This window comes from Chiloscyllium plagiosum, unplaced genomic scaffold (assembly GCF_037043375.1).
Source record: "Chiloscyllium plagiosum isolate Xiang-an unplaced genomic scaffold, Cpla_swu_hap1 HiC_scaffold_27, whole genome shotgun sequence".
NCBI classification, from domain to species: domain Eukaryota; kingdom Metazoa; phylum Chordata; class Chondrichthyes; order Orectolobiformes; family Hemiscylliidae; genus Chiloscyllium; species Chiloscyllium plagiosum.
In genome coordinates, this window is record NW_028270165.1 from 82,389,541 (window position 1) to 82,677,898 (window position 288,358).

At 46.0% G+C, this 288,358-nt stretch overlaps 7 protein-coding genes, 1 non-coding gene and 1 pseudogene across 12 annotated transcripts; 3 read left to right on the forward strand and 6 right to left on the reverse strand.

Annotated features, from left to right (window-relative positions):
* Window positions 1–21,672: 21,672 nt before the first annotated feature.
* Window positions 21,673–217,512, reverse strand: LOC122544886 (uncharacterized). 2 transcript variants are annotated; one of them, XR_015751588.1, is made up of 2 exons: window positions 217,331–217,512; window positions 21,673–21,901 (listed from the first exon to the last, which is right to left on the reverse strand). XR_015751588.1 is itself a non-coding variant. In XM_087975058.1 (2 exons), exon 2 carries the CDS (start codon window positions 215,164–215,166, stop codon window positions 214,294–214,296), a length of 873 nt encoding a protein of 290 aa, XP_087831184.1. In that variant the 5' UTR covers window positions 215,167–215,563; window positions 217,331–217,494; the 3' UTR covers window positions 213,974–214,293. The 2 variants fall into 2 exon arrangements, 1 of the variants encoding a protein (XP_087831184.1); XM_087975058.1 differs by lacking the exon at window positions 21,673–21,901 and adding an exon at window positions 213,974–215,563 and having other exon boundaries at window positions 217,331–217,494.
* On the forward strand, window positions 21,710–44,412 carry LOC148144720 (uncharacterized). 2 transcript variants are annotated; one of them, XM_087975050.1, is made up of 3 exons: window positions 21,710–21,770; window positions 35,629–35,810; window positions 42,005–44,412. In XM_087975050.1, the coding sequence occupies exon 3, from the start codon at window positions 42,394–42,396 to the stop codon at window positions 43,567–43,569; it is 1,176 nt and encodes a 391-aa protein (XP_087831176.1). In that variant the 5' UTR covers window positions 21,710–21,770; window positions 35,629–35,810; window positions 42,005–42,393; the 3' UTR covers window positions 43,570–44,412. The 2 variants fall into 2 exon arrangements, with proteins under 2 accessions (XP_087831176.1, XP_087831177.1); XM_087975051.1 differs by lacking the exons at window positions 21,710–21,770; window positions 35,629–35,810 and adding an exon at window positions 39,710–39,941.
* Window positions 83,185–94,842, forward strand: LOC148144721 (uncharacterized). The gene is made up of 2 exons (XM_087975054.1): window positions 83,185–83,270; window positions 93,462–94,842. The coding sequence occupies exon 2, from the start codon at window positions 93,784–93,786 to the stop codon at window positions 94,723–94,725; it is 942 nt and encodes a 313-aa protein (XP_087831180.1). The 5' UTR covers window positions 83,185–83,270; window positions 93,462–93,783; the 3' UTR covers window positions 94,726–94,842.
* LOC148144722 (uncharacterized) lies at window positions 99,494–142,649 on the reverse strand. The gene is made up of 5 exons (XM_087975736.1): window positions 141,147–142,649; window positions 120,081–120,265; window positions 111,602–111,849; window positions 105,636–105,698; window positions 99,494–102,121 (listed from the first exon to the last, which is right to left on the reverse strand). The coding sequence occupies exons 1-5, from the start codon at window positions 142,275–142,277 to the stop codon at window positions 100,776–100,778; spliced, it is 2,973 nt and encodes a 990-aa protein (XP_087831862.1). The 5' UTR covers window positions 142,278–142,649; the 3' UTR covers window positions 99,494–100,775.
* Window positions 127,458–127,529, reverse strand: trnaw-cca (transfer RNA tryptophan (anticodon CCA)). Its single transcript has one exon. It is a non-coding gene; the product is annotated as a tRNA-Trp (tRNA).
* On the reverse strand, window positions 189,684–197,444 carry LOC148144724 (uncharacterized). Of its 2 annotated transcripts, none has more exons than XM_087975052.1 (2): window positions 197,345–197,444; window positions 189,684–191,291 (listed from the first exon to the last, which is right to left on the reverse strand). In XM_087975052.1, the coding sequence occupies exon 2, from the start codon at window positions 190,895–190,897 to the stop codon at window positions 189,761–189,763; it is 1,137 nt and encodes a 378-aa protein (XP_087831178.1). In that variant the 5' UTR covers window positions 190,898–191,291; window positions 197,345–197,444; the 3' UTR covers window positions 189,684–189,760. The 2 variants fall into 2 exon arrangements, with proteins under 2 accessions (XP_087831178.1, XP_087831179.1); XM_087975053.1 differs by lacking the exon at window positions 197,345–197,444 and adding an exon at window positions 191,943–192,077.
* Window positions 199,549–204,231, reverse strand: LOC148144725 (uncharacterized). Its single transcript, XM_087975737.1, has 2 exons — window positions 204,198–204,231; window positions 199,549–201,492 (listed from the first exon to the last, which is right to left on the reverse strand). The coding sequence occupies exons 1-2, from the start codon at window positions 204,229–204,231 to the stop codon at window positions 200,600–200,602; spliced, it is 927 nt and encodes a 308-aa protein (XP_087831863.1). The 3' UTR covers window positions 199,549–200,599.
* Window positions 217,513–238,604: 21,092 nt separating the features above from the next.
* On the reverse strand, window positions 238,605–245,197 carry LOC148144726 (uncharacterized; annotated as a pseudogene). Its single transcript, XR_015751589.1, has 2 exons — window positions 244,966–245,197; window positions 238,605–240,288 (listed from the first exon to the last, which is right to left on the reverse strand). The product of XR_015751589.1 is annotated as an uncharacterized LOC148144726 (transcript).
* A 12,386-nt stretch (window positions 245,198–257,583) lies between these two features.
* Window positions 257,584–261,615, forward strand: LOC148144727 (uncharacterized). The gene is made up of 2 exons (XM_087975056.1): window positions 257,584–257,691; window positions 258,651–261,615. The coding sequence occupies exon 2, from the start codon at window positions 259,009–259,011 to the stop codon at window positions 259,921–259,923; it is 915 nt and encodes a 304-aa protein (XP_087831182.1). The 5' UTR covers window positions 257,584–257,691; window positions 258,651–259,008; the 3' UTR covers window positions 259,924–261,615.
* The last annotated feature ends 26,743 nt before the right edge of the window (window positions 261,616–288,358 follow it).

The following is a 288,358-nucleotide window of genomic DNA, read 5'->3' on the forward strand; positions in this document are numbered from 1 at the left end:
AAACTTGCATTGATATATGCAAAGTTAGGCCACAACCAAGGACAGGCTGTAAGAGTGAATGAGTGAATAAAAGACAAGCCGCACCTCACCCATGAGGAGAAAGTGAGAACTGCAGATGCTGGAGGTCAGAGTCGAGAATGTGATTCTTAAAAATTACAGCAGGTCAGGCAGCATCCAAGGAGCAGGAGAATCAACGTTTCAGACATCAGCCCTTCACCTTGCCCTCTCCAGTGTGTGTTGTGAAACTGCTTAACTGCTTAATAATTTCTAGTGGCCGAGCAGAGGCTGATAACAAGTTTGGAACACACGAGAATGACTTTAGCTGAGACCTTGGGTCCATGAGTCACTACAGGAGACCCAGCTACACAATACACACGCAAATTCTCTCTTTCTCTCTCTCTCTCTCTCTCTCTCTCTCTCTCTCTCTCTCTCTCTCTCTCTCTCTCTCTCTCTCTCTCTCTCTCTCTCTCTCTCTCTCTCTCTCTCTCTCTCTCACACACACACACACACACACACACACACACACACACTCAAGTACTCACACGGTCGTGCAGACCCACTCTGATACACAGGCTCTCTCTCAGACACACAATGAGACACCCCTCACACTCACATCCATGCACACACCTTCTCACACAATTATACTCCATCACACGCACACTTTACCCAGCATGCACACGCACACACACAGACGCTCTGTCTCCTGCATGCACTCACACATAGAAGTCTTTGGGGTGAATTGCATTTGCAGGATTATATATTTGGAAATAGAACCCGTCTGACTCGAGACTGGGATACATACAGACTCTAACCTCAGAGCTCTCATGCGTTGTCTGACCTGACGTGTCACCTCCCTTTATAAAACATTAAGTTACCTGGAGAATGTTACTAAAAAGGAGTTCTGGGATTTACAGATTAATGAACCGAAATCTGCAACCCATTTTAGAAGATGAAAGACTTAACAGGTTTCTTCAATATATCATTAATGTTGCATGACACGATAATCTTTTGCTATATATTCTGTGTCTTACCATCCTACTCAACAGCTACCTGATGAAGGAACAGCGCTCCAAAACCCAGTGCTTCCAAATAAGCCTGTTGGATTTTATCCTGGTGTTTGTGTCATTTTAAAACTTTGTTTCCAGTGAATACAGCCCACACCTCCCACTGTTGCCAGGAAACTTTGCAATGCCAATGAAACAATAAACCTGCAGTCCTGAAAAATGTACAATTTTGAACAATACTAGCTACTCATTCACTGCTCCTTCTGAGACCGGCACTGGAAACTCGGTGCTGGTGGCTGAAAGAAATGAGAAGCTGTTGGATCTCACAGCTTTCAGCGAGAGTTTAAGCCTGACAGTAAGTTCAGGTAACCTTTACTGTGACCCAACTTTGTTACAGCTTCAGATCTCCACATCACAAGGCGTACAAAAAGTAGCTTTTCTTAAAAAAAAAGCACCTCAAGCTCAAAGTGCACACACTCACCCCCACTACCCCCACCACACTTTCTTTATTATTGGTCAGTTGAGTTGTCCCTTTGTAATTGGATCCTTCGTACAGCCGGGTAAAGCATGCAGCTGGGACGACTGAGTGAATCCTTTCCCGCAACGGCAGTTTCCATCACTGAAAAGGACATGAGTGAATCAGATGGGTTTTTGCCCTCTGAAAATGGTTTCATCCTTAGATTCTGAAGTTCAGATTACTGACCGAATCCCAATTCTGCCATCTGCCGCGACGGGATTCGAACCTGAGAGTCCCCAGAGCGGGGTTGTTAGCGGCGCTCGGCCATCGCTCCTTCCCTCCCCCCGCGATGGCACGTGAACGCGCTGGTGCCTCCCCAGGTGGGAGGAGCAGGTGAAGCCCTTCCGGCACTGACAGCAGGTGAACGGCCTCTCTCCGGTGTGGACCCACTGGTGGGTCAGCAGTGCAGCTGACTGAGTGAACCCCCTCCCGTATGTGGGACACGTGAATGGCTTCTCACTTGTGCGTCTCCAGATGGCTGATCCGACTGAAGCCCTTCCAGCACACTGAGCAGGTCAATGGCCTCTCCCCGCTGTGAATACGTCTGTGGGTTTCCAGCAGGGATGGGGAAGGGAATCCTTTCCCTCAGTCCCCACATTTCCACAGTTTCCCCATTGGGGGAGCTTTCCTTGTGTTGATCTGGGTTTGAAATTACAATCAGAACGGGGACATAGTCTATCCCCACTGTGAGGGATGAGACTTTGATTCCCCCAAGCTGAGTAAATGGTATGAAGCACTTTTCACAGTCAGCGCACTGAATCTCCCTCACTCGGTGTCTCAGTATTCTTCCTGCCACACCAGTGTCCAAAATCTCTCAAGCAAACAAAAGCAACCATGTCTTCTTGATTGGAATGGCTGCTGATATTCAAGTCCCAATGAATCAAGTGGCTCTGACAGAAGTTGATGTATCATTTGTTTTCAGATTTCTTTCGGCACGTTTTCCTGCAAAAAAAAATCACAAAATAAGTGATCATTGGCGGGACACTTAAACGAACATAACATTGGTGGCAGTTCCCGTAGTTTGCCAGATGCCTGCTGATCACATAATACCCAGCACACAGAAACCTGAAATCCCTCATGCAGCCAGATAGGCTGAGGTGAACGGCCTCTCTCCGGTGTGGAGCCACTGGTGGGTCAGCAGTGCAGCTGACTGAGTGACCCCTCTCCCGTACATGGAGTTTTCCCGTAGAGGAAAACTTCATTCAAATCTAATCTAATCTAATCTTCAACTAAATGAATGTACATATATATATATATATATATATATATATATCAATATGCCAATCCTTTCAATGCGACTCAGTTCCATGAAAAACTACACTTTTAATTGTGAACATGAGGAAAAAAGCAATCATTTTCCAGCGTGCAAACTGCACACGTGCCAAACTGAGGGAATACACAAGGAAAATACCTAAAAGAGAGATAGAAATTATTTGAGCACCTTTGCAGAATCTGCTCCCTCTCTGGATTCACTCCAGTTGCTACAAGTAAACCTCCCTGGGGGTCAGGCAGCCCCGCATCGGGAAGCACTGGGATGGTCAACTACGACCAGTTTACATGGAGAACACATCTCCACATTAAGCAGCCTCGAGGCAAACTTCACTTCCTTCCACTTAAAGTTCAAGACCCCTCAAAGCGAAATTCCCCAGGTAAGTTTGGAAGAATTTCTTCCAGGTGTTCACTAATCATTTCTATGAGCACTTTGTTAAAGTTTGAATATTGCGAGTTTTGATAATTAGTGATTCTGAGCGAAATCACAGTTCGAAAAACTGAATGTGGGAATTTAGACAGAGTTTATTTTTGCACAACAGGATATGACATGACAGCAGTGAAGATCTTTTGACGTCATTCTCAAACGTGCCTGCCACACGCCAGATGAAAAGCTGAATACTTCTCTGGAAAAACTGCCGAGCAATGCAGGAGAATGGCACAACGCGTGCGTGTTGGGACCATAACCCAAAAGAAAAACCATTCTCCCCTATTCATTCAACGTCGTCTTTAGCAGCTTTCCCGTATAACGGCGCTCTGTTCTGCACCTTGCCTTCTCATCCGCTTCCCAAAAGATCAAGTCTCTAAACTTGATTTGTGCAAAAATGCCCCATTTATTTTCGCAGAAAGCACCGTCGTGAAACGAGGTTGGGCTGCCTGGAGAACGAATGGGGAAGAAACCAGGCAAGTGAAATGGTGTCGACCCAGCAGAGCGAAGCTGGGCCGCATGGCATCTATTCAGAGTAAAATCACAGTTCGACCAACAGAATGTGGGAACCTAGAAAAAGTTTATATTTACTCAGCCTCCATACGTCTGCGCAACACCATATAAGACGACAGCAGTGGAGATCTTTGGCAACAGTCTCGTCAGACGAAAGGCTAAAGGGACCTGTGGAAAACGGTACTGTGCGTAACCGCAGAGTGGCGTAGCGGGAGCGTGCTGGGTCCACGACCCAAAGGTCGATGGATCGAAACCATCCTCTATTGTTCAGTGTCTCCTTGAGCGACTTTCCTTTGCGATGGGACTCCGTTTGGCATCTTGCCTTTCAAAAGACTTCCTGACTGTCTGAATGCCCCGTATCATCCCACATCGTGTGGCGAAACTCACACCGTTCAAGTGACTGGCTTTTGGAGGTCTGAGTAGTCTTCTCCTGTTCTTCGTTGGTTTCCTATGAACTGAACCGCAAAACCACTTCTCTGAGATGCCAATGAGCTGATAAAGTTGAAACGCATGCCTTGTGGTTTCGTGCCTTCCCTGCAGTAATTCGCCACGCCGGTTCCGACGTGAATGACAAGCAGATGTTCTGGAAACTCTTTGCTGCTTGCAATTCTTGGAGCAAAGTGGAATGTCTTTCACACTGAGCAAGTTTCAGCTGGCTCACAGTCTCCAGTGTACATTGCTCTATTTCCCGCCAGCTCAGAGAGAGAACATTAGGAGGGACAAAGGAGTGAATAACGATCCGTGTGGGAGGGTGAATAACTGTTAATGGAGAGCGTTCGTGGCTAACAATAAGTAGTGTGTCGTAGCAGACTATGTGATAACAAGGGGCTCGTATGTGTGTGGTAGGGGTCAAGGATATGGGGGATTTCAGGCCCTAAAATCGTGCAACTCGATCTTGAAGACCGGAGGGCTGTAGGGTTTTGAAGTGGAATATGAGGCGTTGTTCTTCCATCTGGAGCTGAGCTTTGCTGGAGCACTGCTGCAAGCCTGAGACAGAGATTTTGGCCAGGGAACAGGGTGGCGTGTTAAAGTGGCAGGAAAGCAGAAGCTCAGGTCCGTTTTTTGCGGACAGAACCGAGGTGTTCTGCGAAGCAGTCATCCAGATTATACTTCATGTTCGGTTGGGGACACGACACTATGAGCAGCGAATGCAGGAGACTAGGTTGCGGCAAATGTGCAGGTGAAGTGCTGCTTCACCTGGAAGGTATGTTCGAGCCTGGAAGGATATTCAGGAGGGAGCGGGTAAATTGTGCTTCTGAGTGAAATCACGGTTCGTAAAAACAGAATGCGGCAATTTAGACAGAGTTAATATTTGCTTGTCGGCGATATGTCTGCCGGTGCGTGATTGGAGCATAACCCAGAAGGGAAACCATCTTTCCTATTCACTCAATGTTGTCTTTAGCAGCTTGTTGTGCACCTCGCCTTCTCATCTGCTTTCCAAAAATCTTCGACGTAAATATTTCACACTGCCCAAAATGCACAGTTGAGATGACACACTCGTGGAGGTCTGCGGGGTCTTCTCCTGTTCTCTGTACCCTATGTTGAGGAGGGTAATGCTTGTCACTGGTCACTCCGGTGTCAGAGAAAAGTTTAGAAAGAAAACGGTTTAATTTTCTGCCAATAGAGAGGGCCCGGTTCCAGGGGACGGGCAAACGGCAGCTGAGAGACAGAATGAGAAGCAGCTGTTCATAGAGTCATAGAGATGTACAGCATGGAAACAGACCCTTCGGTCCAACCCGTCCATGCCGACCAGATATCCCACCCCAATCTAGTCCCACTTGGCAGCACCCGGCCCATATACCTCCAAATCCTTCCTATTCATATATCCATCCAAACGCCACTTAAATGTTGCAATTGTACCAGCCTCCGCCACTTTCTCTGGCAGCTCATTCCATGCACGCACTACCCTCTGCGTGAAAATGTTGCCGCTTAGGTCTCTTTTATATCTTTCCACTCTCACCCTAAATCTATGCCCTCTAGTTCTTGACTCCCCGACCCCAGGGAAAAGACTTTGCCTATTTATCCTATCCATGCCCCTCATAATTTTGTAAACCTCCATAAAGTCACCCTTCAGCCTCCGACGTTGCAGAGAAAACAGCCCCAGCCTGTTCAATGTCAACTATACTTCACTCTGAGCAAGACTCAGCTGGTTCAAGAGGTAGAGCGGGGGGTGGGGCGGGAGCTTGCTTGCTTTCTGGCTCGTTGGTCTAGGGGTATGATTCTTGCTTTGGGTCTTGGTCGACGCAGATTTGCGAGAGATCCCCGATTCAAATCGCGGACGAGCCCGCGTTTTATGACTTGTGCAAAAGTGCCTCTTCCATTTTCTCAAAAAGCACCTTCGTTAAACGAGGTTGGGCTCCCTGGAGAACCAATGGGACAGAAAGCAGCGAAGTGAAATGATTGGAGATAGCGTTGAATAGGTTGACGTGAGTGTTGCGGTGTTTGAGGGATGTCAGCGATGAGGGTGGGTTGGAAATTTGGGACAGCTCTCTTCGGAGAACAGAAGTTTGAAATCTGGCCCGATTGAAGCTTTCCAAGTTACGCGAAGTCGAGACAGAGAAAGTAATGTAGTCAAAATGCTCCCACGCCTGAAAGGATCGGCAACGATTCGGCGGAGATTTAAAGTCATGAGGAAAAGAACCTAAAGTGACATTAGGGAGAACGCTTTCGTACAGAGAGTGGTTGGGGTCAGTAAATTCCTAACTGACACTGACAAAGAGGCAGATTCATGAGACGCAAAAAGGAATCCGGTGGTCATGTTTAAAGTAACAATGTGCAGAATTACATGGAGAAGGCAAGAGAATGATACGAATAGAGACCCACGTTTACTTACTGTGTCGACCCAGCAGAGCGAAGGTGGGCCGCATGGCGTCTATTCAGAGTGAAATCACAGTTCGACCAACAGAATGTGGGAAGTTTGAAAAAGTTTATATTTACACAGCCTCCATACGTCTGCGCAACACCATATAAGACGACAGCAGTGGAGATCTTTGACAACAGTCTCGTCAGACGAAAGACTAAAGGGACCTGTGGAAAACGGCGCTGTGCGTAAGAGCAAAGTGGCGCAGCGGGAGCGTGCTGGGCCCATAACCCAGAGGTCGATGGATCGAAACCATTCTCTGCTATTGTTCAGTGTCTCCTTGAGCGACTTTCCTTTGCGATGGGACTCCGTTCGGCATCTTGCCTTTCAAAAGACTTCCTGACTGTCTGAATGCCCCTTATCATACATATCGTTTGGCGAACCTCACACCGTTCAAGTGACTGGCTTTTGGAGGTCTGAGTAGTCTTCTCCTGTTCTTCGTTGGTTTCCTCTGAACTGAACCGCAAACCCACTTCTCTGAGATGCCAATGAGCTGATAAAGTTGAAACGCATGCCTTGTGGTTTCATGCCTTCCCTGCAGTAATTCGCCACGCCGGTTCCGACGTGAATGACAAGCAGAAGTTCTGGAAACTCTTTGCTGCTTGCAATTCTTGGAGCAAAGTGGAATGTATTTCACACTGAGCAAGTTTCAGCTGGCTCAGAGTCTCCAGTGTGCATTGCTCTCTTTCCCGCCAGCTCAGAGAGAGAACAATAGGAGGGACAAAGGAGTGAACAACGATCCGTGTGGGAGGGTGAATAACTGTTAATGGAGAGCGTTCGTGGCTAACAATAAGTAGTGTGTCGTAGCAGACTATGTGATAACAAGGGCTCGTATGTGTGTGGTAGGGGTCAAGGATATGGGGGATTTCAGGCCCTAAAGTCGTGCAACTCGATCTTGAAGACCGGAGGGCTGTAGGGTTTTGAAGTGGAATATGAGGCGTTGTTCTTCCATCTGGAGCTGAGCTTTGCTGGAACACTGCTGCAAGCCTGAGACAGAGATTTTGGCCAGGGAACAGGGTGGCGTGTTAAAGTGGCAGGAAAGCAGAAGCTCAGGTCCGTTTTTTGCGGGCAGAACCGAGGTGTTCTGCGAAGCAGTCATCCAGATTATACTTCATGTTCGGTTGGGGACACGACACTATGAGCGGCGAATGCAGGAGACTAGGTTGCGGCAAATGTGCAGGTGAAGTGCTGCTTCACCTGGAAGATATGTTCGAGCCTGGAAGGATATTCAGGAGGGAGCGGGTAAATTGTGCTTCTGAGTGAAATCACGGTTCGTAAAAACAGAATGTGACAATTTAGACAGAGTTAATATTTGCTTGTCGGCGATATGTCTGCCGGTGCGTGATGGGAGCATAACCCAGAAGGGAAACCATCTTTCCTATTCACTCAATGTTGTCTTTAGCAGCTTGTTGTGCACCTCGCCTTCTCATCTGCTTCCCAAAAATCTTCGACGTAAATATTTCACATTGATACACAGGCCCAATGTGCACAGTTGAGATGACACACTCGTGGAGGTCTGCGGGGTCTTCTCCTGTTCTCTGTCCCCTGTGTTGAGGAGGGCAATGCTTGTCACTGGTCACTCTGGTGTCAGCTGATAAAGCTGAAACGCATGCCTTGTGGTTTCCTGCCTTCCCTGCAGTAATTCGCCACGCCGGTTCGTACGTGAATGACAACATGATCAGCATGTCAGTAACTGTGTCACCATTCAGACACAGTCCCTTAGTATTCGGACAGATATCACTGATTGTGAATCACCTCAGATAGAGACAAGTGGCAGAGAGTCGCCGTGGACACGATGGGCTGGACCTCCTCTGTCGGCGGGAGAACGATGGTACGTGTTTATGCCGTCCCACTGCCTGTCTATGGGACAGAGAGGCTGTGGGAGCGACAATGGTTCATTTAACCGTCCCTTCCGTGTTGGACTGCCTGCAGTCCCGCAGCTCAGGGCCGTGGGGATGACTCTCAGTGTGTGAAGGTTTCACTCGGATTCTCTTCATCTGGGACACTTGGGGCTCAGATGTTAACTGCTGCGCGGTCGCAGCGATGAAAGCGATGCCCACTTTGCGAAAGATTTTCTGTAAGATTGCTGCGTGAAGACGAATTTTGAACACCAAGCAGACTGCACAACAATGTACTCATATGAATCTATTTGCGGGAAGAGTCCTCGGTGTCCATTTCTCTCTGCCCCGCCAGCACAGCATCTTTCTATCTCTCCGATAACAGACGTTTGGAGGAAATTCACAATCAAAGTTACTCACTTCCCACTCATTAGATTACTTACAGTGTGGAAACAGGCCCTTCGGCCCAACAAGTCCACACTGACCCGCCGAAGCCCAACTCACCCATACCCCTATATTTACCCCTTACCTAACACTACGGGGAATTTAGCATGGCCAATTCACCTGACCTGCACATCTTTGGACTGTGGGAAGAAACCGGAGCACCCGGAGGAAACCCACGCAGACACGGCGAGAACCTGCAAACTCCACACAGTCAGTCGCCTGAGGCGGGAATTTAACCCGGGTCTCTAGCGCTGTGAGGCCGCAGTGCTAACCACTGTGCGACCGTGCCGCCCACAAAGTGTAAGTGATACCTCTCACCCCAAGGGATTGGAAGTTAAAAAGCAGAAGAGCGAATGGACTCTTCCCTCCCTCCAGAAAAGCGGACAAGTAGAAACAAATTGGTTTAATTATCCGCCAGTGGAGATAGACCAGTTCCTGGGGATGAGACAAACATCAGCGCCCTGGGGACAGCATGACAAGCAGATGTTCTGGAAACACTTTGCTGCTTGCAATTTTTGGAGCAATGTGGAGTGTATTTCACACTGAGCAAGTTTCAGCTGGCTCAGAGTCTCTCGTGTACATTGCTCTCTGAGTTTATATTTGCACATCAGCGACATGTCTGCACAACAGCACATGGCACTACAGCAGTGAAGATCTTTTGATGACATTCTCGAACATGCAAGTCACACGCCAGATGAAAAGCTGAATACTTCTCTGGAAAAGCTACCGTGCAATGCAGGAGAATGGCACAACGGGTGCATGCTGGGATCATAACCCAGAAGCGAAACCATTTTCTCCGACTCACTTAATGTCTTTAGTAGCTTTCCCGTATAACGGCGCTCTGTTCTTTTCCTTGCCATGTCATTTGTTTCCCAAAACTTCGGGTATCTGAGCTCAATATATCACATCGATCCACAAGTCAAATTTACACAGTTGCGCTGGCACCCTTGTGGAGCTCTGAGTTGTCTTTTCCTGTTCTCTGTCGGTGTGTCCTGATCTCGTGTGAAACCTCTGCTCTCAGATGGCAATGAACCGGTGAAGTTGAAACACATGACTTGCTGTTTTAGTCCATTTCCCGCAGTAAAGAAACCAACGGTGTAATAAAAGACTTCCTGCAGGATTGTTGTGTTAAGACAAATTCTGAACACCAAGCAGGCTGCACAAAAATGTACCCATATCAATTTACCTGAGGGAAGAGTCTCCGGTGTCCATTTCTCTCTGTCCCGACAGCACAGCATCTTTCTCTCTCTCCGTTAACAGGACCTTTGGAACAAGTTCAAAGTTGCCCATTTCCTACGCATGACTGTAACTGACTTCTCCTGCCTCACGTAATATGTGAGACAGCAGAAGAGTGAATGGGCTCTGCCTTCCACCAGCACAGCTTGCAAGTAGAAACGAAATGGTTCAATTATCCACCAGTGAAGAGAGCCCGGTCCCTGGGGACGGGACAAACAGCAGCGTCCTGGGAGCAGGGAGACAGATTGAGAAGCAGATGTTCTTGAAACGCTTCCCTACTTGCAATTCTGGGAGCAATGCACAATGTATTTCGTGCTGCTCTCAGCTGCTTCTGGAGGTGGCTGCACCCATGGCTGGTGGCTCGTTAGTCTGGGATATGATTCTAGCTTTGGGTCTTCGAGCATATGCAGCCGTGTGAGAATTCCCGGGTTCCAATCCCAGGCGAACCATCATTCCTTAAATTGACCTGAGCAAAAATACCTGATGAATTTTCTCAAAAAGCCGCTTAATTAAATAAGATCGGACTGCCTGAATTAGGGACGGCACAGAGCTGCCATTGCAGTGAACACGGCGAAGGGAAACACTTGTTCAAAGTGAAAACAAATATTGCAGATTTTTCGCCCGCGCAATCCGAGTCTGAATGAATCCTCCACCTGTATTACGCTCAATTCTGAGGGTGATACTTCAGGAAGCGAGGAAGTGAAGTGCTTGCAGACAGCGCTGAACAGGTACCGTTCTGAGGAATGTCAGCAATGAAGGGAGATTGGAAAGTTTGGGGCAGCTCTCTTTGGAGATCAGAGGGCTGAAAGCTGGTCTGATTGAAGTTTCCACGTCATGAGGGTTTTAGACAGAGGAAATAATGCCGTGAAAATGCTCCCAGGCCTGAAAGGATCGAGAACGATTTGGCAGAGATTTAAAATCATCAGGAAAATAAGTAAAAGTGACATTAGGAAAACAGTTTTCGCACAGGGAGTGGGGTCAGTAAGTCGCTGTCTGACAGTGACAAAGAGGTAGATTCAATGGACACAAAAGGGAATTCGGTGGGCATGTTCAATGTAACAATGTGCAGATTTACAGGGAGAAGTCGACAGAATGAGACACTTATTTACATATTGTGTTGAGCCAGCAGAGCTAAGATGGGCTGCGTAGCCTCAGTCTGCGCTGTTCCACATTTCGTGATTCTGAGTGAAATCGGAGTTGGACCAACAGAACGTAGGAAATTTGACAACGGATATATTCTGCCCACCAGGATACTCCATCACAGCAATGAAGGTGTTTTGACATCATTCTCGAAGGTGCATGCCACAATGCAGATTCAAAACCGAGTATTCCTTTGAATCACGGAGTAATTTGTTTACAGTTATTCAGTTGAGGTGAGTGGAGTTGCGCATTGGGAGCCTCTTCAGTTGATAGGTCGAAGCCGTTTTCTCCTGTGTGATAGTCCCACCAGCACTCCAATTTGCTGTGCTTCCAGTCAGTAGATGCAGCTCACTATCCCATACTGATACACGGGCCACGATGACCCAGCTGTGGTGACAAGCTTGTGAAGGTCTGAGTGCTCTTCTCCTGTTCTCTGTCGGCCTGTTATGATCCGAATCATCAAACGTCTCTTCTCCGAGATAGGAATAAACTGGTGAAGGCGAAACACATCAGTTGCGGTGTGTCCCATGTGCAGGAGGCCCTGCAGTAATTCCCCACGCGGTTTCACACAGCAGCATCCTCTCGGTGAATTACACTTGGGAAAAAAAAAGGTTGAACCAAATCAGTGTCCGCCACTGGATTTTACTGACACCGTTTATAAAATTCAGGCTCACCGTTAATTTGGAGAGGGGATGCCCGACTGTAGTTTCCGCTCCTCCTGTTGAATAAAGATAATTTTAACTGTGTCCAGTGAGAGGCCGTTGGTGGGAAACATTTCTATCTGAACTCGCTGTCACTCTGCTATAGCAGGATGAGCTGGGACCTCCTGATAGATTGAAACACAAAGCTGGGAATCTCTAGATTATGTTGTAGAAGTATCAGTATAACTGAACAAAGCGGCTGTGTGTTTAAATCCCGTGATCAACAGTTTGTGTTTTACTTCTCACATTGCGGGGAGCTGAGCATTTACCCAAACAATGGGCACACCACCTCCCTGACACACTGTTCACAAATCAAACTGACAGCAAAGCTTCACGTGTGTGATCGAAAGCTTGCGGAAAGAAGGAAATGCACTCCTTCCTTGGTTTGAAACCCTGAGCCTGACGTGACTTGAACACGTGAGTCAGACGCGCTACCATTGCGCCACAAGCTCGCAGAGAGTTACGGGTCTCTATTCATGATTAAAGGAAGTGATCGCACTGCAATTATTTTACGTTATGTGTAACAACGGACATCAACAGTTCATGTCTGGTCTATCTCTCCCCCCTCTCCCTCTGTCTCTCGAAACAATTTCCAACTCTCTCTCAATAAAAAGCTGAAAGAACTGTGGATGCTGTATATCAGAAACAATAAAAAGAACTGATGGTGATTGGGAAATTGTCGGTTTATATGCAGGAGATATTGTGGGAGGAAGGCGGACGCAGGAAATGATAGACCAGGACAGAGCCCAAAGCGAGGGAAGAACTGTGGACAGGAAAGGGAGTTGATAACGATCTGCATGGGAGGGTGAATGAAGACTGTTCGTGGCTAAGAATAGGTAGTGTGTAATGACAGACTATGTGATAACAAGGCTTGGTGTGTGTGGAAGGGACGAGGACACTATGGATTTCAGGCCCTAGAATTATTGAATTCGATATTGGGACCAGAGGGATGTATGCTCCCCAAGTGTAATATTCGGTGCTCTTCGTTCTGCTGGTGCTGAGCTTCGCTGGAACACTACAGCAAGCCTGAGACAGAGATGTTGGCCACGGAACAGGGTGAGGTGTGGAATTGGCAGGCAACTGGAAGCTCAGGGTCTTTTTGCAGGTAGAACGTAAATGTTCTGTGCAGCAGTCACCCAATGTAGACGAGACCACATTGTGAGCAGCAAATGCAGTAGACTGGGTTGTGGGTAGTGCGGGTAAAGTGCCGCTTCACCTGGAAGGTAAGTTTGGGCCCTTGGATAGTGAGGAGGGAATAGGTAAATGGGCTGGTGTCACACATTCGGTAGTTGCAGGGGAAAGTGCCGTTGGACTATTGGGGTGGGAATGGGGGTAGGGTTGATGGGAATGAAGGAAGAGTGGAACCAAGGTATAACTCCTGCCCATTTACCTATCTGCCAAATAGAAGAATTTGTTAAGTGTGTACAAGGAAATTTTCTAATTCACAATGTGGATGTACCTACTGGAGAGGGTGTAAAACATAAGGGCCAACAACCCCAATCCTATTAACATTAAAATAGTGATTGAAAATAATATATCAGATCTAAAGGTTGTAGTTCCAAATTGGAGGAAGATTCAGGTATTCGGCAAGATCTTTCAAAAGCTGATTGGGAGCAGATGTTCGCAGGTTGCTGGAAAATGGGAAGCCTTCAGATATGAGATTACAAGAGTCCAGACACAGAATATTCCAGTTAGGGTGAAAAGAAAGGCTAGTAGGTGTAGGGAATGCTGGATGACTGGAGAAAATGAGATTTTGGTAAAGAAAAACAAGGAACCATATGTCAGGTATAGACAGAGAGATCAAGTGAATCCTAAGAGTGTAAAGGCAGTACGAGCATACTTAAGAGAGAAATCATGAGGGCAAAAAGGGGGCATGAGATAGGTTTGGCAAATAGAGTTAAGGAGAATCCAAACTGTTTTTAAAAAGACATTAAGGACAAAAGGTAAAAAGGGAGAGAATAGGGCCCCTCAAAGATCAGCAAGGCGGCTTATGTGTGGAGCTGCAGTAGATGGAGGAGATGCTGAACGAATATTTTGCATCAGTGTTTACCGTGGAGAAGGGCATGGAAGATATAGACTGTGGGGAAATAGATGGTGACGTGTTGGAAAATGTCCACATTACAGAGGAGGAGGTCTTGAAATGCATAAAAGTGGATACATCCCAGGACCTGATCAAGTGTACCCTAGAACTCTGTCGGAAGCTAGGGAAACCACTGCTGGACCTCCTGCTGAGATATTTGTATCATCGATAGTCACAGGTGAGGTGCCAGGGGACTGGAGGGTGGCTAACGTGGTGCCACTATTTAAGAAAGTGGTAAGGAAAAGCCAGGGAATGCAAGACCAGTAAGCCTAACATCCGTGGGTGACAAGTTGTTGGAGAGAATCCTCGGAGATAGGATTTACATGCATTTGTAAAAGCAAGAATTGATTCGCGATAGTCAGCATGGCTTTGTCCGTGGGAAATCATGTCTCACAAACTTGATTGAGTTGATTGAAGAAGGAGTTTGATTCAGATAAATGCGAGTGCTGCATTTTGGGAAAGCAAATCTTAGCAGAACTTATACACTTAATGGTTCGGTCATAGAGAGTGTTACTGAACAAAGAGACCTCAGAGTGCAGGTTCCGAGCTCCTTGAAAGTGGAGTCAAAGGTACATCGGATAGTGAAGAAGGTGTTTGGTATGCTTTCCTTTATTGGTCAGAGTATTGAGTACAGGATTTGGGAGGTCATGCTGCGGCTGTACAGGACATTGGTTAGGCCACTGTTGGAATATTGCGTGCAATTCTGGTCTCCTTCCTATCGGAAAGATGGTGTGAAACGTGAAAGGATTCAGAAAAGATTTACAAGGATCTTGCTGGGGTTGGAGGATTTGAGCTATGGGGAGAGGCTGAACAGGCTAGGGTTGTTTTCCCTGGAGCGTCGGAGGCTGAGGGGTGACCTTATAAAGGTTTACATAATTATGAGGGGCATGGATAGGATAAATAGACAAAGTCTTTTCCCTGGGGTGGTGGAGTCCATAACTAGAGGGCATAGGTTTAGGATGAGAGAGGAAAGATATAAAAGGGATCTAAGGGGCAACTTTTTCACGCAGAGGGTGGTACGTGTATGGAATGAGCTGCCATAGGAAGTGGTGGAGGTTGGTACAATTGCAACATTTAAGAAGCATTTGGATGGGCATATGAATAGGAAGGATTTGGAGGAATATGTGCTGTGTGCTGGCAGGTGGGGCTAGATTGGGTTGGGATATCAGGTCGGCATGGACGGGTTGGACCGAAGGGTCTGTTTCCCTGCTCTACATCTCTATGACTAAGTAAGAAAGTGGATTGATGAAGGCAGAGCGGTGGACGTGATCTATATTAACTTCAGGAAGGCATTCAACAAGGTTCCTCATGGGAGACGTATGATCTCATGGAATACAGGGAGAACTAGCCACGTGGATACAGAACTGGCTCGAAGGCAGAAGACAGAGGGTGGTGATGGAGGGTTGCTTTTCAAACTGGAGGTCTGTGACCAGTTGTGTGTAATAAGGATCGGTGCTGGGTCCACTACCTTTTGTCATTTACACAAATGATTTGGATCTAAACATTGGAGGTATAGTTACCGAGTTTGTAGATGACAAAATTGGAGGTGTAGTGAATGCAAAGAAGATTACCTCAGATTACAACGGGGATTTTGATCAGATGGGCCAATGAGCTGAGTGGCAGATTGAGGTTAATTTAGATAAATGTGGGGTGCTGCATTTTGGAAAAGCAAATTAGAACAGGTCTTTTACACTTAATGGTAAGGTCCTCGGGAGTGTTGCTGAACAAAGAGACCTTGGAGTGCAGGTTGATAGCTCCTTAAAAGTAGAATCGCATACAGATAGGATGGTGAAGTAGGCATTTGTTATGCTTTGCTTTATTGTTCAGAGTATCGAGTAAAGTCATTGAGAGCTCATGTTGCCACTGTACAGAACATTGGTCTGGCCACTTTTGGGATATTGCATGTAATTTTGGTCTGCTTCCTATCGGAAAGATGGTGTGAAACTGGAAAGGGTTCAGAAAAGACTTACAACGATGTTGCCAGGGTTGGAGGATTTGATCTAAATGGCCTACTCCTCCTGTTATTATGAATCTGTAACCCTGAATTTCCCATGGTAGAAGCGTTCCCATGGCACAGAGGAGGTTTTCTAACATAAACTTAAAGCCATTGCTTTGCTTGAACTCAAACTGCTTGACTTGGAGGAGAGTGGGAGTTTGCAAAGTGTCCTCCCCTCCACACGTGCCTCAACTGCAGGGCAGCTGTCCGGCACGCCCTCCATTGTTGACGTCATCCCTGTTAGTTTCAGAGTGAAATTCTCTCCCTCTGGGCAACATCTGGGAGCAAAGCAATGTCACCCGCTTTCCATTCCCCATCCTCCAGGAATGAGACAGGGAGTGGGAGGCGGAGATGGGGGTGGATGAAACACTGTTCACTTGTAGCAACTGGAGTGAATCCAGGGAGGGAGCAGAGTGTCCAAAGGTGCTCAGCTACTTTTTTTTCTCTTAAGGGTACTTTCCTTGTGTATTCCCTCAGTTTGGCACGTTTACAGTTTGCTCCCTAGAAAAGGATTGCTTCTTTCTTCATGTTCACAATTAAAAGGTTAGTTTCTCAGGGAACTGAGCAGCATTTAAGGGATTGGCACATTGATATAAAATGTAGGCGTATGTTGCTGCATTTGGTGTACATATGATATTGTTGGCTGTTGTGAAAGTTTCTTTGCAATTATTATTCACCTTCTCGTGTAGTAATGGGGTCACGTCCTTTTTTTGTCATTTTTTTTATTTAATCCGACAGCAGGAAGTAATTCAGTAACTTTATTGGCTTTCTTTTCTCAAGCAGCCTTGACATTTCATTTTCATATCCTTGATTCAGCTCCATTTCCAGCACCTTTTCAGGAAGTTTATCCCATGTTATTGTCGCCTAAATGAAGTTTTCCTCCAAACACACTTAAGGCTATCTGGTTGCATAAGTGTTTTCAGGTTTCTGTGTGCTGGGTAATATGTGATCAGCAGGCATCTGGCAATCTACAGAAATCGCCACCTTTTTTATGTTCATTTAACGTACTGACCGTGATCATTTATTTTGTGATTTTTTTTTGCAGGAAGATGTGCAGAAAGAAATCTGAAAGCAAATGATCAATCAACTTCTGACAGAGCCACTTGATTCATTGGGACTTGAATATCAGCAGCCATTCCAATCAAGAAGAAATGTTTCCTTTTGGTTGCTTCAAAGAATTTGGACACTGGTGCCGCAGGAAGAATACTGAGACACCGAGTGAGGGAGATTCAGTGCGCTGACTGTGAAAAGTGCTCCAAACCAGTTACTCAGCTTGGGGGAATCAAAATCACATCCCTCACGGTGGGACAGACTATGTCCCCGTTCTGTTTGTAATTTCAAACCCAGAGCAACACAAGGAAAGTTCCCCAAATGGGGAAACCGTGGAAATGTGGGGACTGTGGGAATGGATTCCCCTCCCCATCCCTGCTGGAAACCCACAGATGCATTCACACCGGGGAGAGGCCATTCACCTGCTCAGTGTGCAGGAAGGGCTTCAGTCGGATCAGCCAACTGCAGACGCACGAGTAGGTCCACAAGGGAGAGAAGCCATTCACAGTCCCCATGTGCGGGAGGGGTTTTACTCAGTCAGTTGCACTGCTGACCCACCAGCGGCTCCACACCGGAGAGAGGCCATTCACCTGCTGTATGTGCCGGAAGGGCTTCACCTGCTCCTCCCACCTGCGGAGGCACCAGTGAGGTCACGTGCCATCCCAGGGGGAATGAAGGAGCGATGGCCGAGTGAGCCTATTAAGCCAGCTCTTGGGAATCCCAGGATTGAATCCTGCCGCGGCAGATGGCAGAATTGGAATTCGGTCAGTAATCTGGACTTCATAATCTAAGGATGAAACCATTTCCTGGGGAAAACCCCCCCCATCTGATTCACTCATGTCCTTTTTCGGGAAGGAGACTGCTGGTGTGGGAAAGGGTTCACTCAGTCGTCCCAGCTGCACGCTTTACCCGGCTGTACCAGGGATCCAGTTACAAAGGGACAACTGAGCTGACCAATAGTAAAGAAAATGGGGCGGGAGGAGTGGGGCGAGTGTATGCACTTTGAGCTTGAGCTTTATTTTTAAAGCTACTTTTTCTACATCGTTTTGCTGGGGAGATCTGAAGCTGTAACAATATTGGGTCGCAGTAGAGGTTACCTGAACTTACCACCAGGCTTAGACACTCATTGAAAGCTGCGAGATCCAACAGGTGTTTGATTTAAAGCTACTCATTTCTTTCAGTCTCCAGCACTAAGTTTTCAGTGTCGTATCTCAGAAGGAGCAGTGAATGAGTAGCTAGTATTGGAAGAAATTGTATGTTTTTCAGGACTGCAGGTTCATTGTTTCATTGGCATTGCAAAGTTTACTGGCAACAGTGGAGGGTGTGGGCTGTATTCACTGGAAACAAAGTTTAAAAATCTCACTAACACCAGGATATAGTCCAACAAGTCTATTTGGAAGAATTAGGTTTTGGAGCGCTGCTCCTTCATCAGGTAGCTGTGGAGTAGGATCATAAGACACAGAATATATAGCAAAAACCTTTAGTGTCATGTAACATAAATGATATATTGAAGAAACCGAGATTGCTGTTAAATCTTTCATCTTTTAAAATGGGTTGCAGATTTCAGTTCATTAATTTGAACATTCCAGAACCTCTTTTAAGTCAGATTCTCCAGGTAACTTAATGTTTTCTATAAGGAACCTCACGTCAAACAACACATAAAAGCTGAGGTTCGAGACTGTCTGTATCCCAATCTTGAGTCAGACTGGCTCTATTTCCAAATATATAATTGTGCAAATGCAAATTCACCCCAAATGTGTGAGTGCATGCATGAGAGAGAGCGTGTGTGTATGCGTGTGCATGCTGGGTAAAGTGTGTGTGTTTGTGTGTGTGTGTGAGAGAGAGAGAGAGAGAGAGGGAGAGAGAGAGAGAGAAAGAGAGCGTGTGACATGGACCCAAGGTCGCGGTTGAAGCCATCCTCCTGGTTTCCGAACTTGGCTATCAGCCTTTGCTGGCCCACTAAAAATGATTAAGCAGTTACACAACACACATTGGAGAGGGCAGGGTTGGACTTGTCTTTCGATTTGCAGAAGGTGGGAGGTTCTGGGTGCTGGAAGCTCGGGAAACACAGGCTGGAGGACCTTCGGCTCAGAGAGATGGAGCTGGAAGCCAGGCTGCAGACACTTTGGGGGAATCATAGAACCCCAACACTGTGGAAACAGGCCATTTGGCCCAACATGTTCACACTGACCCTCTGAAGAGCATCCCACCCAGACCTACCCAATAACCCCCACAGTTAATCCCTAAATTTATAATGCCCAATCCACTCTAACCTTCACATCTTTGAACCATGGGAGGAAACCGGAGCACCTTGAAGAAACCCAAGCAGACACGGGAGGGGTGGGGGGGGGGGGGGGGGGAGATAGGGAAATGCAAACTCCATACAGTCACCCTGAGGGTGGGATCGAACCCAGGTCCCTGGCGCTCCGAGGAATCCCCTCTCCAGCTCTCAGCAATCAATTGGCTTCTTCCCAATCCTGGTGACACTCCAGTCAGTTTGAGGAATTGAATTTGCTTCCACAGAGTTTCTATGATGCAGTGGGCATTGTGTCTCAGCAGCTTCAACGATCCACTGACGGGCTCGTCTACAGAAAAAACACTAGTTCACATTTCGCTAAAGAGTTCAAGTTCTCTCCACAATCAGAACCCTGAAACAGTCTGTGTGTAATCACGGGCTTCTCAATGCACGTTGATGTTTGAAATCATTTCCTGTCGACAAACATTTCCCCGTCTGGATTCAAACGCTGCTGATATTCAGGCCCTGAGTAAATTCCTTGTGCATGCCTGAAGAGCAAATCCTCCTCTGCTAATACCTTGAGAAAACACATCACTGCTGTCAGTGCAGGACAGAAAACAGATGAGAGAATTCTGGTTTATATGAAACAGCCTTCGCTATCTTCTACTCGAAATCTCTGTGTCCCAATTCCTCCACCTTTCAATGGACTCCAACCCATCCTCCTGTTTTGCCCAGCTCCCGTCTCCTGAAAGGGCTGACTTTTGGTTCAGTTTCGAGCCACTTCTTGCCATCCCCAGTGTGCAGACAAGGGGATGCTGGAAGTGGGTGGCATCCTTTCACCACATCCCCATTCAATCAGGACCCGATCATGCCCTCAGCTTTTCCTGTCCATTCTCTCTCGCTATCCCTAGCTTCCCGTCTCTTTCTCACACACACACATACACACATGCCACGCTCTGAATCTCCGTCCATTCTATCTCCACACCCTCTGCCCCCTGTCCAGTCTCTCATCCACCTGCTTTTCCATCCAATCCTCTTCTCTCCCTCCACACCCTCTGCCTTCCGCCATCCAGTCCCTCTCCACACACACTCTCTCCCCTCTCCATTCTCTCTCTTTCCCCACCCTCTGCTCTCTATCCATTCCCTCTCTCCCCAACCCTCTCCTGTCATTCATTGTTGCTCTCTTTCTCCCCCACCGTGACCCAGTTCATTCTCTCTCCCGACACTCTGCAACACCCAATTTCTCTCGTTTCACACTCTGTATCCACCCCCCCATTCTGTCTCTCTGACAAACCCTCTGCCCCCCACCCTATGTACCGCCAGGCTTTCTTTACCCCCAATGCTCTGTCCCCATGTCAATTTTCTCTCTCTTTCTTCCTCCCAGCCTCTGCCTCCCGTCCAAGTTCTCTACCTGCACCCCCACTCCCATCCTTTCTCGTGCCTCGAGCCCTCGTTGATCACTGTATCAAGCCATTCTAAGGATAGAGAGTGAATGGATGGCCATGACTCTACCTGGAAGATGGGGGAAGGGTGGTTGGAGGGGAAGTGGGTGAGAAATCGCTGATCTTTAACATTGAAAATGGCTAAAATGATTTATTAAGAAACATTGGTAAAGTCTGAAAGCATGTTCAATTGTTTAAAAAGGTGCAGACACCTTTCTGAAACTTGCATTGAAGTCTGTACAGTTAGGCCACAGTTGAGGACAGGCTGTAAAGGTGGAATGGCCTATTCCTAGTCTTGGTTCAGATTATGTACAAATAGAGTCATAGAGGCGCACAGCACGCAAACCGCATATTCTAAATTAATCTCGTGATCCATTTGCCACCATTTGGCCTATCTCTCTCTCTCAACCCTCCCTATTCATATACCCATCCAGATGCCTTTTAAATGTCGTAATTGTTCCAGATTAGACCACTGTCTCTGGCTCTGCGTGAAAATGTTACCAGTTCGGTCCCTTTTAAACCTTTTCCCTCCCAGCCTAAGCCTATGCCCCCGTAGTTTTGGACTTCCTCTATCCTGGGGAAAAGACATACAAAAGTGGAGCAGCCAGACAAAATGAAAAAGGAATAAACTGTTGAGTCCCAGGGAAACAAAAAAATTGTTTTTTTCTTATTGGCATTTGGACATTGTAAATCTGTCAGTTGCACCAGCATCTCCATTGAGCATTCTGCGCATGCTTCTCTGTGTCAGCAAGCACTGCGCATGTACGCCGGTGTCAGCAAAATACTGCGCATGCTCTTCGCTGCCGGCGGAAATAGCGCACGACATTCTTCTGCTGGACCAATAGGAAGCACTGGAAGACCGGAAAGAATGTGGTCCTCCGGCTTTTGATTACTCCCCCCCCCCACCCCCCACCATATCTGAATGCGGAAGTTGGACCATGAGCTTGTGAAGCTGGTGTTGCTCCTCTCTCTCTGAATGAAGATTGAACTTCAACTTCTTCCGTCTGTCCAAAATCTGTGAGTACAACACGCTCTTTTCCATTTTATTTTTTCATTCTGGCGTTCAGTTCTTGACTTGCAGCAAAGTTGATTTAGGTATGTGTCTTATTTGGCAAATGCAGTAACACATTGTGAAGTTATAGCCTTTCCTGTAAAAAATAACAGAAAGGAGATACGTTGTTTAAATGGTGATATATTGGGTTGTGGAGCAAGTGAAGACTGCAGATGCTGGAGATCTGAGTCAAAAATTTAGTGCTGGAAAAACACAGCAGGTCAGTCAACGTTTTGGGCAAAAGCCCTTCATCAGGAATGATGAGTAGATGTACACAGGTGCCTCGGCTACCTTCTACTCAGGCTTTCTACTCCAGTCAATGCCAGTTGTCAGATAGGTGCAGCAAGCAATGCAAGTGATATGTTAGCAAGAGGAATGGCGTTCAGAAGTGGGGATGTCTTCCTGCAGTTAGGGAGACATTGAATATATTCAAAGCGGAGTTCATCTGACTTTTGAATCTCAAAATTAGTTATCGGGGAAGGCAAGAAAATGTGTTTTTTTTCAAAAATATTTTTAGAAACTTTTTCAGATCTTTCACAAAACATCTATAGACAAAAAAGAACAATACCAAAATATAAAGATATATGCAGCGCAACAATGTCATATCACAATACTATTAATGATGAACTACCTACTATTCTACCAGAACAAACTTAGCTTAAACTAAACTGCAATCAAATTAAATAAAAACTAAATTAAACTGAATTCAAATTAACTCAAATTATATCACATTACTTTATTCTATTTCACTCACTACACCTCCACTGAGGTTCCCATCCCTGGGAGCACCAGTTATTGTACCCGTATTCTTTTTCCCCAGCCTCCCCCTCCCAGGGTCCCACGGGTGCCCAGACTGATTCCCATGGCTATACCACGGCCCTAATTAATATTGCCGATAAGTCTGCATCAATATAATTTAGAAAGGCTGCCATGTCTTGTAAAACTGCACCATATTTGGGGGAGATGTTCCATCACCAACCTATGCCACCCCATAAGCCCTGGGGGATTTTCCAACGTCCAAAAATGTTCTTCCTTGCACAGTGGGTAAGAATGTTACACAGTCTGTTCCCTGTTCCCCCAGAAAGACAAATTTGGCAACTCCAGAAGTAGGATCCACTTTAACTTCAATCCCCAGGATGTCCTTCAGCTCCCTTACGATAGCACTCCAATATCGCTGGATCTTACAACATAACCAATAGCAGTGTGTGAGAGTGCCTATATTAATTTTACATTTGGGACACCCTGGTGATGCCACTCTCTTGAACTTAGCTAGCCTCTCTAACGTCAAATGAGCGTTGTGTAAATTCTTCAATTGAACGGCCTGTGCTTTGTTACATATTGAAATTTTCCTTACATTTTCCCATATATCTTCCCATACTTCCAATGAAATATCCTCTCCGAGCTCCTGATTCAACGTCCTACAGAGTCCCTCCATGTCCCTTAAGGCACGTCTCTTCTGTAAATGATACAAAGTACTAACTGAAAGAGCGCCTGTATACCGGAGCAGTCTTTTCTCCACGTCTGACCTGTAAAGCTGAGCCAGGAGTGTGGTCTTCCTCTGTATATAATCCTTTATCTGAAAGTACGGATAAGGTTCCTATTAGACAATCCATATTTCTGACTTAGTTGGCTAAATGTCATCAAGACCTCCCCCTTGCATGAATCTCCCAGACAGGAGATTCCCTTATTCTCCCATGACCTAAAGCCGGAGTCCATTGCCCCAGGTTTAAATCCTTGGACTCCCACCAATGGGGTAAACAGCGAGGTCTTAAGCCAATTGCCCTTGTCTTGTCTCATTATCCTCCAGGCTTTCACTGTATTTAAAATGATTGAATTCTTACACTGCTCGGTTATGGATTTCATCGTATCCATGAATAATAGATGAACTGAGGGGACATCTCAACTGAGGCTTCAACGTCAAATCAAATCCCTCTGTGCACATACTGTTTTAAAAAATTCTCAAGGTCAAGGACCAGGCTCGCAGGAAAGTAGTCTGACACAGAACAAACAGCCAAGAGGCGAGTCTGCTCGAATATAAGTGTTTTATTCCCCGCAGTGTCCCCACAACCAGTCTCGTACTTACAACGGGTCTGGCTTATACTCACTCTACATGTTACCAAAACTGGGAGCCGTCAGTTCTCGTAGAGCGGTTGCCAACAACCCACGCTCGGCGGTTAAACGTAACCCCGGAGCAGACTCTACCGAACTGGAGACTTCTCCAGCTGATATACCCTTTTCCAGATATAAACATTCATGTGAACAGCAGAGCAAGGCTAAAAAACACATTCCATTCTGGTTACATACAGATAAGAAGATTCACACGGGAAGGTGTATAACAAGATTCACACGGGACCAAGCGACACCTTCCATTTTCGGTTAGATTCACACATGTATTGGGACACAATTTTAACCCTTTCACCACATTCCACTGCTTGGCCCAATACATGTGTTGCATAATGATTCACACATGTATTGGGACATAATTTTACACCACATTCCACTGCTTGACCCAATACATGTGTTACATTATGCCCATATGTATTCTTTCTAACAAGCGCCTATGTACACGCCAAATATACAAGCAAGTCAGGACATTACAGCATGTTAAAATCACCAGGACCGCTACCAGGATCGACAAGGGTGGGAACAGGAATGTCCCCGCAGTGGAGGACATACCACTCAATATGTCCCACCAATGATGAGCTGACTCCACGTCCACTACACGGGCAGCATGTACTACCTCCTGTCCATGTATAAAGGTAGACACCGTAACCTTGGTGACATTGGTTTGATGCTTTCGTAATATCTGCTTAAGCTCCTCGGATCGGTCCAATGCCCGCTTAAACCGATCCAGGGAAATGTTCCAGGGATTCCTCAGCACTTTCCACTGCACCTTGGTAAAGTGGCGAGCACTGCTATAAGTGGTCAACAAATAGGTGTGATTCTGCCAGTGCCACTGATAGACATTTGAGAGGCATCCCGAGAACGGTGCTGAGGGAAGCATAGGATGTGGATTATTGGTAGCCACACAGAGCGTGTGTGGCCCAATCTGCCACATCATGTCCCTTGGAGTCTCAACAGTCCATTCGCACAGGGCCGTTCCCTTAGTCAAGCAAGGGTCCCGATACCTGTCCATCAGTAGGCAAGTTTTCCCCTGATCAGTCTGTTCACAAGCGGACAGATCATAGGTAATATTGGTATCTGGGCTAAACCACTGTCCCCTTGTCTTCAGAAAATAATATCCAGAAGATGTAATCACTGGTAATACATAATATCGACAGACCGTAACAGTGTGGGTTACATTCATGGTAACAAAGTATCCGTTACACATAGTTGCGTTACACCATGTTCGCTCTGGATGGGTTATCATCCACAATTTCTCAGATACATTCCATAGTCCCCTCCACGCCTGTACATTGGGGGATGTTACCACACGCAAAAAGCGTTCTTTCTGTATTTGAGCATGCAACATTTGAATATGACAGGCAGTCCAATTTAACTGAGCCGTAATGTTCTCAAACAGTTCCTGAGTGGCGCCCCAGACATCCAGTTCCCATTGCAGAGATCGTATCATTATTTCAGCTGTCTCTCCTTGAGTCATCATTACGGATGGCATCCACCTTCCAATAGTATGTAGTCCTTGTGAGGTGGCCTGTCCCGTGTTAGATAATTTAGTACGGGTTACCTCAGAGTCAATGGCATTCGAGATACCCATAACAGTTCCTGCGCCTCCCAGCAGGGTGTCGTACCACGCTCGTCGCCGCCTCTTGGTATGACACTCGGGTATGAGGGGCAACTGTACCCGCCAATGAACATCAGTGTGCAGTACCGCCCGGGCCATCTGTTGACAAGTTGACATAATAGGGGCCAACTGTGTTCGATGCGACCGCACGCCCCCCCGTGGCACCCCTCTTCGGTGCTGGCCCGCCCCGCGTGGGGTTTAATAACGCCTCAGACGGGGCGTTCGTCGAGGGCAGTACCATTATTAACCACATGAATCGATGACGATTCCGAATATCGGTGGCATTGCGCAGCCACAGATCTTCCCCCCGAGCTGTGACGCTCCAATGAGTCCCCGTTGTCCCGCATGTCTGGGTGCGTCGGTCCCACAAACACGTCTTGACTTGGGCATTTACCACCAGGGTGCAATTAGGCGGTATGAACGATATGTCATATTTTTCCCCATCCCGGCGCATGTAGCACTGTGCACACGTGTACAATTGACAGTCGCTGGTGAGAGTCAGAACAACGCACTGCTGACCGGGTTCACATGTAAAGTCGTCCTGCGTCCGTCGCTGGCTACTGGCCTCCCACCGCACCTCATGGCGGGCGACCGGTACCAGCGTCCAGGCCGTGATACCGATGCCCTGGAGTGGCCATCCGACCGCGAACATCGCCAATAGGAGTCGCAATTCCCATGACCACCCCATGTTCAAGGCGGAGGGTCAGCCTGCGGGTGCATAGCAATTACAACATTATTTAGGTCTCACGTAAGTAGCACTGGTTCGCCGGGACGTTTGCCCAGGTCGGGTCTCCGGGGTACATAATGGTGACCAGACTGTCCTTCCCCTGTGCTATGATTTCGGCCGGCCTGGGGGGGCCGGTCGTCTGGCGCACCCATACCTTGGCCCCCTTAGTGTCAGTAGACCCAAATCCCCCCGTCCCACGCTCAGTAACCGTAACGGGAGCTCCCATCTCTTCCACCGTTGTAAGGTTACATGGCTTAATGACCAATTGCGCTATTCTGTCCCCCTTCTGTATCACGTAAGGTTCAGCGGTGATGTTGACCAGGATCACCCCCAACTCCCCTTGGTAGTCTGCGTCAATTACGCCTGCCATCACATCAATCCCCTTTAGTGACAGTCCCGACCGCGGGAGGATATGCCCATAGGTTCCAGGGGGACAAATCAACCCTAACCCGGTCTTAATCACCGTAGGTTTCTGTTGGATCAAAGTCTGGGCAGTTAGTGCTCGTAGGTCCAGTCCAGCCGAAGCCGGCGTGGCCCTTACGGGAATATCAGCTTCCTCAGCGAACTTCCACATTTTAATAGGCTGAGTCTTTGGGGTATCACATACTCGTATCATCCTATTCAAGGGTGTTACCCCATTTCCTAATGGGCGGTTATTAATTTGTTTCACCACCCGAATTAGTTGCTTCCTCCAACCCGTTAAGTCATTGCAACCTCCTGCTTTTCGTAGTGAGGACTTCAGAAGCCCATTCATTCGTTCTATAAGTCCCGCAGCTTGTGGGTGATAGGGTACATGATAAACCCATTCCACGTGGTTATCGTGACCCCACTGCTTTACCGCCCTTCCTGTGAAATGGGAGCCATTGTCACTCTGGACCTGTATGGGCAATCCATAAAATTGTTCAATCAAATCTAAACATCGCAAGGTAGCCTGTTGATTGTTGTGACGACAGGGATGGGCTACCAAAACCCCAGACATAGTGTCCACAGCTGTACATATGTGGTTACATCCTTGTGAGGAGGGTAAGGGACCCACAAAGTCCATTTGCCAGCTCTGTCCCGGACCATCCCCCCGATGGATATGTCCCATCATGTGTTGGGGCACTCCCTGCCGCTGATGTTGACACTGCTCACACTGGTTTACTGCAGTCTTAACATCATCTACCATAAGATCTATTCCTCGGTCTCGAGCCCAGTGCAAGGTTCCTTGCACTCCCCAGTGCCCAGCCTTAAGGTGTGCCCATCTAGCTAGGTCCACTGAGGTGCCCCTTTGCACCATCATGGTTCGGACGATACCATCCACATATCGGTTATGTAGAGCTTCCACATCATTTCGAGAGGTATGGGCATCTACGTGGGTGATGTATATGACCAGGTATTGAGCTTTCTCCCATATATCCTCCCATAACTGTTTACCCCACACTTCCCTATTCTGGATCATCCACTGATTGGCCTGCCAAGTTGGCATCCATTGTGTCATGCCGTTAACCACTGACCACGAGTCAGAGAACAAACAAACTCCCATGACCCCTACTTGCATGACTACCATATGCACTGCCTTTAATTCTGCCCACTGACTACTTTTTCCCTCCCCTAATTCTTCTAGGGTAGTGCCTTGTTTTGGGTTAAAGGCGGCAGCTTTCCATCTACGCTGTCCCGCTTTCCATTGGGCTGACCCATCTACGAACCAAGCCGTGGCTTGTTCATCCGGGGTCAGTTCATCATACCGTTTTCCCATCTTAACGGGTGATTCCTTGTATTCAATCACCTCAAACCGCTTTTCCCCTTCCTCAGGGGCCTCCGCCACTTGCTCATGTAGGACTGACACTCCTTTCTGTCCAGTCCGCACTCTCTCCGACACATACCATTTCCATTTAATGATGCTGCTCTCTTGGGCAGTTCCTATTCGGTGGGTAGTGGGGTCACTAAGTACCCACGGAAGAATAGGGATAGCTGTTCTCATGATCACTTCATGTCCAATGGTCAGGGCTTCGGTTTCCACCAAGCCCCAGTAGCATGCTAATAACTGTTTCTCAAAGGGGGTATACCGTTCCCCTGCCGGGGGTAATTTTCGGGACCAAAATCCCAGTGGCTTACGGGTCCTTTCCTGTTTTTGCCATAAGCTCCAATTGGCATAATCCCCCTGTGCTGAGACTTGCAGTTCTACAGGTCCTGACTGTATCTTTCCCAAGGATACAGCTTGCTGTATCGCTTGCTTGGCCATTTCAAATGCAGTTTGATGGACCTCCGTCCATTCGAACGCTGCCTTTTTCCTCGTAACTCGATACAAAGGTTTTAAAATTTGTCCTAAATGGGGAATATGCTGTCTCCAGAATCCGAATAACCCAATAAATTGCTGCACGTCCTTCTGGGTGTGAGGGACGGCAAAGACCTGAATCTTATTTTTAGCTTTCGCAGTGATTTCCCTTTCCCCCTTGTTCCACACGATTCCTAAGAATTTTACCGTTTGTGAGGGACCCTGGATTTTGGCTGGGTTGATCTCCCACCCATATCCTCGCATATGTTGAACCAGTTGGTCCAGCAATTCCTGAACCTGCTTCTGACTTGTCCCCTGTATCATCATATCGTCAATATAGTGCGAGATCATCACTTCGTCAGGCACTTTAAAGGCAGCCAAGTGTTCTGCAACTATCCGGTGGCAGATAGTAGGGCTATGCAGATATCCTTGGGGCAGTCGTGTGAACGTGAATTGTCTACCCTCCCAAGTGAATGCGAACTGTTCCTGCCTATCTTCGGGAATAGGAATTGTGAAGAAGGCATTAGCCAAATCAATTACTCCGTACCACACCCCTGGATGATGTTGGATTCGTCCTATAATAGTGACGGCATCCGGGACCGCTGCCGTCAAGGCCGGAGTGTGACGGTTTAGTTGCCGATAATCTACCGTCATCCGCCATGACCCATCGGCTTTATGTACGGGCCATAAGGGGTTATTCCACGCCGTGGTGCATGTCCTAAGCACTCCCGCTTCCAAATAATCCTTAATTGTGGCGGATATTTCTTTATGTCCGCCGGGAATCCTATACTGTCTAAGACTTATTACGCGATCGGCGATCGGGATGGGGAAGGGGTCCATCTTAACCTTTCCCACTAACACCGTCCTACAGCGCAAAGCCATTTTCGTGATTCCAAATTCAAACTTCCCTTGTTGGAGGTGAAGTGTTAAACCGGCCAGAATGTCCATTCCCAGGATCCATTCTCTAACCGGTGTAATGATAATTGAATAAGTTTTAATGGGCATTGTACCTATCTTTAGGGGCAATTGTACTGTTCTTCCTTCAATCAGATTACCTCCCAGCCCAACCAGCGTGACTGGGGTTCCTTTAAACTTATGGGGCGTCCCATAGATTAAGGTGGCCTCCGCCCCTGTGTCCACTAGAGCCATAACGGTTTGGACGGATTTGCGCCAATAGATAGTCAATGATACATGAGGTCGAATGTCATCTGCTGACCATTGGCTCGTTCGTGGGCAAACCCTTGGGGCTTGGCCCGATTCCTATTGTTCCTCCCATTCATCTTCCCCAGACAGCACTGGGTAAAGACGTTTGCCTCGCCCTTCTTTGTTCTTGCCTTTCTTACTAGGTTTCCGGCCACGCCTATCCACTTTATAACACTCTCGGAGGGGAGGCCGTACCTCCTCCTCCTCCTCGTCCTCCGAGGATTCCCACCGCTGGGAAGTGGAAGTTCTACCCCTTCGAGGCTCATTAACAACCGGACCCCGTGTCTGACATTTTTGTGTTAGTAATTCCACTAGGTCTTCCATAGTGGGTCGGGACTCCGTCTCTACCCGGGACACCTTCAGTCCCTTTCGTCTGCATAAGTCTTTTAATTCCGGTGTAGGTAGGCCATCAATCTCCGATGCTGGGACCTGCGCCCGTATCAAAGCTTGCCACAAAGCACGCCGTGAGGGGCCTTGGTTACTTCCTTGATTAGGGTTTACTTTTCCCCCTGCCCGAGCCTCAGGGCGACGCCCCTCCGTGCCCCCCTGAGAAGCACGGGTTGTGGGTCCCCAATCCCCCAAACCACCCATCTCCCTCATCATACTACGGGCATCTCCTAGGGTTTCTCCCCGTCCACTCAACATTATGGTTAATAACAGTGGTTTATAATGGGGGGGGGGGGGGGGGCAGTCTTCACTAGATGGTCTCTAGTCTGTCTACTAACATTTGTGTTATCTACCTCGTCCAGCACTCCCAGCAACAGGGCATCCCGCACACACAAACGGGTTAGCCTCTGAACCCCTTCCTTAATCGTTGTCCAAGTTCCTTCCAAGGGGGGCCAATCGGACGGGAAGGGATACTGTTCGGCCACTGCCCTGGCATACATCCCAAATAGGGTCCCCATACTGCGATCTATTACCATATCCTTGGCTTGGTTGCGGTACCCCAGGTCTATGGCAGCATCCTTTGCTAATCCACCAAACTTGGGAGCATCCTGATAGTCTACCTGCACTTGTTGCCCCCCTTCCTCGAGGAGCCGAATTAGCCATAGCTCTAACGGCTCCCCAGGATTACGTCGGGTTTTCTGGGTGATAAACAGCACCTCATCGGTAGTGAAGTCTTCCGTTAATTCAGAGAATTCTGCGGGAGGCTGAGCCCGCGGTAATTCATGCATAATTGCCTCCCCTTGTTCATTCCGTATAGGGTTTCCTTTCTCATCTAACATTACCTCCCGTTGCACTGGGAGACGTCTCTGAACCTGCTTTCTCCTAACCACTGGTTTAGCTTGGAGTACGGGTGGGTCCTCTTCGTACTGATCATCTAAATCTCCCCAAATGTTCCCATCCCAATGATCGATATCCCACCGATCCCCGTTATTTAACTGGGCTACAAACGCCCGTACTTGTACCGGGTCCGGGGTTCAAGGGACCTTCCTTTTCTCTTTCCGTTTCTTAGCAGACAAATACATAATAGTTCGTCCTGCTAGTTCAGTTAATGCTGTCAATTCAGCTTTTAACTTCATAATTTCCTGCCTCAACATAGAGGCATCTCCCGAACTGAGTCCCTGCTCATGTTTCAGGAGGGCTAATTCTGCTTCAGCTTTTTGGCGCTTGTCTGACTGTTGTCTACAAGCCGCCGCACAGGCCCACATCCTCCGCTGTACCCCAGGCAAGGGGTTCTTCGGCAGGACTGGGATCCTCTCAAGGGTGGACAGCAGCGACCCTGGGGTTCCTACGCCCTCGGCCTCCCAGTCCTCCGGTCGCCCCCCACCATTTCTCAAACAAACTGCCACGCCATGCCACGGCCCATGCCATCCCGGGACGGTCAGGACCTCCACAGTTTGTTCCTCTGGTTTCTTAGCCTTTTTCCAAAACATTGTTCTGTATCAAAATCTTTCCTCAATTGCGATTGATCCTGCCGGCTACGCCAAAATGTTTTAAAAAATTCTCAAGGTCAAGGACCAGGCTCGCAGGAAAGTAGTCTGACACAGAACAAACAGCCAAGAGGCGAGTCTGCTAGAATATAAGTGTTTTATTCCCCGCAGTGTCCCCACAACCAGTCTCGTACTTACAACGGGTCTGGCTTATACTCACTCTACATGTTACCAAAACTGGGAGCCGTCAGTTCTCGTAGAGCGGTTGCCAACAACCCACGCTCGGCGGTTAAACGTAACCCCGGAGCAGACTCTACCGAACTGGAGACTTCTCCAGCTGATATACCCTTTTCCAGATATAAACATTCATGTGAACAGCAGAGCAAGGCTAAAAAACACATTCCATTCTGGTTACATACAGATAAGAAGATTCACACGGGAAGGTGTATAACAAGATTCACACGGGACCAAGCGACACCTTCCATTTTCGGTTAGATTCACACATGTATTGGGACACAATTTTAACCCTTTCACCACATTCCACTGCTTGCCCCAATACATGTGTTGCATAATGATTCACACATGTATTGGGACATAATTTTACACCACACATACCGAACCATGATAACGGTAATCCCTCCCAATCTGCAAATCCTGCTTTATCCTCTCCAGTAACTGTACATGTTAGCTTTATACAGCTGGTGGAAAGCAGGAGTAATAAACATTCCCAAATACAAAAAATCCTTTTGATGAGCATCTAAACAGGGACTGCATTCTATCCTTCAGATCAGGCACCTCCACTCATCCCCCCACCGGCTTGGCTTCCAATTTTCTAAAGTTGATCCTGTAGCCCGAAAACTGCCAAACACATTAATTGTTTGAATCAATCGAGGAACTGACTCCTCCAGATTGACCAAGAACAAAAGGACATCATCAGCATATAGGGTGATCTTATGCTTGCCCATTCCCACCTCTGGCGCCACTATTTCAGGATCCCACCTGATAGCCTGATAGCCTCAGCTAATGGCTCAATTGCCAAGGTAAATAGCAGTGGTGAAAGAGGACACCCCTGTCGACTACCCCTCCCAATATGAAAGTTATCTGACTTTGTGCCGTTTGTGATGACTGCTGCTTTAGGATCATTGTACAACACCACTACCCGTCTAGCAAAGGAACCCCCCCCCCCCCCCCCCAGACCAAAACGCTTGAGGACCCCAAACAGGTACAGCCATCCTATCCGGTCAAACACCTTTTCTGCGTCTCGGGAAACCACTGAACCCGGGATCGATCTTTGCTGGCATACCTGCACTATGGTCAGTACGCTCCTGATATTATTGGAGGAGCTACGGTCCTTAAAACCCATCTGATCTTCTTTCATAATATAGGGCAACACCTTTTCAAACCTCAAGGCCAGTATCTTGGGTAGAATTTTAAAATCTACATTCAACAGTGAGATGGGTCTGTATGAAGCACATTCTTCAGGCTCTTTCCCCTTCTTTAAAATGAAGGAAATATTAGCCTCCCTAAGAGAGGGTGGAAGACAAATCTGTGTATATGAATTGATATACATCCTCAGAGGTGGCATTTATGAATTCCTTATAGAATTCACTTGGGAATCCATCTGACCCTGGTGCGTTGCCACTCTGGAGATGCTTTATTGTTTCCTGCACCTCCTGTATTGTCATAGATGCATTCAACAGGAAACCTGTTCCGCCTTTATACTGGGGAGGGGCAGGTTCTCCAAATTCAAACAATCTTTATTTGGCGAAGGAGACCCTTTTTTGCCACCTGTGTGTGTAATGAGTCGAGAGCAGCCCGGAGAGCTGCAGCTTGACCAGTGAAGGCCTAATATAATATACTTTCTCAGCATCTGTTGTTGCTCCTCCCTCTGCTTCCTTCGAGTTGTTGAATACGAAATAACTAGGCCTCATAAATATGCCTTAGTGGCCTCCCACAGTATTGCCGGATTACTGGCCTGACTGGAGTTGATATTCCAGAAGGCCCTGAACTTTCTTATGATGTACTCAACGAATTTGCTGTCCCTTAACAGGAATGGGTCCATGTGCCAGTGCCATCCATTCCACCACCCTTGATTTTACCATCTAAATACACTCGCGCATGGTCCAAGACAGCTATCTGCCCAATTTTACAAGCCAATGTTCTGTCCAAATAATCCAATGGCATAAAAAAACATGTCAATTCGCGTGTGGCACTTGTGTGGGTTGGAACAGAAAGTAAAGTCTCTTCCATTTGGGTGGAGGTGCTTCCACACATCCACTAGACCCCAACTCCTCACACTGGGGCAGCACGGTGGTTTAGTGGTCAGCACTGCTGCCTCACAGCACCAGGGACCAAGGTTCAATTGCGGCCTCGGGCAACTGTCTGTGTGGAGTTTGCACATTCTCTCTGTGTCTGCGTGGGTTTCCTCTGGGTGCTCCGGTTTCCTCCCACAATCCAAAGATGTGCAGGTAAAGTGAATTGGCCATGTTAAATTGCCCATGGTGTTAGGTGCATTAGTCAGAGGGAAATGGATCAGGGTGGTTTACTCTTCGGAGGGTCAGTGTGGACTTGTTGGACCGAAGGGCCTGTTTCTATACTGTAGAGAAACTAATCATGTCCACCAACTGCTTAGATTGAGCAGTCATACATGCCAGGCCCTTTGTCACCCTGTCTACCTCAGGATCTATTAGGTGATTAAAATCCCCTCCTATGATCGTGCTGTGCACCCCAAGACTCATTAATATAGCAACTGCATCAATCAGAAATGTAAGAGGGTGCACGTGGAGGGTGGGGGGGGGGGGGGGGGGCGGTACACATTCAGGACACCATACTCTTCTCCATGTAATTGAGCTTCAAGAAATTGGGCAGTCCATGTTTGTCCTTAATTTGCTCAATTGCCTGGAAAGGAAGGTTCCTTCTTACCAGTATAGCCACTCTTCTACTCTTGGAGCTAAAGGAGGCGAAGAATACCCTATCATAACCCCCCTTGCTGCAGTTTCAGAATTTCCTTATCGGTTAAATGTGTTTCTTGCAGCAGGGCGATGTCCATCCTTTCCTTCCTGAGGTTTGACAGAACCTTCTTTCTTTTTAATGGGGGAATGGCTGCCTTTTACATTCCAGGTGCACCACCTGAACGAATCACTAGCCATGGTCATCCAGAACAGCCCGTGGTTTCCCGAGAGGAGGAAGCTTATCTGAAGTGAGGCGAGTGACAAAGACAATAAATGTATAAAGTGTAAAAGCTACTACAACTAAAAAACTAACTAACCACTACATATAACTTAAGCAAACACCCAAATAACCCCCAATACCATTCGAGATCTCCCTCATCCCTGCCAATAGGGTGCCCTCCTCCCAATCCTTGCTACCATCCCGGCTCCTTCCAGCTGAGGCCGTGCCCTAGCCCCAGGGAATACACAGATGAAAAACATGTTATTTACATTCTGAGAGTTAACAATGGATGTCCATTTCCCACCCACCCCCCCCCCCCTTCCCCACACACCCTTTCTCCATACATCTGAACCACCCCTAGTCCAAAACCAAAAGGACAGCAGTAAAAAACAAAGGCCCCAGATAATATCCAACTGACCGATATACTAAATCATTCTGGTTTTACTTCAAGGCAGTTGGTATAAAACTGATAACCACAAAATAAGTGGAGAGAGGAGACAGGAAGGGGCAAAAAAACTGTACCATTGTCTGTAACAATGCCCCCTCCCTCCACTCCGACTGGAGTCCTTTAATTCAGAGAATTCACATAGTCCTTTGCTTTTTCTGCTGAATCAAAATTATATACCGCCCCTCCATGAGAGAAATGCAACACGGCCAGGTACCTGAAGTAATATTGACTGTTCAGATCCCTTAATTTTCTCAACCTCATCAAATCCCTTCTCTTCTTAATTCTGGGACCTGAGAAGTCCTGAAAAGACATTATTCTTGAGCCTTTGTGCATTAAAGCCTCTGGATCACTTCCCAGTCTTCTTGCTGTTTCAGTCACTAACTGTTTTTCTTTGTAATGCAGGAGTTGCACTAGGACCGTGCGGGGGCGTGGGTCCGGCCTGGACCTGCGCATTGTGATCCCGTTGGTCCACTCCACATTCAACAGGCCCGACTCCAACTCCCGCCCCAGGAATGTCGGGAGTCACTTCTCCAGGAATCCAATGAGGTCTTCACCGCCCTCGCGTTCCGGAAGACCCAAGAGCTGTAAGCTTTTTCTTCTACTTTTGTTTTCCAGGTCGCCCACTTGCTCCTGAAGGACCCGTACCTGGTCTTCCAGCATTCGGATCCTTCCTCCCGAGACCTCCGCCACGGTCTCCGGTGCCACGGTCCTCTCCTCCTCTGCCTATTCTCTTTGGTCCAACATTTGAATTTCCTGACCATGCTTTTCCAGCGTGGCAGATAGTGGTTCCACCGCTGCTTCAATCTTTTCTCAGAGTTTGCCAAACTCCGAGAGTAACTGCTGCCCCATTAAACCCAAAGGGTCTGCCCTGGGAGTTTGAGCAATGGCTCCATGCACCCCTGATGCAGTAGGGGAGTGCCCTACCTGCTGCACCAGTTTCAGCGCCTTTCCTTCATTTGCTTTCATTCTGGTCTTAAAGCTGTCAAACCACAATTATAGCAAGTCCAGATGTTCAGTACGTTTATATTAGCAATTTTGTTTTGGGGGGGGGGGGGGGTCAAGGTCCACCTTGCCAGGGGGTATGGCAGAGCCCAGCACAGCAGACCACTCAGACCACTGCTATCATGGATCTCCAAGAAAATGGTTTTAAGACCAGTACAGATACAGGGTCATACAGCACAGAAACAGACCCTTCAGTCCAACGAGTCCATGCTATGTTCTCAAATTAAACTGGTCCATCTGCCAGTGATTGGCCTATATCCCTCTGAACCTTTCCTATTCATGTACTTCTCCAAATATCTTTTAAATATTGTAACTGTACCTGCATTCACTACTTCCTTGGGACACTCATTCCACACACAAGCCACATTCTTAAAAAATAAGTGCTCCTCGTGTCTTTTTAAAATCTTTCTCCTCTCACCTTCAAAATTTGCTCCCTCATCTTGAAACCCCCTCCCTCGGGAAAGGATACCCGCTGGTCACCCCATCTATTCCCCCTCATGATTTTATAATCCCCTATAAGGTCACCTCTCAAACTCCTATGCTCCAGTGAAAAATGTCCCAGCCTGTCCACCCAGATGTAGGGATATTCATTTCCAGTTATGATCTGTTCAGTGCTGGTGCAGGCTCGAAAGACCAAATGACCTACTCCTGCTCCCAGTTCTCACACGCAAAGACTATAAGACATAGGAGCAGAAATTAGGCCATTTAGCCCATCGCGTCTGCTCTGCCATCCAATCATGACTGGTAAATTTCTCAACCCCATTTTCCTGCTTTCTCCCCATAACCCTTGATCCCCTTGATATTCAAGAACCTATCTATCCCCGTCTTAAATATACTCAATGATCTGGCCTCCACAGCCTTCTGTGGCAATGAATTGCATAGATTCACCACTCTCTGGCTGAAGAAGCTTCTCCTTATCTCCGTTCTGAAAGGTCTCCCCTTTCCTCGAAGACTGTACTCTCGGGTCCTAGACTCTCTGATCAATGGAAACATCTTCCCAATGACCACTCTGTCCAGGCAATTCTGTATTCAGTATGTTTCAGTTAGATTCCCCCTGAGTGTGGGCCTGTTAACCAGCATGAACCAGACCCTTCAGGATGAGGTACAGCAGAGATTAGGTTCAGCAAAGTGAGAATGGAGGGAGTGTGTGTGGAATGGAGAGTTTCTGCTTTTAGGGAATGAGAGAGGAAAGGAAGTTCATTATAAATTAGAATTGATCAGATGTGCTGATGAGCCAAGGAGTAGCAGATGGTGTTTAATTTAGACAAATATGAAGTGTTGCATTTTGGTAAGACAAATGAGGGCAGACTTATACACCTAAGGTCCTGGGGAGTGTGGCAGAATAAAGAGACCTTGGAGTGCAGGTTCATAGTTCCCTGAAAGTGGAGTCGCAAGTAGATCAGACAGTGAAGGTGGTGTTTGGTATGCTTTCCTCTATTGGGCAGTTCATTGAGTACAGGAGTGGGGAGGTAATGTTATGGCTGTACAGGACATTGGTTAGGCCACTTTTGGAATACCACACTCAGTTCTGATCTCCTTGCTGTAGGAAAGATGTTGTGAAACTTGAAAGAGTTCGGAAAGGATTTACAAGGCTGTTGCCAGAGTTGGAAGGTTTGAGCTCCATGGAGAGGCTGAATAGACTGGGGCTGTTTTCTGTGGAGTGTTGGAGGCTGACGGGTGACCCTATAGAAGTTCAGAAGGGTCATGGATAGGGAGCATCACCAAGCTCTTTTCCCCAGGATATGGGAATCCAAAAGTATGGGGCATAGGTTTGAGGTGAGAGGGGAAATAGGAACCTGAGAGACAACGTTCTCACGCAGAGAGTGATGTCTGTAAGGAATGAACTGCCAGAGGAAGTGGTGGAGGCTGGTACATAACATTTTAAAAGGTATCTGGATGGATACATGAAGAGGAAGTGTTTAGAGGGGTATGGGCTAAGTGCTAGCAAATGGAACTAGATTAATTAAGGATATCTGGTCAGCACAAACGAGTTGGGCCGAAGGGTCTGTTTCCTTGTTGTATGACTCTAATCGTCTTCTGTGAAAGTAGAAGTGTAGTTGTGAAGACTAGAATTTCAGGAGCAGCTTTCAAAGATACTTTGCCCTTCCTGGGAGCAGAAGAAGTTACAATGAAAGCTTTCATTTGTGAGACAGCAACTGAGTGAGGGAGCACAACTGGGATTTGGTTGGAAAGTGGGAATTAATTGCACTGTGGGGATGAAGTGCTAGGTTTACTAGCAGTAAGTACAATGTGCTGAGCAGGGAGCCTAGTGAAGGGTTAGGTTGGTTTTGTTTTAAACTGCTTATTTCATTCAGCCTCCAACATTGTATTTCCAACGCTGTTCATCAGAAGGAGCAGTGAATCAGTAACTGGTATCATTAGAAGCCTTACAATTTTCAGTACTGCAGGTATTGCATTGTTTCATCAGCATTGTAAAGGTTACTGCCAGCAGCGGGAGGTGTGGGCTGTATTCACTAGAAACGATTAAGCATTTAGATAACACACATATGAGAGGGCAGGGTGGGACTTGTCTATCAATTTGCTGAAGGTGGGAAGTTCTGGGTGCTGTGATATGGGGCACACACAACTGCGGTAAATCAAAGAATCCCTACAGTGCAGAATCAGGCCCCATTCAGCCCATCAAGTCCACACTGACCCCTCCGAAGAGCATACCACCCAGACCCACCCCCACCCCACCCCACCTATCCTGTCCAGTCGTTTCTGCTGGAGAGTTAGACTAGAACTAGGGATTTGGTCTCAAGATTAGGGGGAGTAGATTTAGGACTGAGATGAGGAGGAACTGCTTTTCCTGGAGAGTAGTGAATCTATGGAATTCTCTGCCTGAGGAAGAGGTAGAGACAGCTTTATTAAGTATATTCAAGACACAGTTGGATTGGTTTTTGCAGGGTAGGGAAATTAAAGGTAGTCAGGATAACGCAGGGAGGAGGAGCTGAGACGATGGATAGATCAGCCATGATCTTAATGAATGGAGGAGCAGGCTCGATGGGCCAAATAGCCTACTCCTGCATTTATTACTCTGAAACTATAACCCTGCATTTCCCATGGGTAACCCACCGAACCTGTACATCCTTGGACACAATTTAGCCTGGCCAATCCAAATTATGGCAGGTGAGCAATGTAGTGATATGGAAAATGAACTTTCAAGAACGATAGAAAGGGACAAGGAGGAGAAATGTACCAGCAAGCAAAGCTGGATTCTAAAGATCACAAAAAAACTAAAAGCTCAGTATCTGAATGTGTGCTGCATTATAATAAAGTGAATGAATTGACTGCACACAGAAAAGAATACTTATGATCAGAGACACCTTACAGAGACATGGCTTCAGGATGACAAGGATTGGATCCTGAATATCAAGGGGGTACATGGAATTCAAGTTGAATGAGAAGCTAGGTTAAGGTAGAGGGTTGGCACTACTAATCAAAGCACTGATAACATGGTAGTCTGGTGTCAGATTGGATTTCAGGTCCTGATTTCTCTGTCCTCTGTTGATCTCCCTGTTCCTACAGAGTTCTATGTCAACTGTTGTCAGCTCTGCTGGATTTCTGCTGAAGTTTTGACCCCACCCCCATCTTTGATACATTCCAGATCAATAAAATATTCAGCCAATCAAGGCCTAACCCACAATTTCCCAGCCTGTCAACCATCCAGACAGAGAGACTCGTCGTAGCAGGGAAATTAAACAAAAAAAAAGGTGACAATGCTTAATGTTTGTTCATTAGGAAGTAGACCAGAAATAAAGGGTCTCCCAGGATTCTTATATCTCCCAATTTGAGGAACTCTCTCTCACTTACATCTAACTATTATTACGCAGCTCTGATTTGTAACAATATTTATATCCTCAGAAATAAAGCATTTGTTATCAACTAGACAGAGATAAACAGCACAGAAATAGACATTTGCTTTCTCTCATGCATGCGCACACGTATATAAAAGTCTATGGGGTGAACTTATATTTTCAGAATATTTGCAGATACATAGAACATTACAGCGCAGTACAGGCCCTTCGACCCTCGATGTTGTGTTGACCTGTGGAACCAATCTGAAGACCGTCTAACCTATACTATTCCATTCTCGTCCATATGCCTATCCAATGACCATTTAGATGCCCTTAAATTTAGCGAATCTACTACTGTTGCAGGCAGTGCGTTCCGCACCCCTACTATTGACTAAAGAAACTACCTCTGACATCTGTCCAATATCTATCACTCCTCAGTTTGAAGCTATATCCCCTCGTGCTAGCCATCGCCATCCAAGGAAAAAGGCATTCACTGTCTAAACTATCTAACCCTCTGATTACTAAGTCACCTTTCCATGTTTTTCTTTCTAACGAAAACAGTCTCAAGTTCTTCACCGTTTGCTCATAAGACCTTCTATCCATACCAGGCAACATCCTAGTAAATCTCCTCTGAACTTTTCCCAAAGCTTCCACGACCTTCCTATAATGCAGTGACCGGAACTGTACACAATACTCCAAATGTGGCCGCACCAGAGTTTTGTACATCTGCAGCATGATCTCATGGTTCCGAAACTCAATCCCTCAACCAATAAAAGCTAACACACCATATGCCTTCTTAACAACCCTGTCAACCTGGGTGGCAACCTTCAAGGATCTATGTATCTGGACACCAAGATCTCTCTGCTCATCTACACTACCAAGAATCTTACCATTAGCCCAGTACTCTGCATACTTGTTAATCCTTCCCAAGTGAATCACCTCACACTGTTCCACATTAAGCTCCATTTTCCACCTCTCAGCCCATCTCTGCAGCTTATCTATGTATCTTTGTAACCTACAACATCCTTTGTCACTATCCACAACTCTACCGACCGGAGTGTCATCCGCAAATTTACTAACCCATCCTTCTATGCCCTCATCCAGATCATTTTCACAAATGACAAACAGCAGTGGACCCAAAACAGACCCTTGCGGTACCCCACAAGTAACTGAACTCCAGGATGAATATTTCCCATCAACCACCACCCTCTGTCTTCTTTCTGATTTCTGATCCAAAAATTCGATTTTGCTCAAAAACTGCAAATCTGCAGGCAGTCAATATAGGCGGTGAATATATATAATATTTTGTAAATTCCACTTTGTCAAAGAAAACCAGCCTGATTCAATATTGGGATGCAGACAGACACTTAACCTCGCACCTTTAATGCATTGTCTGAGCTGAGATGTCACCTTTTGTTACAAAACCTTGTTATCTTGAGAAGGTGACCTGTAAGAAGGTCTGGGATTTATATATTCATTTTACCTGCAACCCATTCTAAAAGATGAAAGACTGATGTTTGTCACATCTGTATGTTCACTTTCTCACTGGTGTTGGTGTCAGTGCCTTGATGCCCCCCCCAGGACGTTAACCATTTTGTGTCTTGTTGTTTGTAATGAAGCTGTATTGCAGGTTCATCGTGAATTTATACAGTTGTTTTGGCTTCCCAAAATCAGATCTGCTCACTCTGAGCAGTATCCCAATGTCGTGGAAAATATAAACTTTCAGGTGGAGTTATCCAAAATTCAAAAGGGATGTAAGTCTTGATGTTTTTGCTTTTCTGCCCCTGTAAGATCCTGAAGCAGCACCTTCAGGAGAATTAGTTAGAGCGGAGTGAGAATAGAGAGGGAGTGTATGAGTGGGATGGTGCTTTCAATTTTGTGGAATAATAAAGGAAAAAAATGTTCTGCACAAAATAGAAGCTTGTTCTGAATTTTTACCCTGGACTGACAGTGATCACTTTTGTAATTTATTTTTACAGAGTATTTGATCTGAAGACTGAAGTTTAAAAATCAACAGACGAAGGGCTTATGTCCGAAACGTCGACTCTCCTGCTGCTCAGATGCTGCCTGACCTGCTGTGCCATTCCAGCACCGCACTTTGACACTGACTCTCCAGCATCTGCAGTCCTCACTTTCACGTCAATGTCTGACAGTCGCTTAATCCATTGCGACTGTGACTATTTTTGACTAAGATTCTGTGGAAAGGAGCAAAGCTTTGTGGTTCAGTACGTTTTCAGCATCATTGGGTCTGGACGAGAGTCCCTACTGTTGCACTGAGTGTGGAACCTAAAACAGTTATACGGCTTAGAAAGGAATTCACAGCAGGTAGAGGCTGTACACACATTTGTGTGCAGCTGAAGCTTTGGCCATGGAGAAACCTGATGAATCCTGCCCTATGGAGAAACCGTGGAAGTGTGGTGACTGCGGGATAGGCTTCTGTGTTCCGTCTGCCCTGGAGGCTCATCGGCACAGTCACACTGGGGTCAGGCCATTCTCCTGCCCTGAGTGCAGGAAGGGATTCAGCAGGTCCTCCACCCTGCTGTGGCACCGACGGGTCCACACGGGGGAGAGGCCCTTCAGCTGCCCCGAGTGTGGGAAGGCCTTCAGCAATTCCTCTGACCTACTGAAGCACCAGCGGGTCCACACCGGGGAGAGGCCATTCTCCTGCCCAGAGTGTGGGAAGTTGTTCAGCAGTTCTTCCGCCCTGCTGACCCACCAGAGGGTCCACACGGGGGAGAGGCCCTTCAGCTGCCCTGAGTGCAGAAAGACCTTCACCCAGGCCTCCACCCTGCTGAGGCACCAGAGTGTCCACACCGGAGAGAGGCCATTCTCCTGCCCAGAGTGCGGGAAGGGGTTCAGCGATTCCTCTGCCCTGCTGACCCACCAGCGGGTCCACACAGGGGAGAGGCCCTTCAGCTGCCGTGAGTGTGGGAAGGCCTTCACACATGCCTCCAACCTGCTTACCCACCGGTGGGTCCATACTAGGGACAGGCCCTTCAGGTGCCCCGAGTGTGGGAAGGCCTTCAGCAATTTCTCCCACGTGCTGATCCACCGGCGGGTCCACACCGGGGAGAGGCCATTCGCTTGTCCTGAGTGCGGGAAGGCCTTCAGCAATTCCTCTGACTTACTGAAGCACCAGCGAGTCCACACTGGGGAGAGGCCCTTCAGCTGCCCTGAGTGCGGGAAGGCCTTCACCCAGGCCTCCACTTTGCTGAAGCACCAGCGAGTCCACACTGGGGAGAGGCCCTTCAGCTGCCCTGAGTGCGGAAAGGCCTTCAGCAATTCCTCTGACTTACTGAAGCACCAGCGAGTCCACACTGGGGAGAGGCCCTTCAGCTGCCCTGAGTGCGGGAAGGCCTTCACCCAGGCCTCCACTTTGCTGAAGCACCAGCGGGTCCACACTGGGGAGAGGCCCTTCAGCTGCCTTGAGTGCGGGAAGGCCTTCACTCAGTTCTGCAACTTGCAAAGGCACCAGCGGGGACACCAGCGCTCCCAACAATCTGATTCTGCCGGTGAGGTTGCTGTGGATCACCCCCAGGACTGAACTTCCGGCCCTTTCTGGCAGTGGGTGTGGTGGAAGAGTCGATGCGCTTTTTTTTTTGTTTTCTGCTGGACTGCACCCCCACACCCACAGTGGCTCAGCGCTTAGCAGCACTGCCTCAGTGCCAGCGACCTGGCTTCGATTCCACCATTGGGGTGACTGTCTGTGTGGAGTTTGCACATTCTCCCCCTGTGCCTGCGTGGGTTTTCTCTGGGTGCTCCGGTTTCCTCCCACAGTCCAAAGATGTGAAAGTTGGGGTGGATTGGCCAAGCTAAATTGTCCCAGTGTTCAGGGATGTGTAGGTGTGGTGCATTAGTCAGGGTAAATGTAGAGTAATAGGGTTGGGAAATGGGTCTGGGTGGGTTACTCTTTGGAGGGTCAGTATGAACCTGTTGGGCTGAAGGGCCAGTGTCCACACTGTATGGATTCTGTGATTCTATGAACTTTGATCCATTGGGTGTTGCTGCTCGTTGAGCCTGGGATTGCACGTTCCCACTGAAACAATCCGCACAAACCTAAGCCTGTGAGACCATTGGAGTAGAAGTTAGGCCATTCAGCCCATCGAGTCTGCTCTGCCATTGGTTAGAGACAAAAAAAACTGCAGATGCTGGAATCCAAAGTAGGCAAGCAGGAGGGTGGGAGAACACAGCAAGCCAGGCAGCACCAGCAGTGATGTCAGTGTTTCAGGTATTAACCCAAATCATTGACTTCTCCACCAGAAATGATTTACCAGGATGTTGCTGAGGGTTGGAAGGTTTGGGCTACAGTAGACTGGGGCTGTTTTCTCTGGATTATGGGAGGTTGAGGAGTGACCTCATGTGGGTTTATAAAATCATGAGGGGTATGGATAGGGCAAATAGACAAGGTCATTTCCCTGGAGGTTCGGCATTCCAGAAACAGAGGGAATAGGTTTATGGCAAAAGGGAAAAGATTTAAATGGGACCTATGGGGTACCTTTTTCACACAAAGGGTTGTACATGTATGGAATGAGTTGCCAGAAGAAGTGAAGGCTGTTACAATGACATTATTTAAATGGCATCTGGATGGGGACATGAATAGGAACGGTTTGGAGGGATGTGGGCCAAGTGCTGGAAACAGACCCTTTGGTCTGATTAATTTAGGATACCTGGTCAGCATGGAGACGTTGGACCAAAGGGTCTGTTCCCAGCACTTGCCCTGTATTCCTCTAACCCTTCCTGTTCATACACCCATCCAGGTGCCTTTTTCATGTTGACATTGTGCCAGCATCCACTGTTTCCTGTGGCAGCTCACTCCATCCACATACCACCCTCTGCGTGAAAAAGTTGTCCCTCAGGTCCCATTAAAATTTTTCTCCTCTCACTTTTAAACCGATTCCCTCTAGTTCTGGACTACCTCAACCCAGGGAAAAGACCTTGACTATTTACCCTATCCATGCCCCTCAAACCCATAAAAGGCAGCACCTCAGCCTCCGATGCTCCAGGGAAAACAGCCCCAACCTATTCAACCTCTCCCTTTCCCTCCAAACCTTTCCCCATAATCACGTACTTATCCAAATGTCTTTTATATGTTGTGATTGTACCCGTGCCCACAACTTCCTCTGGAGGTTCATTCCACATGTGAACCACACTCTGCAAAAACATTTGTCCCCACCTGTCTTTTTGTCAATCTTCCTCCCCTCACTGTAAATATGTGACCCTGGTCTTGAACTTCCCCACCCTAGGGAAGAGACAACTACCTTTATCTATACCTCTCATGATTTTATCAACTTCGCCTCTCAACCTCCTCTGCTCCAGCAGAAAAACACCAGCCTTAATTCCAATTTGCTAATAATAGCACAGCAATGATTTCAGCTGTGTGTCAAGGATCTCTCATTTCTAAGGTAATGCAGTGCCTCTTAGGTTCACCTGATCTTAAAATGAATGGCACCCCATTCATTTCAAATGTCTATGGTTTCTTGCAAAGTCAGTCCTGTTTGGGAAATAGCCAGTGGCATCTTAGACTCCGTAGGCTGCTTCTGACCAGGTTTGTATGCTCTGATTTGAGATGTATGAGTAGAACTTCACAATAAAAATTAATGCAGCCTTTATTCATGACTCATTATTAAATACATTTGCTGCATTTACAGATGTGATTGAGAAGCTTCTACAAATGAATCTTGGACTGATAACAGTTTGTCAGGATTTTGAAAGTCATTGTGCCTCTGTCGCAGCAGAGGGGAGGGCTCTTTCAGACAGAAGACATCATACAGAAAATTCTCCCACGTCAGATGAACAAAGCCGACATGTTTGCAGCAAGTTGTGAAACTTGAAAGGGTTCTGAAAAGATTGACAACTATGTTTGCAGGGTTGGAGGGCTTGACCTACAGTAAAAGACTGAATAGGTTGGGGCTATTTTCCCTGCAGCATCGGAGGCTGAGGGGTGGCCTTATAGAGATTTATAAAAATGCATGAGGAGCTTTTAGCAGAGACATCCCAGGAGTGATACAGCTGGCCAAACCACTAGGTCCTTTTCCCCAGAGTGGGGGAGTCCAGAACTAGAGGGCAGAGGTTTGGGGTGAGAGGGGAAAAGTTTAGAAGGGACCTCAAAGTGGCAAGTTTTCACACAGAGGGTGGTGTATGTACAGAATGAGCTGCCAGAGGGAGTGGTGGAAGGTGGTACAATTACAACATTTAAAAGGCATCTGGATGGGTACATGAGCTAAATACTGACAAATGGGACTAGATTAATTTTGGATATCTGGTTGGCATAGACCAGTTGGACTGAAGGGTCTGTTTCAGTGCTGTACATCTCTCTGACTCTGTAACAGGACAGATAGTTTATGTGTGAACCAGAGGGGCCTGTCAGTAACATTGCCTCAACCGAACTCTGAAACCCAATGTGGTATTTTGTTTAAGGGACTAAGAGCCAAAAAAGATGCACAGTAGGTAAATAGACCCTTCAGTCCAACTCATCCATGCTGACCGGATATCCTAAATTAATCCAGTTCCATTTGCCAGCACTTGCCCATATCCCTCTAAACTCTTCCTATTCATGTTCCAATCCAAATACCTTTTGAATGTTGTAATTGTACCAGCCTCCATCACTTCCTCTGGCAGCTCATTCCCTACACGTACCACCCTCTCCTTGAAAAGGTTTCCCCTCAGGTTCCTTTTACATCTTTCCCCCTCATCCTAAACCTCTAGTTTAGGATTTCCCCACCCTGGAAAAAAGATTTTGACTACTTACCCTATCCATGCCTTTAATGTTTTTATAAATCTCTACACTCTTCAGCCTCAGATGTTCCAGGGAAAATATCTGCAACTTATTCAGCCTCTCCCTATAACTCAAACCCTCCAAGCTCAGAATCCTTTCAAGTTTCACAACATCCTTGCTGGAAACACAATTTGCAGGTATAGTGTTATGGACAAGGCCAGACCCTAACTTTACTGGTTGTTTTAGGCAGAGGTATCCTAGGAGTGATGCAGCTGGTTTCCAGGAAAACAGAATTTATTTACACACCACGGAATGAAACACAAATAAAGAAAACAATGTAGAATAACAGCCGTTTGAAAACCCAACCGACACAATCTCCCCGCAACTTCAAAAAGCTGCTGTTCCGATTTCCTGCAACATTCCCATAAATACGCCCCTCTGGCAAAAAAAGTTCAGTTCATGCACAGATTCTTACAGGAGAGATGTTGGAGAGAGAGTTAGCCAGAAATATCTGTTGAATCAGGGTACCTTTCTTCCCCCTGTAGCTTTGGACAGACTGCTTGCTAAAACTCAAAACCAAACCAGAGTAAACAAAATGCAGAACTGTCCTTTCATTGTACAAGCATTTTAGAAAAAATCTCAAATCCTTTTCCCTGATTGTTGCCTTAGCCAGTATCTGTTGGCCATAAGTGAAATCCCTAACCCCAGATGATTTGGAACCTCTGCCTTTTACAACCCCTCTTCAAAAAAATACCAAGAACAACATAATCTGCTTAAAGAAGAATCACTGTCGCAACAGAGAGCTGAAACATTTGTATCAAAAGGTCGTATTGTTAGCAGGCCAAGAAAACAGTTTTTCAATTTAGCCAATCAATTTACACCAGGCCCTTTGGCTACAAAAACCTATTAAATTTCAATCTGATGGTTTTGAAAACAGAGGAACAATCCTATCATTAAAAACAATTAGATATATGTCATCAAGGGTATAAAAGAAGGGGGCAGTTAGACAGAGGCAGAAAGCAAACGTCCGATAAGTGGGGGACATCAGTTTGCTGATGAGGGGTGGGAAGGGACGATGAAGAGGGGTAGGTAGAGGTTCAGGCAGAGCGAAAACACTGACAGAGGCCAACTGAGCCAACCGACCTGGCCCTGTGCTGGAGACTCAATGGGACAGAGACAAAATGTATCTTTTTCAGATCTATCTGCAGTGCTTGGACAAACATTACGCTCCATCCAGGATAAAAATGTCCTCCATCTGCTCCTGCAGATCAATTCCGTAGGGAAGGTGCTGTCAGAGAGCATCAGCCCCCATCGGAAGTAAAGTGGATGTGAGAGTAGCCAGTCCAGCAGAAAGGATCCTCTTGCCCCTCCCACTTCACCCACTAAACAGGGTTCAAGGTGTGACTCAGCGGCAGTAACAGCAGAATATACTGGCACTGGAGTGTGTCCAGCAGAGATTCACATGGATGATCGCTGGAACGATACACCTAACATACGATGAATGGCTGAGGATCCTGGGATTATATTCACTAGCTTTCAGAAGGCTGAGAGGAGATCTAACAGAAATTTACAAGATTATGCAGGGCTTAGAAAGGGTGGATGCTGGGAAGGTGTTTCCATTAGGCAGGGGAGACTAGGACGCATGGGCACAGCCTGATAATTAGAGGGGGTCAATTTAGAACAGAAATGAGGAGACATTTCCTCAGCCAAAGAGTGTGGGCCTGTGGAATTCATTGCCATGGAGCACAGTGGAGGCCAGGACGTAAATGTCTTCAAGGCAGAGATGGATAATTCCCTGAGAGATCAAGAATTTAAGGGCTACAGGGAGATTGCGGGTAAGTGGAGCTGAAATGCCCATCAGCCATGATTAAATGGCAGAATGGACTCAATGGGCTGAATGGCCTTACTTTCACTCCTATGTCTTATGGTCTTAACTCATCCATGTTGACCAGATATTCTAAATTAATCTAGTCCCATATGCCAGCACTTGGCGCATACCCCTCTGAACCCTTTCTATTCATATAACCATCCAGATGCCATTCACATATTGTAATTGTACCAGCCTCCACCATTTCCTCTGGCAGCTCATTCTTTACGCTCACTACCCTCTGACTTAAAAAAGTTGCCCTTAGGTTTTTTTTTTAATCTTTGATCATCCACCTCAGCCTAATGCTATTACCCTTTTGTTCTGGACACCCCCAAACCCAGGGGACAATACCTTGTCTATTTACCCAAACCATGCCTTTCATGATTGTATAGGTGTATACAAACACCTCTGCCACACTCAGGAAAACAGCCCTAAACAATTCAGCTCAAACCCTCCAACGCTGGCAGCATCCTTGTAAATCTTTTCTGAACCCTTTCAAGTTTCACAACGTCCTTTCGATAGGAGGGAGACCAGAATTGCACACAATATTCCAAAAGTGGCTTAACCAATGTACCGTACAGCCACAACATAACCTCCCAATTCCGATACGCAGAGGATTGGGAAAGTTGTCTTTTTTGGGTTTTGAAAACTGGGAAAGAATGGAGGGACAACCCAAACTTGTGAGGGTCAGCTTGGAAGCATCAACGCCTCCGGGGGCGGGGTGGGGGGGGGGGGGGTGGTGAGGAATGAGGGAAGGAAGCCAAATGTGCTGGAGCCAAGACGGAGGAAGAATAGAGGATGCAAAATTGTTGCAGCCAGCTTGAAGCTGCAATGTGGATTATTGCATGTGCTGTACTTGAACCTGATGCATTTATTTGTGGGAATCAGGTGCATTTTAAAAATTAAAAAAAGGTATCTCCCCCTCCCCAATTACTATCATCCGTCCCTCCTCACCCGGGTAATTAAGACACATACCTGAGTTACCAGAGTAGACTCCCTCGCTAGATTCACCCCAGTTGCTACAAGTGAACAGATTCCGCCCCCCCCCTCTCCCTCCCAGGATGAGGAGTTGCCCAGAGGAGGGTGTTTTACATTGAAACCGATCTGGCCACTTTCGCGTTGTGATGTCGAAAACGGGGCAGGCCGACAGTGGAACTCTGCAGCAGACGGAAGGAGAGCAGTTTGCAAAAATCCCTTCCCTTCAAAGAATCCTCACAGCATGGAAGCAGGCCACTCGGCCCAACAAGTCCAAACCAATGTTCTGAAGAGTAACCCACTCATACCCCTCCGCTTATTGCCCTACATTTATCCCAGAGTAATACACCAAACTTACACATCCCTGGACACTATGAGGGAATTTAGACTGGCCAATCCACCCTTGAAGATTTGGATCCCAAGCGGGACCCCTCGGTCTCGAGATCAGTCAAAGAATCAACAGAATGCGGACTGTACAAAGCAAGGTTATCAGTTTAATAAAGTAAGGCAGCCTGATGCAATTCTGTCCAGCAACACGGAGGTTAAAGCTTCTGTGCTCCGTGGCGCAATTGCGTAATTGTGTTTTTTTAAGAGACAACACAGCCTTAATTATAAAAGATCAATCAAATGTAATAAGGTGACATGATTGACAGCAGGTTAGTGCAATGATATTTCCTGGGAAACTGATTGTGCGTAAAACAAAATCATCCCATGCTTGCCAGTTCAATGTTAGTTTGAATAGCAAATTACTGTCTTATGATTCATATTATGAAAACTCCATGTTCTCTTATCTCTAATTCCAACCATCTCAGCAAAGCGGCAATTCAAGTTCACAGTGTCAAATCATAACCTGAAGCCATTTTGATGTTATTTTAAACTGAAAAGCCATTTTGTGGTTAATAAAAACCTACATACACCTGTTGCTCCTAACAACAGCCTAAATTCAAAATTTAAATCCTCATCTCCCCCGGGTTTATCTCCATCATTGCAAGCTCATCAGACGAGCCCCTAGCAAGGGGGGAGATGGTAAAGATCGAATTTGCCCTGCTGTGTGAACTTGCCATTGCCAGCATTGGTGCACAAGAAGGGACAGTTTACCTGTGCGATCCTGAGCAACCAGAGACTGTGTACCAACTATGCCAGGAAGATGTCCTTGTCTGCTGAGAGACTGAATGTTACCAAGAATGACTATTGCAGTGAACAGTTAATTTACAGAAAAAGTCTAAATGGTCTTTACCAAAGGTGTTGTGTGCCAGTTTGATACCAGTTGTGCGATGGGCAGCTCTGGTAAGCCTTGCCCCATCCAATTAGGTCACGCCACAAAAGAGAAGATAGGGAAATGTTATCTTTCAGTAACAATATGTTTCTTCAAAGTCACAATAGAATATTTGGCAGGGATGAAGTGGTCTGTTACGTCCTGACTTCAGCAAAAGACTCTTTGACCCCTAATGGCACCCATGTCTTCCCATTTATGGGATGAGTCAAACCATTCTTGGACAATAATCGCATCTCTTACCAAAAGACCCATGTATTGAACAGCCTCAAGGAAGTCACAAAGATAGGCCTCTTATTGGGAAGGTCTACACTAACCCTGGTTAATATTTTGAATAAAGAAAGTCCTCCTCGTGCTGTAGCTATAGGAACACAGTCTTCCTTGAGTTTTGCAGAGAATGAAAAAATCCAAAATCTCTACAAAACAGTAATATCACTCTTTGGGATATGTAGCTCTTAGTTTTTTTTTCTGTAGGAGGATTTTCAGGAATTATTAGTCATCAAAACTGTAATTATATCGTTTGTGGTCTCACCCTTTTGGGTAATGAGACAACTGCTGCTTTATTGAGATGAGGATTTAAAATTTGAATTTAGGCTGTTATTAGGAGCAACAGGTGTATGTAGGTTTTTATTAACCACAAAATGGCTTTTCAATCCAAAATAGCATAACAAAATGGCTTCAGGTTATGATTTGACACTGAAATGGAATTGTTGCTTTGCTGAGTTGGTTGGATTTAGAAATAAAAGAGAACAATGGAGTTTTCATAATATAAATCATAAGTAACTTGGTATTCGAACTAACCTTGAACTAGCAAGCATGGGATGATTTTGTAAGTAAAATAATCTGTTTCCCAGGAAATATCATTGGATTAACCTGCTGTCAATCATGTCACCTTATTACATTTGATTGGTCTTTTCTTGTAATTAAGGCTGTGCTGTCTCTTAAAAAAACATAAACGTGTAATTTTCGAATGTAATTGTGTAATTTCGTCACGGAACATAGAAGCTTTTAACCTCTGTATTGCTGGATAAATCTATGCTAGGCTGCCTTATTTCATTAAGCTGGTAACCTTGCTTTAAATAGATCGTACTCCTAGTGATTCTTTTAACCGATCTTGGACCGAGAGCCAGATTGAGGGGGTCTAGATGTTCACCCTAACCTGTAGAATCCCGAACACTATGGATAAATTTACCTCGGCCAATCCACCCTAACCTGCCATCCCTGGACACTGTAGGTAAGTTAGCGTGGTTAACATACACCATCCAGAATATCCTTGGGCATTATCAATAATTTAGTATGGGGGAACCACCCTAACCTGCACATCACTGGACAGTATGGGTAATTAAGCTCAGCCAAGGCCGAGGTTACCACGAGGTTGGAATTCTCTCCCAGAAGATACCGCAGTGAACCTGCACAGTTACTGCCTTTGCTGTTTGAATTCATGTATCGCTGGAATTCGGAGTGCGTCTGGGAAAATTAATAAACAGTGAAATTCACAGCTGATTTTGGAGGAACTGTTTGGGCAAGGATCACAGTCAGCAGCAAAAAAGTGTATTGTTTTTAAGTGGGACCTACAGAAAGTCTGCAGTAGCGAGTAGAATGGGTTCTTTCTTGATTATATGTTTTTTGAGATATGTCTCTTGATTAAATTTAAAATATAACCCATAGCTATTAATTTAACTTGGGGCAGTGTTTTGTAGAGGAATAAGACGGTGTTAGCTTCTGGATCTGTAGATTGTGAAGGAGCAAAAATGGCCTTTAGTAGAGTTATATGCGCTTCTTGTCAGATGTGGGAGTTTAAAGAGAGTTTAAGGGTTACTGCAGATTATATCTGCAATAAATGCTGTTGGTTGCGAATCTTATGAGATTGAATGCATCGGTTGGACAGACAGTTAGAAGTGATGAAGAATTTGCAACAGCAACAGTATGTGATGGATGGTAGTTATAGGAAGAGGGGAAGTCTCAGATACAGTCACATAGATGGGTTAACTCCAGGAAAAGTAAGACAGGCAGGCAGTGAGTGTAGGAGCCTTCTGTGGCTATACCCATTTCAAACAAGTATGCCATTTTGGAAAATATAGGGGGTGATGGATTCTCAGGGGAATGTAGCACGAACAGCCAAGTTTCTGGTATTGAGACTGGCTCTAATACAATGAGGGGCATGTCGGGTTTCAAAAGATCAATTGTGTTCGGGGACTCTCTAGTCCATTGTACAGACAGACGTTTCTGTGGACAGCAGCGAAAAATCAGAATGGTGTGTTGTTTCCTTGGTGCCAGGATCAAGGATGTCTCAGAGAGAATGCAGAATGTTCTCAAGGGGGAGAGGGGCCAGCCAAGAGGTCATTGTCCACATTGGAACCAATGATATAGGAAGGGAAAAGGTTGAGATTCTGAAGGGAGATTACAGAGAGTTGGCAGGAATTTAAAAAGGAGGTTCTTGAAAGTAGTAATATCTGGATTACTCCCAGTGCTACGAGCTAGGGAGGGCAGGAATAGAAGGTTAGAGCAGAGTAATGCATGGCTGAGGAGCTGGTGTATGGGAGAAGGATTCACATTTTTGGAGCATTAGAATCTCTTTTGGGGTAGAAGTGACCTGTACAAGGACAGTATGCACTTAAATTGGAAAGGGACTAATATACTGGCAGGGAAATTTGCTAGAGCTGCTCGGGAGGATTTAAACTAGTAAGGTGGTGGTGGTGGTGGGGGGGGGGGGGGGGGGGGGGGGGAGACCATGGAGATAGTGAGGAGAGAGATCAATCTGAGACTGGTACAGTTGAGAACAGAAGCAAATCAAACATTCAGGGCAGGCAGGGTCAAGGTAGGACTAATAAATTAAACTGCATTTATTTCAATGCAAGGAGCAATTACAGAAACATGGCTCAAGGATGGGCAGGACTGGCAGCTTCATGTTCCAGCATACAAATGCTACAGGAAGGATAGAAAGGGAGGCGAGAGGAGGGGGAGTGGTGTTTTTGATAAGGGATATCATTACAGCTGTACTGAGGGAGAATATTCCTGGAAATACATCCAGGGAGGTTATTTGGGTGGAACTGAGAAATAAGAAAGGGATGATCACCTTACTGGGATTGTATTATAGACCCCCTAATAGTCAGAGGGAAATTGAGAAACAAACTTGAGAGGAGATCTCAGCTATCTGTAAGAATAATAGGGTGGTTTATGGCAGGGGATTTAAACTTTCCAAACATAGACTGGGACTGCCATAGTGTTAAAGGTTTATATGGAGAAGAATTTGTTAACTGTGTACTAGAAAATTTTCTGATCCAGGATATGGATGTATCTACTAGACAAGGTGGAAAACTAAATCTACTCTTGGGAAATAAGGCAGGGCAGGTGACTGAGGTGTCAGTGAGGGAGCACTTTGGGGCCAGCGACCATAATTCTATTAGATTTAAAATAGTGATCGAAAAGGATAGACCAGATCTAAAAGCTAAAGTTCTTAACTGGAGAAAGGCCAATTTTGATGATATTAGGCAAGAACTTTCGAAAGCTGACAGGGAGCAGATGTTTGCAGGTAAAGGGACGGCTGGAAAATGGGAAGCCTTCAGAAATAAGATAACAAGAATCCAGAGAAAATATATTCCTGTTAGGGTGAAAAGAAAGGCTGGTAGGTATAGGGAATGCTGGATGACTAAAGAAAGAAATTGAGGGTTTGGTTAAGAAAAAGAAGGAAGCATATGTAAGGTATAGACAGGATAGATCGAGTAAATCCTTAGAAGAGTATAAAGGCAGTAGGAGTATACTTAAGAGGGAAATCAGGAGGGCAAAAAAGGGGACATGAAATAGCTTTGGCAAACAGAGTGAAGGAGAATCCAAAGAGTTTGTTTTACAAATACATTAAGGACAAAAGGATAGGGCCCCTCAAAGATCAGCAAGGCAGCCTTTGTGTGGAGCCGCAGAAAGTGGGGGAGATACTAAACGAGAATTTTGCATCAGTATTTACTGTGAAAAACGATATGGAAGATATCGAATGCAGGGAAATAGATGGTGACACCTTGAAAAATGTCCAAATTACAGAGGAGGAAGTGCTTGATGTCTTGAAACATAAAAGTGGATAAATCTCCAGGACCTGATCCGCTGTACCCTAGAACTCTGTGGGAAGCGAGAGAAGGGATTATTGCGTCTCTTGCTGAGATATTTGTATCATCGATAGTCACAGGTGAGGTGCCGGAAGACTGGAGGTTGGCTAACTTGGTGCCACTGTTTAAGAAGGGTGGTAAGGACAAACCAGGGAACGAAAGACCAGTGAGCCTGATGTCGATAGTGGGCAAGTTGTTTGAGGGAATCCTGAGGGACACGATATACATGTAATTGGAAAGGCAAGGACTGATTAGGGATAGTCAACACGCCTTTGTGCGTGGGAAATCATGCCTCACAAACTTGATTGAGTTTTTTGAAGAAGTAACAAAGAGGATTGATGAGGGCAGAGACTGGTTGGACTGGTTCGAATAAAGGGAGAATGAGCCATTTGGATACAGAACTGCCTCAAAGGCAGAAGACAGAGGGTGGTGGTGGAGGAGGGTTGTTTTTGAGACTGGAAGCCTGTGACCAGTGGAGTGTCACAAGGATCGGTGCTGGGTCCTCTACTATTTGTCATTTACATAAATTATTTGATTGCAAAGAAGTTTGCAGATGACACCAAAATTGGAGATGTAGTGGACATCAAAGAAGGTTACCTCAGATTATAAAAGGATCTTGATCAGATGAGCCAATGGGCCGAGAAATGGCAGATGGAGTTTAATTCAGATAAATGCGAGGTGATGCATTTTGGGAAAGCAAATCTTAGCAGGATTTATACACTTAATTGTAAAGTCCTAGGGAGTGTTGCTGAACAAAGAGACCTTGGAGTGCCGGTTCATAGCTCCTTGAAAGTGGAGTCGCAGGTAGATAGGATAGTGAAGAAGGTGGTTGGTATGCTTTCCTTTATTGGTCAGAGTATTGAGTACAGGAGTTGGGAGGTCATGTTGCGGCTGTGCAGGACATTAGTGTGAGAAACAAAGCTCACTCACTTCAATAATTTCAGTCTGAGACAAGATCTGAAGCAGTAGTATCGTTTATACGCTCTTGCAAGAGGAATGTGGTGTCTGTTTACAAAATAGTCAAACACAGTGTTTAACGAGTACACAATATATATGTAATTCATTCGTCTTCCCTCCTCCCATTGCTCCTCCCCTGTTTACATCTCCCACTTCTCTAAGACCGGCACCCATTACTCTTGCTTATCTTTTGCCTTATCTGTGACAAAATGCTTATTTCTGGCCTCAAGGCCGTTTGACCACATCCTGCTATGGTCCATTTTTAGGTATAGCCTCCTTTACTGCCAGCTGCTTCCTTGCTTGCTAGGACCTTATGACCTCTTGATTGTGGTTTGTTCTTGTTTTTGCAGAAGCAGGAAACAGATGCTTATAACTACTGTTTGTACAGGCATATCTAGCTTAACCCCCTCCCCTCACAGCACCTTATCTATTTGTCTGTAACATCTACCATTGTTTGCAGGCACATTTCATTCTTGTATGCACATTTTAGCTCATACAAAAACAATTATATATTTGCTTCACATAGTTTTCATTCTTGTTAACTCAGCACTTGGCTGAAACAATTATACACTGGTGTGAGTTCATTTACCTTGCATAAGCAATTTATGATTGCAGAAGTAACACTGCTTTACCTATATCCCACATTGGTTAGGCCACTGTTGGAATATTGCGTGCAATTCTGATCTTGTTCCTATTGGAAAGATGTGAAACTTGAAAGAGTTCAGAAAAGATTTACATGGATGTTGCCAGGGTTGGAGGATTTGAGCTACAGGAAGAGGCTGAACAGGCTGGGGCTGTTTTCCCTGGAGCGTCGGAGGCTGAGGGGTGACCTTATAGAGGTTTACAAAATTATGAGGGGCATGGATAGGATAAATAGACAAAGTCTTTTATCTGGGGTCAGTAAGTCCAGAACTAGAGGGCATAGGTTTAGGGTGAGAGGGGAAAGATATAAAAGGGACTAAGGGGCACCTTTTTCACACAAAGGGTGGTGTGTGTATGGAATGAGATGCCAGAGGAAGTGGTGGAGGCTGGTACAATTGCAACATTCAAAAGGCATCTGGATGGGTATATGAATAGGAAGGGTTTGGAGGGATATGGGCCGGGTGCTGACAGGTGGGACTAGACTGGGTTGGGATATCTGTTCGGCATGGACGGGTTGGACCGAAGGGTCTGTTTCCTTGCTGCACATCTCTATGACTCTCTCAATAACAGTGGATGGTGCCCTCACCAAGATGGCCGCCCGCGCTCCCCGCCCCAAAACAACAGGCGCCTGACCCTCACAAAGATGGCCGCCCGCGCTCCCCGCCCCAAAACAACATGCGCCTGACCCTCACAAAGATGGCGGCGGGTTGCCTAGGCAACTCGCGAGGTCCTTCCCCAGTGAAGTTAAAACTGGGCCGGTGGGTTTTTTCCCGAGGCCTGAGGCCTCCCCCTCGGAGTTTATAAACTCCCCAGTCTCCCTCCTCCCGCGGGTCCCAATCCTACCCTGTCTCACTGTCTCCTCTCCCTGGGGGCAGGAGCCAGGTCTTGGCGCTCGGGCCTGGCGACCTCCCCGGGATGTTCCTGAAACCTGGTCCTGTTCTGAAGGAGGATCCCCGGACCCGAAACACCTCCTCACATTCCTCCCGACACGAGCTGCCGGACCTGCTCAGCTTTTCCAGCGGCTCCTGTTCTTGTTCCTTCAGCCACCGAAACCGCACTCAGTAACACTGCCTCAGTCCCGCAGCGGGACCTACACTGCACATGCGCCAACACAAGAGGCGGGGTCCTGCTGTATGGCGTCATCGCAGGGGAGGGGCGTGGCTGGGGACTACCTCCAAACAATCGGAGACAATGGGGGCGGGGCGATGGTTTTGCCGGCCCCCAGCCTCCTGAAAGGTATTTTTAAAAAAGTTCCAACTTTTTAAAAAACTTTTCAGGCTGTTGAGAAATGTTGTGGGATATAGGTAAAGCAGTGTTACTTCTGCAACCATAATTGCTTATGCCAGGTAAATGAACTAACACCAGTGTATATATGTTTCAGCCAAGAATGGAAACTGTGAAGGAAATACATAATTGCTTTTCATTACCTGAAATGTGCATACAAGAATGAAATGTGCCTGCAGACAATGGAAGATGTTACAAACAGATTAGATGCAATGAACATTGAGTTATGCCAAACTTGGCACGTTGCCCTCATGTAGGCACTGAAACGAGCCAAGTTAGTTACAGGGTAAATAAGAGTGAGGGTCGCCCGGCTTCGAGAGAGGGAGAAGTAAACAAGGGCAGAGCGCAGCTAGGCAGGGGCAGAACATAATAAGAATTATTGACAGGTTTGAAGGCCAATGAGGTAAACAGGGAAGTACTGAGAGAGACTCAATTAAACTGTATAAATTGTGGAGTAATTTTTGGATCGGTGTGCCTCCTTGGTAGACACACGTCTTACAAGAACGTTTCAATAAAATTCGCTGCTTCAGAATTTGACTCGGACTGAAATTTATTATATTGTGAGCTCTGTTTCTCACAATTTGGGAACTCGTCTGGGGTGTCCATCATCACCAGCCGGGTAGGCACTATCGACGGCTGGGAAGATGCGTCCCGTTCCTTTTAGAATGGTCCCATGTACCTCGGCGGTGGCTTCCCCCATCTAGTCGACTGACTGAGATCCACTGAGAGTCTATCTGAACCAGGCAAAAAGGTTGTGAAATAGGAAATTTAAGTAGGCACAGGGAGACGTTGAGCCAGGCAACTCCGTGCACGGACCAACGTAGGAAAATTGAATTTTAAGTACTGCCTTGGTGGCTGGGATTGAGTTTTAGTAGTTAATAAGGGACGAACGAAGGAACTCAATATAGGCTGTGCCAAGGGTAAAAACAAAAGCCTCCGGAAAAAAAAGGAAATGGAAATGAAGGCGGGTCCCTGACAACATACCGCCAGAAAGTCCGTTGGGCAGGATGTTGTGGAATTGGAAAAATAATACGTGTAGAAGGGGAAAAGATAGGAAAAAGATGAATAAATATTATTGCTTTGTATGGACTAAGGAATTCATTCTTTGTCCCGCCGTCTTCTGGCCAAAGTACGGGTCGGACGAAGACTGTGTTTGTAAATATTTGAATTTATATGTCAACGGAAAACAGCCATACAGTGAGGACGAATCAGATTATACTTCGTGTCGGAAGGGCTAGTAGCTGAAGAGCTACTGAGGGTACACTTCGTCACTAAATCATGGCCAGACATCCAGAAAAAGATTCAAAAGATAGAGGGGTGGAGCGAGAAGCCTCTAGAGGAGTCACTGTGGGAAGCTCAAAGTGTCTGTGACATACGGTATGCGTGTGAAAGAGAGAGAGAGAGAAAAGCTGTACAGCTAATAGAAAGTTTAACCCTTTGTGATTTGGTTTGAATGCACATTTGTTTGTTGGCGATTGAATGTTTGTGCTTTGTTCCCTGGAGCTTGAGAGCCAGGACTATTTTGAATCTGTTTTCTAGTATGGGAATTTAACATGATTTCTTTTAAGATTAAGGATTTTACAGTGATTATGAAATAAAATGTTAACTCCTGTTCTTTTTACAGGTCATGACTGCCTTACTATCAGTTACTTAGTAATCTCTTTTATCCTTACATAAAAGCGATTTATGGAGGACAGTTGAAGATTCCGTTCAACATTAGATTGTAAAAAATCAAAAAAATTCTATGGTTAATATCTGTGACCTTGGATTCGGCCATTATTCATGCATTAGATGTTTTTTTTTAAAACTTGAATAGACAAATCCTTCTAAGGCAGCTCCGGTTATTTCACAACCTATAGCATTGTAATTGAGCAATGACTGGTCAGGACTACTTAAGAAAACTAATTTTGGATTTAAATTAAGGAACTAAAACTGGGTAATTATAGTGGATTTCAAAGTTGGGAACTGTATGCATTTTACATTTTAAATATTAAATACTGAATAAATGAATTTATAATATATAAATATATATTTACAAGTAAGGTTCCAAAATGTATAGTTAGGAACAGGCTTTAAAGTTAGACAAGCATAAATTGATGAATTGATATTTGAGGTTACAGGGAGCAAGAAACATTGCAATATTTATTTTTTAAAAATCAAGGTCGAAACAAAACATTGGGTGATGAAGAATGGCCGTGAGGTGGCCCTAAAGCTGTTCAATTGGTTAAATCGGCTCAGCAATTGATCTGGCAACGTAACATAAAAAGCAGAAACAGAAGGCAAAAATAATGACAGCCACGGTTGATGAGGTAATAAAGAAAAGGATAAAACTAAAAGGAGAAGGAAACTGGAATGGTGGCGGGCAGCATGTTGAAAATAAAGGGAGGAGAAGGGATCGGGGAGGAGATGTTAAGGGGTCTGGTGGACAGAAACAAGGAACAAAGTGGAAATCCCCACAGGCGGGATGTTATTACTGTGGAAAGACAGGTCACTTTGAGAGAGAGTGTCCAGATCTGAAAAAGGAAGCAAAGGCAGTACCGTTTATGAACCTCGATGAAGAATAGGGATATCATGGGTTCCTGCCCCCGGGGACCCACCAGGAACCCTTGATAAATTTAAAGGAGGGACCTTACAAAGAGGACGTAGTTTTCCTAGTTGATATGGGGGCACAAGGTCATCCTTAAATTTTAAGCGCAAGAGAGCGGAAATCTCAAAACAAATGTTAGCTGTTTCTGGAGTAAAAGGGGAGGGATTTACAGTTCCAGTTTTTGAACCTATGATAATCGAAAATGGGGAAGAGATAGTCAAAAGTGAACTGTTATATACTCCTGATAGTGAAAGTAACTTATTGGGGCGGGATTTAATCATACTCCTGGGACTGGAGATTGGAGTATGGGACCAGAGATTAGTAATACAAATGGCCATCCTGACTGAAGAAGAGGAGAAGGAAATAGAACCCATAGCGTGGGAACGGGAAGGGAATCGCGGGAATTACGAATACCTCCTTTGGAGATCAGTTCAAAAAGAGAGGGAGATGTGGTTTGCAAAATACAATATCTGATTTCAATAAAGGGACGCAGGGGACTGCAGCCAGTAATTGAGGGATTGATTAAGGATGGATTAATAAAGCCCTGCTTGTCCCCTTACAATATCCCTATCCTGCCAATAAAGAAATCGGACGATAGTTATCGCCTGCTATAAGACCCCAAGGGCATTGAACCAAATAGTACAAGCCCGCCACCCTGTGGTTCCTAATCCCTATACACTACTGAGTAAGATTCCCCATGACCATAAATGGTTCAGTGTAGTGGATCTGAAGGATGCCTTCTGGGCATGTCCACTGGCGGAGGGAAATAGGAATATGTTTGCCTTCGAGTGGGAAGATCCAAAAAGAGGGCGAAAACAGCAGTACAGATGGACGGTACTCCCACAGGGATTTACTGAATCCCTGAATTTCTTTGGCCAGGTGTTGGAACAAGTCTTGGAGAAGTTTAATAGCTCCCAAGGAGCTACTCTGATACAATATGTAAATGATCTTTTGTTAACAGGTGAGAAAGAGACAAAACAATAAAAGCCACAAACAAATTACTAAACTTTCTAGGACAACAAGGATTGAGGGTCTCCAAGAATAAATTGCAGTATGTAGAGATGGAAGTCAGATATTTGGGACACCTAATCAGTGAAGGAAAATGTAAAATAAGCCCAGAAAGAATTGAGAGAATTGTGGGAATGCCGCAGTCTAAAACCAAAAGGGAATTACTAAAATTCCTGAGTACTGTAGATTATGGATAGACTCATATGCATAGAAAATAAAGAAATTATGTTTGAAACAATTAGAGGAAGAACCTAAATTATTGAATTGGTCAGAAGAATAGACAATAGACGATAGGTGCAGGAGTAGGCCATTCAGCCCTTCGAGCCTGCACCGCCATTCAATATAATCATGGCTGATCATTCCTAATCAGTATCCTGTTCCTGCCTTATCTCCATAACCCTTGATTCCACTATCTTTGAGAGCTCTATCCAACTCCTCCTTAAATGAATCCAGAGAGTGGGTCTCCACTACCCTCTGGGGCAGAGCATTCCACACAGCCACCACTCTCTGGGTGAAGAGGTTTCTCCTGAGCCTGTCCTAAATGGTCTACCCCGTATTTTTAAGCTGTGTCCTCTGGTTCGGCACTCACCCATCAGTGGAAATATGTTTCCTACTGCTAGAGTGTCCAAACCTTTCATAATCTTATCCGTCTCAATCAGATCCCCTCTCAATCTTTGAAACTCAAGGGTATACAAGCCCAGTCGCTTCAGTCATTCAGTGTAAGGTAATCCTGCCATTCCAGGAATTGACCTCGTGAACCTACACTGCACTCTCTCAATAGTCAGAATGTCTTTTCTCAAATTTGGAGACCAGAACTGCACACAGTACTCCAGGTGTGGTCTCACCAGGGCCGTGTACAGCTGCAGAAGCACCTCTTTGCTTCTATACTCAATTCCTCTTGTTATGAAGGCAGCATGCTATTAGCCTTCTTCTCTACCTGCTGTACCTGCATGCTTGCCTTCATTGACTGGTGTACAAGAACACCCAGATCTCTCTGTACTGCCCCTTTACATAAATTGATTCCATTGAAGTAGTAGTCTGCCTTCCTGTTCTTGCTCCCGAAGTGGATAACCATACATTTATCCACATTAAACTGCATCTGCCACTCACCTAACTTGTCCAGGTCACCCTGTAATCTCCTAACATCCTCATCACTTTTCACCCTGCCACCCAGCTTTGTATCATCAGCAAATTTGCTAATGTTATTGCTGATACCATCTTCTATATCATTAATATATATTGTAAAAAGCTGTGGTCCCAGCACGGATCCCTGCGGTACCCCACTGGTCACTGCCTGCCATTCCGAAATGGAGCCGTTTATCACTACCCTTTGTTTCCTATTAGCCAACCAATTTTCAATCCAATCTAGTACTTTACCCCCAATACAATGCACCCTAATTTTACTCACTAACCTCCTGTGTGGGACTTTATCAAAAGCTTTCTGAAAGTCCAGGTACACTTCATCGACTGGATTTCCCTCATACAACTTCATAGTTACATCCTCAAAAAATTCAAGAAGATTAGTCAAGCATGATTTCCCCTTCATAAATCCATGCTGACTGTCCTATCCTGTTACTCCTATCCAGATGTGCTGTAATTTCATCCTTTATAATAGACTCCAGCATCTTTCCCACCACGGAGGTCTGACTAACTGGTCTATAATTTCCTGCTTTCTCTCGCCCACCTTTCTTAAAAAGTGGTATAACATTAGCCACCCTCCAAACCTCAGGAACCGACCCAGAATCTATTGAACTCTGGAAAATAATCACCAATGCATCCATGATTTCCCGAGCCACCTCCTTCAGTACCCTGGGATGCAGACCATCAGGCCCCGGAGACTTATCAACATTCAGACCTAACAGTCTCTCCAACACCAAATCCTGGCAAATATAAATTCCCTTAAGTTCAGGTCCTTCAGCCACTGTTACCTCAGGGAGATTGCTTGTGTCTTCTTCCCAAGTCAACACAGATCTGAAGTACCCATTTAATTCCTCTGCCATTTCTTTGTTCCTAGTAATATATTCCCCTGTTTCTGTCTTCAAGGGCCCAATTTTTGTCCTAACCATTTTTTTGCCTTGCACATACCTAAAAAAGCTTTTACTATCCTCCTTAATATTCTTGGTCAGTTTACCTTCGTACCTCATATTTCCTCTGCATATTTCCTTCTTAGTAATCCTCTGTTGCTCTTTAAAAGCTTCCCAGTCCTCAGTTTTCCCTCTTATCTTAGCTATGTTATACTTTTTCTCTTTTAACTTTATATGTTTCTTTACTTCCCTCGTCAGCCACGGCCGCCCATGCCTCCTCCTGGGATCTTTCTTCCTTTTAGGAATGAACTGATCCTGCAACTTCTGCATTAGACACAGAAATATCCGCCATTGTTCCTCCACGGTCATCCCTGCTAAGGTATTGCACCATTGAACTTTGGCCAGCTCCTCCCTCATAGCTCCATAGTTCCCGTTATTTAACAGAAATACTGTCACTTCCGACTGTACCCTCTCCCTCTGAAATTGCAGATTGAAGCTTCTTGTATTATGGTCACTACTTCCCAATGGCTCCTTCACTTCGAGGTCTCTGACCAATTCTGGTTCGTTACACAATACCCGATCCAGAATTGCCTTCTCCCTGGTCGGCTCCAGCACCAGCTGCTCTAAGAATCCATCTCTGAGGCACTCCACAAAGTCTCTTTCTTGAGGCCCAATACCATCCTGATTTTCCCAGTCTACCTGCATGTTAAAATCCCCCATAACAACTGTAGTGACATCTTTGCGACAGGCCAATTTCAGCTCCTGATTTAACTTACATCCGACATCCAGACTACTGTTTGGGGGCCTGTAGATGACTCCCAAGAGGGTCTTTTTAACCTTAGTATTTCGAAGCTCTATCCACACTGACTCTACATCCCCTGATTCTAGGTCCCCCCGCGCAAGGGACTGAATATCCTCCCTTACCAACAAGGCCACCCCACCCCCTCTGCCCGTCAGTCTGTCCTTACGATAGCACGTGTATCCTTGAATATTCATTTCCCAGGCCCTGTCCACTTGAAGCCACGTCTCAGTTATCCCCACAATATCTTATCTGCCAATTTCCAAAAGAGCCTCAAGCTCATCCATCTTATGTCTAATGCTTCGTGCATTCATGTATAGTATTTTTAATTTGTTACTGCTCTCACCCTTCCCATCAACCCGTATTTCACTCAACCTTCCAGCATGATCCCTTTCCGAGTTTTCTGCCTCATTGGTACAGTTGTCTTTCTTGACTTCTCTTGTTCTAACTTTCCCTTCAATTTCCTTTTTAAACATCCAGCTTGTCCCCTCCCCCCCGCTACTTAGTTTAAATGTAGTGTTGCTGTAGAAAACCTGCCTGCCAGAATGCTGGTCCCTAACCTATTAAGGTGCAAGCCATCTCTCTTGTAGAATTTATGTTTACCAAAAAATATACCCCAGTGATCCAAGAACTTAAATCCTTGCTTCCTGCACCAGTTCCCCAACCACACATTCAAGTCCATTATCTCCCTGTTTCTGGCCACACTAGCCCGAGGAACTGGAAGCAAACCGGAGATAACCACCTTGGACGTCCTGCTTTTCAGCCTTCTTCCTAGTTCTCCGAAGTCTCGCTGTAGTATGTTCCTCCTCTTCTTCCCGACATGTACCACCACCTCTGGCTCTTCACCCTCATCCTTGAGGATTTCCTGCACTCTGTCCGCGATGTCTTTCACTCTAGCACGAGGAAGGCAACACGCCATCCTTAAATCCTGTCTGCTGCCACAAAAACCCCAGTCAGTTCCTCTCACGATGGAGTCCCCTATTACCTCTGTGCGATGTCCGACTCTTCTGCTCTGCCTCTGCGGCAACTTTTGATTAACAAACTTGGCCGCCTTGCGAACTGGCAGTGTCATCAGTCTCTGCTTCCAAAAGCTTCAACTTGTTCCTGACAGGTACTTCTCCCGGGGTCTCTTGCACCTGTCTCCTCTCTGCCTTTCTCATCGTCTGCTCTCTTCTGGCATGATTGGTGTAATAACATCGCTGAAGGTCTTATCCAGAAAGATCTCGTTCTCTCGGATGAGCCGAAGGTCCTCGAGTTCTTTCATCAACACTGCAATATGCTCGGTCAATTGCTGAAAGTGCACACATTTTCCACACATATACGAGCCAGACACACCAGAGTCGTTGACCTCCCACATCAAGCACGTAGCACACTGAACCAGCTGGGCAGTCATGTCTTCACCCTCTTCAACTGTAGCGTAATCACTTCACTCAACCTCCTTGTCAAAGAATCCTGTGCTGACGCCTCACTCTTCGATCTAAACTTCCTTAGACCCTCTTTTTGTGGCACGTCTGTGGACTCTTAATTAAGGTTCGAGGAGGAGGGAGGGAGGGAGACCCTACTTTGTAGGACCTGGGGTTTAGAACACACCCACTCTAATAGTAATCACTTACCTTCCCGACCGGCCTTGCGCTCCGTCTGAACTTCCGCCCAGCTCCCGCCGCTCACTGCTGCGAAAAGGAGTGAGGGAAGAAGAGAGGGAATTAGTTGAAGAACTAAAGAGGAACCTAATCCATGTCCCTGTTCTTGCATTACCTTCCCTAGACAAGCCCTTCCATTTGTTCTAGGGGTCCTAACCCAGCGATGGGGGGGAATAAAGCAGCCAGTTGCTTTATTCAGGCATGCAGGCAGTGGCAGCAACAGCCTTATTGGTAGAGCAGAGTTGGAAACTTACTTTTGGGGGAGCCTAAATAGTCAGCACCCCACATCAGGTACGGACCATATTAAAATCAGAAAGCAGGGCGGTGGCTCACAGACTCTAGGAGATGAAATATGAGACAATCTTAATAGAGCAGAATGACCTTGCGTTAGTCACAGACAGTTGCTTGAATCCAGCTGCATTTCTGTGGCAGGGAGAGGAGGTGGCCCTTGGCAATCCAGAACATGACTGCCTTGATATTATTGAATATCAGACTAAAGTGCAGGTGGACTTAAGAGACGTACCGTTGCATCCGGGAGCTCGGTTGTTTACCGACGGGTCCTCCAGGGTGATTGAGGGTAAAGGCACAATGGATATGCTGTAGTATACGGGATAGAGGGAAGTGTTATCAAGGCTGAAAGACTGCCTAATGGCTGGTCAGCCCAAACTTGTGAACTCTATGCCCTCGAAAGATTTTTAGATTAGATTAGATTACATTACAGTGTGGAAACAGGCCCTTCGGGCCAACAAGTCCACACCGCCCCGCCGAAGCGAAACCCACCCATACCCCTACATTTACCCCTTACCTAACACTACGGGCAATTTAGCATGCCCAATTCACCTGACCCTGCAAATCTTTGGACTGTGGGAGGAAACCGGAGCACCCAGAGGAAACCAACGCAGACACGGGGAGAATGTGCAAACTCCACACAGTCACTCGCCTGAGGCGGGAATTGAACCCGGGTCTCTGGCGCTGTGAGGCAGCAGTGCTAGCCACCGTGCCGCCCTTAAGCGAAAGAGCTCTCAGAACCTTAGAAGGCAAGGAAGGAACGGTGTACACAGACTCCAAATATGCGTTTGGAGTAGTACACACCTTCGGAAAAATTTGGCAAGAAAGAGGATTGATAAATAGCAGAGGAAAATAACTAGCACGTGAGAAATTGATAAAACAATTGCTGGAATCCCTGTTACTCCTGAGAGAAATAGCGGTAGTTCATATAAACGGACATCAGAAGGGGAATGAACCGGAAGTGAGAGGAAATAGACTGGCCGATGAGGTAGCTAAAGAAGCAGCCCTGAATCCACAGGGAGCAGTGCTATACTCCCTAACACCTTCAATTCCAGATCTTCAGGTGCCCCGTTGTTTACTGCAAAGGAGAAAAAGGAACTAAAACATTTAGTAACTGCAAAGACAGCGGATGGGCGCTGGCTGTTACCTGGTGGGAGGGAAATGTTGAATAAAATGACAATGCCAGAAATTTATGGCTGTCTTACATCAGGGGAATCACTGGGGAGTGCAAGTAATGTGTGATTTAGTTTTAAGGAAATATGGATGCAAAGGGATATATACAATAGCCAAACAGATATGTGAGGGATGCATAACATGTAAAAAAGTAGACAAGAAGGTGTTAAGGAAACAAGTCCCAGGAGGAAGAGAACCTGGGCTAAGACCATTTCAGAGCATTCAGGTAGATTATACCGAATTATCCCGAGTGGGAAGACTGAGGTGTATGCTGGTAATGGTTGATCACCTATCTGGATGGGTGGAGGCCTACCCTTTAGCCACTGCCACCGCAAGTGGGGTGTCCAAGATAATACTCGAACACATAATCCCCAGATATGGGAGAGCGGAATGCATAGATTCAGATCAGGGAACTCACTTTACTTCCAGAGTACTGCAGGGAGTGATGAAGTGGTTAGGAATCTCCTGGGAGTTCCAGTCCCCTTGGCACCCACCTTCATCAGGAAAGGTTGAGAGAATGAACCAGACACTCAAGAATCAGTTATCTAAATTAGTAGCAGAAACCAGACTCCCTTGGACTAAGTGTTTACCTATAGCCCTTTTGCGAGTGCGAGCGGCCCCAAGGAAAGATATGGGGCTGTCCCCTTATGAGATATTGTTTGGCCTGCCCTATCTGGGAATGAAAGGGGAACTGCCAACCCTGCAGACTAAAGATCTGTTCTTAAAGAAGTATATACTGGGCTTAAAAATGTGTTGCTGGAAAAGCGCAGCAGGTCAGGCAGCATCCAAGGAGCAGGAGAATCGATGTTTCAGGCATAAGCCCTTCTTCAGGAATCACTGGGCTTGTCCTCCTCTTTGTCTTTCGTCAGGAAACAGGGTTTATTGGCACAGACTCCACCCCTTGAATTCACCGTCCATTCGATCCAACCGGGGGATCATGGACTGAGACCAAATTGCAACCAGACTAGGAGGGGCCGTACCAGGCACTCTGATGATAAGAACGGCGATAAGAACAACAGAGAAAGGCTGGACTCACTACACTCAGATCAAAGGGCCAGCTGAATCTCCAGTTGAGAGAGAAGTCTGGACAACCAAACCGACAAAAAAACCACTTAAACCTAAGCTAAAAAAGACTTTAAATAACTGATTATATAGTGGCGCGAGCACGGGAGAGTTTCTGTAGTGTTGTATGCTAAGTCTCTCGGTGCTTCAATACCACTGTAGAATGGGAAGAATGTTTAGGTATCCTATATTAGCTTTTCTAGTCTTAGGATTCTGTCAGGCTATGGTGTGGTCGTCTTACTTAGTGATAACGGTTCCAGAAAGTACAAATCTACAAGTTATAGAAACAGATGCCTGCAGCCTACTGGATTGCGGAGATGTAAGAAGTCAGAGGCAATATAATAACTCAGAGATACATCTTAAGTTCTATGAAAAAGGCCCCAAAGCGGGGGCATGGGGTAGAGTTGACGGGAAGGAAGTGTTTTGGAGAGAGACGTGTAAGGGATATCTTTGGGATGGAGGATGTAAAGAATGGCGGAGGCATGAAGACCGTGAAGGTGATCTCTTGATTAATCCACTCGTCACAGTACACCGGGGTCCCTTCCGGCTAGCTCTTGACTGTCCCGATAAAAAGTGTAACCCTATATATTTAACAATAAAGAAAATGTCATGGCGTGAAGCAGTTTTGGGGGGAGGAACCTGTCAGGTCCAATTAAACAAAACATTTTTGATAGAAATGAAAGCAGACAGGAAGGATTTCTTGGGATGTTGTTTCAATATACACGTGCAAGACGGAACCCGAATAGGGGAAAGGAATAGTAAAGCCCCTTACTCTGACCCTAAGGTGATAAAAATTGTAAAGGTAAACACTTAAAACAGACCATTGAAGTAGAAACAGGATATGGGGATACAAATGCCTGGGTTGATTGGGTAAAGTACACTGTGAAAAGTCTGAATAAAAGCAATTGTTATGCATGTGCCTCTGGGAGACCAATGGCCCAAGTAGTCCCCTTTCCGCTTGGGTGAAAGCGAGACAGGAGGGGCATGACATGCATGATAGCCCTTTATCAGGATGAGACCACACGGAGTAATAAAAATTGTATGCCCCTTCTATTAATGTTCCCTCCCTTAAAGAAGAAAGATTTAAAAACGCCCCCCCCCCCCCCCCCCCCCGTGTTTTCTGCCGTGGTCGGAAATCACACATTTTTTGTAAACAGACAAGGAACAAATCGGTCCAGGTACTTGGGGGAGCTGAAATCATGTACCAAAATTGAGGACGTGACGGAAAAGGACAAGGGAGGGAACTACTCAGCATTAAGGATTCCCCGAGCGGATCTGTGGTGGTACTGTGGAGGGAAAATATTGAGACCCACCCTACCTCCAAATCGGAGGGGCATGTGTGCAATTGTGCAATTGGCAATCCCATTCACCCTGGCATTTGAAACAAAAGAGATAGTAAAGAAAGGGGAATGGAGTAAGAGATCACTATCGGATAATTCGTTTGATGAGCGGATATATCTAGACTCTATAGGAGTTCCAAGAGGGATACCGATGAGTTCAAGGCTCGTAACCAGATCACAGCAGGCTTTGAATCGGCTCTCTTCTGGTGGGTAGTAGTCAACAAAAATGTAGACTGGATAAATTATATTTTCTATAATCAGCAAAGGTTCAATAATTACACTAGAGACACAATTAAAGGCATAGCCGAACTACTTGATGCAACCAGCAGACTGGCCTGTGAGAATAGAATGTCCCTAGATATGATCCTAACAGAAAAAGGGGGAAATTGTGGGATATAGGTCGAGCAGGTTGCTTCTGCAGCTGTAATTGCTTCTGCAAGGTGATGAACTAACTTACACAATTGTATAATTGTTTCAGCAAAGAACTGAGTTAGCTAAACTTGCATGCAAAGATGAAACTATATGAAGGGAGTCAAAGTTTGTGAGCAGATTTGTAGCTCGGGTGCTCGTTGTTGTGGTTCTGTTCGCCGAGCTGGGAATTTGTGTTGCAGACGTTTCGCCCCTGTCTAGGTGACATCCTCAGTGCTTGGGAGCCTCCCGTGAAGCGCTTCTGTGTTGTTTCCTCCGGCATTTATAGTGGCTTGTCTCTGCCACTTCTGGTTGTCAGTTCCAGCTTTCCGCTGTAATGGCCGGTATATTGGGTCCAGGTTGATGTGTTTGTTGATAGAATCTGTGGATGAGTGCCATGCCCTGGCACTCCCTGTGAATTCCCTGGCTATTCTCTGCTTGGCTTGTCCTATAGTAGTAGTGTTGACCCAGTCGAACTCATGTTGCTTGTCATCCGCTGGGTGGCTACTAAGGATAGCGGGTCGTGTCGTTTCGTGGCTAGTTGGTGTTCATGGATACGGATCGTTAGCTGTCTTCCTGTTTGTCCTATGTAGTGTTTTGTGCAGTCCTTGCATGGGATTTTGTATACTACATTGGTTCGTAACATGAACACCAACTAGCCACGAAACGACATGACCAGCTATCCTTAGTAACCAGGGAATTCCCAGAGGCATGGCACTCATCCACAGATTCTATCAACAAACACATCGACCTGGACCAAATATATCGGCTACTGGAGCGGACAGCTGGAACTGACAACCGGAAGCGGCAGAGACAAACCACTATAAATGCTGGAGGAAACATCACAGAAGCGCTTCACAGGAGGCTCCCAAGTACAGATGATGTCACCTAGACAGGGGACGAAATGTCTGCAACACAAATTCCCAGCTCGGCGAACAGAATCACAACAATGAAGGGCATCAGTTAAGATTAGGACGAGCAACAATGGAATATGTTACGGACAAGTATATAAGGAGGAAAAGAACACTGAGCCATGCCAGCTCAGCAGATTGCCTTCACATAGGCACCAGAATGAGCCAACTTAGTTGCAAATAAGGGATAAAACAAACAAGAGAAAGGGGCACCAGGCTTAGAGTAGTGGGAGAAGTAAACAAGGGCGGACCGCAGCGAGGCAGGGGCAGAATACAATAAGGAATAGTGATAGCGTAATATGCTAGGCCAATGAAGTAAATGGGGAAGTACCGAGAGAGACTCAATTAAACTGTATAAATTGTGAAGTAATTTTTGGATTGGGGTGCCAACTTGTTAGCCACCCATCTTGCAAGTATGTTTCAATAAAATTCGCTGCTTCAGAATTTGACTCGGATTGAAATTTATTGATACGGGAACTTCGTTTCTCACAGGCAGGTGTCTATTTCCTAATGCGTGTTGGGTGTACAGTAGTTATTGTAATAAACAGCACGTTTCCGGAGTCCCCACTTAAATACAGCTGCTGTTTGTCTACTTATCTGGATGTTGGCAATTTCCTCAATTAGATATTGATTCAGGGGCTTGGTGGTGATGGGGAATCTATCCTTGACTGAGGACAGTATCACAGGCACAAAGCATTAGACTTTTAAAAATATTTTTATTGAAAACTTTTCTTTATAAAACTTATAACACTACAAAAATATTAAAATAACATTATAACAACTAACAACAGTAAACCAACTACTAAACTACTCTACAAAACAAATCAAAACTTTACTCATTACAGATCAATAAATTAATAAATAATTCTGCTTGGCCCCAAATAAAAGAACCAAACCAACCATTCAACTTCTGAAATGTCTGCCTAGGAAAAATCAAAAGGAGCAACAGCCCAGGATATAAGAAGCCAGGAAGAACATTCATTTTAATAAGAGCCACTCGACCTCACCATGATATCGGAAGGGCCCCCCATCTTCAAAGATCTTGTTTAATCTTGTCAAAAAGGTCGACAAAATGAGCCTTAAATAACTGATCAAAGATGGGGGTAACAGAAAGGACTAAGTAAAGAAAACCTCTCTGTGCCCACTGAAAAGCAAACCCACCCTCAACGTCAGATATTCCCCGTAGACACCCCACAGGCAAAGCCTCCGACTTTGAAAAATTAATCTTGTAACCTGAGAAAGAGCCAAATGAATTGATCCACTGTATCAATTGGGGCACTGAAACTACCGGGTTCAAGAGAAAAATAAGAACTTTATCCACATATACTGTGCTCTTATGCGTCTTTGATCCCACCTCTGGGCCAACTATATTGGAGTCCCTACAAATAGTCTCTGCCAGCGGCTCAATCACCAATGTGAAAAGTAAAGGTAAAAGGCCACAGCCTTGCCGCCTGCCCCTGCCATGTTAACATTACTAGGCCTTACACTATTGGTGAGAACTGCTGCTGGAGGATCACTGTAAAGGACCCTCACCCATCTAGTAAACACTTCACCTAGGGTATAAAAATGATCTAGACACTCCACCCAGTCAAATGCCTTTGAATCAAGGACATGATAATGAAATATCAAGGCTGCTTGAGAAAAGAAAGCCAGTAAAGTTGCTGAATGACTTCTTGCTGTCCTATTATTTCCAACACTTTTGAAGGCAGCTTGTTCCAGGTCATTGTCACCTAAATGAAGTTTTCCTGCGTACACACTTCAGGTTATCTGGCTATGTGAGGGTTCTCAGGTTTCTGTGTGCTGATCAGCAGGTATCTGGCAATCTACAAGAATTGCCACCGATGTTATGTCCATTTAACTGTACTAAGTGTTCACTTATTTTGTGATTTCTTTTGCAGGAAGACATGCAGAAAGAAATCTGAAAGCAAATGATACATCAACTTCTGACGGAGCCACTTGATTCAATGGGTCTTGAATATCAACAGCCATTCACATTGAGAAGAAATGTTTGCTTTTGTCTGCATGAGAGATTTTGGACACTGGTGTGGCAGGAAGAATACTGAGACACCCGAGTGAGGGAGATTCAGTGCGCTGACTGTGAAAAGTGCTTCACACCATTTACTCGGCTTGGGGGATCAAAATCTCACCTCTCACAGTGGGGAGAGACTGTGTCGCCATTCTGTTTGTAATTTCAACCCCAAAGTGACACAAGGAAAGCTTCCGCCCCCACCCCCACCTCCATGGTGAAATGTGGGGACTGTGAGAAAAGGTTCCCTTCCCTATCGATGCTGGAAACCCACAGACACGTTCACACGGGGGAAGAGGGAAGAGACCTTTCACCCGCTCCGTGTGCAGACAGGGATTCAGTAAGATGGGCCATCTGCAGACACACCAGCGGGTCATGTGGAAGAGAAACCGTTCAAGTGCTCCATGTGCAGGAATGGATTCACTCAGTCATCTACACTGTTGATCCACCAGTGGGTCCACACCGGAGAGAGGCTATTCACTTGCTCTCCGAGAAGTAAGGGCTTCATCCACTACTCCCACCTGTGAATGCACCAGCAAGTTCACATGCCATCACAGGGGATTGAAGGAGTGATGGCTGAGTGCTATTATCGACTGGACTATCAACCCAGTTCTGCAGACCCCTGGGTTCAAATTTCACTGCAGCAGATGGCAGGATTGGAATTCAGTCTGAAATCTGGAGTTCAGAATCTCATGATCAAACCATTTTCGGGGAAGGAAACTGCCGTTTTGGGAAAGGATTCACTCAGTCGTTCCAGTTGCATCGTTTACCCTACAAGTGACTCCTGACCCACAGCAGTGTGGTTGACTCTTGACTGCCCCCCAGCCTGGCAAATAAGCGGGAGAATCTTACTTGGAGACAGGGTATAGGTTGAAATTGCTGAGTGAGATAATACTTCCTACGGGTTAAGGCTGTACCAAGGATCCAATTACAAAGGGAAACTCAGCTGACCAATAGTAAAGGAAGTGGGGTACAGGGGAGTCTGAGCTCTTTAAAAAAAGCTACTTTTTGTCCACCTTTGTGCTGGGGAGATCTCAAGTTGTAACAAAGTTGAATCGTAATAAAAGTTACCTGAACCTACCTTTTGGACTCACAAATTGAAGGCTATGAGACCCAACAGGTTTTTATTTTAAAGCTGCTCATTTCTTTCAGCCTCCAGCGTGAGGTTTCCAATGTCATATATTAGAAGGAGCAGTCAATGTGTAGCTCATATTATTAGAAATTTTAAATTTTTCAGGACTGCAAGTTCATTGTTTCATCGGCATTGTAAAGTTTACTGACAGCAGCTGGAGGTGTGGGCTGTGTTCATTGGAAACAAAGTTAAAAATTACACAGCACCAGGTTATAACAATAGGGGTCATCTCAGCTCAGATAATGCATCGACGGCGTGAAGTCAAAGTCTGTCTGTGTTCCAAAGTTAGGTCAGACTGATTGTATTTCTAAAGTGGGAACTACAGAATCTTACATGGATTTATGCAGTTTTTGAGCAATTCAGAATAGATTGGACTACTGCAAGGAAGTGTACAGACAACTGACCAGGAACACGACAGGCAACAGCCAGCCAATCCGACCAAAGAGCACACCCATGAATTAACAACATTGATCAAGACTTTCAATTCAATCCTTCAGAGTTCTCAAGCACCCTCTTCCCATGTATTCTCACGAAGGCAACTTCTACTGCCTTCGTCCCATTGTATCAGGCCACGGGACTGTGTGAGAGAATCTCTCTGGCTATGTTGAAGGCATCTCGAAACCCATTGTACAAGGGACTCCACGCTTCTGTCGCGACACTACAGATTTCTTCCAGAAACTCAGCACCAACAGACCATTCGAATCAGGAACATTGTTTGTCACAATGAACGTTTCAGCACTCTACACCAGCATTCCCCACCATGATGGCATCACAATAACAGCCTCAGTAATGAATACCAGCAACTGCCAATTTGAGCTCTGTCCTACAACTCATCTGCTTCATCCTCGACCACACCATATTCACCTTTGACAACCAGTTCTTCATCCAGTCACACAGAACTGCCATGAGGACCAAATTTTCAACCCAGTATGCCAATATTTTCATGCATAGGTTCGAACAAGACTTCTTTTCTGCACAGGACCTCCAGCCAACACAATACACCAGATATATTGACAACATTTCTTCCTCTGGACCCAGGGCGAGGAGTCACTGAAACAACCACACAGTGATATCAACAAGCTTTGTCCCACCATCACACTCACCATGGACTACTCTTTAGTATCTGTCTCATTCTTGGACACATGCATCTCCATTAAGAATAAGCATCTCAGCACTTCTCTGTACTGTAAACCCATGGATAACTTGACAATATTAAAACAGCCATCCCCTATGGACAAGGCCTTCGCATACATAAGATCGGTTCAGATGAGGAGGAACGTGACAGACACTTGGAAGTACACAAGCATACCTTCAAAGGAACGGGATACAATGCTCAACTCATCAATTGCCAGTTCCAATATGTCGCAGCGAGAAACTGTAATGACTTCCTTAGGAGACAAACACGAGCTGCAACCAAAATGGTACCCTTTGTTGTCCAGTACTTCACGGGAGCTGAAAAACTATGACACGTTCTTCATAGCCTGCAACACATTATCGATCAGGATGAGCACTTCACCAAGACCTTCCCCACGCCTCCACTTCTCACCTTCAAACCACCAAACTTTAAACAGAACATTGTTTGCAGCAAACTGCCTGGCCTTAAGGCAACATGATACAACCTTGTCATGGCAGAAGCTGCAAAACATGTCAGAGTGTCAACACAATTACACATGGGTTCACCACCCACCGTGAGTGCAGCAGGTACTCATGTGACCCCGACAACATTGTTTATCTCATACACTGCAGGCACTGACGCGCTGAGGCATGGTATATTGGCGAGACTGAGCAGAGGCTACGGCAATGGATAAATGGACACTGCACAACAATCACCAGGCAGGAGTGTTCCCTCCCAGTCAAGGAACACTTCAGCGGTCTGAGACATTCAAACTCGGACCTTCGGGTGACCATCCTCCAAGGCGGACTTCAGGACAGGCAAAAATGCAAATTGCTGAAAATGTGTTGCTGGAAAAGCGCAGCAGGTCAGGCAGCATCCAGGGAACAGGAGAATCGACGTTTCGGGCATAAGCCCTTCTTCAGGAACTTATGCCAGAAACGTCGATTCTCCTGTTCCCTGGATGCAGCCTGACCTGCTGCGCTTTTCCAGCAACACATTTTCAGCTCTGATCTCCAGCATCTGCAGACCTCACTTTCTCCTCAAAAATGCAAATTGGCCAAGCAGAGGCTGATAGCCAAGTTCGGTACCCATGGGGATGGCCTCAACTGGGACTTTGGATTCATGTCACACTGCAGCTGACCCCATTACATTATACACTCTCTCATACACACACACACGCTCCTCCAGACCAACACACTCACGCAGACCCTCTCTCATACACAAGCGCTCTCTTATATGCTCACACACACACACACAGCCTCTCACAGACTTATAACCCATTACACTCTCACACAGGCACACACTCACACCTCACCCCGCCCCCCCATACACACTCGGTTTCCCTTGCGCGCACATGCACAAGTTTGTGGGGTGAACATGTACGTGCAGAATTACATTATATTTTGTTCAAAACCTGCATTAATCCACGTAAGATTCTTGTTAGAAACGAAAATCGCCTCTCAATAATCGCTCTAAGACAAATTCAGGAAAACAAAGTTTTATTACAAGTCTGCAGAGTTGGGCACTCCTTCAAGAGAAAGAGAGCCCAGAGGCTTACAAAGTTCTCGTTTAAATACAGTATAAGCTCCTCCCCTCTATAGCTCCAAAGAGCCACGAGGTTCACATTTTAAAAGAAATCATTATTTTAAAGTCTGTAACAAATGTCTTCAGAGTCTCTAGAGTTGTTGTTTTTCTCACCCCGTAGTCTCATTAGTCAAAGACCTATTCTTCTTTGTCTGTCTAGGGTCTTATCAGCAGATGTTTTCTGCATTAATTTGTAACTGATGTCTTCTCGAGTCGTTTCGCTATCCTCAGTCTTATCAGCCAAGGTCTCATTCTTCCCTGTCTGTGTTCATCAATCAATTGCAGCTTGAATTGTTAGACACTATTCTACTTTTAAATATATAAAATGTTAAAATGTTCTAAAGGAAACACAAGCTTTGTCTTTTCTGTGGTTTCTAAAGGAAACACAAGCTTTGTCTTTTCTGTGGTTCAGGCACATCTTAAAGTTCAAACCAAAATCACTTCTCACAATTCCACCCTTTTCTTTCTTTAAGATGTGCCTGACCAAGATAAACCCCCCTTTTCAAGGGCCCGGGAAATCCTATGTCTTTCGCAGTAACATCACTTTAAGTTCCCGCGTCCCATGTTGTGGAACCACCACTGCCTGGAGTCGGGAAATATTTTTCTGAATTAAAAACTGAATACAGGGAGTTAGGCAGGGTAATACGAGAAGAAGAATCATGCCTCCCCCAACCACCAGCAACGCCGTGCGCCACCAGCTACCACCTAGGAGACCATCCCACCATCCGATGCCACTAAGAGGACGCCAAGATTGTACTGGCACATGGGCCAATCTCCTGATTTCATCGGAAATTTTCAGAACCGCTTTACCATTATCGTCAATTTCTAGACAGCAGTTTGTCAGGTTAAATTTCCCGCACACACCCCCCACATACAGGAGTAAACTGATCAATATCCCCACCAATACAGTCCAAGTAGAGTTCATTATTACTGTCTTTTCAGTTTTACCGACAACGGCTTGTCCCCTTGCTCGCATGTCCAGGTGCTTTCTTCTTCAGGCGGAACAGGCCCCTTTATCCTTGATGCGTGGACCCACCCTTTTTCTTTCGTTCGAACAGCTGCCTCAGTTGTTAACAGAACCAGGAACGGTCCTTCCCACCGCGGCTGGAGCTTTTCGGCCTTCCAGGTCTTAACAAGTATCCAATCTCCGGGCTCCACCTTATGCAGGAGGAAGTCGAGCGGCGGAGTCTGAGCCAGGAGACCTTTCCTTCGGAGTTCTGCAAAAGAACGGGATAAGGCCAGTAAATAGGTTCGGATAAATACATCCCCCCCTTGTAGAGTGGGACATCCATCAACCTTACTCCAATACGGTAATCCGAAGAGCATTTCATAGGGGGAAACCCCGACATCTCGGCGAGGTGCCGTACGTATCCTCATTAGGGCAATGGGCAGACACTTTGGCCAGGGTAACTTAGTTTCTAGCATCAGCTTAGTCAATTGGGTCTTGAGCGTGCCATTCATTCTCTCAACTCGACCCGAACTCTGAGGATGCCAGGGTGTGTGGAATTTCCATTGGATGCCCAGGGCATTACAGATCAAATGGTGTAGCTTAGAAATAAAATGTGTCCCGCAATCGGAGTCAATAGATTCCATTATGCCATATCTCGGGATTATGTTCTCTAACAACAGTCGGGCCACGGTTGGTGCATCGTCTTTGGCAGTTGGGAAAGCCTCTACCCAGTGAGTGAAATGGTCTACTATTACTAGCAGATATTTCCATCTCTGTACTGGGGGTAATTCCGTAAAGTCAACTTGGATCCTCTGAAATGGCCTAATCGCTAGGGGCTGACCACCAGCTGGCATAGAACGCATGGTTTTCTGATTAATACGCCGGCCTGATATTCGTTCTGGCGTGATACGGCGGTGCCCCTTACTGACTTGATGGCCCAGATATCTTACTTCTCGCTCCACAAACTGGAGTTTTGTCCTGGAGACGCGTAGACCCTGTTTCCCCAGGAAGTTCAACAGGGCAACGGTGTCTGCTCGTACCTCCTCTTCTCTTGGTCCTGAGAGTAAGAGATCATCGACATATTGGAGCAATTGATTCTCCGCGTTACACTGAAATCCTTCTAAGATCTGCTCCAGTATTTGTCCAAACAAATTGGGTGACTCCGTGAATCCCTGTGGCAAGACCGTCCATCTTAACTGTCGCTTTCGTCCTGTGAAGGGATTCTCCCATTCAAAGGCAAAAAGGTTCCGACTTTCTTCGTCAAGGGGGCAACTCCAAAAAGCATCCTTCAGATCTATTACGCTGAACCATTCATGTTCGGGGGGAATTTTACTCATTAACGTGTAGGGATTAGGTACCACCGGGTATCTAGCCTGGACTACTTCATTCAACCCCCGCAGGTCTTGCACCAGCCTATACGTCCCATCCGGCTTTCTCACAGGGAGTATTGGAGTATTGAAAGGGGACATACATTCCTCCAGTAGTCCATCTGTGATTAATCTTTCTATCACAGGTTGTAACCCCTCCCGTCCTTCCATAGCAATCGGGTATTGTTTCCTTCTTACCGGGCCTCTTCCTTGTAACATGGTGATTTGGAGAGGTTTGATGTTTAGACCCCCTCTGTTCCCCTCTCGGTACCATACTTCCGGGTCTATTTGTTGATCATCATCTTCGGTGAGGGCGAACAACCTTACCACCATTTCCCCGTTACTTGGTACCGTTCCGATCCCTAGTTTGACCTGCAAGTCTCTTCCTAACAAATTAAATCCCGCCGATGGCAGTAGAAGGAGGTCTCGTTTAGTAGTTCTGTTTTCATATCCAATTTCCACGTCCTCTACCACTGGGACTTGTAATTTCTGTCCTCCAATTCCAGATACCCCCATAACTTTTCCTCCTGCTCGGGTGCCGGGGGGTATTTGGATTATACTTGATCTTTCGGCTCCCTAGTCCACCATAAATGTGATCTCCGATCCTTGGGGCCCTACTTTCAAGTTTACCAGGGGTTCCTGTCGATAGTCCTTTTGCCCCAAGGGTAGGAACCCCCGACCTCCCTAATCTTCCTCCATCAGGGCGTACGACCTCACCTCCCGTTTGTAGCGGGGGCACTCTCGTTTAAAATGTCCCTCTTCATTACAATAGTAACATCTGAGTGTCCTCCTCGTTTCCCTGTCGCGGCCTCGAGTTCCTCCACCCTTCCTTTGTTCCGGCCATGGTTCTCTTTTCCTCTGCTCTTGCCACGACTCTCCCCTTTCCTGTTTCTGCCACGGCTCTCCCATTTCCTTTCTTCCAGCTGTCATTTGTTGCACCGTTTGCATCATTATCTTTGTCGCCTTCCTTTGCTTCTCATCGTCCCTTCTCACAAACACCTTTTGCGCCTCTCGTAGTAATTCACTTAAAGATTTACTATCCCAATCATCCATTTTCTCTAACTTCTTCCGTATGTCAGGCCAGGCCTTTGATACAAACTCTACCCGTATGAGTTGTTGCCCCACGTCCGTCTCAGGGTCCACCCCAGCAAACTGCTGCACATTCTTCCTAATCCTGTCTAGGAAGTCCGTAGGGGTTTCCTCCGGATTTTGATGATTACCAAAGGCCTTGGTAAAATTGTGCCCCTTCGGGGCTGCGTGTCTTATTCCTTTTATCCAATATTCCCGCATGTCTCTCATGTTGCGCCGTCCTCCCTCCGTGTTCTTATCCCACTCGGGGTCGGTGAGGGGAAACTTCTGCTCCCCTCCTTCTCCCCCCTCTCTCTCCCAGACCAAGAGCGCAGCTTGTCGTATCATCTGACGCTCCTGGCTAGAGAACAATGTTTTCATGATGGAACACATCTCTTCCCACGTGTAAGTATTCGGACCCAGGAACTGATCCAATTGTTCAGCAAGTCCCATGGGGTCCTCTAGTAGACCCTTCATCTCCCTCCTGAAATTCCGTACTTCAGTACTCGTCAAGGGGACGTTCACATATCCCGTCCTTCCTTCCTCGCCCCCCATGGGCACTTCCCGGAGTGGATTCATTCTTGCAATCGAGACAGGGTTTTGTCTGTGACCCTTTTCAGCTTGAGATCTGGTCTGTACCCCTGAGGTAGTTTGTGATTCCTCCCCATCTTCTTCCCCTTCCCCTGAATCGTCGTCACCCGAAGGAACATTCTGTGGGGCAGACGGGGTCACGTAGGGCGGCGGTAAGTGATCTAAAGGGTCCCATTCTTTCTGCCCTTTCGAGTCTTTATTAGTTACCTGCATTTGACAAGATATCGTAACCGGCAGCCAACAAAGGGCATAATCACTTTCTTCCAGATTAACATCAGGTTTTGAATTGACATATAAAATGAGGGCTTGCCGGACCCAGTCTTTGTCAGTACCGAATCTAGGCCACCACACTGAGTCGCCCTGAATAGGTTTCTGGGACCACTTTTGACAGTATTTTACCATCTTCCTTTAAGATTTTCCCTTTCTTCCAGCCTGATCCCAATTATTTAGCATTCTCCCTAACGGACTATCGTCAGGTACCCCGGGGTATGTGTTATTGTCCCTGTTTAAGCCTACCTTTCCCTTAATCACCTTAGATCCCTTATTTCCCATTTCCGAGGACTTCGTATTTTTCCCGTGATAATCTATCACAATGTAGCCAATTCCCGGACCTTCAGTCCCGTGATCGCCCAGGTTCCTTTGCAGGCACCCCCGGTCTTTGGATTCCTGTGTCCTACGTCTCTGTGACACAAATCACAGGCACCCCGTAGGTACACGTTCCTCCTCAAACACGGTCTCTGCAAAATCCCTCACAGGCGAGCCCCGGCCTCTAGATTCCTGAGTCCCACGTCTCTGTAGAAAAAAAAATCCACAGGCACCCCGTAGGTACCCAGTCCTCCGGAAACACGGTCCCTGCAAGTTTTGTCTTACCTGGGTTCGGTGCACCGAAATTACTCGATCGTTAACCGTCCCCACTGCCTCGGGTACACCCTTCCTTTGTTTTCCTGAGCCTCCCGGATATCACTCGCTCAAGCCGCGCGGGGCGACAAGCAAGGAATCAGGGACTGCTGAACTCAGCAGGGTGCACCTTCTCCGATATCCTTCCTCAACTCCCCTTGCGGCCGGAGTGTTGATCCCGGATGACGAGCCCCCAAGTTGTTAGAAACGAAAATCGCCTCTCAATAATCGCTCTAAGACAAATTCAGGAAAACAAAGTTTTATTACAAGTCTGCAGAGTTGGGCACTCCTTCAAGAGAAAGAGAGCCCAGAGGCTTACAAAGTTCTCGTTTAAATACAGTATAAGCTCCTCCCCTCTATAGCTCCAAAGAGCCACGAGGTTCACATTTTAAAAGAAATCATTATTTTAAAGTCTGTAACAAATGTCTTCAGAGTCTCTAGAGTTGTTGTTTTTCTCACCCCGTAGTCTCATTAGTCAAAGACCTATTCTTCTTTGTCTGTCTAGGGTCTTATCAGCAGATGTTTTCTGCATTAATTTGTAACTGATGTCTTCTCGAGTCGTTTCGCTATCCTCAGTCTTATCAGCCAAGGTCTCATTCTTCCCTGTCTGTGTTCATCAATCAATTGCAGCTTGAATTGTTAGACACTATTCTACTTTTAAATATATAAAATGTTAAAATGTTCTAAAGGAAACACAAGCTTTGTCTTTTCTGTGGTTTCTAAAGGAAACACAAGCTTTGTCTTTTCTGTGGTTCAGGCACATCTTAAAGTTCAAACCAAAATCACTTCTCACAATTCTGTAACTCCCACTTTAGGAATAGAATCAATCTGACCTAACAGTGGGACACAGACTTTAACTTCACTCCTTCAATGCATTACTTTAGCTGAGAAGACACCTATTGTTAAAAGCAATCTTGAGAATGTAACTTTTAAAAAGTTCTGATATTTACATATGAAGGAACAGAAACTATCATGGTCATTCTAAAAGACGTAAGCTAAGTTTGTTTAATATTACTCCCATGACACTATAATCCTCTTGCGATAAAGTCTGTGTCTAATTATTCTGCTCTACAACCACCCAATGAAGAAACAGCGCTTTGAAAACTAGTGCTTCCAAATAAACCTTTTGGAATAACCTGGCGTTGTGTGATTTTTAACTTTGAAAATCTGTCAGTAATACAGCATCTCCATGCTGCGCATGCTACTCTGTGTCAGCAACGCAGTGCGCATGTTCGCCGGTGTGAGCAAAACCCCGCATGGTCGTGCAACAACCGGAAATGTCCCACGACCTTGTTTTGATGGACCAATGGGACGCTCAGGAGGACCGGATGGCGACTGGTCCTCCTGCCAATCACAGCAAACCCATTGTCAGGATGCGGAAGTTGGACCAAGATGTTGCTGTTCCTCTCTCTGAATTAAGATTGAGCTTCAGCCTAGACCACAACTTTCTTCCTCACTCCAACATCTGTGAGTACAGCACTCTCTTTTTTCACCCCCTTTTCAATTCCGGGGTTCAGCTGTTGACTTGCAGGAACTGAAGGGAAACGGAGTGAACCCAGGGAGGGGACAGACTCGGGAAAGTTAGTCCAGGTCAGTTGAAAAACACATGGCAAATACAGGAGAATTGACATTTCGGGCATGAGCCTTTCATTAGGAATGATGTGTGGATGTACAGAGGGCCTCAGCGTCCTTCTACACCAGTCAATGCCAGTTGTCAGACAGGTGCAGCAAGCAGTGAGCAAGGCAAGTGGTATTTAGCAAGAGGAATTGAGTTGAGAACTGGTGATGTCTTCCTGCAGTTAGAGCGTCATTGAATATATTCAAGGCTGAGTTCATCTGATTTTTGAACAACAAACAAGTGGATGATTATGGAGGAAGGCAAGAAAATGATTTTAAGACCAGTACAGAACAGTTACAGAGTAATACAGCACAGAAACAAACTCTTCAGTTCAAGTAGTCCATGCTGACTATGTTCTCAAACTAAACTAGCCCCACCCTGTGTTTAGCTCATATCCCTCTGAACCTTCCCTGTTGGAGTCATAGAGATGTACAGCATGGAAACAGACCCTTCGGTCCAACTTGTCCATGCCGACCAGTTATTCCAATCTAGTCCTATTTGCCAGCACTTGGCCCATATCCCTCTAAATCCTTCCTAAATCAGATGCCTTTTAAATGCTCTAATTATACCAGCCTCTACCACTTCCTCTGACTGGTCATTCTGTACACATTACCATTCTCTTGGTGAAAAAGCTGCCTCTTAGGTCCCTTTTATGTCTTTTTTCCCCCCTCACTCTAAACCTACGCCCCCTCGTTCTGGACTCCCCCACCACAGGGAGAAGACTTTGTCTATTTACTCAGCCATGCCCCTCTGTAAAGTCACCCCTCAGCCTCCGATACTCGAGGGAAAACAGCCCCAACCTATGTAGCCTCACCCAAGAGCGTAAATCTTTCAAACTTGGCAACTTCCTGGTAAATCTTTTTCTGAACGCTTACAAGTTTTAAACATTATTCTGATGGGAAGGAATGCAGAGTTGCATGCAATTTTCCAAATGTGGCCTCACCAATGTCCTGGACAGCTACAACATCAACTCCCAACTCCTTTACTCGATGCTCTAACCAATAAAGGAAAGCATACCAAATGCTGCCTTCACTATCCTATCTACTTGCAACTCTACCTTCAAGGAACTATGAACCTGTACTTCAAGGTCTCTTTGTTCAGCAACACTCCTCAGGACCTTACCGTAAAGTGTATAGGTCCTACTTTGATTTGTTTGTCCAAAATTCAGCACCTCACATTTATCTAAGTTAAATTTCATCATTCATGTAATTATCCAAATGTCTTTTAAATGTTTTAACTGTACCTGCATCCACCTCTTTCTCTGGACATTCACTCCACTCACAAACGACTCTCTGTGGGGAAACAAAATGGTGCCCCTCAAGTCTTTTTTTAGAAATCTTTCTCCTCTCTTCTTCAAAAGTTGCTCCCTAACCTTGAATCCCCACCAAGGGAAAGGATCTCCGCTGTTCACCTCATCGATATCACTCATGATTTTGTCATCCTCTATTAGGTCACCACTCAACGTCCTCTTCTCCAGTAGAAACATTTCTAGCCTATTCACAGAGATGCAGGTATATTCATATTCACTTATGATCTGTTCAATGCTGGTGCAGGCTTGACAGGGTAAATGGCCTGCTCCCAATTCTCTCACTCCTAGTCCAGGACAATAACAGACCATTAAACACAGGAGCAGAAATTAGGCCTTTCAGCCCATCGGGATTGCTCCGTCATTAAATCATGGCTGATAAGTTTCTCAATCTCATTCTCCCACTTTCTTCACGTAACCCTCGATTTCCCTCTTGAAACTCAAGAACTTATTTGTCTCTGTCTTAAACATATTCAGTGACCCAGCCTCCACAGCATTCTGTAGCAGTGAATTCCAGATGTTCATCACTTTCTGGCTGAAAAGGTTTCTCCTTATCTTTGTTCTAAAAAGGTTTTCCCTTTAGTCTAATGCTGTGCCCTCAGGTCCTAGTCTCTCCTACCAATTGAAGCATCTTCTCCACGAGCACTCTGTCCAGGCCATTCAGTATTCTGTCTGTTTCAATTAGATCTCCCCTGTGTGTGGGCCTGTGTATCAGCACAGACCAGACCCTTCAGGATGAGGTACAGCAGGGATTAGGTTCAGCAAAGTGAGAGTGGAGGGTGTGTGTGTGGGAGATGGAGACTCAACATTTAGGGAATGAGAGGGGAAAGAAAGAATTGATAGGATGGGCTGATGGGCCAAGGAGTGGCAGAATGAGTTTAATTTAGATAAATGTGAGGTGTTGCATTTTGGTAAGGCAAATCAGGGCAGGACTTACACAGTTAATAGGGAATGTTGCTGAACAAAGAGACCTTGCAGGTTCATATTCCTTGAAAGTGGAATTGTAAGGAGACAAGACAATGAAGAAGGCATTTGGAATGCTTTCCCTTATTGGTCAGACAATTGAGTACGGGAGTTGGGAGGTCATGTTGCGGCTGCACAGGACATTGGTTAGGCCACTTTTGGAATAGTGTGTGCAATTCTGGTGGCCCTCCTATGGAAGAATGTTGTGAAACTTGAAGGGGTTTAGAAAGGATTTACAAGGATGTTGGCAGAGCTGGAGGGTTTGAGTTGTCGGGAGACACTGAATAGGCCGTGGATATTTTCCCTGGAGCATTGGAGACTGAGGGGTGACCTTATAGAAGTTTATAAGGAGTGTGGATAAGGTGAATAGCAAAAATCTTTTCCTCGTGGTAGGGCAGTCCATAGGTTTCACTTGAGAGGGGAAAGATTTAAAACAGACCTGAGGGGCAACTTTTTCAGTGTGTTTATTGAATGAGCTGCCAGAGGAAGTGGTGGAGCCTGCTGCAATTACAACATTTAAAAGGCATCTGGATGAGTATATCAATAGGAAGGGTTTAGAGGGGTATGGGCCAAATGCTGGCAAATGGGACTAGTTTAATTTAAAATACCTGGCCAGCGCAGACGAGTTGGACCAAAGGGATTGTTTCCATGCTGTATGACTCTGATAATCATTGGTGAAAGTAGAAGTGTGGTTGTGAAGACTGGGCTTTCAGAGCAGCTTTCAAAGATGTTTTGCCCTTACTGGGAGCAGAAGTTATAGTGAAATCTTTCATTTGTGAAACAGCAACTGAGTGAGTGAGTACATCCTGGATTTTGGTGGAAAGTGGGAATTCATTGCAATGTGGGGTTGAAGTGCTTTAAGGTTTACTGGCAGTAAGTAAAGTGTGCTGAACAGGGAACCAATGGGAAATGTAGGGTTATAAGTTCGTATTAATAAGAGCAAGAATAGGCCATTTGGCCCATCCACCCTGCTCTGCCATTCATTAAGATTATGGCTGATCGATCCTTTTAAACTGCTCATTTGTGTCAGCCTCCAACACTCTATTTCCAATGCTGTTCATCAGAAGGAGCAGTGAATCAGTAAATGGTATCGTTAGTCTCACGATTTTCAGTACTGCAGGTATAGCATTGTTTCATCAGCATTGTAAAGTTTATTGGCAGCAGTGGGAGGCGTGGGCTGAATTTATGAGAAACAATTCTGCATTTAGATAACACACACACTGTCGTGGGACTTGTCTTTGGATTGGCAGAAGGTGGGAGGTTTTGGGTGCTGTGATCCAGGGCAAACAACTGCGGTAAATCATAGAAGCCCAACAGTGTGGAAGCAGGCCATTCAGCTCATCAAGTCCACGGCAGTCCCTCCGAAGAGTAAACCACTCGTGCAGCTACCCCCCTCCCCCATCACCAATCCAGTTGTTTCTGCTGGTGGGTGAGATTAGCAATAGATGACATGGCCTCAAGATTTAGGACAGATGAGGAGGAACTGCTCTTCCAGGAGAGTAGTGACTCTCTGGAATTGTCTGTTCAAGGAAGCAGTAGAGGCAGCTTCATTGAGTATATTCAAGACACAGTTGGATGGGTTATTGCATGGTAGGGAAATTAAGGGTAGTTGGGATAATGCAATGGATCGATCAGCCATGATCTTAATGAATGGCAGAGCAGGGTGAATGGGCCAAATGGCCTACTCCTGCTTCTATTGCTATGAACCTGTAACCCTGTATTTCCCATTGGCTAATCCACCTAACCTGCACATCCCTGGACACTGGGCAATTTAGCATGGCCAATCCAAATCAAGGCAGGTGAGCAATGTTGTGATGTGGAAAATGAGCATCAGAGAATGATAGAAAGGGACAAGGAGAGTAAATGTACCAGCAATCAAAACTGGATTCAGAAGGTCGCAAAAACTGAAACTAAAAACGGCGTGTCTGAATGTGTGCTGCATTGTAACAAAAGTGAATGAATTGACTGCGCACATTGAAGAGAATAATTATGATCTGAGACTCCTTACAGAGTCATGGCTTCAGGATGACAAGGAGTGGATCGTGAATATCGAGGGGGTACATGGAAGTTGAATGGGAAGCGAGTTAAAGGTAAAGGCACTGCCAGTCAAAGCACTGATAACATGGTAGTCTGGTGTAAGCTCGGATTTTAGGTCCTGATTTCCCTGTCCTCTTATCTCCCTGTTCTCACAGAGTAAGATGTTGTCTGTTCTCAGCTCTGCTGGATTTCTGCTGAAACTTTGACCCCACTTTTTACACCTTCCGGAACAATAAAACATTCAGTCACTCAAGGCCTGACCCACAATCTCCCAGCCTGTCAACTGAACAGTGTTATCATCGCAGAGAATAAAACAAGAAAAATGGAACAAAATTAGGAATTAAATAGGTTCTTGTTTAATGTTTGTTTGTTAGGACGTAAACCAGAAATTAGGTCTCCCAGGATTTTTATTGTGCCCTAATTGAGGAATTCTCTCTCCCTTACATCTAACTATTAGTACCCAGCTATGATTTATAACAATATTTGCATCAACAGAAATAAAGCATCTGTTATCAAATAGACATAGAAATATACAGCACGGAAATAGACTTTTTGATCCAACACATCCATGCTGATAAGGTATCCTATGTAAATCTAGTTCCATTTGCCAACATTTGGTCCATATCCCTCTAAACCCTTCCTATTTACATACCCATCCAGATGCCTTTTAAATGTAATTGTACTGGCCCCTTCCTCTGGCAGCTCAGTCCATAAATGCACCATCCTCTTTGTGAAAACATTGATCCTTAGGTCCCTTTTAAATCTTTCCCCTCCCACCCTAAACCCTCTAGTTTTGGACACCACCACCCTGGGAGACGTGCTTGCCTATTTACCCTGTTTATGCCCCTCATGATTTTATAAACCTTGACAAGGTTACCCCTCTTGCCTTTGACGCTCCAGGGAAAGCAGCCCCATATTATTCAGCCTCTCCTTATACCACAATCCTCCAACCCTGGTGACATCCTTGTCAATCTTTTCTGCACCCTCTCAAGTTTCACAACATCCTTCCTACCCTGTATCAGGGAGACCAGAATCTAATGCAATATTCCAAAAGTAGCCTAACCAATGTCCTCTATAGCTGCATCATGACCTCCCAACTCCGATACCCAATGTATTCTATGGACCAAATAAAATCTCTGCAGTTCAGAAAGAGGCTATGATTTTATTCTGTGTCCCAGTCAATTTTAGTCATTATCTCTGGTGTATGGTGTGTCAGGATGGGATCACTGGTACCAGAATTGCATGCAATATTACAAAAGTGGCCTAACCAATATCCTGTGAAGTGTACCAAACACCACCTTCACTATCCTGTCTACCTGTGACTCCACTTTCAAGAACTATGAACCTGCCATAGAGTCATGCAGCATGGAAGCAGACCTTCGGTCCAACCAATCCATGCCAACTATAATTCCAAATTAAACTCGTCTCTCCTGCCTGCTCCTGGCCTGTATCCCTCCGAACTTTGCCTATTCATGTACTTAAACAAATGTCTTTTAACTGTACCCACATCCACCACTTTTTCAGGAAGTTCATTCCACACATGAACCACCCTCTGTGAAAAATTAGTATTTGAATGGCAAGGGTTGAAAGATTCAGAAGATTTACAAGGACGTTCCAGGGTTGGAGGTTTTCAGCTTCAGGGAGAGGCTGAATAGATTGGGGCTGTTTTCCCTGGATCGTTGGAGGCTGAGGGGTGACCTTATAGAAGTTCATAAAATCATGAGGTCTTTTCCCTGGGGTAGGGGAGTCCAGAGGTTGAGGATGAGAGGGCAAAGATTTAAAATTACTTAAGGGGCAACTTTTTCATGCAGAGGTTGGTGCATGTATTGAATGAGCTGCCAGAGGAAGTGGTGGAGGCTGGCACAATGACAACATTTAAAACGCCTCGGGATGGGTGTTTGAATAGGAAGGGTTTTGAGGGACATGGGCCAAGTGCTGGTAAATGTGGCTAGATTAATTTTGGATATCTGGTCGGCCTAGACGAGTTGGACCGAAGGGTCTGTTTCCGTACTGTACATCTCTATGACACTGAGGTTGAATAAGTCCTGATCTGATTTGCATTTCCAAAATGCAGCACCTTACATTTATCTGCATTAAACTCCATCTGCCACTCCTGAGCCCACTGGCCCATCTGATCAAGATCCTGTTTTAATCAGAGGTAACTTCCTTCGCTGTCCACTATACCTCCAATTTTGGCATCATCTGCAAACTTACTAACTATACCCACTATGTTCACATCCAAATCATTTATATAAATGATGAAAAGTAGTGGACTCAGCACTGATCCTTGTGGCACATCACTGGCCACAGGCCTCCAGTCTGAAAAGCAATCATGCACTACCACCCTCTTTCCTCTACCTTCAAGCCACTTCTGTATCCGGTTGATTAGTTCTCCCTGTATTTTGAGATCTTACCTTGCTAACTAATCTTCCATGAGGAACTTTGTTGAATGTCTTACTGAAGTCCATGTAGGTGAAACCCACCACTCTGCCTTCATCAATCCTCTTTGTAACTTCTTCAAAAAACTCAGTCAAGTTTGTGAGACATGATTTCCCATTCACAAAGCCATGCTGACTATTGCTAATTGGACCTTGCCTTTCCAAGTACATGTACATCCTGTCCCTCAGGATTCCCTCCAACAACTTGCCTATCACCGATGTCAGGCTCATTGGTCTGTAGTTCCCTGGCTTTTTTGACCACCTTTCTTAAATAGTGGCACCACATTAGCCAACCTCCAATCTTTTGGAACCTGTGACTATTGATGATACAAATATCTCAGCAAGGGGCCCAAAAATCACCTCCCTACCTTCCAGAGAGTTCTGTGGTACACCTGATCAGATCCTGGGAATTTATCCACTTTTATGTGTTTCAAGATATCCAGCACCACCACTTCGGTAATATGGACATTTTGCAAGATGTCACCATCTATGTCCCCACATTCTATATCTTCCATGTCCTTCTCTACAGTAAACAATGATGCAAAATACTCATTTAGGATCTTCCCCATCTTCTCCGCTCCACACATAGGCTGCCTCGCTGATCTTTAAGAGGCCCTATTCTCTCCCGAGTTACCCTTTTGTCCTTAAATGTATTTATAAAAACCCCTTCTAAGTCTCCTTTATCCTATTTGCCAAAGTTATTTCATGTCCCCTTTTCGCCCTCCTAATTTTCTTCTAAAGTATACTCTTCTAAGGATGCATTTGATTTTTCCTATCCATACTTGTCATCTGCTTCTGTCTTTTTGTTAGCCAAACCCCAATTTCTCTAGTCATTTGCATTTCCTACACCTACCAGCCTTTTCTTTCACCCTAACAGGAATATACTGTCTCTAGACTTTCGTTATCTCATTTTTGAAAGCTTCCCATTTTCCAGCTGTCCCTTTACCTGCGAACATTTGCCCCCAATCAGCTTTTCAAAGTTCTTGCCTAATACCATCAAAATTAGCCTCCCTCCAATTTAGAACTTTGACTTTTAGATCTGGTCTGTCCTTTTTCCATCGTTATTTTAAATCTACTACAATTATGGTCACTGGCCCCAAAGTGCTCCTGCACTGACACCTCAGTCACCTGCCCTGCCTTATTTCTCAAAAGTAGGTCAGGTTTTGCACCTTTTCTGGTAGGATCATTGACATACTGACTCAGAAAATTTTCTTGTACACACTTAACGAATTCCTCTTGATCTAAACCCTGAACAGAGGCAGTCCCAATCGATGTTTGGAAAGTTAAAATCCCCTACCATGACCATCCTTTTACTCTTACAGATAACTGAAATCTCCTCCTTACAAATTTGTTTCTCAATTTCCCGTTGACTATTAGAGGATCTATATTACAATCCTAGTAAGGTGATCATCCCTTTCTTATTGCTCAGTTCCACCCAAATATCTTCCCTGGATGTATTCCCAGGAATATCCTCCCTAAATACAGCAGTAATACTATCCCTTATCAAAAACTCCACTCCCCCTCCTCTCTTGCGCCCACACCATGCTTCTTATAGCACTTGTATCCTGGAACATTGAGCTGGCAGCCCTGTCCATCCCTGAGCCACGTTCTGTAATTGCTATGATATCCCAGTCCCATGTTACTAACCATGCCCCGATTTCATCTGCCTTCCCTGTTGGGCCTCTTGCATTGAAGTAAATGCAGTTTAATTTATCAGTGCTACCTTGTTCTCTGCTTTTTTCCTTCCTGCCCTGACTATTTGACTCACTCCCTTTCCCAACTGGACGAATCTCAGGTTAATCTCTTTCCTCACTATTTCTCTGGGGCCCATCCCCCACTTACTCATTCAGCAACTTTACTGGCTTTCTTTCTGCAAGCATCCTTGACATTTCATTATCATGTCCTTGATTTAGCTTGTTCCAGGTCATTGTCACCTAAATGAAGTTTTCCTCCATACACACTTAATGCTATCTGGCTGCATGAGGGTTTTCAGGTTTCTGTGACCTGGATAATGTGATCAGCAGACATCTGGCAAACTACAGGAATTGCCACCTATGTTACATTCATTTAACTGTACTGGCAGTGATCACTTATTTTGTGAATTTATGTTGTGGTTCTGTTTGCCGAGCTGGGAATTTGTGCTGCAGACATTTCGTCCCCTGTCTAGGTGACATCCTGAGTGCTTGGGAGCCTCCTGTGAAGCACTTCTGTGATGTTTTCTCTGGCATTTATAGTGGTTTGTCTCTGCCGCTTCCGGTTTGTCAGTTCCAGCTGTCCGCTGCAGTGGCCGGTATATTGGGTCCAGGTCGATGTGTTTATTGATAAAATCTGTGGATGAGTGCATTGCCTCTAGGCATTCCCTGGCTGTTCTCTGTTTGGCATTTCCTATAATAGTAGTGTTGTCCCAGTCAAACTCATGTTGCTTGTCATCTGTGTGTGGCTACTAAGGATAGCTGGTCGTGTCGTTTCATGGCTAGTTGGTGTTCATGGATACGGATCGTAAGCTGTCTTCCTGTTTGTCCTATGTAGTGTTTTGTGCAGTCCTTGCATGAGATTTTGTACACTACGTTGGTTTTGCACATGTTGGGTATCGGGTCCTTTGTCCTGGTGAGTTGTTGTCTGAGAGTGGCTGTGGTTTGTGTGCTGTTATGAGTCCTAGTGGTCGTAGTAGTTTGGCTGTCAGTTCAGAAATGTTCTTGATGTATGGTAACGTGGCTAGTCCTTTGGGTTGAATGAGTAAGTGGGGGATGGGCCCCAGGGAAATAGTGAGGAAAGAGATTAACCTGAGATTCGTACAGTTGGGAAAGGGAGTGAGTCAAATAGTCAGGGCAGGAAGGAAAAAAGCAGAGAACAAGGGAGCACTGATAAATTAAACTGCATTTACTTCAATGCAAGAGGCCCAACAGGGAAGGCAGATGAAATCGGGGCAACATGAGTTTGACTGGGACAACACTACTATTATAGGACAAGCCAAACAGAGAACAGCCAGGGAATTCCCAGAGACATGGCACTCATCCACAGATTCAATCAATAAACACATCGACCTGGACCCAATATACCGGCCACTGCAGCAGACAGCTGGAACTGACAACCGGAAGCGGCAGAGACAAACCACTATAAATGCTGGAGGAAACAAAACAGAAGCACTTCACAGGAGGCTCCCAAGCACTCAGGATGTCACCTAGACAGGGGATGAAACATCTGCAACACAAATTCCCAGCTCGGCGAACAGAACCACAACAACGAACACCCGAGCTATAAATCTTCTCACAAACTTTGTGAATTTATTTTTGCAGAAAAACGTGGAAAGAAATTTGAAGCAATTGATACGTCGACTTCTGGCAGAGCTCCTTGATTCATTGGGACTTGGATATCAGCAGTCATTCAAATTGAGAAGAAATGTTTGCTTTTGTCTGGTTGAGAGGTTTTGGACACTGGTGTGGCAGGAAGAATACTGAGACACCCGAGTGAGGGAGATTCAGTGCGTTGACTGAAAAGTACTTCACACCATTTACTCAGCTTGGAATATCAAAATCTCACCCCTCACGTTGGGGACAGACTATGTACCCTTTGTATTTATAATTTCAAACCCAGAGCAACACAAGGAAAGCTCTCCTCATGGGGAAACCATGGAAATGCGGGGACTGTGGGAAAGGATTCCCTTCTCCCTCTGTGCTGGAAATACACAGACGTGTTCACACTGGGGAGAGGCCGTTCAACTGCCACCATTGCGGGAAAGGATTCATTCAGTTGTCTCAGCTGCAGACACACCAGCGTGTTCACACCGGGGAGAAGCCGTTCACCTGCTCAGTGTGCGGGAAGGGGTTTGCGAATTCTTCCAACCTGCGGGCGCACCAGCGGGTCCACACGAGAGAGAAGCCCTTCACGTGCTTGATGTGCGGGAAGAGGTTCGCGCATTCATCTGCACTGCTGATCCATCAGCGGGTCCACACTGGGGAGAGGCCGTTCACTTGCTCCGAATGCGGGAAGGCTTTCCATCGTACAAGCAACTTGCGGAAGCATAAGCGGGTCCACACGGGGGAGAGACCCTTCAGGTGCCCCAAGTGCGGGAAGGGGTTCAGTCAGGTGGGCGACCTGCAGAATCACGAGCACGTCCACACGGGGGAGAGGCCATTCACCTGCTCTGAGTGTGGGAAAGCCTTCGGTCATGTGGGCGACCTGCGGAGGCACCAGCGGGTCCACGCGGGGGAGAGGCCATTCACCTGCCCTGAGTGCGGGAAGGCCTTCTGTTATGTGGGTGACCTGCAGAAGCACCAACGGGTCCACACCAGGGAGAGGCCATTTGCCTGCTCAGTGTGTGGGAAGGGGTTCAGTCATATGGGCAACTTACGAAAGCATGAGTGGGTCCACACAGAGGAGAGGCCCTTTACCAGCACTGTGTGCGGGAAGGGATTCATCAATTCTTCCAGCATGCTGACTCACCAGCGGGTCCACACCGGGGAGAGGCCATTCACCTGCTCTCAGTGTGGGAAGGGTTTCACCCACTCCTCCTACCTGCAGAAGCACCAGCGAGTTCATTTGCCATTGCAGGGGGATTGAAGGAGTGAGTGCCATTATCGACTGGACTATCAACCCAGCTCTGGGGACTCCCGGGTTTGCAGGGAAGATCTGAAGCTGTAACAAAGTTGGGTGGCAATAAAGGTTACCTAAATATAACCACCGGACTCAGACTCTCATTAAAAGCTGAGCTCCAGCAGAGTTTTGTTTTCATGCTGCTCATTTCTTTCAACCTCTAGCACTAAGTTTCCAATTTGTGTATCAGAAGCTAATAGTGTTAGGAACTGTTACATTTTTCATCTCTGCAGCTGCTGCATCATTTCATCAGCATTGTAAAGTTTACTGGCAGCAGTGCAAGGTGTGGGCTGTATTCACTAGAAACAAAGTTTAAAAACCACATAACAGCTGGTTATAGTCCAACAGGTTTATTTGGAAGGACTAGCTTTTGGAGTACTCCTTCATCGGGTAGTTGTGGAGCAGGATCATAGGACAGAATTTGTAGCAAAAGATTACAGTGTCATGCAACTGAAATGGTATATTGAACAAATCTAGATTGCTGTTATGTCTTTCACCTTTTAGAATGGGTTGCAGGTTGAGGTTCATTAATACGTAAATCACAGAACTACTTTTAAGTCACATTCTCGACGTAACTTAAGGTGACATTTCGGCTCAGACAATGCATTAAAGTTGAGGTTAGAGATCATCTGTATCCCAATCTTGAGTCAGACTGGTTCTATTTCCAAAGTAGGAATTCATAAAATATTGCGTGGATTGACTACTTGCAGACTGTGTGCTTTTTGAGCAAAACTGAATGTAACTGCATATATAATTCTGCAAATTCTGCAAGGTAGAAGAAAGAGGGTGGTGGTGGAGGGTTGCTTTTCAGACTGGAGGCCTGTGACCAGTGGTGTGCCACAAGGATCAATGCTGGGTCCACTATTTTTCATCATTTATATAAATGATTTGGATGTGAACATAGGAGGTATTAGTTCGCAGGTTTGCAGATGACACCAAAATTGGAGGCATAATAGACAGTATAACAGGATCTTGAACAGATGGGCCAGTGGGCTGAGGGTAGGCAGATGGAGTTTAATTTGGAGATGGAGATAAATGCAAGGTGCTGTCTTTTGGAAAAGCAGGACTTAGACACTTAATGGTAAGGTCCCAGGGAGTGTTGCTGAACAAAGAGACCTTGGAGTGCAGGTTCATAGCTCCTTGAAAGTGGAGTTGCAGGTAGATAGGATAGTGAAGAAGATGTTTGGTATGCTTTCCTTTTTTGGTCAGAGCATTGAGCATTGGTTAGGCCACTGTTAGAATATTGTGTGCAATTCTGGTTTCCTTCCTATCAGAAGGATGTTGTGAAACTTTTAAATCTTTTCTAAACCCTTTCAAGGATGTTGCTAGTGTCGGAGGGATCAAGCTATTGGGAGAGGCTGAATAGGCTGGGACTATTTTCCTTGGAGGATCAGAGGCTGAGAGGTGACCTTATTGAGGTTTATAAAATCATGAGGGGCATGGATAGGATAGGATAAATAGACAAAGTCTTCTCCCTGAGGTTGGGGAGTCCAGAACTATAGGGCATAGGTTTATGGTGAGAGGGGAAAGATATAAAAGGGACCCAAAGGAGCAACCTTTTTCACACAGGGTGGTGTGTATGGTTGAAGCTGGAGTTTGTGTGAGAGTGTGTGCATAAGAGTGCATGTTTGTGTATGTGCATGTGTGGTAAAATGAGTGTGTGATGGGAGTATAAGCCGGTGAGAGTTTCGGAGGAGGGCGGTGGGGGGGGGGGCGGGTGGGGTTGGTGAATGTGTGTGTCTGAGAGGGGTATGGATAAAAGCAAGGGGTTGCATCTTGGTAAAACAAACAAAGCAGCACGTGTACAATTAATGGTAGGGCCCTGGGTCTTGATGTAGAACAGAGATAGCTGGGGGTTTCAGCACATAATTCTTTGAAAGTTACACCACTGGTAGACAGGGTGGTTAAGAAGGCGCTTAGCACATTTGCCTTCATGCTTTGGACTTTCTCACAAATATGGTGCACCAAAAGACAGAATTTTTATAAGACATCGCAGCCCTTTTTGAATTATCTGGAAGCAGATTTGTCTGCCATTTTAATTAGGGCCTTTGTGTAGCCATGTTGGTTTGGTTTCGTGAACCCTATGCCCTGACAGGAAGAATTTCAAACAAATGTTGGGGTAATAATTGATGCTCTTGAAGATTGAGAGCTACGGTCTTATTGCACATTTTTTATTGATCTGTAGTGAGTATAGTTTTGATATGTTTTGTGTAGTAGTTGGTTTACTGTTATTGTTGTTAGAATGTTATTTTCATATTTTTATAGCTTTATCATTCAGAAAAAGGTTGCAATAAAAGTATTAAAATGTCTAATGCTTTGTGTCTGTGACATTGTTATCAGTCAAGGATAGTTTCCCTATCACCACCAAGCCCCTGAATCAATATTTAATTAAGGAAACTGCAAACATCCATAAGTAGAGAAAACAGCAGCTGTATTTAAGAGACAGAAGATGAGGTGTTCTTTCTCCAGGCGTCAGGTGGTTAGAGTTTGGTGGTGGAGGGGCGAGAGTTAAAATGATCGGCCACAGGGCAGTGGAGTCATTTAATTTCAGTATCCCAGAGCTGGTCTCTAAAATGTTCTGCAAGTTGGCCTCCATTCTCCCCAATGTAGAGGAGATCAGGTAGAGAACTGGACATATTTATAAGATTTATTTATTTATAAGTTGTATAAATCTTAATCTCCCGGAGTTATTTTCTAAAAAAATTTAAATTAAATTGGGTGACTATGAAACAGTTTGTTGATCAGACTTGAATCATCACCCTCAAATGAGACAATGCCATGAATATCAGTGAACAGCTGTTTTTGTTAAAAAGCACAAGTTCTTGATTTATTTTCACAACTTACTGATATTCACATCTGCACATTCAATGTCAAACTCTGACATCAGAAATGAAATAACACCATTAATTTTGTCTTACAATAAACCAACAAACAAATTAATAACACACAATGAATACCAAGTCTGATTAATATGAAATTAAATTTGACGAAATAAAATGTAAAATCAAATGGGAGATAACAAATGGGGGAAGGGCAGAAGGCAAGAAATGCAGCATCATAGAAGGTGCTCCTCCAGGGAGTGTATTTTACCAACTACAACTGCTCAATATAAACAAACACTCTGACATGACCCTCCGGTTTTAATGTAAACCATAGCCCCATACAGTAGGTACCATTTAAATAAGTTAATAGATACAAGCCTTGAGCAAATCCAGCCTCCAGCCGGACCCCCCGCTTCTTGGAGCTCGGACCTTCCTCCAGCTCCGGGGGGTTGTTGAGCTCCTGGGCTCCGGCCGCCGCCGAAGAAGCCGCGGGCGCCGGCTCTCTCTCCTCCACCGCCGACATTTTTAATTTGTTTTCTCGTTCACCCGGTAACCGTCACCTCCCCCTTCCCGGGCCCCGGGAATTATACACAAATAAACAATAAACCCCACCGGGCACTGTCTCCTTTTCTTCACAACTTTTGTTTGAAAAGTTCCGGCTTTAATTTGAAATGTATTTTAAAGATATTTTCTGAGGTAAACGATGCCTGTCTGCCCCCCTCCCTCCGTCAGAAACCGCCCGCTGAGTCGATGAGAAAACCGCAGCCTCGCGCCGCCATCTTTGTTTTTCTTCTTCTTTCCGTCTCCTCCTTCAGTGACGCGCGTCATCCACGCCCCACCCAATCAGAGCGCACCTTACTCCACCTGACCACCCTCTGTAAACTCTCTCTCCGATTAGTCGGTACCGACCACAAGCTTTGGGATTGGTGGGGGATTTCACATTCACGTCAGTGTATCTGCCCTTTTCATTCCCGTTCATTCATTCAACAGCAGATGACCCAATTTACTGCAACGGGCTGTGGGGCTATAGCGGTAGTGTCACATATTCAGGGGGAAGATGTGATTTTTAACGTTATCAACCAATTCAACTCTGGCACCTCCACCTCCATTCATTCAACTGAAGAGGGCTCAATTTAGTGTAAAGGGCTCTGAGGGTATAATATTTGTATCCCATGTTGGGAAGAAACCTCTGCTCATTGATTCACTAGAAGAGGGCCTATTTGCTGCAGAGGGTTTTTTTATGGCGCAGTGGTAGTGTCCCTATCTTCGAGCCCTGAAATCCCACAGCTGTGAGGTTGCGTAATAACAAATTTTTTAGTCATAAGTCACATGACACCAGGTTATAGTCTAGCAGGCTTGTTTGGAGGGGATCTTACAGAAATATATTACATTATGAAAGTAATAAAAAGTAGGATGTTGCATTGGTAGGTGAGACTAAGATAAGAGCGCATGGCCTCAAGATTAGAGGAAGCAGGTTTAAAACTGAACTGAGAAGAAACTTCTTCACCCAGAGGGTTGTTAATCTATGGAATTCCTTGCCCAGGGAAGTATTTGACATTACTTCAGCAATCACTAGAATCAGTAGATACGTTTTTGAAAAATAAAAGAATTAATGATATGGTGAAAACGCAGGTAAGTGCAGCATAGTCCACGAAAAGATTAGTCATGATCTTATTGAGTGGTGGAGCAGACTCGAAGGGCCGGAAGGCCGACTCTTGCTCCTCGTTCTTATGCTCTTATGTTGAAATCACAAGCTTTTGGAGTGTAGTCACTTCAGCAGATGAAGTCATGAAAAAACAAGTGCAGGAAAGAGAATTTAGATAAATGAAAGACAGAGCATCTCAACGGTCAATTACTTACTCCCATTCCTATTTCTGATGATCTTACTACACAGCAAGTTGTGTTTTCCAAACATTAATTTTATTTCCATTGTTTAAAATCAAATATTTAAGATGAACAGTTTGTTTTTCCTCACTTGGACACACTGTGAATATCATAAACCCTCTCATGAGATATCATAGGAACAATTCATAAACTAGATTTGTCACTGAGTCACTCAAGGAGATATAGAAAGGAGAAAAAATCCCAACATGTGTAGGATGCTAACGAAAAGTTAGCAACCTGAAATGGTAACAGGAGCAAGTGAACAGCCCCAATCAGGAAACTCATATTAGATTAGATTAGATTAGATTAGATTACTTAGTGTGGAAACAGGCCCTTCGGCCCAACAAGTCCAAACCGCCCCGCCGAAGCGCAACCCACCCATACCCCTACATTTACCCCTTACCTAACAATACGGGCAATTTAGTATGGCAAATTCTCCTGACCTGCACATCTTTGGACTGTGGGAGGAAACCGGAGCACCCGGAGGAAACCCATGCAGACACGGGGAGAACGTGCAAACTCCACACAGTCAGTTGCCTGAGGCGGGAATTGAACCCGGGTCTCTGGCGCTGTGATGCAGCAATGCCACCGTGCCGCCCACTACAGTACCTTGTACTATTCTTCACTGAACACTGCAATTGCCTTCCTTTTCAGTTTAATGATCCATAATTGAATCTGACTCCAACACACTCTTCCAGACAGTTCCAGAGGTCAAAGTAATTTCAATCATTAACGAAGTTAGTTTTGGATCCATCCCAAAGACAATTCCGATGGACGTTTGCTTCCAAACATTACAGTAAGTTCTTGGTATGGACACATTTCCAACTTAGTAGGTTTATTCCCGTTTTATAACATATTGGGGTGGCACACTGCTTAGCATTGCTACCTCACATCATAAGTGACCCAGGTTCAATTCCAGCCTCAGGTAACTGTCTGTGTGGAGTTTGCACGTTTTCCCTGTCTGCACAGGTTTCCTTCCACTGTCCAAACAGGGGCTTTGGTACATCTGTGTGGACCTCCTCCAGTTAACTGAGGGCATTGGGGCACTGTGAGGATCAACAGATCAGACAATCAGTCAGCAACTTCTCTCTGGGAGACTTGTCTCAAGAAAGGCAGCGGTTTCTTATCTCATCCATTCTCCTACCCTCCACAAACTCCACACAGACAGTCGCCCCAAGGGTGGAATTGATCCTTGGTTCCTGGTGCCATGAGGCAGTGCTAATCACCGAGTCACAATGCCACCCGTGAGCCACCGTGAGGTTGCACAAACACAGTGCACCAACTCTCCCACTGCACCCACTGTCAGGAGAATCAGTCCTGGGCGGGACTCATGGCAATGTCAGCAGTGGAATCTGATTGTTGTGAGCGCTGGTGCCCCCGCTGGTGCTTCCGCAAGTTGCGGGAAAATGTAAACCTCTTCCCGCACTCAGGGCAGCTGAAGGGCCTCTCCCCGGTGTGGACTCGCTGGTGCTTCAGCAGGGCAGAGGAATCGCTGAAGGCCTTCCTGCACTCGGGGCAGCTGAATGGCCTCTCCCCCGTGTGGACCCGCCGGTGGGTCAGCAGTGTGGAGGAGCGGGTAAAGCCCTTCCCGCACTCGGGGCAGGAGAACGGCTTCTCTCCAGTGTGGACGCGCTGGTGCCTAAGCAGGGCAGAGGAATTGCTGAAGGCCTTCCCGCACTCGGGACAACTGAATGGCCTCTCCCCTGTGTGGACCCGCCGGTGGGCCACGAGGTTAGAGGAAACAGCAAAACCCTTCCCGCACTCGGGGCAGGAGAACGGTCTCTCGCAGGTGTGGATCCGCTGGTGGGTCAGCAGGTTGGAGGGCTGGGTAAAGCACTTTCCGCACTGGAGGCAGGAGAAGGGCCTCTCCCCAGTGTGGACCCGCTGGTGCCTCAGCAGGTGGGAAGACCTGCTGAAGGCCATCCTGCACTCTGGGCAGCTGAAGGGCTTCTCACCCATGTAGACCCGCAGATGGGTCAGCAGAGCGGAAGAGCGGGTGAAGCCCTTCCTGCACTCAGGGCACGAGTACGGTCTTTTCCCGATGTGGACCCACTGGTGCCTCAGCAGGGTAGAGGAATCACTGAAGGCCTTCCCGCACTCAGGGCAGCTGAATGGCCTCTCCCCTCTGTGGACCTGTTGGTGCTTCAGCAGGTCTGAGGATTTGCTGAAGGCCTTCCCACATTCAGAGCAGGGGAAGGGCCTCTCCCCAGCGTGGACGCGCTGGTGGGCCAGCAGGTGGGAGGAGTAGGTGAAGCCCTTCCCACACTCAGGGCAGGAGAATGGCTTCTCCCCAGTGTGGACTCGGCGGTGGTCCAGCAGGCGGGAGGAGCAAGTAAAGCCTTTCCCGCACTCGGGGCAGGAGAATGGCCTTTCCCCGGTGTGACTTCGCCGATGAATCTCCAGGACAGATGGGGCATGGAAGCCTCTCCCACAGTCGCAACACTTCCATGGTTTCTCCACGGTGTGGGATTCCTCTGGTTTCACCATGGCCGCAGCTACAGCCCTGTGTATGGCCCCTGTCCATAGTGAATTCCTCTTTCCTGGCTGGATAACTGTTTCAGGCTTTACACACAATGCGCTGTAACAGTGGAGACTCTCATCCAGTCCCACTAATGCTGAAAATGGTCTGAAACAGGAACCAAAATGTTTTGCTCCTTCTCACAGAATCATAGTTCAAAATCGTTGAGGTCCCGATGGATTGAGTGACTGTCAGACATTGATGTGAAAGGAGGGAATGCAGACGCTGGAGAGGAGTTGAAAAGTGCGGTGCTGGAACAGTACAGCAGGTCAGGCAGCATCCAAACAGCAGGAGAATCGACGATTCAGGCATAGGCCCTTCATCTGTTGATTTTTAATCTTCAGTCTTCAGATCTTCAAATACTCTGGAAAAAGAGATTCCAAAAGTCATCACGGTCAGTCCAGGGTAGAAATTCAGAACAAGCTACTCCACTTTCTGCAGAACATTTTTTTCTTTTGCGGTTCCACAAAATTGAAAGCATCCCACACTCTCTCTCTCTCTTCCTCTATTCTCACTCCCTCAAATTAATTCTCCTGAAGTTGCTGATTCAGGATCTTACAGGGACAGAAAAAGCAAAAACGTCAGGACTGACACCTTCGAATTTTGGATAACACCACGTGAAAATTAATATCTTTCAGGATATTGGGATATTGCTGAGAGTGAGCAAGTCTGATTTTGGGAAGCAAAACAAGTGTAAATTCAGGTTGAACCTGCAATACAGCTTCTTGATAAAAAAAAGACATGAATTGGTTATCGTCCCTGTGGTGGTGGTGGTATGTGGTGGGTGGAATGTGACATCAAGGCATTGACACAGACAACCCGAGAGAAACTAAACATACAGACGTGGCAAGCCAGAGTCAGATCTACAGCTCAGAAACAGCCCCTTCGGGCCAACCAGATATCATAGCCTAATCTAGTCCCATTTGCCAGCACTTGGCCCATATCCCTCTAAACCTTTCCTATTCATATACCTATCCAGATGCCTTTTAAATGTCATAGCTGTATCAACATCCACCACTTCCTCTGGCAGCTCATTCCTTCCACACACTACCCTCTGCATGAAAAGATTACTCCTTCGGACCCTTTTCAATCTTGCCCTCGTCCACCCTAAACCTTTTACCCTCTAGTTCTGGACTCTCTCACCCAGGGAAATGTCCTTGTCTATTTACCCTATCCATGCCTCTCAGGATTTTATTAATGACTCTCAGTAACCCCTCAGCCTCTGATGCACGAGGAAAAACAGCCCAGCCCATTCAGCTCAAACCCTGACAACATCCTTTTAAATGCGTTCTGAACCCTTTCAAGTTTCACAACGTCATTCTGATAGGAGCGAGACCAGAATTGCACACAATATTCCAAAAATGGTCTACCCAATGTCCTGTACAGCCACAACACAACTTCCCAATTCTTATCCTCAGTCAGAGGATTGGGAAAGTTTTCAAAACCCACAAAAGACAGCCAGGAAAGAATGCAGGGACAAACCAAATTTGAGGGTCAGCTTGGAAGCATCAATGAGAAATCGGCGGACTGGGTTTATTGGATATCCGTTCCTCTTGAGTACGTATACGTATTTCTCTTCTGCTCTTCGCAGTTCCTCTGGGCTGCAATGTGTGGTGGCTCGTTGAAATAATCTCCTGATGCAGCTTCGTTTGTGGGTGTTGGGAGGATTGCTTCTGTAGTTAGGTATTTGGTCCGTGTGTATTGTTTCTTGTAGACACTAGTGAAGTTCCCCATTGACTGTTCGCTCTACTGTGACATCTAGGAATGGCACTTTGTTGTTGTTCTCCTCTTCAAACCAGGAGCCGCCCCCCCCCCCCCCCCCCCCCACCCCCCCCTCCCTCCGCCTCAGGCCCATAGTCTCACTACCTGGAACACCAATATACAGACTAGTCAAAGGCCTCCAGTGAAGACTAAAACACTGAGTGGAAGATTCATGCCACTCCATTCACTCCACCCAAGAATTCCTGAACACCAAAGACACCAAGATAGAAGAGGATGAAATTATGCTGTCCTTTTACATAACAGCCCCGTTCACAACCATTAACATCAACGTGGCCAAAGAAACACTGTCTACACTACAAGAACCACCAAAGACACAAACACCAAACAGCACCAACTTCATCAGCAAAGATAACATTGTCAAGCTTGTGGACCCGTATCTTATCACCCACTTCACATTCAATAACAAGCCCTACAAACAAATCAACAGAACACCCATGAGACCACCAATATCAAGGTTCCTAGCAGAAGCAATAATGCAGAGACTCGAACAAACAGCCCTCCCAACGCTCCAACCCAAATTTTGGGTCCGCCGCAGTGATGACACCTTTGTCATCAGAAAATGAAACAAATTAGAGGAAACCTACAACACCATCAACAATATCCTTACTGGCATAAAATTCACAAAAGAGAACAACAACAAAGTGCCATTCCTAGATGTCAGTAGAGCGAACAGTCAATAGGGAACTTCAGACTAACGTCTACAGGAAAACAACATACACAGACCCAAGTACCTAATGCAGAAGCAAATCATCCCAAACGAATCTGCATCAGAACACTATTTCAACGAGCCACTACACACTGCACCACCCAGGAACTACGAAGAGCAGAAGATAAATACTTATACAGCATATTCAAGAAGAACAGTACCCAATAAACCCTGTCCGCTGATTTCTCAACAACAAACTCAAACAAGCAGACACATGCGCAGAAACCCTAGCCACATTACCTTACATCAAAGACATCTGTGAAATGATGTCCAGACAACTCAAACCTCTCCACATCATGGTCGACCACAAACCTACCAACACACTTAAGCAGCAGCTAATGAACCTGAAAAAACAAATGTTATTTACAAAATAACCATGCAAGGAAGTATAGACATGGACTCTGCCCCCATAGTTCTCGGTGGCAAGAAATGCTGGGATGAGATAAGGAAGATTTTTTTCAGTCAGAAAGAGGTGACTCTGTGGAACTCATTGCCACTGAAATGAGGAAAGTAACTGAGTGCTTTTAAAACAGATAAAGATAGGCTCTTGATTAGTAAAGAAATCAAGGGTTACAGGGAGGATGCAGGAGAATGGGGTTGAGAAACATTGGCCATGATCGAATGGTGGAGCAGACTCAACGAGTCGAATGGACTGATTCTGCTTCTGTATCTTATGGATCTGTAACCACAAAGATCTGACTTAATTTTCACTACTTTTACTGTGTTCCTGTCGTATTTATGGCAAGCGTGTGGCAATATGTTGTAGATTTCTCAAGCTAGATCTTCTAATTTTATATCAAATATTGATAATTGGAGCTAATATTAGAGAGAGTAAAGGTGCTTATTTCTTGGATAAATAAACCTGTCATGCATTTTAAGCTTAAACCTTGAATACTTGCGAAATTAGAGTTGCCATTTTGCCCGCTGTCATCAAATCTCCAATAATACTTTTACTTGATAACCCATTTCGGGAAATAATAAACATAACTGAGGTTTCGTGTTTTATGCAAGCGCTTTAAGCTTTTGACAATGATTTTAAGCCATCTACACAGAGTGTGATTGAATTTCTAAACTTAAGTAACAGCCTTAAAGTATTGTTATTTGTGTCACCCACATAACTGTAATTAATGTAAATATTGAATTAAACTTATTGAAAAGAACATACTTGCTGAATTAGAGTCAGCATTGTTTTCAATGCTTTGTCCATTATTCCCTTTCACCTCATTACCTATTTTAGAAAAAGAAAAATATTGCATATGTTTGAACATTTACTTTTTTTGGCAATATTATAAAATGAAGAAAGCAGTTCAGTCAACTTCAATCTTCATCTGGTCACTTTTTAGAAAAGGTTTTGAGCACAGTTATAAAATAATAATGCAAGGTTACCTAATTTGCAGCATTGCTTGAGACAGATTTAATAGTACAAGAAGTTATGATCTCCATTCAGTAATGTCTCGATTTGAACATAGTTTAAGTTAAGCTAAGGGTGTTGCAGGAATTAAAGTCATTGCGAAAATGTTACCAGGGAAAACATTGGATAAAAAAAATAATTCTGGTTTGAGTTTCTTCTTTGGGTATAAACAGATACTGAATCCAAGTGTCCTCCCAATCTTCTTAAAATATCCCACAAAATAAACACATAGCAACCTAAATAAATCAGGCCCAAAAGAAATTCAGAACCCACACTAATATAGGGCAAGGAGGAAAGTTTTAGACTACAGGGCAATAAAGATGGGTTGGTCAGATGGGCAGAACAATGACAGATGGAGTTCAATCCTGAAAAGATTGAGATGACACATTTCAGGAGGATCAACAGGCAAGGGAGTACATGATGAATCACAAGAATTTAGAATATACTGAAGATCAGAGAAAGGTATATGTGTTCATAGATTCTTGAAGGCAACAGGACATGTGGATGAAATGGTTAAGGCGGCATATGAAATACTTGCCCTTAATAGTTAAGGCATTGAACATGAGAGCCAGGAGATCATGATGGAACTGTACAAGACATTAGTTGGGCCACAGCTGGAGTAGTGGATCTGGTCGTCACATTATTAGAAGGATGTGATGGCACTAGAAAGGGTGCAGAAGGGAATACTAACCCAGGGTGGTGCATGGTGGTGGGTTTCAGCTATGAGAGTGATTAGATCGGCTGAGGGTATTTTCCTTAGAGCAGAGAAGGATGGGTGAAGACCTGTTTGTACAGATAAGACACTTAGGGTCTAGATAGAAGAAACTTTTCCCCTTGGTGGATGGCTTCAGCAACTAGGGGGCATAGATTTAAGGAAAGAGATAGGACATTTTAATGGAATTTAAGGAAAAATATCACCTAGAATGTGCTGGAGATGGATGAATTTACTTATGGGAAGAATTGGTTTGTTTGAAGGGATGGATATAATGAAATAAAACTAGTTCAGAAGATCATTATAATGTGCTAAGAAAAAGAACTGGAGGTTGACCTCCAATAGTGGAAACAATCTAAAGAAGTTTCATTGTCCCATCTGAGAAAAACAATTCTGCTAAACTTCTCAAACGAACCCAAACATGTGTCAGAACTTGTTTGTTTAAAATCAATTGAATCTATTCCAAGTATTTAGGAAAATGAGAATCATCTTTAATCATGGCCCTATTGGCTGCAACCAAAACTGATAGCAAGCTTTTTCAGTTTCATTGAAATGGAGCTGTCAGAGATATTGGCTCATTAGAAGAACAGAAGAGGGTTGTTTGAGCTTATTGAGCAGTTTGTAGACTCAAACAAGGATCCAGAAAACAATTTTCTGTGGCACAGAAGCAAGGACAATTAACAAGGATTGATGTTGCTACTGTGTGTCCAAGTGTCTCAGTATTCAAAGTTCTAGATAAGTTAAGCTTCTGAAAAATTGAAGGTGTCAATGGAAGATCAGTGGGGAATCAAGGGTTTTGGGGAAAAGGCAGGAAAATGGAATTGAGGGTTATCAGATCAGGCATGATCTCACTGAATGGTGGAGCAGAATGGCCAATACTGCTATTTCTTGCGGTAAATCGATCTGGGTGCTGATAAAAGCTTTTGTATGATTTTTCTTTGTAGTCAGCAACATTTTGTATTCGGAAGAAGTTGGCTTTTGTGTTGGATGTCAAATAACGCTGGAGGTTAAGCAGCAAAATATATGGTAAAACTGTAGGTGTGATTGCTGAAGGCCAAATAAAACATTTTCAGTCGCAAAAATGTCTTTACTCCATAATGTTTCGTTTTACATGCAGTCAGCGACAACCAATCAAGGTGTCGCAGAGTAAAGTTAGGTCTCACCAAGACAGCTGACATGTCCGTACAATACTGTTGTAGCGCTCTTTAACCACAGGGTATATACTAGTGATTCATTTATTTTGCACTTTCCCCAACATCCCAAATTAGGTTGAGGTTTGTTACAGCATCCTGATGGGAAGCCCGATGTAAGGTGCTCAGATTCTGCTGCAGTCGTGTGATGTGTTAAATTCCCAATGATTTTCAGAAAAAAAGAGTGAAAGGCAGTGGTTGCATGTGTTGACACCACAGGTATTATTTATATTGGCTTTGAGATAGGGAACAACCATCACCTCCCAAATTGTGTTTTGTTTGCACAGCAACTTTGAGCATGAAAAGCATTCTATTTTTAGACGGTCTAAATGCATACATCGTTTCTTATCAGTGTACCTTAAAATCAACATTAAAAAGCACAAACAATTCATTTTCACTGTAAATTACATATTTTAAAAACAAATATTGCAAGACGTACAAACACATCAAGAAGTCAAAATTTGTGAAGAAAGCACATCTTTCTGACAGTTCAGACAGGGAAAACCTTTGTTCTTGTTGTGGTCACTGGAGACTTACTCGATCAAATATTAACTACCAGTGTATCTCACATAGATGCTGTATAAATCAAGATCTTATTGATCACTGTTGACAAAATTAAACCTATTGACCTGACTCTTTACAAAATAAGAACAGATTTTAGTACATAACATTTTCCCATAATACAGACATTTGCAGTCGTGCAGTTATGTGAAAAGAAACCTGCGTTGTTAATTTAGTTTGTTGCTCCAATTCATAAATGTTGTTTTTATATATTTTGAAAAATCAACCCTTCCACTCTTTCTAAAGGTACATGACACTTTAATTTGTTGGTTTCCTCCGGATGCTCCGGTTTCCTCCCACAATCCAAAGATATGCAGGCGAAGTGAATTGGACATGCTAAAATTGCCCATAGTGGTACATAAGTCAGGGGTAATTGTACAGGAATGGGCTTGGCTGGCATACTCTCCACAGGGTCAGTATGGAGCTGTTGGGCCGAAGCGCATATTCCCACACATAGGGATTCTATGACTGTAACAAACACTACATCTGACAAACAGGAATATAACTAGCCATCAGGATATATGAACATCAACTAGCCACAAAAACACATGCTCCACTATCACTAGTATCTTTGCATACAGACAAAGGAGGACACCATGTTGACTGGGACCATACATCCATCCTATGACAAGCCACCATCCAATAAGCCAACCAGAAACACACACAAGAATTCCTTGGAACATGTCATTCCAACTGGAAATCTATTGATTTGGACCCCATCTACCATGCTCTGAGAAAAATAACGGAAATGATATCACCCATCCTAAAACCAAAAGACATAAATAGAAAGCAGGACATAATACCAGCGCTTCACTCGACTCACTGATGTTACCTGGTATGGTGATGAAACATCTGAAAATGATGTTCCAGCTCAGCGAGCAAACTTACATCCAGAATGAGAAAATCCTAGTTGACACAAAGGCTGCCACAAAGTTGGAATTCTCTCCCAGAAATGACAGTTGATGGTGCCCTCACCAAGATGGATGCTCGCGCTCCCCGCCCCAAGACAACATGCGTCTTACCCTCACAAATATGGGGACCAGTTGCCCCCAGAGGTCCTTCCCCAAACAAAGTAAACACTGGGCCTGTGGAGCTTTTATTCGCGGCCTCAGGCCTCCCCTAGGACATTATAAATCCCCAGTCTCCCTCCTCCCGCGGTTCCCAATCCTCCCCTGTCTCACTGTCTCCTCTCGGTAAAAATAATGATTGCAGATGCTGGAAACCAGAGTCTAGATTAGAATGGTGCTGGAAAAACACAGCAGTTCAGGCTGCATCCGAGGAGCAGTAAAATCGACATTTCGGGCAAAAGCCCTTCATCAGGAATACAGGCAGAGATCCTGAAGGGTGGAGAGATAAATGAGAGTAGGGTGGGGGTGGGGAGAAAGTAACAGAGTACAATAGGTGAGTGGGGGTGGGAAGAAGGTGATAGGTATGGGGGAGGGGTGGTGGAGTGGATAGGTGCAAAAGAAGATAGGCAGGTAGGACAAGTCATGGGTACAGTGCTGAGCTGGAAGTTTGGAAGTGGGGTGAGGTGGAGGAAGGGGAAATTAGGAAATTGTTGAAGTCCACATTGATGCCCTGGGGTTGAAGTGTTCCAAGGTGTAAGATGAGGTGTTCTTCCTCCAGGCATCTGGTGGTGAAGGAGCAGTGGTGAAGGAGGCCCAGGACCTCCATGTCCTCGGCAGAGTGTGAGTGGGAGTTGAAATGTTGGGCCACAGGGCGGTGTGGTTGATTGGTGCGGGTGTCCCAGAGGTGTTCCCTAATGGCTCGGCTAGGAGGCGTCCAGTCTCCACATCTGGAGCAACGGATACAATAAATGATATCGGTGGATGTGCAGGCAAAACTTTGACGGATGTGGAAGGCTCCTTTAGGAGGGAGGCGGTGAGGGAGGAGGTGTGGACGCAGGCTTTGCAATTCCTGCGGTGGCAGGGGAAGGTGCCAGGATGTGAGGGTGGGTTGTAGGAGGGCATGGACCTGACCAGGTAGTCACAGAGGGAACGGTCTTTGCGGAAGGTGGAAAGGGATGGGGAGGGAAATATATCCCTGGTGGTGGGGTCTATTTGGAGGTGGCGGAAATGTCGGCGGATGATTTGGTTTAAGCGAAGGTTGGTAGGGTGGAAGGTGAGCACCAGGCACGTTCTATCCTTGTTACGATTTGAGGGGTGGGGTCTGAGGGCGGAGGTGCGGGATGTGGACAAGATGCGTTGGAGGGCATCTTGAACCATGTGGGAAGGGAAATTGCAGTATCTTTAGAATGAGGCCATCTGGTGTGTTCTGTGGTGGAACAGGTCCTCCTGGGAGCAAATACGGCGGAGGCAAAGGAATAGGAAATACGGGATGGCATTTTTGTAGGAGGTAGGGTGGGAAGAGATGTAATCCAGGTAGCTGTGGGAGTCGGTGGGTTTATAAAACGCCGGTGTCAAGTCGGTCGTTATTAATGGAGATGTAGAGATCCAGTAAGGGGAGGGAGGTGTCAGATGGTCGAGGTAAATTTAAGGTCAGGATGGAATGTGTCAGTGAAGTTTGCTCAACCTCCTTGCGGGTGCACGAGATGGCGCCAATGCAGTCATGAATGTAGCGGAGAAAGAGGTGGGGAGTGGTGCCGGTTTAATTACAGAAGATGGACTGTTCTACGTAGCCAACAAAGAGACAGGCATAGCTGGGGCTCATACGGGTGCCCATGGCTGTCCCTTTGGTCTGGAGGAAGTGGGAGGATTCGAAGGAGAAATTGTTAAGGGTGAGGACCAGTTCAGCCAGATGAATGAGATTGTCGGTAGAAGGGTACTGTTGGGGACGTCGGGAGAGGCAGAAACGGAGGGCTTGGAGGCCCTGGTCATGGCGGATGGAGGTGTAGAGGGATTGGGTATCCATGGTGAAGATGAGGCGTTGGGGGCTGGGGAAACGGAAGTCTTGGAGGAGGTGGAGGGCGTGGGTGGTGTCTCGAACGTATGTGGGGAGTTCCTGGACTAGTGGGGGATAGGACAGTGTCGAGGGAGGTACTCACTGTCCCCTCTCCCCAGGCGCTCAGGCCTGGCGACCTCTCCGGGATGTTTCCGAAACCTGTTTCTGTTCTGAAGGAGGATCACTGGACCCGTAACGTTCCCTCGGATTCTCTTGACACATGCAGCCAGGGCTGCTCAGTTTTCCCAGCGGGTCCTGTTCTTGTTCCTTAAGCCACCGGCGCCATTCCTCTCCCACACTCAGTAACACTGCCTTTGTCTCGCTACATGACCTACACTGCACATGCGCCAACTCACAAGGGGCTGGGTGGCCAGACCGTGACGTCACCCCGCGTGTATTGGGCGCGGTTCGACGAGGCATCCAACCAATCGGAGACAAGGGGGCGGGGCGAATGTGTTCCCTGCTCCCCTCGCCAGCCGCCTGAAAGGTGGGTTTGTCTTTAAGTTTTAATGTTTTTAAAAAAATTACAGTCTTTTCCGAAATGTTATTCCAGACCTCGAAGGCTGTAACATTGGAAAACTTGCAAGCATAAAACGAAGGGATACTAAAAAAAAAATACGAAAGAAACCTAGCTCAAAATATGAAAAAGAATAGCAAAAGCTTCTGTTGGCATGCTAAAGGGAACAGAGTCGCTATGGTCCCTTGGAAAATGAAACCAGTGAGTTAATAGGAGGAACACTGAAATGGCAGAGATGCTAAGTCAATCCTTTTCCTCAGTTTTAAAGCTGGAGGACAATAGTACCATTCCTATTGGAACGGGCAAGTCAGAGGTGATAGAAAGGATAGAACTTAAACAATCAACTTTGAGAGGGAATAGGTACACAGCAAACTATTAGGATTGAGGGCAGACAAGTCCCCTGGGCCTGATGGCCTACATGCCAGGGTACTATATAGACTTTAGTATGGCGATTGGCAAGATTCCCCAAGGGAGACAGGTTCACAAGGTTAGATATCATGGAATACAGGGAGAACTAGCCATTTGGATACAGAACCAGCTCACAGGTCGGAAGATAGAGGGTGGTGGTGGAGAGTTGCTTTTCAGACTGGAGGCCTGTGACCAGTAGTTTCCCACAAGGGTGCTGGGTCCACTACTTTTCATCATTTATATAAATGCTGTGGGTGTCAATATACGAGTTATAGTTACTAAGTTTGCAGATGACACCAAAATTAGAGGTGTAGTGGACAGTGAAGATGCTTAGCTCAGAGGATAACAGGGTGGAGTTTAATTTAGATACATATACGGCACTGCATTTTGGAAAAGCATATCAGAGGAGGACTTATACACTTAATGGTAAGATCCAAGGGAGTGTTGCTGAACAAAGAGACCTTGAAGTGCAGATTCATAGCTCCTTGAAAGTGGAGTCAAAGGCAGATAGGATAACGGAGGCGGCGTTTGGAATGCTTTCCTTTATTGGTCAGAGTGTCAAGCATTGAAGTTGGGAGGTGATGTTGCAGCTATACAGGGCATTGGTTAGACCACTTTTGGAATATTGTGTGCAGTTCTGGTCTCCTTCCTGTCAGAAGTTTGTTGTGAAACTTGAAAGGGTTCAGAAGAGATTTAGAAGGACGTTGAGCTATTGGGAGAAACTGAATAGATTGGTGCTGTTTTCCCTGGAGGGTCGGAGGCTGAGAGACGACTTTATAGAGGTTTATAAAATCATGAGGGACATTGATAGGATAAACAGACAAGGTCTTTTCCCTAAGTTGGGAGGAGTCTAGAACTTGATGGCATATATTTAGGGTGAGAGGGCAAAGAAATAAAAGGGACTTAAGGGACAACCTTTTCACGCAAAGGGTGATGTGGGTATGGAATTAGCTGCTTGAGGAAGTCATGAAAGCTGGTATAATTACAACATTTGAATGGAATCTGGATGGAAGGGTTTAGAGGGATATGGGCCGAGTGCTAGCAAATGGGACTAGACTGTTTAGGCTAACTTGTCAACATGGATGAGTTGGAGTGTCAAACTAGGGATTTGAGACGGCCCAGGGAATCCCTCGTAGACCTGCAGCCTCTCACGATTCGTCCCGGAGTTCGTACTCTTTGAGAGTCTGGAATAAAAAAAATCCTCTTACAGGCAGTTTAGTTTAATTTTAGTTAACCCCTTTATTTAGCAATAGCTTCACTGATACCGGTAAGCTAAACTCGCTAGGTTCTAGTAACCTAGAAGAGTAGGGGACCAACTCTTCAAATGCCCTGGCAGGTTACTTTGATATACTGCTACAAAGTGGTTTCCTTTACACAAAGGTTTACAAAAACATTGCATGTTCTTAATTCGTAAGGAAGAAAAGTTAATTGACAGGTCCCTGTACGCTTGACTAATCACTCCTACAGGCCCTAAGCCTGTCGGGTGAGAAAAACATATCCAGCCGAGTTAGGTGGCTGCTAGCGAGATTAACTCCTATCATAAAGAGGTACCAGTCTGAGCTAATTTGAGAGTTCCTAACCTTGCACAGGTCACAAGTCAGATACAACTATTTTCCAAAACGGCTTCTTAGCAGGAGGGCAAACGTTTGACCATAAAATGGCTTCCTGACACATTGTGCCTGAATCTCTTCAATGTTAGGCTGAGAATAATTTCTAAGCTAGGAGTAAACTCCTGCTTTTTAGGCACTGAATCATACTGTACCTGAGGCTGAGATGTTACCAAAAGGTTGCATTTAAACTGATTCATTAGTCTTCGAATTAAACATGTTCTCTTTTCAGGGTTGTGATTCAAATAAGTCATAAGATCTGATTAGTTGGAATTGACAGTGGGGTAGTCTGAAAGGTCTGCAGAGTAGTCTGCAAGAACAGCAAGTAAGTTAAAGCTTCGTCAATGTTATCTTTTACAGAGTTCATATTTAATAACCGGTAATGGCTACTCAATACCATCATAAACTCTCAAAAATACAATTACGTTCAATCCAAAGCAGGTATTTTTTTAATGGCTTCGGGAGCCCCAGCGCTATAATGGTTTCTCTCTCTTGTCCTTTTGAACTCTCAAGTCAGGGACTTTTAACAGCAAAGATGTTTTTCCCTCTGTTTGCCTAGCTTGCAAAGGGTAATAGGAATCTATTATAATTAACAGGACCTGACTGTCAATTACAAGGCTTTTGACAGTACCAAGTTTCGTTTCGGGGTCAGAATCAAACGCTGTCATTAATTTCACAAGGGAACAGCCATGAATGTTATCACTCTGTGTCCTATTTACACAGATTCACTGTTAAGGCAAATGTACTTAATTGCATCAGGGTATCGTATTATCACTTGGTTATCTTCTGCATACCTTGAGTTCTCCCCTTTTACCAAGCCTCCCTGCCTGTCTATTTTCTAGTGTGCAGCAAATGTGCTCTATAATTCAATGTTATATTTTAGTTTAAATGTTTAAAAACAAGTTTTATTCCATTCTTTTGTTATTTCATGACAACTACTTGACTTATAACAATAATTAGTCCATTCAGTCAATTTGTATTTTCAAATAAGTCAAGTGCCTCCTCTGCCAGGTCATCGTCCAGAGGAGCAGAGTCTGAAAGATACTGGATTTCAGCATGGAAGTTCGAGCATGGAGGTAGAGGGTTAGACAAGGGTCAATTAAGCAGACTCTTCTTTGGCTTTGGTGAAAAATAATGTACAGTCCATTTCACGCATAAGCGGACGACAGTGTATATTCCTAGGATGAGACCAAGGACTATCAGTACAATCCATCCACACAGCGATCATAGCCAGCAAGTAAACTTCCATCCATATGAATCAGACGACAGTTGGGCAAGTATCTTCCCTGCATCTTGACCAGTTTTGTTGATCACATCTGTGTTGTCCGAAAGATCAGGACATGGTTTAGTAACAAGTTCATTTATGAGAACACAATCATGGGGAGGATCAGGCAGTTCAAGCGGTTCTTCCTGCAGGAATGTAGGGGATTAATGTTAGAGCAGTATTTAAAGGAGAGAAACGGATTCAGAAGTAATGAAACCTCACAGCGACTGAGACGAACCTTAACGAGGTGTTGAGTATATTTAGAAATCAGCAAGGATACTGCAGAATGCGAGGTACAGACTTCTACATTTTGATGTAAAGTTATATTAGAGGCAGCCACTACCATAGTATGGATGGCAGAGAGAATCTGGGTGCAGGAAGGCATACCTTGAGCAATGGGGTCAAGCTTAGTAGAAAAATAGGCAATAGGGCGCCAAGAGGAGCCATGTTGCTGGGTGAGAACAGCTGAAGCACAGGTATCAAGGATGCCAACATAAAGATGAAAGTGGCAGTCATACAAACGTTGGCCTAGCGTGGGTGCTGAAGAGAGGGTAGTTTTAAGCTCCATAAAGACTTGTAGTTGTTATGGGGTGAGTTCATACCGTTAAAGTTCATTAGACGAGGACAGGGGAGATAATGTTTGGGTCAGAAGGGCACAATTAGGAATCCATTGTCGGCAATAATTGACGAGGTCGAGAAACTACCGTATGTCTAGGAGTGGTTAGAGGGGCAATACAAAGAATAGGATCAATACGTTCACGTGTCAAGCACCGATCGAATTCAGAAATGAGAGTACCTAGGAACTTAACTTCTTTCTGATTAGTCTTAACTTTGCTTGGGGGTACAATATAGCCACATTGATGTGGATGGTTGAGAAAGGTAGTGGAGTCAGTGTGATTGGACACTTTGTCAGGGCTAGCGAGGAGGTCATCGATGTATTGAACTAGGGTAGCATCTCCAGGAAATTCAAATAATTCAAGCTGGGCGTGAAGAGTCTCTGAAAAGAGTGTCGGCGACTGAATAAACCCTTGAGGTAGGCAAGTCCACATATATTGGTGACCCTTAAAAGGAGGCAAAAATGTATTGGGCTATCTGGATGCAAAGGAAGACAAAATAATGCATGTTGGAGGTCAACGATAGTGAAGAGCTTGGCATCAACTGGAACTTGGCTGAGGATAGTAGCAGGAATAGCAACTGGAGGATTATGAGCCTCAATGATTTTATTTACTTCACGAAGGTCGTGAACGACATTCAGGACATCCCGGTTTAGGGATCGGAAAGATAGGTGTATTGACAGAAGAATGGCATGGGACTAGAAGGCCTTGCTGTAGAAATGAATCAATGACAGGTTGAATGCCAGCTTCACCTTCTGGTTTCAGGGGGTATTGAGATATAGACAGGAGGACAGAATTAGATTTGTTCAGAATGGAGATGGGTGGGACCTTAGCAAGGCCCACTTGTGTTTTAGAGTCCACCCAGACTCCAGGGTATACTGCGTCCTGCGGGTGAGGGTGGGCATGATGATGATGCAGGCTGCCATGAATCGACTAAAGTTGTGCATCAAATAGGATTGATCCTTGAGTGAGCAGCTGAATTTCACGGCAAGTTTGATCAGAATGGTCAAAAAGAGTCTTAGCGTCAAAACCTATTTCTCAGGCTTTCTGTTCTGGGTTCAAGTGAGTGGGTGACACAGGGGAAAATGAGAGGGCCAGTTTTCCAGCTATGAAGAGGAACTGACACCAGCTGGTGACCTGATCTCACCAATCACCCAAGTGTGCTGAGTCGTGCCCAATAAGAGATTATAGTATATGTACAAACCTGAGATCATTCCCGGATGAGTCATAAGCTAAAGTAATGTGGGGGTGAGGGACGTTATATAAAATAGGATCAAAAGCATAAGGATCCAAATCAAATGACCACCATCGAGGAGGCTTTGGTTTTGATGCATTGAACAAAATGAGGTGGATCCTGAATCAGGATACCATCATCATGACATTAAATAGTAATATTTAGAGGACAGAGGAGATCTCTAGCGAGTAGAAGGATACGTAATCCATTAGTAACCACAAAGCAAAAAGGGAGCGTGACACAATTTTTCCACACCACTGTCAGAGGGACAGCGTATGCATGTTTATTAGAGGAACTATCAAAACACTGCAGGATTTCATCATCGTCCAAGATTTGAAAATCAAAAGCATTAGCAAGATGGATGGGAAGTGATGAAACAGTGGCTCCTGTGTCAAACATAAATTCAATATCATGGCCATTATGGTTAAGAATTAGCATAGGTCCATCTTCTGGGCTAGCGGTAAGTATGGGAAAATTCAAAGCAGGAAGCTGCCCTATATCCGGGAGTCAGTTTTGAAAACGGTTTTGTGCAGTAAAAAGGGCAACCTGCTGAGGTCACTGGGGAGGGAGACCAGGAGATTGTCTGTTGTTTTTACTGCGGTGATGAACCAGGGACTGCTATGGAAAGGGCAGTTCTTGGACCAATGTCCGTGTTCACTGCAATTGAAACAAAGTTGTAGTTGTTGGGGGACGCTAGGGGGTAGGGGAGGCAATGAAGAGTAATGAGAGGATGTATAGGGGCATCATGGACTGTTGGGGAAGGATACATAGGAGGACCGCAAGGTCCATTGGGATGTTGTGAATACATAGTACCATTTCTACTGTCGTGCCATACTGGACGATAGTATGAGGGTTTCATTTGCTAGCTTGACTGACCTTGCAGACGAAAAGATCTTCTTTGAATCCTGGGTTTAAGGTTAGCCACTGTAGTTTGGGCAAGTTCTGTCTTGACCATGCCGATGGTAGCCTTACTCTTGGGATCCTTTAGTTCTCAGAAGTAACAAACCTCTCGGCTGAATTGTGCAACCTCAGCATCTTGCCGGTGGTTATTGTGGGTTTTAATAGCTTTCTGTACCTGATCAGGTAAGAGTCATACATAGGGCATTAAATTGGAATGATCATCCTTGTAGGTAGTTAGTGTCACCAGAGGAAGCGCCATAGCATTCCTTAAAACGGGTAAGGAACTCCTCAGCCTCTTTGCCTGAGCTGGGTTTACATGTTAAGACTTTACCTACATCAACTACACGATGCACTGCTTGATGGAGACAGGCAATAATTCAATCTGATAGTTTCCACCGGGTGCCGGACTACAAGCTGGGTATGATTATTATCTTGTAAAATTTCTCAGAACTCGCCCATTTTTCAGGCAAAAAGCTGCATTCTGAGGTGAATTAGGTCTTGGGAGGCAGCATTATAAATGGTCTTAGTCCTATTTATGTAATTAACAGATCCCTGAGGATTCCTTCCATAATCTGTAGCCTTATTGATAATGCTTGAGAGTCATGAGGTTGCCATGGTTGATAAAGATCCATAAATTGGGCTTGTCCTGGATTCAGAGCCTGTGGGTTAGGAACCTCTTCTATTCGGGAAAATTCTTTTGGCCCTCCCACATCAGGGTGAGTGCAAGATCTGATATTAAGGTCCCGAGACTTTGATTGCAAATCATCAGTGTCTTCGGGACTTATTAGTTTAGGGGCAGTGGAAATCAAAAGGAGTCTCTTCAGTGTTTCTTCCAGGTTTTAATTTTAATTGACTCTTAGTACAGTAGGCACCGGGTTTGTGGTAAGCCGAATTCTTGTTCGGCAGGACAGCTGGGGGAAGGTCATGAGCCTTGGCACGTTCGTCATCAGAGTAAGGGGAGACGGTTCAGGCAGGGAACCAGAGGTGGTCAACTGACAGGATTAGAAGCATAAAATATTTCCTCCTCCGAATCAGTATCCCCCCACCATCTACAAACGGATCAGGATTCTTTAGTAATGGGTCTTTGGAAGAGGGGAGGGTGGGGTATAAGGAACAGTCCTTGTCAGCTTCGTCCTGCACAGCTTCAATTGCAGTCTGTTGTTTATTCACCGGTTTCCTTTTTCTTTGGTGCCCTTGACGTTTCAACGTAGATTCTGAATCTTCGCGTTTTTTTAAATTTTCTCCCTTGCCTATTCCAATTCTGCTTCTAAATCATGTGCTTCACATTTATGTTTTAGTTCTGTCCAATTTCGTTCACATCCTTCCTCAGTTAATGGACTACTTCCCCTTTTAATACAGTTTTGTCTCTATGATGATTGCATGGATGTTTCCCATTTTTCTCCGAGCTGCCCTTTTCCACTCTGATAAGACTTCTTTCTGCTTACTTCCCTTTCTTTTTTCCCAAATCCCTTGTTCAATTTTAGTGAATAGAGTTAAATCATGTGTGCCTTCTAGAGACCAATCCTTATTCTGTTGAGCAGCTGCAGCTGATATTCTCCTTAATTGTTTCTCATAATTAAGGATATAGACTTGTTATTTCTGTTAGGGGACATTTGTCTTCAATCTTATCTAGGGGCCCACTCATAGTTATCCGACCTACTTTAAATCTTCACAAAACTACTGATCAACAAGGGCTCCAAAATACAAACACAAACATTCATTCGCCAACAAGCATCCAATATGCAAATATGCATCTCACAGGATTAAACTTTCTGCAAGCTGCAGGGAATCAGTGCCGAGTCTCTGTCTCTCACACGCGTACATACACATGAACATGTTAAGAGAAATGAGGCACTCACATTCCAGATGTCTCATAAATCCTGGATGTTGCACATAGTTGCTTAACCAAGTATGCAAGAATTGTATCACTGGCCAGCTTTTTTTTATATACATGACAAAAGCAGCAGCCACCCTCTATATTTCATAAATGAAGAACACCCAACAGAACAAAACCATTACTAACAAACAAGACAAAACAGCAAAGCAAGACAAGCCAAATTGAACAGAAAAGATAATCTCGACTTAAAACCTTCACTAATCAACAACCCGACAATGAACAACAAGACTAATGATTTCTGCAAAACATTCTCAACATTGTAAAATCCTGACAGTTTCTGTTTTTAAGTCCTATTTAAATGATCTCATTTAGGGTTCCGTCAGGGTACCAAGAGTGTGAAATGGGGGAAACACCACGCAGATGTAGACAGAGAGTAATCAAGGTACAATTTTACCTTGTGGGCCCATTGGTCTGGAGTCCAACCCTTCGATGGAACTCCTCTTTTCCAGTTTCACTCAAATGTAACCCTTGTTGGAACCCTGCTTGCAGTGCCAAATTGAGGCAGCCCAGGGAGTCCCTTGTGGACTCAGACCTGTCAGCCGACCTTGGTTCATCCCGGAGATCGTACTCTTTGGAAGTCTGGAATAAAAATAAAACTCTTACAGACAGTTTACTTTAATTTTAAATTATCCCCTTCATTAATACCATCACCGTTACAACATAACACTGATACCTATAAGACAAGCTAACTGGATTCTATTAACCCAGAAGAGTAGCAATCGCTCTTCTTCCAAGAGCCCTGGCGGGCTACTCTGTATACTATCTTTATACACCAGTTTTTTTTACAAAGGCGGTGCTGTGGCAAACACGTTTTCTTTATAGGAATTTATTTTTACAAAAGCACTGCATGTTCTGAACTAGACAGATAACAGTGAAGGGCAATAATTCGGGAGAGAAGTAATTGATACCGAGTTTCATTTCGAGGTCAGAATCAAACACTTATTCATTTCACAAAGGAACAGCCCTGAATGTGATCACTCAATATCCTGTTTATACAAATTCACTGATGTTAAGGCAAATGTTCTTATATGCCTTACCCTCCCTGCCTGTTTATTTTCTAGTGTGGAGCAAATGTGTTCTATAATTCAACATTACATTTTAGTCTAAATGCTTAAGGACAAGTTTTCCTTACAAACATTCTCACGACCCCTTTCAAAGTTTCATAAGTTCTTTCCTATATCAGGGGAAGCAAAACTTAATGTAGTTTCCAAAAATGCCCTAACCAAAGTACAGCCACAATATGACCTCACAGCTCCTTTATTCAATGCTCTGATCAATAAAGGAAATCATACCAAACGCCTTCTTCACTAGTCTATCTACCTGCAACTCAAAGATCTTTGTTTAGCAACACTCCCCTTAACTGTCAGTCCTGCCTGGATTGCTCAACCAAAATGCAATATCTCATTTCTCTAAATTAAACTCAATCTGACACTCCTCAGCCTGTTGCCTAACTTTGTTGCAGCTTCAGATCTCCACATCACAAGGCGTACAAAAAGTAGATTTTCTTAAAAAAAAGCACCTCAAGCTCAAAGTGCACACACTCACCCCCACTCCCCCTATCACACTTTCTTTATTATTGGTCAGTTGAGTTGTCCCTTTGTAACTGGATCCTTCGTATAGCCGGGTAAAGCATGCAGCTGGGACGACTGAGTGAATCCTTTCCCGCAACGGCAGTTTCCATCACTGAAAAGGACATGAGTGAATCAGATGGGTTTTTGCCCTCTGAAAATGGTTTCATCCTTAGATTCTGAAGTCCAGACTACTGACCGAATCCCAATTCTGCCATCTGCCGCTACGGGATGCGAACCTGAGAGTCCCCAGAGCGGGGTTGTTAGCGGCGCTCGGCCATCGCTCCTTCCCTCCCCCTGCGATGGCGCGTGAACGCGCTGGTGCCTCCCCAGGTGGGAGGAGCAGGTGAAGCCCTTCCGGCACTGACAGCAGGTGAACGGCCTCTCTCCGGTGTGGACCCACTGGTGGGTCAGCAGTGCAGCTGACTGAGTGAACGCGCTCCCGTACATGGGGCACGTGAATGGCTTCGCTCCCTTGTGGTCCCACTCGTGCGTCTCCAGATGGCTGATCCGACTGAACCCCTTCCTGCACACCGAGCAGGTGAATGGCCTTTCTCCGCTGTGAATACGTCTGTGGGTTTCCAGCAGGGATGGGGAAGGGAATCCTTTCCCACAGTCCCCACATTTCCCCAGTTTCCCCATTGGGAGAGCTTTCCTTGCGTTGGTCTGGGTTTGAAATTACAATTAGAACGGGGACATAGTCTATCCCCACCGTGAGGGATGAGACTTTGATTCCCCCAAGCTGAGTAAATGGTGTGAAGCACTTTTCACAGTCAGCGCACTGACTCTCCCTCACCCAGTGTCTCAGTATTCTTCCTGCCACACCAGTGTCCAAAATCTTTCAAGCAAACAAAAGCAACCATGTCTTCTTGATTGGAATGGCTGCTGATATTCAAGTCCCAATGAATCAAGTGGTTCTGTCAGAAGTTGATGTATCATTTGTTTTCAGATTTCTTTCGGCACGTCTTCCTGCAAAAAAAAATCACAAAATAAGTGATCATTGGCAGTACACTTAAACGAACATAACATAGGTGGCAGTTCCTATAGTTTGCCAGATTCCTGCTGATCACATAATACCCAGCAGACAGAAACCTGAAATCCCTCATGCAGCCTGATAGGCTTAGGTGTGTTTAGAGGAAAACTTCATTCAAATCTAACCTAATCTAATCTTAAACTTAATACGTGCATATATATATATATATATATATATATATATATATATATATCAATATGCCAATCCTTTCAATATGGCTCAGTTCCATGAGAAACTACACTTTTAATTGTGAACATGAGAAAAAAAGCAGTCATTTTCCAGCGTGCAAACTGCATACGTGCCAAACTGAGGGAACACACAAGGAAAATACCTAAAAGAGAGATAGAAAGTATTTGAGCACCTTTGCAGAGTCTGCTCCCTGTCTGGATTCACTCCAGTTGCTACAAGTCAACCTCCCTGGGGGTCAGGCAGCCCTGCATCGGGAAGCACTGGGATGGTCAACTACGACCAGTTTACATGGAGAACACATCTCCACATTAAACAGCCTCGAGGCAAACTTCCCTTCCTTCCACTTAAAGTTCAAGACCCCTCAAAGCGAAATTCCCCAGGTAAGTTCGGAAGAATTTCTTCCTGGTGTTCACTAATCATTTCTATGAGCACTTTGTTAAAGTTTGAATATTTCGAGTTTTGACAATTAGTGATTCTGAGCGAAATCACAGTTCAAAAAACAGAATGTGGGAATTTAGACAGAGTTTATTTTTGCACATCGACGGTATGTCTGCACAACAGCATATGACACGACAGCAGTGAAGATCTTTTGACCTCATTCTCAAACGTGCCTGCCACACGCCAGATGTAAAGGTGAATACTTCTCTGGAAAAACTGCCCAGCAATGCGGGAGAATGGCACAACGCGTGCGTGTTGGGACCATAACCCAAAAGAGAAACCATTATCTCCTGTTCATTCAACGTCGTCTTTAGCAGCTTTAGCAGTAACGGCGCTCTGTTCTGCACCTTGCCTTCTCATCTGCTTCCCAAAAAAGCTTCGACATAAGTATTTCACAATGATATACTGGCCCAATGTGCACAGTTGAGGTGACAACCTCTGAGTGGTCTCCTGTTCTCTGTATCCGACGTTGAGGAGGGCAATACTTGTCACTGGCCACTCGGGTGTCAGAGAAAAGTTTCGAAACAACGGGACAAACAGCAGCAGGGAGACACAATGAGAAGCAGCTGTTCTGGAAACTCTTTGTCACTTGCAGTTCTTAGAGCAATGTCAAATGTATTTCACACCAAGCAAGTCTCAGCTGGCTCAAGAGGTGTGTGGTGGGTGGGGCAATAGCCGCTGTTTGGCTTTTGGTCTCGGGGCATGATTTTCAGGTAGAGTCTTTAACTGTGCAGACTTGTGCACGGTCCTAGATTCAAATCCCAGACGAGGCTGCGTCTCTTAACTTGATTTGTGCAAAAATGCCCCATTATTTTTCTCAAAAAGCACCTTCGTAAAACGAGGTTGGGCTGCCTGGAGTACAAATGAGGCAGAAAACAGGGAAGTGAAATGGTTGGAGATCGCGTTGAGACAGGTTGAAGTGAGTGGTGCGGTGTTTGAGGAATGTCAGCAATAAAGGTAGATTGAAAAATTGGGCCTGCTCTCCTCGGAGAAACAAAGTTTTCCAAGTCAGTAGGGGCCTAGAAACAGGAAATAATGCTGTGAAAATGCTCCCCTGCCTGAAAGGATCTATAGTGATTCGGAAGAGCTTTAAAGTCACTAGGACGAGCGAATGCAGTAGACGAGGTTGCGACAAATGTGCAGGTAAAGTGCGACTTTCCTTTGTAATGGTACTCTGTTCAGCATCTTGCCTTTCAAACGACTTCCTGAGTGTCTGAATGCCCCATATCATACCGATACTGTCGCGAAACCGTTCAAGTAACGTGCTTTTGGAGGTCTAAGTTGTCTTCTCCTGTTCTTCGTCGGTTTCCTATGAACTGAATCGCAAAACCACTTCTCTGAGATGCCAATGAGCTGATAAAGTTGAAACGCACACCTTGTGGTTTCGTGCCTTCCCTGCAGAGGTTCGCCACGCCGGTTCCGACGTGAACGACAAGACGATCCGCATGTCAGAAACCGCATCCCGGGGACAGAATGACAAGCAGATGTTCTGGAAACTCTTTGCTGCTTGCAATTCTTGGAGCAAAGTGGAATGTACTTCACACTGAGCAAGTTTCAGCTGGCTCAGAGTCTCCAGTGTACATTGCTCTCTTTCCCGCCAACTCAGAGAGAGAACAATAGGAGGGACAAAGGAGTGAATAACGATCCGTGTGGGAGGGTGAATAGCTGTTAATGGAGACCGTTAGTGGCTAACAATAACTAGTGTGTCGTAGCAGACTATGTGATAACAAGGGGCTCGTATGTGTGTGGTAGGGGCCAAGGACATGGGGGATTTCAGGCCCTAAAGTCATGCAACTCGATCTTGAAGACCGGAGGGCTGTAGGGTTTTGAAGTGGAATATGAGGCGTTGTTCTTCCATCTGCAGCTGAGCTTTGCTGGAACACTGCTGCAAGCCTGAGACAGAGATGTTGGCCAGGGAACAGGATGGCGTGTTAAAGTGGCAGGAAAGCAGCAGCTCATGGCCTTTTTTTGCGGGCAGAACCGAGATGTTCTGCGAAGCAGTCACCCAGTTTATACTTCATGCTCCGTTGGGGAAACGACACTATGAGCAGCTAGCTCAGAGTCTCTAGTGTACATTGCTCTCTGAGTTTATATTTGCACATCGGCGACATGTCTGCGCAACAGCACATGACACTACAGCAGTGAAGATCTTTTGACATCATTCTCGAACAGGCAAGTCACACGCCAGATGAAAAGCTGAATACTTCTCTGGAAAAGCTACCGTGCAATGCAGGAGAATGGCACAGCGGGTGCATGCTGGGATCATAACCCAGAAGCGAAACCATTTTCTCCTATTCACTTAATGTCTTTAGCAGCTTTCCCGTATAACGGCGATCTGTTCTTTTCATTGCCATGTCATTTGTTTCCCAAGCCTTCGGGTATCTGAGGTCAATATATCACATCGATACACAAGTCAAATTTACACAGTAAAGAAACCAACGGTGCAAGAAAAGACTTCCTGCGGGAATGTTGTGTTAAGACATATTCTGAACACCAAGCAGGCTGCACAAAAATGTACTCATATCAATTTACCTGAGGGAAGAGTCTCCGGTGTCCATTTCTCTCTGTCCCGACAGCACAGCATCTTTCTATCTCTCCGTTAACAGGTCCTTTGGAACACGTTCAAAGTTGCCCATTTCCTACGCATGACTGTAACTGACTTCTCCTGCCTCACGTAATAGTGTGAGAGAGCAGAAGAGTGAAAGGGCTCTGCCTTCCACCAGCACAGCTTGCAAGTAGAAACGAAATGGTTCAATTATCCACCAGTGGAGACAGCCCGGTCCCTGGGGATGGGACAAACAGCAGCGTCCTGGGAGCAGGGAGACAGAAAGAAAAGCAGATGTTCTTGAAACTCTTCCCTGCTTGCAATTCTGGGAGCAATGCACAATGTATTTCGTTCTGAGCAAGTCTCAGCTGATTCCGGAGGTGGCTGCACCCATGGCTGGTGGCCCGTTAGTCTGGGATATGATTCTAGCTTTGGGTCTTCGAGCATATGCAGCCGCGTGAGAATTCCGGGGTTCCAATCCCAGGTGAACCATCATTCCTTAAATTGACCTGAGCAAAAATACCTGATGAATTTTCTCAAAAAGCCGCTTCGTTAAATAAGATCGGACTGCCTGAATTAGGGACGGCGCAGAGCTGCCATTGCAGTGAACACGGCGAAGGGAAACACTTGTTCAAAGTGAGACCAAATATTGCAGATTTTTCGTCCGCGCAATCCGAGTCTGAATGAATCCTCAACCTGTATTACGCTCAATTCTGAGGGTGATACTTCAGGAAGCGGGGAAGTGAAGTAATTGCAGACAGCGCTGAACAGGTTAACGTGAATGGTGCCGTCCTCAGGGATGTCAGCAATGAAGGGAGATTGGAAAGTTTGGGGCAGCTCTCTTTGGAGAACAGAGGGCTGAAAGCTTGTCTGATCGAAGTTTTCCACGTCATGAGGGTTTTAGACAGGGGAAATAATACAGTGAAAATGCTCCCAGGCCTGAAAGGATCGAGAACGATTTGGCAGAGATTTAAAGTCATCAGGAAAATAAGTAAAAGTGACATTAGGAAGACCGTTTTCGCACAGGGAGTGGGGTCAGTGAGTCGCTGTCTGACAGTGACAAAGAGGCATATTCAATGGACACAAAAGGGAATTCGGTGGGGCATGTTCAATGTAACAATGTGCAGATTTACAGGGAGAAGGCGACAGAATGAGACACTTATTTACATATTGCGCAGAACCAGCAGAGCTAAGGTGGGCTGCATGGCCTCAGTCTGCGCTGTCACACATTTCGTGATTCTGAGAGAAATCGGAGTTGGACCAACAGAACGTAGGAAATTTGACAACGGATATATTCTGCCCAACAGGATACTCCATCACAGCAATGAAGGTGTTTTGACATCATTCTCGAAGGCACATGACACAATGCAGATTCAAAACCGAGCATTCCTTTGAACCACTGAGTAATTTGTTTACAGTTATTCAGTTGAGGTGAGCGGAGTTGCGCATTGGGAGCCACTCCAGTTGATAAGTCGAAGCCGTTTTCTCCTGTGTGATAGTCCCACCAGCACTCCAATTTGCTGTGCTTCCAGTCAGTAGATGCAGCTCACTATCCCATACTGATACACGGGCCACGGTGACCCAGCTGTGGTGACAAGCTTGTGAAGGTCTGAGTGCTCTTCTCCTGTCCTCTGTCTGGCTGCTATGATCCGAATCATCAAACTTCTCTTCTCCGAGATAGGAATAAACTGGTGAAGGTGAAACACATCAGTTGCGGTGTGTCCCATGCGCAGGAGGCCCTGCAGTAATTCCCCACGCTGTTTCACACAGCAGCATCCTCTCGGTGAATTACTCTTGGCAAAAAAATCGATTGAACCAAATCAGTGTCCGCCACTGGATTTTACTGACACCGTTTATAAAAATCAGGCTCACCGTTAATGCGGAGAGGGGTCGTCAGACGAGAGTGATTTAACGTTTCCGCAAAGCAGATTTGGCTCAACAGATACCCGGAGTAAACGTACTCCTTTATTGGTTTGAAATGGAAGAAGTTGACGTTAGTGAGCCTGACGTGATTTGAACACGCAACCTTCTGATCTGGAGTCAGACGCGCTACCATTGCGCCACAAGCTCACGCATACTCTGCCCCCTCTATTCATGCTTAAGGGAAGTGATCGCACTGCAATGATTTTACGTTATGAGAAACAAGGGAGATCAACAGTTCATGTCTGTTCTGTCTCTCCCTCCTCTCCTTCTGTCTCTCGAAACAATTTCCAACTCTACCTCAATAAAAAGGAGAAAGAACTGTGGATGCTGTGTATCAGAAACAAAAAACAGGAGTTGCCGGTGACCCTTCCACAGAACTGATGGTGATTGGTTAAACGTTGGTTTATATGCAGGAGATAGTGTGTGTGGAAGGGACGAGGATACTATGGATTTCAGGCCCTAGAATTATTGAATTCGATATTGGGAACAGAGGGATGTAAGGTCTCCAAGTGAAATATTCGGTGCTCTTCGTTCTGCTGGTGCTGAGCTTCGCTGGAACACTACAGCAAACCTGAGACAGAGATGTTGGCCAGGGAACATGGTGGGGCGTGGAATTGGCAGGCATCTAGAAGCTCAGGGTCTTTTTTGCAGGCAGAACGTAGATGTTTTGTGCAGCAGTCACCCAGTTTATGCTTCGTTTTCCCCAATGTAGATGAGACCACATTATGAGCAGCAAATGCAGTAGACTGTGTTGTGGGAAGTGCAGGTAAAGTGCTGCTTCACCTGGAAGGTAAGTTTGGACCCTTGGATAGAGAGGAGGGAGCAGGTAAATGGGCTGGTGTCACACATTCGGCAGTTGCAGGGGAAAGTGCCGTTGGACTATTGGGGTGGGAATGGGGTTAGGGTTGATGGGAATGAAGAAAGAGTGGACACAAGGTATAACTCCTGCCCATTTACCTGTCTGCCAAATATAGGAATTTGTTAAGTGTGTCCAAGGACATTTTCTAATTCACAATATGTATGTACATACTGGCGAGGGTGCAAAACCTAAGGGCCAGCAACTATAATTCTATGAACATTAGAATAGTGATTGAAAATAATATATCAGATCTAAAAGTTGAAGTTCTAAATTGAAGGAAGACTCAGGTATTAGGCAAGATCTTTCAAAAGCTGATTGGGGGCAGATGTTCGCAGGTTAAAGGACTGCTGGAAAATGGGAAGCCTTCAAATATGAGATAACAAGAGTCCAGACACAGTATTTTCCTGATTCGGAGATGCTGGTGTTGGACTGGGGTGTACAAAGTTAAAAATCACACAACAGCAGGTTATAGTCCAACAGATTTACTTGGAAGCACACGAGCTTTTGGAGCGATGCTCCTTCATCAGGTGATTGTCTGATGTAGACTATATTCCTGTTAGGGTGAAAGGAAAGGCTGGTAGGTTTGGGAATGCTGGATGACGAGAGAAAATGAGATATTGGTTAAGATAAAGAAGGATGCACATATCAGGTATCGGCAGAGAGATCGAGTGAATCCTTAGAGTATAAAGGCAGTATGAGCATACTTAAGAGGGATATCATGAGGGCAAAAAGGGGACATGAGATAGCTTTGGCAAATAGAGTCATGGATAATCCAAAGGGATTTTATAAATACATTAAGGACAAAAGGATAACAAGGGAGAGAATACGGCCCCTCAAAGATCAGCAAGGCGGCCGTTATGTGGAGCTGCAGTAGATGGGGTGTGGGGTGCGGGATACTGAACGGATATTGTGCACCAGTGTTTACTGTGGAGAAGGGCATGCAAGATATAGAATGTGAGAAAGTAGATGGTGACATGTTGAAAAAATGCCCATATTACAGATGAGAAATTGCTGGATATCTTGATATGGATAAAAGTGGATAAATCCCAAGGACCTGATCAGGAGTACCCTAGAACTCTATGGGAAACTGGGGAAGTGATTGCTGGGCCTCTTACGGAGATATTTGTATCATTAATAGTCACAGGTGAGGTGCCGGAAGGCTGGAGGGTGGCTAACGTGTTGCCACTATTTAAGAAAGGTGGTAAGGAAAAGCCAGGAAACTATAGACCAGTGGACCTGACATCCGTGATGGGCAAGCTTTTGGAGAGAATCCTAAGAGACAGGATTTACATGTATTTGGAAAGGCAAGAATTGATTAGGGATAGTCAGCATGGCTTTCTGCTTGGGAAATCATGTCTCATGAACATGATTGGGTTTTTTGAAGAAGTAACAAAGTGGATTGATGAGGGCAGAGCGATGGACTTGATCTCTCTGGACTTCAGGAAGGCGTTCATCAAGGTTCCTCATGGGAGACTGGTGAGCAAGGTTTAATCTCATGGCATGCAGGGACAACTAGCCATTTGGATACAGAACTGGCTAGAAGGCAGAAGACAGAGGGTGGTGATGGAGGGTTGCTTTTCAGACTGAAGGCCTGTGACCAATGGTGTGTCACAAGGATTGATGCTGGGTCCGCTACTTTTTGTCATTTATATAAATGATTTGTATGTAAACGGAGGAGGTATAGTTAGCAAGTTTGTTGATGACACCAAAATTGGAGGCGAAGTGGACAGTAAAGAAGGTTACCTCAGATCACAACGGGACCTTGTGCAGATGGGCCAATGGGCTGAGGAGAGGCAGTTGGAGGTTAATGTGAGGTGCCTCACATGAGGTGCTGCATTTTGGAAAAACAAATCAGAGCAGGACTTTTACAGTTAATGGTAAGTTCCTTGGAAGTGTTGCTGAACAAAGAGACCTTGGAGTTCAGGTTGATAGTTCCTTAAAAGTAGAGACGCAGGCAGATTGGATAGTAAAGAAGGCGTTTGGTGTGCTTTCCTTTGTTGGTCAGAGCATCGAGGATAGATGTTGGGAGCTCATGTTGCCATTTTACAGAACAGTGGTCAGGCCACGTTTGGAATATTGCATGTAATTTTGGTCTGCTTCCTATCGGAAAGATGTTGTGAAACTAGAAAAGGTGCAGAAAATATTTACAAGGATGTTGCCAGGGTTGGAGGTTGGAGGGTAGGAAGGTTACTATGAATCTGTAATACTGCATTTCCCGCGGCCGGAGTTTTCCCACGGCACAAAGGAGGTTTTCTAAAGTATATTTCAACCCCTTGCTTTGCTTGAACTCAAACTGCATTGACTTGAGGAGAGTGGGATTTGCAAAGTGTCCTCCCCTCCACACGTGCCTCAACTGCAGGACAGCTGTCCGGCCCGCCCTCCATTGTTGACGTCACAATGCGGATGCAGCCCTGTCAGTTTCAGAGTGAAACTCCTTCCCTCTGGGCAACATCTGGGAGCCAAGCAATGTCTCCCCCTTTCCATATAACATCCTCCAGCAGCCAGGGGAAAGGGGATGTAGGGGTGGGTGAAACAAAGTGGAGTGAATCCAGGGAGGGAGCAGACACTCCAAAGGTTTAGATTTTTTTAGATTACATTACAGTGTGGAAACAGGCCCTTCGGCCCAACAAGTCCACACCGACCCGCCGAAGCGTAACCCACCCATACCCCTACATTTACGCCTTACCTAACACTATGGACAATTTAGCATGGCCAATTCACCTGACCTGCACATCTTTGGACTGTGGGAGGAAACCGGAGCACCCGTAGGAAACCCACGCAGACACGGGGAGAACGTGCAAACTCCACACAGTGGGTCGCCTGAGGCGGGAATTGAACCCGGGTGTCAGGTGCTGTGAGGCAGCAGTGCTAACCACTGTGCCACCGTGCCGCCCACCAAGGTGCTCAAATACTTTCTATCTCTCTTAAAGCTATTTTCCTTGTGTATTCCCTCAGTTTGGCACGTATACAGTTTGCACCCTAGAAAAGGATTGCTCCTTTCCTCATGTTCACAACTAAAAGGTTAGATTCACAAAAAACTGAGCAGCATTTACGGGATTGTCACATTACTCAAAAAATGCAAAACGCTTGGGGCCTGTGCCTCGTTGGTCTAGGGGTATGATTCTTGCTTCGGGCCTTATGGTGCGTGGGCATGCGAGAAATCCCGGGTTCAAATCCTGAACAAGCCCTTGTTTCTTATACTGCCTTGTGCAAAAACGGCCAGTCAATACTTTCAAAAAGCAGCTTCATAAAACGAGATCCGACTGACTGAATCAGGGATGGGGCAGAGCTCCCGTTACAATGAACGCGGCAGGGGCAGCACTTATTCAAAGCGAAAACGCGTTTTACTTCACACAGAGGGTGGTGGGCGTTTGGAGCAGAGGTGGGAGAGGCAGGCACGGTCGATTCATGAAAGATGCGTCTGGATAAATGCATGAGTGGGTGGGGAGTAGAGGGATACAGATGCTTAGGAATTGACCGACAGGTTCAGACAGTACATTTGGATCGGCTCAGGCTTGAAGGGCCTGTTCCTGGGCTGTAAACATTCTTTGTTCTTTGTTCAATATGGTGTATATCTGATATTGTTGGCTGTTGTAAAAGTTTCTTTGTAATTATTATTCACCTTCTAATGTAGTAATGGATTTACGTCCTTTTTTTGTCATAATTTTTTATTTAATAGGTCAGCAGGAAGTCATTCAGCAATTTTACTGCCTTTCTTTTCTCAAGCAGTCTTAACATTTCATTTTCATATCCTTGATTCAGCTCAATTTCCAGCATCTTTGTTGGCAGTTTGTTCCATGTTATTGTCACTGAAATGAACTTTTCCTCCATGCACAGCCCAGGCTATCTGGCTGCATGAGTGTTTTCAGGTTTCTGTGGCCTGGATAAAATGTGATCAGCAGACATCTCGCAATCTAAAGGAATTGCCACCTATGTTATGTTCATTAACTGTACTGACAGTGATCACTTATTTTGTGATTTTTCTTTGTAGGAAGACGTGCAGAAAGAAATCTTACAGCTAATGATACAACAACTTCTGACAGAGCCACTTGATTCATTGGGACTTGAATATCAGCAGCCATTCCAATCAAGAAGGCATGTTTGCTTTTGTTTGTTTGAGAGATTTTGGACAGTCCTGTGGCAGGAAGAATACTGAGACACCGAGTGAGGGAGATTCAGTGCGCTGACTGTGAAAAGTGCTTCAAACCATTTACTCAGCTTGGAGGAATCAAAGTCTCACCCCTCAAGGTGGGAAAGGCTATGTACCCGTTCTGTTTGTAATTTCAATCCCAGAGCAACACAAGGAAAGCTCCCGCCAAAGGGGAAACTTTGGAAATGTGGGGTCTGTGGGAAAGGATTCCCTTCCCCATCCCTGCTGGAAACCCACAGACGCATTCACACCGGGAGAGGCCATTCACCTGCTCAGTGTGTAGGAAGGGTTTCAGTCGGATCAGCCATCTGCAGACGCACGAGAGGGTCCACAAGGGAGAAGCCATTCACGTGCCCCATGTACGGGAGGGGGTTCACTCAGTCAGCTGCACTGCTGACCCACCAGCGGGTCCACCCTGGAGAGAGACCATTCACCTGCTGTAAGTGCCGGGAGGGCTTCACCTGCTCCTCCCACCTGCGGAGGCACCAGTGAGTTCACGCGCCATCGCAGGGGGGTTGAAGGAGCGGTGGCCGAGTGCCAAGTGCTTATGCACGAAACGTCGATTCTCCTGCTCCTTGGATGCTGCCGGACCTGCTGTGCTTTTCCAACACCACACTCTCGACTCTGATCTCCAGCATCTGCATTTTTCACTTTCTCCTCGAGAGCAAGGTTGGACTTGTCTTTTATTCACTCATTCACTCCTTACAGCCTGTCCTTTGTTATGGCCTAACTGCTCATACATCAATGCAAGTTTCAGAAAGATTTGTGCAGCTTTTTTGTTTGAAAAAAAATTAAATTCTTCCCGACTGTAACGAAGTTTCTGAATATATGGTTTTAGTTATTCTCACTTTTAAAAATCAGCTATTTCTCACATGCCGTGTTTCCCAGGTAAAGTCATCACCATCCATTCTCTCTCTTCCCTGAGAAAGACTTCATACAGCGATCAAAGAGGGCTGAGGCACGAGAAAGGACGATTGTGGGGGTGGGGGGTGAGGGGGTCGCTGGTGGTGGTGGAGAAGGGAGGGAAATGGACAGGGGAACAGACTGGGGTTCAGACGGTTGGGGGAGAGAATAGAGGGTGCAGTGTGAGGAGAGAGAATGGGCAGTGGGCAGTGGATGGGGAGAAAATGGACAAGGGGCAGAATGTGAAGAGTGAGACAGCACAAATGCCACCTTCTCCAGGACTGGTGTCAGTGTCCCACGAACTGGAACCCACTCCTCCCACATTTCTCAAAATACGCGTGGCTAAGGCAGTGGAACCATATCATCCCTCCAGGCCATTCACACCGACCTTCCCAACAGCATCCCACTTAGACTCACTCGTTTACGCTACAGCCCTGCAGTTCCCCATGGCTATTTCCTGACGAAGGGTTTTGCCCGAAACGTCGAGTCTCCTGCTCCTCGGATGCTCCCTGACCTGCTGTGCTTTTCCAGCTCCACACTCTCGACCCTATTCTCCAGCATCTGCAGTCCTCACTTTCCCCCAGTAAGGGGTGAATGTTCTCTTCCTAGTCTTTTCGATCGTTTAAAATCTTTCACCAACACCCTAAACCTATACCCACTAGTTTTGGAATACCTCTGTCCTGGGGAAAAGACAGAAACATTGAGCAGCCAGACAAAATGCAAAAGAAGTAAAATGTCGAGGCACAGGGAAAAAATCGGCAAAATAAAATAGCTTCGGCATTTTTCTCTCGCATTCGCATTTGGACGCTTACTATTTGTCATGATCGGGAGGTGCCCGTGTTGGACTAAGGTGTACGATGATAAAAATCACACAACACCAGGTTACAGTCCAATCGGCTTGTTTGGAAGCTCTAGCTTTCGGAGCGCTGGTACTTCACCAGGCGGTTGTGGAATATAAGATCGTAAGTTCATAAATTCTGTGTCTTACGGTGTTATACTCTACAATCAGCTGATGAAGGAGCAGGGCTCCGAAAGCTAGTGCTTCCAAATAAGTCTGTTGGACTATCACCAGGTGCTTTGTGACTTTTAAGTTTAAAATTTGAAACAAATTCCTGCACACTGAGCATGCTCCATGTCAGCAAGTACTGCGCATGACCGCCAGTGTCAGCAAAGCACTGCGCATACTCTTGGGAGCACGCGAGCTCCTTTCCATGGAGCAGTGTCGAACCTTGAAGGACTGGAAGGAGTCTGGTCCTCCTGCCAATCAGAGCCGGCCATTGTCGAAATGCGGAGGTTGGACCATGAGCTCTGAAGTTGCTGCTGCTCTTTTCTCTCTGCATAAGGTTAAACTTCACCCAAGACTGTAACTTCCTTCCTCTGTCCAACATTTTTGAGTACAACAGTGTTTTTCTCACCACGGTTTCATTCTGGGGTTCAAGAGTGAACCGAGGGAGGAGCCAGACTCTGGAAAAGTTGATCCAGGTCTGTGTGTCAACTTGCAAACACATGAAAAATGCAGTACCACAATGTGAAGTTCTAGCCTTTGCAGTGTAAAAAAAAAGCAGAAAGGAGGTGCATTGTCTAAATGGTGATATATTGAGATGTGGCGAAAAGAGATGCTGGAGATCAGAGTCGAATATTGTGGCGCTGGAAAACCACAGTAGGTCAGGCAGCAACTGAGGAGGAGGAAAGTCGACGTTTCGGGCACGAGCCCTTCATCAGGAGTGATGTGTGGATAGACAAAGGGCCCTCAGTGTCATTCTACACCAGTCACTGCCAGTTGTCAGAAAGTGCAGCAAGCAATGAGCAAAGCAAGTGGTATATCAGCAAGAGGAATTGAGTTCAGAAGTGGGGATGTCTTCCTGCAATTAGGTCGTTTATTGAATGTATTCAAGGCTGAGTTCATGTGACTTTGAAAAACAAAGAGGTTATGGGAGAAGGCAAGAAAATGGTTTTAAAACCAGTACAGAACAGTTACAGAGTCGAACAGCACAGAAAAAGATCATTCAGTCGAACCAGTCTATGCTGGCGGTGTTCTGAAAGTAAACTGGTCCCACCTGCCAATGATTGGCCCATATTGGCCCATTGGCGATTTAATGATTTGATTTTGTATCAGAGTTAATTTCAGTCACTATCTCTGGTTTATGGTGTGTCAGGGTGGGATCGCTGGTGCCAGAATTGCATGCAATACGCCAAACGTGGCCTAACCAATGTCTTCTACAGTCGCAACATGACCTCCCGACGCCTGCACTCAGTGCACTGACCAATAAAGGCAGGCATATCAAACACCTTCTTCACTATGCTGTCTATGTGCGACTCTCCTTTCAAGGAACTATGAACTTACCATCGAGTCAGACAGCATGGTCATGGACCTTTGGTCCAACCAGTCCATGCCAATCATAATCCCAAACTAAATCAGTCTCTCCTGCCTGCTGTTGGCCTGTATCCCTCCAAACCTTTCCTATTCATGTACTAAAACAAATGTCTTTTTATTGTACCCGCATCCACCGCTTCCTGAGGAGGTTCATTCCACACATCAACCACCCTCTGTGTAAAATTAGTATTTGAATGGCAAGGATGAAGTTAAATTGAAATGGTTCATTAAAATAAACAGCTTCTACCAAACCCCTACAGCAGGTATGGTAGCAACTCCAACTCTGGAGTCTCTTAAATCGGTATTTCCATAGTGGAGGGTGGAGTAAAGTGGTGGATTCACAGAGGTGGGGGTCTTTTGAGAGTGTAAAGCTAAAATTAAACCCCGTGCTTTGCTTGAACTCAAACCGCATTGACGTGGTGGAGATCGAAAGGAGTTTGCAAAGTGTCCTCCCCTCCCCATGTCCCTCAGCTGCAGGGCAGCGCAGGCACAGTGCGTCCCCACCCCCACCCCATTGTGGACGTCACAACGTGGAGGTTGCCCTGCCAATTTCAGAGTGAAACTCCCTCCCTCTGGGCAACATCTGGGAGCAAAGCAATGTCTCCCCCTTTCCATTCCTCAACCTGGGAGGGGGAGAGAGAGAGAGAGAGGCCTGGGGGTGTGTGGAGGGGGTGGAGACTGTTCACATGTAGCAACTGGAGTGACTCCATGGAGGGAGCATTCACTCCAAAGGTGCTCAGATGCTCTCTGTCCCTCTCAAAGGTATTTTCCTTGTGTATTCCCTCAGTTTGTCACGTATAGAGTTTGAATCCTGGAAAAGGTTTACTTCTTTCCTCATGTTCAGAATTATAAGGGTAGTTTCTCATGGAACTGAGCAGTATTTAAGGGATTGACACATTGATTTTAAAGGTAGACATATGTTGCTTCATATGGTGTATATCTGATATTGTTGGCTATTATAAAAACTTTGATGTCATCACCCGTTTAGGGGGTGTGGTTGGAGGATTCCTCCAAGAACTCGGAGTTAAAAATCACAACACCAGGTTATAGTCCAACAGGTTTAATTGGAAGCACACTAGCTTTCGGAGTGACGCTCCTTCATCATGTGATAGTGGAGGGCTCGATCGTAACACAGAATTGATAGCAAAACTTTACAGTATGATGTAACTGAAATTAAACATTGAAAAATTAATTGTCTGTTAAGCCTTTCATCTGTAGAATACAGTGATCGTTTCACTTCTTTCATGTGTAAATCACAAAACCCTTTTTTTATAAAGTTGCATTCTCGCGTTAGCTATTAACGATGGTGCTAGCTAGACAATATGTTGAAGGTGTTAGCCCTCTGTGTTCTCTGTCTATGACCTGATGTTTCGATTGATTCTAATCCAAAAAGTGAGATAACAGAGTTTTACATAAATTCATGCAGTTTTGAGCTTAGAGTTCTACATGAATGTATGCAGTTTTTGAGCAAAGTGCAATGTAACTCTGCAAGTACAAATTCACCCCACAAAATATATGTGTGCATGTGGATCTTTGTCTGTCTGTGTGCGTGTGTGTGTGCGTGCGCGCGTAAAATCAAGTAGTAATCATGACCACTATCGACCCCACTAACCGCCGGCTTAAAGTGGAGAGGATCTCCAAGAAGATTGCACATATCGACACAGACATCAAGTTTCTACAGGAATGCAGGCAAGATCCCGAAAGGATTACGGATCACGAAGCCACTTAGGTCGACCTACAACACAGACTACACAGAGAGACTTTGCCACTGCACCTCTCGTAAACTTCTCAATCATCTCGTGCACCAACTCTACAGCAGGCGCCACAACCTTGAAATTCAGATGGAGTCCACACTCAGCCTGCACACAGGATACATCAGTACAATTACGTGACATTGCCAAACAGACAAGGCGACAAAACTACACCACGTACATGCACACCAAGAACCAAAAATTGGAGAAGCTTGGCATTCTTACCAGTAATAGCAAAGCCCGCCCTGGAACCACAGTAGACAACATTATCACTGCGGGGAAGTCTATTGTCAACTTATCGGACCACACCATTCGACCGGAAGAGATTGAAGTCCTGAGTAGGGGTCTCAACTTCTGCCCCCCCCCCCTACCAAAATGGACCCGTTGGTTCTGGCAGCAGACACAGAGGAGTTCATCAGACGAATGAGACTCCGGGAATCCTTTCAAGGTGCCGGCAGTGATCCCACGGAGCCCACTGATGAACTAGAACAGTCATCACAGGGATCTGTAGAGGAGCGACCAAAGAAGGTGTCAACATGGACCCCACTGGAGGGCCGCTGCCCTGGGCTTGACATGAATGCTCAACCTGTCAGGAAATATATAAAAATGCCAGATTCATCAGCCGTACCCATAAGGTAGAGCAAAACATCACCCGTTCACAACGCAATGCCATCCAGGCTCTCAAAACTAATCACAACATTGTCATCAAACCAGCAGATAAAGGAGGAGCCATTGTCATTCAGAATAGAACAGATTACTGCAAGGAAGTGTACTGACAACTGAACAACCAGGAACAGGCAACTACCAGCTGATCCGGCCAAAGAACAAACCCATGAATTAAACACACTGATCAGAACTTTGGATTCAGTCCTTCAGAGTTCTCTACGCGCCCACATCCCACGTACTTCTCGTGTAGGCGACTTCTACTGTCTTCCAAAGGTACACAAAGCCAACACACCGGGACGTCCCATCGTGTCGGGCAATGGGACCCTATGTCAGAATCTCTCTGGCTATGTGGAAGGCATCTTGAAACGTATTGTACAGGGGATCTCCAGCTTCTGTCGCGACACTACAGATTTCTTACAGAAACTCAGCACCCACGGACCAGTCGAACAGGGAACATTCCTCGTCACAATGGACGGTTCCGCACTCTACACCAGCATCCCCCACAAGGATGGCATCGTGGCAACAGCCTCAAAAGCTAATGTGCTTCCAATTAAACCTGTTGAACTATAACCTGGTGTTGTGTGATTTTTAACTTTGTACATCCCAGTCCAACACTGGCATCTCCGAATCATGACCCACCAAAAGAAAGTCGTGATGAGTGCCTTCCGTGCAGCCAGGAGCATGCGCATTTTCTTCCTGACACCGGCAGTATGCGCTCTGGCGATGCTGACAGAATTTAAGTGTCCAAACGCCAAGTGAAGTAAAAATAGGGGAGAGTCACAATTTTTTTCCCAGGTGATATTTACCTTTCCAATACGCCTCATGATTTTATAATTCGAAATAAGGTCACCCATCAACCTGTGGTCGTCAATAAGGCGACCAGAACTGTACTCCTAATCTTAGCCACATATCCCAATCTTGAATCAGACTGGTTCTATTCACCAAAGTAGGAATTTATAAAATATTACATGGATTGACTGCCTGCAGTTTGTGTGCTTTTTGAGCAAAATTGAATATGGCTTCACCAATATTGCAAAAATCCTGTACAACCTCAACATGATGTCCCAATTCTTACACTGACGGCTTTAACAATGAAAGCAAGTGTGCTAAACACCTCTTTCACCACCCTGTCTACCAATTATGCAACTTTCATAGAATTATGTACCTGATTTGGAGATGCTGGTGTTGGACTGAGGTGTACAAAGTTAAAATTCACGCAACACCAGGTGATCGTCCCAACAGGCTCATTTGCAAGCGCAGCTTTTGGAGCGCTGCTCCTTCATCAGGTGGTTGTGTCTTCTGATCCTGCTCCACAAACACCCAATGAAGAAGCTCGTGCTGCCAACCTGATGATGTGTGAATTTTAACTTTATGTACCTGAACTCCCCCACCCCACCCCATGTCTCTGTTCTACAAGACGAAGCAGGGCCCTACCATTAACTGTACAAGTCCTGTCCTTCCTTGTTTTAGTAGAATGCAACTTCTTGCCTTCATCTGTTACTCTCTCAGACACACCCAATACTCTCACCGTCTCACAGGCTTATACTCCATCAAACACACACTTCATTAGCATGCATGCATAAAATCGCATGCACACACAAGTCTCTGGAGTGAATTTGCATTTGCAGAATTATATTTGCAGATATATTCAATTTTGCTCAAAAAGCACACAAACTGCAGGCAGTGAATCCATGTAATATTTTATAAATTCCTACTTTGGTTAATAGAACCAGTCTGATTCAAGATTGGGATAATGACTCGAACCTCACACCTTTTTTGAGTATCTGAGCTGAGATGTCACCTATTTTTATAAAACCTTAAACCATCTCGAGAAGGTGAATTAAAAATAGTTCAGGGGTTTACATATTAACAAACTGAAACCTGCAACCCATGGTAAAAGATGAAAGACTAATCCACAATCTAGGTTTGTACAATATATCCTATCAGTTGTATGACACTGAGCTTTTGTTCTAAATTCTGTGTCTTATGATCCTGCTCCACAGCTACCTGATGAAGGAGCAGCGCTCTGAAACCTAGTGCTTCCAAATAAACCTGTTGGACTTTAACCTAGTGTTGTGTGATTTTTAACTTTATCCACCCTAGTGGACACAGCCCAAACCTCCCAGCGCTGCCAGGAAACTGTACAATGCCGATGACGTGATGTAGTACCTGCACTCCTGAAAAATTTACAATTTCTAACAATACTGGCTACTCATTCACTGCTGCAACCGATACACAACATTGGAAACATAGTATAGGAGGTTATAAGAAATGAGCACAGCAGGTCAGGCAGCAACCGAGGAGCAGGAACATCAACGTTGCCCGAAATGTCGATTTTCCTGTTCCTCGGATGCTGCCTGACCTGCTGTGTTTTGCCAGCACCACTCTAATCTCCAGCATCTGCAGTTCTCACTTTCACTTGTAAGAAATGAGCAGTTTTAAAACAAAAACCTGTTGCCGTTCAAAGCTCTCAATGAGAGTCTGAGCTCGGCAGGAAGTTCAGGTAATCTTTATTGCGACCCAACTTTGTTACAGCTTCAGAAGCTCCCAGCAGAAAGGTGTAGAAAAAGTAGCAATTTTTAAAAAACAGCTCAAGGTCAAAGTGCACACACCCCCTCCAACCCCTCACTTTCTTCATTATTGGTCACCACCAAGTTGTCCCTTTGTAATTGGATCCTTGGTACAGCCTTAACCCAGAGGAAGTATTGTCTCATTCAGCAATTTCAACCCAGACCCTGTCTCCAAGTAAGTTGGACGGGCAGGTGTAGAGTCAACCACACTGCTGTGGGTCTGGAGTTACGTGTAGGCCAGACTGGGTAAAGGATGCAGCTGGGACGACTGAGTGAATCCTCTCCCACAACGTCAGTTTCCTTCCCTAAAAAGGAACTGAGTGAATCAGATGGGGGTTTTCTTCCACCCCAGCCCACCGACAATGGTTTAATCGTTAAATTCTAACCTCCAGATTTCGGACCAAATTCCAATTTCACCATCTGTCGCGGTGGGAATCGAACCGGGAGCCCTGGAATTGGGTTGATTGTTCAGTCGGTAATGATGGCCGTTAGTCCTTCAATCCCCCTGCAATGGCACCTGAACTCACAAGTGGGAGGAGCGGGTGAAGGCCTTCCCACACTCGGGACAGCTGAAGGGCCTCTTCCCCCTTGTGGACCCGCTGGTGCCTCAGCAGGGCGGAGGAATCGCTGAAGGCCTTCCTACACTCGGGGCAGCTGAAGGGCCTCTCCTCTGTGTGGACCCGCCGGTGGGTCAGCAGGTTGGAAGCCTTGGTAAAGGCTTTCCCGCACTCAGGGCAGCTGAAGGGCCTCTCCCCTGTGTGGACCCGCTGGTGGGTCAGCAGGTTGGAGGAATTGACGAAGGCCTTCCCACACTTGGGACAGAAGAACGGCCTCTCCCCTGTGTGGATCCGCCGGTGGGTTAGCAAGTTGGAGGCCTGGGTGAAGGCCTTCCCGCACTGGGGGCAGCTGAAGGGCCTCTCCCCTGTGTGGACCCGCTGGTGGGTCAGCAGAGCAGAGGAATGGCTGAAGGCCTTCTCGCACTTTGGGCAGCTGAAGGGCCTCTCCCCCGTGTGGATCCGCCGGTGGGTTAGTAGGTTGGAGGCCTGGGTAAAGGCCTTTCCACACTCAGGGCAGCTGAAGGGCGTCACCCCTGTGTGGACCCGCTTGTGTGTCAGCAGATTGGAGGTCTTGGTAAAGGCCTTCCCGCACTCAGGGCAGCTGAAGGACCTCTCCCCTGTGTGGACACGCTGGTGGGTCAGCAGGGCGGAGGCCTGGGTAAAGGCCTTTCCACACTCTGGGCAGCTGAAGGGCGACACCCCTGTGTGGACCCGCTGGTGGGTCAGCAGATTGGAGGTCTTGGTAAAGGCCTTCCCGCACTCTGGGCAGCTGAAGGGCCTCTCCCCTGTGTGGACCCGCTGGTGGGTCAGCACTTTGGAGGAATTGATAAAGGCCTTCCCACACACAGGACAGGAGAACGGCCTCTCCCCCGTGTGGATCCGCTGGTGGGTCAGCAGGTCGGAGGAACTGATAAAGGCCTTCCCACACTCGGGGCAGGAGAACGGCCTCTCCCCGGTGTGACTACGCCAATGAATCTCCAGGGCAGACGGGACACAGAAGCCTTTCCCACAGTCGTCACATTTCCACCGTTTCTCCACGAGACGGGATTCCTCAGGTTTTTCCATGGCCAAAGCTTCAGCCGCACACAAACGTGTGTACAGCCCCTCCCCGGCATGAATTCCTCTTTCTGGGCTGTACAACTGTTTCAGGCTCCACTCTCCGTGTACTGCAACGGTAGGGTCTCTCAGCCAGTCCCACGGATGCTGAAAACGTACTCAAACAGGAACCACAAAGCTTTGCTCCTTCTCACAAAATCATAGTTGAAAACTGTTACGATCCCGATGGATTGAGTGACTGTCAGACATTGACGTCAAAGTGAGGACTGCAGATGCTGGAGAGTCAGAGTCAAAAAGTGCAGCTCTGATAAAGCACAGCAGATCAGGCAGCATCCGAGGAGCAGGAGAGTCAACGTTTCGGGTAGAAAGTCTTCATCTGTTAATTTTGAAACTTCCGTCTTCAGATCTTCAAATACTCTGTTAAAAAAAAGAGATTACAAAAGTCATCACTGTCAGTCCAACGTGGGAATTCTGAACAAGCAATTCTACTTTCTGTGGAACATTCTTTTCTTTTGTTATTCCACAAAATTAAAAAGCACCATCCCACTCTCTCTCCCCCTCTGTTCTCACTCCACTCTAACTAATTCTCCGGAAGGTGCTGATTCAGGATCTCACAGGGACAGAAAAACAAAAACATTAAGACTGACATCTCTCTGAATTTTGGATAACTCCACCTGAAAGTTAATATCTTTAACAACATTGGGATACTGCTGAGAGTGAGCAGGTCTGATTTTGGGAAGCAAAAAAAAAGGTTTGTGACAATCCCTTTTCTTCAGAGAATCCCCACAGTGTGGAAGCAGGCCACTCAGCCCAAATATTCCACACTATCCCTCCGAAGGGTAACCCAGCCACACCCATTCCCTTACCCCCTATTGCTCAGCATTTACACCTGATTAATGTGCCTAACCTGCACGTCCCTGGGCACTATGTAATTTAGATTAGATTACATTTAGATTACATTACAGTGTGGAAACAGGCCCTTCAGCCCAACAAGTCCACACCGACCCGCAAAGCAACCCACCCATACCCCTACATTTACCACTTACCTAACACTACTGGCAATTTAGCATGGCCAATTCACCTTACCTGCACATCTTTGGACTGTGGGAGGAAACCGGAGCACCCGGAGGAAACCCACGTAGACACGGGGAGAACGTGCAAACTCCACATTCTAAAATGTGGAGGGAATTCCCTGAGGCGGGAATTGAACCCGTGTCTCTGACGCTGTGAGGCAGCGGTGCTAACCACTGTGCCACCGTGCCACCCAATTTAGCATGGTAAATCCATTCTAACCTGGACAAAGTTAAAAATCACACAACACCAGGTTATAGTTCAACAGGTTTATTTGGAAGCACTCGCTTTCAGAGTGCTGATCCTTCATCAGGTGACTGTGGATGAATAAGGGTGGCATGATGGCACAGTGGTTAGCACTGCTACCTCACAGCGCCAGAGACCCGGGTTCAATCCCTGCCTCGGGCAACTGTCTGTGTGGAGTTTACATTCTCCCCATCTCTGGGTGCTCCGGTTTCCTCGTGCAGGCCAGGGGAATTGGCCATGCTAAATTGCCTGTAGTGTTAGGTGTAGGGGAATGGGTCTGGGTGAGTTGCTCTTCGGAGGGTCGGTGTGGACTTGTTGGGCTGAAGGGCCTGTTTCCACACAAAGTAATCTAATCTGAGACTCAGAATTTATAGGAAAACATTATAGTGTCCTGCCACTGAAATGATGTATTGAACAAATCTGGATTATTAAGCCTTCCATCTTTTAGAATGGGTTGTAGTTATTATTACTATGTAAATTCCAGAAATTCTTGTAGGTCACTTTCTCAAGATAATTTGATTTTAATGCAAAATGTGACATCTCAGCTCAGACAATGCATTAAAGGTGTGAGGTCAGAGTCTGTCTGTGTCCCAATCTTGAGGCAGACTGGTTCTATTTCCAAAGCAGAATTTACAAACTATTACATGGATTGACTGCCTGCAGATTGTGCATTTTTTGAGCAAGATAGAATGTATCAGCATTTATCATTCTCCAAGTTCAAATTCACCCCCATGGACTTATAAGTCTGGATGTGCATGAGAGAAAAAAAAATGTCTATTTCTGTGCTGTATATTTCTGTGCCTGTTTGATAACAGTCATGATTTGGAGATGCCAGTGTTGGAGTAGGGTGTACAAAATTTACCTTGTACAAAATTAAAAATCACACAACACCAGGTTACAGTCCAACAGGTTTAATTGGAAGCACACTAGCTTTCGGAGTGACGCTCCTTCATCAGGTGATAGTGGAGGGCTCAATCCTAACACACAGAATTTATAGCAAAAATTTACAGTGTGATGTAACTGAAATTATGCATTGAAAGATTGATTGTCTGTTAAGCTTTTCATCCGTTGGAATACAGTGATAGTTTTACTTCTTTCATGTGTAAATCACAAAACCTTTTTGTTTTAAAAAAAGTTGCATTCTCGGGTTAGCATTCTCAGGACAGGCAGCAGAGGAAAGTGGCCGAGCAGAGGCTGATAGCTAAGTTCGGTACCCATAGGGAGGGCCTCAACCGGGACCTTGGGTTCATGTCACATGACAGATGACCACCATTGCACTATACACACACACACACACACAGATACTCCTACACACACACACACATACTCCTACACACACAGACACACACGCGCACACAGACACCCCCACACACCCTTACAGACACACACACTTCCACATTCACCCCCTCACAGACTTAAGACACTCTGCACTCACTACACACACACACTTTCTCACACTCTCAACCCCCAACCAGACAGACAAAGACCCACATGCACACATACGTTTTTTTACTGCTCCTCGGATGCTGCCTGAACTGCTGTGCTCTTCCAGCACCACTAATCCAGAATCTGTCATCGTGACATGTTACAGTGACTTTCCATCTGTTTTTACTGGGGCTTGTGCTTTTTACCCTCACTGTTTTTTTAATCCTTGTGCTGTTTACCCTCACTGTTTGTTTAATCCTTGTGCTGTTTACCCTTTGCTGTTACTTGTGCAATTGCTGAGGGTAGTGTGTAAATACTAGTGAAGGAGATTATGCACCAGCATGTATATGTTACCCAGTCACTGAAGGGGCAGGACCTGTTGAGAATGGTTAGTAAAGCATGTGATGTACCAAGCCTTGTTAACATGGATATAGTTTGTTATTTGTCAAAGTATACTTTTTATTATTTAGAGTCATAGAGTTGTACAGCTCGGAAACAGATCCTTTGGTCCAACCCGTTCATGCCGACCAGGTATCCTAACTCAGTGTCGAGAGTGTAGTGCTGGAAAAGCACAGCAGGTCAGGCAGCATTCGAGCAGCAGGAGAATCAACATTTCGGACATAAGCCTTTCATCACGAGGGTTGGTGGCAGGGAGGAGTGGAAGGGAGGGGGAAAGACTGGGAAGGGAGTTGGGGATGGGAAGGGAGGTTATTTGAATTGGAGAACTCAATGTTGAGTCCTCTGGGCTGTGGACTGCTCAGGAGGAAGGTGAGGTGTTGTTCCTCCAATTTGCAGCTTGGTTTGTTGTGGCAATGGAGGAGGTTAAAGATGGTCATGTCAGAAAGGGAGTGGGAACGGGAATGAAAACGGGTGGTGACTGGAAAGTCCGTACAGCCTCTGCAGACCCGGCTGCAATGCCTGGCGAGCCATTCCCCAAGTTTACGCTTGGTCTTCCCAATGTAGAGAAGACTACAGTTGGCAAACACATGGCAAATGCAGTACCACAATGTGAAGTCATAGCTTTTGTTTAAATGGAGATGTATTTGGATTTGGAGGAAGTGAGAACTGCAGATGCTAGAGATCAGAGTCAAAAAGTGTGGTGCAGGAAAAGCACAGCAGGTCAAGCAGCATCCAAGGAGGAGACTCGACGTTTCGGGCACAGGCCCTTCATCAGGAATGACGTGTGGGTGTACAAAGTGGCCTCAGCGTCCTCCTACACCAGTCAATGCCAGTCATCAGACAGATGCAGCAAGCAATCAGCAAGAGGAATTGAGTTCAGAATTGGGGATATCTCCCTGCAGTTAGGGGGTCCTTGAATATATTCAAGGCTGAGTTCATCTGATTTTGGAGCAACACAGAAGTGGATGGTTATGGGGGAAGGCAAGAAAATGGTTTTAAGACCAGTACAGAACAGTGACAGAGTCAGACAGCATAGAAACAGACCCTCCAGTCCAACTCGTCCATGCGGATTGTGTTCTCAAACCAAACTAGTCCCAGCTGCCTGTGTTTGGCTCATATCCCTCCAAACCTTTCCTATTCACTGACTTAATCAAAACATTGTAACTGTACCTGCATCCACCACTTCCTCTGGACATTCATCCCACACATGAACCACTCTGAAAAAACATGGCGCCCCTGAAGACTTTTTAAAATCTTTCTCCACTCACGTTCAAAATTTGCTTTCTCATCTTGAAACCACCACCCGAAGGAAATGACACCTGCCATTCAGCTCATCTATCTGCCCCCCCCCCCCCCCCCATGATTTTATAAACCTCGATAAGGTCACCTCTCAACCGTCTATGCTCCAGTGCAAAAGTCCCAGTCTATCCACCTCGATGTAGGTAGATCCATATCCAGTTATGATGTGTTCAATACTGGTGCAGGGTCAAAAGACCAAATGGCCATCTCCTGCTCCCATTCTCTCTCTCTATGTCCTGGACAGCAAGAGACCATAGGACATAGAAGCAGAAATGAGGCCATTCAGCCCATCAGGTCTGCTCATACCATTTAATTGTAGCCAATACGTTTCTCAACCCTATTCTCCCACTTTTAGAAAAGTGAAAACTGAGGGAGTGTGTGGGATGGAGATATTTAGCTTCTAGGGAATAAGAGAGGAAAGAGAGTTCACTATAAATTAGAATTGATTGGATTGGCCGAGCAGTGGCAGATGCAATTTAATTTAGAGAAATGTCAGGCTTGAATTTTGGTCAAGCAATCCAGGCAGGACTGACACAGTCAAGGGGGATGTTGCAGAATAAAGAGACCTTGGAGTGCAGGTTCATAGTTCTTTGAAAGTGGAGTCACAGGTCGATAGGATAGTGAAGGCGGCATTTGGTATGCTTTCCTTTATTGGTCAGAGCATTGAATATAGGCGTTGGGACATCATGTTGTGGCTATACATTATTTTGGCCTATTTTGGAATACTGCGTTCAGTTCTGGTCTCCTGGATATAGGAAAGAACTTGTGAAACTTTGAAAGGGGTTGGAAAGATTTACAAGACTGTTACCGGAGTTGGAGAGGCCGAGTAAGCCAGGAAAATTTTCCTTGAAGCATCGGAGGCCGAGGGGTAAACTTGTCGATGTTTATAAGGGGCATGGATAGGGTGAATACCCAAGGTCTTCTCCCCAGGGCAGGGGAGTCCAAACTCGAGGGCATATGTTAGAGGTGAGAGGGGAAAGATTTAAAAGGGACCTAAGGGACAACGTTTTCACGCAGAGGGTGGTGCATGTATAGAATGAGCTGCCAGGTGAAGTGGTGGAGGCTGGTACAATTACAACATTTAAAAAGCATCTGAGTGCGTACATAAATTGGAAGGGTTGAAAAGGACATGGGCCACATGCTGGCAAATGGGAATCGATTGATTTCAGATATCTGGTTGGCACGGACGAGTTGGGTCGAACTGTCTGTTTCCATGGTGGAGGACTCTAATCACTTTTGGTGAAAGCAGAAGTATAGTGTGAAGACTGGACTTTCAGAGCAGCTTTCATAGATGTTTTGCCCTTACTGGGACCGGAAGAAGTTACAATGAAATCTTTCATTTCTGAGACAGCAAGCAACTAAATTAGTACATCCGGGATTTTGGTGGAAAGTGGGAATTCGTTGCGCTGTGGGGATGAAGCCATACCCTATCCAGTTATTTCTGCTAGTGGATTAGACGAGGCCAAAAGATTTGGAGGACGGGATTTAGAACACAGATGAGGAGGAACTACTTTTCCCAGAGAATAGTGAATCTATGGAATTCTCTGCCCAAGGGAGCAGTAGAGGCAGCTTCATTAAAAATATTCAAGACACAGTTGGATGGGTTTTTGCATGGTAGGGGAATAAATGGTAGTTGGGACAATGCAGGGAGGAGAAGCTGAGATGATGTAAAGATCAGTCATGATCTTAACGATGGTGGAACAGGCTGGACGGGCCAAATAGCCTACTCCTGCTTCTCTTACTATGAAACTATAACCCTGCATTTCCCATTGGCTAACCCACCTAACCTGCACATCCCTGGACACTCTGGGCAATTTAGCCTGGCCAATCCAAATCAAGGCCGGTGAGTGATGTGGAAAACGATCAGAGAACTAAAGAAAGGGACAAAGAGAGAAAATATATCAGCGATCAAAACTGGATTCTAAGGATCACAAAAACTGAAACTAAAAACGGTGTGTCTGAAAGTGTGCTGCATTGTAACAAAAGTAAATGAATTGACTGCACACATTGAAGAGAATAATTATGATCAGAGACTCCTTACAGAGACCCGCCTTCAGGATGGCAGAAATTAGGTCCTGAATATACAGGATTTGGTCAAATGGGAAGCTAGGTAAAGGTAGAGGGTTGGCACTGCTAATCAAAGCACTGATCACAGGGTACTCTGGTGTCAGCTCGGATTTCAGGTCCTGATTTCTCTGTCCCCTGTTGATCTCCCTGTTCTCACAGAGTAAGATGTGTGTCTGTTCCCAGCTCTGCTGGTTCTCTGCTGAAGCTCTGACCCCCTGCTACACCTTCCGGAACAATAAAACATTCAGCCATTGAGACCCAACCCATAATTGACCAGCCTGTCAACCATCCAGACGTGGAGTGTAGTCATAGCAGGGTTAACAAGCAAATAAAATGAAACAAAACTAGAAATAAATAGGTGCTTGTGTTTAATGCTTGTTCATTGGGAAGTGTATTGGAAAGTTAACATTTATTGTGAAATCTATAAAAGCATAGGGGAACAAAGAAGTAAGGGCCTGACTTTGCAGAGGGCAAGCATTGCAGACAGACAGAAAAATGTAAAGTTAAACCGACCTAACAGTAGACTTTCAAGGCCAGTAAACTACTATATCAACAGTCAAGTAATGAGAAAAACAATTCCATATATGGAAAGGAACTCTTATGTTCCAGGCTCCTGGCCTTGAGGTGTTGATAAGCAAAAGTGAATTATATTATAAAGGGAATATGGGAAAGCCATCAGGCACCCCTTACATGGGGTGTCTTGCCAATGTATCGGGTCCCTTTGCAGAGGTTAAAAATAAACTTTTTCTTTGCTCTTGCTAATAGTCGAGTCGATTTAATTTGCATGATAGTAAACTTGGGGGCTCGCCCAGGACCCCGCAACTGGGGAAGATTCTGAAGATTCCCAGGAGGTGTAGGCGCCAGCGCCTTGAAGGACTTTCACTTCATCTCAAGCGCTAAATTGGCCCCTTTCGCGAGAGGGTTGGGAATCTGTGGATCATCCTGGCGCCGGGATCCGAATCGAATAGGTTCCGGGTCAGAGTCGTGGCTTAAGTAATCCTACATAGAGACTCGTTCTAAGAGAATAAATAAATCAGGAGGCGGGTCCAGTGAACTCTCGCGCGGTATTAGAGTAAAACTCAAGGGAAAGGATTGCTGTCTCTAGAGTGTTTTAGAGAGCAGGTTTAAGGGTGGTTTTAGCCCTGGAACCACCACTGGCTGAGTTGGACTTGCCCGGATGCGCCGAATGAGGGAACCTCTGGAGATAAAAGTCATATTCGCAAAGAAAAAAGAGAGACAGACAGAGAGAGAGAGAGAGAGACACACACACAGACAGACACAGAAAGAGAGAGAGACAGACAGAGAGACAGAGACATTCCCAGTATGAATGCACATGTGTAAACAACACGAAGGTGAGACAGTGTCCCAGTACCTTCCGCGCCTCACTCTAATCCATAATGCCTGGAGTGGACCGACAGGCTTGCCGGTAATACGAAAAGATGATTTACCAGTGCAGGCTGTAAAATACAACTCACAACCCCTGATATATGTCTATGAATGGCGATTAAGCCAGACAGCGATAAGTTCAGTGAGCAATTCACTCGCCCTGGAAGCAAGTAACCATGTTCATCCTATTAACACTGATTTTCTCACTGGGGATATGCTGCACTGCACAGCACACATACACCACGATAGCCCTGACAAATCATATGGGAAGGATTGGTTCAGGAGACGGGTTAAACCAGATCAATTGTCATTGTGCGAATTTTATTGGAATGACTACAGATGTGCAGTCAGTGTGAACTTATCCAAGGTCTCTGTGACGGCAAGGAGAACCTATCTTTTTGACGTGGAAGGCTCTTTTCCTCACGTGTCATTGGGGAAGGCGTCCGGCAACAGGTGGCAGGATTTGGGACCATGGGTACGAAAGGCACAAAAAACCTAAAGATTGGGTCTTGAGGGACGATTGGGTATCTGGTTCAGTGAAGATATGCGGACATAGAGGAAAAAACTAAATTGGCTAACTCAGGCAGATAGGGCAGTCCAGGTAACCCCGGCTAGCCCTGGAGAGCCTAGGAAGGTAGCCTTATACTATATTGGCATTTTGCTAAAATAGAAATCTCGGACCCAAGATTGCGAAAGGTCCCTACTGAGCTGTGGGCAAAAGGCAAACATGACGTGGGGCTCATACGAGGCTGTGAACCCATACAAATAACCCCCAAGGCTGAGTATCGGCCTTGCAGAGCACAACACCCGTTAAAACCTGAGGCTATCGAAGGAATTACTCCAGTCTTTGAATCCCTCCTAAAGGCTGGAGTGATAATCCCCTGTGAAAACTCACTGGCGAGAACCCCCATTTTTCCAGTCAAAAACGCAAATATTCCAGGTGAACCAGAGGAATGGAGGTTTGTTCAAGACCTGCAGGCAGTCAGTAACGCTGTTGTTCCACACGCCCCAAATGTTCCCAACCCCTATACTATGTTGGCTGACATTTCACCGGACAGTAAATGGTTCTCTGTTGTGGATTTAGCAAAAGCCTTCTTTAGTGTACTGGTACACCCAGATAGTCAATCTGGTTCACTTTTTCATTCAAAGGAAAATCGTATACCTTCACGTGACTTGGTCAAGGTTACTGTGAGTCCCCCCACCATATATAATGAGGCTCTACGCAGGAGTCTGGAGATTCTTGTTTTAACCCCAGGGTCAGCGCTTCTGCTGGATGTAGATGATTGCTTAATAGCAGCACCAACCGAGGAACAATGTGAGAAAGATACCCTTGCGTTGCTCTGCCATCCAGCGAGGGAAGGGCACAAAGCTAGTCTCGCAAAGCTACAATTTGTGCAACAACTGGTGAAGTTCTTAGGTCACTTAATATCTGAACAAGGGAAGGCCATTGGTCAAGACAGAGTTCAAGCAATCCAGCAAATTCCAAAGCCTCACACGAAGAAACAATTGCTGTCCTTTTTGGGCATGTGCTCCTCCTGTAGAATGTTTATCCACATTACACAACCCTTGAGGCATCCCTAAGTGACATAGCCCATGGCAAAGGGTTGCTGAGCCAGAGTCCGTTGCAGTGGACCCCAGAGGCCAAGAGTGCCTTTGCTGAATTGAAAAAGGCGCTCCAAACTACACAGACACCGGGGATTCCGAATCCAAACAAGCCTTTTGTACAAACGGTAGATGTGAAGCATGGCTGCATGACATCTCTGCTGTTGCAGGACATGGGGCAAAATTGAGACCGGTAGCTTATTTTTCGGCAAAACTAAACCCCATAGTGGAGGATTGCCTAAATGCCTGCGAGCTGTGGCTGCAGCTAAAAGGGGTGTTGTAACATCCAGGGACATAGTCGGCTATGGTGTATTAACCCTACTGGCCCCACATGCAGTATCTTTACTGCTACCCACGAGGTAGTCAAAGCGGGATCACTCCCTTCTCATCTGTCAGCGCAAGTAGCAGAGCTGATAGCCAAATTACATGTCTCAGTCAAGGCAAAGGGAAGGACAGTGAATATTTACACAGACAGCAGATATGCATTTGGGGTTGTACATGATTTTGGAACCCTATGGAAACACAGGGGCTTCTTGACCTCCTCTGGAAAGCCCATCACACACCCTGGCCTGATGTCTGACCTCCTGGAAGCTGTCCGATTGCCCAAATCACTCGCTGTGTGTAGGTGTGAAGCCCACACAAAAAATAACGGTTCCATTTCTCAAGGCAATGCGAAGGCAGACTCAGCAGCAAGGACGGCAGCCCAGCAGCCGCCAAGTGATCAGTTTGACATGTGTATGACAAAACGTTGTACCCCAACAACAGACATATGGGAGTTACAGTCACAGGCCACGCCGGAGGAGAAGCGTGAGTGGACAAGGGCAGGGTGCAGCATGATGGAAGGGGTGTGGTGTGGCCCCAATGGTAAACCCTGTCTGCCGCGATCATTATTCCCATTCTATGCCAAACTGACACACGGGTGTCAAAAAGGGGCGGGGGTGGGGGGGGGGGGTGGGAGATGTACAACAGTATTGCAGCACACTGGTACACTAAGGGATTTACTCATTACTCCTAGAAATATTGTGAATGATGTGTTATCTGTGCCCCTGTTAGTGTGGGGAGTGGAATACAGATGAGTCAGGCAGCACACCCCCAACCCCAAAGACCCTTGGAATATTTACGGATGGATTTTATTGAACTAACACACAACTGAGGGAAAAAATATTGCCTGGTAATAGTTGGTATGTTTTCCAAATGGGTGGAAGCATTCCCCACATCTAAACAGGATGCCAGTGCCGTAGCCAAGGCTTTGCTAACTGAAATAATTCCAAGATGGGGCATCACTGAAAGGCTTAGTAGTGACAATGGGACACCATTTGTCAATAATGCCTTACAGCAGATCAGTGATTACTTGGGAATAAACATGAGACAACACTGTGCCTACCACCCAGCGAGCGATGGGGCAGTGGAACGAGAGAATGCTACCCTAAAAAATAAATTGACAAAATGCTGTGAGGAACTCGGGATGACATGGACAAAGGCACTTCCAATTGTGCTAATGTATATGAGATCTAAAAGGAGAGGAAGACCCAATCTTAGCCCGTTTGAGATTTTGTTTGGTAGGCCGCCGAATACAGGAGTTGGCCCAAGACCTAAAGCAAGACAAATAACAGACCACAGTGAGGATGAGATATTGTGTTACTGTATAAAACTCTAGACTTTTGTCTCAAATACAGAATCAAGTGAAGGCAGCACTACCCCAACCAGCAGAAGGGAAGCTGCACGATCTAGAACCTGGAGACTGGATAGTGATGAAAGGCTTCAAGAGGACAAGCTGGAAGGCGAAGAGGTGGCTGGGACCGTTTCAAGTGCTCCTTACAACACAGACAGCTGTTAAGATCACTGAAAGAACCACGTGGATACATGCCAGCCATTGCAAATGTGTAGCTGGACCTGAGGAGACATCGGACAGCACCGGAACCAAATAAGTGCAAGCAGTGAAACTCCGATAACCATATTGGACTTATATACATGGGGATTGTAAGGTTGCTAGATGCTTCATATAAATTTGGGGCTGCCCCAGCTCACACTGTCAGTCAGCGCCCTGGCAGGACTATTCCCAAGGGCAGGGGCATCTGAGATACAGCCGCAGACAGTAATCATAACCGAGGGTGCTAAGGGGACCTTTAAATGTGACCCATGGCTGTTTAGTAACCAGGATGACTATAAATGGGATGATAAATATTTATGCAGGAATCCTTGTGTCCCAGTGACTGGCACCTAATAGTGGCCAACACGGCTACAGGAACACCTGACACAGGAAATAGGTATTCTATTATCAACGAAGGAGGTCCCAGGGCACGGGTAATAATACCAAGACTCAGAAGAATGATGAGGGTGTCTGGTGGTGTGGAATAGATAGACCCTTCTCCAACATTTATAGAAAGGTGAAGATAGTGGTACAGTCCTCCCCACCCCCCTCCCCCCCACCCCACCCCAACACACACACACACACCCACCCGGCAGAACGTCCTACAGAAGATAGTAGCACCAGGGCACGACAACCAAACAAACCAAATCATGGACATAACCCCAAGCAGGGCAAAGGGCATTAATGTCACACCAGAACCTTGAGGAAGTCAGCCGGGGCTCAGGAGCGAGCCTAACTCGGTCGTGGAATTGGCCCTCCATGAGATAAATGGTGTAAATGCAACGCCAGTAGGTTGGGAGGTGCGAAGGGCCATCACTAGATGTGAAGGGAACAGAGCTTGTGCCTTGGCCCAAATACACCGGAGATTAGAGGTTGGCTACCCTTGTTGGATATGTTTGCACACAGCCCAGTGGTGGACTGCCGAACCAATCACAGAACCCGGCAAGAAATGCTAGTTGCCTGCTTCTGCGGGCAGCGACTATCCTGACCCTGATTGGGGGAGCAATAAGGACAAAACTCGCGCCAGACCCGAACGCAAGGCTAACTGCAGTGCAAAGGCTGACTCGCTCCCGACCACAGCCTTCCATGTAGTGGAAGGCAGGGGAGAAACGTGTATTTGCACAAATCAGGGGAGACTCCATTTAGGGATCTCCCAATGTATTACGACATTGTACTTGAACAACGATTCTTGCTCAGCAACCTACGCAAATGGTACGATCAACATTACTTGTTCCTTTAATCAGTAATCAGACCATGATGGCGGGTTTAATATGGGCCTGTGGAGAGAGAGGGTACCACCACCTTCCTCCAGGATGGAAAGGGTGCTGCTACCCCATGGTACTGTCCACTGGCACAACAGTGTTCGTCCCAAAAGCTAGTAATGGGCAAACCCGAAGGGACGTGCCACAGAATTGGAAGGGGAACACACTCGCAGACCCCTGGACTACACCAGGAGCGAACATTGGGTGGTCTATTCTCTTGGGAGCTGGGACAACATTGGCAATAAACAAGATTAATGGCCTGGCATATAGTATATTACTGTTAGCAAATGAGACGGAGGAAGGTCTAGCACTCACCATTACTGAATTTACAGCAGTAAGGGAAGCAGCGATGCAAAATCGATTAGTACTAATCATACTGATGGCAGAGAGGGTGGCGTCTGCAAATTGTTATGTACCTCCTGCTGTTTTAATATTCCCGATGAGTCCCAGAATATCACTAGTGTGATACATCATATGAAGGCGGCAGTAAGACCGCCTCCCCCAGCATATGACTCTTGGTTCCAACAGCTTACCGCCCTTTGGGGAGCTTGGGGGTATTGGATCCTACATGCTCTACTAGTTGTAGGGCTGGTCTAACTGATAGTGCTTTGTATAAGGACCCTGCTTGTGTACCTGCCTATGGCGTTTGCTTAGGAGTGCAGCAGGATACCAAGTGGTAAAACGACCAGAGGTTCCACCGCAGGAAGACCTGATTGCGTGGATCCCACCACACAGTAACGCTGAAGTGTGTGACGTGTGAAAATGAGCTATGTACAGGGCAGCAGGTCAGGCAGCATCCAAGGAGCAGGAGAATCGACGTTTCGGGCATGAGCCCTTCTCCAGCATCGGCAGTCCTCACTTTCTCCTATGTACAGGGCACACCAGAGCAAGTGGCGATAACACCAGAAAACTGTGTTACAGGTAGATGATGTTGGAGGAAAGGCCTGGTGCTCCCTAAGCAGTCTGATGTATAGCTATCTGGCTCGGTATATTTTCATGTCATTGTTGTCATGAAATGGAAAATTAACATCCATTGTGAAATCTATAAAGCCATAGGGGAACAGAGAAGTAAGGGTCTGACTGGAACTAAGGTATTGCAAACAAACAAAAATGTAAAGGCAAACCGACCTAACAGCAGACTTCCAAGGCCAGTTAAACTACCATATCAGCAGCCAAGAAATGAGAAAATCAACTCCATATACGGAAAGGAACTTGAATGTTCCAGGCCTCTAGCCATGCAGGAGCTGATAAGGAAAAGCGAATTATAGTATAAAGGGAGTACGTGAAAGCTATCACGTGCCCCTTACATGAGGCGTCTTGCCAATGTGTTGGGTCCTTTTGCAAAGGTCTGAAATAAACATTTGAATCGAGTCAATTTAATTCCCACGACAGTTGTTACTATGTCATCATGCTCAGTGTCTGACTATAAACAATGTATATAAGCTCTATACAAACTCTGGTAAAGTCAGCGGATTATTTTGGTGGTCTAGAAATACTCATCATTCTGGGCTGATCAGAGTCTACCGACCCGGCCATACCAAAGAATAATCAATTGCTTGTGGGATTAACAAACCGTCATTTCTAGGTGCATTTATTGACCAATCCCAGAAACCCGAAGACCCAGACAGCAGTCCAGATCATCAGAACAACCAGACAGGAAATGGTTAATGTCCCCAGGATGTGGGGAGCAAAATGAGACATCAAGGCATTAACACCAACACCAGAGAGAAACTGAACAAACAGACATGGCAAATGTTAGAGAGTTACAGCAGAGGAACAGTCCCTTCCGTCCAACTCATCTATGCCGACCAGATATCCTAAATCTATCTCGTCCCATTTGCCAGCGCTTGGCCCATGTCCCTCTAAACCCTTCCCATCCATATACCCATCCAGATACCTTTTAAATGCTGTAATTGTACCAGCCACCACCACTTCCTCTGGCAGCTCATTCCTTGCACGCACTACCCTCTGAATATAGGTGTTGCCCCTTAGGTTCCTTTTAAATCTCACCCTCACCCTGAACCTATGACCCGTCCAGAGAAAAGATCTTGTCTATTTACCCTTCCGTGCCCCTCATGATTTTAAAAGTTTGTAGGGTCACCCCTCAGCCTCTGGCGCTCGAGAGAAAACAACCCCACCCTGTTCAGCTCAAACCCTGACAGCATCTTTGTCAATCTTTTCAGAACCCTTTCAAGTTTTGCAACATCCTTCCTCCAGCAGAGACGAGAAGTACACACAACATTCCAAAAGTGGCCTAACCAATGTCTGGTGCAGCTACAACATAACTTCCCAACTCGTATAATCAGAGGATTGGGAAAGTTTTCAAAACTCACAAAAGACAACCGGGAAAGAAAGGAGGGACAAACCGAACTTTTGAGGGTCAGCTTGGACATCAGGGCGGGGGGATGGGAATGAGGGAAGGAAGCTGAATGTGCTGGAGCCAAGGCGCAGGAAGAAGAGGATACAAAACCGGTGTGAAGCTGCAATGAGGAATATTGCATGTGCTGTACTTGCACCTGCTGCAGTTACTTGTGGGAATCGGGTGCATTTTAAAAATAAAAACAGAAAAGCTATCTACCCTCCGCCTTCCCAACGTCGATCCTTCTCTTCCACCTCACCCGGGTAACTAAGACACATACCTGAGTTTGCGGAGTCTGCTCCCTCCCTGGATTCACTCCAGTTGCTTCAAGTGACCAATTTCCCCTCCTGCCATCTCTGGCTCCCTCCCAGGATGAAGAGCTGCCCAGAGGGAGGGGGATTCATTATGAAACTGACAGGGCGACTTCCGCCTTGTGACGTCAATAATGGAACTAGGGGCGGGGCGAAAAGCGGAGCAAAATGACGGTAAAGGCGGCGGGACGAGAGAGCGGCCCACGCACTGCGCATGCGGTGCCCGGCAGCACAAGGGGAGGGGAATACCCCATAAGACATAGGAGCGGAAGTAAGGCCATTCGGCCCATCGAGTCCACTCCGCCATTTAATCATGGCTGATGGACATTTCAACTCTACTTACCCGCATTCTCTCCATAGCCCTTAATTCCTTGTGACATCAAGAATTTATCAATCTCGGCCTTGAAGACATTTAGCGTCCTGGCCTCCACTGCACTCTGTGGCAATGAATTCCTCAGGCCCACCACACTCTGGCTGAAGAAATGAAGAACCCAGCACCAGAGATTCAATTTCCGCCTCAGGCGACTGACTGTGTGGAGTTTGTATGTTCTCCCCATGTCTGGGTGGGTTTCCTCCAGGTGCTCCGGTTTCCTCCCACAGTCCAAAAATGTGCAGGTTAGATGAATTGGCCATGCTAAATTGCCCGTAGTGTTAGGTAAGGGGTAAATGTAGGGGAATGGGTCTGGGTGGGTTGCGCTTTGGTGGGTCGGTGTGGGCTTGTTGGGCCGAAGGGCCTGTTTCCACACTGTAAGTAATCTAATCTATTTCTGTTCTGAATTTACCCCCTCTAATTCTAAGGCTGTGCCCACGGGTCCTAGTCTCCTTACCTAACGGAAACAATTTCTTAGCGTCCACCCTTTCCAAGCCATGTATTATCTTGTAAGTTTATATTAGATCTCCCCTTAACCTTCTAAACTCCAATGAATACAATCCCAGGATCCTCAGCCGTTCCTCATATGTTAGACCTGCCATTCCAGGGATCATCCGTGTGAATCTCGGCTGGACACGCTCCAGTGCCATTTTGTCCTTCCTGAGGTGTGGGGACCAAAACTGGACACAGTACTCCAAATGGGGCCTAACCAGAGCTTTATAAAGGCTCAGTAGCACATCGCTGCTTTTATATTCCAACCCTCTTGAGATAAATAAACTTCAGAGAATCCCCATAGTGTGGAAAGCAGGCCACTCGGTCCGACAAGTCCACACCGACCCTCCCAAGGGTAACGCACCCACATCCATTCCCCTAACCCCACTGCTCTACATTTAACCCTGAGTAATGCACCTTAGCTGCATATCGCTGGACATTATGCATAATTTAGCATAGCCAACTCACCCTAACCTGCACTCCCTGGGCACAATGGGTAATTTAGCATGGCCAATCCACTTTAATCTGGACAAAGTTTAAACCTGAACTCCAGGCTGTAATCCAACAGGCTTCTTTGGAAGCAGTAACGTTTGGAGTGGTTGTGGAGAATAAGATCATAAAACATGGAATTTATAGCAAAACATTAAGGCATCCTGCCACTGAAATGGTATATTGAACAAACCTGGATTGTTAAGTCTTTCACCTTTTAGAATGGGTTGCAGGTATCATTACAATGTAAACCCCAGAACTTCTTGTATGTCACCTTCTCGAGATAACAAGGTTTTATAGCAAAAGGTGACATCTCAGCTCAGACAATGCATTAAAGGTGTGAGGTCAGAGTCTGTCTGTATCCCAATCTTGAGTCAGACTGGTTCTAATTCCAAAGTGGAATTTACAAACTATTACATGTATTGGACTGTCTGCAGATTGTGCATTTTTTAAACAAAATGGAATGTATCTGCAAATATACCTCCCCACACACGCACAGGTTTGTTGGGTGAATTTGTACTTGCAGAATTACACCTTTTCTCAAAACTGCATGAATCCATGTAAGATTCTGTAAATCAGTTTAACCATTGTGGCACAGACAGTCTCACACAGGGGAGCTCACACCTTCAATACATTATCGGGGCTGACACGACACCAATTGCTAAAGTTCACCTGAGAATTTAACTTTTAAAAAACATTGTGATTTACATATAAAAGAACTGAAACCAACATGGTCATTCTAACAGATGAGAGACTTAACAAATCCAGGTCTTATTCAATATATAATTTCAGTTACATCACACTGTAAACTGTTGCTATAAATTCTGTGTCTTACAATCTTATACTCCATAAACACCTGATGAAGGAGCTGCACTCTGAAAGCTAGTGCTTCCAATTAAACCTGTTGGACAATAACATGGTGTGTGTGATTTTTAACTCTGCAAATATAATTCTGCAAATACACATTTACTCCCATGGACTTATGTGTGTGCGTATGTGCATGAGAGACAGAAAAGTCTACATCAGTGTTGTATGCCTTTATGTCTATTTGATAACAGATGCTTTATTTCTATTGGTGTAAATATTGCAGTAAATCTTAGCTGGGTACTAATAGTCAGATGTCAGAGAGAGAGAATTCTTCAAGTAGAGCATGATAAGAATCCTGGGAGACCCCTATTTCTTGTTTACTTCCTAATGAACAAACATTACGCTCGATTGTCTATTTATTTCTAATTTTGTTGCATTTTCATTGTTTTATTCCTTGCGATGATGTGGGAGAATTGCTAGATTTGGGTCAGCCATTTTGTCACATATTAAAGCCTGGAAACCATTTGGAATCTCATCTTAGTGCCTGCTTGCTAAAGCTTATGTTTTCCAGGCTCAGGAGAGACGGTTGGCCTTGCAGCTGTACTGCTTCCTGATATACAAATTCTTTCTTTGCATGGGACTTTATTTCCATCCCCCACAGTTGGCGAGTCAGGCAGGAGATACCCTGGTCCTGCCAGGTCACCGGCTGATATCCTTTGAGAGATGAAATATAGAGGGTGGTTGCTGCGTTGTTGTGTCCAAATAAAAAGGAAAGCTGGCCAGGGACAAAAATGGTGATACAATTCTCGCTACTCAGCCACAAGATACTAGTGAGAGTGTCCTGATGTAATGCTGCTGAGAGCAGCTTATGCTTTAAAAAATTAGTAATAAAGAATTTGCTTGCCCCAGGGTTATGGCTGGTGAAACCCTCTTTGATAAGACCTGGACCCACACTGAGGTCTGCAGCAGGCTTCAAAATACCGCCGATCCATTCAAGTGCCCAAAATTAGTTTTAATTGGCTTGTAAAATTCTGCAATAAGTTTAATTGCTTGCTTCAGGACATCCAGACTTGAATACATTTGGCATACAGGATGCAGTGGGCAACTATTAAAGACTCTGTTGTATTTCCCCTGGGTTGTGGACTAATGCAGAGACACTAACAACTTGCCTTGAAAACAGTTTCGATTTGCAAATGGAACAGCTGACAGGTATTTAGAGTTTGCACACTTGGTTAGGCAGCTATGTGTCACAGCCAGGATTTATGAGGCTCAACTCCCGAACTTGGACTGTTCTGGAATGAGTGTCTCATTACCCTTGGAAGGAAGGAATAAACAAAAACTGACAAACTGAGATTCGAAGAAAGTTGGAAAATATTGCAGAGAGAGGCATGTCGGCAGAGAGAGAGGAACAGGCAGGCAGAGAGAGAGAGATGCGCAAGCAGGGAGAGAAAGAGGGGCGCAGGCAGAGAGAGAGAGAGAGAGAGAGACGCAGACAAGCACAAAAAGAGAGGCGCATCGGCAGGCATAGAGAGAGACAGACAGGGAGAGACTGACTCAGTGCCGACACCGAGGAGAAAGTGAAGACTGCAGATGCTGGAGACCAGAGTTGAAAAATGTGGTGCTGGAAAAACACAGCAGGCCAGGCAGCATCCCAGGAGCAGGAGAATCGACGTTTCGGGCCTGAAGAAGGGCTTATGCCCAAAACGTCAATTCTCCTGCTCCTTGGATGCTGCCTGGCCTGCTGTGTTTTTCCAGCACCACATTTTTCAACTCCGTGCCGACACCCTCCAGGTTGCATAAAGGTTAACACTTTGTAATCTGGTTTGAATGCACATTGGCCTGGGTATGGTGCTGAAATCACAGGGGGCGTCCCTGAAGAAGAGCACAAACTATGGTCTCAAATAGAGTACTCCCTCCACACCCAAACCAAAATGTGGGTGACCCCTGATGGACTGGTTTGTGTTCCTTCTTTGCTGCTGCCTATTCCATTTGATTATAAGCAATATTGTACACACTTGGGCAGGGAGGGAATGGGTAATACTCTGTTACAAACTTGGTGGCACCCAGATTTTCAGAAAGCAGCGAGGAAAAGAGCTGAAGAGTGTTTAATTTGTAAATAAACAATATGCATGCTGTAAGAGGGCTGCCCTGAATTTGTTAACCACTTCCTTGCCTAGTGGGCCTTTTTACCTGTCTACAACTTGCTCTTATAGAATTACGTTGCGTATGTTGTTATGAATATTGTCTAATAAGAGTAGATGTATTTAGTAGATGAATCAAAACCATCCCAATGATTGAAACAGCTGCCACTCTAGTGTTGGACAAATGCGAAATATTTGCATCAGTTAACCAAAACTCTTCAAAGTTTGCATTCACAGGTACGCCAAGCCTCAGCATTAGGACCGGGCATATTGGAGCCGAGATGGAAAGGCCCATTCCTAGTCCTGCTGGTCACCCATTCAGCAGTCAAGGTCAAGGGAGGCCGCATGGACACACACAACAAAATGCAAAAGAGCGCCACCTCCTGGAGGAACACAGAAGACCCCGTCAGAGACACATCTTCAGCCTTCATCCGTGAATGGCTCAGCCTGATCACTCTGCCTTTCACTGCACTCTTTCTTACCTTTCTTTCATGAACTACGTTTGATTGGACCTGATAACCTCCAGTAAACGGGAATTACAGTTTAATATTTTTCTTTCTACACAGAAGGTCAACCACTCTAGCTGCTGGGTATGTGCCCATATCCCCATCTATCCCAAACTCGCACCAAGCGAGCCCTTATAGAATTTGACAGACTTGCAGCTTTCTTTTCCCCTGCCTTTGGAACTGCTCGACTGAAAATCAACGTCACTCCGCAGACAATCCTGTTGACGGCTCAGTTCACTGTTGTGGCCCTCCTCTCCAGCGATCTCTCAGATGCCGAGATTTCCCCTTCCTGATGATGACTCCCAACCCCTGGAGCCTTCTGCCCCTGTCCTTACTGAACCCGAGGACTATCTGTCTGATCTCCAACCACCACCCCCTGACAATCCCCCTGGCTCTGGGTATAATTCCCCTATTGCTGACACCCCCAATCTCTTCTTTTTAATAAAAAAGAGGGATTGTGGGAGAATTTGACCAAAATTGACACAAAACTGCGTGGAAGTCATTTTGTCACAAAGCAATGTTAGCAGTAAAATGTAGCCTGTTAACATAATGCTGTCTGAGCCCTGGCTAAGGAATTCTGTTTTGATAGCCTGACCTTGCAGCTGCAGGCTGTCTCTGCTCCTCAGACCATTAGACTGTGCTGCTTCATAGAATGATGGATTGTTTCTCTCTGTTCCTTATCGGTAATTCGAGCCGAGCTAAACCTGCAGTAGAAGGTAACATTCAGTTTTGCAGACATTAAGAAATGTGAACCTTACATGCAGACATTAAGAAATGTGAACCTTACAACTGCCCCTCCGTTGCATAATGAATGGACAGTAGGCTTGTGTTTTACCATAAAACTTGTAACATTCTGTATTTCATTGTTCAACACAAAGTGCAACGTATTCCAAATGGGTCTTCCCCACGGCAATGAATAAAGCTAGTTAATTGCTCAAAGTCTCCTCTCCTGACTACTTTGCTTTAAATGATTTGGCACACGAGATACTTTGCCCTAACAGTTACATCTAAGGGAGACAGAATTCCTCATGTAGGGGACATCAGAATCCTGGGAGACCTCTATTTCTGGTTTACTTCCTAATGAACAAACATTAAGCATTTATTTTATTCTAATTTTGTTTCATTTTTCTTCTTTGATTTCCTGCTATGGCTACACTATGTGTCTGGATGGTTGACAGGCTGGGAGATTGTGGGTAGGCTTTTGATTGACTGAAAAGACATTTGGATAAGTACATGAACAGGCAAGGTTGAGGGGGACATGGGCCAAACACTGGCAGGCAGGACTTGTTAGGTTTGTGAATATAGTCAGCATGGACCAGTTGGACTGGAGGGTCTGTTTCTGTGCTGTATGATTCTGTAAGTGTTCTATACTGGTTTTAAAAAATCATGCCTTCCCCCATAAACTTCCACTTCTTTGTTGTTCAAATATCAGATGAACTCAGCCTTGAATATATTCAATGAGCCCCTAACTACAGGAAGACAGCCGCATTTTTGAACTCATTTTCTCATTCCTGATGAAGGGCCCGTGCCTGAAACATCGACTCTCCTGCTCCTTGGATGCTGCTTGACCGACTGAGAGTTTCCAGGGCCACACTTTTTGACACTGATCTCCAGTATCTGCAATTCTCACTTTCTCCACATCCCAATGTATCACTATTTAAAAAATACACCTCCTTTCTGCTTTTTTTACCACAGCAAAGGCTATAACTTCACAATGTGGTAGCACATTTGCCACATGTTTGCCAATTGTGGTCTTCTCTACATTGGGTAGACCGAGCATAAACTTGGGGAGCATTGCAGCTAGGTCCACAGAGGCTGACCGAACTTCCCTGTCACCACCTATTTTAATTCCCCTTCCCACTCCCTTTCTGACGTGACCATCTTTGCCACCTCCATTGTCACAACGAAACAAACCACAAATTAGCAGAACACCACCTCACCTTCCGCCTGGACAGCCTACAGCCCAGAGGACTCAATAATGAGTTATCCAGTTTCAAATAACCTCGCTTCTCAGCACCAACGCTTCATTTCCACTCCTCCCTGCCACCCACCAGATTCCTTCTTCCTATTGACCAACCAGATCGTACCCTCAGCCTGTCTTCACATATCCCCACTTCACCCCCCTGCCCTTTGCACCCCCTTTATCTGCATCTTCCCCTACACCCGTCCCCAGTCCCGAAGAAGGGTTACACCCGAAACGTCAACTTCTCCATCTCCTGAAGCTGCCTGGTTCGTTCTGTTCTTCCAGCCTCCTGCCTGTCTATTTTGCCAATTGAGACACATCTGCACTAACTTTTCCATAGTCTGTCCCTCCCGGATTCACTCCCTTTTCTTTCGATTGCTGCAAGTCAACAATTGCACGACATAATGAAAAAGAAATGGCAAAAGGGGTGAGAAAACAGAGTGCCGTACTCACAGAAGTTGGACAGAGGAAAGAATTTACAGTCTGGGTGAAGCTTAATCTTCATTCACAGACAGGAGCAGGAGAAGCTCATGGTCCAATGTGCGCATTCAGACGATGGGGTGGCTCTGATTGGCAGGAGGACCAGACTCCTTCCGGTCCTCCAGGGCTCTCTATTGGTCCATCAAGAAAAGTTCTCGCGCTTTTTTCTGTGGACAGCAATGAGCATGTCCAGTGTTTTGCTGACACTGGTGGACATGCGTACTTCTTTGCTGACACTGGTGGACATGCGTACTTCTTTGCTGACACCTGCAAACATGCGCGGTATGCTCTACGCGGGTGATGGTGTTATTGACAGATTTTAAGTATCCAAACGCGAAAAGGAAAAAAGGCAGAGCCACAATTATTTTCCCCATGTGGTTCGACATTTCATTGCTTTTGCATTTTGTCTCGTTGCTCAACTTTTATATGTTTTTTTCCCCTTGTTGAGAGAGTGTGCCCCAGTGAGCTGACTGTGGGAAGGAGCTATAACCAGTTACACAGACTAAAAAAACATTACACTATTCGCAGGAGGGAGTGACTGTACACGTTTCCTGAGTGTGATCACACTTTCAATTGTTCATCGGAAACACAGAGCCAAAAAGTCACCAGAACTGCGGAGAAGTTGTGGAAATGTGGGGACTGAGGGGAGGGATTCCATTCCCTGTGGGCACTGGAGATTCATCAGCTCAGTCGCAGTGCGGAGAGGCGTTCTTCAAAAAAGTTATTACAATCAGTATTTACTGTGGAAAAGGATATGGAAGATATAGACTGTAAGGAAATAGATGGTGACATCTTGCAAAATGTCCAGATTACAGAGGAGGAAGTGCTGGATGCCTTGAAATGGTTAAAGATGAATAAATCCCCAGGACCTGATCAGGTGTACCCGAGAACTCTGTGGGAATCTAGAGAAGTGATTGCTGGGCCTCTTGCTGAGATATTTGTATCATCGATAGTCACAGGTGAGGTGCCGGAAGACTGGAGGTTGGCAAATGTGATGCCACTGTTAAAGAAGGATGGTAAGGACAAGCCAGGGAACGAGAGACCAGTGAGCCTGACCTCGGTGGTGGGCAAGTTGTTGGAGGGAATCCTGAGGGACAGGATGTACATGTATTTGGAAAGGCAAGGACCGATTCGGGATAGTCAACATGGCTTTGTGCATGGGAAATCGTGTCTCACAAACTTGTTTGAGTTTTCTGATGAAGTAACAAAGATGATTGATGAGGGCAGAGCAGTAGATGTGATCTATATGGACTTCAGTAAAGTGTTTGACAAGGTTCCCCATGGGAGACTGATTAGCAACGTTAGATCTCATGGAATACAGGGAGAACTAGCCATTTGGATACAGAATTGGCTCAAAGGTAGAAGATAGAGGGTGGTGGAGGAGGGTTGTTTTTCAGACTGGAGGCCTGTGACCAGTGGAGTGCCATAAGGATCGGTGCTGGGCCCTCTACTTTTTGTCATTTACATAAATGATTTGGATGTGAGCATAAGAGGTCCAGTTAGTAAGTTTGCAGATGACACCAAAATTGGAGGTGTAGTGAACAGCGAAGAGGGTTACCTCAGATTACAACAGGATCTTGACCAGATGGGCCAATGGTCTGAGAAGTGGCAGATGGAGTTTAATTCAGATAAATGCGAGGTGCTGCAATTTGGGAAAGCAAATCTTAGCAGGACTTATGCACTTATTGGTAAGGTCCTAGTGAGCGTTGCTGAACCAAGAGACCTTGGAGTGCAGATGCATAGCTCCTTGCATGTGGAGTTGCAGGTAGATAGGATGGTGAACAAGGCGCTTGGTATGCTTTCCTTTATTGGTCAGAGTATTGAGTACAGGAGTTGAGAGGTCATGTTGCGGCTGTACAGGACGTTGGTTAGGCCACTGTTGGAATATTGCGTGCAATTCTGGTCTCCTTCCTATCAGAAAGATGTTGTGAAACTTGAAAGGGTTCAGAAAAGATTGACAAGGATGTTGCCAGGGTTGGAGGATCTGAGCTACAGGGAGAGGCTGAACAGGCTGGGGCTGTTTTCCCTGGAGCGTTGGAGGCTGAGGGGTGACCTTATTAGAGATTTACAAATTATGAGGGGCATGGATAGGACAAATAGGCAAAGTCTTTTCCCTGGGGTCGGGCAGTCCAGAACTAGAGGGCATAGGTTTAGGGTAGAGGGGAAAGATATAAAAGAGACCTAAGGGATGACTTTTTCACGCAGAGAGTGGTACGTGTATGGAATGAGCTGCCAGAGGATGCGGTGGAGGTTGGTACAATTGCAACATTTAAGAGGCATTTGGATGGGTATATGAATAGGAAGGGTTTGGAGGGATATGGGACGGGTGCTGGCAGGTGGGACTGGATTGGGTTGGGATATCTGGTCGGGTTGGACAGGTTGGACCGAAGGGTCTGTTTCCATGCTGTACATCTCTATGCCTCTATAACATTATTTCCCATTGACAAAAACACATTAACGCTGCCTGATTACCTTGAACTTATACAAGTGCCCTGTCATAACATCTTTAATAATAGCTTTGAACATTTTCTCTATGACATATGTTAAGGTAAACGGTCCGCAGTTTCCTGTTCTCTGTCTCCCTTTATGAAGAAAAGAGTTTACCAATTTTAAGAAACATTCCCTGAGACTAATGAGGTTTGGACAATTAAAACCAATGCATTAACTATTTCACTAGTTAGTTTTTCTTTAAGAGTCTTGGATGAAATCCTTCAGATACCCAGGACTTGTCAACTCATAGTTCCACAGTTTACTCAGTATTACTTCCCTGGTAATTGTAATTTTCTTCAGGTCCTCCTTCCCTTTCAATTCCTGATTTACAGCTAGTTCTAGTGTGTTACTTGTATGTCTCTAGTGAAGGCAGATTCAAGCTCTTTTCAAATCATCTGCCATCTCTTTAGCCTCTGTTATTGAATCTCCAGACTCATTTTCTGCAAAACTAACACTTAATTTGTTAACTTTTTTAAAAAAAGCTAATGAAACTTTCCTACCTGTTTTTATATTTTTTGCTAACTTTCTTACCCTGATTGCTGTGCTCCTGCCAGTATTATTTCTGATGTTTTGCCCCAGCTCTCAACTCTAGCATCAACCTGTCTGCTTATTCTATTGAACTGACCTTGGTTAAGTGATGCAAAACACACAAGGGCAAATCTTTCCTCTCCAGAAAGTCTTAATACTTAACACGATAACATTCACGTTGAAGTATTGTTCATTAAAACTTTACCATGCACACACTACAGATTCAAAATCCCACAATGGCACCCAGTTTTGGAATGACCTTTAATTTTGAAGAGAAATCTGAATATCCAGTGATTAACTGGAAGAACTGTTTGCAAAGTTTTCACATTTTTAAACAAAAAAAAAACTGGAGTAACTTAGTAGAATAGCATGTATGGCCTTAAATTGTAAATCTAGTTTTCTTTCGAGTGATGGAGTAGGTCCACACCAGATGAGGATCTAAAATCTGGATTTAGGCTGTTGTCAGGAGCAACAAGTGTGTGTAAGCTTTTATGAACCACAAAATGGCATCTCAATATAAATTAAAGTGACAAAATGGCTTCAGACTGCAAATTAACAGCGTGTTTAAAATGGCTAAAACTGCATTCCTGAGCTAACTGAATTACAGATTAACCAAACAATGCCTTCTTCATCGTATGGATCTAATTAAGCTCGAAAGGATATTACTGACCATCCTAGCTAACCTTGAAGCACAAGTATGAGGAGATAATGCATGTGAAACAACATTGTTTCCGAGGAAACATCATTGGCCTGTGGTCCATTATGTAATTTTATTACATTTTATTGGATTTATTCTGTAATTAAGGCTGTACTGTCTCTGAAGAAACATTTGAAATTGCTTTTGGTTCCAAGTTAATCACGCATTTTCTCCAAGGAACACAAAAACTTTCAACGTCTGTGTTGCTGGACAAATCTTTGCCCGGCCGTTACCACTTAAAGTATGAAACCTTGCTGAAGCAGACCATACTCCTCATGTTCATTTGACCGATTGCAGAACTGAGAGAGCCCTCCCAGGGGTTCAGATCTTCAACTCTCACTGTGCTTTTGGTGTGACCCATGGTTACAGATCCTTGTCGGAACATAAAGGGCTTTTAACCCCCGAGGGAAGACTAATAGTAATGCCATTTTGTCCAATCAATCTGGCAGTTATCAAGATGTTCGGCTCATGCTGAGGCAATGGATACAGTCTCCAAAGGAATGAGCAGATAGAAGCTGCTGCCAAGCAGGCAGCCTTACACCCCAAACTTCTGGTCCCATTGGGTCCCCAGCAAAACCGGATAGAGACAATATGGGGACAGGTACGCCAGGCCTGGCTATGGGACTGAAATCACAGGGGAGGCCCCCTGCTGAATAACACAAACTATGGCCTCAAATAGGGTTCTCCCTCAATACTCAAACTGAAATGTGGGTGGCCCCTGCTGGATTGCTTTGTGTTCATTCTTTGCTGCTGCCTTTTTCAGTTGATTATGAGCATAATTGTGTACACTTGGGCAGGGAGGGAATGGTTAATACTCTGTTACAAACATGGAGGCACCCAGATGTTCAGAATGCAGCGAGGAAAAGAGCTGAATCGTGTTTAATTTGTAAACAAACAAGATGCATGCTCTAAGAGGGATGCCCTGTGTTTGTTTGTTAACCACCTCCTTACCTGGTCGGCCTTTTTACTTGTCTATAACTTGCTTTCATAGAATCATCTCACGTATTGTTATGAATATTATCTAGTAAGAGTAGATGTATTTAGTAGATGAATCAAAACCATCTCAATGACTGAAACAGCTGACACTGCATTGTTGGACAAGTGGGAAATATTTGCATCAGTTAACCAAAACTCTTCAAAGTTTACAGTCACGGGTACGCCAAGCCTAAGAGTTAGGGCCGGGGGATATTGGAGCCAAGATGGAAAGGCCCATTCCTAGTCCTGCTGGTAACCCATTCAGCAGTCACGGTCAAGGGGAGGCCGCATGGACACACAGGACGCAGTGGAAAAGAGCGTCACCCCCTGCAGAAACACCAGAAGACCCTGTCAGAGAGACATCTTCAGCCTTCATCCATGAATGGCTCAGCCTGATCGTTCTGCCTTTCACTGCACTCTTCCTTATCTTTCTTTCACTAACTATGTTTGATTGGGACACAACGGATAGCCTGATAACCTGTAGTAAATGGGAATTACAGTCTAATACTTTTCTTTACAGGACATACCTTTATGCAGAAAATGACAATCGCTCTAGCTGCTGGGTTTGTGCCCATATTCCCATCCACTCCAAGGGAGGGATCCCCCGAGATCCATACCTTTTAATGAATCTGACCCTGCTGAATGGGGGCTGCATCAGGGTCGTTCTGCTGCTGTCACAACTTTTCACACACCCCTGGTTTCCTTAAGTTGGTGGGCGTCCAAACACTTCCAGAGATAAAGCTGGTGATTAGCGGATATAAGATGGACACATTTAAATGTTGGATCCCGCCTCAATACAATCATCCCGTACACCCCCCTCCCCTATCCTCACCAATCTCTCACACATGACTCCAACGCTAGGAACTATTTGCATCAAGAGCAAGCGTCCCTCAGGATGGCAGGCTGGTTTCAGTAAGTGTCTGCACTCCCTGCTCATTACTTCAACTGCTTACCGGTCCATTGTGGACAGGAGCATATCTAACCTCAGGGTTCCCAACAAGACCGCCATCAATTCCTCGTTTCCCACGTTTTGGACTGGAGCCCAATGCAATAATCTGTTGCCCTTCAAGGGCACTGATTTCTTTTGTGGTCATATGGCCTACCCCTGGCTGCCTACCTCCTGGACTGGCAGCTGGTATTTAGGTTATGATGTCTCTTTCCTTTAACACTCCCACACTTTGCCTTTTGAGAATTCGAAACCACACATCAAGAGAGCGCTCACAACTTTTCAGCACCTTTTCACTACCTTCTCCCCTCCCTATGCTACCCTCTACCTTGAGACATAGAGATGTACAGCGTGGAAACAGACCCTTCGGTCCAACCCGTCCATGCCGACCAGATATCCCAACCCAATCTAGTCCCACCTGCCAGCACCCGGCCCATATCCCTCCAAACCCTTCCTATTCAAATACCCATCCAAATGCCTCTTAAATGTTGTAATTGTACCAGCCTCCATCACATCCTCTGGCAGCTCATTCCATACATGTACCACCTTATGCGTGAAAAAGTTGCCCCTTAGGTCTCTTTTATATCTTTCCCCTCTCATCCTAAACCTATGCCCTCTAGTTCTGGACTCCCTCACCCCAGGGAAAAGACTTTGTCTATTTATCCTCTCCCTGCCCTTCATAATTTTGTAAACCTCTATAAGGTGGTTGAGGTTCGGCGAATTGTTACCACTCTGGAAGAGATTGCCAATGCCACATCTTCAGCCTTTGACCTGCTCAATGCAGGGATGGTCACTGTCTGCACCATTACTCTCCAAAATCACATTGCCCTCGACTACCTGTTAGCCGAGAAAGGAGGCACTTGTACCCTTATCAGCTCTGACTGCTGTGCCTACATCCCTGACTCCAGTGAGAACATTACTATCATGGCCGCCCACATTCACAAGGCAGCCTCCTCCCTCCATGACACTACTCCCCGTTGGGACCTTTGGACATGGATGGGTGGCTGCTTGGCTCTTGGGCTTCTGCCCTCCTCCAGGGTCTTGCGCTTCTCGTTGCAGGTTTTGTTCTGCGAGCACTTAGCATTATTTTCCAGAAACAGTGCTGTGCCCATTTCAGCTGTCTTCTGATGCTGAATATCCCAGCATCTTTCCAACTTGTGCTGCTTCCCTTTTCTGACATTCCCCCACCAATGGATGGTTTCACTGACTCGGACTCTCTCGATCCTGGTGACCCTGACTATGACAGTTACCGAGGCGACTCTAAACCCCCACCACCAATACACACCATTGGGTCCGCTACATCCCTCCTTTTGCCAGTTCCTCTGAACTGCCCTCCTGATTTGGTGAAAAGGAAGGAAGGAATTGTGGGAGAATTATTACATTCTGGTCAGCCATTTTGTCACATATTAAAAACCTAGAACCATTTTCAAGCTCAGCTTAGTGCCTGCTTGCTCAAGCTTGTTTCCAGGCTAAGATTGTCTTTTCCAGGCTCATCAGAGACAGTCGGCCTTGCAGCTGTACTGCTACCTGTTAAACACATTCTTTCCTTGCATGGGAATATTCTTCTCTTTGCAAGTACCTATTATATACTTATCAGCTACTAACCAACACTGCCAAGACATTAAATCACTGGGCAAAGTGACTTAGTTTGCTAATTGTTAAAGTTTTGTAACCTATATAATCACACAACTCTCTCTTTCTCGTCGGAGTGACTTGTGACCATTAAGTTGACTTGGCTCTCCCCGTGAGCTCCTGAATGAACAGTCAATAACCCAAGGTTTTTGTGTCATGATTACATATCTAAATTGGACTACTACAAGCAAGTCACCCAAGGCATAATCTACTTCCATCCCCAGCATGGATCAAGGGGCTACCCTTTTTTGCCAGACAAGTAAATGTGTCAAGCTCAGGAAACAAAGCCTGTCAAACATTAATAGACACAGATCGAGACCAACCTTTTCCAGAATCTGTCCCTTCCCCTCGATTGACTTTCTTTTTCCCTCAGCTCCTACAGACCAACAGCTAAACCCAAGGATGAGAAAAGAAATGGAAAAGGGGGTGAGAAAAGAAGAGAGCCGTCCTCACAGATGTTAAACAGAGGAAGTTGCAGTCTGGGGTGAAGCTCAATCGTCTTTCAGAGAGAGAGAGGAGCAATAGCAACTTCAGCCGCTCTTGATCCAACTTCCGCATTCAGACAATAGGGGGCTCTGATTGGCAGGAGGACCAGTCTCCTTCCGGTCATCCAGGGATTCCCAAAGGTTGGTCTCCCCGTCCATCAGAACGATAAGGGGTGGGGCTCCACTCATCTCACACATGCGCACCATGAGCATTGCTCACGGCCGATAGAGCGGTTTCTGGATCGCATGGGATTGTGGGGGCTGCAACGGCCATTACAGAGATGAAATCAAGAGAGCCACATGCCTTCTTAATCGTCTTTTTCCATGTGTTGGTAACGTACACGTCGTGAAACAATCTTTATTCTATTTTAAATTGATACACTGAGTGAAACGCTACAGGTGTTCAGCACATCGCTCTTTATCTGTCCCCAAATAAGGACTGAATCAAAGCCACATCTGTCCCACCTGAACGTCGATTTTTTTTTTAAACTTGCGGGTTCCAACTCTCTGTTTCAACCATTTATTAAAAGTTATTCGTGGTGCATGAGCATTGCTGGCTGGCCAGCATTTATTTCCCCTTGAGAAGGTGGTGGTGACCTGCCTTCTTCAACTGCTGTGGTCCACATGCTATATGGTGACCTACAATGCCCTTCTGGAGGGAATTCCAGGATGTAGCTCCAGCGACACTAAAGGAACAACAAGTTGCTTCCAAGTCAAGATGGTGAGTGGCTTGGAGGGGTACTTGCAAGAGGTTCTTTTCCCAAGTATATGTTATCCTCGTCCTTCTAAATGGAAGTGTTTTGTGGTGTGGAAGGTATTTTCTAAGTATCTTTGGTGAATTTCTGTGGTGTATCTTGTAGATCGGACACACTACTGCTTCTCAACAGTCGGCCAGAGGGAGTGGATGTATGTGGAGATGGTTCCAATCAAGCGGGCGACTTTGTACTGGATGGTATCAAGCTGTTTGAATGCTGTTGAAGCTGCACCCATTCAAGCTGGTGGGAGAGTATTCCATTACACTGCTGACTTGTGCCTTGTAGAAGATGGACAGGTTTTGGGGAGTCAGGAGGTGAGTTACTTGCCGCAGTATTCCTGACCTGATTAGATTACCTACATTATGGAAACAGGCCCTTCAGCCCAACAAACCCACACCAACCCTCCGAAGAGCAACCCACCCACACACATTCCCCTACCCTGTATTTACCCCTGACGAATACACCCAACACTATGGGCAATTTAGCATGGCCAATTCACTTAACCTGCACATCTTTGGACTGTGGGAGGAAACCGGAGTAGCCGGAGGAAACCCACACAAACACGGGGAGAATGTGCAAACTCCACACAGACAGTTACCCGAGGCAGCAATTGAACCTGGGCCCCTGGTGCTATGAGGCAGCAGTGCTAACCACTGAGCCACCTGTAACCTGTTCTTGTTGCCATTGTGGCTGTAGTTAGTCTAGTTGAGTTTCTGGTCAATGGTAAACCCCAAGGATATTGATAGTGGGGTGCTTAGTGACAGTAACACTATTGAATATCACGGGCCGTGGTCAGATTATCTCTTTTGGGGATGAGTCATTGTTTGGCATTGGCATGGCATAAATGTTACTTCCCACTCGTCAGCCCATTAGATATTGTTAAGATCGTGTTGCATTTCAAACTGAAGTTTGTGAGGAGATGTGAATAGTGCTGAACATTGTGCAATTATTGGCGAATATTTCCACCTCTGACCTTATGATGGAGGAAGGTCATTGATGAAGATGGTTGAGCCTAGGACACTACCCTATGAATTCCTGCAGAGATGTCCTGGAACTGAGATGACTGACCTACAACAACCATAGCAATTTTTCTATGTGCCTGGTGTGGCCTAACAATTAAGACACACAAACAATATTTTAAAACTAATTGAAGGAATACATACAAGACACCCCTCTTTTGGGAGTCTCCAGTGCAAGCTTTTCTGTTCGAGAAACAATCTGATAAGTGTTGACTTTCATCAACCTTTTTGATCTTTGCCACTCACTGCGCCCCCTGTCCATTCCCCCTACCACTCACAGCTCCCCTTGTGCATTCTCTCTCCATCCCCAGCATCTTGTTTATTCTCCCTCTATACTCCGACCACCCTGTTCATTGTCTCTCACGCAACCCTCTACACCCCTGTTGTTTTTCTCCACACCCTCTGCTCCTTTCCAATCCTCCTACCCACCCTGTGCCCCCATCTATTCTTTCTCATCACACCCTCTATCCCATGTCCATTCTTCCAGCCCCCCACCACCCATTCTCTCTTTCTCCCTCCCACCCCACCCCCACCATCTGCCACCCTCGCCCATTCTCTCTCCCCTGTTGTGGGAAAAACACTAGGCTCAGACTCAGAATTGGGGTTCAATGACAGAGTTTATTGCATAATGAAATACCGGAGCTCCGGGGAGAGAAAGACACCAACAACACAGTGTCAGCTGCGGGTCTTCTCTCGACCTGGAACACATGTCAAGAAACTTTTATGCATCTTGTGATACAATCGGTCAGTGATGAGATTATTGTCTTTGTAACATAGAGTCATAGAGATGTACAGCATGGAAACAGACCCTTCGGTCCAACCCGTCCATGCCGACCAGATATCCCAACCCAATCTCGTCCCAACTGCCAGCACCCGGCCCATATCCCTCCAAACCCTTCCTATTCATATACCCTTCCAAATGCCTCTTAAATGTTGTAATTGTACCAGCCTCCACCACCAGCTCATTCCATACACGCACCACCCACTGCGTGAAAAAGTTGCCCCTTAGGTCTCTTTTGTATCTTTCCCCTCTCACCCTAAACCTATGCCGTCTAGCTCTGGACTCCCCGACCCCTTTGTCTATTTATCCTATCCATGCTCCTCATATGATTTGCTTATGGTAATCATTGCAGAATCGTTTATAGTTTCGATACAGTCTTTGTCAGTTCCAGCACAACCTCTGTTAATTTCCGCACAGTCTTTTCAACTTCAGTGCAGACATTGTCAATTTCAATGCAGACATTGTCAATTTCAATGTCTGCATTGAAATCCATTGTTGTAGTAATGGGCGCTAATTGCTCTTCCTGAGAAGGGGGATTACTGCAGCCCTGGCTATTAGCATTTCGTATTGAGTCTGTATCAAGCTGTTGGCTGGACTCAGACACTTCGGCGGGCAGTGTTCATTACTCATGTGTATTTTCTACCCCACCCGCCTTAAACTAATCAACTGGGTTGCGAGTCCATTGTGGTGGGCCCGGGCAGTATCTGTATCTGCTCTGCTGTTTCCCTCCCTATTGTGATCCGGGGGCCTTTTTGTGTGTCAAGTTGGCCAACGGATGGCTCAACGGCCATCTTGTGTATCCGTGTGCCTAGTGTCATCCTGCTCCATGCCAGCTCCCCCTGGCCATTCTCTCTATCAAGCCCACTCATTCTCTCTGTCTCTCTGTACCACCCTCTGTACCCCCCAGTCTCTCTCTACCCCCAACCCTCTGCCCCCGATGAAGGGCTTTTGCCTGAAAAGTCGATTTTGCTGCTCCTCGAATGCTGCCTGAACTGCTGTGCTCTTCCAGCACCACTAATCCAAAATCTGGTTTCCAGCATCTGCAGTAATTGTTTTTACCTAATGAAGGGCTCCTGCCCGAAACATCGATTTTCCTGCGCCTCGGTTACTGCCTGCTTTGCATTTCCAGGTGAACTCTAATCTTGACTGTAAAGGGGTGAATGGCCTAGTCCTAGTCTTGTGAAGTAGATTCCGACTATCTAAAAATAGAGTCACAGAGCACAGAAACATAACCTTCGGTCTATGCCGACCAGATATCCTAAATTAATCCAGTGACCCATTTACTAGCATTTGGCCCCTTATCCCTCTGAATCTTTCCTATTCATGTTCCCATGCAGGTGCATATTAAACATTATCATTGTACCAGCCTCCACCACTTCCTCTGGCAGCTCATTCCATACACGCACCGCCCTCTGTGCAAAAAGGTTGCCCATCAGAAATCTTTTCCCTCTCACCTTCAACCTCTGCCGTCCAGTTCTGGACTCGCGCACTACCCTGGGGAAAAGACGCATACAGGTTGAGCAGCCAGACTGATTGCAAAAGCAATAAAATGTCGAATCACAGGGAAAAACAAACTGTGGCTCTATCCCTTTTTTCCCTCTTGACCTTTGAACTCTGAAAACACGAGCACCCGCAGTGAGCGGACTGCGCATGTTTTCCGGTGTCAGCAAAACTGTGGGCATGCTCATCGCTTTCCGGAAAAAAGCGCGCGACCTTCCTCTGATGGCCCAATAGGGAACCAGGGAGGACCGGAAGGAGACTGGTCCTCCTGCCAATCAGAGCCAGCCCATTGTCTGAATGCGGAAGATCGACCATGAGTTTCTGAAGCTGCTACTCCTGCTCCTCTCTTTCTGAACCAATATTGAGCTTCACCCGGACTGCAAATTCCTTCCTCTGTCTGAGATCTGTGAGTACGGCACTCTCTTTTCTCGCCCCTTTTTCAATTTCTTTTTCATTCTGGGGTTCATTTGTTGACTTGCAGCAACTGAAAGGAAAGGGAGTGAATCCGGGAGGTGACAGACTCTGGAAACGTGGTCCAGGTCTGTGTCTCAATTGGCAAAATAGACAGGCAGGAGGCTGGAAGGGCACAGCAAGCCAGGCAGCATCAGGAGGTGGAGAAGTTGATGTTTCAGATGTAACCCTTCTTTAGGATTGGGGATGGGTGCCAGGGCCGGGGGCTAAAGTGGGGATAGATGAAGATAGGGAGAGGATACGACCTGATTATTCAATGGGAGGAAGAAATCGGGTTGGTGGCAGGAAGGAGTGGAAATGAGGGGCAAGGGGCTGAGAAGGGAGTCAGGGGATGGAAAGGCAGGTTATTTGAAATTGGAGAACTCAATGTTGAGTTCTGCAGGCCATAGGCTGCCCGGGCGGAAGATGAGGTGTTGTTCACCCAATTTGTGGTTTGGTTCATTGTGGCAATAAAGGAAGCCTAAAATGTTCTTGTCAGAAAGGGAGTGGGAAGGGGAATTAAAATGGGTGGTGACTGGGAGGTCTGGTTGGCCTCTGTGGACCTGGCTGCGATGACCGGCAAACTATTCCGCAAGTTTACGTTCTGTATCCCCGATGTAGAGAAGACCACAATTGACAAACACACAGCAAATGCAGTACCACATTGTGAAGTAATAGCCATTGCTGTGAAAAAAGCAGAAAGGAGGTGTATTGTTTAAATGGTGATGTATTGGGATGTGGAGAAAGTGAGGATTGCAGACGCTGGAGATCAGAGTCAAAGTGTGGCACTGGAAAACACAGTAGGTCAGGCAGCATCCAAGGAGCAGGAGAGTTGACGTTTCGGGCACGATCCCTTCATCAAGAATGATGTATGGATGTACAAATGATCAATGTCCTCCTACACCAGTCACTACCAGTTGTCAGATAGGAGCCGCAAGCAATCAGCAAGGCAAGTGGTATATTAGCAACAGGAATAGAGTTCAGAAGTGGGGATGTCTTCCTGCAGTTAGGGGGTCATTGAATATTATTCAAGGCTGAGTTCATCTGATTTTGGAACAATAAAAAAGTGGATGTTAATGGGGGAAGGCAAGAAAATGATTTTAAGACCAATATAGAACAGTTACAGAGCCATACAGCACAGAAACTGGGTACTGGGTACTGAGGGATAGGATTTATGAGTATCTGGAAAGGCACTGCTTGATTAGGGACAGCCAGCACGGATTTGTGAAGGGTAGGTCTTGCCTTACAAGTCTGATTGAATTCTTTGAGGAGGTGACCAAGCATGTGGATGAGGGTAGAGCAGTGGATGTAGTATACATGGATTTTAGTCAAGCATTTGATAAGGTTCCCCATGGTAGGCTTATGCGGAAAGTCAGGAGGCATGGGATAGAGGGACATTTGGCCAATTGGAGAGAAAACTGGCTAACCGGTCGAAGTCAGAGAGTGGTGGTAGATGGTAAATATTCTGCCTGGAGCCCAGTTACAAGTGGAGTTCCGCAGGGATCGGTTCTGGGTCCTCTGCTGTTCGTAATTTTTATTAATGACTTGGATGAGGAAGTCGAAGGGTGGGTCAGTAAATTTGCAGATGATACGAAGATTGGTGGAGTTGTGGATAGTGAGGAGGGCTCTTGTCGGCTGCAAAGGGAATTGGATATGATGCAGAGCTGGGCTGAGGAGTGGCAGATGGAGTTCAACCCTGCCAAGTGTGAGGTGGTCCATTTTGGAAAGACAAATAAGAATGCAGAATACAGGGTTAACGGTAGGGTTCTTAGTGAGGTGGAGGAACAGAAGGATCTTGGGGTCTATGTTCATAGGTCTTTGAAAGTTGCCACTCAGGTGGATAGAGCTTGTAAGAAGGCCTATGGTGTATGAGCGTTCATTAGCAGAGGGATTGGATTCAAGAGTCGTGAAGTGATGTTGCAACTGTACAGGACTTTGGTTAGGCCATATTTGGAGTACTGTGTGCAGTTCTGGTCGCCTCACTTTAGGAAAGATGTGGGAGCTTTGGAGAGGGTGCAGAGAAGATTTACCAGGATGTTGCCTGGAATGGAGAATAGGTCGTACGAGGATAGGTTGAGAGTGCTAGGCCTTTTCTCATTGGAACGGCGAAGGATGAGGGGTGACTTGATAGAGGTTTATAAGATGATCAGAGTAGACAGTCAGAAACTTTTTCACCGGGTGCAACAGAGTGTTACAAGGGGACATAAATTTAAGGTGAAGGGTGGAAGGTATAGGGGAGATGTCAGGGGTGGGTTCTTTACCCAGAGAGTGGTGGGGGCATGGAATGCCCTGCCTGTGGGAGTGGTAGAGTCAGAATCTTTGGTGACCTTTAAGCGGCAATTGGATAGGTACATGGATGGGTGCTTAAGCTAGGACAAATGTTTGGCACAACATCGTGGGCCGAAGGGCCTTTTCTGTGCTGTATTGTTCTATGTTCTATGTTCTAGAAACAGACCCTTCAGTCCAAATAGTCCATGCCAACTATATTCACAAACTAAACTAGTCCCACCTGCCTATGTTTGACCCATATCCATCCGAACTTTCCTTATTCATGTATTTATTCAAATGGTTTTTAAATGCTGTTACTGTACCTGCATTCACCACTTCCTCTGGACATTCATTCCAAACACAAACCACTCTGTGTAAAAGAAAAGGTGCCCCTCCTGCCTTTTTAAAATCTTTCTCCTCTCACCTTCAAATTTACTGCCTAATCTTGAAACCCCCACCCTAGGGAAAGGATACCCAGCGGTCACCTCATCTATCCCCCTCATGATTTTATAAACCTCTGTAAGGTCACCTCTCAACCTCATGTGGTCCAGTGAGCAAGTCCCAGCCTATTCAGCTTGATGTCGGCAGATTCACAACCAATCTGTTGAATGTTGGTGCAGGCTTGAAAGACCAAATGGCCTACTGCTGCTTCCAATTCTCTCACGCTGTGTCCAGGACAGCAAGAGAACATAAGACATCGGAGCAGAAATTAGGCCATCCAAAGTCTGCTCTGCTATTCAATCATGGCTGATAGGTTTCTCAACTACATTCTCACACTATGTCTCTATAACCCTCCATCATCTTGATACTCAAGAACGTCTCTATCTCAGTCTTGAATATCCTCAGTGACCTGGTCTCCACAGCCTTCTGTGGCAATGAATTCCACAGATTCACCACTCTCTGGCTGAAGACGTTTCTCCTTATCTCCATTCTAAAAGGTTTCTCCTTTACTCTCAGGCTGTACCCACTGGTTCTAGTCCCTCCAACCAATGGAAACATCTTCCCAACTTCCACTCTGTCCAGGCCATTCAGTATTCTTTATGTTTCAATTAGAACCCCCCTTAGTGTGGGCCTGTTAATCAGCATGAACCAGACCCTTCAGGATAACGTAAGGCAGGGATTAGGTGAGCAAACTGAGAATACAGGGAGAGCGTATGGGATGGAGATTTTCAACTTCGAGGGTATAAGAGAGGAAAGCGAGTTCACTACGAATTAGAATTGATCGGATGGGCTGATGGGCCAAGGAGTGACAGTTTACTTTAGAGAAATGTATGGTTTGCATCTTGGACAAGTAATCTAGACAGGACGGACACAGTTAAGGGGAGTGTTGCAGAACAAAGAGACCTTGGAGTGCAGGTTCATAGTTCCTTGAAAGTGGAGTCACCAGTAGACTGGATAGTGAAGGAGGTGTTTGGTATGCTTTCCTTTATTAGTCAGAGTAGAGAGTACAGGAATTGGGAGGTCATGTTGTGGCTGTATAGGCCATTGGTTAGTCCACATTTGCAAGACTGCATTCATTACTGGTCTCCCTGTTATAAGAAAGATTAGATTAGATTAGATTAGATTAGATTAGATTAGATTAGATCAGATCACTTACAGTGTGGAAAAAGGCCCTTCGGCCCAACAAGTCCACACTGACCCGCCGAAGCGCAACCCACCCAGAGCCATTCCCCTACATTCACCCCTTCACCTAACACTACGGGCAACTTAGCACGGCCAATTCACCGAACCTGCACATTTTTGGACTGTGGGAGGAAACCGGAGAACCCGGTTGTGAACATTTGAAAGGGGTCAGAAAAGATTTACGAGGCTGCTGTCAGAGTTGGAGGGTTCAGGATACAGGGAGAGGCTCAATAGGCTGGGGATATTTTGCCTAGAGCATTGGAGGCTGAGGGGTGACCTTATAGACATTCATCAGAGGCATGGATAGAGTGAATACTCAAGGTCTTTTCCCCAAGGTAGGAGAGTCCATAACTAGAAGGCACATGTTTGAGGTGAGGGGAAATTTTAAAAGGCATCTGGATTGGTACATGCATAGGAAGGGTTCAGAGGGATATGGGCCACATGCAGGCAAATTGGGTTAGATTAATTTAGGATATCTGTTTGGCCGGACAAGTTGGACCAAAGGGTCTGTTTCTGTTCTGTATGACTCTAATCTCCTTCGGTGAAAGCAGAAGTGTGATTGTGAAGGCTGGAGTTTCAGAGCAGCTTTCAAAGATGTTTTGCCCTTAATGGGAGCAGAACAAGTTGAGTGAAATCTTGCATTTGTGAGACAGCAACTGAGTGAGTGAGTACATCCGAGGTTTTGGTGGAAAGTGGGATTTCATTGCACGGTAGGATGAAGCCTTACCCTATCCAGTCATTTCTTCTGGTGAATGAAACCAGGCCTCAATATTAGGAGGAGTAGATTTCGGACAGAGATGAGGAGGAATTGCGTTTCCTGGAGAGTAGTGAATCTATGGAATTTTCTGCAGAAGGAAGCAGTAGAGGCAGCTTCATTAAGTATATTTAAGACACAGTTGGATGGGGTTTTGCAATGGTAAGGGAATAAAGGGTAGTTGGGACAATGCAGGAAGGAGGAGCTGAGACAATGGATAGATCAGCCATGAGCTTAATGAATGGCTGAGCAGGCTAGGCGGGACAAATGGGCCTACTCCTGCTTCTATTACTACTTCCCATGGCTAACCCACCTAACCTGCACATCCCTGGACACTATGGGCAATTTAGCATGGCCAATCCAAATCAAGGCCCGTGAGCAATGTAGTCGTGTGGGAAATGAACATCAGAGAATGACAGAAAGGGTCAAGGAGAGTAAATATTCCAGCAATCAAAACTGGATTCTAAAGATCACAAAAATTGAAACTAAAAACAGTGTCTGAATGTGTGCTGCATTGTAACAAAAGTGAATGAATCGACTGCACACATTAAAGAGAATAATTATGACCTGAGACTCCTTACAGAGACATGACTTCAGGATGACAAGGATTGGATCCTGAATATCGAGGGTTTGGTCAAATGGGAAGCGAGGTAAAGGTAGAGGGTTGGCACTGCTCACCAAAGCACAGATCACAGGGTCAGCTGGTGTCAGCTCGGATTTCAGGTCCGGATTTCTCTGTCCTGTGTTGATCTCCCTGTTCTCACGGAGTGAGATGTCGGTCTGTTCTCAGCTCTGCGGGATTTCTGCTGAAGCTTTGACCCACGCCCCCCCGCCCTGCCCTTTACACCATCTGGAACAATAAAACATTCAGCCAATCAACTCCCAACCAAAAAAAAATGAAACCAAATTTGAAAGAAATAGGTGCTCATGCTTAATGTTTGTTCATTAGGAAGTAAACCCGAAAGGGGGTCTCCCAGGATTCTTATAGTGCCCAACCTGAGGAATTCTCTCTCCCTTACATCTAACTATTAGTACCCAGCTATGATTTACAACAATATTTACACCAACAGAAGTGAGGCATCTGTTCTCGAATAGATATAAAGACATTCAGGATAGAAATAGACATTTTCTCTCTCTCATGCACACAAAAACATAAGTCCATGGGAGTGAATGTATATTTTTGCACAGCTGAGCTGAAGTGTCACTTTTTGTTATAAAGCCTTAAGTTATCTCAAGAAGGTGCCTTACAGGAAGTTCAAGATTTACATATTGATGATGCCTGCAACCCATTCGAAAAGATGAAAGACTTAACAATCCAGGTTTGTTCAATATATCATTTCAACGGCAGGTCATTATGTTTTTCTATAAATTCTGTGACTTATTCTCCATAACCACCTAATGAAGGAGCAGCGCTCCACATTCTAGTGCTTCCAAATAAACCTGTTGGACCATAACCTGGTGTTGTGATTTTTAACTTTGTCCAGGTTAGGGGGGGATTTGTTACGCTAAATTACCCATAGTGCCCAGGGATGTTCAGGTTAGGGTGGATTGGCAGTGCTAAATTACCCATAGTGCCCAGGAATGTGCAGGTTAGGTTTATTAGTCAGGGGCTAAATGTAGAGCACTAGGGGTAGGGGAATGGGTGTGGGTGGGTTACCCTTGGGAGGGTCGGTGTGGCCTTGTTGGGCCGAGTGGCCTGCTTCCACGCTGTGGGGATTCTCTGGAGGGAAGGGAATTTCTGCAAACTGTGCAAGGCAGCGCAGGCGCAGTGTTGGGTCCCACTGCTGGCTGAGCCCTGGATCCCGCCCCTCCCCTTTCTCTCGCCCCTTCTCCCTTACCCTACCCCACCCCAACCCATTGATGGCGTCACAACACAGAAGTGACCCTGTCAGTTTCAGGGTGTAGCTCCTTCCCTCTGGGCAACTCTTCCTCCTGTGTGTGAGAGAGAGGGGAGGGGGGAAATCTATTCACTTGTAGCAACTGGAGTGAATCCAGGCAGGGAGCAGACTCTGTAAACTCAGGTATGTATCTTAATTACCCGGGTGAGGAGGGACAGAAGGATGGGGTAGGGCTGTTTTCCCCATCGCGCCAGAGTCTGATAGGTGACATTATGGACTTTTATAAAATGATGAGGGGCATGGATAGGGGAAGTAGACAAGGCTTTTTCTTTGGGATGGGGAAGTCCAGAATTCAAGGGTAATAGGTTTCAGGTGAGGGCGGAGGAGATGTAAAAGAGATCTCAGGGGCAGCTTTTTCACGGAGAGGATGGTGCATGTATGGAAGGAGCTGCTGGAGGAAGTAGTGGGGGCTGGTACAATTACAACAGTTAAAAGGCATCTGGATGGGTGCATGAATACAAACGGTTCAGACAGATAGGGGCCAAGTGATAGCAAATGCGACTGGCGTCATAGAGGTGTACAGCATGGAAACGGACTCTTCAGTCCAATGCGTCCATGCCGACAAGATAGCCAATCCAATTTAGTCCCACCTACCAGCACCCGGCCAATATAGGGGCCAAATAATGGGAAATGTGACTTGATTAATTTAGGATATCTGGTCAACTCAAATGAGGTGGGCCAAAGGGTCTGTTTCGGTGCTGTCTGGTGCTAATTGTCTTCGGTGAAAGCAAAAGTGTGGTTGTGAAGACTGGACTTTCAGAGCAGCTTTCAAGTATGTTTTGCCCTGACTGGGAGCAGAAGAGTTTGGCTGAAGTGTGTCTGTGTTAATGCCTTGATGTCTCATTTTGCTCCCACCTTCCTGGGGATGTTAACCATTTCACGTCTGGTTGTTCCTCAAGAAGCTGCATGGCAGGTTCACCCTGAATTGATACACTTTTTTTGCTTCCCAAAATCAGACCTGCTCACTCTCAGCAGGATCCCAGCGTTGTGAAAGATATTAACTTTCAGGTGGAGGTATCCAAAATTCAGAGAGATGTCAGTCTTGACATTTTTGCTTTTCTGCCCCTGTAAGATCCTGAATCAGCACCTTCAGGAGAATGAGTTAGCACAGAGGGGGAAGAGAGTAAGTGGCTTGGTGTTTTCAGATTTGTGGAGGGGACGGCACTGTAGCTCAGTGATTAGCACTGCTGCCTCCCAGCGCCAGGAACCTGGGTTCGATTCGTCTTGGGCGACTGTCTGTGTGGAGTTTGCATATTCTCCCAGTGTCTGCGTGGGTTTTCTCTGGGTGCTCCGGTTTCCTCCCATAGTCCAAAGACATGCAGGTCAGGTGAATTGGCCATACTAAATTGCCCGTATTGTTAGGTCCATTCGTCAGAGGGAAATGGTTCTTGGTGGGTTACTCTTTGGAGGGTCAGTATGAACTTGTTGGGCTGAAGGGCCTGTTTCCACAATGTGTAGGGAATCTAATCTAGAAACAAAAGAAAATTCTACTTTCTGCAGAATGTTCTTAACTGTTCTGAATTTCTACCCTGGACTGACAGTGATAACTTTTGTAATCTCTTTTTACAGAGTATTTGAGATCTGAAGTTTCAAAATGAACAGCTGAAGGCCTTATGCCCAAAACAGACTCTCCTGCTGCTCTGATATTGCCTGACCTGCTGTGTTCTTCCAGTGCTGCACTTCTCGACACTCACTGTCTAGCGTCTGCAGTCCTCACTTTGACGTCAATGTCTGACAGTCACTCAATCCATTGGGACTGCAACAATTTTCAACCATGATTCTGTAAGAAGGAGGAAAGCTTTTTGGTTCCTGTTTCAGTACATTTTCAGCATCAGTGGGACTGGATGAGAGACCCTACTGTTGCAGCGCACTGTGTGTGGAGCCTGAAACAGCTATACGGCCTGTAAAGAGGAATTCACGCCAGGGAGGAGCTGCACACATGATTGTTTGCAGCTGAAGCTACGGCCATGGAGAAACCCGAGGAATCCCGCCCCATGGAGAAACCGTGGAAGTGTGGCAACTGTGGGAAAGGCTTTTGTGCCCCGTCTGCCCTGCAGACTCATTGGCGCAGTCATACCGGGGAGAGGCCGTTCTCCTGCCTCACTGTGGGAAGACCTTCAGTGATTCCTCCACCCTGCTGAGGCACCGGCTGGTCCACATAGAGGACAGGCCCTTCAGCTGCCCCGAGTGCAGGAAAGGCTTTACTCGGGCCTCCACCCTGCTGACCCAGCAGCGGGTCCTCACTGGGGAGAGGCCCTTCAGCTGCTCAGAGTGTGGGAAGGGTTTCACCCACTCCTGCCACCTGCAGAGGCACCAGCGAGTTCACGAGCCATTGCAGGGGGATTGAAGGAGTGATGGCTGAGTGGGGGGGCGGGGTGGTTACGAATCCCATCTCATTCACTCTCATCCTTTTGAGGAAAGGATTCACTCAGTCACCCGAGCTGTATCCTTTACCTGGACTCACCAACAGGTGACTCCAGACCCACAGCAATCTTGTTGACTCTACACTGCCCCAACTCTCCAACCACCCTCCCCCAGCAGATGGGCTGGGAGAATCTTACATGGAGACAGGGTCTGGGTTGAAATTGCTGAGTGAGGCAATACTTCCTCTGGATTAAGGTTGTACCAAGGATCCAATTACAAAGGGACAACTTGGTGGTTACCAATAGTAAAGGAAGTGAGGTGGGGTGGTGTTTGCGCGCTTTGACCTAGAGTTGTTGAAAAAGCAGCTACGTTTTCCATGCCTTTTTACTGGGGGGATCTGAAGCTGTAACAAAGTTGGGTCACAATAAAGGTTACCTGAACTTACCGCCAGGCTCAAGCTCTCATTAAAAGTTTTGAGCTCCAAGAGGTTTGAGTTTTAAAGCTGCTCATTTCTTTCAGCCTGCTGCACTAAGTTTCCAATGTCGTGTATCAGATGGAGCAGTGAATGAGGAGCTAGTATCGTTAGAAATTGTAAACTTTTCAGGACTGCAGGTACTGTGATGTTACATCAGCATTGTAAAGTTTCCTGGCAGCACCGGGAGGTGTGGGCTCTATTCACTAGAAATGATGTGGAGGAACCGGTGTTGGACTGGGGTGTATAAAGTTAAAATTCACACAACACCACGTTATAATCCAACAGGTTTATTTGGAAGCACTTGCTTTTGGAACACTGCTCCTTCATCAGTTAGCTGTGAGAGACGTATGAATAAAAGTGAGGGCTTGCATTTTCCTAAAACAAGGGTGGGCAGGACTTGTACAGTTAAGGATAGAGCCCTGGACCATGTTGTGAAACAGAGAAACGTTGGTGTGGAGGGGCATTCAGATACATAGTTCTTTGAAAGTTGCATCATTGGTGGACAGGGTGGTTAAGGCGGCATTTAGCACCATTGCCTTTATTGTTCCCACTACTGCGTATAGGAGTTGGGACATCATGTTGAGGTTGTACAGGATGTTGGTGAGGCCACTTCTAGAGTACTGAGTACAGTTCTGGTCACTCTGTTACTGGAAGAATACTGTGCTGTACATCTCTATGACTCTATAAAAGAGCCATTACAAATTTGATGGATCAAAGAATTACCTTTTGAGAGAGATAAATGGGAGCATCAATATTTAAGTAAACTTCCAATTTTTGTTCTCCTCCCAAAGTCTCCGTTTTGTCGGGGAGAGTGCAAGCCAGTAGGCCTTGCAACTCAACCTCATCTTGTCCTCGGAGGAGAAAGTGAGGACAGCAGATGCTGGAGATCAGAGCTGAAAATGTGTTGCTGAAAAAGCGCAGCAGGTCAGGCAGCATCCAAGGAGCAGGAGCAGAATCATTCCTGAAGAAGCGCTCATGCCCGAAACGTCATTTCTCCTGCTCCTTGGATGCTGCCTGACCTGCTGCACTTTTCCAGCAACACATTTTCAGCTCATCTTGTCCCCAACCAATATTCAAGGAAAATAAGGGATGATGAAAAATACTGGCTTTGCCAGTGATGCTCACAGTCCATAAACAAATTATGATGCTGCCATCACTGCATGTGTCAGAATTAAGTGATCAGAAAAATTCTGAACTCACACTACACACAGTTTGTGCACAATGCCATCATGTCTACTAATTCTGATCATTTCAATTGACATTCAGTCTGTACCAAATTCAGAGCAGCCACGGTTTATGTTTCATTGGCAACTCTACATGTTGACTTTCTATTATCACAATCTCTTTGACGTTGTTATATGTATTTAATCTTTAGATTGGTTGTGTCATTTAATTGTGAAACAGACTGAAAATTCACAACTTCACCAAATGCCAAAACGTTTTTATTTAGGATGTTTGGGCACTAGCACTGACAAACAAAATATCAAAGAAATACAAAGTTATCAGGAGAGATACATATCTTGTTTAACCAAATACATTGGCAGTGCAGAGAATTTCAGCAAAGTGCAATAAATATTCACTTTGTACACCTTATTCAACTCATTCAAGAATTTCAAATTGAGTTTGAGGTAATTCAAGAGCAAATGGCAACATTCGTTTGTTAATACACTCACCATTAACTCTGATAAAAATAATCTTTCAAAGTCACAATGTTTAATCCCAAACAGAGCAATTAAGTGCAAAGTTACTTTCAACCATTTGATAAAACACTGCAAATTTTATTTCATATGAAAAACAATTTTATAGTTTTGATAAGATCTTTACAAATATATTAAACAAAATAGCTTTCCTGTGTATCAATATTTACAACAGTTATGCAGCTATTATTTGGCAATTGACCAACTAATTGAAATAACTTCAGAATAAATTAGCTGCTTCATTATAATACATTAAGATATTTTAATAAAGTCATGAAAACGAAATCTTTAACACAAAGTTAAATAAAATACAAAACCATCTTACAGAATTCAATTCAAATCATATCTGTTGAATCACTAAAAGATGATGCTCAATGTACCAATGACAGACAATCACTGGTAATGAAGGAAAAACATTGTGAAGAACATATATATCTCAATTATATCTTAAATGAATATCTACTCTGTCTTGGACAACAATGACTGAAAGTTTTTTTGGCGAATTGAAACTACAATAGCAAAGCTTTAGAAAATCCATCACTGAGCCCAACCTTGAATCAATGTTTTTTTCAGGAAATCCCTTTCAGATTTCAGGCTTCTCCAGCTACAATTAGCACAAAGGGAAAGGATGAGCAATAACAATATCTAGGCTCTCACCCAAGTATTCTCCGAAGAAAAAAAAATGCATCTGGATGGGGACATGAATAAGGAAGGAATCAGAGGGATATGGGCCAAATGCTGGCAAATAGGTCACTAGATTACTTTAGGATATCTGGTTGGCCTGGACTGAAGGGTTTGTTTCTATGTGCTCATAACAGATACTCCTCTTCTGTGATCCCCAGTCATCTCCCCATACCAGCTGTACTTTTCATGAAATAATTTGACAATTGTTGACTTCTATCAACCTCTTCAATCCTGAGAAATTTCCTCTCTCTGCAAAATGTGGTTCACGTTGGCAAGTTCAATCCTCCTCCGTTCCTCAGGAACGCACTTTATAATGTGCAATGTTCTCAATAGCTGTTTAACATTCAATGGGGAAACTATTTTCAGTCCAACAGTTAGACAGAATTTCTCTGAAATGTTTATAGCAAATGCACTGTTCCACGAGAGCTCGTGGGGCCACAGTTAAAATGCTTTTAACAGCCTTTTCTTTAAATTTCCCTGCCTTCACAGGATAGAAATTTTCTCCCAAAAAATCCAGCAGTAAAATGATGATGGAGCTATCAGTAAAAATGACTCAGTTGGGTTATCCAAGGTTAGAAATGGAAGAACATCTCTCTTCCGGGAGGGAAAGAAGTGGGGGGAAGCAGGTGGAGTCAACTACACTGCAGTCGGTCTGCAGTCATGTGTAGGCCAGACCAGGGAAAGGATGCAGCTGGGACGACTGAGAGAATCCTTTCCCACAACAGCAGTTTCCTTCCGTGAAAAGGACGTGACTGAATCAGAATGGGGCTTCCCCACACCCCGCCCGATGGTTTCATTGTTACATTCTGACCTCCAGATTTCTGACCGAATTCCAAATATGCTATCTGCTGCGGTGGGATTCAAACCTGGGAGTTCCAGAACTGGGTTGGTAGCCCAGTCCATAATGGCACTCGACAGTCGCTCCTTCAATCCCCCTGCGATGGCACGTGAACTCCTTGGTGCCTCCGCAGGGTGGCTGCCCGGGTAAAGCCCTTCCCACATTCAGGACAGCTGAAGGGCCTTTCCCCCGTGTGGACCCGCTGATGCTTCACCAGGGCGGAGGAATCGCTGAAGGCCTTCCCACATTCGGGACAGGGGAATGGCCTCTCCCCCGTGTGGACACGCTGGTGCTTCAGCAGGTCAGAGGAATTGCTGAAGGCCTTCCCACACTTGGGGCAGGGGAATGGTCTCTTCCCCGTGTGGACCCGCTGGTGCTTCAGCAGGGTGGAGGAATCGCTGAAGGCTTTCCCGCACTTGGGACAGATGAAGGGCTTCTCCCCCGTGTGGACCCGCTGGTGCGTGCGCAAGTTGCCCATCTGAGTGAATCCCTTCCCACACTCAGGGCAGCAGAAAGGCTTCTCACCTATGTGGATCCGCTGGTGGATCAGCAGGACCGACGCCTGGGTAAAGCCCTTCCCACATTCGGGGCAGCTGAAGGGCCTCTCTCCTGTGTGGACCCGCTGGTGCTTCAGCAGGGAGGAGGAATTGCTGAAGATCTTGCCGCACTCTGTGCAGGGGAAAGGCCTCTCCTGTGTGTGGACCCACTTGTGGGTCTGAAGGGCAGAGGAATTGTTGAAGACCTTCCCACACTCGGGGCAGCTGAAAGGCTTCTCCCCAGTGTGGACCCGCTGGTGCGTCCGCAACTTGCCCACCTGAGTGAACCCCTTCCTGCACTCGGAACAAGGGAATGGCCTCTCCCCAGTGTGGACCCGCCTGTGGGTCAGTAGGGTGGAGGAGGTGCTGAAGGCCTTCCCACACACAGTGCAGGAGAACGGCCTCTCCCCCGTGTGGACCCGTAAGTGGGTCTGCAGGTCAGAAGAATAGCAGAAGTCCTTCCCACAATCGGGGCAGCTGAAGGGCCTCTCCCCGGTGTGGACCCATCGGTGCCTCAGTAGGGCGGAGGAATTGCTGAAGGCCTTCCCACACTTGGGGCAGGTGAATGGCCTCTCTCCGGTGTGACTGCGCCAATGTATCTCCAGGGCAGATGGAGCACGGAAGCCTTTCCCGCAGTCGCCACACTTCCATGATTCCTCCACGGGGTGGGATTCCTCAGGTTTCTCCATGGCCGAAGCTTCCGCTGTACACAAATGCGTATAGAGCCCCTCCTCACCGTGAATTCCTCTTTCCAGGACATATAGCTGTTTCTGGCTTCACACTCAAGTGCGCTGCAACAATAGGGACTTTTATCCAGTCCCATTGATGCTGAAAACGTACTCAAACAGGAACCAAAAAGCTTTGCTCCTTCTCATAGAATCACAGTCAAACATTGTTGCAGTCTCGATGGATTGAATGACTGTCAGACATTGACAACAAAGTGAGGACTGTAGTTACTGGACAGTCAGTGCTGGAAAAGCACAGCTGGTCAGGCAGCATCCGAGGAGCAGGAAAGTCGACATTTCAGGCATAAGCCCTTCATCTGTTAATTTGGAAACTTCCGTCCTCAGATCGCCAAATACTCTGTAAAAAGAGATTACAAAAGTCATCAGTGTCAGTCCAGGGTAGAAATTCAAAACAAGCATTTCTACTTTTGGGGGAACGTTCTTTTCTTTAGTTAGTCCACAAAATTGAAAGCACCATCTCACTCTCTCCCTTTCTCTCTCCCTCTGTTCTCACATTAACGTCCCTGGGAAGTGGGGGGAAAGGAGACATCAAAGCATTAACACCGACACTAGAGAGAAACTGTACATATGTTAGTAGAAAGCCAGAGTCATAGAGATACACAGCACAGAAACAGACCCTTCGGTCAATCTCTTCCGTGCCAACCTGATACCCAAAATCAATCTCGTCCCATTTGTCAGTACTTGGCCCATTCCCTCTGGACCCTTCCTATTCAAACACCCATCCAGATGCCAGCATCCACCATTTCCTCTGGCAGCTCATTCCTTACACACATCACATTCTGCATGAAAACGTTGCCCCTTAGGTCCCTTTTAAATCTTCCCCCCACCTTAAACCTATTATCTTCTGGTTCTGGACTCCCCCATCCCAAGGAAAAGCCCTTGTATATTTACCCTACTCATGCCCCTCATGCTTTTATAAAAAGTCTATAAGGTCACCCCTAAGTCTCTGGCACAGGAGGGAAAACAGCCCCATCCCATCCCTCCTCACCCGGGTAACTAAGACACATTCCTGAGTTTGCAGAGTCTGCCCCCTTCCTGGAATCACTCCAGTTGCTCCAAGTGAACAGATTTTACCCCCACTCCCTCCCAGGATGAAGAGTTGCCCAGAGGGAGGGAGTTTCACTCTGAAACGGACAGGGCCACTTCCGCGTTATGACGTCATAGATGAAGCGAGGGGGCGGGGAAAGGCCAACAGCTCCGCCCACTGCGCCTGCGCAGCCCTGCAGTTTGCAATTGGGTAATCCCTTCCTTTCAGAGAATTCCCAGAGTGTGGAAGCAGGCCACTCGGCCCAAGGAGTCCATACCGACCCTCCGAAGGGGAACCCACCTACACCCATCCCCCTATTGCCCTGACTAATGCACCTAACGTGCACATCCCTGAGCACTATGAGTAATTTAGCTTGGCCAATCCAACCTAACCTGGACAAAGTTAAAAATCAAACACCCAACAGGTTGATTTGGAAGGACTGGTGTTAACAGCGCTGCTCCTTCATCAGGTGGTTGTGGAGAATAAGATCATAAGGCACAGAGTTCATGGAAAAACATTACAGTGCCCTGCCACTGAAATTACATATTGAACAGACCTGGATTAAGTCTTTCATCGTTTAGAATGGGTTGCAGGTATCAACAATATGTAAATCCTAGAACTTCCTATCAGTTATGTGTGTGCATGCATGCATGAGGGAGAGAGAAAGTCTCTTTCCGTGCTGTATATCTCTATGTCTGTACGATAACAAATGCTTTATTTACGTTGGTGTAAATATTGTTGTAAATCATAGCTGGGTACTAATAGTTAGATGTAAGGGAGAGAGTATTCCTCAAGTAGGCAGCTCATTCTATAAGAATGCTGGGAAATCTCTATTTCTGGTTTACTTCCTAATGAACAAACATTTGGGGGTAGCACGGTGGGTCAGTGGTTAGTACTGCTACCTCACAGCACGAGGGACCTGGGTTTGATTCTGTGTGGAGTTTGCACATTCTCCCCGGGTCTGAGTGGGTTTCCACCGAGTGCTCCTGTTTCCTCCCACTGTCCAAAGTTGCGCAGGTCAGGTGAATTCGTCATGCTAAATTGCCCATAATGTTAGGTGCATTAGATAGGGGTAAATGTAGGGGAATGGGTCTGGGTGGGTTACTCTTCGGAGGGTCAGTGTGGACTTTAATAGAAGGGCCTGTTTCCATACGAAAGGAATCTAATCTAATTAAGCACGAGCACCTATATATTTAACTTTGTTTAATTTTTCTTGTTTGATTCCATGCTATGACTACACTCTTGTGTCTGATTGGTTTGAGAGACTGGAGATTGTGGGTTGGGTCTCAATTCACTGAATGTTTTATTGTTCCAGAAGTGTAAAGGGGTGGGGGTGGGGGTGGGGTCGGGGTCAAAGCTTCAGCAGAAATCCAACAGAGCTGAGAGCAGACCCACATTTTACTCTGTTGGAACAGGAAAATCAACAGAGGACATAGAAACCAGGACCTGAAATCTGAGCTGACACCAGATTACCCTGTGATCAGTGCTTTCATTAGCACCTCTCCCATTGTCTTGCTTTCCATTTGACTACCCCCCTCAATTTTCAGGATCCAATCCTTGTTATCCTGAAGCCATGTCTCCATTAGGAGTCACAGATCATAATTATTCTCTTCAATGTGTGCAATCAATCCATTCGCTTTTGTTACAATGCAGCACACATTCAGACACACCGTTTTTAGTTTCAATTTTTGTGATCTTTAGAATCCAGTTTTGATTGCTGGTATATTTACTCTCCTTGTCCCTTTCTATCATTCTCTGATGTTAATTCTCCAGATCACGACATTGCTCACTGGCCTTGATTTGGATTGGCCAGGCTAAATTGCCCAGAGTGTCCAGGGATATGCAGGTTAGGTGGGTTAGCCATGGGAAATACAGGGTTATAGTTCCATAGTAATAGAAGCAGGAGTAGGCCATTGGCTCATCGAGCCTCCTCAGCCATTCATTAAGCTCATGACTGACCTATCCATCGTCTCAGCTACTCCTACCTCCATTGTCCCAACTCCCCTTAATTCCCCTACCATTGCAAAAACCCATCCAACTGTGTCTTGAATATACTTAATGAAGCTGCCTCTCCTGATTCCTTGGCAGAAAATTCCATAGATTCACTACTCTCCAGGAAAAGCAGTTCCTCCTCATCTCTGTCCTAAATCTATTCCCCCTATTGAGTCAGAGTCTCATCTACCAGCAGAAATGACTGGATAGGGTAGGGCTTCATCCCCACAGTTCAATAAATTCTCACTTTCCAAGATGTATTCACTCATTCAGTTGCTGTCTCACAAATAAAAGATTTAATTGCAACTTCTTCTGTTCCCAGACAAGGCAAAACATCTTTGAAAGCTGCTCTGAAAGTCCAGTCTTCACAACCACATGTCTGCTTTCACCGAAGATGATTAGAGTCATACAGCACAGAAACAGACCCTTCAACCCAACTCATCTGTGCCAACAAGAAATCCTAAATTAATCTAAATCATTTGCCAGCATTTGGCCCATATCCCCCTAAACTCTTCCACTTCATATTCCCATCCAGATGCCTTTGAAATTTTGTAGTAATTGTATCAGACTCCATCACCCTCTTTGAAAACGTTGCTCCTCTGGTCCCTTTTAAATCATTCCCTCTCACCTCAAACATATGCCATCTAGTTTTGGACTCCCCTATCCTGGGTACCCATCCTATCCTGCCCCTTATAAACATCTATAAGGTCACCCCTCAACCTCCAGTGCTCCACGGAAAATTTTCACCGGCCTATTTAACCTCTTTCTGTGTCTTAAACTCTCCTACTCTGGCAACAGCCTTGAAAAACCTTTCTGAACCCATTCAAGGTTTCACAACATCTTTCCTGTAGCAGGGAGCCCAGAACTGAATACAGTATTCTAAAAGTGGCCTAACCAATGTCCTGTACAGCCACTCCATGACCTCCTAAGACTCACTTTCAAGGAACCATGAACCTGCACTCCAAGATCTCTGTTTTGTGACACTCCCCTTCACTGTGCCAGTCCTGCCTGGATTGCTTGACCAAAATGCAACACCTCATATTTCTCTAAATTAAACTCCATCTGCCACTCCTCGGTCCATTGGCCCATCCGATCAATTCTAATTTACAGCAAACTCTTTTTCCTCTCTTATTCCCTGGAAGCTGAAAATCTCCATCTCACACACTCTCCCTCCATTCTCACTTTGCTGAACCTAATACCTGCTGTACCTCATCCTGAAGGGTCTGGTTCATGCTGATTAACAGGTGGCACAAAGGTAGTTCCTTTTTTGACTAAAAGCTTTTCCCTGGCTCAAGGAGACTCTGTCCATGACTTTTTCAGAGAGGTAATAAACCAGCCGAGTTCTGATCAGTCTGGTTTGAACGTGGATGAAATGGATTTTGAAAGGCCTTTTGTTGATATGTAAACAGGTGTGACTTCAGGCCAAATTGGTCATGTTTTAGAAGTGACCTGTATAAAGAAAGGGGAGTGAGCTGAGCAGTTTTAGTTCAGTATTCAACTGGTTGGCAGTTCAACAGGGAGCTATGTGGAAACTCTCTCTCTTTTCGCCTCTCAACTTCAACCTATAAGCAGGTGTTCCATTTATACTGGTTTTCAAAGGGAGTTGGCTTATTGGGACTGTTGTGTATATTCAGAACAGCATAACTGAGTCTAGTTGGCAAGGTTGAGTTCTGTAGGGTTTTCTTTATTCTGATCTTTGTGTTTCATTGTGTAATTTTGTGAATAAAATTTTGTCTGTTTTAAAATCTAGTAGTCAACCGAGCTAACTTACTCCAGGTAATTTTCACTGTGCACTTACCAAATCAAATTGCAAAGTTAAGGTCTGGGGCTGCCTGCTTAAGAATGTTTTGAGTGGTCTGGCTTAGTCCATAACACAGGCCCACACTCTCACTCAGGGGAGATATAATTGAAACATACAGAACATTGAAAGGCCTAAACAAAGTGGGCATTGGGAAGATGTTTCCATTGGTGGGAGAGACCAGAGACTAGAAAAGGGAAGACCTTTTAGAAAGGAGATAAAGGAGAAACTTTTCAGCCAGAGAGTGGTGAATCTGTGGAATTTATTGCAACATGAGGCTGTGGAGGCTAGGTCACTGAGGGTATTTAAAACTGAGATAGATAGGTTCTTGAGTATCAAGGGGATCAAGGGTTACGGGGAGGAAGTGGGAGAATGAGGTTGAGAAACTTATCAACCACAGTTGTGTAGTATGAGCAGACTTGATGGGCTGAATGGCCTAATTTCTGCTCCTATGTTTTATGATCTCTTGCTGTCTTGGACACAGTGTGAGAGAATTGGGAGCAGGAGTAGGCCATTTGGTCTTTTGAGCATGCACCAGCACTGAACAGATCATAACTGGATATGAATATACCTACATCTAAGTATAGGCTGGGACTTTTTTCACAGGAGCACAGGAGTTGAGAAGTTTATAAAACCAAGAGGGTTGTCAATGAGGTGAGTGGCTGGTGCTGTTTCCTTCAGATGGGGGTTTCAAGATTAGGGAGCAAACTTTTAAGGAGAGAGGAGAAAGATTTTAAAAAGACATGAGGAACACCTTTTTTTGAAAGAGAGTAGTTTGTGTGTGAAATCAATGTCCTAAGGAAGTGGTGGATATAGGTACAGTAACAACATTTAAAAGACATTTGGATAAGTACATGAGTAGGAAAGGTTCAGAGGGATATGGGCCAAACTACATGAGACTAGTTTAGTTTGTGAATATATTCAGCATGGACTAGTTGGACTGAAGTGTCTGTTTCTGTGCTGTATGACTCTGTAACTGTTCTGTACTGGTCTTAAAACTATTATTTTTGCCTTCCCCCATCACCATCCACTTTTTTGTTGTTCAGAAATCAGATGAACGCAGGCTTGAATATATTCAATGGCTGCCTGATCACAGAAAGCAATCCCAACTTCTGAACTCTTGCTAATATACCACTTGCCTTGATGATTGCCAGTCTGACAACTGGCAGTGACTGGTGTGGAAGGATGTTGAGGCCCCTTTGTACATCCACACATCATTCCTGACGAAGGGCTCGTGTCCAAATCACCAACAATCCTGGTCCTCGGATACTGCTTGACCTGCTGTGCTTTTCCAGCACCACACTTTTCGACTCTAATCTCCAGCATGTGCAGTCCTCACTTTGTCCACATCCCACTATATCACCATTTAAACAATGCACCTTTTTTCTGCATTTTCTTCCACAGCAAAGGCAAAATCATCACATTGTGGTAACGCGTTTGCCAATGGAGACACAGACCTGAACCAACGCTTGCAGAGTCTGTTCCCCCAACCCCCGATTCACCCCATTTCCTTTCAGTTGCTGCAAGTCAACAACTGAATCTCAGAATTTAGAAAAGAGAGTGCGGTACTCACAGATGTTGGACAGAGGAAGGAGGTTGCAGTCTGGGGTGAAGTTCAATCTTTATTCAGAGAGAGAGGAGCAACAACAGCAACTTCCGAAACTCATGCTCCAACTTCCGCATTCACACAATAGGGGCGCTCTGATTGGCAGGAGGACCAGTCTCTTTCCGGTCCTCCATGCTTCCTATTGGTCCATCAAAAGAAGGGCGCGAGCCGCGTGCGCGGACACCGAGCAGCTGGCGCAGTTTTCTTGCTGACTCCGAGGAGCATGCGCAGTGCTTGCTGCCACAGAGACGCTGGAGACCCTGGGAGGTGGTATTACTGACAGATTTGAAGTGTCCAATTGCCAATAGGAGAAAAAAGGCTGGAGCCACTTTCTTTGCCCCATCTGTGGCTCGACTTCTTAGTTCTTTTGCATTTGTTTGGCTGCTCAACTTTTGTATATCTTTTCCCCGGGGTCGGGGTCCTAAACGAGAGGGCATAGGTTTAGGGTAAGTGGGGAAAGATTTGAGAGAAAAATAGTGTGAAAGTTAACTGGCCTTAAGAATTGCCCTCTTTACACCCCAACAAAAATAGATTGTTCACAGCCTATTGGATCACTCAGTGGGAAGAATGTTGTGAAACGTGAAAGGGTTGAGAAACGACTTGTAAGGATGTTGTTAGGTTTGGAGCTACAGGGAGAGGCTGAAAAGGCTGGGACTGTTTTCTCTGGAGTATTGGAAGCTGAGGGGGTAACCTTATAGAGGTTTTTAAAATCATGAGGGGCATAGATAATGTAAATAGACAAGGTATTTCCCCTGGGGCGGGGAGGTCCAGAAGTAGAAGTAGTTTAGGGTGAGGGGGGGAAAACTTAAAAGTGTCCTATGGGGCAACTTGTTTCACGTAGAGAGTGGTGCGTAAATTGAATGAGCTGCCAGAGGAAGTGATACAATTACAACATTTATAAGGTATCTGGATAGGGACATGAATAGGAAGGTTTACAGGGATATGGGCAAAGTGCTGGCAAATGAGACTAGGTTAATTTAGGATATCTGGTCGGTCAGAACCAAAGGCTTTGTTTCTGTGCTCTACAATTCTATGATTCTTTTTTGACATAGTCTGAGCCAATTTCACAAGACTAGGAATAGGCCATTCACCCATTACAGCCTGTCCTCACCTGTGGCCTAACTGCACATATTTCAATGTGAGTTTCAAAAGATGTCTGCAGCTTTTTTTATGAAATTGAACATGCTTTAATAATGTTTCTGAATATATCATTTTAGCTATTCTTAATTTTAAAAATAAGCCATTTCCCAGGTAGAGTCACCACCATCCATTCTCTCTCCCTCTTCTTATCGGTTCCTGAATCCTGGCACCAGGCAGACACCAATGTAATCTGGCCTCCAGCTGGCAACTGCAGAGAACGGAGACAATCCCTGACCCAATCAGAAGGCTGTCCTGAGGGGAATGACTGTCTCCCAGAATAAAGTGTCCGGTTAAGATCCCCCCACCCACCACCACCACCACCACCACCACCACCACCACCGTGTCTGCAGCCTGGCTTCCAGCTGAATCTATCTGAGCCGAAGGTCCTCCAGCGTGTGTTTACCCTGGATGATAGCATCCAGAGCCTCCCACCTTCTATGACACTCTATCCTCTCCAATGTGTGTTATGTCACTGCTTAACTGTTTTCAGTGGCTGAGCAGAGGTTGATGGCCAAGTTCATAACCCATGAGGATAACCTTGGGTGACCCCACTCCACCCTACACTCTCTCACCCTCACACAGACCCTCTCTCATACACATGGTCTCTCTCAGACACACACAAATCCACCAGTGCACACACCCTCTCACAGGCTCATACTCCATCATACAAAAACACACACTCACACTACTCTCTCATGCACGCACATACATACATGTCCATGGGATGAATTTGCGTTTGCAGTATTATATTTGCAGATAGATTCAACGCGTGCTTTTTGTGGAAAAATCGGCAGGCAGTTAATGAAAGCAATCAATCCATGTAATATTTTATCAACTCATACTTTGGAAATAGAACCAGTCTGATTCAAGTTTGGGATACAGACAGACCGAACCTCTCACCTTTCATGCATTGTCTGAGCTGAGATGTTACCTATTTTTATAAAACCTTAAGTCATCTTGAGAACATGAATTAAAAGTGGTTCTGGGATTTACATATTAATGAACAGAAACCTGCAACCCATTCGAAAAGATGGAAGACTTAACAGCAATCAAGGTTTGTTCAATATATCCTATCAGTTGCATGACACTGTGATCTTTTGCTATAAAATCTGTGTCTTCTGATCCTGCTCCACAGCTACCTGATGAAGGAGCAGTGCTCTGAAAGCTAGTGCTTCCAAATAAACCTGTTGGACTATAACCAGGTGTTGTGAGATTTTAACTTTGTGCACACCAGTCCAACACTGACACCTCCACAACGTTTCTGGTGAACACTTCCGCCAGGAAACTTTACACTGCTGATAAAACATTGCAGTGCCTGCATTCCTAAAAAATTTACAATTTCTAATGATACTAGCTACTCATTCACTGCTCCATCTGATACATGACATTGGAAATTTAGCGCAGGAAGCTGAAAGAAATGAGCAGCTTTTAAACAAAAACCTCTTGGAGCTCAAAGCTTTCAATGAGAGTCTGAGCCCGGCAGTAAGTTCAGGTAACCTTTATTGCGACCCAACCTCGTTACAGCTTCGGATCCCCCCAGCAAAAAGGTGTAGAAAAAGTATCTTTTTTTTTAAAAAACAGCTCAAGGTCAAAGCGCACACACTTCTCCCCCCGCCCCCTCACCCCCACTTTCTTTACTATTTGTCAGCACAGAGTTGCCCTTTTGTAATTGAATCCTTGGTATAGCAATAAACTAGAAGTATTACCTCATGCACCAATTTAAACCCATACCTTGTCTCCAAGTAGGTTTCTCCCCCCTCATCGGCTGGAGTAGGGGGGGTGGGGGGGAAGGAGTGCAGAATAGTCAACCAGACTGCTGTGGGTCTGGAGTCACGTGTAAGCCAGTCCAGGTAAAGGATGCACTGGGACAAGTGAGTGAATCCGTTCCCACATCAGCAGTTTCCTTCCCATAAAAGGTTGTGAGTGAATCAGATGGGGGTTGCCCCTCCCCTCCCTGACAATTGTTTCGTTGTTAGATTCTGAACTCGATTTCTAACCAAATTCCAATTCCGCCATGTGCCTTGGCAGCTCCCGGAACTGGGTTGATAGTCCAGTCAATAAAGGCACTCAGCCGTTGCTGTTTTAAACCCCCTGCGATGGCATGTGAACTCTCTGGTGTCTCTGCAGGTGGGAGGAGCGGCTAAAGCTCTTCTCGCACTGATAGCAGGTGAATGGTCTCTCCCCTGTGTGGACCCGCTGGTGCCTCAGCAGGTCAGAGGCCTGGGTAAAGCCCTTCTCGCACTCTGGGCAGCTGAAGGGCCTCTCTCCCGTGTGGACCCGCTGGTGCTTCAGCCTGTCGGAGGAACTGTTGAAGGTCTTCCTGCACTCTGTGCAGGGGAATGGCCTCTCCCCAGTGTGGACCCGCTGGTGGGTCAGCAGGGCGAAGGAATTGCTGAAGCCCTTCCAGCACTCGGTGCAGAGGAACAGCCTCTCCCCAGTGTGGACCTGACGGTGGGCAAACAGGGTGGAGGTCTGGGTAAAGCCCTTCCCGCATGTGGAGCACCTGAAGGGCCGCTCCCCCGTGTGGACCCACCGGTACCTCAACAGGTCAGAGCAATTGCTGAAGGCCTTCCCACACTCGGGGCAGCTGAAGGGCCTCTCCCTGGTGTGGACCCGCCGGTGCCTCACTAAGTCGGAGGAATTGCTGAAGGCCTTCCCGCACTCTGTGCAGGGGAATGGCCTTTCCCCGGTGTGACTGTGACGATGAATCGCCAGAGCAGATGGGAAACGGAAGCCTTTCCCACAGTCGCCACACTTCCACGGTTTCTCCACGGGGCGGGATTCCTCAGGTTTCTCCATGGCCAAAGCTTCAGCCGCACACAACACGTGTAGAGCTCCTCCCCTCCGTGAATTCCTCTTCCCAGGCTTTATAACTGTTTCAGGCTCCACACTCAGTGCACTCCAACAGTAGGGTCTCTCATCCAGTCCCACAGATGCCGAGAACGGACTGAAACAGGAACCAAAACGTTTTGCTCCTTCTCACAGAATCAGTCAAAAATGTTTGTGGTCCCGATGGATTGAGTGACTGTCAGACATTGACGTCGAAGTGAGGACTGCAGACACTGGAGAGTCAGTATCGAAAAGTGCGGCACTGGAAAAGCACAGCAAGTCAGGCAGCACCTGAGGAGCAGGAGGGTCGACATTTTGGGCATAAGTTCTTCATCTGTTGATTTTGAAACTTCCGTCTTCAGATCTTCAAATACTCTGTCAAAAGAGATTACAAAATTCATTACTGTCAGTCCAGAATAAAAATTTAGAACAAGCAATTTGTTTGTGTTGTTATTCCACAAAATTGAAAGCACTATCCCACACTCTCTCCTCTCCCCGCCCTCCATTCTAACTCATTCTCCTGAAGGTGTTGATTCAGGATCTTATAGGGGCAGAAAAGCAAAGACGTCAAGACTGACATCTCTGAGTTTTGGATAACTCCACCTGAAATTTAATATCTTTCACAACACTGGGATATTGCTGAGAGTGAGCAGGTCGGATTTTGGGAAGCAAAAAAATCTCAATTCAGGGTAAATCTGCAATGCAGCTTTTTGAAGAACAACCAGACAAAATGGTTAACATTCCCAGGAAGTGGGGGGGTAAGCAAAATGAGACATCAAGGCATTGACACCGCCACCAGAGAGAAACTGAACATAGACATGACAAACATTTGTGGAAAGCCAGAGTCATCGAGATGTACAGCACAGAAACAGACACTTCGGTCAAATTCCTCTGTGCCCAACCAGATATCCAAAATTAATCTCGTCCCATTTGCCAGCGCTTTGTCCATAACCCTTTGAACCCTTCCTTTTCATACACTCATGCTGATGACTTTTAAATATTGTCATTGTACCAGCCTTCACCACTTCCTTTGGCAGCTCATTCCATACATGCACCATCCTCTGCGTAAAAATGTTGCCCCTTAGGTCTCTTTGCAGTCTCCCTCCCCCTGCCCTCACCTTAAATCTATTACCCTCGAGTTCTGGACTCCCCATCCCAAGGAAAAGACCTCATCTATTTACCCAATCCATGCCCCTCATGATTTTAAAAAAGTCTATCAGATTACTCCTCACACTCTGATGCACTAGGAAAACAGTAGCACCCTATCCTTCCAACCCTCCTTCCCCGGGTAATTAAGACACATATCTGAGTTTGCAGAGTCTGCTCCCTCCCTGGGTTCACTCCAGTTGCTACAAGTGAACAAATTTCTTTCTCCCCACACTCCACCCACGGCTTCCCCCCTCTCCCCCTTCCTGAACAGTTAACAAAACTCCCTTCTCTTCAGAGAACCCTCACTGTTCTAAGAAGTCCACACCAACCTCCAAATGGCAACCTCACCACACCCATTCCCCTACTCCTATTGCTCTACATTTACCCATTGACAAATACATCTAACCTGCACATCCCTGGGCACTGTGGGTAATTTAGCACCGCCAATCCACCCTAACCTGCACATCCCTGGGCACTATGGGTAATTTGGCCTGGCCAATCAAACCTTACCTGGACAAAGTTAAAAATCATAACACCAGGTTGTCATCCAATGGGTTTATTTGGAAGCACTAGCATTTGGAGCACTGCTCCTTCATCAGGTGGCTGTGGAGTGTAAGATCATAAGACACAGAATTTCTGGAAAAGCATTACAGTGTCCTGGCATTGAAATGATAGATTGAACAAATCTGGATCGTTAAGTCTTTCATCTTTTACAATGGATTGCAGATATCATTAATATGTAAATCCCAGAACTTCCTGTAAGGCACCTTCCCAGGATAACTTTAAGGCTTTATAACAAAAGGAGACACCTCTGCTCAAACAATGCATTAAAGGTGTAAGGTCAGAATTTGTCTGTATCCTAGTGTAGAGTCAGACTGGTTCTATTTCCAATGTGGAATTTACAAACTATTACATATATTAACCGCCTGCAGATTGTGCATTTTTTGAGGAAAATAGAATGCATATGCAAATATCATTCTGCAAACACAAATTCACCCCCATGGACTTCTGCATGTGTGTGCATGAGAGAGAGAAAAAGTCTGTTTCCATGCTGTATATCTCAATGTCAATTTGACAACAGATACTTTTTTTTCTGTTGGTATAAATATTGTTGTAAATCATAGTGGGTACTAATAGCTCGATGTAAGGGTGAGAGAATTCCTCAAATAAGGCACTGTAGGAATCCTGGGAGAATAGTATTTCTGGTTTACTTCCTATTGAACAATATAAAGCACAAGCACCTACTGATTTCTAATTTTGGTTCACATTTCTTGTTTTATTCCCTGCTATGACGACACTCGCTGTCTGGATGGTTAACAGGCTGGGAGATTGTGGGTCTGGATTGACTTATTGTTCCGGAAGGTGTTAAAAGAAAAAGGTGGTCAAAGCATCAGCAGAAATCCAGGAAGGGTGAGAAATCAGGACCTGAAATCTGAGCTGACACCAGATTCCCTGTGATCAGTGCTTTGATTACCTGTGCACCCTCTACCTTTATCACCTCCTCAATATTGAGGATCCAATCCTTGTCATCCTGGAGCCATATCTCTGTAAGGAGTCCCATATTTTAATTGAAGGAGTTCCCTTCAACGTGTGCAGTCAATTCATTCGCTTTTGCTGCAATGCAGCACACATTCAGACAAACCATTTTTAGTTTCAGTTTTTGTGACCTTTAGAATCCAGTTTCGATTGCTAGGACATTTACTCTCCATGTCTTTCTGTCGTTCTCGGATGTTCATTTTTCACATCACTGTATTGCTCACTGGCCTGGATTTGGATTGGCCATGCTAAATTGTCCATAGTATCCAGAGATGTGCAGGTTAGGTGGGTTAGCCATGGGAAATGCAGGGTTAGAGTTTCATAGTAATAGAAGCAGGAGTAGGTCATTTGTCCTGTCGAGCCTGCTTCGCCATTCATTTAGATCATGATTGATCTCTCCATTGTCCCAGCTTCTCCTCCCTGCATTGTCCCAACTACCCTTAATACCTTTACCATGCAAAAACCCATCTAACTGTGTCCTGAATATACTCAATTAAGCTGCCTCTACTGCTTCCCTGGGCAGAGAGTTACATAAATTCACGATTCTCTGGGAAAAGCAGTTCTTCCTCATCTCTATCCTAAAACTACTCCAACTAATCTTGAGGTCTGGTCTCACCTACCAGCAGAAATGACTGGATAGGGTAGGGTTTCATCCCCACAGTGCAATGAAATCCCACTTTCCACAAAATCTCAGATGTACTCACTCACTCAGGTGCTATCTCATAAATGAAAGATTTCATTGTAACTTCTTCTGCTCCCAGTAAGGACAAAACATCTTTGAAGGCTGCTCTGAAAGTCCAGTCTTCACAATGACACTTCTGGTTTCACCAAAGACCAGACAGTCATACAGCACAGAAACAGTCCAACTCATATATGCCGCCCAGATATCCTAACTTAATCTCGTCCCATTTACCAGCATTTGGCCCATATCCCTCTAAATGCTTCCTATTCTTGTACCCATCCAGATGCCTTTTAAATGCTGTCATTGTATCAGGCTCCACCCCTTCCTGTGACAGCTTATTCAATACATACACCACATTCCGTGTGAAACAAGTTGCCCTTCATGTCCCTTTTAAATCATTCCCCCCTCACCTCAAACATTTGCTCTCTAGTTTTGCATTCACCCTATCCATGCCCCTTATAAACATTTATAAGGTCACCCCTGAAGGTCCGATGCTCCAGGAAAATATCCCTGACCGATTCAGCCTCTCTCTGTAGATCAAACCCTCCAACTCTGACAATAGCCTTTCAAGTCTTTTCTGACCCCTTTCAAAGTTTCACACCATCTTTCCTGTAGCAGGGAGACCAGAACTGAATGCAGTATTTTAAAACTGGCCTAACCAATGTCCTGTACAGCCACAACACTTTCAAGGAACAATGAATCTGCACTCCAAGGTCTCTTTGTTCTGAAACACTCTTAACTGTGCTGCCTGGATTGCCTTACCATAATGCAAACATCACATTTCCCTAAATTAATCTCCATCTGCCACTCCCTGGCCCATTGCCCCATCCAATCAATTCTAATTTATAGCAAACTCTCTGTAATTCTTATTCCCTGGAAGTACAAAATCTCTATCCCACATACTCCCTCCATTCTGACTTTGCTGAACCTAATCCCTGCTGTACCTCATCCTGAAGGGTCTGGTTCATGCTGATTAACCGGGCCACACTCAGGGGAATCTAATTGAAACAAACAGAATACTCAATGGCCTGGACGAGTTGATGTTGGGAAGATGTTTCCATTGGAAGGAGAGACTAGCAGCCGAGGGCACAGCCTTAGAGTAGGGGAAGACCTTTCAGAATGGAGATTAGGAGAAATTTCTTTAGCCAGAGTGGTGAACTGATGGAATTCATTGCCACAGAAGGCTGTGGAGGCCAGGTAACTGAGGATAGTTAACACTGAGACAGAAACAGTTCTTGAGTATCAAGGGGATCGAGGGTTACAGGGAGAAAACAGGAGAATGGGGCTGAGACACTTATCAGCTGCAGACCCAGTGGGCTGAATGGCTTAATTTCTGCTCTTATGAATAGGAAAGGTTCAGAGATATATAGGCCAAACAAGATAGGACTAGTTTAGTTTATGAATGTAGTCAGCATGAAATCAAGTATCTGTTTCTGTGCTGTATGATTCTGTAACTGTTCTTAAAACCATTTTTTCTGTTCCCTCATAACCATCCACTTCATTGTTGTTCAAAAATCAGATGAACTCAGCCTTGAATATATTCAATGACCTCCTAACCGCAGGAATGCCCCACCCCACTTCTGAACTCAATTCCTCTTGCTAATACACCACTTGCCCTGCTGACTGCTTAGTGCACCTGTCTGACAACGGGTATTGACTGGTGTAGAAAGACACTGAAACCTCTGTACATCCACATAACGTTCCTGATGAACGGCTCGTGTCCAAAACGTCAACTCTCCTGGTCCTCGGATGCTGTCTGACCCGCTGTTGTTTTCCAGAGTCACACCTGTCAACTCTGATCTCCAGCATCTGCACTCCTCACTTTCTCCATATCCCAACATGTCACCATTAAAACAATGCACCTCCTTTCTGCTTTCTCACATTGTGGTAATGCATTTGCCATGTGTTTGCCAATTGAGACACAAATCTGGACCAACATTTCGAGACAAAAAAAAAGTGAGTACTGCAAATGCCGGAGATTAGAGTCGAGAGTGTGGTGCTGGAAAAGCACGCAGGTCAGGCAGCATCTGAGGAGCAGAAAAACGTCGATTTTCTTGCTCCTCGGACGCTGCCTGACCTGCTATGCTTTTCCAGCACCACACTCTCGACCAATATTTCTACACTCTGTCCCCTCCCTGAATTCACTCCCTTTCCTTTCAGTTGTTGCAAGTCAACAATTGAACGCCAGAATGATAAAAAAAAAAGTGGAATAGGTGGCGAGAAAAGAGAGTGCTGTACTCACAGTTGTTGGACAGAGGAAGAAAGTTGCAGTTTGGGGTAAAGCTCAATCTTCATTCAGAGAGACAGGAGCAGCAGCAGCAACTTCAGAAGCTCATTATCCAACTTCCGCATTCAGGCAATAGCGGTGCTCTGATTGGCAGGAGGACAAGACACCTTCCGGTCCTCCCGAGTTTCCTATTGGTACATCGAAAGTAGGTCATGAGTCGTTTGTGTGTACAACCAGGAGCATGCACAGTCTTTTGCTGACACCAGTGGACATGCGCAGTACTTGCTGACACCAGGGGACATGCGCAGTACTTGCTGACACCGAGGGGCATGCGCATTATGCTCTTCAGAGATGCTTACGTTACTGACAGATTTGAAGTGTCCAATTGGACCGCATTCTGGGGAAGGTGGGACCTGTACAAGCAGGACGGGTTGCACCTGAACCAGAAGGGCACCAATATCCTGGGGGGTAGGTTTAAACTAATTTGGCAGGGGGATGGGATCCGGACTTGTAGTCCAGCAAGTAGGCTAGCTGTTTGTCAGGATGTCCAAGAATGTAGGGAGGCTATGAAGAAGGAAGCACAGACAGGGAATACTTGCGGACACAGATGGGTTCAAATGTGTATACTTCAACGCAAGGAGTATCAGAAATAAGGTGGGTGAACTTAAGGCGTGGATCGGTACCTGGGACTACGATGTTGTGGCCATCACAGAAACGTGGATAGAAGAGGGACAGGAATGGTTATTGGAGGTTCCTGGTTACAGATGTTTCAGTAAGATTAGGGAGGGTGGTAAAAAAGGGGGGGGGGTGGCGTTGCTAATTAGAAATGGTATAACGGCTGCAGAAAGGCAGTTTGAGGGGGATCTGCCTTTGGAGATAGTATGGGCTGAAGTCACAAATAGGAAAGGTGCAGTCACCTTGTTGGGTGTTTACTATAGGCCCCCCAATAGCAGCAGAGATGTGGAGAAACAGATTGGGAAACAGATTTTGGAAAGGTGCAGAAGCCACAGGGTAGTAGTCATGAGCGATTTCAACTTCCCAAATATTGATTGGGAGCTCTTTAGATCAAATAGATTGGATGGGGCGGTGTTTGCGCAGTGTGTCCAGGAAGCTTTTCTAACTAGTATGTAGATTGTCCGACCAGAGGGGAGACCATATTGGATTTGGTACTCGGTAATGAACCGGGACAAGTGATGGGCTTGTTAGTGGGTGAACATTTTGGTGATGGTGACCACAATTCTGTGACTTTCACCTTGGTTATGGAGAGAGATAGGTGCGTGCAACAGGGTAGGTTTTACAATTGGGGGAAGGGTAATTATGATGCTGTAAGACAGGATCTGAGGAGCATAAGTTGGGAGCATAGGCTGTCAGGGAAGGATGTCGTGGAAATGTGAAACTTTTTCAAGGAACAGATACGACGTGTCCTTGATATGTATGTACCTATCAGGCAGGAAAGAGATGGTCGTGTGAGGAAACCTTGGTTGACGAGTGAGGTTGAATGTCTTGTAAAGAGGAAGAAGGAGGCTTACATAAGGTTGAGGAAACAGGGTTCAGACAGAGCAGTGGAGGGATACAGGATAGCCAGAAGGGACCTGAAGAAAGGGATTAGGAGAGCTAAGAGAGGGCATGAAAAATCTTTGGCGAATAGGATCAAGGATAACCCAAAGGCATTTTATGCGTATGTGAGAAACATGAGAATGACGAGAACGAGGGTAGGTCCGATCAAGGACAGTAGTGGGAGACTGTGTATTGAGTCGGAAGAGATAGGAGATGTTTTGAATGAGTACTTTTCTTCAGTATTGACGAACGAGAGGAACCGTATTGTTGAAGAGGAGAGTGTGAAACGGACTGGTAAGCTAGAGGAGATACTTGTTAGGAAGAAAGATGTGTTGGACATTTTGAACAACTTGAGGATAGACAAGTCCCCCGGGGCCTGACGGGATATATCCTAGATTATGTGGGAAGCAAGAGAGGAAATTGCAGTACCATTGGCAATTATCTTTTCACCTTCACTGTCAACGGGGGTGGTACCAGGGGACTGGAGAGTGGCGAATGTTGTGCCCTGTTCAAAAAAGGGAATAGGGATAACCCCGGGAACTACACGCCAGTTAGTCTTACTTCGGTGGTAGGCAAAGTAATGGAAAGGGTACTGAGGGATAGGATTTATGAGTATCTGGAAAGACACTGCTTGATCAGGGACAGCCAGCACGGATTTGTGAAGGGTAGGTCTTGCCTTACAAGTCTTGTGGAATTCTTTGAGGAGGTGACCAAGCATGTGGATGAGGGTAGAGCAGTGGATGTAGTATACATGGATTTTAGTAAGGCATTTGATAAGGTTCCGCTTATGCGGAAAGTCAGGAGGTATGGGATAGAGGAAAATTTGGCCAATTGGATAGAAAACTGGCTAACCGGTCGAAGTCAGAGAGTGGTGGTAGATGGCAAATATTCAGCCTGGAGCCCAGTTACAAGTGGAGTTCCGCAGGGATCAATTCTGGGTCCTCTGCTGTTTGTAATTTTTATTAATGACTTGGATGAGGGAGTCGAAGGATGGGTCAGTAAATTTGCAGATGATACGAAGATTGGTGGAGTTGTGGATAGTGAGGAGGGCTGTTGTCGGCTGCAAAGAGACTTGGATATGATGCAGAACTGGACTGAGGAGTGGCAGATGGAGTTCAACCCTGCCAAGTGTGAGGTTGTCCATTTTGGAAAAACAAATAAGAATGCGGAATACAGGGTTAACGGTAGGGTTCTTAGTGGAGGTGGAGGAACAGAGGGATCTTGGGATCTATGTTCATAGATTTTTGAAAGTTGCCACTCAGGTGGATAGAGCTTGTAAGAAGGCCTGTGGTGTATTAGCGTTCATTAGCAGAGGGACTGAATTCAAGAGTCGTGAAGTGATGTTGCAACTGTACAGGACTTTGGTTAGGCCACATTTGGAGTACTGTATGCAGTTCTGGTCGCCTCACTTTAGGAAAGATGTGGAAGCTTTGGAGAGGGTGCAGAGAAGATTTACCAGGATGTTGCCTGGAAAGGAGAATAGGTCGTACGAGGATAGGTTGAGAAGGCTAGGCCTTTTCTCGTTGGAACGGCGAAGGATGAGGGGTGACTTGATAGAGGTTTATAAGATGATCAGAGGAATAGATAGAGTAGGCAGTCAGAAACTTTTTCCCCGGGTGCAACAGAGTGTTACAAGGGGACATAAATTTAAGGTGAAGGGTGGAAGGTATAGGGGAGATGTCAGGGGTGGGTTCTTTACCCAGAGAGTGGTGGAATGCGCTGCCTGTGGGAGTGGCAGAGTCAGAATCTTTGGTGACCTTTAAGCAGCAATTGGATAAGTACATGGATGGGTGCTTACGCTAGGACAAATGTTCGGCACAACATCGTGGGCCGAAGGGCCTGTTCTGTGCTGTATTGTTCTATGTTCTAAATGCCAATCGGAGGAAAAAAAAAGTTGAACCACAATTTGTTCCCCCCTGTGGCTCGACATTGTATTCCTTTTGCATTTTGGCTGGCTGCTCAACTTTTGTATATCTTTTCCCTCGGTTAGGGGAGTCACAAACTGGAGGGCATAGGTTTAGGTTGAGTGGGGAAAGATGAGGGACCAAAGGATGAGAAAAAACGTGAGACATTTAATTTATCTCAAGAAATGCCAGAACTAGAGGACATTAGTTTTGGGTGATTGGGGAAAGGTTTAAAAGGGACCTGAGGGGTAACTTGTTTCACGCAGAGGATGGCAAATGTACTGAATGAGCTACCGGAGTGGAGGCTGTTACAATTACAACTTTTAAAAGGCATCTGGATGGGTGTACGAATAGGAAGGTTTAAAGGGTTTGGGCCAAGTGTTGGCAAATAGGAGTAGATTAATTTAGGATATCTGGTCAGCACAGACCAAACTGTTTTATTCCATGCTCCATGACTCTATTTCTTCATAATCAGAACCAATTTGACAATATTAGAATAGGCAACTCACCCCTTACAGCCTGTCCTCAACTGTGGCCAGACTGCACATTTTTCAACACAAGTTTCAGTAAGATGCCTGCAGTTTTTTTAAAAATAGAATTGAACATGCTTTAATGTTGTTTCTGAGTAGCTGTGCTCAATGTTAAAGATCAGCCATTTCTTGTGCACCCCCATCTCCCAGGTAGAGTCATCACCATCTGTCTCTCTCTTCTTAGAAGGGCTTGATACAGCGATCAAAGAGGGATGGAGGCATGAGAAATAATAGGTGGTGGGGAAAGAGAATGGTTGGGGGGGGGGGGGGGGGGGAGAGGAGCTCGGGGTGGGTGTCAAGAGAGAGAAAATGGACAGGGGGACAGAGAGAGAAAATGGACAGGGGGACAGAAAGAGAATGGACAGAGGACAGTGACACTATAAATCCCATCTTTCCCAGGACCACAGTAATCATTTCTCAATATACAAATGGCTAAAGCAGTAGAATCACATAATCCCTGCAGGCTATTCAGCCCATTCACCTCACACTGACCTTCCAAACAGCATCCCACCAGACCAACCCACTTACCAAACAATCCTGCAGTTCCCCATGGCTTACGCACCCGAAAATGCATATCCCTGGACACTTCAGTACAGCTGATCCACCCTAAACTGCAGATCTTTGGACTGCGGGAGGAAACTGGAGCACCTGAAGGAAACCCACGTAGACACAAGGGGGACAATGTACCAAAGTCACCTGAGGCTGGAATCAAACCCAGCACTGTGAGGCAGCAGTACTAACCACTGAGCCACCATGCCACCCAGAGCTTTGATGTTCTGCTTTGTTTTCATAGCTTCTGACTTCTCATGCGCCCTCAGCAGAAGCTCTCCCCTCCTGAGATTTGTCGACCACACCCACTGCAGCCTCCCTTTCCCACTTCTCCTGTCCTGAGCACGTCGGTTCCTGAACCTGGTGCCAGACAGACACTGATGCCATCTGGCCTCCTGCTGCTAACTGCAGAGAAAGACGACAATCACCTGTCAATATTCTGCCCCTTACCCCCAGCGCCCCCCCCCCACCCCACCACCACTCAGCCAGTTAGCTCCTCCCTGCTGCCCAATCTCAGATCCCCTTTACCTGTGTGATTCACACTCTCACCCTTCTGACCCTGTCCAATGACCTAATCAGAAGGCTCTATCCAGAGGGGAATGACCATCTTCTGGAATAAAGTGTCCGGTTAACTTTCCCCATGACATGTCTGCAGCCTGGCTTCCAACTCCATCTCTCTGAGCCAAAGGTCTTCCAGCGTGTGTTTACCCTGAATCACAGCATCCAGAACCTCCCACCTTCTACAAAGTGAAAGACAAGTCTCACCCTGCCCGCTCCAATGTGTGTACGTGTAGATTAGATTTGATTCCCTACAGTATGGAAACTGGCCCTTTGGCCCAAAATGTCCACACTGACCTTCCAAAGAGTAATCCACCCAGACCCATTCCCCTCCCTATATTTACCCCTGACTAATGCACCCAACACTATGTGGAATTTAGCATGGCCAATTCACCTGACCTGCACATCTTTTGGATTGTGGGAGGAAACTGGAGCACCCGGAGGAAACCCGTGCAAGCATTGGGGAGAATGTGCCAACTCCACATAGACAGTTGCCCAAGGTGGGAATCGAACCCAGATCCCTGGTGCTGCGAGGCAGCACTGTTAACCACCGAGCCACCAAGTAACTGATTAATTGTTTCTACTGGCCAAGCAGAGGCCGATAGGCAAGTTTGGAACCCATGAGGACGGTCTCAACCGGGACCTTCACGACACTTAACACTGCCTCTCACTCCCACACGCACACCCAGTCACGCAGATCCTCTCTCACACACATACACCTCCCACACTCAAATCCATGCACACACCTTCTCACAGGCTTATACTCCATTGCATCGACACACTTTATCAACCATGCACATGCAAACACACACACTGTCTCTCTCATGCGCAAACACACACACAAACCTATGCAGTGAATTTGCATTTGCAGATACATTGTGCTATTTGAGCAAAACACAATCTGCAGGCAGTCAATCTATGTAATATTTTATAAATTCTTACTTTGGAAATGGAACAGACAGACAGACTTAAACCTCACACCTTTCTTGCATTGTCTGAGCTGAGATGTCACCTAATTTTATAAAACCTTAAGTCATCGGGAGAATGTGAGTTAAAAGTAGTTCTGGGATATACATGTTAATGAACCGAAACCTACAACCCATTCTAAAAGATGAAAGACTGAACTGCAACTGGACTGGTTCAGGAAATCTTATCAACTGCATGACACTGTAATGTTTGGCCATAAATTCTATGTCTTATGATCCTGCTCAACAGCTACCCGATGAAGGAGCAGCGCTTCAAAAGCTAGCACTTCCAAATAAATCTGTTGGGACTATAACCTGGAGTTGTGCAGATTTTAACTTTATCCACCTCAGTCCAACACCAGCAACTCCACATCATTTCTAATTAACACAGCCCACACCTCCTGGTGCTGCCAGTAAACTTTACAATGCCGATAAAACGACACAGTACCCGCACTCCTGAAATATTTGCAATTTCCAACGATACTAGCTACTCATTCACTGCTCCATCTGATACACGACATTGGAAACTTCGTGCAGGAGGCTGAAAGAAATCAACAGGTTTAAAACAAAAACCATTTGAAGCTCAAAGCCTTCAATGGGAGTCTGAACCTGGCGGTAAGTTCAGGTAACCCTTTATTGTGACACAACTTTGTTACAGCTTCAGATTCCCCCCAGCAAAAAGGCGTAGAAGAAGTAGCTTTTTATTTAAAAACAGCTCAAAGTCAAAGTGCACACACTCCCTCTCTTAACCTGTAGGAAGTATTGCCTCATTCAGCAATTTCAACATATACTCTATATCCAAGTAGGTTTCTCCCTATTCATTTGCTGGGGAGAGGGAGGGGCCCAGTGGGGAAGAGAACGGAGTGGGGGTGGGGGGTGGGGGGTGGGGGGTGGGGGGGGGGGGGGGGGGGGGGAGGAGGGGGGGGGGGGGGGGGAAGAGGAGGGGGGGGGGGAAGAGGAGGGGGGGGTGGAGGAGGGGGTGCGGGGGTGGAGGCAGTGTAGAGTCAACCATAGGCCAGACAGGGTAAAGGATGCAGCTGGGACGACTGAGTGAATCCTTTCCCACAACGGCAGTTTCCTTCCCGAAAAATGACGTGAGTGAATCAGATGGGGGTTTTCTTCCCCCTCCCCCCCAAAAATGGCTTCATCATTAGACTTGGAACTCCAGATTACTGACTGAATTCCAATTTCACCATCTGCCACAGCAGGATTCGAACCCGGGAGGCCGTGGAACTGGGTTAATACTCCAGTCGATAATGGCACTCAGCCATCACTCCTTCAATGCCCCTGCTATGGCACGTGAACTTGCTGGTGCCTCTGCAGGTGGGAGGAGCAGGTGAACACCTTACTGCACCTGGGGCAACTGAAGGGCCTCTCCCCTATGTGGACCTGCTGGTGTTTCTGAAGTGTGATGGCCTGGGTAAAGCACTTCCCGCACTCGGGACAACTAAAGGGCCTCTCCCCCGTGTGGATCCGCTGGTGGGTCTGGAGGTTGGAGGCCCGGGCAAAGCCCTTCCCGCACTCGGGGCACCTGAAGGGCCTCTCCCCGGTGTGGGACTGCTGGTGTCTCAGCCGGGCAGAGGCCTGGGTAAAGTACTTCCCGCATTCACAGCAGCTGAAAGGCCTCTCCCCTGTGTGGACCCGCTGGTGGGTCTGCAGGGTGGAGGAATCGCTGAAGCCTTTACCGCACTCTGGGCAGCTGAAGGGCCGCTCCCCTGTGTGGAGCCGCTGGTGGATCAGCAGGGCAGAGGCCTGGGTAAAGGCCTTCCTGCACTCGGAGCAGCTGAAGGGCCTCTCCCCCGTGTGGACCCGCCGGTGGGTCAGCAGGTGGGAGGAATCACTGAAGGCCTTCCCGCACTCGGGGCAGGAGAGTGGCCTCTCCCCCTTGTGGATTCGCTGGTGCCTCAGCAGGGCGAAGGAATTGCTGAAGACCTTCCCACACTCGTGGCAGCTGAAAGGCCTCTCCCCCGTGTGGACCCGCCTGTGGGTCAGCAGGGCAGATGCCTGGGTAAAGCCCTTCCTGCACTCGGGGCAGCTGAAGGGCCTCTCCCCGGTGTGACTGCGCCGATGAGTCTCCAGAGCAGACGGGGCACAGAAGCCTTTCCCACAGTCGCCACATTTCCACGGTTTCTTCACGGGGCGGGATTCCTCGGGTTTCTCCATGGCCGAAGCTTCAGCTGCACACAAACGTGGGTACAGCCCCACCCTGCCGTGAATTCCTCTTTCCAGGCTGTATAACTGTTTCAGGCTCCATACTCACTGCGCTGCAACGTAGGGTCTCTCATCCAGTCCCATTGATTCTGAAAATGTATTCAAGCCGGAAGCAAACGCTTTGCTCCTTCTCACAGAATCACAGTCAAAAATCATTGCAGTCCCGACGTCCCAGTGTCACTGTCAGACATTGATGTGAAAGTGAGGACTGCAGATGCTGCAGAGTCAAGAGTTCAAAAGTATGACGCTGGAAAAGCACTGTAGGTCAGGCAGCATCCAAGGAGCAGAAGAGTCAATGCGTCGGACATAAGGCGATTTTGAAATTTCCATCTTCAGATCTTCAAATACTCTGTAAAAAGAGATTACAAAAGTTATTACACTTAGTGCAGTGTAACAATTCTGAACAAGCAATTCTACTTTCTGCAGATTATACTTTTCTTTTGTTATTCCACAAAATTGAACGCACCATCCCACTCTCTCTCCCCCTCTGTTCTCACTCCACTCTAATTCTCAAGGTGCTGATTCAGGATCTTACAGATGCAACCAACAGAGTCATAGAGATGTACAGCATGGAAACAGACATGAACCCAAGGAAAAGACTGTCTATTTATCCTATACATGCCCCTCATAAATTTGTAAACCTCTATCAGGTTATCCCTCAGGCTCCAAAACTCCAGGGAAAACAGCTCCAGTCTGTTCAGCCTCTCCCTATAGCTCAAATCCTCCAACCCTGGCGACATCCTTGTAAATCGTTTCTGAACCCTTTCAAGTTTCACAACATCTTTTCGTTGGAAGGAGACCAGAATTGCACGTAATATTCCAACAGTGTCCTAACCAATGTTCTGTACAGCCGCAACATGACCTCCCAAGAGTTCAAAATTTACATGAAAGAAGTCTTCGATAAGCATTTGGTCCTTAAAGTTTGACAAGGCACTGATGAAATGCATCCAACAATCTTGAAGGAAGGGACTTGGAGGAGGTGCCAGAACCACAGTCCAAAGATGTGCAGGGTCAGGTGAATTGGCCATACTAAATTGCCCGTAGTGTTAGGTAAGGGGTAAATGTAGGGGTATGGGTGGGTTTCGCTTCGGCGGGTCGGTGTGGACTTGTTGGGCCGAAGGGCCTGTTTCCACACTGTAATCTAATCTAATCTAATCTAATCTAAAAGACTGGAGAATTGCAAACATTGCAGCCTGGTTTAAGAAAGGTTGTAAAGTTAATCTCAGCAATTATAGAGTCATAGAGATGTACAGCATGGAAACAGACCCTTTGGTCCAACCCGTCCATGCCGACCAGATATCCCAACCCAATCTAGTCCCACCTGCCAGTTTCAATTTGGTGGAGAAGCTTCCAGTGATACTTATTCTGGTCAAAATTAGTAGTCACATGGAGAAAGGTGGATTGATTAGGAAGAGTCTGCATGGGATTTCTGACAGGGACACTGCATTTAACTAACTTGTTAGAGATTTGTGAAGACGTTACAGGCTTGATAAGGATAACACTTCAGCTCTCCTCTTTGTTATCCATCCTGGCTATCTTGGGGAGCCTGGTACCCCTCTAGCCTTGACATTATTCTGAATGGCATGCGTTTGAGGCGATTAAAGCACCAAAGTGTGACTTCAGATTACTTGGCTACACGGGTGTCTCGGTTTTGCTATCCTATCTTTCCCATAAAGGCTGACAGAACAGGCTGTGTACAGGAGTCTGCTGGGCACCACATTCATTAATCAAAAGGGAAAGAGCTATTGATTCAGCACCTCAGTAAATCTTGAGGCAGTCTTGGCTCCTATGCACATGTTGGGATACATGTAAGGAGATGTTTATATTTTGCTTCTGTACTTAGAATTCATAAATTGAAGCCAGTGTACATTTTTAAAATCTTCAAGATTAAAAGCACAGAGGAGATCAATATTATACAACAATCCAACAACCCCGTCCCAAGACAACAGGCGCCTGACCCTCACAAAGCTGGCGGCCGGTTGCCCGGGCAACCCGAGAGCTCCTTCGCCGGTGAAGTAAACACTGGGCCTGTGGGGCTTCTATTGGAGGCCTCAGGCCTCCCCCTAGGAGTTTATAAACACCCCAGTCTCCCTCCTCCCGCGGTTCCCAATCCTACCCTGTCTCACTGTCTCCTCTCCCCGGGGGCAGGAGCCAGGTCTTGGCGCTCGGGCCTGGCGACCTCCCCGGGATGTTCCTGAAACCTGGTCCTGTTCTGAAGGAGGATCCCCGGACCCGAAACACCTCCTCACATTCCTCCCGACACGAGCTGCCGGACCTGCTCAGCTTTTCCAGCGGCTCCTGTTCTTGTTCCTTCAGCCGCCGGCGCCATTCCTCTCCCACACTCAGTAACACTGTCTTTGTCCGGCCGCGGGACCTAACTGCACATGCGCCAACACACAGGGGGCGTGGTCCCGACAATGTCGTCACCAACTGAGGGGGCGTGGCTGGGGGCGCCCTCCAACCAATAGGGGACAATGGGGTTGGTTTCCCCCGCCCCCAGCCTGTTCAGGAATGTTACTCCAGACCTTTGGAAAGCTGAAACATCGGGAAACTTCCAGACACAAACAAAGGGATTTTCAAAAATGAATAGAATAGGTAAGGTAAATTACGAAAGAAGCCTAGTACAAAATATCAAAAGCTTCTGCCAAAGGGAACAGTGTTGCTAAAGTAAATGTTGGTTCCTTGGAAGGTGAAACAGGTGAGTTAATAAGGGGAACACTGAAATGACAGAGCTGCTAAATCAATACTTTTCCTCAGTTTTCACGTTAGAGGATAGCAGTACCATTCGTATTGGAACGAGCAAGTCAAACGCTATAGAAAAGGTAGAACTTAAACAATCAACGTCGATAGGTACACTGTTAGGATTGAGGGCAAACAAATCCCCTGGGCCTGATGGCCTACATCCTAGGGTACTAAAGGAAGTGGCAGTGGAGATTGTGGATTCATCAGTTACAATATTCCAAAATTCCCTGGACATGAGAAAGATTCATTGAGTTTATTTAATAGAGATATAGGTCGGTTCTTGATTGTCATGATCAAAGGTTATGGGGAGAAAGCGGGAGAATGGAGTTGAGAAACGTTTCAGCCATGATTGAATGGCTTGGTTTCTGCTCCTATATCTTAGGATCTTATGGTTCCAGTGGATTGGAAAAATGCTAATGTAATGCCTGTATTCAGAAAGGGAGGCAGGCAATATGTGGGAAATTGAAGACCAGTTATTTTCACATCTGTTGTTGGGAAGGTGTTAGAGTCAATTATCAAGGAAGCAATATGAGGACATTTGAAAAGTCAAAACTCTATCCATCAGAGTCAGCATGGTTTTATGATGGGCAAATCAGATTTGACTAAATTCTTCATACATGTAACAAGTGGATAATAGGGATCCTGTAGATGTAATATATCTGGCTTTTCAGAAGGCATTTGCTAAAGTGCCACTCAAAGCGTTAATTCACAAGGTTAGATCATATGCGATATGGGCTGATTTATCAGCTTGGATAGGTGGCTGGCTGATGGGCAGAGGACAGACAGTCCAAATTGAAGGTTCTTTTTTCTGGATGGCAAGATGTAACTAGTCAGACGCCACAGGGTTGGGTCCTTGGACCCCAGCTATTTACAATCTACATTAGTGACTTGGATATATGTATAAAAGGCTCATTTGCCAAATTTGTGGATGACACATAAATAGGCGTGATAGTAGATTGCAATGAGGATATATGAACCTTACAAATGGATCTGGATAGGTTAGGAGAGTGGGCCAAAATGTGGCAGATGGAGTTTAAGGTGGATAAGTGTGAGGTCATGCATTTTGGTCAAAACAAAACCCAGCAAAGCAACCTATTATCGAATAGAGGGTTTGGGGTGACCTGGTGCAGAGGGATCTGGGTATCCTCATTAATGAGTCACAGAAAACTAGCATGCAGGTACAGTAGATAAGTAAGAAAGTGAATGCAGCATTCGCTTTTATCGCTAAAGGAATAGAACATAAAAGGAAGGAAGTGTTGCTGCAACCAAACATAGCATTGCTGAAACTGCACCTGGAGGATTGTGCCCAGTTTTAAACTCATTTCCCCTTATATGGTTATGGTAGGGGATTTAACTTTCCAACCATAGACCAGGACTGCCATAGGTTTAGGGGTTTAGATGGAGAGGAATTTGTTGAGCGTGTTCAAGAAAGATTTCTGATTTAGTATGTGGACATACCTATGGAGAAGGTGCAAAACTTGACCTACTCTTGGGAAATAAGGCAGGACAGCTGACTGAGGTGTCAGTGGGGGTGCACTTTGGGGCCAGTGACCATAATTCTATTAATTTTAAAATAGTGATGGAAAAGGATAGACCAGATCTAAAAGTTGAAATTCTAAATTGGAGAATGTCTCATTTTGACAGTAATAGGCAAGAACTTTCAAAAGCTGTTTGGGGGCAGATGTTTGCAGGTAAAGAGACGGCTGGAAAATGGGAAGCCTTCAGAAATGAGATAACGTGAATCCAGAGACAGTATATTCCTGTTAGGGTGAAAGGAATGTCTGGTAGGTGGAGGGAATGTTGGATGACTGTAGAAATTGAGTGTTTGGTTCAGAAAAAGAAGGAAGTATATGTCAGGTATAGACAGGATAGATTGAGTGAATCCTTAGAGTATAAAGGTAGTAGGAGTATACTTAAAAGGGAAACCAGGAGGGCAAAAACTGGACATGAGATAACTTTGGCAAATAGGGTTAAGGAGAATCCAAAGTGTTTTTACAAATACATTAAGGACAAAAGGGTCACGAGGGAGAGAATAGGGCACATCAAAGATGAGCAAGGCAGCCAATGTGTGGAACTACAGGAGATGGGGGGAGATACTAAACGAATATTTTGCATCAATGTTTACTCTGGAGAAGGACATGAAAAATATGGAGTGTAGGGAAATAGATTATAACATCTTTAAAAATGTCCATATTACAGAGGTGGTGGTGCTGGATGTCTTGAAACACGAAGGTGGATAAATCTCCAGGACCTGATCAGGTGTACCAGTGAACTCTGTGGGAGGCTACGGGAATTGATTGTTGGGCCCCTTGCTGAGATATTTGTATCATTGATAGTCACAGGAGGGGTGCCAGAAAACTGGAGGTTGGTTAACGTGGTACCACTATTTAAGAAAGGTGATAAGGAAAAGCCAGAGAACCTGACGTCGGTGGTGGGCAGGTTGTCGGAGTGAAACCTGAGAGACGGGGTTTATACATAATTGGAAAAGCAAGGACTGATTAGGGATTGTCGGCATGGCTTTGTGCATGGGAAATCATGTCTCACAAACTTGATTGAGTGCTTTGAAGAAGTAACAAAGAAGATTGATGAGGGCAGAGCAATGGACACGATCTCTCTGGACTTCAGTAAGGTGTTTGACAAGGTTCCCCAAGGGAGACTGGTTAGCAAGGTTAGATCTTATGGAATACAGAGAGAACTAGCCCTTTGTGTACAGAACTGGCTCAAAGGTAGAAGGTGGTGGTGGAGAATTGTTTTTCAGACTGGAGGCTTGTGACCACTGGAGTGCCACAAGGATCGGTGCTAGGTCCACTCCTTTCTGTATTTTTTATGCAAATGACTTGGATGTGAACATAGATGTATAGTTAGTAGGTTTACTGATGACACCAAAATTGGAGGGGTAGTGAACAACGAGGAAGGTTACCTCAGATTACAATGGGATCTTGATCAGATGTGCCAATGGGCTGAAGAGTGGCAGATGGAGTTTAATTTAGATGAATGCAAGGTGCTGCATTTTGGAAGAACAAATCAGAGCAGCACATCTACACTTAATGGTAAGGTTCTAGGGAGTGTTGTTGAACAAAGACTTTGGAGAGCAGGTTCACAGTTTCTTGAAAGTGGAGTTGCAGGTAGATAGGATAGTGAAGAAGGTGTTTGGTATACTTTCCTTTATTGGTCAGAGTATTGAGTGTAGGATTAGAGAAGTCATGTTGTGGCTGTACAGGAGAATGTTTAGGCCCCTTTTGGAATAAGTGTACAATTCCGGCATCCTTCCTCTTGGAAGGATGTTGTGAAACTTGAAAGGGTTCAGAAAAGATTTACAAGGATGTTGCCAGGGTTGGAGGATTTGAGCTATAGGGAGAAGTTGACGAGGCTGAGGTTGTTCTCCCTGGAGTGGAGGCGGCTGAGGGGTGACCTTAGACGTTTTATAAAATCATGAAAATCATGGATAGAGCGAACAGCCAAGGTCTTTTCCCCCAAGATGGAGGAGTCCAACACTAGAAGGTATAAGCTTAAGATGAGAGGGGGAAAGGTTTAAAAAGGAACTAAGGGGCAACGTTTTCACGCAGAAGGTGGAGCGTTATGGAATGAGCAGCCAGAGGTAGTGGTGGGTACAATTACAACATTTAAAAAGGTGTCTAGATGAATAGTTCGGATTTAGAGGAATATGGAGCAAATGCTGGAACTTGGGACTGGGCCAGATTGGAACATCTGGTTGGCATGGATGAGTTGAATGAAGTGTCTGTTTCTGTGCGTGTGACTCTATAAGTCTATAACTGCTATGACTGAAACTAGACCTTTTTACTGATAATCTTCCTGCTGGATTTTTTTAGTGCACCCAGTTTCAGTCGATTTCTGGTGGGGAAAATTGGCATATGTCCTGTATCCTGGAAATTCTGAAAAATAAAAATAAATAATTTTCTCTGTGAATGGTACAATCCTCTCCTCCACACCCCTCCACCTTCGAATGATGCAATCTCCCCCTCTGAATGGTATAATCCTTTACTCCCCCACAGCCATTAAGGGTACAATTCTCCAAAGTCTCAATGGTACGATCCTTTCCACACCACCCCAAATGAATGGTACGATCCTCCCCCTGAGCTGGGATTCCCCAATCCCTTTCTGTTTCACATTTCTGAAGCCTTTCCCATTTTGAAAACAGTCTCTGCATAACCTCAGACTTTACCACATTGTATTGCATCTGCCCCTTCTCTGACCATTCTCCTGGCCTGTCCAAGCATTCTCAGCATGGACCCCTTTGGAACTCCAAAGACCCCTTTATGCCAACTGTCTGCCTTCTGCCAGTCAGCCAATCCTCCATCCGTGCCAGTACCTTGCCCCTACACCAGGGACTCTGATCTTACTTAGCAGCCTCCTGCACGGCCCCTTGTCAAAGGCCTTCTGGAAATCCAAATCACTCACGTCCACTGGCTCTCCCTTTGTCTAACTTTCTCATTACCTGCTCAAAGAATCCTAATAGATTTGTCAGACATGACCTCCTGTTGTCAAAGCCATGCAGACTCGGTCCTGTTTTACCATGCACCTCCACATACTTCCCACTCTCGCCCTTTATAAAACCTGTTAAGTTTACCCATTTTTACCATAAATACGTTGTTCTGCTCTTTAAAATGAATTCAAGTTTAAAGATTTCATATTATGTATGTACACTACCTTTGCCCCTCATAATATTTTATCCTTCTGAAGAAGACCTTCAAAAGAGATTAGCACAAGGTATGAAATTGACTGTGTGACTGCATCAAGTAAAGGAGTTGGTAAGAATGAGAAAGGAGTGGCTAAATATCTAAACCTACCCATGCAACGGTCAAGAAGGCACAACAACACTTTTTCTTCCTCAAGATGCTCAAGAAATTCGGCATGTCCATAATGACACTCACCAACATTTACAGATTCACCACAGAAAGCATTGAATCTGGGTGCATCATGCCCTGCTACGGCAACTGCTCTGCCCAGGACCGGAAGAAACTACAGAAGGTGGTGTGCACAGCACAGTCCATCACGGAAGCCAACCTCCCACCCATGAAATCCATCTACACTTCTCGTTGTCGTGGAAAGGCTACCAACCTCAAAGACCCCTCCCAGCCCGGGAATGATCTCCTGCACCATCTTCTGTCAGGCAGAAGATACAGAAGCTTGAACACATGTACCAACAGGTTCAAGAATAGCTTCTTCCCTGCCATTATTAGACTGCTGAATGGAGCTCTCCAATTTGAAATCTACTGTTGAGCTTGCTTCTGCGCACCTCCTGTGCAGCTGTAACCCTGTACGCCTCACTCTGTCTAAGCGCAGTATGACCTGCATGTCCTTGGTTTGCTCGGATCTGACTGTACTGCTGATAAAACAACATTTTTGACTCTACTTAGGTATATAGCACAGTACAGGCCCTTCGGCACTCGATGCAGTACCGGCCCTTTATGCTACTCTAAGATCAGACTGACCTACATACCATTTATTGTACTAACTTTCATGTACCTATCCAAGAGTCGATTAAATGTCCCTAATGTATCTGACTCTACTACCACTGTTGACAGCGCATTTCACACAGCCACCACTATCTGAGTAGAGAACCTACTCTGACATCTCCCTGAAATCTTCCTCCAATTACCTTAAAATTATGCCGAGTGTGGTGCTGGAAAACGAGAGCAGGTCAGGCAGCAGCGAAGGAGCAGGAGAATTGACGTTTTGGACATAAGCCCTTCATCAGGAACGAGGTTTGTGGGCCGGGGGTGCTGAGAGATAAATGGGAAGAAGGTGGGGTTGGGGGACAAGGTAGCTGAGAATGCCATAGGTAGATGAAGGTGTGTGTGTGTGTGTGTGTGTGTGTGTGTGTGTGTGTGTGTGTGTGTGTGTGTGTGTGTGTGTGTGTGTGTGTGTGTGTGTGTGTGTGTGTGTGTGTGTGTGTGTGTGTGTGTGTGTGTGTGTGTGTGTGTGTGTGTGTGTGTGTGTGAGAGAGAGAGAGAGAGAGTGTGAGAGATGGGGTGGGGGGGTGGCAAGATGATAGGTCAGAGGGGGTTATGATGCAGATAGATAGGAAAAAATGATGGACAGGTCAGAAGGGGCAGCGCTGAGTTGGAGGCTTGGGATTGGAATAAAGTGGGGGAAGTGAGGAAACTGTTGAAATCCACATCTGCCTTGCGACCTTGCCCGCAAGGACAAAATATGAGGCGTTCCTCCTCCAGGCATCGGGTAGTAACGGTTTGGCGATGGATAGGTTGGAGAAGTGGGTGGAGCTGAGATTGAAAAGTTGATGGACAGAGACAGATCAGGAGGGCGGTGCTGAGTTGAAGGCATGGGACTGGGATAAACTAGGGGGGTGGGAAATGATGTCTAGCATCTGCAGTCCTCATTTTCTCCTCCTCAAAATTGTAGACCTTTGTAAGGGGCATGGATAGGGTGAATACCTAAGGTCTTTCCCCAAGGTCCACCCCAAGGTGGGTGGCACAGTGGCTAGCACTGTTGCCTCACAGCGCCAGAAACCCGGGTTCAATTGACTGTGTGGAGTTTGCACATTCTCCCCGTGTCTGCGTGGGTTTCCTCCGGGTGCTCCGGTTTCCTCCCACAGTCCAAAAATGTGTAGGTCAGGTGAATTGGCCATGCTAAATTGCCCGAAGTGTTAAGGTGCAGGGGTAAATGTAAGGGAATGGGTCTGGGTGGGTTGCGCTTCGGCAGGTCGGTGTGGATTGTTGGGCCGAAGGGCCTGTTTCCACACTGTAAGTAATCTAATCTAATCTAAAGGGGCATAGGTTGAAGGTGAGTGGGGAAATGGACCTGAGGGGCAACATTTTCACGCAGAGGGTGGTGCGTGTATGGAATAACAGCAGAAGTGGTGGAGGCTGGTACAATTACAACATTTAAAAGGCATCTGGATGGGGATACGAATAGGAAGGGTACAGATGAACATAGGCCAAATGCTGGCAAATGGGTCACTAGATTCATTTAAGATATGGACTGAAGGGTTTGTTTCAGGCTCTACAACTCTATGACTATGTCTACATAGTTGAAACCAATTTCACAAAATGAGGAATAGGTCATTCACCCCTTACAGCCTGTCCTGAGCTGTGGCCTAACTGCACATATTCCAGTGCAAGTTTCAGAAAGATTTCAGCAGCTCTTTTAAAAAACTGAAATGCGTTCAGACTTCAATGATGTTTCTGAATATATCATTTTAGCTATTCTCAATTTTAAAGATAAGAGTTTCGAGTGAACACAGCCCACACCTCCCAGTGCAGCCAGTAACCTTTACAATGTTGATGAAACGATGCAGTACCTGTACTCCTTAAAAATTTACAATTTCTAATGATACTAGCTACTCATTCACTGCTCCATCTGATACACGACATTAGAAACTTAGTGCAAGAGGCTGGAAGAAATGAGCAGCTTTAAAACAAAAAACCATCTGGAGCTCAAAGCTTTCAACGAGAGTCTGAGCCCAGCAGTAAGTTCAGGTAATCTTTATTGTGACCCAACTTTGTTACAGCTTCAGATCTCCCCCCCCAGCAAAATGATGTAGAAAAAGTAGCTGCTTTTTAAATAGCTCAAGGTCAAAGCGCACACACTCCCCCGCCCCCCCCCCCCCCCACCTCACTTTCTTTACTTTCGGTCAGCACAGAGTTGTCCCTTTGTAATTGGATCCTTGGTACAGCCTTAACCCTTGGGGCCGGGAACGGGGGCAGTGTGGAGTGAAACAGACTGCTGTGTGTCTGGAGTCACGTGTAGGCCAGACCAGTAAAGGATGCAGCTGGGACTACTGAGTGAATCCTTTCCCACAACGGCAGTTTCCTTCCCTAAAAAGGGCGTGAATCAGATTGGGGTTTTCTCTCTCTCCCCCCCCCCCCCCAGAAAATGGTTTCATCGTTAGATTCTGACCGTATTCCAATTCCGCCATCTGCCGCGGTGGTATTCAAACCCAACAGATCCCAGAACTGAGTTAATAGTCCAGTCGATAACGGCACTCGGCAGTCGCTTTGTCAGTCCCCCTGCGATGGCACGTGAAGTCGCTGGTGGCTCCGGAGGTGGGAGGAGCGAGTGAAAGCCTTCCCACACTCAGTGCAGTTGAAGGGCCTCTCCCCCGTATGGACTCGCCGGTGGGTCAGCAGGGAGGATGAATCGCTGAAGGCCTTCCCACACTCGGGACAGCTGGAGGGCCTCTCCCCCGTGTGGATCCGCTGGTGCCTAAGCAGGGCAGAGACCTGGGTAAAGCCCTTCCTGCACTTGGGACAGGAAAACGGCCTCTCCCCGGTGTGGATGCGCCGATGAATCTCCAGGTCAGACGGAGTACGGAAGCCTTTCCCACAGTTACCACACTTCCACGGTTTCTCCATGTCCGAAGCTTCAGCCACAAGTAAACGCATGTACTGCCCCTCACTGCTGTGAGTTCCTCTTTCCAGGCTGGATAACAGTTTCAGGCTCCACACTCCGTGCGCAGCAGCAGTAGGGTCTCTCATCCGGTCCCACTGATAATGAAAATGTACTGAAATAGGAACCAACAAGCTTTGCTCCTTCTCACAGAATTGTAATCAAAAATCGTGGCTGCCCCAATCGATTGAGTGACTGTCAGATATTGACGTGACAGTGAGGACCGCAGACAGGGGAGAGTCAGTGTTGAAAAGTGCGGCGCTGGAAAAGCACAGCAGGTCAGGCAGCATCCGAGGAGCAGGAGAGTCAACATTTCGGGCATAAGCCCTTCATCTGTTCATTTTGAAACTTGTCTTCGGATCTTCAAATACTCTGGAAATAGAGATTACAAAAGTCATCACTGTCAATGCAGGGTAGAAATTCAGAACAAGCTATGGAGCATTCTTTTCTTTTGTTATTCCACAAAATTGAAAGCAACATCCTTCTCCCCCCCTCTCTCTCTCTCCCTCTGTTCTCACTCCGCTCTAAGTAATTCTCCTGAAGGTGCTGATTCAGGATCAGAACAGCAAAACGTCAAGACTTACATATTGGATAACTCCACCTGAAAGTTAACATCTTTCACAACATTGGGATACTACTGAGAGTGAGGAGGTCTGATTTTGGGAAGCAAAACAAAATGTGTCAATTCAGGATGAATCGGGAATGCAGCTTGAGGAATAACCAGGCACATCAAGGTATTAACACAGACACCAGAGAGAAACTGAACAGAAGAGACGTGGCAAACTTTAGTAGAAAGCCAGAGTCATTAAGATATACCGCACAATAACAGACCTTTTGGTCCAATTCATCTATGCTGACCAGATATTGTAAATCAATTTAGTCCCATTTGCCAGCACTTGGCCCATACCCCTTGGCCAATCCACCCTACCTTGCACATCCCTGGACACTATGTGTAAGTTAGCATGGCTAACCCACACAAATCTGCACCTCCTTGGGCACGATGGGTACTTTAACACGGCCAATCCACCCTCACCTGCACATCCCTGGGCACTTTGCATAATTTAGCATGATCAATCCACCCTAACCTGGGCAAAGTTAAAAATCACACAAACCCGGGTTATAGTCCAACAGGTTTATTTGGAAGGGCCAGCGTTCGGAGCACTGCTCCTTCATCAGGTGGTTGTGGAGAATAAGACCATAAGGCACAGAATTTATGGAAAGACATTTGTGGCCTGCCACTGAAATGATATATCGGTCAAATCTGGATTGTTAAGTCTTTCATCTTTTAGAATGGATTGCAGGTATCATTAATATGTAAATCCCAGAACTTCCTGTAAGGCACCCTCTCAAGATAACATAAGGCTTTACAACAAAAGGTGGCATCTCAGCTCAGACAATGCATTAAAGGTATGAGGTCAGAGTTTGCCTGTATCTCAGTCTTGACTCAGACTGTTTCTATTTCCAAAGCAGGAATTTATAAAATATTATCTGGATTGACTGCCTGCATGAACTGCCGAGTCTCATCCACCAGCTGAAATGACTGGATAGGGTGGGCTTGATCCCCACAGTGCAATGAATTCCCACTTTCCACCAAAATCCCAAATGTCCACGCTCACTCAGTTGCTCTCTCACAAATCAAATATTTCACTGTGACTTCTTCTGCTCCCAGTAAGGGCAAAACATCTTTGAAAGTTGCTCTGAAAGTCCAATCTTCACAACCAGACTCCTGCTTTCACCGAAGACAATTAGTCATACAGCACAGAAACAGACCCTTTGGTCAAACTCGTCTGTGCCAAACAGATATCCAAAATTAATCTAGTCCCATTTGCCAGCATGGGGCTCTTATGGTTCTAAACCATTCCTATTCATGTACCCAGCCAGATGCATTTTAAAGATAATTGTACCAGCCTCACCACTTCCTCTGGCAGCTCGTTCCATACATGCACAACCCTCTGCGTGAAAAAGTTGCCCCTCAGAGCCCTTTTAAATCATTCCCCTCTCACCTCAAACATATGCCCTCTAGTTTTGGACTCTCCTACCTTGGGGAAAAGACCTTGGATATTCACCCTATCCATGCTCGTTATAAACCTCTATAAGGCTGCCCCTCAGCCTCCGATGCTCCAGGGTAGTTCAAACCCTCCAAGTCTAGCAACATCCTCACAAATCTTTTCCGACCCCTCTCAAGGTTTCACAAGTTCTTTCCGAAAGCAGGGAGACCAGAACTGGACGCACTATTCCAAAAGTCGCCTTACCAATGTACAGCCACAACATGATCTCCCAATGCCTATACTCAATACCAATAAAGGAAAGCATACCAAACACCACCACCACTATCTTGTCTACCTGCGACTCCACTTTCAAGGAGCTATGAACCTGCATCCAAGGTCTCTTTGCTCTGCAACACTCCCCTTCACTGTGCCAGTCCTGCCTGGATTGCTTGACCAAAATGCAAAACCTAATTTCTCTAAATTAAACTCCATCTGCCACTCCTTAGCCCATTGGACCATCTGATCAATTCTAATTTATAGAGAATTCTGCTTCCTCTCTTATTCTCTAGAAGCTGAAAATCTCCCTCCCACACACTCTCCCTCCCTTCTCACTTTGTAGAACCTAATCCCTGCTGTATCTCATCCTGAAGGGTCTGGTTCATGCTGTTTAACAGGCCCACGCTCAGGGGAGATCTAATTGAAACATTCAGAATACTGAACGGCCTGGACAGAGTGGATGTTGGGAAGATCTTTCCATTGGGAGGAGAGACTCGGGCTCGAGGCACAGTCTTAGAGTAAAGGGAAGACCCTTTACATTGGAGATAAGGAGAAACATCTTCAGCCAGAGAGTAATGAATTAACTTCCACAGAAGGCTGTGGAGGCCAGGTCACTGAGGATATTTAAGACTGAGATAGATAGGTTCTTGAGTATCAAGGGGATCGAGGGTTACGGGGAAAAAGCAGGAGAATGTGGATAAGAAACTTAACAGCCACGATTGAATGGTATGAGCAAACCCAATGGGCTGAATGGCCTAATTGCTGTTCCTATATCTGACAACATGACACCAATTGGGAATGTAACTTTTAAAAAAGGTTTTGCTATTTACATATGAAAGAACTAAAACCAACATGGTTATTCTAAAAGAGGAGAGACTTAACAATAACCCAGGTCTTTTTCAATATATAATTTCAGTTACATCCCACTGTAAACTTTTGCTATAAATTCAGTGTCTTACAATCTTATTCTTCACAACCACCCAATGAAGGAGCTGCAGTCTGAAAGCTAGTGCTTCCAAATAAACCTGTTGGACCATAACCCTGTGTTTATGATTTTTAAATTTGGACACAGAGCGTGAGAATTGGGAGCAGGAATTGGCCATTTGGTCTTTGGAGCCTGAACCAGCATTGAACAGACCATAACTGGATATGAATCTTCCTACATCTCGGTGGATAGGCTGGGACTTCCTTCACTGGAGCACAGGAGGTTGAGAAGTAACCTTATAGAGGTTTATAAAATCATGAGAAGTACACATGAGGTGAATGGCAGGTGTCATTTCCCTCAAGTGGGGGTTTCAGGATTAGGCAGCAAATTTGAAAGGAGAGAGGAGACTGGTTTTGAAAAGACTTGAAGCAGCTTTTTTTTTAAATACAGTGGTTCATGTGTGGAATGAATGTCCAGAGGAAGTGATGTTACTTTCAAAAGACATTTGGTTAATTACATGAATAGGAAAGGTTCGGAGGGATATGGGCCAAACACTGGCAGAGTGGGACTAGATTAGTTTGTGAATATATTCAGCGTGGACTAGTTGGACTGAATGGTCTGTTTCTGTGCTGTATGACTCTGTAACTGTTTTAAAACTTGTCTTAAAAACATTTTCTTGCTTTCCCCCATAAACATCCACTTCACTGTTGCTCGAAACTCAGATGAACTCAGCTTTGAATATATTCAATGACCCCTAACTGCAGGAAGACATCCGCAATTCTGAACACAATTCCTCTTGTTAATATACCACTTGCTTTGCTGATTGCTTGCTGCACCTGTCCAACAACTGGCAGTGACTGGTGTAGAAAGACACTGATATCCACGTATCATTCCCTATTCCCTTGTGCCCGAAACATCGACTGTCCTGCCCCTCAGATGCGGTCTGACCCGCTGTGCTTTTTCAGCGCCACACTTACTGACTCTAATCACCAGTATCTGCAGATACTTCACATTGTTGTACTCTTTCTCACATGTTTTCCAATTGTAGTCTTCTCTACATTGGGGAGACTGAGCATAAACTTGGGAATGGTTTGCTGAGCATCGCAGGCAGGTCCACAGAGGTTGACTGGACCTCCCAGTCAATACCCACTTTAATTCCCCTTCACACTCCCTTTCTGAAAAGACTATCTTAGGCCTTATCCATTGCCACAATGAAGCAAACAGCAAATTGGAGGAACAACACCTCATCTTCCGCCTGGGCAGCCTATAGCCCAGAGGACTCAACATTGAGTTCTCCAGTCTCAAATAACCTCACTTCCCATCCCCCTCAGCCGCTCCCCCTCATTTCCACTCCTCCCTGTCACTAACCAGATTTATTCCTCCCATTCACCAACCAGGTCAGACCCTTCACCTGTCCCCACTTCACCACCCTGCTCCCAGGACACCCTTTATCTGCACCCATCCCCAATCCTGAAGAAGGGTTACACCTGAAACGTCGACTTCTCCACCTCCTGATGCTACCTGGCTTGTTCTGTTTTTCCAGCCTCCTGTCTGTCTATTTTGCCAATTGCGACACAGACGTGGAGCAACGTTTCCAGAGTCTGTCCCCACCCCGATTCACTCCCTTTCCTTTCAGTTGCTGCAAGTCAACAACTGAAGCCCTGAATGAAAAAAAAATGGAAAAGGTGGTGAGAAAAGAGAGTGCCGTACTTACAGATGTTGGACAGAGGAAGGAGATTGCAGTCTGGGGTGAAGCTCAATCTTCATTCAGAGATACACGAGCAGCTTCAGAAACTCATGGCCCAACTTCCGCATTCAGACAATGGGGTGGCTCTGATTGGCAGGAGGACTAGACTCCTTCCGGTCCTCCTATTGGTCAATCAAAAGAAGATCGCGCCTCTTTATTGTGTGGACTGCGATGAGCATGCCCAGTGTTTTGTTGACACCCGACGAGCATGCGCATGGCGTTGCTGACACCGGTAAACATGCGCTGTATGCTCTATCGGGATGCTGGTGTTACTGGCAGATTTTAAGTGTCCAAATGCCAATAGAAAAAAAAGGGTTGGTTCACAATATTTTATCCCCGTGGTTCGACATTTTATTGCGTTTGCATTTTGTCTCGCTGCTTCACCTTTGTATGTCTTTTCCCCTTGTTGAGAGAGTCTCCCCGTGAGCTGACTGTGGGCAGCGCTTTAACCAGTTACACAGACTGAAGAAACATTACACTATTCGCAGGAGGGAGTGACTGTACACGTTTCCTGAGTGTGATCACACTTTCAATTGTTCATCAGAAACACACAGCCAAAAAGTCACCAGAACTGCGGAGAAGTTGTGGAAATGTGGGGACTGAGGGAAGGGGTTCCATTCCCTGTGGGCACTGGTGATTCATCAGCTCAGTCGCAGTGCGGAGAGGCCGTTCTTCAAAAAATTATTACAACATTATTTCCCATTGACAAAAACACATTCACGCTGCCTGATTACCTCGAACTTATACAAGTGCCCTGTCATAATATCTTTGATAATAGCTTTGAACATTTTCCCCATTACATATGTTAAGTTAAATGGTCTGCAGTTTCCTGTTCTCTGTCTCCCTTTTTGAAGAAAGGATTTTTCCAGTCTAAAGAAACCATCCCTGAAACTAATGAGGTTTGGAAAATTAAAACCAATACATTAACTATTACGGGGAGAATGCGGGTAAGTAGAGTTGAAATGCCCATCAGCCATGATTGAATGGCGGAGTGGACTCGATGGGCCGAATGGCCTTCCTTCCACTCCTATGTCTTATGGTCTTATTTCACTCGCTAATTTCTCTTTCAGAGTCTAGGATGAATTCCTTCAAATACCCGGGACTTATCAGCTCGTAGTTCCAACAGTTTACTCAGTACTAATTCCTTGGTGATTGTAATTTTCTTCAGTTCCTCCCTCCCTTTCAATTCCTGATTTACAACTAGTTCCAGGGTGTTACTTGTATCCTCTCTAGTGAAGTCAGATTCAAACTCTTTTCAATTCATGTGCCATCTCTTTATCCTCCGTTACTGAATCCCCAGACTCATTTTGTTAACTTTTTTTTAAGAAAAGCTGACAAAACTTTCCAACCTGTTTTTATAATTTTTTTAGCTAACTTTCTAACCCTAATTGCCGTGCTACTGCCTGCATTATTTCTGTTATTTTGCCACAGCTCCCAACTCTAGCATCAAGTTGTCTGCATATTCTATTGAACTGACCTTGATTAAGTGTTGCAAAACACACAAGGGCAAATCTTTCCTCTCCAGAAAGTCTCAGTACTTAACATGATAAAATTCACTTTGAAATATTGTTCATCCAAACTTTACCAAGCACATACTACAGATTCAACATCCCACAATGACACCCAGTTTTGTTATGATCTTTAATTCTGAAGAGACATTTGAATACCCAATGATTAACTGGAAGAACTCTTCATTAAGTTTTCACATTTTTAAACAAATAAAAATTACCAATTAATTGGAGTCTTGATAGTTTATTCACTTTCTGGGAATAGTCCAAGGGATGCAACATCTCTCTAGGATTCACTTGAATTCTTCTCAGGATTCCAAGTATTCCTGGTAATTGTATGTGGGAAAAGATTGGCCACGCTGGCAACCCACAATAGGCCCACAAAAGCAAAATTGGCCAAACTGTACCAAAACACCCAGAATATCTTAGCAGGGACCAAGCAGGCTGACAAGTGAAACTAGACAGCACTTGCAGACAAGGGAATACCTGTACACTTCAAGCACCGACTAACAATGACAGAGTACCTCAGCTATCCCAAAGCCCTGAGGGCAGTTTCACAACCCAGCAATACCAAAACCACACAAAGGACAGGTCAGACAGAGAGGCACCAGCAAGAGCATTGCTCCCAGGACAGGACAATGGAAGCACCTCACCGCTTCAGAGGAGACATTAGCACCTACCTGCGAAGAGGAATGGAAGCTCCTGATCCATCGATACTGTCAGAATGTTGCTTTGTGTAGAGAATTAGGACATTCCTCTGATAACTGTTTTCCGATTAGCATCATTGTAACTAGATTACTCCATTTCCAGCAGCAACATTTCACTGCCACCCAGAGAATTGGCTATGAGGTTGCTTTACTATCCAAAGCCATCATGTCCCTACAATGTGCCCCTGCCCTAAACCCCACCACCCTGCTTCCACTCACTCTGACCACTATTACGGATGAACACAACTGTTTAGACCTTGTCCAGCAGGTCGTTGCCCCATGCCCTGACCTCTCTGAAACACCTCTAGACAACTCTGACCTCATATTCTACACATGGCTCATCCTTCAGGCCCTCAGACCACCGCACACTGGCAGGATGTGCCCTCTGCACTCCTTTCATAGTTCTAGAGTCAGCTGCACTGCCAAATGGCACATCTGCACAAGCTGCAGAGCTGTTTGCACTCACTAGGGCTTGTGTCATTGCTAAAGGACACACAGCAAACATTTATCCTGACTCCAGATATGCCTTCGGAGTCATCCACGATTTTGGCACATTCTGGAAACAGAGAGGCTTCATCACGTCAGCAGGGAGGCCACTACAACACGCTACGCTGATTTCTAATCTCCTGGAAGCAGCCCTGTTACCCTCAGCCCTAGCAATTATCAAATCCCGTGCCCATACCTCAGCCACTGACCCGGTCACCCTCGGGAATGCCTCAGCTGACACAGCAGCCCGGAAGTTGCACTGCACCCCACCATCTACATCCTGCAGGCTCCCATATTCCCTGACCCCATGGAGGCTGTGCAAGCTACCCAAGAAACTGCTCCACAGCAGGAAAAGGACAGTTGGGCCTGCACTGGGGCCACACAATCTCCTTCCCTCAACCTGCTAATACACCCTGATGGCCACATCATTTGCCCAAGTGCCCACCTACACACACTGGCCCTAGCAGCCCACAGCATTGGCCATACAGGCAAGAGGGGCATGATACACACTGTAACGCAGTCCTGGTATGCACCAGGATTCACTGCCGCTGCCCAAGTCCTGCTGTCACAGTGCCTCATCTGCCTGCAGAACAATGCAGGGAAGCCAGTTGTCAAGTACCTGCCAGTTCCTGAGGGGCCTTTCAGCCTCTTACAGATTGACTTCACACACATGCCCCAAAAACAGGGTTACAAGTACATCCTGGTCATCAACGACATGTTCTCCAAATGGGTGGAAGCATTTCCCACAAGAAAGGATGATGCATGTATGGTAGTAAAATGCCTCCTAAAGGATGTCATCCCCAGATTTGGAGTTCCCAGTAGCATAACGACGGAGAGGGGGACTCACTCACGGCTTAGCTCGTGACCGGCATTAGCGAGGCACAAGGGATACCACAGCGACACCCCATCCCCAACCAACCCGTTGTCAGGCATAGTCGAGCAGATGAATGGCATCCTGAAGACCACACTAACTAAAACCACCCAGAAAACAGGACTGACCTGGTCAGACACCTTGCCACTTGCCCTCTATGCTACACATACGCAGCCAAACTGAACAGCTGTGCTCACCCCTTTTCAAGTACTTATGGGGCAGCCTATGCCCACTGCCACCAGACCCCTGACACTCACCACAGACACAGCCCTGCTTCTGACACAAGAGGCCCCACTAGAGTATGTCCAGGCCCTTAGCAGGAGCATTAGTGCTCACACAACCAGGTCAGGGCTGCATTGCCCACACCCCAATCATTGCCCATTCATCTGTTCTGACCTGGGGACTATGTCATGATCAAATCACTAGAAAAAGATTCTCTCTCCCCTCGGTGGAAAGGTCTGTACCTGATCCTGATGACAATCCGGACTGCTGTGAAACCGGAAGGATGGCCCGAATGGACACATACCACCCGCTGCAAGAGTGCTCCACAACCTCTGAACAGGGACCACACAGAGGAAGGCACCACTCCGACCACAGAGGATGAATCCAGCTGCTCGCGGCAGCCATCACCATCTGATCTGTCTGACCATCACACTGTGGCTTGCTGGTAAACAGGGCCAAGGGGCAGCACATTTCATAATCCACTGTGATTTGCAGGCCAACACCTTCCTCAAAATGGCCCATGGGTATGCGATTTAATCAAACCCGCTGCTGGGTCTGCACTAGGTCCCTGTCCACTCTCACGGGGGGTATTTCCTTAGCCTCAATCCCCTTAAATATCTCTGACATGGCGGAATGGTGCCTGGAGCCAGACAGGTCCCCTGAAGTTACCACACTCAAAATACCACCATCAATGACCAAATATGGGGGTAACAGTCCAGCCCGCTGGAGGTCTGCAGGTTACCACGTGGAAAAATATAAAGGGTGCTTTTACCCGGCCTACAACCTCTCCCATGAGCCCTTAGCCCTGACCATTGCTGACACTAACACACACGTGCCACCTGCAGGTTCCATCTGTTTGAAACACACACAGCCATCTGGATGGGAGGCTGGCTGGAGCCGGTGCACTGACTCCCTGCTCCTAACTCCCGCAGCACGCCGATCCACTGCAGAAGGCAGCATTTTAAACCGACAGGTCCTCAACAAGATCACCCAGAATACCACCTTCCTCACCAGCTGGACAGGGACCCAGACACTCCATCTCCAGACCGACAATGGCACCTATTTTATCTGTGGCCACAAAGCCTACTGCTGTCCTGGACAGGGAGCTACAATGTTGGGTATGCGGTACCATTAATTTATCACTCCCAGTCCCCTCCCTTCCCAAAGCCCATGCCAGGCAGCAGACGAGCCCTCGCTGCCATTGAAGCAGCTCTCTACCTGATGTCACCCCACTCTGCAACTTTACAGTTACAGGTAGAAGCCCACAAACTCGCTGTCACAGTACAGGAGGTGGCAAACTCCACAGCAGACGTATTCGCCCAGCTGAATGTGGAGGCTGTTGCCATCTGTACTGTGACTCTGCAGAACACGATAGCCCTGGACTACCTACTCGCTGTGAAAGAGGGCACGCGCAGAGCCTGACTGCAGGGACTGATAGCCCTCATCACTATCATTGCCAGGTTTAGAGTGCTAGCCATGGCTATCCGACTGTGCTGTTCACACCTATGTACAATTCTGTTACCCTCTGGCCCCCTCACCACTCAGCTAGCACAGATCCACTGGGAGAACATCCCTGTCCCTAAAATAGCCTCTCCTGGACCAGACTCGGACAAAGAGAGCTATCTGTCTGATACAGAGACCCCCACCCGACAATCCCCCTGGCTCCGGCTACATTGCCCCTTCTCGTCCCTCCCCTGAGCAAAACAAAAAGAAAAGGGGGGAAATTGTGGAAAAAGATCTGCCACTCTGCCAACCCACAATAGGCCCACAAAAGCAAAATTGGCCAAACTGTACCTAAAACACCCAGAATGCCCATGCAGGCTCGCAAGCCAAACCAGACAGCACACACGGACAAAGGAATGCACTTCAACCTCACTACAATGACAGAGCACCGCAGGTATCTCAAAGCCCCAAGGACAGTTTCACAACCCAACAATACCAAAGCCACACATAGAGCAGGTCAGACAGAGAGGCACCAGCAAGGACTTGCTTCCAGAACAAGAAATGGAAGCACCTCACCACTTCAGAGGAGAAGTTAACACCTACCTGTGAAGAGGAATGGAACCATCGATAGTCAGGATGTTACACTGTGTGAAGGAACAGGACATTCATCCGATAACTGTTTCCAATTAGCATCCTTGTAACTAGATTACTCCATTTCCAGATACATTGTATATTCCCCATTTCTTAATCAGCCTTATCGTACAGCATTATTATAAAAACTGGTCTCATCCTCAGCTCTTAGAAGAGAAATTCTGATCTACCTGTACAGACTGTCAATTCTGTGTCAGTCTAGTCAGTTTCTCTTCCAGTGACATTGCTTGTAATAAAGTGTTTGTCAATTTCACTTTGTGATCTCTAACTTATTGGGCAAATTTCTCCGACATGCTATAACAGGGCAAAAAAAACTGTACTCAGTACTCTGAAAGTGGTCTTACCAACATGATGTCCCAACTCCTATACACAACGCTGTGAACAATGAAGGCAAGTGTACTGAACGCCTCTTAACCACCCTGTCTACCAATGATGCAACTTTCATAGAACAATGTACCTGAAACCCACCATGTCTCTGTTCTACAACGCAACCCAGGGCCCTATCATTAACTATACAAATCCTGCCCTTCCTTGTTTTAGCAAAATGAAACCCCTCGCTTTTATTCATACCTCTCTCATACACATGCTCTCTCTGAGACACTCTCACCCTCTCACAGGCTTCTCCTCCATCACACTCACGCTTCAAGCATGCACACACGCAAACAGACACACGCACTCTCATGCACACACACTCTCTCATGCATGCACAGGTCTATGGGGTGAATTTGCATTTGCAGATATATTCAATTTTGATCAAAAAGCACACAATCTGCAGGCAGTTGATACATGAAATATTTGTAAATTCCTACTTTGGAAATAGAACCAGTCTGATTCAAGATTGGGATACAGACTCAAACCTCACACATTTCATTATTGTCTGAACTGAGATGAAACCTATTTATATAAAACCTTAAGTCATCTCGAGAATCTGACTTCAAAGACTTTCTGGGATTTACACATTAATGAACTAAAACTTGCAATCTATTCTAAAAGACAAAAGACTTCACAACAATCTAGGTTTGTTCAATATATCCGATCAGTTGCACTATACTGTGATCTTTTGCTATAAATTCTGTCTTATGATCCTGCTCCACAGCTTCCTAATGAAGGAGCAACGCTCCGAAAGCTAGTGGTTCCAAATAAACCACTATAACCTGATGTGTGATTTTTTAACTTGATCCAACCCAGTCCATCTCTGGCTCCTCCACATCATTTCTCGTGAAGGCAGCCCACCCCTCCCGGTGCTGCCAGTAAACTTTACAATGCTGATGAAACGATGCAGTACCTGTACTCCTTAAAAATTTACAATTTCTAATGATACTAGCTACTCATTCACTGCTCCATCTGATACACGACATTAGAAACTTAGTGCAGGAGGCTGGAAGAAATGAGCAGCTTTAAAACAAAAAACCTCTTGGACCTCAAAGCTTTCAATGAGAGTCTGAGCCCAGCAGTAAGTTCAGGTAACCTTTATCAAGACCCAACTTTACTACAGCTTCAGATTCCCCCAGCAAAAAGGTGTAGAAAAAGTAGCTTTTTTTTAAAAAACAGTTCATGGTCAAAGAGTACACAGTCTCCCCACCCCCCACTTTCTTTACTATTAGTCAGCACCAAGTTGTCCCTTTGTAATTGGATCCTTGGTACAGCCTTAACCCGTAGGAAGTATTGCCTCACTCAGCAATTTCAACCCAGACCCTGTATCCAAGTGAGTTTCTCCCTGTTCATTTCTGCAGGTGGGGGAGTCAACCACACTGCTCTAGGTCTGGAGTCACATGTAGGCCACCCGGGTAAAGGATGCAGCTGGGACAACTGAGTGAATCCTTTCCTTCAAAGGCAGTTTCCTTTCCTAAAAAGGGCATGAGTGATTCAGATGGGGGATCTCACGCCCCCGCCCCCAAAAATGGTTTCATCGTTAGATTCCGAACTCCAGACTTCTGACCGAATTCCAATTCCGCCATCTGCCACGACGGGATTCAAACCCAGGGGTCCAGTCGATAATGGGACTCTGTCATTGCTCCTTCAATCCCCCTGCCATGGCATGTGAACTCGCTGGTGCCTCTGCAGGTGGGAAGAGCGGGTGAATCCCTTCCCACACTGAGAGCAGGTGAATGGCCACTCCCCAGTGTGGACCCGCTGGTGGGCCAGCAAGGTGGAGGCATGGGTAAAGCCCTTCCCGCATTTGGGGCAGCTGAAGGGCTTCTCTCCAGTGTGGACCCGCTGGTGCTTCAGTCTGTCGGAGGAATTACTGAAGGCCTTCCCGCACTCGGGGCAGCTGTAGGGCCTCTCCCCCGTGTGGACCCGCTGGTGCCTCAGCAGGGCGGAGGAATTGCTAAATAACTTCCCACACTCAGGGCAGCTGAAGGGCCTCTCCCCAGTGTGGCCCCGCTGATGCCTCAGCAGGGCTGAGGAATTGCTGAAGGCCTTCCTGCACTCGGTGCAAAGGAACGGCCTCTCCCCGGTGTGGACCTGCCGGTGGGTCAGCAGACTGGAGGCCTGGGTAAAGCCCTTCCTGCATTCGGGACAGCTGAAGGGTCTCTCCCCCGTGTGGACTCGTTGGTGCTTCAGGAGGTCAGAGGAATTGCTGAAGGCCTTACCGCACTCTGTGCAGGGGAACGGCCTCTCCCCGGTGTGAGTGCGCCGATGAGTCTCCAGGGCAGATGGGAAATGGAAACTTTTCCCACAGTCACCACACTTACATGGTTTCTCTACGGGGCGGGATCCCTCAGGTTTTTCCATGGCCAAAACTACGCACAAAAATGTGTAGAGCCCCTCCCTGCCCTGAATCCCTCTTTCCAGGCTGTATAACTATTTCTGGCTCCACACTCAGTGCACTGCAACAGTACGGTCTCTCATCCAGTCCCACTGATTCTGAAAACATACAGAAACAGGAACCAAAAAGCTTTGCTCCTTCTCACAGAATCACAGTCGAAAATTGTTGCGTTCCCAATGGATTGAGTGACTGTCCGACATTGACATCAAAGTGAGGACTGCAGACACTGGACACTCCGTGTCGAAAAGTGCGGCGCTGGAAAAGCGCAGCAGGTCAGGCAGCATCCGAGGAGCAGGAGAGTCGATGTTTCAAGCATAAGCCCTTCATCTGTTGATTTTGAAACTTCCAAATTCAGATCTTCAAATAATCTGTAAAAAGAGATTACAAAACTCATCACTGTCAGTGCAGGGTAGAAATTCAGAACAAGCAACTCTACTTTCTGCAAAACGTTTTTTTCTTTTGTTACTCCACAAAATTGAAAGCATCATCCCACTCTCTCTCTTCTCTCCCCCTCTGTTCTCACTCTGCGCTAATTCTCCTGAAGGTGCTGATTCAGGATCTTACAGGGGCAGAAAAGCAAAAATGTCAAGTCTGACATCTCTCTGAACTTTGGATAACTCCACCTGAAAGTTGATATCTTTTCCAATATTGGAATACTGCTGAGACTGAACAGGTCCGATTTTGGGAAACAAATACTGTGTCAATTCAGGGTGAACCTGCAATGCAGCTTCTTGACGAACAATGAGACACGAAATGGTTAACATCCCCAGGAAGGGGGAGAAAAGGAGACATCAAGGTATTGACACCGACACCAGAGAGAAAGTTAACATGCCGATCAGGTATCCAGAAATAATCTAGGCCCGTTTGCCAGCACTTGGCCCATTTTCCTTTAACCCCTTCCTATTCATATACCCATCCGGATACCTTTTAAATGTTGTGAATGCACCAGCCTCCACCATTTACTCTGGTAGCTCATTCCTTACACACACCGCCCTCTGAATGAAAACGTTGCCCCTTACGTCCCTTTTAAACCTTCCCTTCCCCACCCCACCTGCCCACCCTGAACCTATTACCCTTACATTCTGGAGTATCCCATCTCAAGGAAAAGACCTTGACTATTTACCCCATCCATGCCTCTCATGATTTTATCAACTTCAGCCTCCAGCGCTGTTTTAAAAAATTCTCAAGGTCAGGTTCGTAGGAGAGTAGTCTGACACAGAACAAACGACCAAGAGGCGAGTCTGCTAGAATATGAGCATTTTATTCCCCGCAGCGTCGCCACAACCAGGTCTCATACTTACAACGGGTCTGGCTTATACTCACTCTACATGTTACCGGAACAGGGAGCCGTCAGTTCTCGTAGAGCGGTTGCCAACAACCCACGCTCGGCGGTTAAACGTAACCCCGGAGCAGACTCACCGAACTGGAGACTTTTCCAGCTGATATACTCTTTTCCAGATATAAACATTCATGTGAACAGCAGAGCAAGGCTAAAAAACACATTCCATTCTGGTTACATACAGATAAGAAGATTCACACGGGGAGGTGTGTAATAAGATTCACACGGGACTAAGCAACACCTCCATTCTGGTTAGATTCACACATGTATTGGGACATAATTTTTAACCGTTTCACCACATTCCACTGCTTGGCCCAATACATGTGTTACATTATGATTCACACATGTATTGGGACATAATTTTACACCACATTCCACTGCTTGGCCCAATACATGTGTTACATTATGATTCACACATGTATTGGGACATAATTTTACACCACATTCCACTGCTTGGCCCAATACATGTGTTACATTATGCTTAATTCAGTTCAATTCGTTTCAGTTAATTTCAGTTCAGTCAATTCAGTGTAGTTCAATTCAGCTCAGTTCAGGTCTGTTCAGTTCAATTCAATTGTGTTCAATTCAGTTCCGTCCATTTCAATTCAATTTAGCTCAGTTCCATTTTGTTCCGTTCAATTTGATTCACTTCAGTTCCACTCAGTTCAGTTCAGTTCAATCCCATTCAATTCTGTTAACTCCGCTTCAGCTTTTTGGACATGCCCACATCCTCCGCTGTACCCCAGGCAAGGGGTTCTTCGGCAGGACTGGGATCCTCTCAAGGGTGGACAGCAGCGACCCTGGGGTTCCTCCGGTCGCCCCCCACCATTTCTCAAACAAACTGCCACGTACATGCCCACATCCATGCCATCCCGGGACGGTCGGGACCTCCACAGTTTGTTCTTCTGGTTTCTTAGTCTTTTTCCAAAACATTGTTCTGTATCAAAATCTCTCCTCAATTGCGATTGACCCTGCTCGCTGCGCCAAAATGTTTTAAAAAATTCTCAAGGTCAGGTTCGTAGGAGAGTAGTCTGACACAGAACAAACGACCAAGAGGCGAGTCTGCTAGAATATGAGCATTTTATTCCCCGCAGCGTCGCCACAACCAGGTCTCATACTTACAACGGGTCTGGCTTATACTCACTCTACATGTTACCGGAACTGGGAGCCGTCAGTTCTCGTAGAGCGGTTGCCAACAACCCACGCTCGGCGGTTAAACGTAACCCCGGAGCAGACTCACCGAACTGGAGACTTTTCCAGCTGATATACTCTTTTCCAGATATAAACATTCATGTGAACAGCAGAGCAAGGCTAAAAAACACATTCCATTCTGGTTACATACAGATAAGAAGATTCACACGGGGAGGTGTGTAATAAGATTCACACGGGACTAAGCAACACCTCCATTCCGGTTAGATTCACACATGTATTGGGACATAATTTTTAACCGTTTCACCACATTCCACTGCTTGGCCCAATACATGTGTTACATTATGATTCACACATGTATTGGGACATAATTTTACACCACAAGCGCGCAAGGGGAAACAGCCCCAGTCTGTTTGGCCTCTCCCTATCACTCAAACCCTCCAACCCTGGCAACATCCTTGTAAATCTTTTCTGAACCCTTTCAAGTTTCACAACATCCTTCTGATAGGAGTGAGACCAGAACTGCACACAACCTTCCAAAAGTGGCTATGGTTCTGCTGAACAATGGCAATTTAATTCCAAAATATTAATTTCTTCATACGAAGGGAATAATTGGCAATGTAGCTGTAAGAGGCCTCTTGCGGAAGAGTGAAGAACTGAGTGAGAGAACTTTCCATTAAAATGGAGAGGAACAGAGTGATTCTGAGACTGGGGACTTAAATCTAAAGCAAGGAAATTACAATGGCAGCGGCACAAACAGGCCACAACAAATGAAGGAACATTTTTGAAAGAAATGACAAACATTGAAAGAGCACCTGGAGGAACTGCAACAGTTGTCCATTCCTGTCTGAAAAAATAAAACACAGAAGGTGACACAGCCACGGCTAACAAGGGACATGATGGATAGGACTAGATCCAAAGGAGTGGCATACAAATTGGCTCAAAATAAAGTAGCAGATCTGAAGACTGGGAGCAGTTCAGGTTTCAACAAAAGGATTGGTCAAAAGGGGAAAATGGGGTATGTGAAGAGGAAAATAAAATTAGAGAAAACAATAACAATGAGAACAGGCAAAGTTCTCAGGTGGAACAAAGAGATGGCAGACCAATTAACCACATATGTTGCTTCTATCAAAACACAGGTAACATCCCATGTTGGGGAACACATGGTCCAATGAGAGCAGAACTGAAGGAAATGAGAAGTTGTGGGGAAGTGGTGTTGGGGAAACTGATGGGATTAAAAGTTTACAAATCCCGGTGCTGGTAACCCACACCCCAAACTATGGTCTGAGGTCATGCAATTGGAAAATCTTGGGCTGATCTTAGCAGAACTGTTTAATGGTAAGGTCCTATGGAGTGTTACTGAACAAAGTGACCTTGGAGTGCAGGTTCATCGCTCCTTGAAAGTAGAGTCATAGATAGATAGGATAGTGAAGAAGGTGTTTGGTATGCTTTCGTTCATCGGTCAGAGTATTGAGTACAGGAGTTGGGAGGTCATGTTGCAGCTGTACAGGACATTGGTTAGGTCACTTTTGGAATATTGTATGCAATTCTGGTCTCCTTCCTATCAGAAGGATGTATGAACCTTGAAAGGATTCAGAAAAGATTTACAAAGATGATGCCAGGGTTGAGAGATTTGAGCTATAGGGAGAAGTTAAACATGCTGGCGGTTTTCCGTGGAGAGTCGGACGCTGAGGGGTGACCTTATAAAGGTTTATAAAATGATGAGATGCAGGGATAGAATAAATAGACAATGTCTTCTTGCTGGATTGGGGTAGTTGATAACTCTAGAACATAGGTTTAGGGTGAGAGGGGAAAGATTTAAAGGAGATGTAAGCGGCAATTTTTTCATGCAGAGAGTGGTAAGTGTATGGAATGAGCTGCTGGAGGAAGTGGAGGAGGCGAGTGCAATTGCAACATTTAAAAGGCATCTGGATGGGTATGTGAACAGGAATGGTTCGGAGGGATATGGGCTGGGTGCTGGCTCAAGTTATCCCTCCTCCTGCATTGAATTTCAAATCCATCTTCATCATGTCTTCCCTCCACTCCTGGCGTTCTCTTTTCTCCTGTCTACAAACCGAAAATAACATCAACACATCAATGCTCTCCTGGTCACTGCGGTCTTGGAAGTACCCAGTTTCTGTTCCAGCTCCACAAATGATCAGATTCATTCACCTCAAATTCACAGTCCGCCTTCGTGTCATTCTAGATCTCTCTCTCCCTCCCCCACTCCCTTTTCCTGTTTTAAGGCCACACAAACCAAGCTCAGGGCCAGGTCTCTCAGAGTGAAATGAGGAAATTCTAGTTGAATGACACCAACTGTCACTTCTCTCCCGGAAATGACAGCTGATGGTGCCCTCACCAAGATGGCCGCCCGCGCTCCCCGCCCCAAGTCAACATGCGCCTTATCCTTACAAAGATGGCGTCCTGTTACCCGGGCAACACGAGAGCTCCTTCGGTGGTGAAGTGGGCCTGGGGAGGTTTTCTTCACGGCCTCAGGCCTCCCCCTCGGAGTTTATAAACTCCCCAGTCTCCCTCCTCCCGCGGTTCCCAATCCTACCCTGTCTCACTGTCTCCTCTCCCCGGGATGTTTCTGAAACCTGGTCCTGTTCTGAAGAAGGATCACCGGACCCGAAACGCCTCCTCGATTTCTCTGGACAGGCGCTGCCGGACCTGCTCAGCTTTTCCAGCGGGTTCTGTTCCTGTTCCTTCAGCCGCCGGCGCCATTTCTCTCCCGCACTCAGTAACTTTGCCTCACCGCACGCATGCGCACAGCCAGGGCCCTATAGAGAGGTTTCTCGATCGCGTGGGAACTGAAGGCGCCATTAATGTCATGAAATCCAGTATCCCATATGCCTTCTTAACTCTCCTATTCACGTGTTAATGAAGTTAATGAAGACGGGCTCATACCCGAAACGTCGATTCTCCTGCTCCTTCGATGCTGCCTGACCTGCTGCGCTTTTCCAGCAACACATTTTCAGCTCTGATCTCCAGCATCTGCAGTCCTCACTTTCTCCTCCTTAATGAAGTACACGTCAGGGGTAAATCATTCATCGATTTTAGATTTATACATTGAGTGGAACACTACAGGTGTTTAACTCTAAACTCTAGTTCCAATTCAGTGTCAGTATAATCGCTTTTTATCTGCTCTAAAATAAGCATCGAATCAATGCACTCCATCTGACCCTTCTTAACGTTGATTTTCTTTAGTTTGCAGATTCCAACACTGTTTCAATAATTTATTAAAATCTACTTCTGGTACATGGGCGTCACTGGCTGGCCAGCATTTGGTTCTCCTTGAGAATGTGGTGGTGAGCTGCCTTCTTGAACCGTTGCAGTCCAAACCCTGTACGGTGACCCACAGCATCTTGAGGGAAGGAATTCCAGGATTTGGACCAGTGACACTGAAGAAACATTTCCAAGTGAAGATGGTGAGTGGCTTGGAGGGGTACTTGCAAGAGGTTGTGTTCCCAGGTATCTGTTTTCCTGGTCCTTCCAGATGGAAGTGGTTGTTAGTTTGAAAGGCAATTTGTAAGGTGCTTTGGTAAATTTTTGCAGTGCATCTTGTAGGTACTACACACTACTGCTTCTGAACAGTGGATATGGTACCAATCAAGCAGGCAACATTGACCTGGATGGTATGAAGCGTTTCAAATACAGTTGAAGCTGCAACCCCATCCAAGCTAGTGGGGAGTATTCCATTACACTACTGACTTGTGGCATGTAGAAGTTGGAACAGGTTTTGGAGAGTCAGGAGGTGAGTTACTCACTACAGTATTTCTGGCCTCTGACCTGCTCTTGTAGCCACTGTGTATATATGGTTCATCTAGTTGAGTTTCTGTTCAATGGTAAACCCCAAGGATGTTGATCGTGGGGTATTTAGTGACAGTAACATTGTTGATATCACAGGTCAGTGGTCAGATTATCTCTTTTGGGGATGAGTCATTCTGTGACATTTGCATGGCATTCATGTTACTTGCCACTCATCAGCCCATTGGATATGGTTAAGATCTTGTAGCATTTCAAACTGAACTGCTTCAGTTTGTGGGGAGTTGTTTATAGTGCTGAACATCTGCAATTATTGCGACATCTCCACTTCTGAACTTATGATGGAGGAAGGTCATTGATGAAGATGGTTCGACCTATGAACTCCTGCAGAGTTGTCCTGAAGTCGAGATGACTGACCTCCACAAATCATAGCCATCTTTCCATGTGCTAGGTATGACTTAACAATTAAGACATATAAAACTAATTGAAGGAATAGGTATGAGACAACCCTCTTCAGGGTGTCTCCAGGGCAGGTTTTTCTGTTCTCAAAACAATCTGATAAATGTTGACATTCATCAGCCTTTTGATCTTGGCAGTTTCCATTCTCTCCAACATTTGTTTCACGTTAGCAAGTTGAATTCTTCTGCATTTTCCAGGAAAATGTTTTACAGAAGGTAACATTCTTAATATCTGTGAAATATTCCGTGGGAAAACTGTCTATAGTCCACCAGTTGGAGAAAGTTTCTCTGAAAAGGTTTGTCAAATGCCCTGCTTCCACAAGACCCAGTGTTCCCAAAGTTGAAGTACTTTTAACAGCCCCTTTATATTTTCCAGAATTCCCATGATAGGAGACATGTGCCACTTGTACCCACCACAAATCTCCTGAAACTGGGTGCGCTACAAAAGTCAAGCAGGAAGATTATCAGTAAAAAGGTCTGGTTTCAATCACAGAGTTATAGACATCTGGAGACACACTGCACGGAAACAGATCCTTTGGTTCAACTCATCCATGCTGACCAGATGTCCCAAGCTGACCCAGTCCCAAGTTCCAGCCTTTGGCCCATATCCCTACCAGATGCCTTTTAAATATTGTAATTGTACCCATCTCCACCACTTCCCTGGCACCTTGTTCCACACACACACACACCACCCTCTGCATAAAAAAAATTGTCCTTGAGGTCACTTATTCCTTTCTTGCTACCCACAGCACCTCCTCTCTGTTTCCCACCACCCTCAGCACCCTCTGTCCATCCACAGCGCCTCCTGTCCATTCCCACCCTGCCACCCACAGTGCCCCATGTCCATTTCCCTCTCCCCACCCTCTGCCCACCCATCCATCCTCTCTCTCTCCCCTCACCCTCCACTCTCCATCTCTCTGTTCCCTGTCTATTCTCTCTCTCCACCAATTCTCTGCTGCCCATTCTTCCACTGCCCCCACCCTCTCCTTGCCACTCATTCTCTCTCTCCACCCACCCTCTGTCCCCGTCCATTCTCTGTCTCCCCTCACATTCTGCACCCCACACCATTCTCTCTTCTGCCCCCCCCCCCCCAAAACTCAACTCCCACATTCTCCCTCTCAGACCCTTCCCCCCCATTCTCTGGGTGCCCCACGCTCAGCCCCGCAGGCCTTTCTCCCCCCCCAAGTCCTTCTCCTCTCCCTCACCCTCTGCTCCCCTGTCCATTCTCTCTCTCTCTGTTCTCCACAGCTCCACCCAGCCCCCGTCCATTCTCTCTCTATTCTCCCCAGCCTCCGTCCATTCTCTTTCTGTTCTTCCAAGCCCCACCCTAGAGCCCCCATAAATGAGAGGAAGGTGGCAGGGAGGAGGAGGAGCTGGAAAGATAGGGAGCTTATTTGAAATTGAGTTCCCCAATGTTGAGTCCTCCCAACTCTACGCAGCCCGGGCGGAAGATGGGATGTTGTTCCTCCAATTTGCAGTTTGATTCATTGTGGAAAGGGAGGAGGCCAAAGATAGTTATGTCAAAAAGGGAGTGGGAAGGGGAATTAAAATGGCTGGTGACCGGGAGGTCCGGTCAGCCTCTGCGGGCCCAGGTACGATGCTCGGTGAACTGTTCCCCAAGTCTCCCCGATGTAGAGAAGTTCACAATTGGCAAATGCAGTACCACAATGTAAAATTATAGCTTCTGCTGTGAAAACAAAAGCAGAAAGGAGGTGTATTGTTTAAATGGTGATGTATTGGGATGTGGAGCAAGTGAGGACTGCAGATGCTGGAGATCAGAGTCGAAAAGTGTGGCACTGGAAAAGCACAACAGGTCAGCCAGCATTCAAGGAGTAGGAGAGTTGATGTTTTGGGCATGAGCCCTTCATCAGGAATGATGTGTGAATGTACAAAGGGGGCTCAGCGTCATTCCACACCAGTCAGTACCAGTTGTCAGACGGGTGCAGCAAGCAATCAGCAAGGCAAGTGGTATGTTAACAAGAGGAATTGAGTTCAGAAGTGGGGATGTCTTCCTGCAGTTAGGGGGTCATTGAATGTATTCAAGGCTGAGTTTGTCTGATATTTGAACAACAAAGAAGTGGATGTTTTTGGGGGAAGGCAAGGAAATGGTTTTAGAACAGTTTCAGTCCAACTAGTCCATGCTGACGATGTTCTCAAACTAAATTAGTCCCAGCTGCCTGTGTTTGGCCCATATCCCTCCAAAAATTTCCTATTCATGTACTTGTCCAAATTTCTTTGAAACGTTGTTATGTTTCCTGCATCCTTCCTCTGGACATTTATTCCACACACAAATCGCGCTCTGTGTTTTTTTTTTAAAAACTGGTGCCCCTCATGTCTTTTTAAAATCTTTCTCCACTCACCGTCAAATTTTGCTCCCCAATCTTGAAACCACCCCAGAGAAAGAAGACCCGCCGTTCACTTCATCTATATCTTTCATGATTTTATAAACCTCTATATGGTCACCTCGCAACCTGCTGTGCTCCAGTGAAAAAGTCCCAGCCTATCCACTTAGATGTAGTTAGATTCATATCCAGTTATGATCTGTTCAATGCTGGTGCAGGCTCCAAAGACCAAATGGCCGACTTCTGTTCCCAGTTCTCTTACTGTGTCCAGGACAGCAAGAGACTATAAGACATAGGAGAAGAAAGTAGGCCATTCAGCCCATCAAGTCTGCTCATACCATTCAATTGTGACTCATAGGTTTCTCAATCCCATCCTCTTGCTTTCTCTCCATAACCCTCGATCCCCTTGGTACTCAAGAACATATGTCTCAGTCTTAAATATACTCAGTGACCTAGGCTCTGCAACCTTCTGTGGCAATGAATTCCATAGATTCACCACTATCTGGCTGAAGAGGTTGATGTTTATCTATGTTCTAAAAGGCCTTCTCTTTACTCTGAGGCTGTGTCCTCGGGTCCGAGTCTCTCCTACCAACGGAAACATCTTCCCAACGTCCACTGTGTCCAGGCCATTCAGTATTCTGTGTGTTTCAATTAGATCTCTCCTGAGTGTGGGCCTGTGTGGTGTAAAATTATGTCCCAATACATGTGTGAATCATAATGTAACACATGTATTGGTCCAAGCAGTGGAATGTGGTGAAACGGTTAAAAATTATGTCCCAATACATGTGTGAATCTAACCGGAATGGAGGTGTTGCTTAGTCCCGTGTGAATCTTATTACACACCTCCCCGTGTGAATCTTCTTATCTGTATGTAACCAGAATGGAATGTGTTTTTTAGCCTTGCTCTGCTGTTCACATGAATGTTTATATCTGGAAAAGAGTATATCAGCTGGAAAAGTCTCCAGTTCGGTGAGTCTGCTCCGGGGTTGCGTTTAACCGCCGAGCGTGGGTTGTTGGCAACCGCTCTACGAGAACTGACGGCTCCCAGTTCCGGTAACACGTAGAGTGAGTATAAACCAGACCCGTTGTAAGTACGAGACCTGGTTGTGGCGACGCTGCGGGGAATAAAACACTTATATTCTAGCAGACTCGCCTCTTGGCTGTTTGTTCTGTGTCAGACTACTTTCCTGCGAGCCTGGTCCTTGACCTTGAGAATTTTTTAAAACATTTTGGCGTAGTCGGCAGGATCAATCGCAATTGAGGAAAGATTTTGATACAGAACAATGTTTTGGAAAAAGACTAAGAAACCAGAAGAACAAACTGTGGAGGTCCCGACCGTCCCGGGATGGCATGGACCGTGGCATGACGTGGCAGTTTGTTTGAGAAATGGTGGGGGGCGACCGGAGGAACCCCAGGGTCGCTGCTGTCCACCCTTGAGAGGATCCCAGTCCTGCCGAAGAACCCCTTGCCTGGGGTACAGCGGAGGATGTGGGCATGTCCAAAAAGCTGAAGCGGAGTTAACAGAATTGAATGGGATTGAACTGAACTGAACTGAGTGGAACTGAAGTGAATCAAATTGAACGGAACAAAATGGAACTGAGCTAAATTGAATTGAAATGGACGGAACTGAATTGAACACAATTGAATTGAACTGAACAGACCTGAACTGAGCTGAATTGAACTACACTGAATTGACTGAACTGAAATTAACTGAAACGAATTGAACTGAATTAAGCATAATGTAACACATGTATTGGGCCAAGCAGTGGAATGTGGTGTAAAATTATGTCCCAATACATGTGTGAATCATAATGTAACACATGTATTGGGCCAAGCAGTGGAATGTGGTGTAAAATTATGTCCCAATACATGTGTGAATCATAATGTAACACATGTATTGGGCCAAGCAGTGGAATGTGGTGAAACGGTTAAAAATTATGTCCCAATACATGTGTGAATCTAACCGGAATGTAGGTGTTGCTTAGTCCCGTGTTAATCTTATTACACACCTCCCCGTGTGAATCTTCTTATCTGTATGTAACCAGAATGGAATGTGTTTTTTAGCCTTGCTCTGCTGTTCACATGAATGTTTATATCTGGAAAAGAGTATATCAGCTGGAAAAGTCTCCAGTTCGGTGAGTCTGCTCCGGGGATGCGTTTAACCGCCGAGCGTGGGTTGTTGGCAACCGCTCTACGAGAACTGACGGCTCCCAGTTCCGGTAACACGTAGAGTGAGTATAAACCAGACCCGTTGTAAGTACGAGACCTGGTTGTGGCGACGCTGCGGGGAATAAAACACTTATATTCTAGCAGACTCGCCTCTTGGCTGTTTGTTCTGTGTCAGACTACTTTCCTGCGAGCCTGGTCCTTGACCTTGAGAATTTTTTAAAACAGCCTGTTAGTCAGCATGAAGCAGAACCTTCAGGATGAGGTACAACAGGGATTAGGTTCGGCAAATGGAAAGAGAGTATGTGGGATGGAGATTTTCAGCTTCTAGGGAATAAGAGAGGAAAGAGAGTTCATTATAAATTAGAATTGTTCAGGTGGGCCAATGGGCCAAGGAGTGGCAGATGGAGATAATTTAGAGAAATGAGAGGTGTTGCATTTTGCAACTGTATAAGACATTGTTGAGGCCACTTTTGGAATACTGTGTTCAGTTCTGGTCTCCCTGCTATAGCAAAGAGGTTGTGAAACTTTGGAAGTGGTTGGAGAAGATTTACAAGGCTGTTGCCATGCTTGTGACCCACAGTGAGAGGCTGAAGTGGCCAGGGATATTTTCCCTGGAGAATTGGAGGCTATGGCGTGATCTTATAGATGTTTATGAGGGGCATGGATAGGGTAAATACTCAAGCACTTTTTGCCAGGGTAGGGGAGTCCAAAACTAGAGGGCATATGTTTGAGGTGAGAGGGGAATGATTTAAAAGGGACGTGACCGGCAAGGTTTTCATGCAGAGGATGGTGCATGTGTGTAACAAACTACCAGATAATGACAACATTTAAAAGGCATCTAGATAGGAACATGAATAGGAAGGATTTAGAGGGATATGGGCCAAATGCGACTAGGTTAATTTAGGATATTTGGTTGGCATGACAAGCTGGGCCGAAGGGTCTGTTTTCATGCTTTATAACTCTAATCAGCTTTGCTGAAAGCAGAAGAGTCAGAGCACTTTCAGAGCAGCTTTCAAAGATGTTTTGCCCTTACTGGGAGCAATAGGCAATAGGTGCAGGAGTAGGCCATTCTGCCCTTCGAGCCTGCACCACCATTCAATATGATCATGGCTGATCATCTTTAATCAGTATCCTGTTCCTGCCTTATCTCCATAACCCTTGATTCCACTATCCTTGAGAGCTCTATCCAACTCTTTCTTAAATGAATCCAGAGACTGGGCCTCCACTGCCCTCTGGGGCAGAGCATTCCACACAGCCACCACTCTCTGGGTGAAGAAGTTTCTCCTCATCTCTGTCCTAAATGGTCTACCCCGTATTTTTAAGCTGTGTCCTCTGGTTCAGCACTCACCCATCAGCGGAAACATGTTTCCTGCCTCCAGAGTGTCCAATTCTTTAATAATCTTATATGTCTCAATCAGATCCCCTCTCAGTCTTCTAAACTCAAGGGTATACAAGCCCAGTCGCTCCAGTCTTTCAGTGTAAGATAGTCCCACCATTCCAGGAATTGACCTCGTGAACCTACGCAGCACTTCCTCAATAGCCCGAATGTCTTTCCTCAAATTTGGAGACCAGAACTGCACACAATACTCCAGGTGTGGTCTCACCAGGGCCCTGTACAGCTGCAGAAGAACCTCTTTGCTTCTATTTTTTTCTCTTTTTTTCGGGTGGCCAGTGAACACTCCTGTTTTTTGTTTTTTTTTTCTTTAATCTCCTGTTTATTTTTTTTCCCCCCGACACTACCACCTAAGTGCGGTAGTGCTTATTTTATCCCCAGCACCCATGGTGTGTGAGACACAGTGGAAGACACAAAGTGCACGAATCTTTATTCAATTTCCACCACCAGGAAGATAGGAAAACACCCAGGTGGCCAGTGACAAACACTGCCCTTCACATCAGAGGGCAGTGCTGTGTGATCAAAACAGTGAAGGGGAGGGTAGGTACTAAATCAAAATAGAGTTGGAGGGAGAAATGATGCACTCCACTCCCTGCGGCGCCCACCTCTCCCTGAACAACTCCAGGGTGTTGGTCGACACCGCGTGCTCCTTCTCCAAGGACACCTGGGCTCTAACGTAACCGCGGAAGAGGGGCAGGCAGTCGGCCCTAACGACCCCCTCCACGGCCCGCTGCCTGGACCTGTTGATGGCCAGTTTGGCCAGGCCCAGGAGCAGACCCACGAGGAGGTCTTCAGACCTGCCCTCCCTCCTCCGTACCGGGTGCCCAAAGATCAGGAGCGTGGGACTGAAGTGCAGCCAAAAACAGAGGAGAAGGTTTTTAAGGAAATCAAAAAGGGAGTGCAAACGCCCACACCCAATATACACGTGGTCCACGGACTCCACAGCGCCACAGAACAAGCAGTTGGGCTGGGAGTCCGTGAACCACCGCAACCTGCGGTTGCAGGGGACTGCTGCGTGCAGCACCCTCCACCCCAGATCCCCGAGAGAAAGGGGGAGGACTCCCGCATAGAGAGCCCTCCACTGGGGATCCCCACCGCCCGGTGGCAAATGGGCACGCCAAGGCGTGTCTGGACGGTGGATGAGGGAGAAGAGGTGGACGGTGTGCAGCAGCAGTCTATACAGGGCTCTCCTTTTCACCTCCCTAAACGAAACAAAATTAAAATTTCGGAGGCGGCTCAGGTTGTGGGGTCTCTTTGCTTCTATTTTTTTTTCTTTTTTATTTAACCCCCACACTACCACCTAAGTGCGGTAGTGCTTATTTTACTGCTCCCCCTTTTTTTTTTAATAATTTAACCCCCACACTACCACCTCAGTGCGGTAGTGCTTATTTTATCCCCAGCACCCATGGTGTGTGTGTGCAGGTGTGAGACACAGTGGAAGACACAAAGTGCACCAATCTTTATTCAATTTCCACCACCAGGAAGATAGGAAAACACCCGGGTGGCCAGTGACAAACACTGCCCTTCACATCAGAGGGCAGTGCTGTGTGATCAAAACAGTGAAGGGGAGGGTAGGGACTAAATCAAAATAGAATTGGAGGGAGAAATTATGCACTCCACTCCCTGCGGTGCCCACCTCTCCCTGAACAACTCCAGGGTGTTGGTCGACACCGCGTGCTCCTTCTCCAAGGACACCCGGGCTCTAACGTAACCGCGGAAGAGGGGCAGGCAGTCGGCCCTAACGACCCCCTCCACGGCCCGCTGCCTGGACCTGTTAATGGCCAGTTTGGCCAGGCCCAGGAGCAGACCCACGAGGAGGTCTTCAGACCTGCCCTCCTTCCTCCGTACCGGGTGCCCAAAGATCAGGAGCGTGGGACTGAAGTGCAGCCAAAAACAGAGGAGAAGGTTTTTCAGGAAATCAAAAAGGGAGTGCAAACGCCCACACCCAATATACACGTGGTCCACGGACTCCACAGCGCCACAGAACAAGCAGTTGGGCTGGGAGTCCGTGAACCACCGCAACCTGCGGTTGCAGGGGACTGCTGCGTGCAGCACCCTCCACCCCAGATCCCCGAGAGAAAGGGGGAGGACTCCCGCGTAGAGAGCCCTCTTGTTATGAAGGCCTGCATGCTATTAGCCTTCTTCACTACCTGCTGTACCTGCATGCTTACCTTCATTGACTGGTGTACAAGAACACCCAGATCTCTCTGTACTGCCCCTTTACCTAAATTGATTCCATTGAGGTAGTAATCTGCCTTCCTGTTCTTGCCACCAAAGTGGATAACCATATATTTATCCACATTAAACTGCATCTGCCATGCATCTGACCACTCACCTCACCTGTTCAGGTCACCTGTAATCTCCTAACATCCTCCTCACATTTCACCCTGCCACCCAGCTTAGTATCATCAGCAAATTTGCTAATGTTATTACTAATACCATCTTCTATATCATTAATATATATTGTAAAAAGCTGCGGTCCCAGCACTGATCCCTGCGGTACCCCACTGGTCACTGCCTGCCATTCCAAAATGGAGCCGTTTATCACTACTCTTTGTTTCCTATCAGTCAACCAACTTTCAATCCAAGTTAGTACTTTGCCCCCAATACCATGCACCCTAATTTTGCTCATTAACCTCCTATGTAGGACTTTATCAAAAGCTTTTTGAAAGGCCAGGTACACTACATCTACTGGATCTCCCTCGTTCATCTTCAGAGTTACATCCTCAAAAAATTCCAGAAGATTAGTCAAGCATGATTTCCCTTCATAAATCCATGCTGACTCTGACCTATCCTGTTACTACTATCCAGATGTGTCGTAATTTCATCCTTTATAATAGACTCCAGCATCTTTCCCACCACTGATGTCAGACTAACTGGTCTATAATTTACTGCTTTCTCTCTCCCACCTTTCTTAAAAAGTGGTACAACATTAGCCACCCTCCAATCCGCAGGAACTGATCCCGAATATATCGAACTCTGGAAAATAATCACTAACGCATCCACGATTTCTCGAGCCACCTCCTTCAGTACCTTGGGATGTAGACCATCAGGCCCCGGGGACTTATCAATCTTCAGACCTAACAGTCTCTCCAACACCAAATTATGGCAAATATAAATTCCCTTAAGTTCAGGTCCTTCAGCCACTGTTACCTCAGGGAGACTGCTTGTGTCTTCCCCAGTGAACACAGATCTGAAGTACCAATTCAATTCTTCTGCCATTTTTTTGTTCCCCGTAATATATTCCCCTGTTTCTGTCTTCAAGGGCCCAATTTTAGTCTTAACCATTTTTTTGCCTTTCACTTATCTAAAAAAGCTTTTACTATCCTCCTTTATGTTTTTGGCAAGTTTACCTTCGTACCTCATTTTTTCTCTGTGTATTTCCTTCTTAGTTATCCTCTGTTGTTCTTTAAAAGCTTCCCAGTCCTCCATTTTCCCACTTATCTTTGCTATGTTATACTTTTTCTCTTTTAACTTTATATGTTTCTTAACTTCCCTCGTCAGCCATGACCACCTATGCCTCCTCCTAGGATCTGTCTTCCTTTTTGGAATGAACTGATCCTGCATCTTCTGCATTATACACAGAAATATCTGCCATTGTTCCTCCACTGTCATCCCTGCTAAGGTATTGCACCATTGAACTTTGGCCAGCTCCTCCCTCATAGCTCCATAGTTCCCTTTATTCAACAGAAATATTGTCACTTCTGATTGTACCCTCTCCTTCTCAAATTGCAGATTGAAGCTTATTGTATTATGGTCACTACTTCCCAATGGCTCCTTCACTTCGACGTCCCTGATCAATTCTGGTTCATTGCACAGAACAAGTTACAGTGAAATCTTTAATTTGTGGGACAGCAACTGAGTGAATGAGTACATCCAGAATTTTAGTGGAAAGTGGGAATTCATTGCACTGTGGGGATGAAGTGCTTTAAGGTTTACCGCAGTAAGTACAGTGTGCTGAGTGGGGAGCTGAGTGAAGGGTTAGGTGGGTTCTTGTTTTAAACTGCTCATTTCTTTCAGCCTCCAGCATTGTATTTCCACTGCTGTACATCAGAAGGAGTGAATCAGTCACTGTTATCATTAGAAACCTTACGGTTTCAATACCTCATTGTTTCCTGAGCATTTTAAAGTTTACTGACAGCAGCGGGGTTTAGGCTGTGTTCACTGTAAACGATTAAGCAGACAAATAACACACATACGAGAGGGCAGGGTGGGACTTGTCTTTTGATTTGTTGGAAGGTGGGAGGTTCTGCGCGCTGTGATCCGGGGCAAACACGACTGCAGTAAATCATTCAATCTCTACAGTGTGTAAGTAGGCCATTCAACCCCTCTGAAGAGCATGCCATCCCGACCCATGCCCACCAGCTCCCTGCCCTGTCCAGTAGTTCTTGCTGGGGGATGAGACTCGGCCATAAAATTAGGAGGAGTAGATTTAAGGTAGAGATGAGGAGGAGCTGTTTTTTTTCCCGGAGAGTAGTTAATCTGTGAAGGGTGAGGGTGGATTGGCCATGCTACATTGCCCCACATGGTCCAGGGATGTACAGATTAGGGTGGATTCGCCATGTTAAATTACCCATAGTGCCTAGGTATGTGCAGGTGAGGTCTATTCGGGGGGTAAATATCGGGCAGGAGGGGAAAGGGGAATGGATGTGGGTGGGTTACCCTTCGGAGGGTCGGTGTGGTCCCATTGGGCCGGGTAACCTGCTTCTACATTGTGCGGATTCTCTGAAGGGAAAGGATTTTTGCAAACTGTGCAGGGCAGTGCAGGCCGTCAATCCGGAGCAGGCGCAGTGCGGAGCCGCCGTTCGCCCCGTCCCTTCGTCTCGTCCCGCCCCTTCGTCCCGCCCCGTCCCGCATGCCGTCACTCGACACTTGCTCCTCCCACTGGCCCGGCCGCGCTCCGCCTCTGTACCCGCCTCTCGCTCCACCCAGTCGCCCCGCCCCTGACCCCGATCGTCGCTCCGCCCCCTCCCCGCTCCTCCCCTTTCTGTGTCTCCCAACGCCGCCTCGACCCATCGATGACGTCACAACGCGGAAGTGGCTCTGCTCGGTTCAGAGTAAAACCCTTTCGCTGGGCAACTCTTAAGAGGGAGAAAATCTGTTCACTGGTAGCAACTGGAGTGAATCCTGGGAGGGCGCAGACTCTGCAAACTCAGGTATGTGTCTTAATTGCCCGGGTGAGGAGGGACAGAAGGATAGGGTGGGGCTGTTTCCCCCAGCCCGCGCCAGAATCTTAGGGGTAACCTTATAGAGTTTTATAAAATCAAAAGGAGCATGGATAGGGTAAATAGACATGGTCTTTTCCTTGGGGTGGGGGAGTCCAGAACTAGAGGGTTTAGGGTGAGGGCGGCGGGGGAGGGGCCGTGGAGATTTAAAAGAGACCGAAGGAGGCAACTTTTTCACGAGGTTTGGGCGGGTGTGAATGTGTGTACGGAATGACCTGCCAGAGAAAGTAGTGGAGGCTGGTACAATCACAGCATTTAAAAGGCATTTGGACGGGTGTACCAATACGGACGGTTCAGAGGGACAGGGAACACGTGCTGGCAAATGTGACTAGATTAATTTAGGATATCTGGTCAGCAAAGAAGAGTTTGACTGAAGTGCCTGTGCCTGTTTCTGTGTGTATATGACTCTGGCTTTCCACTAACGTTTGCCACGTCTGTCTGTTCAGTTTCTCTCTCTGGTGTCAGTGTTAATACCTTGGTGTCTCATTATGCTCCCCTTCCCGGGGACATTAACCATTTCTTGAGGTTGTTCCTCAAGAAGCTGCATTGCAGGTTCATCCTGAATTGGCACACTTTATTTTGCTTTCCAAATCCGACCTGCTCACTCTCAGCATTATGCCAATGACGTGAAAGATATTAACTTTCAGGTGGAGTTTCAGAGAGATAAGTCTTGACGTTTTTGCTTTTCTGCTCCTGTAAGATCCTGAATCAGCACCTTCAGGAGAATTAGTTAAAGTGGAGTGAGAACAGAGGGGGAGAGAGACAATGGGATGGCGCTTTCAATTTTGTGGAATAATAAAAGAAAAGAATGTTCTCCAGAAAGCAGAATCACTTGTTCTGAATTTCTACCCTGGACTGACAGTGATGGCTTTTATATTCTCTTTTTACAGCGTTTGAAGATCTGAAGATAGAAGTTTCAAAATCAACTGTAACATCAACTCTCCTGCTCCTCGGATGCTACTTGATGTGCTGTGAATTTTCAAGTGCCGTGCTTTTTGACAGTGACTCTCCAGAGTCAGCAGTCCTCACTTTGGTGTCAATGTCTGACGGTCACTCAATCCATCAGGACCACAACGATTTTTGACTGCGATTCTGTGAGAAGGAGCAAAGCTTTTTGGTTCCTGTTCGAGTACATTTCCAGTATCAGTGGGACTGGATGAGAGACCTACTGTTGCAGTGCACTGAGTGTGGAGCGTGTAACAGCTATACCGCCTGTTAAGAGGAAATCACGGTGCGAAGGGGCTCTACATGCGTTTGTGTGCGGCTGAAGCTTCGGCCATGGAAAAACCTGAGGAATCCTGCCCTGTGGAGAAACCATGGAAGTATGGTGACTGCGGGAAAGGCTTCTATGTCCCATCTGCCCTGGAAACTCATCGGCGCAGTCACACCAGAGAGAGGCCCTTCAGCTGCCCTGAGTGTGGGAAGGGCTTTACCCAGGCCTCTGCCCTGCGGACTCACCAGCGGGTCCACACAGGGGAGAGGCCGTTCCCGTGTCCCGAGTGCGGGAAAGCCTTCAGCAATTCCTTCAACCTCCAGACACACAGGCGACTCCACACTGGTGAGAGGCCGTTTTCTTGCTCCGAGTGGAAGAAGGCATTCAGACATTCCTCTGACCTGCTGACCCACTGGCGGGTCCACACGGGGGAAAGGCCCTACAGCTGCCCCGAGTGTGGGAAGGCCTTCAGCAATTCCTCCCACCTGCTGACTCACCAGCGGGTCCACACTGGGGAGAGGCCGTTCACCTGCCCCAAGTGCGGGAAGAGATTTAATCAGGTGAGCAACTTGTGGAAGCACCAGCGTCTCCACACTGGGGAGAAGCCCTTCAGCTGCCCCGAGTGCAGGAAGGCCTTCAGCAATTCCGCCACTCTGCTGACCCACCGGCGGATCCATGTGGGGGAGAGGCCATTCCCCTGCACAGAGTGTGGGAAGACCTTCAGCAATTCCTCCATCCTGCTGAGACACCAGAGGGTTCACACAAGGGAGTGGCCCTTCAGCTGCCCTGAGTGCAGGAAGGGGTTCAGCGATTCCTCCAATCTCCAGACCCACCAGTGGATCCACACTGGGGACAAGCCCTTCGGCTGCACAGAGTGTGGGAAGGCCTTCATCCGCTCCTCCCACCTGCGGAGGCACCAACGAGTTCACATGCCATCGCAGGATGATTGAAGGAGCAACAACCGAGTGCCATGAGGGACTGGACTATCAACCCAGTTCCTGGGACTCCTGAGTTTGAATCCAGCCGCGGCAGATGACGGAATTGGAATTCGGTCAGAAATCTGGAGTTCAGAATCTGATGATGAAACCGTTTTTAGGGTGGGGTGAAATTGCTGAGTGAGGCAATACTTCCTCCAGGTTATGGCTGTACCAAGGATCCAATTACAAAGGACAACTTGGTGATGACCAACAGTAAAGAAAGTGAGGTAGGATCGGTGTGAGAAGTATGCACGCTTGACCTTGAGCTGTTTAAAAAGCAGCTACTTTTTCTACACCTTTTTGCTGGAGGGATCTGAAGCTTTAACAAAGTTGGGTCACAATAAAGATTACCTGAACTTACCGCGGGCTCAGACTCTCATTGAAAGCTTTGAGCTCCAAGAGGTTTTTGTTTTAAAGCTGCTTATTTCTTTCAGCCTCCTGCTCTAAGTTTTCAATGTTGTGTATCGGGTGGAGCAGTGAATGGATAGCTAGTATCATTAGAAATTGTAAATTTTTCAGGAGTGCAGGTACTGTGTTGTTTCATTGGCATTGTAAAGTGTACTGGCAGCACTGGGAGGTATGGGCTGTGTTCACTAGAAACGATGGGGAGGTGCCAGTATTGGACTGGGGTGGATAAAGTTAAAAATCACACAAGACCAGGTTAAAGTCCAACAGATTTATTCGGAAGCACGAGCTTTCGGAGTGCCGGTCCTTCCACAGGTAGCTGTGGAGCAGGATCATAAAACACACATCTTATAGCAAAATTCATAGTGTCATGCAACTGATGCCTTTTAGAATGGGTTGCAGGTTTCGGTTCATTAATATGTAAATCCAAGAACAACATCTAAGTCATGTTCTTGAGATGACTTATGGTTTTATATTTTTTTTAAAAAAGTGACATCTCAGCTCACACAATACATTAAAGTTGTGAGGTTCGAGTCTATCAGTATCCCAATCTTGAATCAGACTAGTTCTGTTTTTAAAGTAGGAATATATAAAATATTACATGGATCGACTGCCTGTAGATTGTGTGCTTTGTGAGCAAAATTGAAAGTATCTGCAAATATAATTCTGCCAATACAAATTCACTCCATAGAGATGTGTGTGTGTGCATGTGAGTTTGTGTGTGAGAGTGCATGTAAGAGTGTGTGCATGCTTGGTAAAGTGTGAGTGTGATGGAGTATAAGTCTGAGAGTGTGTGAGCATGTTAGGGTGTGCGTATATGAGAGAGGTATGAATAAAAGCAAGGGATTGAATTTTACTAAAACGAGGAAGGACAGGACTTGTATATTTAAAACAGAGACCTGGGAGGGTTCAGATACATAGTTATGCAACCTGCAAAGAACTGGTAGACTGGATGGTTAAGAAGGAGAAAGTGAGGTCTGCAGATGCTGGAGATCAGAGATGGAAATGTGTTGCTGGAAAAGCGCAGCAGGTCAGGCAGCATCTAGGGAACAGGAGAATCGACGTTTCGGGCATTAGCCCTTCTTCCGGAATGAGGAAAGTTGGTCCAGCAGGCTAAGATAAAAGATAGGGAGGAGGGACTTGGGGGAGGGGCGTCGGAAATGTGATAGGTGGAAAGAGGTCAAGGTGAGGGTGATAGGTCAGACTGGGGTGGGGGCGGAGAGGTCGGGAAGAAGATTGCAGGTTAGGAAGGCGGTGCTGAATTTGATGGATTTGACTGAAACAGGCTGGGGGGAGGGGAAATGAGGAAACTGGTGAAATCCGAGTTCATCCCTTGTGGTTGGAGGGTTCCTAGCCGGAAGATGAGGCGTTCTTCCTCCAACCGTCGTTTCGCTGTGGTCTGACGATGGAGGAGTCCAAAGACCTGCATATTCTTGATGGAGTGGGAGGGGGAATTGAAATGTTGAGCTACAGGGTGGTTGGGTTGGTTGGTCCGGGTGTCCCAGAGGTGTTCCCTGAAATGCTCCGCAAGTAGGCGGCCCGTCTCCCCAATATAGAGGAGGCCACATCGGGTGCAAAGGATGCAATAGATGATATGTGTGGAGGTACAGGTGAATCTGTGGCGGATATGGAAGTTTCCTTTGGGGCCTTGGAGGGAGGTGAGGGGGGAGGTGTGGGCGCAAGTCTTGCACCTCCTGCGGTTGCAGGGGAAGGTGCCGGGAGTGGAGGTTGGGTTGGTGGGGGGTGTGGATCTGACGAGGGAGTCACGGAGGGAGTGGTCTTTACGGAATGCTGATAGGGGAGGGAAATATATCCTTGGTGGTGGGGTCCGTTTGGAGGTGGCGGAAATGGCGGCGGATGATGCGCTGTACATGGACGTTAGTGGGGTGGTAGGTGAGGACCAGTGGGGTTCTGTCCTGGTGGCGGTTGGAGGGGCGGGGTTCAAGGGCGGAGGATCGGGAAGTGGAAGAGATGCGGTGGAGGGCATCGTCGACCACGTCGGGGGGGAAATTGCGGTCCTTGAAGAAGGAGGCCATCTGGGATGTGCGTTTTTGGAACTGGTCCTCCTGGGAGCAGATGCGGCGGAGTCGAAGGAATTGGGAGAATGGGATGGCGTTTTTACAGGGGGCAGGATGGGAGGAGGTGTAGTCCAGGTAGCTGTGGGAGTCGGTTGGTTTGTAGTAGATGTCCGTGTTGATTCGGTCGCCTGAGATAGAAATAGAAAGGTCGAGGAAGGGGAGGGAGGAATCTGAGACTGTCCAGGTGAATTTGAGGTCGGGGTGGAAGGTGTTGGTGAAGTGGATGAACTGTTCAACCTCCTCGTGGGAGCATGAGGCGGCGCTGATACAGTCATCGATGTAGCGGAGGAAAAGGTGGGGGGTGGGGCCAGTGTAGTTGCCGAAGATGGATTGTTCCACATATCCTACGAAGAGGCAGGCATAGCTGGGGCCCATGGATGGTTAAGAAGGCATTTAGCACCATTGCCACCCAGACCCACCCCCTAACTTCATATTTCTCATAGCTAATCCACCCTACCTTGCATATCCTGAACAATAAGGGTAATTTAGCATGGCCAATCCAGCCTAACCTACACCCTACTCTAAAAACTACCTTCTCAAGAATGTAATTTAAATGCACAACATTTCTAAGAAAAATGTCCGTCTGACTCAACACTGGGACCCAGACAGAATTCACACCTATTGTTCGAAAAGCTGTGCATTTGGATGACTTTCTTGAGAAGGTAATTAAAAACAAGTTCTGGAATTAACATGCCAAAGAGCAGAAACCCATTCTAAAAGATGAAAGATTTAATCTAAAATTGTTTAATATATCACATCTCCATGACACTGGATTCCTTTGGCTGTAAATGCCATGATCATGATCTCATTCTCCACAACCAACCTGATAAAAGTGCGGTGCTCCAAACGTTAGTGTTTCAATAAATCTGTTGGTTATCTGTTGGTTGTGAGATTTTTAACTTTGTCCAAGGAAACACGTGTTGTGGGACTGGTAACAGTTGTTATTTTGTGATCTGTTCCTCCTGAAATTTCTCCTCTGCGCAGGCACGGGTGAACAGTCTGTTTTTGTGCTTTGTGCGAGATCAGGCTAGCAGCTTTGAAATCCTTTAAAAGAAAACTGTAGGTTAGCAATCGTATTTCGAGAATGGTACTTCCAGCTCTGGTAGTCCTGTTGGGTCACCAGAGAGGGAGGGAGAGAAGATGTCACATCTAAAAAGCAAACTGAAAAGTTGTTGTGTTTGTTCCATCAGTTGAGTTGGTTCTGCACTCCGATGAGACTGGATACTGATTTTAATGGATCAGAATTGAACCCTACAATGGAACCCCTTAAATTTCAAGAACGTTGAAAGGGCAAATCAAACTGTAACCTTGGAGAGAGATGCTTCCATTTCTAACCTTGGGTGATCCAAATGATTGTTACTGATCACTCCATTTCAGAGTGCTGCTCTTTCATCAGGTGGTCGTGGACAGTAAGGTCATCATCACAGAATTTATAGCCAAAGGAGTCCACGGTCATGGAGATGTCCTTCACTAAACAATTTTAGATTAAATCTTTCATATTTTAGAATGGGCTTCTGTTCTTTGGTATGTTAATCCCAGAACTTGTTTCAAATTACCTTCAAGAATGTCATTTAAATGCAGAGCTTTTCGAACAACAATGTCAGTCTGACTCGATATTGGGACACACAGAATTCACACCTATTGTTAGAAAAGCTCTACATTTAAATGACATTCTGAAATGGCTGATCTTTAACATTGAGAATAGTTATATTGATATATTCAGAAACATTGTTAAAGTTTGAAAGCATGTTCACTTTTTGAAAAGAGGTGCTGAAACCTTTCTGAAACTTGCATTGAAACGTGCGTAGTTAGGCCACAGCCCAAGACAGGCTGTAAAGGATGAATGGCCTAATCCTAGTTTTCTGAAATTGATTCTGACTATGTAGAAATAGAGCACAGAAGCAAACCCTTCAGTCCAGACAACCAAATATCCTAAATTAATCTAGTGACCCATTTGCCAGCATTTGGTCCATAGCCCTGATTCTTTTCTATTCATGTCTCCAACCAGATGCATTTTTTTCTTCTTTAGCTCATTGAAGCTGGAGAAGCCTGAAATCTCTAAAGAATTTCCTGAAAAAAACTTTTATTCAAGATTTGGCTCAGTGGAGGATTTTCTAAAGCTTTGCTATTGTAGTTTTCAATTTGCCAAAAACCTTTTCAGTTGTTGTTGTCCAAGGCAGAGTAAATATTCATTTAAGATATAATTGAGATCTCTACATTCTTTACAATATTTTTCCATCATTACCAGTGATTGTCCATCATTTGGTACATTGAGCATCATCTTTTTGTGATTCAACAGATATGATTTGAAGTGAATTCTGCAAGATACTTTTGTATTTTATCTAACTTTGCTTTGTATTAAAGATTTCCTTTGAGATATTTTAATTAAAATTATCATTTTGATTGCGATTTAGTCATTATTATACATTGAGATATTTTAATTAAAATGTATAATAATGAAACAGCTAATTTATTCTGAAATTATTTCAATTAGTTGGTTGATTGCCAAATAATAGCTGTAAGTATTGACACCCGGGAAAGCTGTTTTGTTTAATATATTTCCTTTGTAAAGATTTTATAAAATGATTGTATTTTCATATGAAATAAAATTTGCAGTGTTTTATTAAATGGTTGAAAGTAACTTTGCACTTAATTGCTCCATTTGGGATTAAACATAGATTATCTTTATCAAAATCATATTCACAATTTATGGTGAGTGTATTAACAAACAAATGTTGCCATTTGCCATTGAATTGCCTCAAACACAATTTGAAATTCTTGAATGAGTTGAATAAGGGGTACACTGTGAATATTTATTGCGCATTTCTGAAATTCTCTGCACTGCCATTGCATTTGGTTAAACAAGATATGTAACCCTCCTCATAACTTTGTATTTCTTTGATATTTCATTTGCTATTGCTATTGCCCAAATAACTTCATCAAATGCCAAAACGATTTTTAAGCTGTGAATTTTCGGTCTGGTAATGTCATTCAGTTGTGAACAATCTGAAGATTAATTTAAACACATATAAGAATGTCAAAGAGATTGTGATAATAGAAAGTCAACATGTAGAATTGCCAATGAAACGTAAACCAAGGCTGCTCTTAATTTGGTACAGACTAAATCGCAATCAAAATGATAAGAATAAGTTGAAATAACGCATTGTGCACAAACTGTTTGTAGTGAGTTCAGAATTTTTCTGATCATTTAATTCTGACACATGCAGTGTGCAGCACTTATTTGTTCATGGAATGTGAGCATCACTGGCAGAGCCAGTATTTTTCATCATCCCCTCTTTCCCTTGAAACCTTGACTACTAAGCACCCATATGAATATTTGGTGAGGACACAGAGGTTGAGTTGCAAGGCCTACTGTGGCATAACAAATTGTACTGGCTTACACTGCACCCTGACAAGACAGATTTTTGGGAGGAGAACAAAAATTGGAATTCCTACTTAAATATTGATGCTCCCATTTATATCTCTCAAAAAGATATTGTTTTCTCCATAAATTTGTTGGCTCTTTTGTTGAATTATTTTCCTGCATCCGCATATATCTGGAATCATTTTCTTTTCAAGAATTTTGTATTAACGTTTGCCACTTACTGCTGCCATCATCCCTTCAAGATCATTCCAAATCGTAATAACTTGCTTACTTTCTTAAAAATTAAATCTTCCCCCCCCCAGCCCAAATCCCTTTTCTTATAAAGAGGCTGCACTATTTCGAACATGGTCACGCTTTTTAAATATTACCATGTACTTTTAATTATGAGATTTCATAGAACATAGAATACAGCGCAGTACAGGCCCTTCGGCCCTCGATGTTGCGCCGATCCAAGCCCAACTGACCTACACTAGCCCACTATCCTCCATATGCCTATCCAATGCCTGCTGAAATGCCCATAATGAGGGAGAGTCCACCACTGCTACTGGCAGGGCATTCCATGAACTCACTACTCGCTGAGTAAAGAACCTACCCCTAACATCTGTCCTATACCTACCCCCCCTTAATTTAAAGCTATGCCCCCTTGTAATAGCTGACTCCATACGTGGAAAAAGATTCTCACTGTCGACCCTATCTAAACCCCTAATCATCTTGTACACCTCTATCAAGTCACCCCTAAACCTTCTTTTCTCCAATGAAAACAACCCCAAGTGCCTCAGCCTTTCCTCATACGATCTTTCTACCATACCAGGCAACATCCTGGTAAACCTCCTCTGCACCCGTTCCAGTGCCTCCACATCCTTCCTATAGTATGGCGACCAAAACTGCACACAATACTCCAGATGCGGCCGGACCAGAGTCTTATACAACTGCAACATGACCTCAGTACTCCGGAACTCAATTCCTCTACCAATAAAAGCCAGTACGCCATATGCCGCCTTCACCGCACTATTTACCTGGGTGGCAACTTTCAAAGATCTGTGTACATGGACACCAAGATCCCTCTGCTCATCCACACTACCAAGTATCCGACCATTAGCCCAGTACCCCATCTTCTTGTTACTCTTCCCAAAGTGAATCACCTCACACTTGGCTACATTGAACTCCATTTGCCACCTTTCTGCCCAGTTCTGCAGCTTATCTATATCCCGCTGTAACCTGCCACATCCTTCCTCACTGTCTACAACTCCTCCGACTTTCGTATCATCCGCAAACTTGCTCACCCAACCTTCTAACCCCTGCTCCAGGTCATTTATAAAAATGACAAACAGCAATGGTCCCAAAACAGATCCTTGCGGAACACCGCTAGTGACGGCACTCCAAGATGAACCTTTGCCATCAACTACTACCTTCTGTCTTCTTCCAGCCAGCCAACTCCTAATCCAAACCTCCAACTCACCCTCAATGCCATACCTCCGTATTTTTTGCAGTAGTCTACCATGGGGAACCTTATCAAATGCCTTACTAAAATCCATATACACCACATCTACCGCTTTCCCCTCGTCCACCTCCTTAGTCACCTTCTCAAAGAATTCAATAAGGTTTGTGAGGCACGACCTGCCCTTCACAAAACCATGCTGACTATCCTTGATCACATTATTCCTATCCAGATGTTCATAAATCCTATCCCTTACAATTCTCTCTAAGATTTTGCCCACAACAGAAGTGAGACTCACCGGTCTATAGTTACTAGGGTTATCCCTACTCCCCTTCTTGAACAAGGGAACCACATTTGCTATCCTCCAGTCTTCTGGCACTATTCCTGTAGACAACGAGGACATAAAAATCAAGGCCAATGGCTCTGCAATCTCCTCCCTTGCTTCCCAGAGAATCATAGGATAAATGCCATCAGGCCCAGGGGACTTATCTATTTTCACCCTTTCCAGAATTTCCAACACCTCTTCTCTACATACCTCAAAGCCATCCATTCTACTTAATTGTGACCCAGTATTCTCATTGACAACAATGTCCTGTTCCTGATTGAATACTGATAAAGTATTCATTCAGTGTCTCCCCAATCTCTTCAGCCTCCACACGCAACTTCCCACTACTATCCTTGACTGGACCTATTCCTACCCTAGTCATTCTTTTATTCCTGACAAACCTATAGAAAGCCTTAGGGTTTTCCCTAATCCTACCAACTAAGGACCTTTCATGTCCCCTCCTTGCTGCTCTTAGCTCTCTCTTCAGGTCCTTCCTGGCTACCTTATAACTCTCAATCGCCCCAATTGAACCTTCACGCCTCATCTTTACATAGGCTGCCCTCTTCCCTTTAACAAGGGATTCCAATTCCTTATGAAACCACGGCTCCCTCACACGACCCTTTCCTCCCTGCCTGACGGGTACATACTTATCAAGGACACTCAATAGTTGCTCCTTGAACAAGCTCCACATATCAAATACGCCCTTGCCTTGAAGCTTACTTTTCCAAGCCACACATCCTAAGTCATGCCTCACCGCATCATAATTTCCCTGCCCCCAGCTATAACTCTTGCCCTGTCTTGCACACTTTTCCCTCTCCATCACTAGAGTAAAAGTCACCGAATTGTGGTCACTGTCCCCAAAGTGCTCACCTACCTATAATTCTAACACCTGGCCTGGTTCATTACCCAGAACCAAATCCAGTATGGCCTCACCTCTTGTTGGCCTATCTACATATTGTGTCAGGAAACCCTCCTGCACACATTGGACAAACACTGACCCATCTAACGAACTTGAGCTATAGCTTTCCCAATCAATATCAGGAAAGTTAAAGTCCCCCATAACAACCACCCTATTACTTTCACTCTTCTCTTGAATCATCCTCGCAATCCTTTCTTCTACGTTTCTAGGACTATTAGGAGGCCTGTAAAAAACTCCTAACAGGGTGACCTCACCTTTCCTATTCCTAACCTCAACCCAAACTACCTCAGATGGCGAGTTTTCATCCATCGTCCTTTCCACCGCTGTAATATTATCTTTGACAAGCAATGCCACACCTCCCCCTCTTTTACCCCCACCTCTGACCCTACTAAAACATTTAAACCCTGGAACCTGCAACAGCCAATCCTGTCCCTGTTCTACCCATGTCTCCGTAATAGCCACAACATCGAAGTCCCAGGTACCAACCCACGCTGCAAGTTCACCTACCTTATTGCGTATACTGCTTGCATTGAAGTATACACACTTCAAGCCACTTTCCTGTTTACAGGCACCCTCCTTTGAAATTGATGCCATGTTCCTAACCTCCCTACACTCCAGGTCCTGCACCCTAAAGCTCCAGTCTGGGTTCCCATGCCCCTGCACAGTTAGTTTAAACCCCCCCCTCCCCAAGAGCACTAGCAAACCTCCCACCAAGGATACTGGTGCCCCTCAGGTTCAGGTGCAGATCATCCTGTTTATAGAGGTCCCACCTTCCCCAGAAAGAACCCCAGTTATCCAAATACCGGAATCCCTCCCTCCTGCACCATCCCTGTAGCCACGCATTGAACTGTTCTCTCTCCCTAGTCCTCGACTCTCTATCACGTGGCACGGGTAATAAACCAGAGACAACAACTCTGTTCGTTGTAACTTTGAGCTTCCAACCTAGCTCCCTGAAAGCCTGCCTAATATCCTCAGTGCTCCTCCTACCTATGTCATTGGTGCCAATGTGGACCACGACTTCGGGCTGCTCCCCCTCCCCCTTAAGGACCCGGAAAACACGATCAGAGACATCACGTACCCTTGCACCTGGGAGGCAACATACCAAACGTGAGTCTCTCTCGTTCCCACAGAACCGCCTGTCTGTGCCCCGAACTATTGCTCTGCTCTTCTCCACCCTTCCCTTCGGAGTAACGGGGACAGTCTCCGTGCCAGAGGCCTGAGCCCCGTTACTTGCCCCTGGTAAGTCGTCCCCCCCACAAGTATCCAAAACGGTATACTTGTTCTTGAGGGGAACGGCCGCAGGGGGTCCCTGCACTGGCTGCTTCCTCCCAGTCCCCCTCACTGTCACCCATCTATCTGCCATCTTTGGAGTTACTACTTCCCTAAAACTCCGATCTATGACCCCCTCTCCTGCGCGCTTTTAAAGGGGAAAAAAACCTACCCGGCTGCCTCTCTGATCTTCGTCACTTCCCCCTGCTGCTCCCGCTCTTTCTGTGAAGAGAAAAAAAAACACTGCTGCCCGCTACCGGTAAGTAATTTTAAAACAAACTGTCTTACCTTAGCTGCTGCTCACACTCAATGTGTCTTTTTAAATATAAAAATGCCCCTTCAAATGTAGTTAAGCCTTTAAATGTGTTGTGTTCCTCTAAGCGCAATCTTGCCCCTCGATAATGTATCTTTACCCCTTTAGATATGACTGTCTCTTAAAGGGTCATTTCTACTTATAAATAGGGCAACGTCTCTTCGAAATGTAGATTCATTTAGATATGACTGCGTCATTTTGCATATTAAGATATCCCTTTGAATGTGCCTACATCCCTTTGAATGTAATTTTGTCCATTTCAATTTATTTGCAGAAATAGCCCGTTAAATGTCCATGTCCCTTTTAAAATGCAGATTTCCCGCTTCAGGTAGCAGCAGTTGTAGCGCGAGGTGGCTGTTGCTTGGTGACGGTGAGGCTCCCCGGCCCCGCCCATCCCCCTGTGCAGACGTCACGCGGGGGCGAAGGCGGTTGGGAGGAGAAGGCGCTCGAGCGGGGAAGCGGCGGGAGGGCGGCCGTTAGGAAAATGGCGCCGTGCGGCCCGGGGCAGACACCCGTCACTGGGCACCGCCGCCTTCCTGGCGCAGCTGCTGTGTCACGGCCACACCGGCCGGCTGTACAGCAGGCAGGAGCCGGGTGAGCATTCTGGAGGCGGATGTTCCTCAGTCATTGAAAGGGCAGGACCTGTTGAGAATGGTTAGTGAAGTGTGTGATGTACTGAGCCTTATTAACATGGATATAGTTTGTAATTTGTCAAAGTATACATTTTATTATTTAGAATGGTAGAGATGTACAGCTCGGAAACAGACCCTTCGGTCCAACCCGTCCATGCCAACCAGATATCCTAAATTAATCCGGTCCCACTTGCCAGCACTTGGCTCATCTGCCTCTAAGCCCTTCCTATACGTATACCCATCCAGAGACCTTTTAAGTGCTTTAATTGTAGCAGCCTCCACCACTTCCTCTGGCAGCTCATTCCATTCACGCACCACCCTCTGCATGGAAACGTTGCCCCTTAGGTACCTTTTATATCTTTCTGCTCTCACCCTGAACCTAGGCCCTCTAGTGCAGACCTTCACCCCCTACACGAGGGAAAAGACATAAGAAAGTTGAGCAGCCAGACAAGATGCAGAAGCCACAAAATATCGAGCCAGATGGGGAAAAAAGTTGTGGTTCTACCTTTTTTTCCTATTGGCATTTGGACACTTCAAAATCTGTCAATAATGCCAGCATCACCACTGAGCATATTGCATACGTTCCACTGTGTCAACAAGCATTGCGCATGTTCCTTGCTTTGGGTGTCACCCTTGTTCAGGACTGGGGGTGGGTGTTGGAAGAGCTGCAGAACAAGGGTGTGCTGGGAGCAGGGTGGTGAATTGGGGATAGGTGGAGACAAGTAGAGGGTACAAACTGGTTGGTCACTGGGAGGAAGGAACCTGGTTGGGGGCAGGGAGGGGTGGGGAAGAGCCTGGGAAGGGATTTGAGGAGTGGGGAAGGAGGTTATTTGAAATTGGAGAACTCAGTGTTGGCTGCCCAGGTGGAAGATGTTGTGATGTTCCTCCAATTTGTGGTTTGGTTTGTTGTGGCAATGGAGGCGGCCTAAGATGGTCATGTCAGAAAGGGAGTGGGAAGGGGAATTAAAATGGGTGGTGATTGGGAGGTCCGGTCGGCCTATGCAGACCCAGCTGTGACACTCAGCGAACCGTTCCCCACGTTTACCCTCTGTCTCCCGAAGACCACAATTGGCAAACACATGGCAAATACAGTACCCCAATGTGAAGTTAGAGCCTTTGTGGTGTTAAAAAAAAGCAGAAAAGAGATGCATTGTTTAAATGGTGACATATTGGGATATGGCGAAAGTGAGGACAGCAAATGCTGGAGATCAGAGTCAAAGTGTGGTGCTGGAAATGCTCAGTCAACACTCGATGAGCAGGAGAGTTGACACATCAGGCACGGGCCCTTCATCAGGAATGAAGTGTGGATGTACAAAGGGGCCTCAGCGTCCTTCTACAACAGTCAATGCCAGTTGTCAGGTGCAGCGAGCAATGCAAGTGGTATATTAGCAAGTGGAAATGAGTTCAGAAGTGGGGATGCCTGCCTGCAGTTAGGGGATCATTGAATATATTCAAGGCTGAGTTCATCTGATTTTTGAACAAGAGGAGGATGTTTATGGGGGAAGGTGAGAAAATGGCTTTTAAGACCAGTACAGAACAGTTACAGAGTCATACAGCATAGAAATAGACCCTTCAGTCCAACTAATCCATGCTGACTATGTTCTCAAACTGAACTAGTCACACCTGCCTGTGTTTGGCCCATATCCCTCTGAACCTTTCCTCTTCATGTACTTATCCAAATGTCTTTTAAATGTTGTTACTGTACCTGCATCCACCACTGTGTCGGGATGTTCATTCCACATACAAACCACTCTTTAAAAAAATAATGCTGCCCCTCAAGTCTTTTTAAAATCTTTCTCCTCTCACCTTCAAAGTTTGCTCTCTAATCTTAAAATCCCCACCTGTGGGGAATGACACCCACCATTCACCTCATCTACCCCGCTCATGATTTTATAAACCTCTAAGGTTACCTCTCAACCTCCTGTGCTCCAGTGAGAAAAGTCCCAGCCTATCCACCTAGATGTAGGTAGATTAATATCTAGTTATGTACGGGACTTTGGTGGAAAGTGGGAATTCACTGCACTGCAGGGATGAAACCCTACCCTATCCAGACATTTCTGCTGGTGGATGAGACCAGGCCACATAATTTGGAGGACTGGATTTCGGACAGAGATGAGGAGGAACTATTTTTCCTGGATACTACTCAATCTATGGAATTCTCTGCCCAAGGAAGCAGTAGAGACAGCCTCATTAAGTATATTGAAGACACAGTTGGTTAGGTTTTTGCAGGTAGGTTAATTAAGGATAGTTTGGATAATGCAGGGAGGAGGAGCTGAGACAATAGACAGTTTTACCATTATTTTAATGAATGGCGGAGCAGGCTGGATGGACCAAATGGCCTACTCCTGCTTCTATTACTATGAAACAATAACCCTGCATTTCCCATGGCTAACCCACCTAACCTGCACATCCCTGGACATGATGAGCAATTTAGCCTGGCCAATCCAAATCAAGGCTGGTGAGCAATGTAGTGATGTGGGAAATTAACATCAGAGAATGATAGAAAGGGACAAGGAGAGTAAATATACCAGCAATCAAAACTGGATTCTGAAGATCACAAAAGTGAAAACAAAAAGTGGTGTTTCTGCATGTGTGCTGTACTGTAACAAAAGTAAATGAATTGTCTGCACACATTGAAGAGAATAATTATGATCTGAGACTCCTTACAGAAACATGGCTTCAGGATGACAAGGATTGGATCCTGAATATCGAGGTGGTAGTCAAATGGGAAGCTAGGTAAAGGTAGAGGATTGCCACTGCTAATCAAAGCACTGACCACAGGGTAGTCTGGTGTCCGCTCTGATTTCAGGTCCTCATTTCTCTGTCCTCTGATCTCCCTCTGCTCACAGAATAAGATGTCAGTCTATTCTCAGGTCTACTGGATTTCTGCTGAGTTTTGACCCCCTCTTTTTACACCTTCTGGAACAATAAAATATTCAGTCAGTCAATCAAAGCCCAATGCACAATCTCCCAGTCTCCCAACCAACCAGACACAAAAGTGTAGTCATAGCAGGGAATCAAACAAGAAAAATGAAACAACATGAGAAACAAATAGGTGCTAGTGCTTAATGTCTGTTCATTAGGAAGCAAACCAGAAATAGGGCTCTCCCAGGATTCTGATTGTGCCCAACATGAGGATCCTCTCTCCCTTACATCGAACTGTTAGTACCCAGCTATGATTTACAATATTTACATCAGAAATGAAGCATCTTATCAAATAGAGATAGACACGTACAGCATGGAAGTAGACTTTCTCTCTCTCACGCGCGCGTACACACAAGTCCATGGGGGTGAATTTTTATTTGCAGATACATTCTATTTTGCTTAAAGATGCACAATCTGCAGACAGTCAATACATATAATATTTTGTAAATTTGACTTTGGAAATAGAACAAGGTTTGGACTCTGACCTCACACATTTAATGCTTTGTCTGAGCTGAGATGTCATCTTTGTTACAAAACCTTAAGTTATGTTGAGAAGTGCCTTACAGGAAGTTGGAGATTTACATATTAATGAGGCCTGCAACCCATTTGAAAAAATGGAAGACTTAATAATCCAGGTTTATTCAATATATAATTTCAGTGGCAGGACACTGCAATGTTTTTCCATAAATTCTGTCCCTGATGATCTTATTCTCCACAACCACCTGATGAAAGAGTTTCGTGCCGAAAGCCAGTGCTTCCAATTATCTTGGTGTTATGTGATTTTTTTTTTTACTCCTGTTTATTGTTTTTTACTCCGTTTTTTTTAACCCCCCACACTACCGCCTAACCGCGGTAGTGCTTATTTTTTTCCCCAGCACCCATGGTGTGTGTGTGCAGGTATGAGACACCGTGAAAGACACAAAGTGAACGAATCTTTATTCAATTTCCACCACCAGGAAGATAGGAAAACACCCGAGTGGCCAGTGACAAACACTGCCCTTCACATCAAAGGGAAGCGCTGTGTGATCAAAACAGTGAAGGGGAGGGTAGGGACTAAAGCAAAATAGAGTTGGAGGGGGAAATAATGCACTCCGGTCCCTGCGGCGCCCACCTCTCCCTGAACAACTCCAGGGGGTTGGTGGACACCGCGTGCTCCTTCTCCAAGGACACCCGGGCCCTAACGTAACCGCGGAAGAGGGGCAGGCAGTCGGCCCTAACGACCCCCTCCACGGCCCGCTGCCTGAACCTGTTGATGGCCAGTTTGGCCAGGCCCAGGAACAGACCCACGAGGAGGTCTTCAGACCTGCCCTCCCTCCTCCGTACCGGGTGCCCGAAGATCAGGAGCGTGATCAGGGACTGAAGTGCAACCAAAAGCAGAGGAGGAGGTTTTTAAGAAAATCAAAAAGGGAGTGCAAACGCCCACACCCAATATATTATGTGATTTTTAACTTTGTCCAGGTTAGGGTGGATTGGCCATGCTCAAATTACCCATAGTGCCCAGGGATGTCCAGGTTAGGTGCATTAGTCAGGGGTGAATGTAGAGAAATGGGGGTAGGGGAGTTACTTTCTGGAGGGTCAGGTGGACTTGTTGGGTCGAGTAACCTGCTTCCACACTGTGGGGATTCTCTGGAGACAAGAGATTTCTGCAAACTATGCAGGGCAGTACAGGTGTCTCCATGTGAGTTTGTGCGTGTGTGTTTTTGCATGCGTGCTTGCTTGGTGAAGTGAGTGTTATGGAGTATCAGCCTGTGCGAGGGTGATTATTGGGGATGTGCGTGTGTCAGAGAGTATGTGCATAAGAGAGGTGTGGATAAAAGCCAGGGGTTGCATTTTGCTAAAACAAGGAAGGGCAAGAGGGTCTGCAGAGGCTGACCAGATGTCCCAGTCACCACCCATTTTAATTCCTCTTCCCTCTCCCTTTCTGACATGACCAGCTTTGGCCTCCTTCATTGCCACAACGATCCAATCCACAAATTGGAGGAACAACACCTCATCTTCCACCTGGAGTTGTCTAATTTCTCCCCTCCCATCCCCCAACTCCCTTCACGGCCTCTGCCCCTCCCATTCACTCTTCCCTGCCACCAACCAGATTCCTTCCTCCCATCGACCATCAGGTTGTACCTCTGTCTTCACCAATCCCCACTTCAACACCTTGCCCCCAGCACCCCTTTATCTGCATCTTGTTCTACACCCATCCCCCATCCGGAAGAAGGATTACACCTGAAACGTCGACTTCTCCACCTCCTGATGCTGCCTGGCTTGCTGTGTTCTTCCAGCCTCCTGAATGTCTATATTGTCAATCGAGACACAGACCTGGACCAACTGTTCCAGAGTCTGTCCCCTCCCTGGATTCAGTCCCTTTCCATTCAGTTGCTGCAAGTCAACAATTGAACCTCAGAATGAAAAAATAAATTGAAAACGTGGGTGAGAAAAGAGAGTATTGTACTCACAGATGTTGGACAGAGGAAAAAGGTTACAGTCTGGGGTGAAGCTCAATCTTCATTCAGAGAGAGGAGCAGCATCTGTAATCAAATAGACAGAGTCATAGATGTACAGCATAGAAACAGACCCTTCACTCGAACCTGTCCATGCGGAGCAGATATCCTAACCCAATCCAGTCCCACTTGCCAGCACCTGACCCATATCCCTCCAAACCCTTCCTATTCATAAACCCATCCAGATGCCTTTTAAATGATTAAGTGTGTCCACCACTTCCTCTGGCAGCTTACTCCTTAAATGCACCACACTCTGCGTGGAAAAGTTGCCCCTCAGAACTCAGATCTTTCCCCTCTCACTGAAAACTTATGTCTCTAGTCCCCCCCCCCCCCCGCCACTGACTCCAGGGAAACGACCTTGTCTATTTATCCTCAGCCTCTGACCCTCCAGAGAAAATATCCCTGGCTTACTCAGCCTCTCCTTGTTGCTGAAACCCTCCAACTCTGGCAACAGCCTTGTAAATCTTTTCTGATCCTTTTCAAAGTTTCACAACATCTTTCTGATAGAAAGGAGACAAGAAATGGATGTAGCATTCCAAATGTGGCTTAACCAATGTCCAGCACAGCCACAACGTGACCTCCCATACTCAATGCTGTGACCAATAATGGAAAGCATACCAAACACTGCCTTCACTATTCTGTCTACCCGAGACTCCATTTTCAATGAAGTATGAACCTGCTCTCCAAGGTCTCTTTATTCTGCAACACTCCCCTGTCAGTCCTGCCTGGATTGCTTGACCAAAATGTATTTCTCTAAATTAAACTCCATCTCCCATTGGCCTATCTGATCAATTCTAATTTATAGTGAACTCTTTTTCTCTCATTCTGCAGAAGCTGAAAGTCTCCATTCCTTCATACCCTCCCTTGATGCTGCCTGACCTGTTGTGCTTTTCCAACACCACACTCTCGACTCTGATCTTCAGCATCTGCAGTAGTCATTTCTCCAACATTTCCAGAGTCTGCCCCCCCACCCCCCGATTCACTCTCTTCCGTTTCAGTTGCTGCAAGTCAACAACTGAAGCCCCAAATGAAAAATAAATGGAAAAAGAGGGTGAGAAAAGAGTGCCATACTCACAGATGTTGGACAAAGGAAGGAAGTTAGTCTGGGGTGAAGCTCAATCTTCATTTAGAGAGAGAGGAACAGCAGCAGCTTCAGAAGGACATGGTCCACCTTCCACATTCAGACAGTAGGCGGGCTCTGATTGGCAGGAGGATAAGTTTCCTTCCAGTCCGCCAATGCTCCCCATTGGTCCATGAAGGTCGTGAGCCGTTTCCGGGGACAGCGATGAGCATGCAGTTTTTGCTGACACCGGCTAACCCGCACAGACCTTGCTGACACCGAGGAGCATGTGCAGTATGCTCTGCAGATGCTGCTGTTACTGACAGATTTTAAGTGGTCAAATGTAATAGGAAAAAAAAAAGAGTAGAGCCACAATTGTGTTCTCCTGTAGCTTGATGTAACCGTACATGCTTGTCGCTATTTTTGCTATTTGTCTTACCGACACCACTCATGATTTTCTAAGTCTCAATAAGGTCACCCCTCAACCTCCTGCACTCCACTGAAAAAAGTCCCAGTCTCTCCTTATAACTCAATCCCTCCAGTCCTGGCAACATCCTGGAAAGTGTTTTCCAAACCCCCTCCAATCGTATTCTTCCTATTACAGGGCGACCAGAACTGTACTCAGTACTCAAAGTGGCTTCACCAACATCCTGGACATCCTCAACATGATGTCCCAACTCCTATCTCAACGGTGTGAACAATGAAGGCAATGTTGCTAAATGCCGCCTTAACCATCCTGTGTCCCAGCAATGCACCTTTCAAGAACAATGTACCTGAAAGCCACCATGTCTCTCTGTTCTACAACACGACCCAGTGCCCTACCATTACCTGTACAAGTCCTGCCCTTGTTTTAGCAAAATGCAACCCCTCGCTTTTATCCACAACTCTGTCATAAACATGCTGTCTCTCAGACACACACACACAGGCACCACTCACCCCAACCAAAATACTCACCCTCTTACAGACTTATACTCCATCACACTCACACTTTACCAAGCATGCACACACGCAAACACACACACACTCGCACACAGATAATAGTCTATGGGGTGAATTTGCATTTGCAGATACATTCAATTTTGCTCAAAAAGTGCACAATCTGCAGGCAGTTAATCCATGTAATATTTTATAAATTCCTACTTTGGAAATAGAACCAGCCTGATTCAAGCAAGAATGGGATACAGACAGACTTGAACCTCACACCTTTCATGCATTATATGAGCTGAGATGTCACCTATTTTTATAAAACCTTTATAAAACATTTGAGAATGGGGACTTAAAAGTAGTTCTGGGGTTTACATATGAATGAACTGAAACCTGCAACCCATTCTAAAAGATGAAAGACTTACTATCATTCTAGGTTTGTTCAATATATCCCATCAGTTGCATGACACTGTGATCTTTTGCTATAAATTGTGTCTTATGATCCTGTTCTACAGCCACCCGATGAAGGAGCATCGCTCTGAAAGCTAGTGCTTCCAAATAAACCTAGTGGACTATAACTGGTGTTGTGTTTTTAACTTTGTCTACCCCAGTCTAACACTGGCTCCTCCACATCATTTCTAGTGGAGACAGCCCATACCTCCCGGTGCTGTCTGTAAACATTACGATGCCGATGAAATGATGCAGTAACCGCACTCCTGAAAAATTTACAATTTCAAATGATATTAGCTCGTCATTCATTGCTCCATCTGATACATGACATTGGAAACTCAGTGCAGCCTCTCCCCGGTGTGAATGCGCCGATGAGTCTCCAACACAGACGGGAAACAGAAGCCTTTCCCGCAGTTGCCACACTTCCACGGTTTCTCCACAGGGCAGGATTCCTCGGGTTTCTTCATGGCTAAAGCTTCAGCTGCACACAAAATTGTGTACAGGCCCTCCCTGCTGTGAATTCCACTTTCCAGGCCCGTATATCTGTTTCAGGCTGCACACTCAGTGCGCTGCAACAGTAGGGTCTCTCATCCAGTCCCACTGATACTGAAAACGCACTCAAGCAGGAACCAAAAGCTTTGCTCCTTCTCATAGATCCATAGTTGAAAATTGTTGCGGTCTCAATGGATTGAATGACTGTCAGACATTGACATCAAAGTGAGGATTGAAGACACTGGATAGTCAGAGTCGGAAAGTGCGGTACTGGCAAAACACAGCAGGTCAGGCAGCATCTGAGGAGCAGCAAAGTCTGTTTCGGGCATAAACCCTTCATCTGCTGATATTGAAACTTCGGTCTTCAGATCTTCAAATACTCTGTTAAAAGAGATTACAAAAGTCGTCACTGTCAGTCCAGGGTAGAAATTCAGAACAAGGAATTTTACTTGCCGTTGAACATTCTTTTCTTTTGTTATTTCATAAATTTGAAAGCACCATCCCACTCTCTCTCCCCCTCTGCTCTAACAAATTCTCCTGAAGGTGCTGATTCAGTATCTGAGAGGGGCAGAAAAGCAAAAACGTCAAGACTGATATCACTGAAATTTGGATAACTCCACCTGAAAGTTAATATCTTTCACAACAACATTGGGATATTGCCGAGAGTGAGCAGGTCTGATTTTGGGGAGTAAAACAAGTGCAAATTCAGGTTGAACTTGCAATACAGCTTCTTGAGAAAAAACCAGACACGAAATGGTTAACATCCCGGGAAGTGGGAGTGGAATGAGATATTAAGGCTTTGACACCGACACCAGAGAGAGACTGAACATACAGACGAGGCAAATGTCTAGTGGAAAGCCAGAGTCAGAGATATACAGCACAGAAACTCTCAGTCCAACTTGTCCATGCCGACCAGATATCCAAATTAATATCGCCCCGTTTGCTGGCACCTGGCTTCTATTCCTCTGTACCCTTCCAATTCAAATACCCATCCAGATGCCTTTTAAATGCTGTAATTGTACCAGCCTCCACCACTTTCTCTGGTAGCTCATTCATTGCAAGCACCACGCTTTGAATGAAAAAGATGCCCGAGGTCCCTTTTAAATCTGCACCCCATCCCACAGCCCTCACCCTGAACCTGTTACCCTCTAGCTCTGGACTCTCCCATCCCAAGAAAAAGGCCTTGTCTATTTACCTTATCCATGCCTCTCATGCTTTTATAAACGTCTATAAGGTCACCTCTCAGCCTCCGGCGCGCAAGGGGAAATAGCCCCAGTCTATTTGGCCTCTCGCTATCACTCAAACCCCCTGGCTACATCATTGTAAATCTTTTCTGAACCCTTTCCAGCTTCACAACATCTTTCCAATAGGAGGGAGACCCGAATTACAATGGTTCTGTTGGCTAATGGCAATTTAATTCCAAAATGTTAATTCCTTCATGAGAAGGGAATAATTGGCAATGTAGCTGTGAGAGGTCCCTTGCGGAAGAGTGAAGAACTGAGTGAGAACTTTCCATTACGATGGAGAGCAACAGAATTGATACTGAGACTGGGGACTTAAATCTAAAGCAAGGAAATTACAGGCACAAACAGGCTGCAACAAATGAGGGAACATTATTGAAATAAATGACAAACATTTAGATAGCACCTGGAGCAACTGCAATAGTTGTTCCATCCTGTCTGAAAAATAAAACACAAAAGGTGGCCCAGCCACCGCGAACAAGGGATATTATGGGCAGGGCTGGATCCAAAGAAGTGGCATACAAATTAGCTAAAAAAAAAAAGCAGCTAGTCTGAAGACTGGGAGCAGTTCAGGTTTCAACAAAAGGATTGATTAAAAGGGGAAAATGGGGGGAAAAAAAAAAAAGAGGGAAAAAAAAGGATTGGTGAAAACAATTACAATTAGAAACAGGCAAAGTTCTCATGTGGAACAAAGATGGCAGACCAATTAACCACATATGTTGCTGATATAATCACAAAAGGAGGGCACAAGTAACGTCCCCAAAATGTTGGGGCACACATGGTTCATTGAGAGCAGAACTGAAGGAACTGAGTAGTCATAGGGAAATGGTGTTGGAGAAATTGATGGGATTAAAAGTTTACAAATCCCCAACACCTGGTAATCCACACCCCAGACTATGGCCCGAGATGCATCATGCAGTTGTCGAATTTAGGCTGATCTTAGCAGGACTTCAACACATAATGATAAGGTCTTTGGGAGTATTGCTTAACAAAGAGACCTTGGAGTCTAGGTTCATAGCTTCTTAAAAATACATTAGGAAGTGCGGTGGAGATGGTGGATTCACTAGTTATAATATTCCAAAGTTCTCTAGACGTGAGAAAGATTCATTGAGTTTATTTAAGACTGAGATAGGTAGGTTGTTGATTGTCAAGGTGATCAAAGGTTATGGGGAGAAAGTGGGAGAATGGGGTTGAGAAACCAGTCAACAATGGAGATGGGCTGAATGGCCTCATTTCTACTCCTACATCTATGGTTCCAGTGGATTTGAAAAATACTAATGTAACACCTGTATTCAAAAAGGGAGGGAGGCAATATGTGGGAAATTGCAGACCAGTTAGTTTAACACCTGCTGTTAGAATCAATTATCAAGGAAGCAATATCAGAACGTTTTGAAAGTCAAAACTTCATCCATCAGAGTCAGCATGGTTTTATGAAGGGCAAATCAGATTTGACTAAGTTCTTCAAAGACGTAACAAGCATAATGGATAATGGTGACCCTGTAGATGTAATATATGTGGCCTTTCAGAAGGCATTTGCTGAAGTGCCACACAAAAAGTTAATTCACAGGTGGGATCATATGGGATTAGGGGTAATTTATCAGCTTCAATAGGTGACTGGCTGATCGGCAGAAGACAGACAGTCCGAATCTATGGCTTATTTTCTGGACGGCAAGATGTAACTAGTGAGGTGCCACAGGGTAGGGTCCTTGGACCCCAGCTATTTACAATCCACATTAGTGACTTGGATACAGGGATAAAAGGCTCTTTTGCCAAATTTGTAAATGACACAAAAATAGGTGGGATGGTGTTTTAAAAAATTCTCAAGGTCAGGTTCGTAGGAGAGTAGTCTGACACAGAACAAACGACCAAGAGGCGAGTCTGCTAGAATATGAGCATTTTATTCCCCGCAGCGTCGCCACAACCAGGTCTCATACTTACAACGGGTCTGGCTTATACTCACTCTACATGTTACCGGAACTGGGAGCCGTCAGTTCTCGTAGAGCGGTTGCCAACAACCCACGCTCGGCGGTTAAACGTAACCCCGGAGCAGACTCATCGAACTGGAGACTTTTCCAGCTGATATACTCTTTTCCAGATATAAACATTCATGTGAACAGCAGAGCAAGGCTAAAAAACACATTCCATTCTGGTTACATACAGATAAGAAGATTCACACGGGGAGGTGTGTAATAAGATTCACACGGGACTAAGCAACACCTCCATTCCGGTTAGATTCACACATGTATTGGGACATAATTTTTAACCGTTTCACCACAGATGGTAAATTGCAATGAGGAAATAAGAACCTTACAAATGGATATAGATAGGTTAGGAGAGTGGGCCCAAATGTGGCAGATGGAGTTTAAGGTGGACAAGTGTGAGATCATGCATTTTGGTCAAAAAAAAGGAAGGTGACCTACTGTCTAAATGGGGAGAGACTTTGGGGTGCTCTGGTGCAGAGGGATCTGGGTATCCTCATTAATGAGTCACAGAAAACTAGCATGCAGGTACAGGAGATCAGAAAGAAAGTGAATGCAATGTTGGCTTTGATAGCTAAAGGAATAGAATACAAAAGGTAAGGAAATGTTGCTGCAACTATACATGGCATTGCTGAGGCCGGACCTGGAGGATTGTGCACAGTGTTAGACCCTTATTTCCCCTTATATGGTTATGGTTGGGGATTTAACTGTCCAAACATAGACCGGGACTGCCATAGGTTTAAGGATTTCGTTGGAGAGGAATTTAAGTGTGTACAAGAAAATTTCTGATTCAGTATGTGGATGTACCTATTAGAGAAGGTGCAAAACCTGACTTACTCTTGGGAAATAAGGCAGGGCAGGTGACAGAGGTGTCAGTGGGGGAGCACATTGGGTCAGCGCCCATAATTCTATTAGTTTTAAAATAGTGATGGAAAAGGATAGACCAGATCTAAAAGTTAAAGTTCTAAATTGGAGGAATCCTAAGTCTGACAGTATTAGGCAAGACCTTTCAAAAGCTAATTGGGGCGGATGTTCGCAGGTAAAGGGATGGCTGGAAAATGGGAAGTCTTCAGAAATGAGATAATGAGGAGACCAGAGATGTTATATTCCTGTTGGGGTGAAAGGAAAGTCTGATAGGTGTAGGGAATGCTGGATGACTAGAGACATCGAGGGTTTGATTCAAAAAAAAGGAAGCATATGTCAGGTATAGACAGGATAGATCGAGTGAATTCTTAGAAGAGTATAAAGGTACAAAGTATAAACAAGTATACTTAAGAGAGAAATCAGGAGGGCAAAAAGGGGACATGAGATAGCTTTGGAAAATAGGGTGAAGGAGAATCAAAAGACTTTTAACAAATATATTAAGGACAAGAGGATAACTAGGGAGAGAATGGGGCACCTCAAAGATCAGCAAGGTGGATTGTGTGTGGAACCGCAGAAAATGGGGGAGATACTAAATGAGTATTTTGCATCAGTATTTCCTGTGGAAAAGGTTATGGAAGATATAGACTGTAGGGAAATAGATGGTGACATCTTGAAAAATATCCATATTACAGAGGTGATGGTGCTGGATGTCTCGAAACACAAAGGTGGATAAATACCTGGGACCTTATCAGGTGCCCCTAGAACTCTGTGGGAAGCTAGGGAAGTGATTGCTGGGCCCCTTTCTGAGATATCTGTAACTCAATTGTCACAGGAGAGGTACCAGAGGTTGGTTAACTTCTGAACTCAATTTTTCTTGCTAATGTACCATTGCCTTGCTGATTGCTTGTTGCTCCTGTCTGACAACTGGCATTGACTGGTGTCGAAGGACGCTGAGGCCCCTTTGTACGTCCATTCCTGATGAAAGACCCATGCCCAAAACGGCGACTCTCCTGCTCCTCCGTTGCTGTCTGATCTGCTGTGTTTTTCCAGCACCACATTTTTCGACTCTGATCTCCAGTTCTCACTTGATCCACATCCCAATATATCACCATTTAAATAATGCACCTCCTTTCTGCTTTTTTTTGGCAGCAAACGCTATAACTTCACATTGTGGTACTGTATTTGCCATGTGTTTGTCAACTGTGGACTTCTCTACATCGGGGAGACCAAGAGTAAACTTGAGGAACGGTTCGCCGAACATCGCAGCCGGGTCCGCAGAGACTGACTGGTCCTCCCAGTCACCACCCATTTTAATGCCCCATCTACAGTTCCCCCTACACTCTCCCCCACCGCCCACTCCGCCACGAAGAAGGTTTACACCCAAAACATCGCCTTGTCCACCTCCTTATGCTGCCTGGCTTAGTGTGTTCTTGCAGTCTCCTGCCGATGTATTTTGCCAATTGAGACACAGACCTGGACCAACTTTTCCAGAGTATGTCTCTGTCTGGATTCACTCCTTTTCCTTTCAGTTGCCGCAAGCCAACAACCGAACCCCAGAATGAGAAAACGTGGGTGAGAAAAGAGACGACCATACTCACAGATGTTGGACGGAGAAAGGAAGTTGGAGTCTGGGGTGAAGCTCAATCCACATTCCAAAGAGAGGAGCACGAGCGGCAGCTTCAGAAGCTCGTGGTCCAACTTCCGCATTCAGACAATGCGGTGGCTCTGATTGGCAGGAAGACCAATCTCCTTCTGGTCCTCCAGGGCTTCCGATTGGTCCATCAAAAACAGGTCGCGCGCCTTTCGTTTGGGCAGCGATGAGCATGCGCACTGCGTTGCTGACACCGGCAAATATCAGCAAGAAACTCTTGTGGGGATGCTAGTTTTACGGACAGATTTTAAGTCTCCAAATGCAAATAGGAAAACAAAGGTAAAGCAACAATTTTGTTCCCCCGTGGCTCGACATTTTATTGCTTTTGCATTTTGTCTGGCTGATCAACTTTTGTATGTCTTTTCCGCATGTGGAGTGGAGGGGAGGGGAGGGGAGGGGAGGGGAGCCCAGAACTGGAGAGCATAGGTTGAGGATGATAGGGGAAAGATTTCTGAGGATCTTAAGGGCCAACCTTTTTGCACAAAGGGTGGTATGTGTATGCAATGAAGTAGTGGATGCTGGTACAGTTACAATATTTAAAATGCATTCTCATAGGGCTATGAATAGGAAGGATTCAGAGGGAAATGGGCCAAATGCTGGCAAATGGGTCACGAGATTAATTTAGTTTGTTTCTGTGCTATACAAATCTATAACTCTATTTTGACATAGGCAGAACCAATTTCATGAGACTAAGAATAGGCCATTCACCCCTTACAGCCTGTCCTGAGCTGTGGCCTAACTGCGCTTATTTCAATGCAAGTTTCAGAAGATTTCAGCAGCTCTTAAAAATTGAACATGCTTTCAGACTTTAATGATGTTTCTGAATGTATCATTTTAGCTATTCTTAGTTTTAAAGATCAGCCATTTGTCACCCGTCCTGACTCCCAGTTGAGTCATCACCATCTATTCTCTCTCTCTTCTGAAAAGGCCTTGATACAGTGATCAAAGAGGGCTTGAGGCATGAGAAAGGATGGGGAGAAAAGAGAGAGAATGGATGAGAGGGCAGAGGGTGGTGTGTAGAGAAACAGAAAATGGACAGGAACAGAGGGTGGGGTCTAGAGAAAGATTGGGGGGCAGAGGTTAGTGGGGGGGGGGGAAGAGAAAGACCTGCAGGGCAAAGAGTAGGGGGCAAAGTGAGAGAATGGGGCAGCAATAAATGGTGGAGGGGGACAAGAGAGAATGGGGTACAGAGCATTGTGGGAGAGAGAAAGAGTGGAGTGCAGAGTGTGAGGGGAGAGAGAATAGATGGGAGTCAGTGGATGGCAGGAGAATGGACAGAGGGCAGAACGTGGGTGGAGAAAGAGAATATATGGGGGAACAGAGGGATGGAAAGCAGAGGATTTGGGGGAGAGAGAAAATGCATGGGGAGTCAGAAGATGGGAAGGGGGACTGGACAGGTGTGCAGAGGGTGGGGGTGAGAAAGAAAGAGAGAGAGAATGGACGGTGTGCCGGGAGTGGCGAGGGAATGGACAGTGGTGCTGTGGGTGGCACAGGGGAATGGAGAGTAGGGAGCCATGAATGGTGGGGGAGAATGGATGGGAGTGCTGTGGGTGCCACAGGGGAGAATGGGCAGGTCGTGCCATAGTTGGTGGGGGAGAATGGACAGGGTGCTGTGGGTGGCAGGGAGAATGGTCAGGGGATGCTGTGGGTGGCAGGGAGAATGGACAGTGGCACTGTGGTTGGCAGGGGGTAAGGCCGGAGGCACTGTGGTGGTGGAGGAATGGACAGGTGGTGCTGTGGGGATGTTTGGGTCTTGGAGGGAGATGGTGGTGGTGAAAGCATCCCACTCACTCCCAGCATCCCCTTCTCTGCACACATGCGGTGCACATTTTTGTTAGTCTAGATGGGATGCTGTTTGGAGGGTCAGTGTTGACTCGATGGGCCAAATGGCCTGCTCCCACACTGTAGGGATTCTATGATTAGGAGAGCTGTCAAACCAACAACTTCTAATTGGTGAAGTAAAAGACCAGGAGCCAATCTTTAAGCAGTTTTCCATTTATTCACTCAAACTGCCCTTTCAATTGAATTCCTTGAATTTAATGTGTTCCGTTGTAGTTTAATTATGATCCATGAAAAGCAACATCCAGTCACATCTGAGGGCAGAACCAACTCAACTGACTGAACAAGTGTAACAACTCTTCTGTATGCACTTTAGATGTGACATCCTCTCCCTCTCTCTCTGTTGACCCAACAGGATTACCAGAGCTAGAATTACCACTCTCAAAATACAATTGCTGTTTGCTTCTGCTGCTTAACATAAGGATTTAAAAGCTGCTAGCCTGATCTCGCAGAAAGCACAAAAACAGACTGTTCACTTGTGCCTGCGCAGAGATAAAATTTCATTTGGAATAGATCACAAAATAACAACAGGTGCCAATCCCACAACTCTGTGTTACACATGGAGGGAGGGGAGGGGAAGGAAAGTGTTTTACTCTCAGACATTAGAGGGGAGGACAAAGTTTCAGCCAGTGGGAATTAAACCCTGTGCTGTTTTCTGTTATAAAAACTCAAATCACATGGATTTGGGGGAAATAAAGAATGAAGGAAAGGGAGCTTGCAAAGTTTCCAAGCCCCCACAACACACACACACACAATTCCCACTGCTCAGCCGGAGACAGTGCTGCCCCCCCTCTGTTTAGGAGTAAACTCTGGAAAGGTAGTGGTATTGATAGTGAGGAGGATGGTCTCTGGCTACACTTTGATACCAATTAGCTGGTAAATGGGGCAGAGGGATGGAATTTAATCTCCAGGCATTCTGGGAAATGTAATAATGGAAGAAAGTAATCAATAAATAGTAGGTCCCTACAGAGTGCTGAGGAACAAAGGAACCTTGCTGTCCATGTCCAGAGATCCCGAAGGTATCAGTACAGATAAAACGAGGGAGTGAGGAAGGCATAGATTTGTATTTTTTTTCATACAGAGGGTGGTACGTGTGTGGAATGGGCTGCCAGAGGAAGTGATGGAAGCTGGTACCATTATAACATTTAAAAGGCATCTGGTTGGATATATGTATTGGAAGGGTTGAGAGAGATATGGGTCAAATACTGGCAAATGGGTCACGAGATTAATTTAGGATATCCAGTCAGCATGGGTGAGCTGGACTGCAGAGTCTGTTTCTGTGCTGTATGACTCTACCCGCCGAGTTCAATGCAAGTTTCAGAAACATGTCTGCAGCTTTATGCCTTTAGACATTAACAATGTTTCTGAATATATAATTTCAGCTGTTCTCAATTTTAAAGATCAGCCATTTCTTGTGCACCCCTGTCTTCCTGGTTGAGACATCACCATTCATTGTCTCTCTTTCCCGAGAAGGGCTTGATACAGCAATCAAAGAGGGCTCGAGGTACGAGAAAAGATGGTGGGAAGGTAGAAGGTAGAGAGAATGGACAGGGGTGCAGAGGGTGGGGGGGAAGAGGGGGAGAGAGAGAGAGAGAATGGATAGGGGAGCAGAGGGTAGGGGGTGAGAGCGAGAAAATGGACAGGAGACAGAGGGTGGAGGGGAGGAGAAAGACTTGGGGACAGAGAATGGGGGGCAGAAAATGAGGGGGAGAGAGAGAGAGAGA

Coding starts and splice junctions, on each gene's coding strand:
- LOC122544886 (XM_087975058.1), bottom strand. CDS start 215,166: ATGGAGAAACCCGAGGAATCCCGCCCCGTGAAGAAACCGTGGAAATGT.
- LOC148144722 (XM_087975736.1), bottom strand. CDS start 142,277: ATGGAAAAACCTGAGGAATCCCGTCTCGTGGAGAAACGGTGGAAATGT. Junction 120,266..141,146: donor TTGCAGGGGGATTGAAGGAC/TAACGGCCATCA, acceptor TTTTTATTCCAG/ACTTCCAAAGAGTACGATCT. Junction 102,122..105,635: donor TGCTGACTCTAATTCAGCAA/GTATGTTCTTTT, acceptor TGATTCTGTGAG/AAGGAGCAAAACATTTTGGT.
- LOC148144720 (XM_087975050.1), top strand. CDS start 42,394: ATGGAGAAACCTGATGAATCCTGCCCTATGGAGAAACCGTGGAAGTGT.
- LOC148144724 (XM_087975052.1), bottom strand. CDS start 190,897: ATGGAGAAACCTGAGGAATCCCACCCCGTGGAGGAATCATGGAAGTGT.
- LOC148144725 (XM_087975737.1), bottom strand. CDS start 204,231: ATGAACATCCGAGAACGACAGAAAGACATGGAGA. Junction 201,493..204,197: donor ACGACAGAAAGACATGGAGA/GTAAATGTCCTA, acceptor TTCTGTGAGAAG/GAGCAAAACGTTTTGGTTCC.
- LOC148144727 (XM_087975056.1), top strand. CDS start 259,009: ATGCGTTTGTGTGCGGCTGAAGCTTCGGCCATGGAAAAACCTGAGGAA.
- LOC148144721 (XM_087975054.1), top strand. CDS start 93,784: ATGGGGAAACCATGGAAATGCGGGGACTGTGGGAAAGGATTCCCTTCT.